Source organism: Capricornis sumatraensis, chromosome 9, assembly GCF_032405125.1.
Source record: "Capricornis sumatraensis isolate serow.1 chromosome 9, serow.2, whole genome shotgun sequence".
In the NCBI taxonomy this organism is placed as follows: Eukaryota; Metazoa; Chordata; class Mammalia; order Artiodactyla; family Bovidae; genus Capricornis; species Capricornis sumatraensis.
The window spans coordinates 23,067,734-23,356,091 of record NC_091077.1 but is presented as its reverse complement, the minus strand read 5'-3'; the positions used below and the strand labels follow the sequence as shown (position 1 = coordinate 23,356,091).

The 288,358-nt window shown below is 39.7% G+C and overlaps 3 protein-coding genes across 4 annotated transcripts; 2 read left to right on the top strand and 1 right to left on the bottom strand.

The window, feature by feature from the left end:
• Positions 1-83,173: 83,173 nt before the first annotated feature.
• On the bottom strand, positions 83,174-90,633 carry HINT1 (histidine triad nucleotide binding protein 1). Its single transcript, XM_068980470.1, has 3 exons — positions 90,486-90,633; positions 85,618-85,722; positions 83,174-84,494 (listed from the first exon to the last, which is right to left on the bottom strand). The coding sequence occupies exons 1-3, from the start codon at positions 90,594-90,596 to the stop codon at positions 84,330-84,332; spliced, it is 381 nt and encodes a 126-aa protein (XP_068836571.1). The 5' UTR covers positions 90,597-90,633; the 3' UTR covers positions 83,174-84,329.
• Positions 90,634-96,643: 6,010 nt separating this feature from the next.
• LYRM7 (LYR motif containing 7) lies at positions 96,644-118,137 on the top strand. Its single transcript, XM_068981283.1, has 5 exons — positions 96,644-96,691; positions 102,661-102,733; positions 104,576-104,646; positions 109,046-109,127; positions 118,008-118,137. The coding sequence occupies exons 1-5, from the start codon at positions 96,674-96,676 to the stop codon at positions 118,076-118,078; spliced, it is 315 nt and encodes a 104-aa protein (XP_068837384.1). The 5' UTR covers positions 96,644-96,673; the 3' UTR covers positions 118,079-118,137.
• A 51,085-nt stretch (positions 118,138-169,222) lies between these two features.
• On the top strand, positions 169,223-287,362 carry CDC42SE2 (CDC42 small effector 2). Of its 2 annotated transcripts, none has more exons than XM_068980142.1 (6): positions 169,223-169,287; positions 200,253-200,415; positions 234,210-234,546; positions 276,064-276,165; positions 284,312-284,427; positions 284,960-287,362. In XM_068980142.1, the coding sequence occupies exons 3-5, from the start codon at positions 234,493-234,495 to the stop codon at positions 284,408-284,410; spliced, it is 255 nt and encodes an 84-aa protein (XP_068836243.1). In that variant the 5' UTR covers positions 169,223-169,287; positions 200,253-200,415; positions 234,210-234,492; the 3' UTR covers positions 284,411-284,427; positions 284,960-287,362. The 2 variants fall into 2 exon arrangements, with proteins under 2 accessions (XP_068836243.1, XP_068836244.1); XM_068980143.1 differs by lacking the exon at positions 284,960-287,362 and adding an exon at positions 284,874-284,952.
• Positions 287,363-288,358: the final 996 nt, after the last annotated feature.

Genomic DNA, 288,358 nt, shown 5'->3' with positions numbered 1-288,358 from the left:
TCATAGGCATTGGATCCTGGAGGTTGGAGACCCCTGTGTTATAGCATTAGCTACAAAATGATTAAGTGAAAGAGCTAAGCACCGACCCAAATCATAAACACCAAATCTGATGTTTTTGCTGATTTATCATTATACTTTTCCGGGTCAGCAATATGATTGCCATTACTATTTTAAACAGAAGTATGACTTTGAGCAGATTTTGATTCACAGATGAAGGCAAACAATTATGCATTCTTACATCATTTAAGTTTAATATCCTGCCATTGCATTTTCAGTCTTCCAGTCTGTCTTTTTCCCCTTCAAAGTAACATTTTAAATGTTTTTGAAATCAAGTCATGATCAGAGCCAAAGCCTGCATTCACTTAATCACTCATGTAGTTACCTATCACAATTTATATTTTTGTTTTAGTCAGTTTCCAGTTTTTATTCCTTTTTAAAGCTGTATTGTATTCCATTGTATAGATATGCATAATTAATATCATCAGTCTCCTACTATTGAATATTTAGATTGTTTTCTTCTGTTTTAGCTGTGAATATGCTGTACTGGTATATGTATAAGATAAATTCCTAGAAGTTAAATTTCTGGTTAAGAGGGTATATGCATTTGTATTTTTTAAAGGAATGCATTTTACTTTATTTTTAGACGGGATATAAATTTGTCCTTTATTCTTGGATGAGATATAAATGCATAATATATAAATTCAAAAGGTTAACAAAAAGGAAATAGTAAAAATATTTCTAGTTCTTCTTTTGACAAGCAACCACTGTTACCAGCTCCTTAAATATCCTGACAGAGATAATCTATGCAAATACAAACACTTATGTATATTAGGAATTAGGAAACTCCTCTTGTTTTGAAATATTTATGTTTTCTTCTGAGTTGGGCTTATGAGAGCCCAAAGCGTCTTGCTAAGACGTTGGCTGAGAGAGAAGTACTCAGGCTTTTATGTTGCCATTCAGTTAGAAGCATATTTCTGTATTGTTTCATCAGTCAGTGTCTGACATACGTCATAATTATTGAAGATCCTATTTTTTAAAGTTGCTCCATTGATTTGCACTATATCTGTCTATTCACTCTGGAGGGAAGGATGGCCATGGAGACAGGGAGCAACAATTCTTGTCCACAAGTTTTAAAACATTATCCAGGCTAGACTGTTCTCTATGGCAGATTCTATATACAATATCACAAAGCCTTCTTTTCCTTTCTTCAATAATAGAAGAATTTAAACTGGACACATTGTATAACTAGGAAGTATATTTTGTAAGCTCACTTCTGATAGATGTGATCATGTGACTAAGTTATTACTTATGGTCTAAGAGTGGAAGTGAGATGTGTAAACGACTACTCTAATTGTTTAATCTGAATTTATGCTCATTCTTTCTCCACAAGCTAATACATAGATATATCCTCAAGCTTTGAGTGTTTAGAATTGTCCAACAATCTGGATGAGCAACAAGGCAGATGGAAAGAGGGTCCCTGTATGACTGTGTGAAGCACAGATGTTCCACCAACCTTCATTGCTCAACTTGGAGTGTTATATGAGAGAGAAATAAATTTCTGTCGTTTTAAGGCCACTATATTTGGGAGACTAGTTTATTACAGAACCCATCCTGTACCTTAAACAATTCAGAGCCATGCCTGGTTCTCAGCGGACAACCTAGGATTCATTTGTCTCTGCTGTACCTCTCTTAATCTGCTTCCTCACTTTGAAAGTGGAATGCAAAATACTGTCATTGTTGTTGTTTGTGCATGTTTGAAAATATCTTTATTTGACACTTCTAGTAGGTGGATAGTTTGATTAAGCCTGGAATTCTAGCTGGAAAATGATTTCCCTTTAGAGTTGTGAAGTTATTACTATTTTCTTTGTTATTCTAGAAAAGTTCATTTTGATTTATTAATCTTTTTTCTCGCTTTAATAGAAAGAAGGTTTCAAGATCTTCTTATTCTGAAATTTCTTGGTACTATATTTTAGTATGGTTCTGTCTTTATCCATTGTGTTTGGTGTTCAGCGGGCCCTTTCATAATGCCCTTTAATCCTAGGAAATTGACTTTAATTACTTGATGGATGATTTCCTCCTGTTTTCTTAGTTCTTTCCTTCTGAACTACCATTTTTTGGATGTTGAAACTCTTAAACTGCTCCTATTCTCTTAATTTTCCCTATCCCTTTCATCTCTTTGTCTTTTTGCTCTATTTTCTATGAGACTTCCTCAAATTAACCTTCCATCCTGTCCGTTAATGTTTTTCTTTTCTGCCATCAAGTTTTTAATTTCTAAAATCTACTTTTCTGTCCTTTGAGTACTATTCCTTCCTGATTATTCCCTGATGTGGTCATGCCATCCTTGTATTTAACAAGGTATCAGTAATAGTTGTTTTTCTTTTGTTTCCTTTTCCCATACAGTTCTTGTCCTCTAAGTGGCTTTTTTTCCTTAGTGATTATGATTATTTGATTGCTAACTTCTTATTTGGAGAAGGAAATGACAACCCAGTCCAGTATTCTTGCCTGGAGAATCCCTTGGACAGGGAAGCCCGAGGGACTACAGTCCACGGGGTCGGAGTACAGGCATGACTGAGCAACTGAACAACAACTTCTTGTTCAGTTCAGTTCAGTTCAGTCACTCAGTCGTGTCTGACTTTTTGCGACTCCATGAACCACAGCAGGCCAGGCCTCCCTGTCCATCACCAACTACCAGAGTCTACCCAAACCCATGTCCACTGAGTGATGCCATCCAACCATCTCATCCTCTGTCAACCCCTTCTCCTCCTGCCCTCAATCTTTCCCAGCATCAGTGTCTTTTCAAATGAGTCAGCTCTTCGCATCAGATGGCCAAAGTATTGGAGTTTCAGCTTCAACATCAGTCCTTCCAATGAACACCCAGGACTGATCTCCTTTAGGATGGACTGGTTGGATCTCCTTGCAGCCCAAGGGACTCTCAAGAGTCTTCTCCAACACCACAGTTCAAAAGCATCAATTCTTTGGCGCTCAGCTTTCTTTATAGTCCAACTCTCACATCCATACGTGACTACTGGAAAAACCGTAGCCTCGACTAAATGGCCCTTTGTTGACAAAATAATTTCTCTGCTTTTTAATATGCTGTCTAGGTTGGTCATAACTTTCCTTCCAAGAAGTAAATGTCTTTTAATTTCATGGCTGCAGTCACCATCTGCAGTGATTTTGGAGCCCAGGAAAATAAAGTCAGCCACTGTTTCCACTGTTGCCCCATCTATTTCCCATGAAGTGATGGGACCAGATGCCATGATCTTTGTTTTCTTAATGTTGAGTTTTAAGCCACCTCTTTCACTCTCCTCTTGTATTTTCATCAAGAGGCTTTTTAGTTCTCCCTCACTTTCTGCCATAAGGGTGGTGTCATCTGCATATCTGAGGTTATTGATATTTCTCCTGGCAATCTTGATTCCAGCTTGTGCTTCTTCCAGCCCAGCATTTCTCATGATGTACTCTGCATATAAGTTAAATAAGGATGGTGACAATATACAGCCTTGCCATACTCCTTTTCCTATTTGGAACCAGTCTGTTGTTCCATGTCAAGTTCTAACTGTTGCTTCCTGACCTGCATATAGATTCGCAAGAGGCAGGTCAGGTGGTCTGGGAATCCCTATTCCTTCAGAATTTTCCACAGTTAGCTTTCCTTAAATTTTTGAGATCCTTTCTTGTCTACTTACAAAATGAGGGTTTAAAAGCTGATTGAATGCTCTGAGTATGGGAACGGAGCTTGCAGATTTATAGTTTCACAGTAGGGTGGTCTTGACAGATCATTAGCTGCCAAGATCCAGATGTCAATGTCTTTATAAATTTCCTTCTGAATTGATCAGATGTCCCAGAGAAAGATCTCCCAGTCTCCAACCTAGATGTTAGAGTTAGCTGCCAGAGTTCTGGGAGGTGAGGAGAGGATGAGGGCAGGGCTGGTGTTTCCAGCATTCAGTAGTCTCTGTTTATCCTCCACTTAGTCCCCCTACTTTTTTATTTTATTAATTTTTTTATTTTAGCCATGCTGGGTTTTCTTTGCTGTGTGGACTTGTCTCTAGTTGCAGCAAGTGGGGGCCACTCTCTAGTTGCACGGGCTTCTCACTGCTATGGTTTCTCTCACTGCAGAGCACAGGCTCTGGGACATGCAGGCTTCAGTATTTGCAGTGTGAGGGCTCAGTAGTTGCAGCTCTTGGGCGCTAGAGTGCAGGCTCAGTAATTGTGGACTGCAGGCTTAGTTGTTTCACAGCATGTGAGATCTAACCATATCACACATTGAACCTGTATCTCCTGTGTTGGCAGGTGGATTCTTTACCACTGAGCCACCAGGGAGGCCCAGTGCCCCTGCTTGTATTATTTTCCAGGCCCACAACTGTGCTAAGTATGACCAGTCCAGAGATCCAGAGATTCTCCACTTAAAACTTTTCTGAAGAATGATCTTTCATATTTCTGCTGGGGTAGGGGAGGTGCATTCATTCTATAGAGTGGAGTCTGGAAGGACATCTAGGGTTTTAAAAGATTCTCAACTTTTGCCATGTTTTTATTTTATTCTTTCACCCACTCAGTATTCCCTTCACTATCATTTCCAGAAACACTGGAGGTCCCTGCCACTGCCAGCTCCTGAACCTTTTGAGTGTAAGTTAGATGTTTCTAGCTATTCTTCACTGCAGCTTTTGGAGTTTGTCCGTATTACATCTACTTAATTAGTGGCCATTCATTTATTTGACTTTCAATTCAAAAATTAGTAGCTATTTTCCTGACATCCTTTTTGTTTGTATTTGGGGATTTTGGTTGTTTTTTTGCTGTTGTTGTTTCTAAGATCCCATTTGTTCTACTTCAGAAAGGAGTGAATTTAGGTGTGTATTTTCCATCTACCATTTTAACCTAGAACCTTAGTTATTGCTTTTATTAGTCATTCATTTTTCTCTCAGACTAGCAGAAAAGTTTTAAATGATTTACGTTGCTTTCCACATATTCATCTATGAAAAAAGAAAGTGAAATTTTATTATGAAAGCTGATGGAGAGTATTAAGAAATAGTTATGTTCTCTTATTCAGAGAATTAATTTTGGACAAGAAGAATGCTATGAATGGGTATGATAAAATCTTAATCAATCTTTAATAACTTTCAGAATCTACCATTTAGTTGTCCATTTATTTAAAAGGAAAGAATTTGTGCTAAACATATACTTGGGATAAGAAATGAAACTAGAAGGCTGACAGTAAACTGGCCAAATACAGAAATTCACTCAGATAAAAATTATATAAAAGAAGTTAATCAAATGGATCAAAACTCAGAAAATGGATTTGTTTGCAGGCAGTAGTACCTCTACAGCTGACAAATTTGCAATAAAGTCTAAAGATATTGGGAATGGTTTCTCTGTTCATTAGTAATATGCCTTCTAGAAAGAGTCTGCCTGTATGGATCCAAGTGAAAGAGAACCAGATCTATTTCTTCTACTTTTCTCTAAATTTTTTGTCTTTGTTAGTATTAGCACCTAAATGTTTCTCTGTTTTAGTTCCATGGTGAGGCTACTGAATCACACTGACCAATGGAAATAAAGTTTCCATATCCACTTGCTGCTTTCAAATGAGAGGTTCCATGGTGTTCAAAATTACCTGACTTTCTGAAACCCGTTAAAAAGCATGTGAGGTAGAGAGGCTGTAATCACCCAGGTCCAGTATAATCAGCTGTCCAACTACTCACAGCTTTAACAGCAGCTATACCCCCACTGCCTCCTGGCTTCTGAGAAGCCTCTCAGGATCAGTCACATCTGCCAGGCCAGGAAGGAGAACGAATGAACTGGATTGTAGTGTGCAAGCCAGCTATCCCACACAGGATGAGATCATTTCTAACAGAAGAGCAGGTGGGTCTTCTGATATTTGCAGGCTGTTAACCGTTGGCATATTTGAAGTGGGCTCTGGGAACTTGAAACAGAGAAACCTAACATGGAATCCATTTACAGTCTCATTCCAGGCTTTTGAAGTATCAGTGAAGTGTAGTTCATCATGATAACACTTTTTCTAAAACTGTGTGAATGATTCACATGATCACTCAGTAGGACCCACTAGAATCTGTATTGTGTCCTGTTAATCCCCCTTTCCTGTGAGTGTTGTTCCAGAAAATCTGGCTACATGGCTACTGAAGGGAGATAAAGTATAATTCAAAAGGACCATTTGCCTTCAGGAACCCAATATATTTGGTGGAATATTTAGAATATTTGGAACACAGAGACATAGATTATGCCACTTGGAAAGACATTTTTAACCCAGACCTACCATAGTATTTTGTGCTTTTCAGTGCTTCAAGGTTATTCATAATGGATAGAATCTATTTACTGGTGGCTCTGACGGTAAAGAACCTGCCTACAATGTGGGACACCTGGGTTCAATTCCTGGGTGAGGAAGGTCCCCCAGAAGGGAATGACTACCCACTCCAGTATTCTTGCCTGGAGAATTCCATGAGCAGGGGAGCCTGGCAGGCTATAGTCCATGGAATTGCGAAGAGTCGGACACGACTGAGCGACTAACACTCACTTTCAGAGTCCATTTCCAACAATCTTAGAACAGTTTTAACTAATCCCAGGCTGGCACCATCTGGAATGAAAAAGAAAAACAGCCTATACCTTTCACCATAGTAGTCTGCCCTTCTAGGTTGTCCGGGGTTGAAGAACCTCCCTTTGTACCTTGTGCAGACTGGCTTTTCCCTCTCTCTCTTCTTCTGTGACCCCTGTCGCGTGAATATTAGTATAGTCGATGTCCCAGTGGTCTCTTAACCTGTCCTCATTTCTTTTCATTCTTTTTTCTGTTCAGTTTCAGTAACTTCCACTACTCTGTCCTCCAGCTCACTGATCAATTCCTCGGTGTCCTCTAGGCTACCATTAATTTCTTCTAGTGTACTTTTCACTTTAGTTATCGTGTTCTTCATCCCCATTTGGTTGTTCTCTATATTTTCTAACTCCTTGTTTAAAACTTCTAACTTCTCATTCTGTACATCCATTCTTCTCCTGACTTCTTTGATTTTCTTTACGGTCATTACTCTGAACCCGTACTTGGGTAGATATCCTATCTCCACTTCACTTAGTCCTTCCCCTGGGGTTTATCGTCTTCCTTCATCTGGAACCTATTCCTCTGCTTCATCATTTTGTCTGCACTGCTATTTATATTTGTATGTATGTATGTGTTAGTTACATTTCTCATCCTTTTATGTGTGTGTTAGTTACATTTCTCAACTTTGGAGAAGTGGCCTTCTGTGGGAAAGGTCCTACACATCCATGCAGTGCACTTTTTTCCTCTTGTTGCCCCAGGTATATGCTCTATGGGTTCCCCTTATGAGGACTGTGTGGGTCCCTCTATTGTGGTGGGCTGACTAGGTGGGTGGTCTGGTAGGCTTGATTGGCCCTGAGCCTGGTTGGTTGCCAAGCCCTGCCTTGTATGGATGCTGCTGGCTGCTGTTTAGTGGGGCCTAGTCATGAGGCAACTGGGTGCAGAACCCTAGGAGGCCAAGGGGCTAGAGCTAGCTCACTGGTGGGAAGAGTCAGGGTCCTGAAGACTCTGGGGCTGTTGTCTACACACTGGCAGGTGAAGCAGGACCTGGGGTTAATGCTGGATTACTGGGATAAAGACTGGTTGCAGTGCCCAAAGATCCCAGAGTTCATTTCAAGTCATCGGGGATTGCAGAGGGAGTTCCTGACACAGTTGGGCATGAGGTCTGGGATATCCCACTAGAGGACAAGGCCAGGGCCCAGCTGGTCCTAAGGTAGGATCTGGCCTGCTGTGGACAGACTGTGTCCACAGGCTACAGGATCACAGTTTTCTTGTGTCTAGTTTCTACCCCCTGCTTTGTGAGGCTGGTCTAGAGTCTTGTGCAGGCTTTCTGGTAGGAGAGGCCAGGGCCTGCCCACTGGTAGGTGGATCTGGGTCTTGGTCCTCTAGTGGGCAGAGCTGTGTCTAGGGTCATGTCTAGAGGTGTCTGTGGGCTCAGGAAGTCTTTAGGCAGCCTGTCTGCTGATGAGGGGGACTGTGTCCCCACCCAGTGAGGTGTTTGGCCTCAGGTGTCCCAGCATTGGTGCCTATAGGCTATTGGGTGGGGCCAGCTCTTGGTGCTAATGAATCAGTACAGCAGGAACCAGCAGGTAGAATGGTCGTAAGTATGGCTGCCACCAGTGTCTGTGTCCCCAGAAAGGGCCACAACTGTCCCTTATCCCTCTGAGAGACTCTCCAAAGACTAGCAAGTGGTCTATCCCAGACTTCTATCAAATTAATGCTTTGAACCTGAGTCCTAGTGCTCATGAGATTCTGTGTGTGCCCTGTAAGAGTGAAGTCTTTTATTTCTCCCAGTCCTGTGGGGCTGGCAAAATTACGTCCCACTGACCTTCACAGCCAAACATTCTGGAGACTTGTCTTCCCCGTGCAGGATCCTTGGGCTGGGGAGCCTAATGTAGGGCTCAGAACTCTCACTTCTATGGAGAAACCTCTGTAATATAATTATTCTCCAATTTATGGGTATGGGATTTGATTATATCTCAAGTCCACCCCTACCTGTCTCATTGTGGCTCCTTCTTTATATGTTTAGTTGTAGAAAATCTTTTCTGGTAGATTCTGGTCTTGCTCATCGATGGTCATTCTGCAGAGTGTTGAGATATTCATGTGCTTGTGAGAGGAGTTGAGCTCGGGGTTTTTCTACTCTGCCATCTTTGCCATTCTCTGTAATGTGATAATTTGAGGCTGTGTGAATACCTGTTCCTCAACAAATTTCCATTTAGTGGGTTGAACATTCATTAAGGAGGACTTTCCAGAATCTGTTATCAAATTAGTAGCTGTAAAACTGTGATTTTATAATTTATCATTTATTGTATATTTATTAGTTTATATTCTTATGTAAATAACTTTTTCATCTTACTAAGACTCATGAATTTTTATGCAATATGTCATATACTATTATTAATCTTTTTTAAAAAATATTCAAATTGTCGAGTAGGAGCTCTTACAACAGAATTCCTTTGCCCTTTTGATATCTCTTCTTCAGTGTTTTGACATTGCCTTAGTTTCTTTACAATTTATTTCAGGCTTACTTTTAACATTTCCTATCTCATATCTGGTATTAATTCCAAGGGGTCCTGGTTCCTTTTAATGAGGAATTATATTTAGAATCATATATATATATATATATATAATATATATCTTGCAGAAGAGATAGAATAAAGTTTGATCCTTTTTACCTTATATACTTTGCTTAAATATATATTCCAGCAATTGCTTTGTTTCTGTTCTTAGAGATCATTCTTATTTTTATATACAGCTGAACTGCATTCCATGAATCATAGTTTTTTCTCCTGTGTTTGGGCTTTTAGGTTATTTCCAATATTTTTCTATCACAAATAAACTAAAATCAGTAAATATGTTCTGCTAAGTCACTTCAGTCGTGTCTGACTCTGTGCGACCCCATACACGGCAGCCCACCAGGCTCTCCCATCCCTAGAATTCTCCAGGCAAGAACACTGGAGTGGGTTGCCATTTCCTTCTCCAATGCATGAAAGTGAAAAGTGAAAGTGAAGTCGGTTAATCATGTCCGACTCAGCAACCCCATGGACTGCAGCCTACCAGGCCCCTCTGTCCATGGGATTTTCCAGGCAAGACTACTGGAGTGGGGTGCCATTGCCTTCTCCAAGTAAATGTGTACATAAGTATTTTTAGATTATAGAAATTGCAAATCATCAGTTCAGTTCAGTCGCTCAGTCGTGTCCGACTCTTTGTGACCCCATGAATTGCAGCACGCCAGGCCTCCCTGTCCATCACCAACTCCCAGAGTTCACTCAAACTTGGATCCATCGAGTCGGTGATGCCTTCCAGCCATCTCATCCTCTGTCATCCCCTACTCCTCCTGCCCCCAATCCCTCCCAGAATCAGGGTCTTTTCCAATGAGTCAACTCTTCACATGAGGTGGCCAAAGTACTGGAGTTTCAGCCTTAGCATCATTCCTTCCAAAGAACACCCAGGGCTGATCTCCTTCAGAATGGACTGGTTGGATCTCCTTGCAGTCCAAGGGACTCTCAAGAGTCTTCTCCAGCACCACAGTTCAAAAGCATCAATTCCTCAGCGCTCAGCTTTCTGCGCAGTCCAACTCTCACATCCATACATGACCACAGGAAAAACCATAGCCTTGACTAGATGGACCTTTGTTGGCAAAGTAATGTCTCTGCTTTTCAATATGCTGTCTAGGTTGGTCATAACTTTTCTTCCAAGGAGTAAATGTCTTTTAATTTCATGGCTGCAGTCACCATCTGCAGTGATTTTGGAGCCCCCAAAAATAAAGTCTGACACTGTTTCCACTGTTTCTCCATCTAATGTCCTGAAGTGATGGGACCAGATGCCATGATCTTAGTTTTCTGAATGTTGAGCTTTAAGCCAGCTTTTTCACTCTCCTCTTTCACTTTCATCAAGAGGCTTTTTAGTTCCTCTTCGCTTTCTGCCATAAGGGTGGTGTCATCTGCATATCTGAGGTTATTGATGTTTCTCCCGGCAATCTTGATTCCAGCTTGTGCTTCTTCCAGCCCAGCGTTTCTCATGATGTACTCTGCATATAAGTTATATAACCAAGGTGACAATATATAGCCTTGACATACTCCTTTTCCTATTTGGAACCAGTCTGTTGTTCCATGTTGAGTTCTAACTGTTGCTTCCTGACCTGCATATAGATTCGCAAGAGGCAGGTCAGGTGGTCTGGTATTCCCATCTCTTGAAGAATTTTCCACAGTTTGTTGTGATCCACACAGTCAAAGGCTTTGGCATAGTCAATAAAGCAGTAGATATTTTTCTGGAATTCTCTTGCTTTTTCCATGATCCAGCAGATGTTGGCAATTTGATCTCTGGTTCCTCTGCCTTTTCTAAAACCAACTTGAACATCTGGAAGTTCACGGTTCACGTACTGCTGAAGCCTGGCTTGGAGAATTTTGAGCATTACTTTACTAGTGTGTGAGATGAGTGCAGTTGTGTGGTAGTTTGAGAATTCTTTGGCATTGCCCTTCTTTGGGATTGGAATGAAAACTGACCTTTTCCAGTCCTGTGGCCACTGCTGAGTTTTCCAAATTTGCTGGCATATTGAGTGCAGCACTTTCACAGCATCATCTTTCAGGGCTTGAAATAGTTCAACTGGAATTCCATCACCTCCACTAGCTTTGTTCATAGTGATGCTTTCTAAGACCCACTTAACTTCACATTCCAGGATGTCTGGCTCTAGGTGAGTGATCACACTATCGTGATTATCTTGGTCATGATGATCTTTTTTGTACAGTTCTTCTGTGTATTCCTGCCACCTCTTCTTAATATCTTCTGCTTCTTTTAGGTCCCTACCATTTCTGTCCTTTATCAAGGCCATCTTTGCATGAAATGTTCCCTTGGTATCTCTAATTTTCTTGAAGAGCTCTCTAGTCTTTCCCATTCTGTTCTTTTCCTCTATTTCTTTGCATTGATTGCTGAAGAAGGCTTTCTTATCTCTTCTTGCTAGTCTTTGGAACTCTGCATTCAGATGCTTATATCTTTCCTTTTCCTCTTTGCTTTTCGCTTCTCTTCTTTTCACAGCTATTTGTAAGGCCTCCTCAGACAGCCACTTTGCTTTTTTGCATTTCTTTTTCTTGAGGTTGGTCTTGATCCCTGTCTCCTGTACAATGTCACGAACCTCTGTCCATAGTTCATCAGGCACTTTATCTATCAGATCTAGTCCCTTAAATCTATTTCTCACTTCCACTGTATAATCACAAGGGCTTTGATTTAGGTCATACCTGAATGGTCTAGTGGTTTTCCCTACTTTCTTCAATTTAAGTCTGATTTGGTAATAAGGAGTTCATGATCTGAGCCAGTCAGCTCCTGGTCTTGTTTTTGCTGACTGTATAGAGCTTCTCCACCTTTGGCTGCAAAGAATATAATCAATCTGATTTCAGTGTTGACCATCTGGTGATGTCCATGTGTAGAGTCTTCCCTTGTGTTGTTGGAAGAGGGTGTTTGCTATGACCAGTGTGTTCTCTTGGCAAAACTCTATCAGCCTTTGCCCTGCTTCATTCTGTACTCCAAGGCCAAATTTGCTTGTTACTCCAGGTGTTTCTTGACTTCCTACTTTTGCATTCCAGTCCCCTGTAATGAAAAGGACACCTTTTGGGGGTGTTAGTTCTAAAAGGTCTTGTAGGTCTTCATAGAACCATTCAACTTCAGCTTCTTCAGCATTACTGTTTGGGACCTAGACTTGGATTACTGTGATATTCAATGGTTTGCCTTGCATATCATGGTAGGGTCATAACTGTGGGATTTCTGGGTGAACAAATACATGTTTATCTAGTTTGCTAGATATTTCCATGTTCACCTTCATAGGGATTCCACAATTTGTACTCCAGCAAGTACATATAAGCAAGTGCTGTTTCTTTATAACCTAGTCAGCAAAATGTGTAATCAAGCTTTTAAATTTTTGCTAACTTGATAAGTGAGAAATGGTATTGGTGTAGTTTAAATATGCATTTCTTTTACAGTGGGTCAAGTGCAGCAGTTTTTCATATATCTGAGCTATCTGTATGAAGTATAAATTATACCATACTAGAGATCTTTATGGGACTTTCAAAGTGGCACAGTGGTAAAGAATATGCCTGCCCATGCAAGGGGCAAAGGTTTGATCTCTGGGTTGGGAAGATCCCTTGGAGAAGGAAATGGCAACCCACTCCAATATTCTTGCCTGGAAAAGGAGGCAAGGTGAGCAGCAGTCCATGAGGTCACAGTCGGACATGACTAAGTACAGTGTACTTGCCTATCACCAGCATTTACTTCTAATTAAACTTAAAAGCTTTTGCACAGCAAAGAAAACTATAAACATGGTGAAAAGACAACTCTCAGAATGGGAGAAAATAATAGCAAGTAAAACTGACAGATGTTTAATTTCCAAAATTACAAGCAGCTCATTTAACTCAATACCAGAAAAACAAACAACCCAATCAAAAAGTGGGTGGAAGACCTAAACAGACATTTCTCCAAAGAAGACATACAGATGACTAATAAAAACAAGAAAAGATGCTCAACATTGCTCATTATTAGAAAAATGCAAATCAAAACTACCCTATCATACTCAAACTCTGTCAGAAAATAGCAGAGGAAGGTAAACTGCCAAACTCATTCTATGAGGCCACCATCACCCTAATACCAAAAGACAAAGATGCCACACACAAAAAAGAAAACTACAGGCCAATATCACTGATGAACATAGATGCAAAAATCCTCAACAAAATTCTAGCAAACAGAATCCAACAACATATTAAAAGGATCATACAGCATGACCAAGTGGGCTTTATCCCAGGAATGCAAGGATTCAATATTTCCAAATCAATCAATGTGATACACCACATTAACAAATTGAAAGATAAAAACCATGTGACTATCTCAATAGATGCAGAGAAAGCCTTTGACAAAATTCAACATCCATTTATGATAAAAACCCTCCAGAAAGCAGGCATAGAAGGAACATACCTCAACACAGTAAAAGCCATATATGGTAAACCCACAGCAAACATTATCCTCAATGGTGAAAAATTGAAAGCATTTCCCCTAAAGTCAGGAACAAGACAAGGGTGCCCACTCTCACCACTACTGTTCAACATAGTTTTGGAAGTTTTGGCCATAGCAGTCAGAGCAGAAAACGAAATAAAAGGAATCCAGATAGGAAAAGAAGAAATAAAACTGTCACTGTTTGCAGATGACATGATCCTCTACATAGAAAACCCTAAAGACTCCCCCAGAAAATTACTAGAGCTCATCAATGAATATAGTAAAGTTGCAGGATATAAAATTAATACACAGAAATCCCTTGCATTCCTATACACTAACAATGAGAAAACAGAAAGAGAATTTAAGGAAACAATTCCATTCACCATTGCAATGAAAAGAATAAAATATTTTAAGTAGGTAGGAATAAATCTACCTAAAGAAACAAAAGACCTATATATAGAAAACTATGAAACACTGATGAAAGAAATCAAAGATGACACTAATAGATGGAGAACTATACCGTGTTTGTGGATTGGAAGAATCAATACAGTGAAAATGAGTATACTACGCAAAGCAATCTATAGATTCAATGCCATCCCTATCAAGCTACCAACAATATTTTTCGGAGAACTAGAACAAATAATTTCACAATTTGTATGGAAATACAAAAAACCTCGAATAGCCAAAGCAATCTTGAGAAAGAAGAATGGAACTGGAAGAATCAACCTGCCTGGCATCAGACTACACTACAAAGCCATAGTCATCAAGACAGCATGGTACTGGCACAAAGACAGAAATATAGATCACTGGAACAAAATAGAAAGCCCAGAGATAAATCCACACAGCTATGGACACCTTATCTTTGACAAAGGAGGCAAGAATATACAATGAAGAAAAGACGATCTCTTTAACAAGTGGTGCTGGGAAAACTGGTCAACCACTCGTAAAAGAATGAAACTAGAACACTTTCTAACACCATATACAAAAATAAACTCAAAATGGATTAAAGATCTAACTGTAAGACCAGAAACTATAAAACTCCTAGAGGAGAACATAGGCAAAACACTCTCTGACATAAATCACAGCAGGATCCTCTATGACCCACGTCCCAGAGTAATGGAAATAAAAGCAAAAATAAACAAATGGGACCTAATTAAACTTAAAAGCTTTTGCACAATAAAGGAAACTATAAGCAAGGTGAAAAGACAGCCTTCAGAATGGGAGAAAATAATAGCAAATGAAGCAACTGACAAAGAACTGATCTCAAAAATATACAAGAAGCTCATGCAGCTCAATTCCAGAAAAATAAATGACCCAAGCAAAAAATGGAACAAAGAACTGAACAGACATTTCTCCAAAGAAGACATACAGATGGCTAACAAACACATGAAAAGATGCTCAGTGTCACTCATTATCAGAGAAATGCAAATCAAAACCGCAGTGAGGGACCATGTCATGCTGGTCAGAATGGCTGCTATCAAAAAGTCTACAAACAATAAATGCTGGAGAGGGTGCAGAGAAAGGGGAATACTCTTACACAGTTGGTGAGAATCCAAACTAGTACAGTCACTATGGAGAACAGTGTGGAGATTCCTTAAAAAACTGGAAATAGAACTTCCGTATGACCCATCAATCCCACTGCTGGGCATACACACCGAAGAAACAAGAATTGAAAGAGACACATGTACCCCAATGTTCACTGCAGTACTGTTTATAATAGCTAGGACATGGAAGCAACCTAGATGTCCATTGGCAGATGAATGGATAAGAAAGCTACAGTGCATATACACTACTCAGCCATTAAAAAGAATGCATTTGAATCAGTTCTAATGAGGTGGATAAAACTGGAGTCTATTATACAAAGTGAAGTAAGCCAGAAAGAAAAACACCAATACAGTAAATTAACGCATATACATGAAATTTAGAAAGATGGTAATGATGACCCTATACATGAGACAGCAAAAGAGACATAGATATAAAGAACAGACTTTTGGACTTTGTGGGAGAAGGTGAGGGTGGGATGATTTGAGAGAATAGCATTGAAACATGTGTATTATCATGTGTGAAATAGATCACCCATCCAGGTTCAATGCATGAGACAAGGTGCTCGGGGCTGGTGCACTGGGACGACCCTGAGGGATGGGATGGGGAGGGAGGTGGGAGTGGGGTTCAGGATGGGGACACATGTACACCCATGGCTGATTCATGTCAATGTATGACAAAAACCTCGATAATATTGTAAAGTAATTAGCCTCCAATTAAAGTAAATAAATTAACTTACCAAAAAAAAAAAGACTACAATGAGATATCACCCCACACTGGTCACAATGTTTATCATCAAAATATCTATAAGCGATAAATGCTGGAGAGGGTGTGGAGGAAAGAGAACCTTCTTGCGCTATTAGTGGACATGTAAATTGATATACTGTTTTAATTATAGATAATTTCTAGCTTGCTTTACTATCTTACAAAGTTAGTCCTAGAGTTTGCCTACCTTTTCTCATATATTTTTTACACATGAAATCACAATGAATCTGTTCAGATCTAGAAAAAATAGTATTTTTATTTAGATCACAGAAAATTCATATATAAATTCAGGAATAATTGCTCTTTTTATGATGCTGAATCTTTCTGTCCAAGAAAAAGGAATGCATTTATTATATCTCTCAGAAGTGTTTCCTGGTTTCCTCATTAACTCTTATACATTTCTTAAGTGTATTTGTAAAGATTTTCAGTTGGTATTGTAAATGGGATTTTTTTTCTTCTTTGTAACTTCTAATTGATCATTGTTCCATAAGTGAAGGCTTTTAGTTTTTGTATATTAAATTTATACACTTCTAACTTAGTTAATTTACTGAGTAATGTTTACCTTTGATTTGTTGAGTTCTCCTGTTAGAACGTCATATCATCTTCAAAGAGATCTATTTCATTCTTCATTTCCAATTCTTTTTCCTCTGTTTTTTTCTTATTTGATTTCATTGATCAGTGCCCCAAGTACAATGTTTAATAGAAATGGAGATGGGGAGTATGCTTACTTTGTTCCTTACTTTAGTAAGAATGACTGTTGTTTCCCACTAGGTGAGGTACCAACATTAAATAAAAATCTGGCTTCATATAAAATCTCCATTTCCACCTCCACCTTTATTCCTATACCTATCTCTACCCCTGTCAGTATTGTCCTCATTGTCTTCCTTCTAAATGGATAGATAATATCCAGAGTGGGATTGTAAAAGCATGCTCTATACAAAGTGTAGAACCTATGCAGTACTAAAATTATTAGTAACTAAAACAGTGTAGACAATAGCAAAATATAGGTTCTGTTTTTGGAATGATCTGAGACTGTCAACACAATCCTCAAAATGTCCTTTCTCTCCCTTATAAAGGTGTCTTCTGGTTTGGATTTAGCATACAGACTTTTAAGCAGTGTATATGTAACATTACTTGAACAGAAAATCATTTCAGCCAAAGCAGACCCATCGTGTGCCCCTTTAAATAGCTTGTGTAACTTTTTCCAATAAATCATGCCCTACAAATCCATATCTGAATCGACATAAAATAAAGTTATTCTACTGAAAGATCTATTCTTATAAAAGTATTTTATAGATAAAGACTCTTTATGGTCTTTCTGCTAGGAAGTACCACAGTTGTGTTTGTAGCAGATCAGCTTGTTGGCTGATCATTGGCTGAGATTGACTGGGTCACTTTTTTTTTCCTTTCTCAAAAATCTCCAGTAAAAAAAGAAGAATATGGTACAAACTTGTTGCATTTTTTTTTAAACAGGACAAAGAAGTACCCTGTTGTTGAATGCTTCCATAAGGAATAGATGTTGAATTTTTTCAAAGACCTTTAAGCATCTTTTCAGATAATTATCCCATTTTTCTCCTTAAGTCTCTTAATTTAATGTATTAGTAGACTTCTGCTGTTGAACTGTAGTCATTATAATTAGTTCACTGTGTGTTAATGGTATGTGTGTGAGTGTGTGAGAGAGGAGATCTTACTCAAGTTTAGGTATTAGTGTTATATTAATATTAGCTTCATGGAAGGAATTTGGGAGTTATTTTTCATTTTTCTATCCTCTGGAACAATGTTTAAAATGTATTTTTTAGTTGTTCAGTTGCATAGTCATGTCTGACTCTTTTGTGACTCCATGGACTGCAACATGCCAGGCCCCCCTGTCCCTCACCATCTCCTGAAGTTTGCCCAAGTTCATATCCATTGCATTGGTGATTCCATCCAGCCATCTCATCCTTTACCACCCTCTTCTTCTGCCCTCAGTCTTTCCCAGCATCAGAAACTTTTCCAGTGAGTTGGCTGTTTGCATCAGGTGACCAAAATACTGGAGCTTCAGCATCAGTCCTTCCAGTGAGTACTCAGGTTCCTTAAGATTGACTGGTTTGATCTCCTTGCCTTCCAAGGGATTCTCAGGAGTCTTCTCCAATACCACAGTTCAAAGGCATCAATTTCTTTGGCACTCTGCCTTCTTTATGGTCCAGCTCTCACAACCATACATGACCGCTGGGAGACCATAGCCTTGACTATACATACATTTGTTGGCAGAGTAATGTCTCTGCTTTTCAACACATTGTCTAGGTTTATCACATCTTTCCTGCCAAGAAGCAATCATCTTCTGATTTCATGGCTATAGTCACCATATGCCATGATTTTAGAGCTTCTAAGAAGAGGAAATCTGTCACTGCTTGCACCTTTTCCCCTTCTATTTGCCATGAAGTAATGGGGCCAGATACCATGGTCTTAGCTTTTTAAATATTTAGTTTTAAGCCAGCTCTTTCACTCTCCTCCTTCAACATCATCAAGAAAGTTCCTCTTCACTTTCTGCCATTAGAGTGGTATTATTTGCATATCTGAGGTTGTTGATGTTTCTCCCACCTATCTTGATTCCAGCTTGTAACTCATCCAGCCCACCATTTCCCGTGATGTGCTCTGGGTATAAATTAAATAAACGGTGTAGCAGACAGCCCTGTTGTACTCCTTTCTCAATCCTGAACCAATCAGTTGTTTCACATAGGGCTCTAACTATTGCTTCTTGACCTGCATATGGGTTTCTCAGGGGACAGGTAAGATGATCTGGTATTCCCATCTCTTTAAGAGCTTTCCACAGTTTGTTATGATCCACACATTCAAAGGCTTTACCATAGCCTATGAAACAGAGGTAGGTGTTTTTCTGGAATTCTCTTGCTTTCTCTATGATCCAGTGAATGTTGGGAATTCACTCTGGTTCCTCTGCCTTTTCTAAACCCAGCTTGGACATCTGGAAGTTTCTTGGTTCATGTAATGCTGAAGCCTAGCATGCCAGATTTTAAGCCTGACCTTACTAGCATGGGAGATGAGTGCAACTGTCTGATGGTTCGAATATTTTTTAGTACTACCCTTCTTGGGAATTAGGATGAGGATTGACTTTTTCCAGTCCTGTGGCCACTGCTGGGTCTTCCAGATTTGCTGACATGTTGAGTGAACACTTTGATAGCTTCATATTTTTTAAAACTAGGTTATATTTCCCTGTGAAATCATCTGGGCCTTGTGCTTGTTTGGTAGGGTAGAAATTTGATAACTTTATTTCTTCTGTGGAAAATGATTTGCTCAAGCTATCTTTATTGGACTCAATTTTAGTAAATTGTACTTTCTTAGATAGTCATGGGTTATTTTACATTGATATTAATTTTTTGCATAAGCTATATAGTCTATTTTGATTGCTTTATAGCATAGAAATTTCAGATTTTATTACCCCTTTTAAGAATTATTTCACACAGTGCTTCCATCAATAAACATCAAAGAATTTTCTGATTTTGTTATTAATTTTCTGTTTTCATTGCATTGTCATCAAAGAATTTTTTTTCTATTTTTTTCAATTTTATTTTATTATTTTTTTTAATATAAATTTATTTATTTTAATTGGAGGCTAATTACTTGACAATATTGCATTGGTTTTGCCATACATCAACATGAATCCACCACAAGTATACATGTGTTCCCCATCCTGAACCCCCCTCCCCCCTCCCTCCCCATACCATCCCTCTGGGTCATCTCAGTGCACCAGCCCCAAGCATCCTGTATCCTGCATCGAACCTGGACTGGTGATTCATTTCATATATGATATTATACATGTTTCAGTGCCATTCTCCCAAATCATCCCACCCTCTCCCTCTCCCACAGAGTCCAAAAGACTGTTCTATCCATCTGTGTCTCTTTTGCTGTCTCGCATACAGGGTTATCGTTACTATCTTTCTAAATTCTGTATATATGCATTAGTATACTGTATTGGTGTTTTTTTTTCTGGCTTACTTCACTCTGTATAATAGGCTCCAGTTTCATCCACCTCATTAGAACTGATTCAAATGTATTCTTTTTAATGGCTGAGTAATACTCCATTGTGTATATGTACCACAGCTTTCTTATCCATTCATCTGCCAATGGACATCTAGGTTGCTTCCATGTCCTGGCTATTATAAACAGTGCTGCGATGAACATTGGGGTACAAGTGTCTCTTTCAATTCTGGTTTCCTCGGTGTGTATGCCCAGCAGTGGGATTGCTGGGTCATAAGGCAGTTCTATTTGGAAATTTTTAAGGAACCTCCACACTGTTCTCCATAGTGGCTGTACTAGTTTGCATTCCCACCAACAGTGTAAGAGGGTTCCCTTTTCTCCACACCCTCTTCAGAATGAGAGAAAAAATAGCAAATGAAGCAACTGACAAACAACTAATCTCAAAAATATACAAGCAACTCCTGCAGCTCAATTCCAGAAAAATAAATGACCCAATCAAAAAAATGGGCCAAAGAACTAAACAGACATTTCTCCAAAGAAGACATACAGATGGCTAACAAACACATGAAAAGATGCTCAATATCACTCATTATCAGAGAAATGCAAATCAAAACCACAATGAGGTACCATTTTTTTCTATTTTTATGTTATGGAACTTACTGAGATTTCTTTATGACTTGATATTTAGTAAATTGCTGTGCATATTTCATTTGTGTTGAAGAAAAGATATTCTCTATTTGGACTTGAAAGTGAAAGTGAAGTCGCTCAGTCGTGTCCAACTCTTTGCAACCTGTGGACTGTAGCCCACCAAGCTCCTCTGTCCATGGGATTCTCCAGGCAAGAATACTGGAGTGGGTTGCCATTTCCTTCTCCAGGGGATCTTCCCAACCCAGAGATCAAACCCAGGTATCCCACATTGCAGGCAGATGCTTTAACCTCTGCCACCACCAGGGAAGCCTTTAAATACAAGAATAGTCTCTCAGAAAACCTCCTATAGAGACACAGAACTTCAGATCCAAGTACTAACATCAAAGATTTCAAGGGAGGAAAGGAAGCCAGGTTGAAAGAAGAAGGGGGAGGAGGCGGCAGACTGGGGGGATGAAAGAGGTGGCCTTACAGACGTCTCCTGCCACCTACAGATACCCAGGCATTATGGGACTTTTCCCTTGGCCTCCAGAGAAGGGAGGACTGGAACTCGGCCCTACCAGAATTCGAGTTCTCTGCCAAGAGGAGGTGATCAGTCTCCAATCCTCAGCTCAGGCTGAGGGCCCTTCGACCAGATTCCTGCGTCCAGGACCGGGGGACTAGAAAAACAGGAAGAATAGGAAGGGTTAAAGAGAAGAAAGAAAGAGGAAAGGGGAGAGAGATCAATAAAGTCTCTTGTTTCTTACAGATCAGAGCATTCTGGCCAGTTGTCCACGTCAGGAGGAGACCAGGGACAAAAGGGTCCCAGTTGCAGCCGCTGGGTCTGGTCCATTGGCAGGCAAGCTGGCCCGAGTACCCCGAGTGGTCAGGATGTCAGTCTCAGCAAAGAAGAGTCCCCGCCAGAGTTGCCATTTGTTGCAGGAAGGGGGACCCATTCCAGGGCCCGAAACTGGGTTCTTGTCTAACACTCAGAGATGAATTTTCCGAGGAGACACATGTGCTGACAAAGCAAGAGATTTTATTGGGAAAGGGCACCCGGGTGGAGAGCAGTAGGGTAAGGGAACCCAGGAAAACTGCTCTGCCGCGTGGCTCGCAGTGTCGGGTTTTATGGTGATGGGATTAGTTTCCAGGTGGTCTTTGGCCAATCATTCTAATTCAGAGTCTTTCCTGGTGACGCATGCATCGCTCAGCCAAGATGGATGCTAGCAAGAGGGATTCATTTGTGTTGAAGAATAGATATTCTCTATTTGGACTTACATAGTATCTATTCTAATATGTTGTTGACAGTGTTGCATAGGTCTTATGTATCCTTACCTACTTGCTATCTACTTGATTTTAGACTGAGTGTTTAGACAGGAGAGTTATGACACTCCCCTTTTTAGTGGTTTCTCTCTGTTTACCCTTTACTTCCTTTTAATTTTTGCTTTATGAAAATGATTTCTGTGTACATAGATTTCATGATTATTGTATCTTCTTTATGAATTGTGGCTTTTAGTTTGTCCATAAAAAGTTCAGAGAGCTTTGCTTGGTGTGAATATTTTATTGAGCAAGGAACAAACTGTTCACAAAGAGGAAGACTTTAGATGGGAAAGTGGTATGAACTTCAGAGGCTTGTTATTACAGGATTGCTTATAAAATGAAAATGAACAACGTATTTAACTTCACAGTGATTGCTTTTCAGAATGGTGTTTCCAGACAGCAAAGAATTGGTTAAAAGTGATTTTCTTCTATCACTTTAGGATGATAACTTATGTTTCCTTTGTGATTGTCAGAGGTATTTATTAGAAATAATCTAAGTTCCACTTTCATTCATTTACAGTAACCTATGTAAGTTTCACATGCGTTAATTAGATTAAGTTTTGCATATGTGGCTAAACTAGTTTTGTCTGCTTGTGGGTCTTCAAGCCTAATTTCCACTTTATTTTAACAAGTGTTACATGTTGTATTTTTTTAATTTCCAATGCCTTTTGGTCTGAATTTTAGTCTATTTGACTAAACTAGACTATTTGACTAGTCATTTCCTGATGGAAACAACTCCTGTTTTCATATTGTTTTTGTTTATCTTTCATACCTTTGTTCATCACTTTATTTTTAAGCATTCTGAATTACTTTATTAAGGGTAGTATCTCTTACATACAATGTGAAGTTGGGTTTTGCTTTGCAAAAATTCCATGTTTTATTAAACAGATATCTAGGCAGTTGTCATTTTGTCTTAAGGCAATCAGGTGTAGGGAATTGCAGGAATCCTGATAATTGCAGGGCTATCAGTTACTTGCAGTGAGAAGAATGCATTATCTTACCACGTTGCACTGTTTCTTTCCCTTAATATATGTCATGTAGTTGGTTTTAATTGAGTCAATTTAAAGGCAGAGTGAATTTTTTTAAGTTTTCATTTTGCAGGAGAATAAGCACCCCAAAAAAAAAGAATGAAAAATGGATTTGGAACATATTGCTCTTTTATATGAATATAAGGAGCTTAGAATAAGGGTGAATCTCAAAGGATATAAAGGGCTTGAAATTTGGGAGATCAATATCTACTTCTGTACTCTCTATTTACTATCAATAATCTTTGGATAATCACTTGAACTCTCTAAACTTCAGTTTCATTATAGATAAACTGAGGATAAATTTTGTCCTGCTACCTTCCTTTCAAAGAGTGTGTACCCAACAAAATGTCCATGCTCGTTATCCATTTTTCTTTTCTTTTTTTTTTTTTTGAGGTGTCATTCGGTTACCCAAACTCAGGTCTGGCTGCTTGCAGCCCAAAAATCAATACCTGAGAGGTAGTTGTTGATCGAGAGAAAAGTTCACATTTCATCAGAATGCCAGCAATCTGGGGAGAAAGGTAGACTCATGCCCCTCAAAAAAACAACTGCAAAGATTCTGCTCAGCCATGAAAGTTTTAAAGGGAAAGAGGAAAGTAATCTCAGCTAATCGTCAAGACAGAGGATCACACTGGGAGCCATCTCCCACTGCATGCAGGTTTGTGAGCTCCTCACCATCTTTATTTAGATGCTGTCCCTGGTGGCTTAGAGGATAAAGCGTCTGCCCACAATGCGGGAGACCTGGGTTCGATCCCTGGGTAGGGAAGATCCCCTGGAGAAGGAAATGGCAACCCACTCCAGTACTCTTGCCTGGAAAATCCCATGGACGGAGGAGCCTGGTAGGCTATAGTCCATTGGGTTGCAGAGTCGGACACGACCGAGCGATATCACTTCACTTCTTCACTTCTTGTTCACACAGTTTGTTCATGAGATTACTGAAGGGGAAGTCTGGGAAGAAAATTGATCATCTGTTAATTACTTATTCCTTATTTCTACTGCTTTGATCTAAGGGAAAAGTCAACAAGTTAGGCAAGGTATTCTGTGATCAAAAGATTTGAAAACTATGTTTGGGCCAGACATGAGTGGAGTGTGAGAATGTCTGGTTTAAGGTTAGTTATAATATAGCTTTGCTAAGGTGACAGGAGAAAACAGGTTTTCTGCTGAGGGTGGTTTCCTGCAAACAGCTGCTTACAAATTCCTCCCATCAGATATCATTCTTGTGGAATGAAGGAATTTCTGTGGGATGAGGATGAAGGTATATCATATGTAGCTGTTAACTGCTTCAAGCTGAGAAAGGACATTGAGGTCTTAGAGCAAAAGATACCGACATGGATTTGAGGCATCTCTTTGCTGACAGTTTTAATTGCCCACTTAATATACAGGCAGAAAAAAAACTACAATTATTTTGATGCCCACAAAGGTATAGATTGTCATGAGTTACAGTGTTAATCCCATTCTCTTAACACCAGTTCTTAGAATTGTGCTAGGCACAGATGCAGTACTACTATTCAAGATGGAGCAGTTTATGGCTATCGTCTGGTCAACTTGCAGTTAGCTTTTTCCCTCTGGTGGCAGTTATATGCGTGCTCAGTCACTTCAGTTGTGTCCAACTTTCTGCTACACACTGGACGGTAGCCTGCCAGGCTCCTCTGTCCATGGGAATCTCCAAGCAAGAATACTGGAGTGGGTTGCTTTGCTCTCCTCTATAGGATCTTCCCAACCCAGGGATCAAACCCACACCTCCTGCATTGCAGGCAGATTCTTTACTGCTGAGCCACGAGGGAAGCCAAGAGGCAGTTCTAGTATCTATAAAATAACTCAGGAATATGCATCAAACACTGAATCTGTGATTCTGTTTTCCTAACCATTAACTGCAGTCCACGACTGAGCAACTTCACTTTCACTTTTCACTTTCATGCATTGGAGAAGGAAGTGGCAACGCACTCCAGTGTTCTTGCCTGGAGAATCCCAGGGATGGGGGAGCCTGGCGGGCTGCCATCTATGAGGTCGTGCAGAGTTGGACACAACTGAAGCGACTTAGCAGCAGCAGCAACCATTAACTGCTTGAGCCTGCTCTTTTGTAACTCAGGGAGGCCTGGTAGATTTCAGCTTTTCTACAAACAACAGCCCAGGGAACATAGAGGCATAGAGGGCCTTTGTAACTAGTCAGAGCAGGGTGGTGGGGAGCGGGTATGTTGGGAGTTACAGGGTTCCACTCGGTTCCAATTCCCCAGCAAAGATTTGGTCATGCTACTTATCAATCTCCTATAATGACTTTCCTTTCTCCTTATGTGTTTAAAAAATTAAAATATTTTTATGAAGTAGTAAATCTAAACACCTTATCCTTGTTAATATTCTGCCCTGCACTTTTTCTGAGCTCTAGTCCTCTGGAGGTAAATACTCAGAATTTTCTGGTTTTAGTTTGGGAGAGGCAGAAGGGGTGCTCATTTACCTTCATTCCTCTAAGTAATAGAAACATACTACCATACCTTGGCTTATCAGTTGGAGACAGTTGCTTCCTACTGCTTCTCTACTATGGAAAATGAGGTTTAACTCAAATGGAATAACATTTTTCCTTCCCTTCCCAATATTTAATAGTTATAATATTGTTTTTATTTTTATTTTTCCTACTTCTAACTTTAAATAATGTGCTTATATCTCTCCTTATTGCTCCATCACCTTATAGGCACAGGCAAACTTTTTCCTTGCTCTCTACCATTTACTGTCAGCATCCCTTCTGAATTATGTCTTCAACTCTTTCAGCTCTACCGGCCATAAATATTGTTATGGTTGATATAATCCACATTCTCCTCTGTTATCATAAATAATTATTTATGGAAGAGTCTTAAGAAGAGATTGTTTTTAAAGGATGAGCTCAGATGAACAGTACTTATATTATTGCCTTATTTTTATATTAGTAATATGTTCCAGTTACATTCCCTTTGCTGGGTTCTAATACTTGTGCATCTCAAAGGAGCATGTTCCTAGCATCAAGGTTAAATACTCTTTTCTTTTAAAATCTTCTTTCTTAGCTTGCTTCATTTTTGGACTATGAGTTTCTTACATTTCTTGTTGAGAGAAGTAATTTTAATGTATCCCAAATATCTTCCAGTAGTTTTTCAAGAGTTACCAGCTGTTTGACTCCATTTCATCTTTCTTCGTAGAGATATTCTTTTAGGAACTTCACTTTCTCTTCAAAATTGGATCCATTCAAAGCTGCTGCTCACCAGTACAGCAGTACCCATTTTAAAATAATAAAATACTTGTGTATCAGAAGCAAAATATTTTAACAGTATCCATAAAAAGTGGTAAAATTAGTAACATAAGTTTACATACAAATGCATTAATTCGAGCATTGTCACGAATGTTGTGATAACCACTGTAAATGGACCTGCCTTCTGTCAGAGCAACATCTAAGAAGCTGCCTGTCGCTCAGACCCAGGTTGGAGGTATAGCATTCTTTACAACACGCTGTGATTTAAGCTTATTGTTCATTTTTATATTCTAAATAATTTTATACTTTGTGTGTTAATATTGTAATCCTGGCACAAAATTCTTAGCGAATTGTTTTGATATTTGTCAAATCATTAGAAAAGTACTGTATTTTCCCTTTTTTTTTTTTCTTTTTTTTTGCCTCCTGGGTTAGTGCCACCATTTCACTTAATCTTCAGATTTTCCTTTTATCTTCCAAGACTATACCTGAGGTCTTCTCTTCATTAAGAAAATGAATAGATGATAAAATCTGAATCTTTGCTCTTTTGAAAATGTTTATCAAATATTCAAACAACTGATAGGTGGGCTGAACATAGAATCATAGGTAAAATATCTTTTTTTTCACACTCTAAAGGTATCACTTCATCATTTTTTAGCATCCATTGTTGGTGATTCTCTTAGCGGATCCAGATTGTTTACCTACTATATTTTAGGTGCTGATGCTAATCTGATCCTGATGGTTTTGATGGCATTGCTCAATGGGCCCTTTCAGTATAAATATTATGACTGAGATATTTTCTTGTATTCAGTTCAGTTCAGTCACTCAGTCGTGTCCGACTCTTTGCGACCCCATAAATCACAGCACACCAGGCCTCCCTGTCCATCACCAACTCCCAGAGTTCACTCAGACTCATGTCCATTGAGTCGGTGATGCCATCCAGCCATCTCATCCTCTGTCATCCCCTTCTCCTCCTGCCCCCAATCCCTCCCAGCATCAGAGTCTTTTCCAATGAGTCAACTCTTCGCATGAGGTGGCCAAAGTACTGGAGCTTCAGCTTTAGCATCATTCCCTCCAAAGAAATCCCAGGGCTGATCTCCTTCAGAATGGACTGGTTGGATCTCCTTGCAGTCCAAGGGACTCTCAAGAGTCTTCTCCAACACCATAGTTCAAAAGCATCAATTCTTCAGTGCTCAGCCTTCTTCACAGTCCAACACTCACATCCATACATGACCACTGGAAAAACCATAGCCTTGACTAGACAGACCTTTGTTGGCAAAGTAATGTCTCTTCTCTTCAATATGCTATCTAGGTTGGTCATAACTTTCCTTCCAAGGAGTAAGCGTCTTTTAATTTCATGGCTGCAGTCACCATCAGCAGTGATTTTGGAGCCCCCAAAAATAAAGTCTGACACTCTTTCCACTGTTTCCCCATCTATTTCCCATGAAGTGATGGGACCGGATGCCATGATCTTCTTTTACTGAATGTTGAGCTTTAAGCCAACTTTTTCACTCTCTTCTTTCACTTTCATCAAGAGGCTTTTTAGTTCCTCTTCACTTTCTGCCATAAGGGTGGTGTCATCTGCATATCTTGTATTACTTGTTTGATAAATTCCTCCCTCTTTTTTTCTCCCTTCTTTCTTTTAGACTTCCTAACAGTTGAATGATGAAGTGAGATCCTATCTCTCATGATGATATATTTCTCAATATTTCCATTGTGTTTCAGTTCTTCCTTCACATGCTGAGAAATAGGTGCCATGAAATTATCCTGTTTTTTGTTAAATTTTTCATTTTGGAAATCATTACTTCTAGTTAATTATCCACTTTCTCATTGTTCCCTTTCCACAGCACAATGTAGAGATAAGCAGTAGTCCACTTACGTGCTACCTGAATTTGAAACCAGGCAACAAGTCAGCAGAATGAGAAGTATCCTAGTAAGAGTGTTTCATAACTTCTTTTCTTATGCACATTATCTCCTTTTCCTTTTCATCTAACTCCTTCATTTACTCTGCTTTTTAATTTTTTTTCATTCTTCATCTAAGATCTCTAGTTTCCTTTCATTCTCTATAGAATTCTCTTATCCATTTTTTTTTGTTTATTTCTTTAATGTTTGCACATAGTGGAATATCATGAAATCCAGAGTAGTGGCTATCTTAAAATGATTATGTATTCTGCATTTTATTTTTTTAGTATAACTTGACACAGCCTCTTCCTTTTTCTCCTTCCTCCTTTCAGTTTGAGTGTGAGTGAATCTTTGTGTGGCATTTTAGGCTTCCAGTGTCCCAGTGTTGTTTTGCAAAACACTTAGTAAATTTTCTGTAAAAGATGACTTAAGGACAGTTATAATATATATACTTTAGGTAACCTAAGGAAGCTTGGAAGCATTGAAAATGAGTACTGTTTGGGACTTCCCTGGAATCCAGTGGTTAAGACTCTGTGCTTCCAATGCAGGGGGCACAGGTTTGATCCCTTGTTGAGGAACTAAGATTCCACATGCCACACAATGCACAAAAAGAAAAAATGAGTACAACTGATTTTAGATTAATTGTGAATCAGGAAGGGCATTTTCTATTGAAACAATGCATTTAATTTTAGAAGTTTGAGACGTTTTTAACTCTATTATCATGGCTTTGGAAAATCTGAATAAAGACGTAGGAAGTGACTTTAATAAATTGAATTTAATTATACATATAACTTTTTTATTTTTCTGGAAAAGTCATAATTATCTATTGAATATTATCCTCAATTAAGAATAGTTTTTTCCCATTTCTGTCTACATTAATTTACATCACTGTTTTGCAATAAAGTAAGATCAGAGAACCACTGAGGAGAATAATCTTTTCTAACATATGTTAGTTGAAAATTGCCTTAATTAAGTCCAAATTACATACCTAAACACAAAATGACAGGTATCATAGCAGGCCTAACTGAAGGCCAAATGCAGTCCACATATCATAATTACTAAATGTTGGCATCCAAATGTCTCCTTCCTTTCTTTCCCTCTAAAAGTCGTTGCTCCTTTGATGGTCCTTCTGCAAGAGGTGAAATAAATGCACCGAAAAACTATTCGATAAGAAACCAACCTTTTGACTCCACTGCTTCACGGAGTGTTAACAGGAAAATTCACAAGAAAGCAGTACCATTAATCGTTGCCTCAAATGCCTCTGGACCCCACCAGAGCCTGCCAAAGGTCATCGTAAAGAACATACATCACAGTGCCATCTGATATCTCTTTATAGCCTGTTAAATAGAAGTTACCTATTTCAGTTGAGCCACAAATTCAATTCCCTGCAGTAACTTGGGATAAATTTCTTTAGTGCTCCTTTGTATTTTCCCCAGTTTGTCATTTAAGACAGAGCAAAGAGGAATAGTTTGTGTAGCTGAATGCCTGGACAAATTTAAAATGAGGCAATGTATATGATTATTCCTCCTCCATTTGTGATATCGTCTGGCCCACAAAAGATGGTAATTCTTTGCTACCTGGAGCCATGAATTCTGCCACCAGATGAAAACTGCACTAACCGTCTGATGGACCCATCACCCAAACCTCAAAAGAGATGGAAACACCTTTCACCCCCAAGGTCCTTGAAATGTAATAGAGATACTGGCTGAAGGCATAGGTTTCTTTGTATTGTTTCAAGAAGAAAGATATCTTTCTTCAGGACAAAGATGAGGGGAGTTTGTAGCACTGTGATCTCTTACATAGCAAGTGAAAAACTTATTTCCTAGGGTACAGGGAAAAGGGAGTAAGAGAAAACTTGGCAAGAATCAGTGTCTGTGTTTCATAACTCAAAGAACAAGATGCAGTATCTTTCACTAGAAGATAAATGATTAAACTGCTGCTGCTCCTTTCTCTTCTCTTCATCTGGGTTCAAATTAATTATGGTTTTAGTTCAGATCTATGATTCAGTGAACTTAAAATTCTCTTATCTACAGAGTCAGGCATTCAGGTCTAGGCTCTGGTGAGAAGTGCTTATCATGCTATATATTTCTCTTTAAAACCATCTGTGCATGTGTGCCAAGTCATTTCGGTCATGTCCAACTCTTTGCAACCCTATGGACTGGAGCCCACCAAGGTCCTCTGTCAGTGGGATTCTCTAGGCACGAATACTGGAGTGGGTTGCTGGGCCCTCCTCTGGGGATTTTCCTGACCCAAGTATCGAACCCACATTTCTTAATGTCTCTTGGGTTCTTTAAATCATCTATATTCATTTCAAATTTAGAGATTCCCCCCACCCACCAAGATTTTGCTGGTCATAATTCTCAGGTAAAACCCCAGTCAGTGCCTATTTGAGCATCAGATAATCATATGAAAACCTGGGCACAGGGATTTTCAAACTGATGATCTGGATATGTTATCACTACAGACACACTGACCACATTGAATGTTTCTACCTCACCCACATTGACGAGTTTAGATGCCATAGGCCTGACCTGGTAGTTGATGCCAAGCATCCAGTATAAGTGTCCCCTGGACAGTAAGGGGAATCCCTTCCTGTCTCAGCTGGATCCAACACCTGATGTTGGAGAAGTTGTTGAGTCTGAGATTGCTCAAAATCTTCAGGAGGCCAACTTCTCTCTATTTGTATTTGTAGAGAAAAAAAAATGTGGTTCTCAGTTATTCTAGGCTCTGAATGCAAAAGCCTCCAGGAATCACATGAAAACAGTGCCTGGTTTTCTTTCTTTCTTCTTTTCTTTTTTATTAAAGTTGCTGCTTTCAGGACTCTGACAGGTAGCGTTTGGCTTGAGACATGAGTACAATTCAGAATATTGATTTATTCAGTCTTTTAGAAATCAATCTTGGAAGCTTTACGAAGATGACTCCTATTTTAAACTTAATGATACTTAAATATAAGAATTGGGTGTTTTTGATAGAGACTCCTCTGTAAATTGTTTTTAATAATGGAAAAGTATATGACCCTATGTCAAAATTTTAATCATTGGATTCAAATGTGATGTCTTAGAAGAATTATATTGCTGATTGTGTTTTTAGTGAAATATATTCATTCACTTATTTGATTAATATTTAGAAAGCAGTGAAATAAACACTTCTTGTTTGTGTACTATGCTAAGTTGCTTCAGTCATGTCCAGCTTTTTGTGGCCTGATGGACTGTCACCTGCCAGGCTCCTCTGCCCATGGAACTTTCCAGGCAAGAAGACTGGAATGTGTTGCCATTTCCCTCTCCAGGGGAATCTTCTTGACCCAGGGATTCAACCCATGTCTCTTGTGTCTCCCGCATTGGCAGACTAGTGGTTTCTTTAGCGCTAGCGACACCTGGGAAACCCTGTAAAGAGCTCTAGTATGGGTATAATTTCAATTTCATACAGGTAGCTCAGAGGAACCAATTCGAGCAGCAGTTGCTTTCTGTTTGCTGTACTATCATTTCATTTCTTTCTTATAGAAGGAATTATAGGATCCCTGGCAGACCTTCATCAACCTCGCCCACGGAATACTGACTGCTTTGCTAGTAGCATGATTGGTATTACATTTAACATGTTTGATGAATTCTAGCTGTAACAACTGAGTTTTTATGTTCCTGTAAAATGGAAGGTCTCTGTAAACAGAAAGATGATTTGTTCTGTCTGAGAAGGAACAGCCAAATGTTTTCACAGGCCTTCTTTTTCTTTCTTCTTTTTCTGAGTGGGAATGAAAAAAGAAACTGCCTAGGTGGATGCTGTTCAGATTACACTGCCACCGTTACCCTGCATACTCTCAAACTGAGGTGCGGGCATGCATGTATTCTTGGAAAGTTAGAGCCAGTATCACCTAGCTGAGTACTGCTTTTCACAAAATACAGGGATAAAACGACTTACCACCTTAACTAATTTCCTAAGCAAGAGCATAAACACATGGCATAAATAGTAATTCAGAACTGACCTTCACAAAAAATCTCAATGAACTAATGCTTCACCCAGATGTTCTAAATTTAAAGATCAAGTGGTTTATAGTAACACAAAAGTACTAGACTCTGGTTAAACGTTAGAAATCACTCATCAAGTCTATTATTCTTTCCCATCCTAAGAACAAATAATTTAGATCATGTTCTTGTTCCAGCTTCTCTACAATAGGATCTCTAGGATATCTAGTTTTACCTCCACACATAGTAAGAGCTCTCTCACAAGGCACGTCAGAAAGTATTTTCTATGAAATTTTGTGATAAACACTGTAATAGAAATTCTGTTACTGTAATAAGGATAATAGACATCTTCTAGTTGACAACTCTGATGTATTAGTGGGAAAATGAATTGTGATATGGAGTACAGTGAGTTAAATCAGCTGTAGATTTGACTTCTGTTTGCTATGTCACTGAATATTATTTTCAAACAGTATAAATTACTAAGAACAACTAATAATTTTAAAAGATTTAATATCATACAATGACAGGAAAAATAGGGAACATGTTTAATGGCTCATTCATTTGTGCTGAATTCAAATTGAATTCTGTAAGAATCTACAGATTCATTGGGGAGTTGGTTTTAATCTTTGCCACCATAGTGAATAAAATAAATCAATGATGGGGCACTGAGGATGCTGTCACAAGTGTTATTATGTCCTATAGGAAAGCAGCTGCTCATGAAAAAAATTTCTTTGCAGGCAAAATGAAATTCATAATTGACAGCAAAAAGGTAGAAAGAAAGACAGTGTTTTGGAAGCCTTTTGCTCAGAATTCTAAATTAGAAAATCTTTCCTTCCACACTTTAACACCATGGAACCTATTGAACCTCTATTTTTGTATCTGAAGTTCACTAATGGGAAGGTGCTGCAAAAAAAGGTAGAAATTTAGACTGCAAGTTTTAGGACAGAATATTCACATACATGCAGAGGCAAACAAATGCAAAGCATTTGAGGGCAATTGTGAGAGATTCTGGCTATCAAGCAGGCCCTACTCTAAGGTCAGGCCCTTCCAAGGAACAAACACACCTCTTTGACCCCAAAGTTCTGACTTCTTTCTTCTGATCCCATCAGCTTTTAAAATTTGATTAAAACTGGCAGGCCATCTCTCCTTTCTGTGATCAGATTCCTGGATTTTAATTTGTCGTCCTGTTCTCTTTGCTTCCCTTTCTTTGTTTTCTCTTGAAAGTCTTACCTGTCCTTGACCTGATGCAAACTCATCCGCTCAGATTCTTCCTTTCCAAGGAACCTGTGCCTCTGACCAGGTGTCTCTACACAACTATGTGTATGGTTGTAGCCACTGGGGCTTCCTGTTCTCCTCTGGTGTCTCCACCTCTCTTGAATGAATTCTTCAGGCTTAGTTTGGTGTTAACTCTAACTACACAAGGGTATATCTGGAAATGAGAAGCAACTAATACAAAACTAAAGGCTTGTGGGAAAGATGTGTAAATTCACTTAGAAATGTTAAGCAAATGTCAGTTTATTATTTTAAGCTGAAATGCAAATACATCCCTTCTTGATTTCACCTTAACCACTTGCTGAAACTTAGTGAAATTACTGGCACGTTAATGGATTTTCTGGCAGGTATTTCCCTTCTTCCATGAAACAACCTAGGCTATTAAAGCTTTCAGTAAATGATTGTGAGTCACTTACACAGGTTTAAATATGCATAATTAAGGCTTTTCTTATACTACATGGATTGCATGGAGATATAGATATAGTTGGCAGTTTAAATATTCCCTGAGTGGTTCCTTTATGAATTAGGACAGTGATAACATTTTCACTTTGAAATGGAGAGGAACAAACCTCACATTCAGCCATTGTCTTTCACTCATTTTGAGTTTGTGGATTTGTATGTTTAGTATTTTGTAAGAATAAAAACAAAGTATGAGAAAAAAGCTTAACAGGGAGGAAAATTAAAGAAATATTTGGTACTAGTAAGTTAGTTATTTTCTGTAACAAATGTATACATATATATTTTTTTAATTTATGTTTTTGTTTGTCTTAGTACTGTCATGCAGGATCTTTGATATTCATTGCAGCACGCAGGATCTTTAGTTGTGGTATCTAGTTCCCTGACCAGGGATTGAACCTGGGCCCCCTGCATTGGGAGCATGGAGTCTTAGCCATTGAACCACCAGGGCAGTCCCTAGGTATATATTTTAACAAGCTTTCTCAATTTAAACTCACCCTATAAAACTTGGAGGATATCATCACTTCAGTTCAGTTCAGTCACTCAATCGTGTCTGACTCTCTGCGACCCCGTGAATTGCAGCACGCCAGGCCTCCCTGTCCATCACCAGCTCCTGGAGTTGGCAAAGTAATGGAAACTGATTATTTCTGGAATATATCCCAGGATTTACTTACTAACATTTTCCTAGGAAAATCTGTTTTGACTTAAGCCTAAACTCTGGATCAGATATGTCTAAAAGCTATGAATATATGGATTCTTTGCCAGAGTAGGACTATTTAGAAGTTGTTCATACATAAAATGTCCCATCCTTCATACATAAACCTGAACTAAAACTAAACCTGCAGGGTATTCATGACAATTCATGCAGTCACAATTATGCAAAAAAAAAAGTGCACCCTTGCATACTAAAAATGGAAAACACTGTCTCTACCCAAGTCCATGCTCACTTATAAGACAGGCAGCCTTTAGCAGTAAAAAGCTTTTCTTAAAGAAACTCAATATGCTTATTAAGCATCTGCACTTGGTGTCCCTTAGGGAAAGTTTACCTTCTTAGTCTGCTCCTCCGTCTTCCTTCAGATTCTTAACTCTTCTTGATTACTTTCCCTCATTTTTCTGGGAATGTGCTGATTTTTTTCTGCCTGTGCATTTTTCTCAAACCATATGGAGTGTTTCATCATTAAAAGACCTGCTTATATTTTTCCTCTACCATGAAGCTCTGGCAGATCAACCCAGAGCTTGTTCCCCCAGCTGCATGGATGGGCTCCTGTGGTCTACACAGATCATTTATTGGCCCTTTATCATTAATGCCTAAGTATCACTAGATGTTTTGGCATTAGATTTTCTCTCCATTCAGATGGCAAACTTCCTAAAGTGGGCAAGGATCCTGATTTTTAAAATCACCACCGCCTTCTGTTATAGTGCCTTATTTGTTATGTATACAGAATAGACTCTAGTTTTTTGATTGATTGCAAGAAAGGATTAAAAACACCCTGGCCATGTTGAGTCTAGCTTGAACTCTGCTTAGACTAAAATGTTAGGTATTTATTCAAACCCTGTGTGTACAGTGTTACTCCAAGAGTGCCCTGCAGACCCCTACCAGCATGAAGGGTTTGCTAGCCATCCCCACCTGGATAAGGAGCTTCATCAGAATGTACATAGTCTATGTCACTAAACACACGGTAGTGTTCAGCTAACTTTTTTTTTCTAAGCAGGACTTTCTCAGTGAAGAAAGCAATGACACACTGAGACAAATTCTGCTTTTATAATGAGGATAACAGACGCCCTCTAGTTGACAATTCTGATATATTAAAGGGACAGTGAATTGTGATTGATTTGATTCACATTCCTGAACAGGCTTAGCTCATGGTGAACCCATAATAAGTGTTTCACCACCGCCACTTGAACAGCACTGGTCTTACCTGATGAGTGCACTAGAGGGTGAACATACCACGTATAATTTGCACAGTGCTGTGTGTAAATTGTATTTTCTTGAATGTATAATTTCTTAAACCTCATTTCTTCATCTGTAAAATAAGGATAATCATACTTTCTTTACAGAATTTTCTTAAGGATAAATAATGTTTGAATATGTGAATAGCTTTTAGCCTGGGATCTGATATGTATTAACGCTAAGTGAATAGACTCTATTTTTTTGATTGATTGCAAGAAAGGATTAAAAATACCCTGAACATGTTGAGCCCAGCTTGAACTCTGCTTAGACTGAAGTGTTAGGTATTTATTCAAATCCTATGTGTACAGTGTTATTCCAAGAGTAACACTAGAGTGTTTCTATGATTACTACTATTATTATTCATCATAACCTATGATTATTATTTAAATTATATCCTATGTGCCATGTGCCATCCTAGCAGAATATGTGTTAGTTATGAAATGTTAACATATTTATTATTATATTTAATTATTAACATAATTAAAAGAAAACATTTAAGTCTACTGAATATACTTTTGAGAAATCAGTGAACGGTTTCTCACTGCAAGATACAGCCTTTAGAATATGTGAACAGATTCCATCAAATCTTAACCTTGTTTTTATGAAAAGGAAATCCTGCCATATGCAACAATATGAATAAATTTGGAAGACATTATACTAAGTGAAATAAGCCAGTCACAGAAGGACAGATACTACATGATTCTACTTACATGAAGTGTCTAAAGTAGCCATACTCATAGAAATATCAAGTAGAATTGTGGCTGCCATGAGCTAGGAAAAGGGGAAGTGGAGTGTTGCTGTTCAGCAAGTATGAAATGTCAGCCTTGCAAGATGATTTAGTTCTAGAGATCTGCTGTGCAACATTGTGCATATAGTTTAAAAGACTTTATTGTACATTTAAGATTTTGTTAAGAGGGTATATTTCATGTTGAATGTTCTTACCACAATTGTTTTGAAAGGTGTGTACAGCATTGTAGGCACCTTTATGCAGTACCTCAAGTTCAAAAATAGGTGAAACTATATTATGTATTGTAGAAATTCTAAAGTAAATTTTTAAATTTAATTTTTATTTTTATTTTTAATGAGGTATGATTAACATATAGCACTGTATCAGTTTCAGGTGTACAGCATGATAATTCCATAGTTGCAGATATCATGAAATGATCACCCCAGTAAGTCTAGTTAACATCAGGTTAACATCCATTGCCATACATAGTTATAGAATTTTTTTTCTTCTGTTAACCTTTAAGATGACTCTTTTTTGTACTTGTATTGCAAATTTCAAATATGCAATACAGTATTATTAGCTGTAGTCACCATGCTGAATATTATATCCCCATGATTTATTTACTGCATAACTTAGACTTTTGCACCTTTAGACTCCCATCACCCTTTTGCCCCACCCCCCACATCTAGCAGCCATCAATATATTCTGTGTATCTGAGCGTGGTGTTTTGTTAGTTTATTTAGATTTTACATATAAGGGAAATTGTACAGTATTTCTCTTTTCTCTGTCTGACTTATTTCATTTGGCACAGTACCCTCATAATTCCATCCATGTTATCACAAATGGCAAGATTTCATTCTTTTTATAGTTGAATAATATTTCATTGTATATGTGTTTCTGTGTATGTGTGTATGCACACCACATCTTCTTTATTCATTCATCTATTAATGGACATGTAGGTTGTTTCCAGATCTTGGCTATTGTAAATAATGCTGCAGTGAACATACAGGTGCATATATCTTTTTGAATTTAGTTTTTCCAAAAGTGGAATAGCTAGACTATATGATAGTTCTATTTCTGATGTTTTGAGGACCTCTATACCGTTTTTCTGCTTTATCGACTTTGCCAAAGACTTTGACTGTGTGGATCACAATAAACTGTGGAAAATTCTGAGAGAGATGGGAATACCAGACCACCTGACCTCCCTCTTGAGAAATCTGTATGCAGGTCAGGAAGCAACAGTTAGAACTGGACATGGAACAACAGACTGGTTCCAAATAGGAAAAGGAGTACGTCAAGGCTGTATATTGTCACCCTGCTTATTTAACTTCTATGCAGAGTACATCATGAGAAACGCTGGACTGGAAGAAACACAAGCTGGAATCAAGATTGCTGGGAGAAATATCAATAACCTCAGATATGCAGATGACACCACCCTTATGGCAGAAAGTGAAGAGAAACTAAAAAGCCTCTTGATGACAGTGAAAGAGGAGAGCGAAAAAGTTGGCTTAAAGCTCAACATTCAGAAAATGAAGATCATGGCATCCGGTCCCATCACTTCATGGGGAATAGATGGGGAAACAGTGGAAACAGTGTCAGACTTTATTTTTGGGGGCTCCAAAATCACTGCAGATGGTGACTGCAGCCATGAAATTAAAAGACGCTTACTTCTTGGAAGGAAAGTTATGACCAACCTAGATAGCATGTTCAAAAGCAGAGACATTACTTTGCCAACTAAGGTCCGTCTAGTCAAGGCTATGGTGTTTCCTGTGGTCATGTATGGATGTGAGAGTTGGACTGTGAAGAAGGCTGAATGCCGAAGAGTTGATGCTTTTGAAGTGTGGTGTTGGAGAAGACTCTTGAGAGTCCCTTGGACTGCAAGGAGATCCAACCAGTCCATTCTGAAAGAGATCATCCCTGGGATTTCTTTGGAAGGAATGATGCTAAAGCTGAAGCTCCAGTACTTTGGCCACCTCATGCAAAGAGTTGACTCATTGGAAAAGACTCTGATGCTGGGAGGGATTGGGGGCAGGAGGAGAAAGGGACAACAGAGGATGAGATGGCTGGGTGGCATCACTGACTCGATGGACATGAGTCTGAGTGAACTCCAGGAGCTGGTGATGGACAGGGAGGCCTGGCATGCTGTGATTCATCGGGTCGCAAAGAGTCAGACACGACTGAGCGACTGAACTGATCTGAACTGAATACTGTTTTTCATGGAGAAGGCAATGGCACCCCACTCCAGTACTCTTGCCTGGGAAATCCCATGGATGGAGGAGCCTGGTGACCTGCAGTTCATGGGGTCGCTAAGAGTCGGACACGACTGAGCGATTTCACTTTCACCTTTCACTTTCATGCATTGGAGAAGGAAATGGCAACCCACTCCAGTGTTCTTGCCTGGAGAATCCCAGGGATGGTGGAGCCTGGTGGGCTGCCATCTATGGGGTCGCACAGAGTCGGACACGACTGAAGTGACTTAGCAGCAGCAGCAGCAGCAGCATACTGTTTTTCATAATGGCTGCACCAATTTACATTCCCACTGACAGTGCACAAGGGTTGCATTTTGCTCCACATTCTCACCAGTAGCTGTTATATCTTGTCTTTTTGAAGATAGCAGTTGTAATAGGTGTGAGGTGATATCTCATTTTGATTTGCATTTCTCTGATGATTAATGATATTGAGCATCTTTTCATGTTCCTGTTTGCCATGTGTATGCTTTCTTTGAAAAAATGTATATTCAAGTCCTCTCCCCATTTTTAAATCAGATTGTTCAGGGTTTTTTCTGGGCCATTTGTGTTCTTTATATATTTTGGATATTAGTGCCTTATCAGATATGTGATTCTAAAATATTTTCTCCCATTGGGTAGGTTGCCTTTTCATTTTGTTGATGGTTTCCTTGTCTGTGTAGAAGCTTTTATAGTTTGATATAGTTCTAACTTGTTTATTTTTGCTCTTTGATTTTGGTGTCAAATCCAAAGCAATGTATTGCCAAGACTGATATCAAGGAGCTAACTGTCTATGTTTTACTTAGAGGTTTTATTGGTTTTAATACATTTTGAGTTAATTTTTGTATATGATGTAAGACACCGATTGTTTCTTACTATTGTATGTGTTGTGTGCTTAGTTGCTCAGTCGTGTCCGACTCTTTGCAACCCTGTGGACTGTAGCCCACCAGGCTCCTCTGTCCATAGGATTCTCCAGGCAAGAATACTAGAGTGGGTTGCCATGCCCTCCTCCAAGGGATCTTCCCAACCCAGGGATTGAACCCAGGTCTCCCACATTGTAGGCGGAATCTTTACCGTCTGAGCCACCAGGGAAGCACAAGCACAGCACACATTTACTGGAGAGACTGTCCTTTTCCCATTGTATTAGGTTCATTAAAGAAACACATACCCAATGTGTCTGTGTGTCTGAAATTGCTGGGTAACCATCATGCCTCAGACATTTAATGTGTATAAAGCAGACATTGTATAATGCCTATCAGTGTGGCCAGACTGGTTATTATGTAGAAGGTAGAGATTTAATCATAAGATATTTATTGAATACCTATTCTGTGCCAGGCATTATTCTGGGACCTTCCTAGTGAATAAAAAGTCCTAAGTCCCTTCCCTCACACAGCCACTCTCATCATTTTTGCATCTGCAGTGGGTTACGGTGGCCACCAACAGCCCTTGCGCCTAGACTCATTAGTGTCTGGAAGATTTAGCCTGGGCTAGTGAGGTTTGGGCCTTGTCTTCGTATTTCTGTCTGTTCAGCTACTAGGCCTGGATGAAGTGTCCTTCTTGGCTGGTGGGCTGGTGGGACTGTAGACCAAAGACAGCCATTGCTGGGGTGTGGGGACGGGGGTGTAAGGCTTCAGGTTCCAACAGGGACTCAATTCCATGCCTTCCCTGTCGCATCCACTTAGCTCAACCCGAAGCAACCCCTTATTCCCAAATCAAATTCCTTTAGTCCTTTTCTTTTTGCCCTAGTGAAGGTTAAAGTACTTTTTCAGGTGGCCATTTGTAGACCATATCATCTCTTCTAATGCACTGTACTTGATGATATATGATTATGTGTACTGGCTCCTGGATGTTTTAAGGATCATGCTTTGCCCCACAGAGCAGCGGTTTGATGGTATATTAAGCCCATCAATGAGATCAGACTAGTTATTATGTAAAAGTAAAGATTGCTTTCTTTGCTAAAAAAACAGTGTTTATTTCCTAAGCCAATGGAATCTCTTGGATTTTAAGTCTATTCACATGAAATCACTAGGAAGTAATATCTAGGGATATATATTTGTATCTCCATTTTGCAATTTAGAAAATTGATAAACATATATATACATACAGAATTTCTCCCTCCATGCATATAACATCTTGTCCAGAACTATTGAAAATTTTATTTTACAAGTCAACTATGAATCAAATGCTAGGATACAAGAACCTAGGAGTAAGCATGTGTTTCTCTGATTTCTATTTGGTTATAATATTTAAAAATATACATTTTAAGCTGTAAATAAATTACTGCAGTGATTTTGTATGTTTTCCCTTTGTAACTGAAAAATTTTAACTTGGGTAAATGTCATCTTTGCTAGTTTCCTTTTCTGTCCTTATTGGAACATATGTCACACACTCAAAGTGAGAGACTCCTCAAAGAAGATACGTGAGTATCTGTGGCTTACCTCCAAAAGTGTGACAAAATTTGTGTTAATGGACGTCTCTGGTGACAGTTCAGGGAAACAAAATAAGTAGAATATTGTCAGATAGTGTGTTACAGTCATAATGATACTTTCAGAATTACATAATACCAAAGTAAATGTCATTGTAAGCAGGGGGATAACAAAGAATGAGTATCTACTTTTTCATTGGTAATTAAACAAAATCAAAGTCATTGAGATCTCTGGGGATGATTATAGGCTAGAAGCACTGAAGACTAGGTTACAGGAACAGGCTGATTAGAATTTTAAAATGTCTAATTACCAGTCCTGTTGTTACACTGCATACTGCCGACACACATCCACCAAGTTTTGGTGTTTCTTTACAACAAAGCAAAACCATAAAGGAAATAGGAAGGTATTTACAATCTGTGTTAAGGACTCTGATACCCAGAGATAGACTCTAAGCTCAAATGACAGGGCCTTGACCAAGCTGTAGATAACATTTCACACATTTGAGAAGTTCCACCCAGGTGCAAGTGTGTGTTTCAGCATCCTTCTAGAAACATACGTCCCTCAAGGAAATCATGACATGTATGAAAAGGACTGCTGTCTGATATGCTCAAGTATAAACAAGGTAGAATGAGTCACCCCTGGAGGATGAGTGACTGAGGGGCCATTTGGAAGAAGGCATAAGAGCATGAGTCATTTGTGGGTGTCTTGGAAAAGGAAGAATACATCATATGAGGTCCTAATTTTGAGACCTAGAATCTGACCGCCGCAGATGTTGCTGTCTTTTAGCATTCACAGTGCACCACTGCAGTCTACCATAAGTCAGGATTGCTTTTAGTCATCAATTTTCAATCCTGAGACTCACACTCTAGCACACAGGATTTAAATCCAGTCTTCCACTGGGTCCTCCTTTTTTTCCACTTATGGAAAATGCAGGAGAAAGCCTGGAAATTCTTGAAATACTACCCTGAGAGTAGCAACAAATTTGAGAGATCGGTAACCCTTAAATATAAGATCAAAAATATGAGCCTCACCAGATAAGTTGTAGAGTGTATCACAGAATAAATTATGATTAACATCCTTAAGTGACTCAGTAATGGCATGCTGCATGCTGAGCTCAGTCGCTTCAGTCGTGTTCATCTTTGTGCGACCCCATGGACTATAGCCCACCAGGCTCCTCTGTCCATGGCATTCTCCAGGCAAGAATACTGGAGTGGGCTGCCATGCCCTCTTCCAGGGGATCTTCCCAACTCAGGGATTGAATCCACTTCTCCTGTGTCTTCTGCATTGGCAGACAAATTCTTTATCGCTGAACCATCAGGGAAGCTCCAGTAATCCCATATATGTGTGCAAATGGCACATTATTACCGATATTCCACATTATTATTCAATTTCCCTATCCCCGCTCCAAGCCTAACTGGAGAATATTCATAACTCAGCAACTCAACAACCACACTCTCTCTTCTGTTCCTGGGATCCCTGAAATACCTCACATATGCTCCAAGTCAGCAGCCTCATGCCCTCCTTTCAGTGATTACCCCTCTACCTCCCACTCCCCAGGTGCTGAACAATGCACCACCTTGTCACCTTCCCTCTGCTCCTGGAGCTGTCTTGCATTTGATTTAGAAATGGGACAGTGGCTGCCCCAAAGTTGCTCTTAAGCTTGAACCCTTGAATTCCAAAGCAGCATGGGCCCTGAGTCTGTTGTAAAAAAAACCATCTGCTTACTGCTCTCTCTGAGAATCAGAGCTAGTACCTGAGACCGCCTAGTGGTCTTCATGGGCATAGCTTCCTTATCTGTTACCTGGCATCCACACACTAATGACAGATTTTACCCAGGGACCCCCTTACCCCCTGCTCACCAACTGAAACCAAGTTGGGCCCCAGTGATACCCTGCTGTCAGTTCAGCATAGTAAGCTGATGCCACTGAGCCTACACTAAGATGTAAAATCCACAGATCCATGTGGACCAGTAAACTTTTGTTGTGGCTGGGGTTAGGCAAGCATGGAATGAATGAGGAAGGAGAAATGATAAAATATGGGGTGAGAAAATGAATTAATTTGAGGCAACACTATTAAGGCCTTGAACACCATGCTGTGCTTGAATATTATATCTGGTAGATAAATGGAAATCATTAAAAACTTTTCATACAGGTAACTATTATGGTTAATTCATTTTTCTTTAAAAAAAAAGAAAGATATTCTTGGCAGCAGTGTGAGAATGATTAACCTGGGGACATGGAAGGAGATTAATGCAAATACTTATGCGATAGTACAAGTAACAATGATGAAATTTGATAAAAGGCATGTGTTTGTATTAATAAGAATGCTGATATTTATTGTTTACTACATGGTAGATATCAAGCTGAAAGCCCAAAATAAAAAATGAAGGGTAGACTAGGTTTGAATTCTGGCTGAACATTTACTATTTATGTGACCTTTGTTGAGCTCTTCAACCTCTGTTTATCAGTTTTCTAACCTATAAGATGAGATTATCAATAGGATCTATCTCATAAGTTATAATAAATGAATTGATATGTGTGAAGTATTCAGAATAGTGCCTGGCACAGAGCCTCATTCTTATTTGTATTCTTATTTTAATTATTACCATTATTTCCCAAGATCACGTAGCTCATAAACAGTGGGACTTGGATTTACATTTTGGTTGTCTTGATTTCAGGTCTCCACTCTTAAATCCTCTGCTTTACAGTAAGACAAATCAGAGAGAGAATTAAAGTAGTAACATACACCAAATATAAAACCTAGGCCAAAGGGAGGTGTCCTGAATACCTTAAGGTTTCTTATTTGGGCAGCTTTCCAAAAGAAAAGTGAAAATAAAAAACCAAGGGGGGAAAAATACTCATTAAAAAATGAATTGATTAACCATGTCATATGCAGTGGCATATGGCAAGTTCAATTAGTGCTAACAAGTGACTAGATTTCCGAAACGATAGATGGAAAGAGAAGTAGGTGTCCTTGATCAAAGAATCCCATTATATGTATGTATACCATGTTTTCTTTATCTGCTGATGGACATTTAGGTTGCTTCCATGTCTAGGCTATTATGAATAATGCCGCAGTGAACACGAGAGTGTGGATAGCTCTCTGAGATCCTGATATTAATTCTTTTGGATATATCCCCAGAAGTGGGTAGGCTAGATCATATGGTAGTTCTATTTTTAATTTTTTGAGGAATCTCTGAACTATTTTCCATAGTGGCTGCACCAATTTATATCCCCACCAAACAAATTATCTTGCCAGTTGCATTATTTTTGTAATGAACCCTCATTAGATCTTTAACCATAGCCATTTTAAGTCTGATGTCATCCGCAGACTTTTTTTACTCTCATGTTTCCCTGAATTGGGACTGAGTCCAAATTTCCTTAACTGTAGTAGATATGCTGATGGGCTCATGAGAATGCTAACCTAGGACAAGAATGCTAACCTAGCAGGGCAAGAATTAGTTACATAGTACTGAATGAACTGATAAAGGAAGATTATGGGTTTTGTTTGGAATATTGTTGATATTTTCATGTTCTCTTTTCTCTTAATCTATCTGTAACATAACAATTTAGTAGAATATAGTTGTATAAACAGAAAAAAAAATTCATCTTTTTCTCCCTGGCTGATTCCTCCAGAATTCAGAAACTCTTATTGAGATTACTTATTTTCATTGCAATATAATTATTTTCATTGGTTCAATAAGAATCTGTCATCCTTGTAGCAGGACATAATTGGGAACATTGGTTATGTAACCAAGGCTTTAACTGAAATGGCAAATCTGAGAATGATGTGCATAGAATTAGATATGAACAAAGATATTTAAGAAAACAGGGTTTACTTTATGGAGCCAATGCTTACAAAACTCTCTTAGGAACTCTGGCCTTGTGTCTAGCTTACAGGATGCCCAGCCTTAAAGTGAGTGAGAAAGATCATTTCCTCTCAGGAACAGGATTCTTAGGGTATTTAGGGAACCCCAAGAAGAGAGAGAGTCACCCAAATCTATAGGTGCGTGCATGCTAAGTCACTTCAGTCGTGTCCAACTCTTTGTGACTCTATAGACTGTGATCCACCAGGCTCCTCTGTCCCTAAGACTCCCTAGACAAGAATACTAGAGTGGGTTGCCATGCCCTCCTCCAGGGGATCTTCCCAACCCAGGGATCAAACCCATGTCTCTTAAACCTTCTGCATTGGCAGGCGGCTCTTTACCACTAACTAGCGCCACTACTGCAGGTGAAACCTAGTGATAAGTTTTTGCTTAGCTTTCTAGTCTCACTGCTTTAAAAGACCAATCTGAGAATTTTTTGTGACAAATCCCAGGAAAGTAAATTTTAAAAGGTCTATGTAGTCAATTACATATGGGAATACCAGAGTACCTGACCTGCCTCTTGAGAAACCTATACACAGGTCAGGAAGCAACAGTTAGAACTGGACATGGAACAACAGACTGGTTCCAAATAGGAAAAGGAGTACGTCAAGGCTGTATATTGTCACCCTGCTTATTTAACTTATACGCAGAGTACATCATGAGAAACCCTGGGCTGGAAGAAGCACAAGCTGGAATCAAGATTGCTGGGGGGAATATCAATAACCTCAGATGTGCAAATGACACCACCCTTATGGCAGAAAGTGAAGAGGAGCTAAAAAGCCTCTTGAAAGTGAAAGAGGAGAGCGAAAAAGTTGGCTTAAAGCTCAACATTCAGAAAACGAAAATCATGGCATCTGGTCCCATCACTTCATGCCAAATAGATGGGGAAACAGTGGAAACAGTGGCTGACTATTTTGGGGGGCTCCAAAATCACTGCAGGTGGTGATTGTAGCCATGAAATTAAAAGACGCTTACTCCTTGGAAGGAAAGTTATGACCAACCTAGATAGCATATTGAAAAGCAGAGATATTACTTTGCCAACAAAGGTCCGTCTAGTCAAGGCTATGGTTTTTCCTGTGGTCATGTATGGATGTGAGAGTTGGACTGTGAAGAAGGCTGAACGCCGAAGAGTTGATGATTTTGAAGTGTGGTGTTGGAGAAGACTCTTGAGAGTCCCTTGGACTGCAAGGAGATCCAACCAGTCCATTCTAAAGGAGATCAGCCCTGGGTGTTCTTTGGAAGGAATGATGCTAAGGCTGAAACTCCAGTACTTTGGCCACCTCATGCGAAGAGTTGACTCATTGAAAAATACTCTGATGCTGGGAGGGATTGGGAGCAGGAGGAGAAGGGGACGACATAGGATGAGATGGCTGGATGGCATCACTGACTCGATGGACATGAGTCTGAGTGAACTCCGGGAGTTGGTGATGGACAGGGAGGCCTGGCATGCTGCAATTCATGGTGTCGCAGAGTCAGACACGACTGAGTGACTGAATTGAACTGATATAGTCAATTACCATTCTTGCTGCATCTACACAAATAATCAAATCTAATGAGACTAGACTTTACTTTGAGGATAATCTTACTTTATCTTTGAATGAAAGCTGGACTGTCAAGAGAAATTTTATATTTCAATAGAAAAACTATAGCTCGCCCTTGTGAGTTATTAAATTCTAGTCCTGGTCATTGCCTTTGATCTATTATTTACCTCTCTGTAAGTAAAATTATTTTGTTACCTACCTGTACATTTTACATGAATTGTCAATTCTTATCAAATTTAAATTTTTTACAGTTGCCTTCAATATCAGACTCTAGGTCTACAGACTGATGTTTCCAAATTTTCTCCCATTCTCCTGACTTGGCATCATTGAGAACTAAAATCTGCCCAGATCTTTATTGGGATTCTGTAGTGTTTCACAGCTGGCCTGTCCCCTCAGGACCAGAAGTAGTCCTGAGAACTGAAGCTGGCTGACTTGAGGTTTATATCAGAGCAGATCACATAAGGGCAGATTTTATGCCTGAAGTTGCTGTTCTGTGGGCCACTCAAGAAGTCCATAGGAACTGTTTGCATCTTCCATTCTCTGCTGCAGAAAACCCAGGCCTCTCTGATGTTTCTGTCCTCACCAAAAACTTTCAGAGTGCAAATCAGAAAATGCACTGAATCACCACTGAATCTTTTCAACTATGTCAGCTTTGGTCTCCAAAACTAGGTTTGTTTTTTCCCAAACTTTAAACTTTTCATTTTGTACTGGGGTATAGCCAATTAACAATGTTGTGGTAGTTTCAGGTGAACAGTGAAGGGACTCAGGCATACATATACATGTATTCATTCTCCCTCAAACTCCCCTCCCATCCAGGCTGGCACATAACATTGAGCAGAGTCCCATGTGCTATACGGTAGGTCCTTGTTGGTAATCCATTCTAAATATAGTGGTGGGTACATGACCTTCCCAAAGTCCCTGACTGTCCTTTCCCCCCGGCAACCGTAAGTTCGTTTTGTAAGTCTATGAGTCTCTTTCTGCGTTAAAGTCAGCTCCAACCACTAATGTTTGTTTTTCGTTGAATTTCTATTGAAACCCCTTCATTAAATGCTTCATTGCTCGTACCATCCAGCAAATATTCTCTACTATCCGGGCTCAGCAGATGGTTCAGCTAGGTCCTCAACAACAGAAATGTGCTGAAATCAACTCCATGGACTAGCTTTTCTCAGAAGTTCAATGGGGAACTTAAATTCCCTTGAGCAAAAAGAGGGGACTGACCAAGATGATATTAACCTTCTCCTCAGCTTGGCCAGTCTCTGGATAGGATTTTTTTCTGCCTCTAGATCCCTGACCTCTCTTTGCTTAGAGCATTTACTTCAGAATACTGATAATTTTCAATTATTTTCTGTTCCTTTAAGTTGTAAATATTATTCAAAAGCCTCTTGTTGGTTTTACAATCCAGAACTGTCTTTCTCAAGGACCTGGGAGTCATCCTTTTGAAATGTAATCATCAGTGAAGATAGCAAACTATTTTCCAGTGAAGATAGAAACTATTTTCCAGTTTCTGTGGAAGAGTAGGAGCCTGACTTCGGTTATTACTTTCATTCAAATTATAAAACTACTTTCTGTCACAAAGATGCAAGAAAGTTTATTTTTCCTTTGAGTAAAGTCAGTTAGCAAACACAGCTGGCCAATGTTCTGCTGCTCACCTCGACATTTAAAAACCCTCCTGCCCTTTATTTTAGTAGGGGTGAGTTCAGACAGCTTGTGGTCTCTCTTCCATATTGGTAATAAACTTGAATAAATTCTCTCTTGCCTGCTAACTTTGTCAACTTTTGCTTTGACATCATGAAACCCACAAGACCTTTTGGTTGTCCTCAGATGTCCTTCGGTGTTATATCAAACATATAAATTATTTGGGATCCTCAAGTCTAGAGTTTAAAATTTAGCAAACTACAGGCAATGAACATTTCTAATTCAAATAAAGGAAATTACTCACAAGACAGGTAATTTTTTTCTTTCATTTACTTGTGGCTCCATATTACCATATGGAGTGCTGTTTTTCAATCCAAGCAGGATTCTTTGTGATTTGGACAAAAATATTTGTACTTCCTTTTTTCTCTAAATGATGGCGTTGAGGTTTTTGAAACCCTGAATGCTGCTTCTTCATAAGCATCAGCACCCACCTGGGTCCCTGAAAAGCCTATGGGATTTGATCACATACCTGGACTCCTACCTTAGCTAGTTGTGATGGCATATATATATATATGTATATATGTATGTATGTATGTATATGTTTGTATATATATAAGCCCCAATTTTTCCTTTCATTCTTGATTATAAAGCTTAACATGAAGGCAGACTCATGAAATCAGCCTTAAGGTTTAACACCAGCAATATACAAAGGATAAGGGAGCGGGTAGGTGGAATGATGCAGGAGAGAACAGTAGGGGAATGTATACTGTGCAGTGACATAGCTCCTTCAGCTCAGTTCAATTTATAACTCATTTCCACTCCCCCCTTCATTTAACACCCAGGCATAATTTCTTTTCTGTAAGGGTTGAAAGTTTGATTTTGTAGAATGCATCATGAATAACATTTGAACAATCTTCCATGAGAAACTGCTTCTAAGACTTTTGTAATAGTAATATTCATTACCTGTTTCTAGTGTTTCGTGTTGTTCTTTAATGCTTAATTTTCTGTCCTAGCTTATACCCTCTTAAATTTTTTACTTGCTCTACTCCATCTTCTGAATGCAAGATTTTTCTCACTGTTATTTAGTTATATTAATTGAATCCTAAAATTAAAATGAATTTTTCTGAATGTTATTTAGTATAAATATAAATTTGGTTTTCCCATAGGTGTTCATAGGAAAGACTACATGATCAATGCTTTATGAAAAAAAGTCAGCATAATCAAACTACAAATGCCATTCTAATAAGCAGCAAGGCAGCTGCAATGATTCATTCTCTTGAGACTGGAAATCTTCACAGAATTCAACACTTGCCAAGAGAGACTTTGAAAGATATAGTTTTGTTTTCTTTGCAGCTTTATTTCTTAAACTACACAAACTACTTAAGCAATTATTCATTGCTTCTTCGCAGCCATTTCCTTCTTGATGAACAGTTGCCTTGTCTGATAATTTCATTAGTCAATGCATTTAAATGGACATGCTTTGAGAAATATTAAAGGAAAAAGCCAAACCAAATGATTTTTCATTGATTAGCACATTGCTTTCTCCTAAACTTGTTGATCTCATTCTCTTCCTACCTCCTCTCCTATTTTCTTGTAATACCTATTTATACCCTGCAGTTATAGTATTCTAAAAAACATGCTTCTGGAAACACTGAATTAGATACAGTCAACCAAAAAATAGAATAACTTCAGGCACATTTTTTCATTAACATTCTTTTGTTGAAAATATGCAATTTCAGTTCAAAATTACCTGACAGCCTTGTAGCAAAGATAGTAAGGAGAGAGAAAAACACAGTGCATTTGTTACGCAACTGTGACTGAATTTTCAGGGTGTTTGTACTTTACTGGGAAACTAAAGATTCAAAATTGGATCATCAGCATTGTGCATTCAGTTGTTCAGTTTTATCAGCTTCATTCATGCCCTGTGAACATGAGTCACATGACCAAGCTCTTGAGACTTCAATTTAGAAAATGAATTATTACTCATAATTAATGATATATTTTTCTAGTCCATAAAAATGCTTTATATAATACATATTTTTCAAAATGTTTATAAGAAAAACATTTCTTTATTAAATGATTAAAAGAGATTTTATTTCATTAATCGCACTGTGATTTTCCAGGAAGAAATATCAAATATGCAACTTTAGCAGTAGACTAGAAAATATCTCTGATAACATTTGGGAGTTAAAGAAGTCACTGATGTTAACTTCAGACCTTTCTTTTCATTTTTGTCAGTGAAATTAAATCTGAAATCTAAGGCCTAATTAGAAAACAAAAATTAGAATGGGAAGTAGTCCTGTAACAACTGGCATGACATTTTGAAAGGCCTTGAGAACAAAACGAGGCAGGCCCCAAGTAAACTTACGGCCTTCCAGATCAAAAAGGTAGGTGACCCGCTTCCTAACAGACCACGTATTAACTAGGACAGCTATAGATATTAGAAATAAAAAGAGCACTAGGTAAAAAACGTTGACCCATTTTACAGAAGAAAACCAAGACAGAAAAATCCCTCGATTCAGATCAATGAGAATACTCCAGGAAAGGAAAAAGCACCCAACATACTGCCTTCATCTTATACACTTAAGGTGAATTAACTATAAATGTAAACGGCCAGCTTCATCAGTACGTGGTAGATACTAGCACTGCTCTTTCTATAGCAAATCCTGCCCTCTTTGCTCAAGCTTTTCCTTGGAGTAAACATACCACGCAGGTCATGGATATTTTAAATAACCCACAGACCCTTCCCTTTTTCTAAGTCCTTGGGTAATGACTAAAAAATATTTCTTTCTGCTTCATGACAAAACTCCTCCAACAGAGATAGGCTTGCTTTGCAAATGCAATTGTCACACTAACTACGCACCAAAGGGATTGTTTCTAGGGGTTCCAAAGGACTCTTCTATCCATAGTCAAATGTATCTGCTTTGTTTTCTTTCTTTCTTTTTTTTAAGTTTATTTTTTTGGCTGCAAGGCATATGGGATCCTAGTTCCCCAAACAGGAATCGAACCCACACACTCTGCACTGTACGTGTGACATCTTAACCAGTGGACCACTAGGGAAGTCCCAAGTGTGTCTGCTCTGGGTATACCTTTGTCTTCTCAATTACATTTGACCCCTGTTGTTGTTCATCTGTAATTACCCTATTTCTCTTTTCTTTTCTCTCTCTGATAACTGTTAGGTCAGAACAGAGTTATTCTAATGCCTTTCTTAGATTATCCCAAACAGTAGCCACTGCTTTTAATCTTACCAACTGCTGGATATGCCATCAGACCCCCATGATAAGGGGAAAAAAAACTACACAATTCTGGTCTCATTAAGTGAGACCACAGGAAATTGTAGTCAGTAGCATTTCCACTTGCACCTACATAAACAAATGACCTTAAAAATCTGCCTATGGACTTTGATGGTGACCCCCTCTCAGAAAATGGACCAATTATTACAACTAATCAGTTAGAGGTACTTTTAAATCTGAGTTCAACAACCTCCACTGAATGATGAGCCAAGAAATTGTCGCTTAGAACAGACTAATAGAGATCCAAATATGTAATCAAACTAATGGAAGGCCCGAGTTCTGATCTCATGTATGGGACAACTCCTTTTCTCCTGTGCTCCTCCTGGCTACCAATTCCTTTACAGCCAGAACCTCTGGTCCAGTTTGCCTCAGAGTAGCACCTCGTGTGCTTTAGGAACACTCTGAAATGTAATTATATAAATCACCAAAGATGAAAATTCCAACTTAGACGTGAGTTCCAAAACGTGACTACCCCTGATTATTCAGACACTCTACCTGAAGGAGTTACTAACTCAGTGTTTGTACGGTAAGAGCAGCGTTCCCAGTGGTGAGCATCTTACAAATAGAAGAGTCTGAAAGAAACTTGTCGCGAAGTCTGGCAGAAGTTATTAATGGTACCACCTCTTCCTTAGATGGACTATAAATCGTTCTCAATGGATGGGCATGAGCAATTCTAGATTTCTTGTTGACTAGTCATGGTGACATTTGTGCCATTGCTAAAATTTCTGTGGCGGTTGGTCCGTTAGGAGCTTACTCTGATATGCCAAAGAAGACACTCCTGGAATAGATATACTATAAATTGGAGATGCTTAGGTTTATTATTTTTTCATTTGTTTATTAATTGTTCATCTGAAGTTTGGGGAAAACACTGTTCTTTTCTAGCTGTTCTGGAGTGAAACAGCATGTAGACTAACCCTATATGTGTTTGTTATTTTTTATTCAGCTTCTTATTCTGTTTTGTTGTTCAGTTTATCAATGCTCATTTAATATCACACTGTCATATTTACAGTGAATGTCACAGTCACTTTCTCTTTGCAATAAGTCTTGATATCTGGAAATACAATATCTCAAGTTTATTCTGCTTTTTCAGGGTTATTTTTATTCCTTTTAGTCCTTTGCGTTTCCATATACGTTTAGAAAGAGCTTGCTAATTTCTGCCCAAAAAATCCTACTTGGATTTTGGTTGAGATTATACTGAATCTATAGACTTCTCATTTTTGAATCTCCCAATTCATGCACCTGGTATATCCATCTAAGTCTTTGGTAGGTTTTTTAAAACTATGTAGTGTCTGTCTCCAACAAACTACCTTTATTTTCCTTTTTGTTGACTTATTTTTATATGTCCTTCTGCTGAAAGTTTGTAAAGCTGATTGAAAGCCCATAATGAGTAAATTAACTTGTGGAGTTTAACCTTTTTAAGTACAGTGATCTAGTAAGTTGTTCACGAAACTCTGATGTACAGTATTTGTTGTTGAGAGACACTTATTTGTTTGTTGAGATCCTCTGAGGTACAGTATTCCTTATATTTAGGAAAATGGATTAGGCCTTGCCCAAATCAAACTCTGGGCCTAATCCATTTTCCTAAATACAAGACTTTTACCTTCTCTTCGGAGGGTACAGTGCTGTCTATTAGAGTTCTAGGGGATGAGGGAAATTGAGATCTCAGTAAACAATCTGCATAAGATCACTTAAGCTACCTATTTTTGTTACGGTACCAATGCCATTAACTCTGCCTTATGTTCCCTAGGCTAGAGGCCCTGTATTTTACTCTCTCCAGTCCTGAACTATCGTGGGTAGAGTGGAATCCATTGCCCAGAAACATATAATGGTAAGTTCAGAAATATCTTCTTCGTTCAGTTTTCATCAAATCAGTATTATTTAACATTCTCTTTGAGCTCCATTTCAGAGGTATTTTGTACTTCCAGTTTATGAGTCTTTGAATACCCTGCAATGAAAATCAGATTGTTTCTCAGTTTTTGCTCTTACTGGCTTAGTATTCACCTCTGTACTCTGCTAAGTTGCTTACCATGTATCTGTCTCTTTTCTAGCTTCCAAAATTTTGTGTATATTTTCTCTTTTTTTTGTTCTCACTGTCTTTCTTTATCTTTTAAATCCCTTTAAAGCATTCCTTGCTGTTTAAGCATGCTAAAAAAAAATGTTAACCCCTTACTGAATTTTTAGTTGCATTTGAGGAAGAGTAAAATTTGATACCTTTGTTCAGTTAGCCGCCTTAATTTGGAATGTAACATCTCCATTATCAGGGATGTTCCTAAGACTCCTTACTGAGATGTACTTAACATCCTAGTCATACCATTGTTGTGCTTACAAATTGATGTTTAAATTAGCTATATTCTTTTAACAGGGAGTCAGATATTCATATTACAATCACCTCTATGCTGTTTAAAAGGGGACAGTTTCTGACCTTTCTCTAAAATTTCAGATGTATGATGAGGTTAGCTCTTATATTTCCCTCAGCACTGCCTGCACACTCACACACCAACACATAGACGCACACAGACACACAGACACACACACACACACACACACCCCATATAGATTGTCATTTTTGACTACCACTTACTTTTTAGTTTTTATTGCTATTGTAATTATATGAGATTAAATAATCATTTCAGAGGTCACTAGTATTAAAAACAGATACTATTTCTGAAGTAAATAATTGATCAAATCATAGTTGTTTATATTATTTACACATAGCAAGAGTATGTCATATTGAAGATGTTGAGTTATAATTGTCCATCAGTAATACTGTCTTATTTAACAAAGTAGTGATTATAGAGGTCAGGATAAAAAATTATATAAGATAGATTATAAAAGGCTTCCCTCATAACTCAGTTGGTAAAGAATCTGCCTGCAATGCAGGAGACCTCAGTTCGATTTCTGGGTCAAGAAGACCCCTGAGAGAAGGGAACAGCCCACTCCAGTATTCTGGCCTGGAGAATTCCATGGACTATACAGTCCATGGGGTCAGAAAGTCAGACACGACTGAGCAACTTTCACTAAGACAGAAAAAAACGTAGTTTGGGCAAAGAGTGAGGTGGGCAAATTCAAGAGGTATTTTGGAGGTAGACCCCAAAGTATTTGCTGATGGATGTGGGAGGTAATAAATGGAGAGAATACAAGGATAACACCTAGCTTTTAGTCCTTGCCATTGAGGGGACGGTGCTACCATTTATTAGAATGGAATAGACTGTGAAAAGATAACCTGGGAAGGGATTAAATTAACACTTTGTTGTACTGATAATTACATTTAAGGTGCTTTTTAGATACTAAGAGATGTGAATAAGGATCTTAGGGGAATGGGACTGGAATTTAGAGACAATCTCCTCCTCTCTTTTTCTCTCTCACCTATGTATGTAATATATATATAATACATATAATTTGCTGCCTTTATAAGTATATTAATAGAAACTACAACTTCTGTCTTCCCACACACCCAAGAGACAGCGTCCCAGGTGTGGTAAATCAGATGCGGTGCTACTCAGAATAGCAAAACCATATGAGCACACAAGCCCGAGGAGGGTGACAATGATATATAATGAGGCAAATTTTAAAAAAGGAAACTGCTCCCGCACACAGTCACTGTTTGCCTAAAACCAGTTTTCTACGTCCTTTAGTACAGATCAATACAAAGTTTATATGAAAACTTTAACAGCAAATATCTGGCTGAGTTTCAAGCAAATCCTGCATCGTGAGATCTGGGCTGATAATATAAAACTCATTATTGTTCCAGGAGAAAAAAAAAATGAGAAGTCCCCCAAATCTGCATGCATCAGATGAGTTTAGAATCAGTCTTGCCTTGTCTCTTATTCCTCCATTTGACTATGTGAATTATAAAATTTATATTAATAACTTCAAGTTGAAAGCAACTAACTTGTGATTAAGACATATTACAACTACTGACATTTAAGACATTAAAATAGATCCCAATTTACACATTAAAGTGTATTTATTCGTTCCTTTTACAGCTAAAGAATAGAAATGAGTACGGTGGCTGTGCCTACCTTTTTGGTTTTTACTGTTTAGTATTTCACTGTTTCCGTACATCCAGAATTGTATGGTTACTCACTCCAGATAATTGCATAGACTAAGAGTTAAGCACAATTCCCTGAAAAATAGTTATAACCCAAGCCCTTCCTCAAGCCTGATTCCAACACCTTACTGGGCTAGGATACTTCTGTGGAGGATTGCTGATCTAGGTGAGAGAAACAAGCATGTAAATAATTCCAATAAAGTGTTAAAAGTTCAAGGGCATTGCAACCAAAATCAATAGAATCTCTCAACCCAGCCCACTTAGACATTTCTGGCATGTGCCTTCCCTCCCTGCCACTTCAACGCTGTTAGACAGAAGCAAGTAATAAGTCAGGGTATGGGACAAAGAAATCTGACCAGAAACTCATCCACGGAAGCATCTGTGGAGCTATGAGGGAGCTGGGGAGTGAGAAGACTGCAAAAGTGGCTTGTCTGAAAAGCAGTCCTGTGGATTTTGAATTGAAAGTGAAAGTTGCTCAGTTGTGTCCAACTCTTTTCAACCCCATGGACTATATACTCCATAGAATTCTCCAGGCCAAAATCCTGAAGTGGGTAGCCTTTCGCTTCTCCAAGGGACCTTCCCAAGCCAGGAATCGAACACAGATCTCCCCCAATTTCAGGCAGATTCTTTACCAGCTAAGCTATCAGGGAAGCCTGAATTTTGAATTGGGTCTCCTTTAATGTTCTTCATGAGACATAAATGAAGATTCAAAGTAATTTTCATTACTTCTGGTTGATCCAGTTCTTTGAATGTAACAGTGCTGAGGCTGGCAATGAGGAGCCTTTGGATTCATTCAGGTTATAAAATAAATACATACGAAGGCCTAGGACATGATGAAGAGAAAGAGTGGAAAGGAAAAGTCAAGAAGAGCAAGTCAGGTTCTTCAGCATGAGCAGTGGCAGAGGCGAAGAGGCAAAGAATGGTGAGCTATGACTCAGCTTCATGGTTCATGGCTCAAGCCAGACACAGCGAAAGAGATAAGGGAGTAACAAGTCAACAAGCCTAGCAACAATCGATAATGTCCCTTTTCCCACCTCCACTTTAGAAAAGCACATATTTGAGTGTTCTGGGAACACTCTATACTTAGCAAGAAGCCAAGACACCTAGAAGGACAGATAGTGGAGACAAGCATGGGTGAGACTAACCTATGTCTATTTGATTGCCCTAATCCACTCCAGTACTCTTGCCTGGAAAATCCCATGGGTGGAGGAGCCTGGTAGGCTACAGTCCATGGGGTCACCAAGAGTCAGACACGACTGAGCGGCTTCACTCTTCACTCTTCACTCTTCAGTGTGTTTTAACTAGAGCATTTGTAAGCCCAACAGGACAAACTCAGATTTTGCTCTTCCTTTGAAGAAATAACTCTCTATAAAATACCAAAAACTCATTGGAGAATTAAGAAGAAACTAAAGTTCTGTCTCTAGAGGAAGCTAAAACTGCTGTAATAGGATCCTGGGCATCCATCCCAGTTGCTTTTAATGGCACCAGGAAACAAAGATAATCCTCTTCCTCCTCACTTTGGCTAATTTTACCAGCCCTGAGTCTTTCTGAAAACCAGCCCTTTCCACTTTTGTCCAATAGCATTTCTTTGTATTTAGCTGACCAGTTTAGGTTATTTCCTACCTCCTTGGGATTTTTCACTCCAACTCCCCTATAGTTTTAAAATTACATTCTTACAACCAACATTTATCTTTCATTTTCATAGTCAACTTTTATTCACACTTTACACATAATCACACAAACTAGAAACCAAAGAGTCATCTTCGCCTTGCCTTTCTCTGTTGCTGGACTTCTTCAGTCAAGGGAATTTAACCTCCTGAGTATCTCAGATTTATCCCCCTGCCCCCACTGCCTTGGTTTAGTTCATCATTGCCCCTGGTCTGAATAGCTGCGACACTGTTGTTGAGTGCAGCCACAATCATGTCACTGACCTTTAAATCCTCTAATACTCTCCCACCCTACAGGGCAAAATCTCAGGCCTGGTCCCTGTATCTTCTGACACTCCCTCTGTGAGTCAGTAATACTGAACCTCTGGAGATTCTCCACGTGCACCCTGCTCCTTCCTAAGCCCTGTGCTTTTGCACATGCTCTTCCCACAGCCCAAAGTGCCCAGCCTCAATTGTCTGCCTTCAGGTGACAACTTAAAACCAGCCTAGTTGCTCAAGTGGATTTAGGAATTTCCCCCTGAACTCCTCTCACCTCATGTCTACTCTGCTGCTGCAGCACTCGTCACCAGTAGTGTCATTATCTGATTGTGAACTCGGGTTTTTCTCGCACCGTGACCTCCTTAAGGGCAGAGACAGCATGGTGCACAGCACAGTTGTAGACTGAGTAAATAAAAGCAGAAAGGGGAACACATAGAACTCATAAAGGCAGTTTTATCACAGACCCAAAGCCTCCGTTCAGAGTCCCCAGAGATCAGTGACACATCAGAGTGATGGCTTAGGGTTGTCCCTATGTCTTTAAGGAATAAAATCTAGACAGATGGTCTCTGACATGAGGTTCTATATGGCTCTTGTTTGAGTCTATTAGATCATTTTTATGGTCTCTTGTTCCTTGCTCATATTTTCAGGTCACCCCTTTTTTTTTTTTTTTTTTGAGGGAAAATTTATAATAAAAACATACCTTGTCTCTTCTACCTGCTGTAGCAATCACAATAAAAGTTCACAGTCACTAAGGTTGAATAGATTCCTTCAGGCTAAACCACTCCCCAGGATTTCTTCTTTCACTTTATTTTTTGGCTTCTTGGATTTCTTAATTTCTTGCCATCTCAGCAACTCGTTTAACATGGTGGTTGTGTTGTATTATGTAGTTTTGCAGTCATTTCATTGGAAAACTCCTTTGGATAGCTAATCCACAAGCTTGCCTGCCATTTATCCTTGTAAACAGACCCAGACCATCCTAACCGTGGAATAGACACATAACACAGACTGAGACTTAGTCTCCAATCTCTGAGCCCTTGATTGCTCCAGACTGAGCATGTGTCCCAAGTGGAAACAATCAGAGACCTTCCCCAGGAATTTTCTAACCCCAGCCGAGAGGTAAAGGATGTATTTTTCCTTCCCTCTTGTTTTAAGCTGTGAGAATGTGATACCAGTTCTTTTGGTACTCATGTTTCCCCTGCCATGAGACATCATTTAGCAATATATACATATATCAAATCCTTATGTTGTGTATGCTTTAAATGAATACAGTGTTATTTGTCAATTATATCTCAGTAACACTGGGGGATAAAGAAAATAATTTAAAAACTGTTTTTAAAGGCTCAGGAAACTTCAGACTAAAAACTTCCTTTTGCAATCTCATATTATATATGTGTATGTGAGTCTGGGATAAAAAAGACAGGGATTTTTTTTCTAAAAGTCCCCAGGCAACCAAAATAAAAAATAAACTGTAACATAGTATATGTCTAAGAGGCCTTTTACTGAAAAAGCATCTACCAAGAAAATGGACAGAGGAGTCTTACAGGCTACACAGTCCATGGGGTCGCAGTCGGACATGACTGAGCGGCCAACACAAGAAAATGTGAATATTGCTAAATTGAGAGGGATGGGAAGCCCCACACAGTAAGGCAGGCAAGACAGGTTTGGCCCAGGAAATAATAGGAGGGGTGGTTTGTAAGGGGTGCTCAGGGTTCTTGATGGGCACCACAGGGAGAAAGGCTTGTTTGATCACCAACGTGTAAAAGGTGTGGGGTGGGGGGGTGGCGGCAAGAAAAGAACTACTAAACAATTTGCGAGTGAAGCAATCTGACCGTCAGTCCAGAAGATGTGTGTCCTACAAAATTGCTTCTGGGTGAGGAATAAGGCTTTGCATAACTCTAGGAACTCATTTTGCGTAAATGTCCATATTTTACATAAATCACAAGAGACTATGAAATCTATGAAGACTTCCATTCATAGAGAAAGGAAGAGAAACAGTACAGTTGATGGTCCTAGACGAGAACCCAAAATCTCAATTACTCTAGATTGGTACCCAGCTACTGAAGCTTGGAAAAGAAATGAATTCTATATTTCATGCTGTCCAAATCTGTGGGAGAGCAAACTATCCCATAATAGGATTTTTACTGCATTAAGCTTTGTTGCAATCCATAAGGCTAAGCAATTGATGTAGGGTGTGTGTGTTGTGTTTGGGGAAATAGTGCAAACATACTACATGCAGAAGCAATTTGAGATTTCACAATTTGTTGTGGATAAGTCATGGACTGGATAACAAACCTACTGATAATTTTGGTTTGGTTGTCTTAACATTTCCAAGGGCCTGTGAGAGACTGGGATAAAATTACTATGGAAAGTTGAAATTAATAAAATATATTGTTTCAATTGCAGGGGCTTTGGGTTTTGTTTTTCTCCTTTCTATTTCAAGTATAGAAATAGGATATACTCTTTTTTTCTGGTGTACATGCTTAACTCCACTTCTTTGATGGGTAATTTTCACCTCAAAAACATCAAAGGACTTTCCCACCCCATCTAAAACTAGGAAACTTGTAACCTATGTTTTCAGAGATTTTGGAGTATAAACTACATCCAGCTGTAGGAGCAATGTGGAAATGGATTGATCACAGTTTGAAAAAATCAAGCTAGGAAAATCTCTAGCCAAAACCTGTAGTTGATTCAACTATCCCATTGGTATTATGAGCTATTAAAAAGTGAAGAGTCTCCCTGACTGCAAAATAAGTATGCCAGTTCCCCACTTCATTCCATTTCTGGAAACTTCACAAAAATATAAATGCACAGAGGGAGAAAATATAATAAATGTGCTCCCTTGGTGAGAATGGAGGAAAATTTAGGCAGTAAATAACTCAGTGAGTTCACTGTAAATAAAACCTCTCAGAATCATATTCTTTTAAATGCAAACTCAAAGCAAAAAGGGAAGTTTATCTCAGATTTGTCACTCATGACAGCAGTATAGGGGGATTAATAAGGGTTATGAGACTTCCTGAAAAATAAAGGCACTTTTCAGAGTGAATAAAAAGTACTTTTAATAGATACCATTTTCATCTAAGTTTTGGATTTCCCCCAAGGTGAATACAGAGATAAAGCAGACAGCCAGGATAAATAGTTGTAGTATATACTCCAATATGAGTGGCAGTTCAGGGGTTCAGTTTTCAGTATTGACATTGTACCTTCTCCATCTCCACACTCCCTGTTTCTAACAATTTCTCCCTTCTAACCAAGTTGATGCTTGAGAAGTGAAGCCCAGAACGCTTGCTTCAAACCTCCACATATATTCTTTTTTGAGGTGGTGTGTTGCATAGGGAAGTTTTTCAAACCTCTGGACCACATAACGATTATCCCCGTGGCCTGGGATCCTTGCATGAACATTCTCACCTCTACGTGAGGCTTTGTTGTCAGCTCGAATGAGGCTTGTTAGTTGATTCTCTGCAATGTAAGCCTGTGGTCTCAGATGGAGGACTCTTAGAGCTCTTTTTCTTTTCTTTTATATTCTTCGTGATTTAATGTCACCAAATGAATATGCTTCAGTTGCATGGAACTTTTACTTGCTTACTTAGGGATGCATCTGAAGGTGACTCATTACTGTCTCTAGTTACTTCAGAATATTTACTAACATGTACCATTCAAACATCCACACAAACCCTCTTAGGAGGGTTTTTCATGTACATATTTCAATTACTTGGGAATTATTCCAAATTATACAGAGTGAAACAAGATCTGCTAGTGTATGACAAGGTCGGTATGGGGCTGAAAGGCTCAGTTATCTGAAAAACATTCTTGAAGTACCAATACACCCTAATTTATTGCATATTTGTCTCTTCTGTAATCTTTCTTGAAATTGGTATGTCTGGATTCATTCATTCCCACTCAGGGAAAATTGAATTGGGTGAAGCTGGAAAGGAGTGACTGTGAGTGATATTTCCTGCTTATGTGGAAGTAAAGCAACAGATAAAACAGCTTAGTGACTACAACCCATATAGTCAACTTATATGTTTTTGTATACATATTATTAAAATGATGTAATCTATATGCCATAAAATGCACGATTTTAATGTGTGTAATTCAATAGTTTACTAGCACATTCACAAAGTTGTACAGCCATTACCACTATTTAGTTCCAGAACATTTTCATCATCCTAGACTTCTTTTTGACCTTAAAGTATACATGCTTTGCAGTGGCTTAGGTAGAAGATCGTGTTTTTGACAGAATGATGCACCCCACCCTAAATGTCTATGCTCCTGATTCCCAGAGCCTGTGAAGGTGTTAGGTTACATGGAAAAGGGAGGTTAAGATTGCAGATGGAATTAAGGTTGCTAATCAGCTAACCTTGAGGTGGGGAGATTACCCCAGTTTATCTGGCATGGGCCCAGTATAGTCATGAAGATTCTTAAAAGTGAGAAAGGAAATCAGAAGAGTCTTTGTCAAAGTCAGAGAAGATGTGATGACGAAAGTAGAGGTCAGAATGTTGCAGTTGCTGATTGGAAGACGGCTGGAGAGGCCAAGAACCAAGGAGGACAGGTGACCTGTGGAAACTGAAAAAGCTGAAGGAAAATATTCACCTCTAGAGCTTCCAGAAGGAACGCAGCCTTGCCAACATCTCGGTTTCTTCCAGCAAGGCCCATTTTTTGATCTCTCACCTGTAACATAACACATCTGTGTCATTTTTAGCCACTAAGTTTGTGGTAGTTTGTATAAGAAACCAGTACCAGTGGGGAAGAATAGTAGGCGGGAGAGCAAAGAAAGAAGAGAGAGAGACAGCGTCAGGTACTGTTTGCATATCTAGCCCCTTTGATGATGTCCCAGACTAGGAGCTGGCTTTGTCTTTCACTTAACCCTGTGGATCTTTGGAAGAGTGCGCAAGAGTAGAGTCACTTTCTTCATAGGCTTGTAGATCATTTGATGTGCTTTGCCTGGTGAGGGTGTAGGAACTCCACAAATGGTGGTGAAAAATGAACTAGAATTTTGACTGGCCTTGAGCGTTTACTGGATCTCTCAGAAGCTGTTAGGAAACTGAGCAAATTAGTCAAGGAGAAGAAAGTGGTACACACTTCCGTCTCCACCTACTGACTCCACTTCATGTGACGCTAACTGCACGAGGGAAACCCCTGACAGCATAGGGAGTCAGGTAGCTAACTTGACTATAACACTGTGACTCAGTTCATCAACTGTCTAAAACCTCAAATCTGAAAAACTTAGACTTACGTTAAACTTAAAGTAGAAGGAATGTGACTACTGATGTAATGTGCTTCTCATTTCTTTTTGAGAAAATCTGAAAGGCTTTGTAAAAAATCTAGTGTTCTTTTTTTTCTAAAAGCAAAAAAGAAAAAAAAAGGAATAATCTTGAAATTATTTATATATATACACTTTTGAAAACATGTTAAGTATTCATCATGAATCAAGATAATACTTAACAGTCACCATGTTAAATGAGTGGTTGAGATGGCAACAAAGTAAAGAATCTACAAAAGGCAGAAAAATAGAGTGAAAGAAGAAAATATAAGGAATGATTTAGCCTGAAAAAATTCGTCTGACCCTGGTGATCTAGTGCTTCAAACAAGCATACTGGGTTAGGGAAACTAAGGATTGCAGGAACCCAGGCTGACAGCATCAGAGCTGTTATCAAGGGGTGAGGACAGTAAAAGGTTAGCAGAACCCAAAGAAGAAAGAATCATGAAGAGTAAGCCATTCAGTGGAAGCAAGGACCTTAGTTAAGGCACATAGCCCTTGCAGAAAGGAATCCATGTGAATAATTAGCCTCAGTCTCTCTCTCTGATCTCCAAGTGAGTCTTGGTCAAACTCTACTGAAGCCAGTGGGTATGGGAACACTGTTGAAGTAACTCATAATCAGTTTGGACACAAAGAACAAGTCAGGTTATAAGGTAAATCTTTAGGGGCAAACAGAAGATGTTCAGTACATATATGTCCTAACTGGCCTGTTTCTAACCTTCCCTGTTCCCACATCTTAACAGCAACCGGAATGATCTTTCAAAATAAAGTTTACTTCCTACCATAACCCTGATTAAAACCATTAGTCTTTGTGTTTTACCTTAAATTCCATAAAGAGCAATTTCTATACCTTGTCCTTCAAGATTCAATAAACATAATTTAGATCATCCCCACTTTTCCCTTTTCCCTTAAGATCCAGCTTATCTAGTTTCACTTTTCCTTTAAGATCTTGGGAATATTTTCCTTGGCTTTTCACATGTCTAGCTTCTTTATAGCCATCAAGTCTCAGTATAAATGTCCTCTCCTCAGAGAAGTCTTCTGTGACCATCCAGTTGAAATGTAGAGTTATTTCCTTCATTTCAGTTCACTTCAGTTCAGTCGCTCAGTCGTGTCTGACTCTTTGCAATCCCATGGACTGCAGCACACCAGGCCTCCCTGTCCATCACCAACTCCCGGAATTTACCCACACTCATGTCCTTTGAGTTGGTGATGCCATCCAACCATCTAATCCTCTGTCGTCACCCTTTCCTCCTGCCTTCAATCTTTCCCAGCATCAGGGTCTTTTCAAATGAGTCAGTTCTTCCCATCAGGTGGCCAAAGTATTGGAGTTTCAGCTTCAAAATTAATGAACACTCAGGACTGATCTCCTTTAAGATGAACTGGCTGGATCTCCTTGGAGTCCAAGGGACTCTCAAGAGTCTTCTGCAACACCACAGTTCAAAAGCATCAATTCTTCAGCACTCAATTTCTTTACAGTCCAACTCTCACATCTGTACATGACTATTGGAAAAACCATAGCCTTGACTAGACAGAGCTTTGTTGTGAAATAACGTCTCTCCTTTATAATATGTTGTCTAGGTTGGTCATAACTTTCCTCCCAAGGAGTAAGGATCTTTTAATTTCATGGCTGCAATCACCATCTACAGTGATTTTGGAGCCCCCCAAAATAAAGTCAGCCACTGTTTCCACTGTTTCCCCATCTATTTGCCATGAAGTGATGAGACCAGATGCCGTGATCTTAGTTTTCTGAATGTTGAGTTTTAAGCCAACTTTTCCACTCTCCTCTTTCACTTTCATCAAGAAGGTTTTTAGTTCTTCTTCACTTTCTGGCATAAAGGTGGTATCATCTGCATATCTGAGGTTATTGATATTTCTCCCAGCAATCTGGATTCCAGCTGTGCTTCATCCACCCAGAGTTTCTCATGATGCACTCTGCATAAAAGTTAAATAAGTTAATACAGCCTTGACGTACTCCTTTTCCTATTTGGAACCAGTCTGTTGTTCCATGTCCAGTTCTAACTGTTGCTTCCTGACCTGCATACAGATTTCTCCTGAGGCAGGTCAGGTGGTCTGATATTCCCATCTCTTTCAGAATTTTCCACAGTCTTTTGTGATCCACACAGTCAAAGGCTTTGACATAGTCAATAAAGCAGAAATAGACATTTTCTGGAACTCTCTTGCTGTTTTGATGATCCAGCGGATGTTGGCAATTTGATCTCTGGTTCCTCTGCTTTTTCTAAAATCAGTTTGAACATCTGGAAGTTCAGGGTTCACGTATTGTTGAAGCCTGGCTTGGAAAATTTTGAGCATTACTTTGCTAGTGTGTGAGATGAGTGCAGTTGTGCGGTAGTTGGAGCATTCTTTGGCATTGCCTTTCTTTGGTGTTGGAATGAAAACTGACCTTTTCCAGTCCTGTGGCCACTGCTGAGTCTTCCAAATTTGCTGGCATATTGAGTGCAGCACTTTCACAGCATCATCTTTCAGGATTTGAAATAGCTCAACTGGAATTCCATCACCTCCACAAGCTTTGTTCATAGTGATGCTTCCTCCTAAGGCCCACTGACTTTGCATTCCAGGATGTCTGGCTCTGTTAGTGATCACACCATCGTGATTATCTGGGTCGTGAAGATCATTTTTGCATAGTTCTTCTGTATATTCTTGCCACCTCTTCTTAATATCTTTTGCTTCTGTTGGGTCCCTACCATTTCTGTCCTTTATTGAGCCCATCTTTACATGAAATATTCCCTTGGTATCTCTAATTTTCTTGAAGCGATCTCTAGTCTTTCCCATTCTATTGGTTTCCTCTATTTCTTTGCACTGATCACTGAGGAAGGCTTTCTTATCTCTCCTTGCTATTCTTTGGAACTATGCATTCAAATGCATATGTCTTTCCTTTTCTGCTTTGCCTTTCACTTCTCTTCTTTCCTCAGCTATTTGTAAGGCCTCCTTAGACAGCCATTTTGCTTTTTTGCATTTCTTTTTGGGGGATGGTCTTGATCCCTGTCTCCTGTACAATGTCACGAACCTCCATCCATAGTTCATCAGGCACTCTGTCTATCAGATCTAGTCCCTTAAATTTGTTTCTCACTTCTACTGTATAATCATAAGGGATTTGATTTAGGTCATACCAGAATGGTCTAGTGGTTTTCCCTACTTTCTTCAATTTCAGTCTGAACTTGGCAATAATGAGTTCATGATCTGAGCCACAGACAGCTCGATAACACATAAAACAATGTGGAGTTATCTTATTTATTCCCTTCCTGCCTGCCTATAATCTAACTTGCGTGGTACAGCATAGATCCATGAAGGCAAGGAATTTTCTTACTTTATTCAGCATTGTATCCCCAGTTGCTCTAATGGTACTTGGCACAAAGTAAGTGCTAAGGAATTGTTTGTGGAATGAATGAATGGATGATTCCTTGTCAAAATGATCATCTTTAGCATCCCATACTTTGTGTCAATCATTTATTAATATTGCTAATTTTTTCATGTGCTTCTGTCACCATGATGGTGCTAATATTAAGCGGTCATCTGTTTCAAACTGACAGACTCATCAGAAATCATAGCACCCTGGAAATCCTTCAAGACTAGGAACCGTAGTACAGTTCTTCAGGAAGATTTTTTTAGAGGAAGAGCCTGAGCAAACACATTGCTTTTGCTTGGGCTTTAAAGAAGCAGCAAAAGCAGAGGTTCAGATACAGTGATCTTCAGTGAATTTCCTAAGAAAAGGAAAAACAAGGAAAATTTACAGGATCAGAATACCTGCTGTTGAGAACATATAAATCATGTATTTATTCTTTGTTTATTGTGGAAGCCCAGCCTCACACTAATTATTGTCAAAGTGTCAATAAGGGCTCCTTTCCTTCCCAAACAAGAAATGTGTGAAGGGGGAAAGGAAATCCCCTTTATCCCACTGTATAGAAAGGCAGCATAATTAGAACTCCTACAAGTCAATTTATTCAATCAATAACCTCACAGATCAAAGCAGTGCTGCTTATGAAAAGTTGGCCAAGGGGAAATATCCTAACCATGTACACAGATAACTGGTTAGTAATGGAATGAAGATCTTCAGTCAGATTCTTTATTTCCGTTTTGGAACCTCAGTACAGTAAAACAATCTAAAAATAAAATAGAATAAAATAACTTTTTAATATTTCATCATGCTTACTCTATACGAATGTACAAGCCTAAATGATAATAGTGTCAATAAAGAAGATGCAAAGTAAGTTAATCAATTTCCCTTTCAATCCCATTACCCTTATGAAGTTATTCAGTAAACGTTCATGTACTCTGTGGACTGTTATGGTGTGCTAATCCAGGCAGATAAACTCTTAGCCTTGTACCCCAAAGTAATTCTCATCACACCATGCCCTTGGACATGGCATGCCCTAATGACAAGGTGTTCCATACTGAAGCTGACAGCTCTAGTGATGAGTATTCAACACAGGTCAGTGGATTTTTGTCAAAATTTCTTGACTGAATGCGGAGGGAGGCTTGGTGCCTTCATGGTAGAGGCATTTCCCAGAAGCCTGGGAAGAAGATCAAGGATACTAAATTTTGGTTTTCGATTTTCTGGGCAGGGCAAAGGCAAATCTTGAGCTCTTTATTTCTCTGTGAATGTTTTGTATTCTTTGCTGATTCTTCAGAGACTTGAGGCTCAGAGAGATCTAGGACTACAAGTGTTCCTTGGGCACTCCAGCAGAAATTTCCTAACTGACTCCCCAAACCTTTAATTTCCTTCAGAAGAACAGATGATGCCTTCTTCCTGACTTGATTACAGTCCAGTCAAAGCATCTGGGGAAAACATAAAGCCATTCTTGAAGTTTTAAGTGGTCAAAATCATATGCAAGACTTTGAATTCAAGTCAGTTTAGCCTAAGTCTTCATTCATTTTCCATTTATTAAATCATTCTTTCAGTTGGCTGATCAACAGATACATGCTGAGAGCTGCTTTATGTGCAACAGAGGATATAATGAGCGATGGAAAGTCTCCATTTAAATAGGAGAACTATAAACATCATACATACAAAAAAGAAGCCATATATAAGCACAGGCATTGCTATTGATTCTGCCAATGGGAAAAGCTCACTGCAAACAGAGCAGTTAAGGAAGATTCAATTGACTTCCCTGGTGGCTCAGATGGTAAAGCGTCTGTCTACAATGTGGGAGACCTGGGTTTGATCCCTGGGTCGGGAAGATCCCCTGGAGAAGGAAACGGCAATCCACTCTAGTACTGTTGCCTGGAAAATCCCATGGACAGAGGAGCCTGGTAGGCTACAGTCCATGGGGTCGCAAAGAGTCAGACACGACTGAGCGACTTCACTTTCACTTTTCACTTTCAACTGAAAAAAGCAAAAACAAAAATGATACCAGGGATCTGCTTGGACAGATGATTAATATGTAAATGCAGAGAAAAAAAAACAACAGATAAGCAAAATGGGGAAGAGTTCTAGGGCACGAATGTGCTGTCAGACATGTTGCAGAGAGTCCTGATGTGGGCATAGTGGAGGACAGTATTAGAGATATGTGTTGGAACCAGACTGGAAATCCGTGAATGCCAATTTACGCTTGATCTTCTAAATAACAGGGAAATTCTAAATGTTCTTGAATAATGGAATTATAGTATCTTTGAACTAGAGGTACCTTTAGAAGTCTAAGTAGTGCTCTCAGAAGATTGCTATGAAAAGGATGGCTAACGAGATTAAAGGACAGAGTGGAAGTGAGGGGATAAGACAGATGATAGGAGCTTAAACTTAGAGTGGGGACTCCAGAAGTCAAAAGGAGTCTAATACGAGAGAAGTTATGAAGTAAGAATTGACAGTCTTTAATGACAGATCATGAGATATAATGAAGAAAAAGGAGTCTAAGACAACTCCAAAGTTTCAGCCTTAGGTGAGCACAACAATGGTAGTACTCATCATCAGAGAAGTCTGCTGGGGACTGGGGCTGGGGGCAGATGATAATGATACTTATAGTTAAGTTCAGCTGAGGTGAGCAAGGATATCCAATGTATTTCCACTGAGTGGTTGAATTTTTTTACTGGAATTCAGATGTGTTCAAAGCTAGGGATGTGGATTTGGAAGTCATTTGTGTGGAGGATTGTGCCAATATTGAAATTACAGTCTGAGAATAACCTCTGACTTCTAAGAAGCCACAGATATTGTGGCTCTCTTATGTGGACACACAAGAGAATCATTTCCTATGTTTTTGTTATCCCAAGAGAGAGAATAGTGGGCAGAGTATATTCCACAATTAGTACTTTTCCTTAGAAATCACAATAAATATAATAAAGTCAATACATATTATATAGAATAGTAAAACCTATTTCATATTTGTCTTTGCATTCCCTGTGCCTTGTACACAGTATGGCCCCCCAAAAATGTGTTGATTAACTTAAAAGCTAGCTTTTAAGATAGTATACTTTGAAAAGGCATTAGGAAGGGTTTACATTGCTCAGTTTTTATCCTAAGTACTTTTTGTTGAGAATATAGTAAAAAGCCCACAGAAAATGGAAAAACTCTGGTTATTTTTTTCCAAACAGAATGAGAAATATGAGAATTCTTTCTTTTACATCTTAATTTATAGTTAGTAAGAGTTTGAGGGGCCAGAAAAATCAACCTTGAATCTTTATTGTTACTGTTAATTTTCCACGGTAATGCTAATGCTTTGCCATAAAAGTTAGGACCTGCTTATATATTCTTTTTATTTGTCCTATAAATCATAGAATCAAAATTTTTGAACTGGAAAAATCTTAGTGCTTGTCCACTTTCAATGGTAAAAAATGTAGAATGCTAATAAATGTTTAACATCTATAAGTCTTACCTCCTGTGTCTTATCTCTCAACCCCGATCTGGACATTTTTAAAGTCTACGTTCTTTGCTTGTTTGAAACCCCCTGTATTAGCAGTGTATTTAATACATGGTGTTTAACAAACACTTGTTGACTTGTATGCAGGTCTGCCAGACAGGCCCTAAACATGTAATCACACACATACACACCAGGATACACACAGTAAAACTTGCTCAAAATAGGGACTAGAAAACCATTAAGAGTGGCTTTTAATTAAACAGTAGTAAAATACTGTTGGTGTCAGTGAAGGTCCTAGACTTTTTGGAGAACAGGGTAGCAAATAAAACGCTATCTTTCACAGGAACTTTTCTGAAAGCATTGCCAAGCAGGATTGAAAAAAATAAGTTTCATGATATGGTTTATAGCTTGTCATTGAAAAATTTTGCCCATATATTTTCATTTATATAGTTACTTTTTATTTTTTTAATGTACCAGTGTTTCCAGAGAAACCTACCTACAGATTGCTCTAGAAGTAGCAAGTTGATAGTTTCTCAAACGAATGCTCTCAGTCACAAAAGCAAAGGCAGTGGCTCTCCCAAGCATGAGGCCAGGTTTCTGTTACCTTCCATGGAGGATTGCATCAGACAAAATGAAAGGCAGTTCTACATACTAAACAGTAAATTGTCGTCTTCTGATTCTGTTGAACATATACACACGCAAAATGCTCAGAGGGTATGAACATTTTTCAGAAGGACCTGTGACTTTAATAAGCACAGCTTCAGACAGAGCATTTGCAGGGTCTCCTGTGAGCCTGCAGAATCCAGTAAGGTGAGGGCCAGCCGACACGCGTTCTAACGGCTCAGCCTGACTAGTGTTCATTTTATGGTGCTGCTCTGCCCTGCTGTGGGAACACTGAGAAGTACATGAGGGGATGGTGCTCAGAACTCGGAATCAGCGAAAACAGATGCCTTTCGTCAGAGACATAGGCAGAGCACAAATTAAAAAACAAAAGCTTCTCTTTTAATCAGAAATCCACACTAAATATTCACATTTTCGGAGTATAGTATTACTATATGCGAAAAGATAAAATACAGGTAACTTAGAGGAAAAGTGATTTGCCAACATCAGATGGCTTTTAAGTCAGCCACTTACAAAGCTGAATTCAATGTTCAACTTATCTTCTGATTTTCCCAAGGTGAAATGTTTTTTGATGGTGTACAAAACAAGGTATGGGTTTAAATGTAAGAAGTAAGGAGAATAAAGATAATTAACGTGTGCTGCACAAAGGCTACACATCAGGCACCAAATAAATACTAATTTGTTTAATCTTCACAGCAAACCCATGAGATGAGTACTAGCTCTCTGTACTTTTCCAAGTGTTTTCCCTTAAGTGTTTCCTGTTGCTCCGTACACAGTCCTCTGAGGGAGATCAAGAATCTCATGGTGCACAAGACACCTCGAAGACCCTGAGACAAATAAGTAGGACCCAAACTTACCGTGAGATTCCGAATCTGAGTTCCGGTACCCTAGTTCCCAGCGCAGCATTTACTTCACTTACACCAAGATGTACGCTTTACAGCCCTGAAGAAAAACTGTTTACCAGACTATCTTAATTAAGAAACACCTATCAAAATCAAATAAACAAAAAGCATTATGACTGCATCTTACATGTCTTCTGTGTACTATGTTTAATTTTTACCATTGTCGGAAAAATGATGCAGACTAAGTTATGAAAACAGTAAACCATAATTAGTTATTTATTATTTACTAAGCAGACTTGTTTTCAGGTAAGTTAATTAGCATTAAGTCCCATATAAAGGCCAACAGTAAACTTTTGAACTTTCTCAAAGCTCCTCCCCCCGCCCTATTAGTTTGACCTATTTACTTCAACCCTGTTCCTAAAATCTAGACATGAGATTTCCCAAGGGACTAATATGGCTTGATGCTAACCAGCTATTCACTTCCAACCTGGTTTTTGTTGATTTGGAGGTTTGTTTATATTTTTGTTTTGTTTTGGTTTGATTTTCTGTTGCATTGGAATGAACAACTACCACCATTTAGATTTGTAACCTTCAATCTTGTGGTAAATTGTATTTGAAAACTGCATTCTAAATTTAGCTTGATTTCACCAGCAAGCTTCTCAAGATCAAGATAGTTTATATATTTTCAGACAGACTGTGCTCATGTGAGAGTTTACAGTGACAGCCACATATTAACAAATGTGAGGGCAAGGATCAAATTAACATGGACTTGACAGAGCAGGGTTCCGCACTTATAACCGGGTTATGAAAGGTTATCTGCTGGTTAACTGTATGGAAACTGTTATGTGTTTCCCACCTAAAAGTTAGTATTAAAAAACACTTATTTTAGCATAGCATTTTGTGTTACAAAATTATTAACCACTGGATCCCTGCAAGACCTCTGCAACAAGGGGCCCTGTGTGAACTCTGAGCCTTCATTTGGTTCACCTTTCTGCGTGGGGCATGGAGCAATGTGTCCACAGGGCCACGAGGATGAGCCCACCCAGAGTCTGTTAGCGTCTACTGGTACCTGGCTCCCAGTTCACTGGGGATGAGGGTGAAGGGATCTTTGTAGGGAGGTGGAAGGAGTGTGGTTATGAGAGTCAGGGTATAGACACCCTGTGCACTGCCTCAGGGGAAAAGGGAAAGAAGTGGGAAGCCTGTAGACCTAAAGCCAGGCTGAGGACCAGCCCTCCATGCAGTGCCATGCTCTAGGAAACTGAACTTAGCCTTCCAGGTCCTTAGGAAGGTGTATCAGCCAAGAAGAAGGCCAGAACAGAATATTTTGTTGAAATTTTATTAGATTAAAAAAAAAAGGAGCAAACCAACAAAACTTGGCAAAATACAGAACCAGGCAACATACATTAGAAGCACTCATAATACCTAGTAAGTACATAAAAATGTGTTCAACCTGGACAAAGTGCAATACAAATCAGTCAGTGAGACACTTTTTCTGCCTATCGGATTGGCAGTAATGAAAAGATTGATAAAATGTAATACTGGAGTGAAAATACCTCACTCAGAATGGGAAAAAAATATTTGTAAGCCATATATCTGATAAGGGACTTGTATCTAGAATGTATAAAGAACTTAAAACTCACTAGTAAAAAGATCACCCAAATAGTCAGCTGTCATTGAGGGATGTATGTGTGCTGTGTAATCAGCAAAAAGAAACACAGGAATACACACAGTAATAAGTCTTAACTAAATTCACTGGCTAAAGTACCTAGTAATAAGCAATACATAGTGGGGAAGAGAAGAGTCCCGAATCTGCCACTTAGCCTCTGAGGAAGAGGAGGAAGAAAGTAAAGGTGACCAACTGGCCAGATGGGCAGCCTCGGGTGAGCCCCCCGACCTGGGCATGCTGCATATCTCCCCGACATTGTGGGTCACCCAGGTGAACAGCTAGTCCTGCACCCCTTCCTTCCTGAGGTTTTCTCCTCTATTTAGTCTCTCACTTGAACCTCACAAGATGCTACATTTCTAGCCTCTTCTCTGAAGAAAAACAGAGGTTAATTACAGCTTCCTATCAGATCTAGTAGTGAGGAGCCTGGCAGGCTACACCCATGTGGTCACAAAAAGTCAAACATGACTGAGAGACTAACACACACACGCACACACACATGAAATTTAATGAGACCCCAAAGTACATGACTATGGCTTATGAATAGCACTCACCAAAAGTGTACTTGTTCTATATAAGAAGTGGCCTACTAGAGCTTCTCACCGTATACTGCACTTGGAAAAAAATTACACTCTAGAAAACTGACACTCTGCTACAAACTGTGAACAAAATAAAGCCTTCTTTGCTCTACTTTGAGTTATATCTTTATTAATTATTAAGGCTCAGTCTTCCAGTTTGCAGCGGAAGCAGAAATTCTCTAACCTCATGAGCCATTCGGGGAAACTAAAGGAGTTCACAAAGCCTCCGGGGATGATTCCCTCCATCTAAAGACTGGCGTTATCTATAAGGTGAAAATCACTGTTGACAAGTGAAAAGATGTCTATAACCTGCAATGCAATTGATATAACAAGAAAGATGTCCTCTCGAGGCACAGACACACCCTCTCCAAGATAAGAGCTCCAGAAAGCATAGGGCTTCCCTAGTGGCTCAGTGGTTAAAAAACAAAAAATCTGCCTGCAAATGCAGGAAACCTGGGTTTGATTCCTGGGTTGGAAAGAGCCCCTGGAGGGGGGCATGGCAACACACTCCAGTATGCTTGCTTGGAAATCCCATGGACAGAAGCGTCTGGTGATACTACAGTCCATGGGGTCACAAAGAGTCTGGCTTGGCTTAGCGACTAAACAACAAGCATCAGTTCAGTCACTCAATCATGACCAACAGACTCTCAAGAGTCTTTTGAACACAACAGTTCAATAGTATCAATTCTTCGGCACTCAGCCTTCTTTGTGATCCAACTCTCACATCCATACACGACTACTATAAAAGCCATAGCTTTGACTAGACAGACCTCTGTTGGCAAAGTAATGTCTCTGCTTTTTAATATACTGTCTAGGTTTGTCATACCTTTTCTTCTAAGGAACAAGGATCTTTTTTAATTTCATGGCTACAGTCACCATCTGCAGTGATTTTGGAGTCCAAGAAAATAAAGTCTGTCACTGTTTCCATTGTTTCCCCATCTATTTGCCATGAAGTGATGGGACCAGGTGCCATGATCTTAGTTTTCTGAATGTTGAGTTTTAAGCCAGCTTTTTCACTCATCAAGAGGCTGTTTAGTTCCTCTTCACTTTCTACCATTAGGGTAGTTATCATTTGCATATCTGAGGTTGTTGATATTTCTCCTAGCAATCTTGATTCCAGATTGAGCTTCATCCAGCCTGGAATTTTTCATGATGTACTCTGCATAGAAATTAAATAAGCAGGGTGACAATATACAGCCTTGAAGTACTCCTTTCCCAATTTGGAACCAGTCTGTTGTTCCATGTCCAGTTCTAACTTGCTTCTTGACCTGCATACAGATTTCTCAGGAGGCAGGTAATGTGGTCTGGTATTCCCATCTCTAAGAATTTTCCACAGTGTGCTGTGATCCATACAGTCAAAGGCTTTGGTGTAGTGAATAAAGGAGAAGTAGATGTTTTTCTGGAACTTTCTTGCTTTGTTGATGATCCAGCAGATGTTGGCAATTTGATCTCTGGTTCCTCTGCCTTTTCTAATTCTAGCTTGAACATCTGGAAGTTCTCGGTTCATGTACTGTTGAAGCCTGGCTTGGAGAATTTTGAGTATTACTTTGCTAGCATGTGAGATGAGTGCAATTGTGCGGTAGTTTGAACATTCTTTGGCATTGCCTTTCTTTGGTGTTGGAATGAAAACTGACCTTTTCCAGTCCTGTGGCCACTGCTGAGTTTTCCAAATTTGCTGGCATATTGAGTGCAGCACTTTCACAGCATTGTCTTTTAGGACTTGAAATAGCTCAACTGGAATTCCGTCACCTCCACTAGCTTTGTTCATAGTGATGCTTTCTAGGGCCCACTTGACTTCACATTCCAGGATGTCTGGCTCTAGGTGCATGATTGCACCATCGTGGTTATCTGGGTCATTAAGATCTTTTTTATATAATTCTTCTGTGTATTCTTGCCACTTCTTAATATCTTCTGCTTCTGTTAGGTCCATACCATTTCTGTCCTTTACTGTACCCAACTTTGCATGAAATGTTCTCTTGGTATCTCTAATTTTGTTGAAGACATTTCTGGTCTTTCCCATTCTGTTGTTTTTCTCTATTTCTTTGCATTGATCACTGAGGATTGCTTTCTTATCTGTCCTTGCTAACAAGCATAGAGCCCGGTATTAACAAATCATCCTTCTATAAAAGGAGACAGGAATTCTGTTGTTGACTATCAGAAACATCCTTGCAAAACGTACAAGGACAAGATGCTGAACTGTCAGGGACACTGGCCCCCTCTCCAAAGATCAACCTCAAGAATGTAGAGAAGGAAAATTGAGAAATCCTTTATAGCAGGAGTGCTTTAAACTGGTCAGTGCAGGGTATAGTGGCTTTAGCCTTAAACAGAAGGCAGCCCCAAATGGGACACATTAGAGCTCTGGTTCTATTTCTCCTCTGCTGTTGTCTTGGAAGAAATACTGCGCATTCCCATGCCTGAAGTGACTCAGATCCACTGGTGTGCTGAAGCTGGTACAGTGGTTCTCAATAGCCAATTGTTAAATTGTCAGTAATTTTGCAAACTAGTTTTTAAACACAGCCATTGTTAAAAATTAAATTATACAAACTTACAATTAAATAAGTTATATTAAAAACAAAGGCAACACTTATGTTCATAACAGCATTATTTACAATAGCCAAAAGTAGAAACAACCCATGTAGCTATCAATAGTTTCTGTATAAATAAAGCATGGTATATACATGCAATGGGATAGTATTCAGCCTTAAAAGGAAGGAAGTTCTGACACATCCTACAACATGAATGAACCTTGAGGACATTATGCCAGTGAAATATGACTGACACAAAAAAGACAAATTCTGTCTTTTCTACTTAAGTGACATATACAGAGCAGTTGAAAAACCATTGCGTAGAATGGTTTGCCAGGGCTCAAGAGGTAAGAGGAATGGGGAGTTGTTTAATGGGTATAGTGTTTCAGTTTTGCAAGGGAAAAATTCCGGGGATTAGTTACACAATAATGTGAATCAACTTAAAACTTACTGAACTATCCACTGAAAATGGTCAAAATACTGTTTTCTATTATGTGTATTTTACAGCAGTTAAAAATTTAACAATTTTTTAAAAGCAAAGGTAATACAATCTCAATTTCCTGGTTTCATAATAGTTGATAGTTATGTAAGGTATTACCTTGGGGGAAATGGGTAATGGGTACACAGAACCCTCCTCTGCTATTTTGCAACTTCTGTGAGTCTATAATTATTTTTAAAAGATTTTTTAAACAATATACTCAAAAGTTACCACTTCCTAATTATTATACTACAGTTTACAATAATCTATATTCTTGAGATTATTTATAACTAGGTGGAAACTCTAAATGTTATGCTACTGCACATCTCAGTTGGCAGCTTAAAACTGGCCCTGATTTTACACCATGAAAATCAGCAAACCCTACTGATCAGGGCTTCCCCCTACCAACCCCTAACTGGTTGTTACACCTTTACCAGCAGCCCATGGTCCAGGGGCCCTCATATGAAGTCCTGGGCTTTTAAGAGGATGAGACAAATAAGGGGACTAACGACCTCAAGCAGTTGCTTAGAAACTTCAGAGTTGGAGAATTACAGCCAAGTTAATAGTTAATTAAGCTGTGATAGTTAATTCTGTGTGTCAACTTGACTGAGGTAAGGGATGCCGAAAGAGCTGAAAAAAAAAACATTATTCAGGGTGCATCTGTGAGGGTGTTTCTGGGAGAGACTAGCATTTGAATCAGAAGACTTAGGAAAGAAGACTCTTGCTCAGGAATGTGCGTATCATTTTACCATATCATTTTTCAAGAATTCTCTCTCCTCCTCTCTCACTCTCTTCCTCTATCTTTCCCGTCTGTCTACAGGAGCTTGGACTTCTGTCTTTTCCTGCCTTTGAGTGTTAGGCTATCAGAGCTCCTGGTTCTCCAGCCTTTGACATTGGGATTTATACCAGTCTCCCCCTTGTTTCTTAGGGTTTTGTATGCAGACTGAATCATATAGCAACTCAGTGGTTCTCCAGCTGGCAAATGACAGATCATGGGACTTCTCGGCCTCCATAACCATGGTGAGTCAATCCTTATATTAAATCTCCTCTTAATCTCTTTATCTACATATATTCTATTGGCTCTGTTCCTCTGGATGATTAATAGAGGCAAAAGAGAAAGACCTGGTGAGCAGGTTTGTGAGAGGTGAGGGCCGACTGACTGTGGGTTTTCTTGGCAGTGGGGTTTCTCCTGCTCGGAGCTTTGTACCCCGGGGCTCATCCACTCCCTACCCCAAGTTCACTGGCACTAAAGCAGTGTATCTGGCTTCCCCCTATTTCCTGCTTTTGGAGTGGAGATAATCTTTTTAAATTTTTGGTTATGATGGGGCCTATGGACACTTTCGGAGAAGGCAATGGCACCCCACTCCAGTATTCTTGCCCGGAAAATCCCATGGATGGAGGAGCCTGGTTGGCTGCTGTCCATGGGGTCACGAAGAGTCGGACACGACTGAGCAACTTCACTTTCACTTTTCACTTCCATGCGTTGGAGAAGGAAATGGCAACCCACTCCAGTGTTCTTACCTGGAGAATCCCAGGGACGGGGGAGCCTGGTGGGCTGCCGTCTATGGGGTCGCACAGAGTCAGACACGACTGAAGCGACTTAGCAGCAGCAGCATGGACACTTTAAACTTTCTAAAGTAGGAGATTCAGGAGAAATTTGGCTCTGAACAGGGATTATTTCTGAAATTCTGGAGCTTCCCAAAACCATAGCTATAGAAGGAACCCCAGTCCCGCTCAAGCATCTAGTCCCTCACTAAAACCAGCAGGAAAAGAAACTTGAATAATTTTAAACTTTGTGGACTTTTAAATCACAAGACCAAGAGATCTGATTTTGGGTTTTAATTCCTTTATTCAAATTGTCTCTGGGCTTAAGCTTATTAGACTTTCATTTCTCTCTGAGAATTTGATAACAAGACTAATATTCACATTATATATAGTTCCATATTTTTAGAGTTTTTATTATTAGAATACCTTACTATTTTTATTCAGTCTTATGCAGAACCTCTGATGTGCTATGTTGGCGATATAACTGGACATAGTTTGACATGGAAATATGAAATTATTTTCAGCCTTTGAAATGAATTATCTTTAGTGTTGACTGATTAGTGTATTTTCTTACCCATTTCCTAGCCTTCTGGGATCAAAATCTACACTCCCACCAACAAATCCAGAATAGTGCCTAAAAGAGAAGTAGTTAGTTTGGCAAGAGCAGCTTATGAAAGGGCAACAAAACTGCGAACAACCTATGATGGACCACAGGCTTAATAATTCAGCCAGTGGATTAGAAAAACAAAAAGCCAAGGAATATGGGAATGGAATTCCTTTCTTCTACTCCTGGCTTCCATGAGGAGGGCTGAGGTTGGAGTGATTTCTCTGATTGGTAAATCTGTAAAGAATAACCACTAATGCAAGTTCTAAGCTCTGCTGTTCTTCCTCTTACAAGCCAACTGCCCTCAAGAGGCTCACATCCCCTGCTAACCCACCAAATCCCTTTACCCCTCTTTGGGTTAATCTCCTTAATTGTGGGTTAAGTATTAGCAGGGACACATGGTTACAGACCTAGAGCCACATCCTCCAACCTCCTCTCCAACAATAATGAAGATGTGATTAAAATGTTGGCCTCTATATTTACTCTTTTGTTTTCTCAGTTTGCCCAAAAGTTGGGCAAGGAAAAGGGGTGTTAGTTATTTGGAATCCTCTAGGGAACTTAATGCAAAGTATTTCCTATCTTCCAAAGAGAAATGCTATTCATTAGGCTTTCAAGAGAGTAAATAACAAAAGCTATTATAGAATCATAAATACACCTCGTAACCGAATCTCGACACACAGTGTCTTGAGTGAGAAGGGTTATGTCCTCCATTTAGCAAACATGAGCTTTCTCTGATAGCCGTCTTCTTTCTCTGAAACATTTATAATATATTTAATGAAATAATATAAACTGCAAAATACATCCTACATGCAGAATATGCTTAATTATTTCCAACAGAAAAAAAAATCATCCTTTGTCTTCTGCCTAACCATAGTTAGTAGGAAACAAGTATTTGAATGAGACATTTCATAAACTTTAGAAAAGAAAATACAACTCCTATTTACTAATAATATAGCATATTTTTTAAAATTCACAGCATTAACAAAAGTTCTGAGAAAGACCTTTTGAAGTGGAACATAATTTATTTTAATAACAAAAATGTGCTCCATTAAAGTTTTACTGAATGACAAAATGCAGTCCACCAAAAACCTTAATGCCCTCCTGAATCAAACCTGTACTGTGTGGCCAAATATAAGGTGATGTGATAAAATACAATTTTAAAAGGATAAACTCTTGCTCTCAAGAGTAACATTCTTATCAGTCTCATAGCTGGTGATGGCCTTTGGACCGTTTTATTTTTAGATGCTGCTGATGCTGTTCACAGAAGAGCAGATACATCATATAAAGAGGAAATAGGAGAAAGAATAGTGACAGGATGTCTTTTTAATTTTATTGGAGTGTAGTTAATTTACAGTGTTGTGTTAGTTTTGGACATAAAGTTACTCAGTTATACATATACATATATTCATTCTTTTCAGAGTCTTTTCTCATATAGGTTATCACAGAATACTGAGTAAATTTCCCTGTGCTACACAGTAGGTCCTTGTTGGTTCTCTCTCTTACATGTAGTAGTCTGTGTATGTTCATCCCAACCTCCTGCTTCATTCATCCCCATCGTGTTTCCCATTTGGTAACCATATGTTTGTTTTTGGTATCTGTAAGTCTGTTTCTGTTTTGTAAGTAAGTTCATTTGTATGTTTTTAAAATTAGACTCCCCCTATGAGTGATATCATGTGACATTTGTCTTTGACTTACTTCACTTAGTATGATCATCTCTAGGTCCATCCATGAGCTTGCAAATGGCACTATTTCGTTCTTTTTATGGCTGAGTAATACTCCATTGTGTATGTGTACATCTTCTTAATCCATTCCTCTGTCAGTGGACATTTAGGTTGCTTCCATGCCTTGGCTATTGTGAATAGTGCTGCAGTGAAATCACATGGTTTTTATTCAGTTAATGTGGTATGTCATGCTAACTGATTTGCAGATATTTAAGAATCCTTGCATCTCTGAAATAAAATTAAATCTCACTTGATCATGGCACATGATCTTTTAATGTACTGTTGGATTCAGTTTTCTAGCATTTTGTTGATTATTTTTGTGTCCGTGTTCATCAGTGATATTGGCCTTTAATTTTCATTTTTAGTGGTATCTTCGTCTGGTTTTGGTATCAGGATGATGGTGGCCCCATAGAAGGTCATTCTTTCTTTCTCAGATGTTCAGCAGTATTAGAAGCAATCACAACACCTGCACAATCCTGAATTCTGCTCACCTTTCATATCTTCCTGTGGCAGTAGGACATGAAGTCCAGGCTTGCCCTCATTTGACATATTTAGTACAGGTGATCCATGGAATGTTTTAGCTATTTTAGTACTAGTTACCATGAGCTGTGAAAATCCATTTTGTTAATGGTATCTGGATTCTCCTTGTCTTCATCTTAAAATTGGCCAAGTAACTAATCTCAAGTCTCCACCAGCTCACCCCATCCTTCCTTGAGTATCTACTGCGTGCAACCATTCACGGTAAAAATTTCTCCAGCATTTAAATACGTATATCAATTTTTAATGTCTAGCTCACAGATTACTGGTAAAACAGGCAAGAATCAAGAGAACCTGTGCAGATAATACCACAGCCAAAAACAGAGCCAGAAAGGTCATCTGTTGGGGCCCTGCTGCTGCTGCCACTGCACACAGGAACTGCAGCTTGCTCTGCTGTCGCTCCTGGATCTAATACTGGATCCGACAGTTGGCAGCACAAACACTGTTGTGTCTGCCAACTGGATGCTGCTGCCACTGACACCAGAAAGCAATCTCCACTGTCTTTGTTTCTTTGTGTCATTAGTTTCAAATTCAAAATCTCAGGTGAATCCATCTGATTGGCAGGGCCTAAGTGAAGGGCTTACATCCTAGCTGGCAGAGGAGCTAGAATACTAGATGTCTTTTCACTTGGGAGATAAGGAATCCCTTAAATTCAGAGGGAGTTCAAATGGTGAACATCAGAGATTACAAGTATCCATTACGCATTTGGGCTTCCCCGGTGGCTCAGAAGTTAAAGAATCCACCTACAATGCAGGAGATCTGGGTCTGATCCCTGGATCAGGAAGATCCCCTGAAGAAGGGAACGGCAACCCACTTCAGTATTCTTTCCTGAACAATACGATGGACAGAAGAGCCTGGTAGGCTGCAGTCCATGGGGTCACAAAGAGTCAGATACAACTGAGCAACTAACACTTTTACATTACACATATAATTTCTGAGTAAATGCTGCAGGATGTAATAAGATGAACAGAGTTTGGTTTTTATTGATAATATATTTAATACATAGAGCATAGTGCGTATCTTGTCGGTGTTGTTGTTCAGTTGCTAAGACCTGTCTGACTCTGTGACTCTGTGGACTGTAGCATGCCAGGTCTCCCTGTCCCTCACCATCTCCCAGAATTCACCCAAGTTCATGTCCATTGAATCAATGATTCCATCCAACCATCTCATCCTCTGTCGTCTCCTCCTCCTGCCTTCAATCTTTCCCAGCATCAGGGCCTTTTCTGATGAGCCATCTCTTCACATTGGTAGCTAAAGTATTGGAGCTTCAGCATCAGTCCTTACAATGAATATTCAGGGTTGACTTCCCTTAAGATTGACTGGTTTGATCTCTTTGCTTGGACTCTCCTTGAGGGTCCAGCACCACAATTCTAAAGCATCAATTCTTCAGTGCTCGGCCTTCCTTATGGTCCAACTCTCACATCCATACATGACCATAGCTTTGACTATACAGACCTTTGTCAACAATGTGATGTCTCTGCTTTTTAATACACTGTCTAGATTTGTCATAGCCTTCCTTCCAAGAAGCAAGTGTCTTCTAATTTCATGGCTACAGTCACCATATGCAGTGATTTTGGACCCCAAGAAGAGAAAATCTGTCACTGCTTCCACGTTTTCCCATTTGCCATGAAGTGATGAGACCAGATGCCATGATCTTAGTTTTCTGAAAGTTGAGTGTTAACCCAGCTTTTTCACTCCTCTTGCACTTTCATCAAGAGGCTCTTTAGTTCCTCTTCACTTTCTACCAGTAGGGTAGTTATCATTTGCATATCTGAGGTTGTTGATATTTCTCCCAGCAATCTTGATTCCAGCTTGTGCTTCATCCAACCTGGCATTTCACATAATGTACTCTGCATAGAAGTTAAATAAGCAGGGTGACAGTATACAGCCTTGACGTACTTTTCAATTTGGGACCAGTCCATTGTTCCATGTCCAGTTCTAACTGTTGCTTCTTGAACTGCATACAGGTTTCTCAGGAGGCAGGTAATGTGGTCTGGTATTCCCATCTCTTTAAGATTTCCAGCTTGTTGTGATTCACACTATCAAAGGCTTTTGTGTACTCAATGAACCAGATGTTTTCTGAAATTCTCTTGCTTTTTCTATGATTCAACAGGTGTTGACAATTTGACCTCTGGTTCCTCTTTTCAAAATCTAGCATTGGAGAGGGAAATGGCAACCCACTCCAGTGTTCTTGCCTGGAGAATCCCAGAGACAGGGGAGCCTGGTGGGCTGCTGTCTATGGGGTCACACAGAGTCAGACACAACTGAAGTGACTTAGCAGCAGCAGCAGCTTGTACATTTAGAAGTTCTTGATTCATGTACTGTTGAAGCCCAGCTTCAAAGATTTGGGGCATTATTACATTTTAAAATTTTGTATTTTTATTTATGTGGGGGACTGCACTGGGTATTTATTGCACGTGGCTTTTCTCTAGTTGGAGGGGGCGGCTACTCTCTAGTTACAGTACGCAGGCTTCTCATTGTGGTGGCTTCTCTTGTTGCAGAGCATGGTTTATAGGCACCTGGGCTTTAGCAGTTGTGGTACATCAGTTAAGTTGTTCCGCTGCATGTGGGATCTTCCCAGACCAGGGACTGAACCTGTGTACCCTGCACTAACAGATGGATTTTTAACCACTGGGCCACCAGGGAAGTCCCATCGTTATTACATTTTTTACAGTGGCACAAATCCCTCCAAAAGTCCTCCCCTGCACCAGACGTTCCTTCATAAAATAAGTCATAAAAATACATAAAGCTATACAGTATCAGGGGAAAAAAAATTTTTTTTAATAAATCCTCCTAGAGTGGGAAAGACTTTTAAAAATGTGAACTGAATTAAAATTTGATACATTAACTTTATATTTTAAATACCATAAACAAAATTAAAATGACAGAAAAAAATTCCCTTGTAAGATTTTCAGCCAGTATCTCTAATCCACCCCCCCAAATATTTTTAAATCACCAATAAATTAAAAATCTAGAAGAAAAACAATTTGTAATAAAATGTGTCAAAATCTACTAAAATGGTCTTGGGGATTAAAAATGGAAGGAACTTATAAAGAAAATGAGCAAAGAGACAAAAGCAGACAAGGAATATTAAATAAATTTTAGAAGCTGGAAAGTGCCTATGTTAAGGAAAGCAGAGAAACAAAGCCATCTGCCCTGTACAACCTCAGAAAGGCTAGGGTATGTGGCAAGACCAAAAATAAGTGTCAGTCTACATAAGATCTCAGATCCTGAGATTTACCTACCTCAATTCTACATAGCCAGATTCATGCAAAACTTAAAAATATTTTTGCTAGTGTGCACATACACATTCAAAACAATGAGTTTTCAATTTGGAGAATTAATTCTAAATAATATATTTTCAAAGTCTTTATAATAAATACTCAGGGTAATAAGGAAACACTACTGTATACGTTCATATGATCATCAAAGTTTCTGTGAGAAACCTACTTTCATCCCTTCCAAATTATCTCCAATAGTCCAGGGAAAACGTGAGCTGGACACCAAGCATTTCTAGTGCCGCAACTGTCACTTTCTGGATCAATCACATCACTTCCTTTGTTCTTAGAAAAAAAAAAATTGGATTAGATAATCTTCTCCTGGACTGATATTTTACTCTAAAAAGCATATTTCAAAGGTGAAGCTAAGTTTATGAAATTTTTTAATTTGTCTTCAAAGATCAGTCACACCATTAGAACCACATACACAATACTGAGTCCTCCTTGGGGAGAAGAAACAAAACCTTCTCAGGTATGAACTCTACCTTCAAACATTCCAACAAACATATTTTTAAAAGTCAAATACAGAATTTAGGCCATGCAATGATGTCTTTTATTATGTATGGGTTTTTAAAATTATTTTTGCAATATCTCCATACACAGGCAAAAAAAAAAATTGTTTAGCATATTGGAACTTGCAAACCTGATCACTGCATAGAGAAGGCAAAATTATCGCTATAGCACACTTAACCAGGAGGCCAGTTCATCTGCCGACCTCCAAGAACATGGAGATGAACATGATAGACAGACTGGCCCCCATCTGAACCTTCATTCACCACCATTCGATAGCCCTTCTTCAGGCCCAGATCAGCAGCACATTTCTTGCCAACAATCATCAAATGCCCAAGAAGCTGGAAAAAAAAAAAAAAAGTTTCTCAAGCACTAGTAATTTATAGCTTTATAGTTTCTTGTCCTCATGTAACAAACTACCAAGTTGAAAAATTTAAAAGCTACTAAATTGAAACAGACTTTGGGCAAGTATTTGGAAACATTTTTAATCCTAATATAATCCTATTAGGTATTTATTAATTACTAATTTCAATAAATTACAGGCATAAATCTGCTCAATTAAAACAATTTTAAGATCATACTCCAAGTGGTAACTTACGTTTTCTTAGTAAAGCAGACACCTTGCTTGCTTGTTATGGGGGCATATTATCAGTTAGGACAGATTTGGTTATGCTGTGGTAACAAACCACCCAAAAACCTGGTTTACATCAAAGATACATTTCTTGTGTTTACTCCATGTTGATCACAAGTTGACCAGGCTATATATTCCAGACCTTTTTCACTTTGAAACCCAGGTTGACGAACAGTCTCTATATGATCACAGAGGTTAGAGAGAATACGGCAGACCAGGTATTAACTTCTTTCAAAAGACATGTATCACTTCTGCTTGTACTCATTGGTCAAATTAAGTCACAAAACCAGGCCCAACATCAATGAGGCCAGAAGTATAATGCACCCCTACACAGAAGAGTGAGCAGTTATGAACAATTACATGATCTACCACAAAGAGCACTAAGAAAAATTTTAATTGAGGCCTGTACATCCTGGTAAAGTCAAATTAATTTTCTTTCCTTTAATGGCATTAATAGAAGAGCTAATGAACTCTCTCCTGTATGATACACTATTTCTTATTAAGGAAAAATGAGTCTCACCAACTAATCCTTGCTTAGAATCCTTTTTGTTTAAGAATTTGTGGTGATAGATGTTAAGACTTGCTGTGATAATTTTGTTGTATATACATAAATCAATATGTTGTATACCTAAATCTAATATAATGTCATATGTCAATTATATCTCACTTTAAAAAATGACACTATTTATACATTGCATTGAAGTCCTAATGATTTTCTATTTTTCCTCAGTATGCCCGTAGAAAAACAAACATGTGACATAACCTTAAGGGTGATATTTTGTCTCCCAATTTAAAAAGCAAAAAACATTAATGATGTTTGTAAATGTACTTACACTTTCATCATCATCTTCTGCTGCAGAAATCTGGGATATATGTTTCTTGGGTATCACCAGAAAATGTGTTGGTGCTTGAGGGGAAATGTCATGGAAAGCAAGACACTGGAAAAAAAGGGGGAAACAAATAAAAGTTTCCATATATAGTCTTACAGGCCTAAATTTATCATTTTCACACTAACCCCATGGGAGAAACACTGGGGTTCCCCAGTGGTAGGAGATCAGAAGTGGACACAATACTTTTCATGGAACTTTTCATGGAACTTAGTCTAATGGGAAGACTGACTTTTTTTTATTTTTACTTTATTTTACTTTACAATACTGTATTGGTTTTGCCATACATTGACATGAATCCACCACGGGTGTACATGCGATCCCAAACATGAACCCCCCTCCCACCTCCCTCCCCACAACATCCCTCTGGGTCATCCCCGTGCACCAGACTCAAGCATGCTGTATCCTGCATCGGACAGAGACTGGTGATTCGATTCTTACATGATAGTATACATGTTTCAATGCCATTCTCCCAAATCCTCCCACCCTCTCCCTCTCCCTCTGAGTCCAAAAGTCCGCTATACACATCTGTGGAAGACTGACTTTAAACACATAAAAGTATACTTAACCAAAGATTCCACATGTTATAAAATACAACAACAAAGATCCTACAAGTTACAAAGGAAAAGTAACAAGTGCAGTAAATGATTATCACAGAAAAACCTAATTTTGATTGGGTGGTCAAGGGCAACCATTCTGAGATAGCTACATTTTAACCAAGATCCAAAGGTTAAGAAGCAATTAGGCATGCTAATCATTGTCTACTATTCCAATATATTCTCATGCAACTTTTCCTGCTCAAATCACACTGTCCACCTCTCTCCACCCTCAAGGCTTTCTCAATTGATTTTCCCTCTACTGCAAAGATCCTCTTTTTCCACAACCCCAACTTTTGTCTAACTTAAACTACTATTCATTCCTCAGCTAGTAGCATATACATCATTTCTAAAGGAGATTTTTTTTTTTTAATTTTGAATTTCATATTTTTTTTTAAGTATAGTTTGGGGGGGGGGGGGGCTTTCCTGATAGCTTAGTTGGTAAAGAATCTGCCTGCAATGCAGGAGACCCTGGTTCAATTCCTGAGTCAGGAAGATCTGCTGGAGAAGGGATGGGCTACCCACTCCAGTATTCTTGGGCTTCCCTTATGGCTCAGCTGATAAAAATCTGCCTGCAATGCAGGAGACCTGGATTCAGTTCCTGGGTTGGGAAGATCCTCTGGAGAAGGGAATGGCTACCCACTCCAGTATGCTGGCCTGGAGTAGTCCATGGACGTATAGTCCATGGGGTCACAAACAGTCGGACAGGATTGAGCGACTTTCACTTTCACAGTTGATTTATAGTGTTGTGCCAGTCTGCTGGATGGCAAAATGATTCAGCTATACACATACACATTCTTAATACTCTTTTCCATTATAGTTTATCCCAGGATACTGGATATAGTTCTCTGTGCTATACAGAGTAGGACCTCGTTTATCCATTCTAAATGTAATAGTTTGCATCTACCAATCCCAAACTCCCATTCCACCCCCTCCCTCCCCTCTTCTCCTTGGCAACCATAAGTCTGGATCTCTATGTCTGTGAGTCTTATTTCTGTTTTGTAGATAGGTTCATTTGTGCCATATTTTAGATTGCACATATAAGCGACATCATATGGTATTTGTCTTTCTCTGACTTAATTCACTTAATATGATGATCTCTAGTTGCGTCCATGTTGCTGCAAATGGCATTATTTCCCTCCTTTCGTGGCTGAATAGTCTTCTGTATACATGCACCACATCTTCTTTATCCATTCACCTGTTGATGGACATTTAGGTTGTTTCCCTATCTTGGCTACTGTGAATAGTTTTGCTATGAACACAGGGGTGTATTTATCTTTTTGAATTATGGTTTTGTCTAGGTATATGCCCAGCAGTGGGACTGCTGGATCATATGGTAATTCCATTTTTAGTTTTCTGAGAAACCTCCATACTGTTTTCCATATGGCCATACTAACAGTCTAAGACAGTTCCCTTTTCCCCATACCTTCTCCAGCATTTTTCACAGAGTTTTTAATGACAGTCATTCTGATTCATTACAGTTTTGATTTGCATTTTTTAAATAATGATGTTGAACATCTTTTCATGTGCCTACTGGCCATCTGTATGTCTTTGGAGAAATGTCCCTTAAGGCCTTCTGCCATTTTTTGACTGGGGTATTTTCTGTTGTTGAGTTGTATGAGCTATTTGTCTATTTTGGAAATTAAGCCCTTGTCAGTTGCATAGTTTGCAAATATCTTCTCTCAGTCATAGGTTGTCTTTGTTATGGTTCCTTTGCTATGCAAAAGCTTGTAAATTTGATTAGGTTCCATTTATTTTTTATTATTTATTTATATGGCTGTGCTGGGTCTTTGCTGCTGCATGCAGGATCTTTAGCTGTGGCATGCAAACTTTTAGTTGCAGCATGTGGGATCTGTTGTGTGTGTGCTTAGTCACTTAGTCGTGTCTGACTCCTTGTGACCCCACGGGCCCCATGGACTACAGCCCGCCAGGCCCCTCTGTCCATGAGGATTCTCCAGGCAAGAATACTGGAGTGGGTTTCCATGCCTTTCTCCAGAGGATCTTCCCAACCCAGGGATCAAACCCAGGTCTCCTGTAATGCAAGCAGATTCTTTACCATCTGAGCCATCAGGGATGCCCATTCCTCGATTAGGGATCAAACCCAGGCTCCCAACATTGTGAGTGCAAAGTCTTAAACCACTGTATCTGTTTATTATTTTTATTTCTATTGCCTTGGGAGACTGACCTAAGAAGACATTGGTATGATTTATGTCAGAGAATGTTTTGCCTATGTTCTCTTCTAGGAGTTTTATGGCGTCATGTCTTAGGTTTAAGTCTTTTAAGATATTTTGAGTTTATTTTTGAGTATGGTGTGAGGAGGTGTGGTCACCTTCATTGATTGACATGCAGCTGTCCAACTTTCCCACAGAGTCCAACAGGACTGAAGCGACTTAGCAGCAGCAGCAGCAGTCCAACTTTCCCAGCACCACTCAAAGGAAATCTTTTGATTCCAGTGCCCCCCTTCCAGAGGGTGGGAGCCCTAGTTGTGCAATTTCCTGGTTTTTTCCTTTATGGCAGTGGTCACTTTTATAATGAGAAATTTGCTGATTATCTAACACTGATTTCTTCCCGCTTTACTCAACTACTGAGGAAATATATCTATTTTGTAGAAATTAAGAGGATAGATAACATTTAGACTAATTACATACCCCTTGAATAGTTTTGAATCTTGTTCTCTAGTGAAGGCAGAAGCTTCTTAATAGAACCTTTTCCTGCTTAACTGTCTCCAGGTAATTATACTTGGTGCTCTGTACAAATATGCTGTATCATGATTGCTTCTTGCTGTTATACTGTTGGAACTCAGATGGTTCAAAAGTCAGTATTCCAACGATCACTTATTAAAAACAACCAGAAGTATTTTTGGAGAAGGCAATGCCCACTCCAGTACTCTTGCCTGGAAAATCCGATGGATGGAGGAGCCTGGTAGGCTGCAGTCCATGGGGTCGCTAAGAGTCAGACACGACTGAGCGACTTCACTTTCCCTTTTCACTTTCATGCATTGGAGAAGGAAATGGCAACCCACTCCAGTGTTCTTGCCTGGAGAATCCCAGGGATGGGGGAGCCTGGTGGGCTGCCGTCTATGGGGTCGCACAGAGTCGGACACGACTGAAGCGACCTAGCAGCAGCAGCAAAAGTATTTTTAAAGAAATACACATTTTCTAAAACAAAAGCATTTCCCTAACAGATAAAAAGGGTATTTAAATAAATTCACCTCGAGGAATTACAACTTAGGTGTTTTGAATCTAAGAACACTACTAGTAGCATGTTTTCTTATAGTCTGTATTTCATAGTGAATTTATTAAAAAGTTTACAAAACTTTTATGTAAATCAGCCATCCTGTCCAGCTTTATCTGAGATCCAAAATATAACCTCCCACCAAATATTTTACACAACATGTCTCAAAGTCAAATGAACTCGGCCTTTCTAAAACAATTTCAACCTACAGTGAGGTCAAGAAAAACGACACTCTTAATCTTTGGGCATAAAACTACTTCCTGTAAAATACTGAAAGAATACTTCGGTATTCCTTCCTGGGAGGGACTAAAGGAAAGCAAATCCCAGAAGCAGGTTCACTCTTGGGAGTTCGAGGCCCGAGAAGAGGAGGGGAAGGAGAGTAGGGGTCAAAGCTTTGGTGGCCGTCGGTGAGCGTCCCTCGCGGAGGCCCAGGGCGTCTGCGCCGCCCCCAGGCCGTGCGCCCCCGGCCTCTAGCGCAATGCGGCGGGGAGAGGCGCCCGGAAACGTCCCCGGCTGTGAGCGGGAGATCGCGGAGATTGGGCCCGAGTCAGGGTGCGATCGGGTTTCTCCCTGTCAGGCAGAGCGCTGGCGAGATTGTCAGATTCCTTAAACAGTCGAAGTACGAGGCAGCCCGGGAGCCGGCGGGCGCCCATGCCGAGGACCCGGAGCGGTCCCCCCACCCCCAGCCCAAAGCGCCCAGACCCCCGCGTTGCGGGCCCGCGAGGGCCCGGCGGCCTGGCCCGCGCCCCGGGCTGATAACGCGTAACCGGAGCGCCGGCACGCGCCGGCCGGCCACCTCGGAGCGACCGCGGCCCTGCCCGCTGGCTGGGGGCCCGAGGCCGAGGCCGCAGGAGAGGGCCCCGTGTCTTCCCTTCTCCCCGGCGCCCGCCGACCCTTCCCATCCCTCCCCTCCGCGGGAAACCCGCGTGTCCACAGGCGCCTGCCGCCTCTCAGCCCACGAGCGAGGCGGCGCCCGGAGCCTACCTGGTCATCCTCATAAATGATTTTGGCTGGGATTTCCTTGCGAATGATCTTCCCGAAGATCGTGTCGCCGCCAGGCCGGGCGACCTGAGCCTTGGCGATCTCATCTGCCATCTCTGCCTCCCTCCCGTGCAGCCGGCGGGGGAGAAGGTCGGGAGGAGGGAGGAGCCGAGGGCGCGGGCCGAGGACGGGAGCGCGCGGACAGGCTTGCGCAGGCATCGCCGCTAGCACGCCCCAGCAACTCGTGCGCAGGCGCACTGGCGACTTGCGCTCGGGTGTTGCCTTGCGCGCTGGAGCTCTAGGGGAACCCGGGAGCGAGACCCAGCCAAAGAGAGGTTCTCGGTGACAGGACCCAGCAGTCGGCACCAAGGTCGTTTTTCTTTCTTCCTTTCTTGTCTCTCGAGGAGCGTAGTTACTGCAGTAAGCCCCTCGCTTGTCTTATGGACGCTTGTAGGAAAAATTGGATACTGTAACTGAAAAGATTTGAAATCTAAGCAGTGCTGGCCGTTTTTGCTGGCAGAGACACCATGATACTTGGTTTCTCAGCTACATAGGTCTTAGCTCCAGCAAGTAAGCCCCCTGCATTAATTTTCTTTTTCTAGCAGTGATTCACAACCTTGACTGCACGTTACAGTTAGCTGGATAGCATGTAAAAAAATCTCTGAACTTCTCCACACCCCAGATCAGTTAAATCAAACTCTGGAGGCATCAGTAGTTTGTAAACCTCCCTAGGTGGTGTTGGTGGTGGTGGTGGTTTAGTCACGAAGTCTTGTCCGACTCTTGTGACCCCATGGACTTAGCCCACCAGGCTCCATGGGATTCTCCAGATAAGAATACTGGAGTAGGTTGACATTACCTTCTGCAGGGAATCTTCCCCATCCAGAGATGGAACCCGTGTCTCCAGCGCTGCAGGCAGATTCTTTACAGATTAAGCCACTAGGGAAGCCAAACCTCCGTGGACTGTTCTGCAAAGAATTATTCCCAGCGGTAATCAACATAATGTAAGATGCCCCACCGTAAAGGAGCAACACCTTTCTTAACCCCCACGTACCCCTCCATATCTTTGCTCCTTTTAGGAAGAGTTTTCTATATATTGTGTTTACTTTATAGTTCTTTTTTGAAATTATTTGCCTTTTATCAAGATCACTAAGGACCTCCACTTACAATATCCTGTTCAGTTCAGTCGCTTGGTCCTGTCTGACTTTGTGACCCCATGAACTGCAGCATGCTTCTCTGTCCATCACCAACTCCCAGAGCTTCCTCAAATTCATGTCCATAGAGATGGTGATGCCATCCAACCATCTCATCCTGTCATCCCCTTCTCCTCCTGCCTTCAATCTTTCCCAGCATCAGGGTCTTTTCCAATGAGTAAATTATTTGCATCAGGTGGCCAAAGTATTGGAGTTTCAGCTTCAGTATCAGCCCTTCCAATGAATATTCAGGACTGAATTCCTTTAGTATGGACTGGTTGGATCTCCTTACAGTCCAAGGGATTCTCAAGAGTCTTCTCCACTACCACAGTTCAAAAGCATCAATTCTTCAGCACTCAGCTTTCTTTAGAGTCCAACTCTCACATCCATACATGACTACTGGAAAAACCATAGCTTTGACTATATGGACCTTTGTTGGCACAGTAATCTCTCTACTTTTTAATATGCTGTCTAGGTTGGTCATCGCTTTTCTTCCAAGGAGCAAGCGTCTTTTAATTTCACAGCTGCAGTGATTTTGGAGCCCCCCAAATAAAGTCAGTCACTGTTTCTCTTATTTCCCCATCTATTGCCATGAAGTGATGGGACTAGATGCCACAATCTTCGTTTTTTGAATTTTGAGTTTTAAGCCAACTTTTTCACTCTCCTCTTTCACTTTCATCAGGAGGCTCTTTAGTTCTTTGCTTTCTGCTATAAGGGTAGTGTCATCTGTGTATCTGAAGTTACTGATATTTCTTCCGGCAATCTTGATTCCAGTTTGTGCTTCATCCAGCCTAGCATTTTGCGTGATGTACTCTGGATATAAGTTAAATAAGCAGGGTGACAACATACAGCCTTGACGTGCTCCTTTCCCAATTTGGAACCAGGTCACACAACATCCTATAGGCAATTCCAATTGCCATTATACTTGACCTCTTGGCAACATTTGCCTCTGTGACCATTCCTTCTTTTCAGCAACAGCCTTTAGTCTCCTACCTCTCTGGATGCTTTTTTTCCTTCATAGTGAGCCTTCTGTTCCAGGCCTCTTAGTGTGGATTCCATTCCTGGCCCTCTTCTCTAGCTAACACCTAATCTCCAAGTGTCCATATTATGAAAAATTACACCTTCACCACTTTGCCCTGGTGAAATTATTGATGGTAGCCCTCTTTAATCACAAAAGTGTCTCATTTGGTATTTTTGGTATCAAAGACATTCCTGGAACAATTTGTGAAAGCTAAATAATGTGTACCAATTAGGAAACAGTTTTGAAAATCTTGTGAATTTTCCCACAGACATACAGCAAAATTATCAAAATCAGTTGATGTGGGGTGGGGCCCTGTAATTTATTAGTAGGTTTCTAACAGTTTCCAGGTGATACAGTTGCTGCTAGCTTGGGAACTACACTTTGAGAACCACTGATGCCAGAGAATGTCTTTTTTTTTTCTGTCAGAAAGACACCTACTGAAGTGTTTAGGAGTAGAGGGGTATGGTGTGTGCAATTCACTGTACAAACAGTAAAGTGAAAGTGTTAGTTGCTTAGTCGTGTCCAATTCTTTTCGACCCCATGGGCTATATTCCCCGAGGCTCCTCTGTCCATGGAATTCTCCGGGCAAGAATACTGGAGTGGGTTGCCATTCCCTCCTCCAGGGATCAAACAGTAAAGACATCCTCAAAAATGTCAAGATACAGATAAGGAGAGAGAAGAGGACAAAGCAACTGTTGTAAAATGTTAACATTAGGGAAAACTGAGTGAAAGGTGTTTGTACATTCTATCATTCCTGCAACTTTACGACTGAAATTGTCAAAGTTAAAAATTGAAAAGAGTTTGTACGGGTTTGTGTAATAAATATTATGGTCATCTTTCACTAAATCAGAGGCCTTATCATCTACAGAGTAATGACTGTCTAGTATTTATCTCCCAACCTCTTAATTCCAGATTGGTGTATGAAGCATATTTCTGCCTACTCACTACCTTCAGTAGGATGTCTACCAAGCACTTCCAATTTATTTTCACTCCCTCCACAACAATCTAAAAACCTATTCCAGCAGCCTTCTGCCTCTACTGTAGTACCGTTCACCAAAGATTGCTCAAGCCCAAATCCTTGAAGTCATCAACTCTTCTTTGTGGATTTTCGACATAGGTGAATCTAATCACTTCTCACCTGCCCTTCTCACTCCTTCTTTCCAAGTCACTACCATATCTTGCTTCAAGAGCCTCCTGGTTTGCCTATTTGCTTCTATTATAGTCCATTTGCTATATACTACCCAAAATGATTTTTATATAATATAAATCATGATGTCAGTCTCTTGCCTGTAAGGCATTTCATCATAGAATTAAATATAAAGTCCTTAACTTGGCTAATAAGCTCTTAAGTGATCAGGCCCATTGCTGCTTCTCCTACTTCATTTCCTTCCATTTCATCTTTATTGATAAGCTTCACCCAAACTGGTATGGTAGGCACATGATTTCCATGTTTTAATCCCTGGAGCCTGTGAAAATGTTACTTTACATGGTAGAGGGGATGTGCAGATACAATTAAGTTAAAGGTCTTCAGGTGGGGAGATTCCTGAGTTATCCAGATGGTCCAAATATAATCACAGGGACACCTTTAAATAAAAGAGGGATACAGGAGAGTGAGACTCAGACAAGGAGATTTGATGATGGAAGCAGGTGTGAGAGTCAATGATTGAAGATGCTCTGCTGTTGGCTTTGAAGATGGAAGGGGCCACAAGCCAGTGACATTCTGGAAGTCAGAAGTTCAAATTGGGTTTCACTGGGCTTAAAATCTTGGTGTCCACAGGGCTGCATTCTTTCTAAAGTCTCTAAGGAAGAATGGTTCTCTTGCCTTTTCTGGCTTCTAGAGGCCACCTGCATCCTTCCACTTCCTCCATCTTCCAAGACCACAGGGGAGCATCTGCAAACCTCTCCCTGACTCTGCTTCCTGCTTCCACTTACAGGTATCCTTGTGATTATTATATTGTGCCCATCAGACAACCCAGGATAAACTTCCCATCTTAGCACATTATCGACTGGGGATTTTTGCAGAAACTAACTTAACGCCTGTAACCAGAGATTTATTATGAAAGTGAATATTGAAACACTCCAATCAGTAATGTTTGGGTAACAAAAGGCGTCATAATATCTCTCTGGTCAATAAGTTGTTAAAATACTTAATCACATCTGCAAAGTCCATCTTGTCATGCATGGTAGTAATATATTCAGAAGTTCCTAGGATTTAAAGAGGGGCATCTTTTGGAGGCCATTATCCTGCCTACCACATAGTTCCATGACTTCATATAATGGACATGTTGGAATTTCTTATTCAGTTCTGGGTCCTACACTTGGAGATGCCAGCAAACCAGGACCTATTCTCAGAACAAGCAGAATAGTCATCTCATTTATGGAACAGTTCAAGAAACCATACAGATTTACTGAAGAGAAGAGAAGCTTGAACTGAATTGATTTGGGCACTATGAAAACTGTACTTTCAAATTTTGGCACATAAGTAGTTTTGATTAACTGAATACAGGACCCTGCTGCAGCTGCTGCTAAGTCGCTTCAGTCGTGTTCGACTCTGTGTGACCCCATAGACAGCAGCCCACCAGGCTCCCCCATCCCTGGGATTCTCTAGGCAAGAACACTGGAGTGGGTTGCCATTTCCTTCTCCAGTGCATGAAAGTGAAAAGTGAAAGTGAAGTCGCTCAGTCGTGTCCGACTCTTAGCGACCCCATGGACTGCAGCCTACCAGGCTCCTCCGTCCATGGGATTTTCCAGCCAAGAGTACTGGAGTGGGGTGCCATTGCCTTCTCCATACAGGACTCTAGTTAGCCAGAAATTATAACAATAAATTATGAATTTCAGGAAACTGGGCTGTGATTCTAGACTGAAAATGAAAATAAGCATCTTTGAATCATTCATTAGCAATCAAAAGACAGTACTATACAGTATCAGAAGATCATCTAATTTATTGTTTCCTGAATAAGACAGTATTCAGTATATTTGGCTTAATTGCTTATGGTTAAACACTCTTTTGCAACTCTGGTGCATTTTATTTTTAAAAAAATAATGTTATTCTCATGATGACTTGCAATATTCTGTAAAATGACGTAAATCACAGAGAAGGAAAGGGGTCTTAAAGATCCACTGATCCAAATCTTCATTTCTAATAAAAAGCCAATTTTACCTAAAGGTTAAGCTGAAAAAAAGTTAATTTTACCTAAAAGTTTAACTGCAGGGAGTAGGGAAGACAATGATTATGCAATGGGAGAAAGGTTGAGATTTTTTTTCTTGATGCTTGCAAAGTCGTAAGTTAAATGTAGTTCAACGTTGTATGATATTTTATGATCGTGATGCTTCTAATAAACTATTTGCAACCTCTTGACCAGCAAAACGGAATAGGGCATGTTGAGTAGGCAACGTGTGATCTAGAGAAGTAACTCAGACTCACCCTCTAGAGGAATGAAGTGGGATAAAGTGTGAACAGTGCTTTTGGAAGCCGGCGTTCCAATCAACACCTGCGATAGTTGTTAGGGCTTGGCTCTTCTTTGTGCACTTTTGCAAAGACAAAATCTGCAACTCCGAAACGTTAAAATAATGGTTCCTTAATAGATAACCCCAACCCCCAAACAAGAGGTAAGGTCATAAAGGTACCGAAGCTATTTATCAACCAACACTCTGCCACGAGAAGTTGCTTCAGAAACGGCCGGAAGTGCCTCTGCCCCTAACTAACATGGCGTCCATTTTATTTCCGTTCTTGTCTTTGCCGTAAATAAGCTCAGCGGCTCCTCGCGGTTTTCCCAGAGGCCACGGTCTTACCCGACTCCCTTAGCCTGTTCCTTCGCGGGGGGGCGGGGCTACGAAGGAGATGCTTTGTGGTGATTGGTTGCGGTGAGTTAGGAACAATACTACGGAGCGGGGACCGGCGGATGATGAGCAGTGATTGGTTGCCGGGAGGCGGGGCGAGTCCACCGCTGGAGAAGTGGCCGCAAGCGGAGGCGAGAGCCATGGGTCAGGCGGCCAAGGTGACTGGGTCCGGGGAGGGGTTGAATGCGATGCCAGCGGGGAGGGTAAGAGAGCGGCCTTGCGAACATAGTCTGGAGTCTCTGTAACTGAGGTTCAGGACCCTCCGCGGAGGATGTGGCCTTTACACCTGAGAAGCCTGTAACCAGCCCTGGAGGGCAGGCGAGGGTTTGTGCAGGTGCGGAGGAGGGAGGGCGGTACAGGTGGTCCTACTTCTTCGTCTACCAAGTACAGAAGGTTTATCCGTGATGCACGCCAGTGACTTGGGTCCTGCCCCCTTTCCATCTCCGCACCGGGCGTTTCTGTGAGGGACCCATTTCGCGTCCTTGCGAATTGTACAGGACCCCGAAGTCCTACGCTGAAGCCATCAGATGAGGTAAAAGATTTCGTCAAATAACCAAAATGTGCATAGGTAACCAAGGATACCGAATCCCGGCAAAAACACTTGTCTAAAGTAGCACTTAACGAGACAGAGCAGAGACCTGAGATTCCTGAGTGGTCTGAACGAGCTTTGGGAGGTGATGCCCCTTTCAGGATCGAGATCGCAAGTTTCTTATCAAACTGATGCGCATTCCTGGCCAGCGTACAATTCTCTGGGACCAGCCATCTCTAACCAACATTAAGTATTATCAGTATGGCCGGTTGAGACATAAACATGGAAAAGGGAAATTGACCTGTATAGTGAGAAAAAAACAAACAGTGCTTATAATTGGTTGGTCAATAACAGGGAGCTGCCAAGAGTTCTCTTGTACCACTGAACTCTGTTCCTAGTACATTTTAATATATGTCACAGGACTGATAGAATTGTAAAGGGTTATTCTTTCAAAAAACTTTCAGAGTGTCCATAATAGCTTTTAGTAGCACTTAATGGCCAGCATTTAGCTTGTACTTTCTAGGCATGGTGGATGTAACAGTAACTTCATACAGAAGTCTGGCAGGTAGGAAGAGTTTAAACAATTACTTAATTACAAGTATTTATTCACTGTATTTTGAATTGAGAATACAGTGTATTTTTGTGAGCATACAACAGGTTTATCCTGTCTGGAGAGATGCAAAAGAAAAAAAAAAAAAAATCCCTCATGTAAATTGAGACCTGAAGTGTTACTAGAAATTAACTAGGACTGGGAGAGAGGTTTAAGAGGGAGGGAACATATGCATACCTATGGCTGATTGATGTTGATGCATGGCACAGACCAACACAATATTGTAAAGCAGTTATCCTCCAATTTAAAGTAAATAGTTTTTTTTTTTTTAATAAATTACCTAGGAGAAGAGAGGAAGGAGTATTCTGTAAAGAGGAAGTAGCGTATGGACCATCCTTTAAGTGGGAAGCTGCTTGGAAAACTTGAATACAATGAAATTAAATAGAATTCATTCCTAAAGTGCTTTTGATGAGAACGGTCATGTGTAGAAGACACTTGTGCTAAGTGAAAGATACAAGGTGACTGAGAAGCCTTTCAGGAAGTAGGGGACACTTCAAGAAAGTGTAGGAAGTGCCTAGTACTGTGGATGTATTCATGAGGGGTATATGACCCATACTTAGAAGACAGAAATGATAACCAGCTAAAGTGAAACCTAGTACAGAAATTATATCACCCACCCTTAAAACTAGCCTATTATTCAAGAAAATTGAAGCAAAAGGCTAATTTGCCTAAGCTTAGAATAAGTGGTAACGTCAGATTTAAACTGATCTTACTGCAGAGAACTGACTTTCCATATACACTACCTAAATTTGTCTAATCAGTATAAGTACATCAAAACAAGAAGACAGTCTGACCTAGGTTTCTTTACTTTTATAAAAGTTTATTAACTCCAAGGTGATATTAGTTCCGAGGCGGTAATGAAGACATTTTCTTAATACTAGTTCTTAAAGTAGGGATACTGGTTGTTGTACTAAGTGAATTACTTTCTTTTTTCCCTAAATTGCATGTAAAATAATTAGGCATACTTACTTTTCACTTCCTTCTTAATCCCTTGCAGCCTCTTCGACTACTCTTGTAGTATTAAACTCCCTGGTTTTCTCTGACGTTCCACTACCTTTAACAACCCTGTGTTTGCCAACAGTCTTTTTCAAGATAATCTCGGCCTTCACTATCAACCGCCTCAAAAATTTTCCTGTCTCTACGTATTGCTCAGTTTCAAAGTCACTGCTACATTTTTAGATATTTGTTAAAGAAGCATCCCACTTCCAGTAGTAAAATATGCATTAGTTTCCTATGGCTACTCTAACAAGTTACCACAGTTTTTATCTTGAAAATACAAAATAAGGTCACATTTACGTGTACTGAGGATTAGAACTTCAACATGTCTTTTGTGGGGACGCACAATTCAAGCCATAACAAAATAGATACACCACATTTTATTTATCCATTTGTGAGTTGGTGGACATTTGGTTCTTTCATGCTACTATGAATATTCATATACAAGTTTTTGTATGAACATATGTTTTCATCTTGGTTGTATACCTAGGTGTGGAATTGCTGGGTCATATGATAACTGTGTTTAACTCTCTGAACAACTGCTAAACTGTTTTCTAAAGCAGCTGCAAGGTTTTCCATTCCTATCAGCAATGTGTAATAGTTTCAGTTTTTCCACATCTTTGCTAACACATGTCACTGACTGTCTTTTTGATTGTAGACATTCTACTGGGATGAAGTAGTATCTCACTGAGATTTAGATTTGTATTTTTCAAATGGCAAATTATGTGGAGCATCTTTTCATGGCCTTAATAGCTATTTGTCTGTCTTCTTCTGAGAAATGTCTATTCAAATCCTTACCTGTTTTTAAATTAGTTTTTTTTTTTTATTTTAAAAGTTCTTTATACGCTCTATGGATAGTAGGCCGCTATCAGATATATGACATAAATATTTTCTTTCATTCCATGGGTTGTCTTTTCTTTTTGTTGATAAGTGTCCTTTCTCTTTCTCTTTTTAAATTATGTATATTTTTATTTTTATAAAGGAAATAAGTGTATAAAATTTAAGAAGTCAAATGGTGTTATGCAGAAACCAGTAGGTATCTACTTCTTCCTATATACTCCCAATTCCTGCTCCCTAGATAAGCACTTTTTAATCATTTTAGTTTTTTCTTCTTAGATTTCCCTCCATGTTTATAAATAACATGTTTAAACTACTATTGATTTTTTTTTTCCTCTTTGGAGTTATTTACTGACCTTTGTCTGCAAAAGTTGAGGATTTTGTTGTTCAATTGCTCAGTTGTATCTGACTCTTTGTGACCCCATGGACTACAGCACACCAGGCTTCTCTGTCCTTCACTGTCTCCCAGAGTTTGCCCAGACTCATGTCCATCACTTCTCTTCCAAGTGATGCCATCCAATGATCTCATCCTCTGCTGCCCCCTTCTCCTTTTCCCTTCAATATTTCCCAACATCGGGATCTTTTCCAATGAGTTAGCTCTTGTCATCAGGTGGCCAAAGTACTGGAGCTTCAACTTCAGCATCAGTCCTTCAAATGAATATTCAGCGTTGATTTCCTTTAGAATTGACTGGGTTTGATCTCCTTGTAGTCCGTGGACTCTCCACAGTCTTCTCCAGCATTACAATTCAAAAGCATCAGTACTTTGGTGCTCAGCCTTCTTTATGGTCCCACTCTCACATCCATACATGCCTGCTGGAAAAACCATAACTTTGAATATGTGGACCTTTGTTGTCAAAGTGATGTCTCTGGTTTTTAATGCCTTGTCTAGGTTTGCTATAACTTCTCTTCCAAGGAGAAAGCGTCTTTTAGTTTCATAGCTGCCATCACCATCTGCAGCGAGTTTGAAGACTGCTGCTCCTGCTAAGTCACTTCAGTCGTGTCCGACTCTGCGACCCCATAGGCGGCAGCCCACCAGGCTCCCCCGTCCCTGGGATTCTCCAGGCAAGAACACTGGAGTGGGTTGCCATTTCCTTCTCCAATGCATGAAAGTGAAAAGGGAAAGTGAAGTCGCTCAGTCGTGTCCGACTCTTAGCAACCCCATGGACTGCAGCCTACCAGGCTCCTCCTACCCAGGCTCCGTCCATGGGATTTTCCAGGCAAGAGTACTGGAGTGGGTTGCCAATGCCTTCTCCATTTGAGGACTAAGTTCCCCCTAATACCCTGTTTCTCTCAGTATCCAAATTTTGGTGAATCTGTTTTTGTCTTTCATATAATTTTACAAAATTTGTCCAAAGCTGAGCCTTCTAATATAAATATATGATTATGTTGACTTTTTTTCCTAAGTCTTAGTGTTTCTTGAAGTTAATAACTCTTTGTTTTTATTATCGGTTTTCCTTCTTATCTATTCCCAAACTATGAGCAAAACTGTTATCTACTAGCTTCATTTTTTTTCCTAGCATCATCATTTCTGAATCCAGCCTTTTGCTCTAGTCCAGAATAGTTGCTTTCTTTGCTGTCTCTCTTGTGTTGGATCACCTGTCTCCCTCATTCCCACTGTGTGTGTGCCCGTGTGTGTGTGTGTGAGAGAGAGATAGCCCCTTGTTTTGATGGAGCACAGTCGTCTTCTATAGCTTTCCAAGAAAGAGCATATAGCAAATAAGAGACTTTGCTTTTCTGAAAATAGCAATTTGTAATTGCAGTTAGGTGATAGTTTGGATATGTAGCTTGAAGATTTTATACCATTGTCTTCTCACAGTGATGCTGTTTAGAAATCAGGTGGCTTTCTAATTTTCTTTTTTTATACGTGGACTGTTTTTTTCCTCCAAGATGTCTTTATTAGCATTGTGCTGCACTTACATCATGATATGCTGCAGCACGGGTTTGTGTTGAGCGCTTGGTGGAATCTGTGTTCTCTGTTCTCTCTTGTTGGAGATCCTGTGACTGTAACTGTTGGGCCAACTCCTTTAATTTTATTGTCCTTTCCCTAACTGCCCATTCTACTTTCTGGGCAGTTTTTCTGAACTTAATCCTTGCTGCCACTCATTTGATATCCAAGAGCTTTGGGGCATTTTCTGAACAATCCTTTTCAGATTTACTATAACTTCTTTTTGTTGTTATTCTGTGTTTGCAAAAATTTATGTTTCTGAGAAAGTTCTCTGGTTAATCTTTGTTTAATTTTTATGTTTTCTGCTTCCTATTTCTCTTTTGGTATCTGCCTATGATGCTGTAAGTTTTCTCATGTATGTAAAATGCTTGAATAGTGCCTAGCACATAGGATACACTCAGTCAAGTTTCAGTATTGTTATCTGGTGAATGGACTGGGGGAAAGGAGGGAATGGTGGCAGAGTGGCAAATCTTTGTCAGTAGTCCAAGCACAAGATAGGGAGAGATCTGAATTTAAATTGTTTTGGGTGATGGAGAATATCCAAAAGATTAGAGAGAAATCCCTACGATTTCTCTGTGAGGAGTAAGGTAGATTTAAAGAATGACCTAGAGATTTCTGGCTTCAGAAATTCATTGTTTTCCATACTGAAATTGAGAGGACAGAAGAGAGAACAGTGTTGGGGGGACAGTATTGCATACACTTTTGTTGTTATTGCTTAGCACAGTCTAAAATATTCAGAAGTCTCAGCATTCTACTTCTTTTTTGAGAAATTACAATTAAACTTTCCTAAATTATCTAAAACATCTTCCTTCTGGGCTCTGTTGAGATGTAGTATATTCTTGAGTTTGTATGCATGTGTATATGACTTTTAGAGCAGATGAAGGTCTATGTTAAGAAAAATGAGAACAAATACATACCACACTAGCAAAGTTGGTTACCTTAGCAAACTAATTTTGGCAGGGGGATCATTAACTTTTTAACCATTCTCATATTATTTTGTTTGAAAGAATTTTGTTTTATTTTTGTAAATACATAAGGCTAATTTTTTAAAATCTAAAGATAAATAATCAAGGGAGTTATTTTGACCAACTCTTGTTTTCACCAGCTACTTTGAAAAATAATCCAAGAAATAAATGCTGTTTAATCCTTGTAATTATGTAAAATGTGAAAATTTTTTCTTTTGAGGTATGAATTCTGATTTTCTTTCCAGGTTTTACAGCTCTTTAAAACATTGCACAGGACCAGACAACAGGTTTTCAAAAATGATGCTAGAGCATTAGAAGGTAAGTTTATGCTTTGCCACTTTGAAGCAAGTCCAATCTTCAGTTGGCTGCTAGTAGTCCGAGACCCTGTAAGGTTAAGACCTGCCTTGGGCGATGAACCTTCACTATCTCTCTCTTAGTGTTTGTTTGTTTTAATGAGTTTATATTACACTTGTTTAAGAAGTATTTACTTAAAGAAAAATTGTAAAAGATCATGTTTTCATAAAGAATAAGGAAAAAAAAAAAGGATCAAAATTTCACTGTGCTCCATTGCTTGCCTTACATTTAAGCCATGAAACTCATTTCTCTATTATATAATCAAATTTTCACATTCTCTAGGACCAGATACTACCATATTGTTAATGCCTGTGTCTTTCTAGAAGTGGCAGCAGCTATGAAACTATGAAAGGGAATCTATCAAAAATGGTTCCAGATTCAGTATTTCACTGTTTAAAGTGGTTTCTGTCTTTTCTGGAACTCAGAGCTCTAAAGTTTAAGTTCTGTGTTGGTCATACTCAGTTTCTAAAGCTGTTTAAGAGGATAGCTTAGGAGGGAGAGTATATAAGTTGGGAGATTGTTACTGACATATGCATACTACTGTATATAAAATAGATAAATAATAAGGTATGGGATAACTAGTATAACACAAAGAACTTTACTCAACGCTCTGTAATGACCTATATGGGGAAAGAATCTAAAAAAGGGTAGATACATGTATGTGTATAACTGATTCACTTTGCTGTACAGCAGAAACTAATACAACATTGTAAATCAACTGTACTCCAATAAAATTTGTTTTTAAAAATTCAACCTCCATTTTAAAAAAGGGAAAAAGAAAAGGGCATCTAAGTAAAGTGTCTCCACTGTCCCTATGAATTCAAGTTTTTGTAATTTACCAAAAACATTTCTTGAATATTAAAGTATATGCTTCATATTATATGTATGTTACACAAATTCCTTATTTAATTCTTATCACAGACCTGTTAGGTAGTCACTATTATAATTTCTAGTTTTGCAGATGAGAAAACTGACAGTAACGCAAAAAGATAGGTGGAGCTGGGATTTAGCCTCAGCATTCTGGCTCCAAAGCCTGAACTCTTAACCACATTACATGTTGACATGTATTGAGCATAAAAGGAAGGTTCTATGGCTTATCTCCATCACCATAGCATATTTTTTGTGCCTTTAAATGTTTTTAAGTGAAATAATTATAAGAATAGCTAACAGTGCCTATTTACTATCAAATGCTCACAGCAGCAATATAAGGCAATTTATCACTTATATTAAATTATTCTGCTGTAGTGATGCCAAAGCACTGGATTATATGAACAAAAGTTTCATTTGTTCATCACTTTACTTGTCAGCCAAGGCACTCAAAATTATTTACATATCCTCTTTGCTGCTGTATCTTCATTTTAAGTGTTTTGGAGGAGGGATAGTTAAACATGCTTATATGTATTGAGTTTTGCCATCTTAAAAACAAAAAGCATTTTAATTCAGATCCTTATGTTTACAAAAGCAAAGTATTAGTTTGAATTTATTAGGATATCACAGCTAGAGGGTCAAATGAAATTAGAAATAAAAAGCAGGAAACAAAAATATTAGAATGCTGAAAATATATATTAGGTTTAATTACAAATTGCCAGCCTGTAAAAAGCTCTCCAAAAGACTTTTAAAATAAATTTCTTAGTTTTTACTTTGTTTTACACAGGGCAAAATTATTTTTTTCTGTTAGAGAAATAATAGATATATATGTATATAGCATGTTGTACTGTAATATAATGAATACTATGTAAATTATTGGGACAGGAATTATAAATTAGAAAAGCAGATAACTATATGCATATTTTTTCCTTTTTCTAGCAGCCCGAATAAAGATAAATGAAGAATTCAAATGTAATAAAACTGAAACTTCTCCTAAGAAAATAGAAGAGGTACAGTATTAAATGTTTCAATTACAATAAAACTCAAATTTTAGCAACTAGAGGAAATGATAAAAATGGAGAGACTTTATGAAATAAAAACCGTTAGTTGATAGTTAAAGCCATCACAACTATAAATGACCTTCACTTGTTTGGTATGGCTCACCTCCTCCAGGGTCATGTGCCTGCAACTATAAGATAGCAAGTTGCCTAGTGAAAGGAACATAAGTGTAACCATGATCAAAGCCAGAACAGCTGAACCAACCTAGAAACTCACAGAGATGCTCTCTTTGTCTAAGGCAAGTGACAAACCAAGAAGAGTGAGTGTGATAACTCTCTCTTAAGTTATGCAGAGAAAACTTCTACTCACTTAGCTCAGCTGGACAGAATTTTTTTAAATTCATATCTTGGCTGTGGAAGTTGAGTAGCCAGGATTTATGAACTGTTCTCACTTTACCTTCTGTATTTGCGTTCTAGTCACTTCCTTAGTGGAAGATAGTCTACTAACATTATTCTGTGAGCTCCCTAGTATTCCCAATGCTTGTTCATTGAAAAAGTGCACACTGATTCTTTTCTTGTATAAAGTCATATGCATACATACATTGTCTCTGTCTTAGGAAGGAACACTGCTTCCTACGTGGTCCTGGACCTAACTTTGTATAAATGTAGGGGAAAGGACCCTTAGGAAGAAAATGAAAAATTATTTGCTGGGTTAATGAAGATTCCAAGAATTGGTTTAGTAAAGAAGAAAGTACAATTTAGAGAAATTCTTCTATGTTTAATAGAATTTCCACATAATGAAACAAAAAATTTTATGCAAATACTTTTATACTTAGTAGAGAAAATGCTATTTTTGAAGAGTGAATATCTGTAATACAATAATGAGACAAAATGAGATAGCCTAAGGATTTCTTTCCCTTTAACATAAAAGAGGAGAGATTTAACCTAATCTTATGATAGGACAAATGGGGACTATGTAATTTTTATTTATGGAAGCAGTTAAAATGACATTATAATCAAGTCATGACTTGAAAAGAAGTTTAAAGATGTATGCCAAGGTTTGTACTATTTTGCTGTTCAGAAAACTGATTATTAACAATATGGTACATGTATACCTCATTTTATTGTGCTTTGCTTTATTGCACTTCACACAATCTGCGTTTTATACAAATTGAAGGTTTGGGGGAATCCTGCATTGTCAGATGCTGGTTAGCATTTTTTAATAATAAAGTGTTTTTTAAGTAAGATATGAAGATTGTCTTATTTATTTAGCCACGTCAGATTTTATTTGTGGGATCTTTTGTTGCAGAGCGCAGACTTAGTTGCCCCAGGGCATGTGTGATCCTAGTTCCCTAGGGACTGAACCCACATCCCCTGCACTGGAAGGTGGATTCTTAACCACTGGACCGTCAGGAAGTCCCCATTATTTTCTTTTACACATAATGCTGTTGCATACTTAATAGACTCGTGTATATTGTAACTATAACTTTTATAGACAGTTGGAAACCAGAAAATTCATGTGACTCACATTATTGTGATATTTGTTTTATTGTGGTGGTCTGGAACTGAACCCACAATATCTCTTGAGATATGCCTGTGTTTCTAAATTTTGAGGTCATGATTTTAAAAATATTGCAGTCAGCTTATATCAACTAAACTGGAAAAGTGAACTATAATCTCCAGATTAGTTTCACATATAGAGCACTAACAGTAAGCACTCTTGAAATTGGATACTTGTTATATGTGTATATATATATACACACACACACGTGTGTGTGTGTGTACATATATGTATATATTTTGTACTTTCATATATTACATATTTAGTAATTTGTAGGTAATTAATTACATTGTCACATATTGTGATGAAGTCTTGGCACCAAAAGGAATCCTAAGTGGCCTCTCAATCAGCAGTTTTCAGACTTTTGGGTCTCAAGACCACTTTACTTTCTAAAAAACTGAAGACTCCAAAAAGTGTTGTATGTATGTTATACCTATCAATATTTACCATAATAGAATTTAAAACTGAGAAATTTTTAAACTATATGTTAATTAAATAATTAAAATTGATAAGTTTATTATATGCTAACATATACAGTCTTCATGAAAAATAACTATTTTCAGAAAAATATAGTGAGAAGAATGGCATTATTTTAGGTTTTTGCAAATCTCTGTAATGCCTGGCTTAATAGGAGTCAGCTAAATTCTCGTATCTGCTTCCTTATTCAACCTGGTGCAATGTGTTTTTCAGACTCAATTATACAAAGAAAATTCAGCCTTATATAGATACATAGTTGGAAGATGGTAGGTGTATATATTATCCTTTTCAAATAATTGTGAATATTCTTTGATACCATGCCTAAACAAGCCGTAACTTTCTTTAAATGTTAGTTGCAGTGTGGAACTCTGTTATCTGTTAGACCAATGGATGGGTGTGTGTATTTACTTGCTTGGCTGGAGGGGTTGGGAGGGAGTTCCAGTTCTCATACATAACCACATCCTGCTTATCCCCTCTCTTCTCCCCTAATCCCTTGTTTCTGATCTAGCTTTGTTTCCAGCCTTAAACCTAAACCTCAGCTCAATTTATGTACCTCCAGTTAGTGAGAAGGTTCATTGTTTTGCTTTCTCTACCCTTCTAAGCCCCTTCTCAGGTCTGTCAGGAGGTGAGGCTTTGCCCCCTACAGCATTCTCCATGTCTATTAATGGCAGCTCCCTCCTTTTTATGTTCAGACCAAAAACCTTGGTGTTCTCTTTTGTGACTACTTTTCTTCTCTCACATCTACATACAATCTGACAGCAAATCCTATTGACTTAACCTTCAAAATATACCCAGACTTTGACCATTTCTTATCTTCCCAGTATTATTTCCTATTTCAAGCCACCATTATTTCTCACTGGATTTTTACAGTAGCCTCCTAGCAGCTGTTGTTGCTTCTGCTCTAACTCCCTGCATCCCAGTCTCGATACTTAAAGACAGTGAGCCTTTTAAAAAGGCATATCCCATGGCTATTCTGTTCGCAACTCCCATGGCTCCTCATCCCATTCAAAGTAAAGTCTAAAGTCTCTGCCGGCCGTGACCTTTAGCACTGCATCATCTGACTCCCGTTAACTTCCCACCTCAACTCACCACATACCTTACTCATCCAGCTTAGTGCCTTCTTTGAGGATGCTTTAATTTACCAAGAGCTTTCTTGTCTGAGGCCATTTATGCTGTGGCTTCTTTCTAGGATATTCTTTCATATGTCCTCATGTCTTCATTTCGTAGACGAATAGATTTTAATGTTTTTCCCGTTGAGTGGGTCTTTTACCCATGCATGGCTTTGTAACGTCATGCACTAATGATTTGAAAAACATAGGTTTACCATGTAATACAGACCTTCCAAATATTGACATAGTTCAGTATGTAATATTTTTAAATTGCCTCTGTTAATATCCATCTCATCAGAAAAATCTTAAAGTATTGGGAATTTGTCAGGCTTAAAATTAAAGATAGAAGTTCTCCAGAATTGTGATTTTTTTTGCTTAAAAGCTTAAATTTTGTCATTGTCAGCAAATGACTGTCAGTTGTTTTCCTGAAGTAAGGTACTCATATCACTCATCTTCAAGAAAACATCTGCCAGTTACCCAAATCTGAATAATCAGAGTTTGTCTGTCAGTGGTTCATTCAAGTAGAAATGGTTTTCCAAAGAAAAAGCTCTACTGCTCACAGCTCAAACAGTACAGATGGCTCTAGTATTATGAGAATAATTTTGACATTATGCTTTCCCTGAAAGGGTCTCAAGATCCTCCCAAGGATCCACGGCTCTGAGAATCACTGTTTTAGCCTGGTTCTTCATTTTGGGATGATGAGGTCTGAAACTTAAAGAGAGTAGCCACACACTCAATGACAGAGCCAGAGCTGGAGTCCAAATATTCTGACTCCTAATACAATGCTTTTATTAGTGTTCAGAACATCCAACTCTATAGTATAAGAAAGATTCAGATACACTCAAAAGAATAACAAGAAAACTGCATATTTTAAGTGTATTGTAAAATATATGTTATAACAAAAAATATTCCAAATCTGTTCTGGATCAAAATATGGAATGGATAGATAGAAGGTAAAAGTATATGCATGTCTAAGCTTTCTATAAGCTTGGAATGGTTACAGAAAGTTAAAGGCAAGGAAATTCCCTGTCAGTCTGATGGTTAGGCTCCACACTCCATTTTTGGGGACTTGGGTTTGATCCCTGGTGGGGAACTAAGATCTCACAGGCTGCAAAGCACAGCCAAAAAAAAAAAGGTTAAAAGCAAGTATCACCTAAAAAGAAATTGTAGTAGTAAACCTGTAGTTTTCAAAAACAGTACATTAATGTGAACCATTGAAAAAATATGCAAAGGATTTATTCTTTTTGTTTTGTTTTCTTAACAGCTAATAAAAATAGGTTCTGATGTTGAATTGATACTCAGAACATCTGTTATACAAGGTATTCACACAGACCACAATACACTGAGTAAGTAATATTAAAAAAGAATTTTGCTTGCAATGCATTTTAAACTATTGAGCAATTACAGTGCTTTTAATGCTAATTAGTAAAACAGTTTGATTTTGCCAGTGTGGTATATATTGTACACATTTGTAAGGCTGTATTTAAAAGTGCTAAATTACAAAACTTTGCTTTACTAGACATTTTTCTTTTTCTTTTGTTGTTTTTTCTTTTTAATCTTAACCACTGGTTGTATTGCAAAACTTCAGTTACAAAGACAGTACAGGCATACTTCAATTTATTGTACTTCCCAGAGAATGCATTATTACAAACTGTCAAGCAGGCAAGTCAAGTAAGTCTACTGGTGCCATTTTTCCAACAACATTTGTTCACTTGTGTCCCGGTGTGACATTGTGGTAATTCTTGGAGTATTTCAAACTTTTTCCTTATTAACTGTGTTTGTTATAGTGATCCATGATCAGTGCTCTTTTATGTTACTAATACAACTTGCTGAAGTCTCAGAATATAGTTAGTATATTATAATAAAGTCTTTTTAAATTAAAGTATTTGGACATAATACTATTAGACATTCAGTTGACTATTAGTATAGTGTAAGCATAACTCTTACATGGTTCAGGAAACCAAAAAATTTTTGTGATTTGCTTTATTGAGATACTTTATTTGTAGTGGTCTGGTACCAAACCTGCAATATATAATGGGTTTGCCTGTAGGACTGTTTTTGTAATAATTTATTTGGCATTCTTAATTTTCATAGTATAATTTGTCACCTATCTAGACTAAATCTGTTTCTTTATCTTTTCTTCTGTGATTCAGGTTATTTTAATTTAGGAGAATTGGGGTTATACAAAATGGGAATATAGTTGAGGATCCTCTATTATACCTCCAGACTCCTAGTGGGGCTTCTCATTTTATATAATACTTGGTTTTCTTGGTTTTCATTCCTTAAAAAGTATTTGAGGGGACAATAACAAAGATACAAACAACATAAAAACAGAAAAGTACACAGTTTATAATAGTACAGCTCAGTGAATTTTCACCAACTAAAATACCTATGTAACCAATCTCTACATCAAGTTATCTAATGTTACTGCTATCCCCAGAGACCCATCATGCCCCTCCAGTCAGCCCTTCCCCCGCAAGTATAACCACGGTCTTGACTTTCAACAGTATCAGTTTTTAACCCAATATAATAAATTGGAATCATATAGGATTTCTATATTCTCTGGCTTCTTTCTCTTTCTTTGTGCCATTCATCTTTATCATTGGATATAGCAACATTTCTATGAATATTATATGAGTGAAATGTCCGTGTCATATGGTATATGTTGATTCAGCTTGAATAGGTACTGCTGACCAGCTTTCCAAAGTAATTAGACTAATTTACATTTCCAGGAGCAGTGTCTGAGAACTCAAGTTGCTTTATATCCTAACCAGCTCTTGATACTGCTGGTGCTGCTGCTAAGTCACTTCAGTCATGTCCGACTCTGTGCAACCCCAGGGACGGCAGCCCACCAGGCTCCCCTGTCCCTGGGATTCTCCAGGCAAGAACATTGGAGTGGGTTGCCATTTCCTTCTCCAATGCATGAAAGTGAAGTCGCTCAGTCTTCTCCGACTCCTAGCGACCCCATGGACTGTAGCCCACAGACTCCTCCGTCCACGGGATTTTCCAGGCAAGAGTACTGGAGTGGGGTGCCATTGCCTTCTCTGGCTCTTAATACTAGGCATCTCTTAATTTTAGCATTTCTGGAGTTGTATAATGGTACCACATTGTGATTTTAATTAGCATTTCTCTGGTAATTAACAAAGTACTAGCACTTTTTCAGGTGTTCAGTTGTCATTTGGATATGGCTGTTCAGGTCTTTTGTTCGTTTTTCTAAGAGGTTACCTGCCTCTTTACTATTGATTTGAAGGAATTCTTTATATATTCTGAATATAAATCCTTTGTTGGATATATATATATTACAAGAATCTACTTTTAGCTTTTTCATTTTGCTATTTATTTTTTATTTTTGTTCTCTGTTTTTTATCTTTTGGCCACACCACATGGCACGTGGGATCTTAATTCCCCAACCAGGGATAGAATCTGCACGCCCTGTGTTGGCAGCACGAAGTCTTAAACACTGACCGCCAGGGGAGTCCCTTGTTTTGCTGTTTTTATCTTTTGATGAGAAGTTCTTAATTTTAATGTAGTCCAGTTTAATCTCATTCTTCTTTTATGGTTAACATCTTTTATGGTTTTTTGTCTTGTTTAAGAAAATTTTGTCCATCTCAAGCAAGGTCATGAAGTGATCATCCTGTGCTTTCTTCCAAAGCTTTATTGTTTGATATATTTCATTGGTTGTATCAACTAGAGTTGATTTTTTTATATGGAGTAAGATAGGAATCAAGATGTAGTTTTTAAATATCTGAATATTCAGTTGATCCAGCATTATTTATTGAAAAGACCACTCTTCTCCCCCTGCACTATAGGGTCACCTTTAGCATAAAATCAAATAATAAATATTTGTGCATCTGTTCCTTGACTTCATAATTTCTCAGTTAGTTTGCTTTTCTGTCCTTGTATCACTACCGTAATGTCTTGATTACTGCAGCTTGATAAATCTGAATGGGCTTCCCTGGTAGTTCAATGGCAAAGAATCTGCCTGCCAGTGCAGATGTTTGATCCCTGGGTTGGGAAGATTCTTTGGAGAAGGAAGTGGCAGCCTACTCCAGTATTATTGCCTGAGAAATTCCATGAACAGAGGAGCCTGGGGGACTGTAGTCCATATAGTCACAAAAGATTTGGATACAACTTAACTAAACAGCAACAGTAAATCTGAATGTCCAGTATTCTAATTCCTGTACAGCTTTCAAAGTTATTTTTAGTTTATGAGCATCATCAGAAATTATTTGATCTAAATAATATTTCTAAGGGCAGCAAACATGGTTAATCCTAAACTGAAAATTTATAGTCATTAGCTTTAGTCTTAATAATAATCTTTAGAGTTTCTGTGTACTATAGCAATTATAGCAAAATGTAATCTTTATTATATGAATAAAAGTTTAGATAATATCAGATAGTTAAATTTGATAACTATATTTCAGAAGCCTAGTTTTAAGTATGATAATATTAGTTTAAATTTCTTTTTTTTTCTTTTACCTTTCTGTATATTTAATTTTCCCCCAGGATTGAAAACTTTTGACTCTTACATGATTATAGGGTATAATGCTATATTGCCTTAATAGTGGCCTCCTTCTTTCTGTTAAATTATATATGGATCTCTTCTTTCTACTTAATGCCTGTGGGTTCAAGACAGAACAAATTTGATTCTCTAATCTCTGTTTTAAAAAGTTACTCTAGCCATGACAACATTCATTTCGTGAACGCCTTCAAGAAAACAGTGGTGCTTTTTAATAAAGCTGAGGTTCTGAGTGAAGCACGCATTCTGAAGTGGTATAAAGATGAACGAGGGGAAGTGACTGGTTTCATGCTTCTGCATGTGACTGTCCAGTTTCCCCAGCCCTGTGCATTGAAGAGACTCTTCTTGCCCCACTGCACATTCCTTACTCCTCTGGTGTAAATGAATTGACCATGTATGAGTGGATTTATTGCCAGACCCTCTGTTCTGTTCCATGGATCTATATGTCTGTTTTTATGCCGGTACCATACTGTTTTGATTGTGACTGATTTGTAGTAAAGTCTGAAAGAAGTGTGATGTCACCAGTCTTGTTCTTCTTTCTAAAGATTTGTGTTGGCTATTTAGAGTCTTTGTGTCTCAAATTTTAGGATTGTTTGTTCTGCTTCTATAGAAAATGCCATTGAAATTTTGATAGGAATGGCGTAAAATATGTAGACAGGTTTTGGTAGTGTGGACATTTCAATAACAATATTAATTCTTCCCCATCCATGAAAACACAGTATCTTTCCATTTATTTGTGTTTTCAGTTTGTTTCATCAGTGTCTTATAGTTTTCAGGTTAATAGTCTTTCACCTCCTTGGTTAAATTTATTCCTAGCTATTTTATCCATATGTATGTAAATAGAATGTTTTTCTTAATTTCCCTTTCTGATATTTATTCTGTTTATTATTAGTATATAGAAATGCAGCAGGTTTTTTTGGTATTGTTTTTGTTATCTCACAACTGTACCAAATTTATTACTTACAACAGTTTTTTGGTGGAATATTTAGGATTTGCTATATGTTATGTCATGTCATCTTCAACTAGTGACAGTTTTACTTGTTTCCAATTTGGTTGCCTTTATTTCTTTTTCTTGCCTGTTTACTCTGGCTAGGACTTGCAAAATTGTATTGAATAAAAGTGGTGAGAAGGCATCCCTGTCTCATTCCAGATTTCGGAGGGAAAGCTTTTGGGTTTTCACCATTCAGTATGATGTTAGCTTGTCATACATGGCCTTTATTATGTTGAGGTTTATTCCCTCTTTACTCACTTTGTTGAGAAGTTTTTGCATAAATGAATGTTGGATTTTGTCAAATGCTTTTTTGGCGTCTGTGGACATGATCATATGATTTTTATTCTTCATTTTATTAATGTGGTGTATCACATTGATTTATTTGTGGGTATTGAAAAATCCATGCATCTCTGTAGTAAATCCGTTTTGATCATGGTGTATGATCTTTTAATGTATTGTATTTTGGATATTTACCAGTTTTTAAATAACCTTGTTGTATTTCAGGGATTTCCATCTCTATGAGTTCTAAATTCCCAAAACAGAATCTAGAATATTCATTTCCTTAGTTCCCTTCGCAGCTCAGGCATGGATATGTAGCACACTACATTACCCGTATTCCTAAATGAGCTTGAGAAAAGAAGCTTGGCACAAAACCCATTTTTCTGGCAAGAGTTAGCGTCAGTGGTTGCAGAGTCAAGTTACTGTTCCAGAAGTGTCATTGGTATAGCAGGAACAGATGTATTAAAGTTGAGTTTCTGGCAACATCCTAAATATAGTGTGTTGTGCTCCATGAGCGTAGAAATGGTGGTAGTTTTTTCTAGTGCCCTGTAGGCAGTAGCAGTTTTCATCATCAGGCCAGTTCGTGGTATTGCTTTGGACAGTGTTCCTGAAAGCTTAGCCTCAAGCCTGCCTGATTCTTAAGCCCTCACAGTAATTCCTTGAGTTAGACCAATAAACTGTTAATAAATGCCTTTTCTGCCTAATTAGCCAGTCAGCTTTTGTTACTTTTAACTAAGAACAGTAAAAGTTGTTGCCAAGAAGTGAGATACTTGAGATTACACAACATAAAATATGAAATGAAAGCAGGGGTTGGGGGGAGTGTTGTTAACATGGACCTGACCATCACAGGCCTTAAGCTGGTGGCCCTTGTTATGTAGTGATGAACATACCACTTCCTGTTTCTTAGGAGTACAGCTACAGCAATAAGCAGTGCAATCAGAATGTCAGTATGTGCTTGTTATTTCTTTCTACTTTCAGCAGAATATTGAAAAAGAGGATTAATGCAGATTAAGCTAGTCAGTCTGTGAAGCAAAGATGAAAAGAAGTACAGCTTTGCTAAGGGACATTTCTCGCCACACTCTAAACTCTGATTGATTGAGAGCCCTTATAATTTAGAGCCTTGCAGGCCTGAAAAAATGCCAGCTGCTGCAAAACTAAAGCCAGTGCAAGCAAGGGACCTCTTAGCTCTAATATGAAGTAAGATCAGTATCCCAAATCTTTCTCATTTGCTGAACAAAGATCAGATATAGGGTACATATTTATTCACCTGAGCCTGTGGATTTTCATTGTGTTAAGACATGTCCATTAAACGACGGGGTAGGGAGGTTTGGGACAACACAGAGACCATTGCCAAAGGATGAAAATATTCATGCTTAGTAATTGTCAGGATGTTTGCCTGTGGCTACTTGTACATGAAAATGACTGGGAGGAAATAGATGTGTAGCTTATAAAATTTTTGAGTAAATTGTGTTGTCAGAAACCCCAAGCATAGCTAGGTCTCTTCAGCTCTTAAAGGCTATCCTGATCCCTTAACTCATATCAACAGGACGTAAACTATGAAAACTTCCGAGTGTCAAAGAAGTGCGTTTTCCCTAATATCCCCACATCTGGATCCCCTAGAGGACAGACCAGGAGCCTTGAAGGACAGTGGATAATAGAGGGTCTTTGGGTCTCCCAGAAAGCAGGATGAGCTATTGCCAGTTTGGCTGACCAGAATTTATTGCTTTGCCATGAGCAAGGAGCTCTTGCTCTTCCTGTCCAGAGGATTTAGGATTTGCTGTGGAGCAGTAACTGCCATGTATTTTCCATTCCAGGTTTTTATTGCTGTGTCCTGTTTGTTTACTATGGTCCAGTAGGCAGCTACTGTGTGAACCTCAGCTGGACCTAATGGAAAGGCCGTAGCGCATCATCTGCAGATCCTGGTTTTGAACCTGGATGAGACCTTAGGGGTCAGGTAGCAAACAGTTGTAGCTTTCTGCGTATGGGAAGAAGGGTGTCTATTCACGTTGTGCAGCCAAAAGGGTGGTAGGCTTGTTGCCTCTCCAGTGTCTATTCTTTCTTACTAACTGAAAAACTGTGTTCAGAGTAGACTGTGACAGGCAGGGAGAGGAGGGGGATGATTTTTCAGACCGTGTAACACCTTTCTGGCCAGTGCAAGCAGCTGTCTGCTGAATGTTGCTTCCAATAAAGCTATTGTTTTTCAGTTAAAAAGGCATAGGCCAAGCCAGCACTCAGCTTTTTGGCCTTTCCCCCCTTCCTGCCTGGAATGCAGAGGTGATCTGGCAGCAGCATTGAAGGCAGACACCACACACGAAGAAAAGGAAGAGAGCCTGGGTCCTTGGAGGTGGCACTAAGGACCTGCCTTAGCCTAGGGTCGCCTTAATCTGTATTTCCTGATAAGTGAAAAAATTAAATCTCTTACTTACTTAAACCATTTTTTGTTGGACTTTTGGTTAATCTGTCTTTTCTACTAGCTTGTGAACTGTTTGAAGCTGAGGAGGCTTTTTTTTTTTTTAATTGAGGTATAGTTAACATGTAACATTAGTGTCAGGCATACAACATAATGATTCTATATTTATATATATTTTGAAATAATCACCACAATAAAGTGAGTTAATCTGTCCCCATACATACTAACAAAATTTTTTTTCTCATGATGAGGACTTTTAAGACTCTCTTAAGCAAGTTTCAAATATGCAATACAATGTTATTAACTGCAGTCACTGTGCTGTACTGAGGTGACTATTATATATTCATCTGTGTATCTTCCTTTCTTGATGCAGTGCCCAGGAAAAAATCAGCACCTATATGTTTGATAAGTGAAACAATTCACTGTCGTTAATAAGTTAAAACCTAAACTGTAATATGCTCTCTGATGAAAGCTGCAAAGATTTGGAAGCAGCGAGATATAAAAAATAGTTAAATAATACTTATTTTAACGGGTTCTCATTTCAGTAAGCCAGATTTACCATGTGGCTCATAAGAGTATTTTCTCTAGTCAGATCACTTCTCTTTTTTGTAAGAATTTCAGTTTTCCTTTTGAATTGAGTTCATTATAAGAGTTTTTTTAATGATTCAACTTTATAGAAAAGATACAAGAAAAGTTGAAGAATATGTCCATTCCCTTTATCCAGATTCTACAAATTCTAACAGTTTACCACATTTGCTTTATCATCTCTCCCTCATTTTTTCCCTGAAGTTTCTGAAGGTAAATTGCAGACATAATGTGGCTTTTTTTCCCCCAAATGAGCATTTTTCAGATCATAACAGCCTGCTTGAGTTTAGAGCTAGAGAAATACTTCAGTGTATATTTCTTTGAAATACTTCTTTGTGTATTTCCTAAATTAGCAAAGGCATTCTCTTACATAACAACAGTATAATTATCAAAGTCAGTATATTAATGTTGATTCAGTTCTTTCATTCAAATTTTTCTGTTTGTCCTAAGAGTGTCCTTTATAGCAGAAGAAAAAAAAAATGGATTGGATAGATCTCTGGTCTAAGATCCAGTTGAGGATCACACAAATGGCATTTAATCATCATGTTTTTTAGTCTTCCTTTAATCTGGAGCAGTTCCTTGGTCTTTCTTTGTCTTTCATGACCTTGTTGTTTTTGAAGAATATAAGCAAGTTACTTCATAGAATTTGGTGTGAGCAGCTTTGATTGTAACAGTTCACTTGATTCCACTTAATTCAGTTCTTCTCCTAAAAGTTTTGTATCTTACAGGCTTTACCTCTGTTGACTTCAGCAGGATGTCTTACCTAGGGCTCAGCATTTGTCGTCATCATCATCGTTGTTGTTGAACAGTGTTTCCCATTCGGGCCCTATTGTCATTTTAAACAGAGAGTTCTTCACTCCACAGCCTGTCCCGCACATACCTCGCTCCTCCCTGCTAAATTCCAGGAGCACTCTTCAGTTACTGTGACCACCCAGAACACCTCCAGTTGAGAGCCACAGTTCTGTCAAATTTGCAGTTGCGTGTGGGATCTTAGTTCCACCAGGCAGGGAAGTGGCACCCTGCAGTGAAAGTGCAGAGTCCTAACCCCTGGACTGACAGGGAATTCCCTGAAATCTTTAAATTAGAAAAGTCGTCGTGCTTTTTATAGAGTTGGTACTATAAACTAATTTTCCAGTTGATAGTTTTAATTATCATTAACCTGCAATCTGCTACTGACAAGGTGTTTTGTTGTTATTTAATTATATTTAATAATGATAAAACGTTAAGTTGGCTGTGTATGTTTTTATATAACCTGAAATGATAATCCTATTAAACTATCCATTTAATATAAAGAACACCACCTTAGAAGGTAACTGAAATAAAATATCACTGGGAAGACTTATCTTAAAACTAGATATTTTACTGTTATAAATTTTAGGGGGAAAAGAGTTTCTTTGAATTTAATTTTAATGATATTAAATGCTCTCTTTGTTTTCTTTCAGAATTGGTCCCTAGGAAAGACCTTCTTATAGAAAACGTGCCATATTGTGATGCACCAACTCAGAAGCAGTGACTTTTACTAAAAAAAAAATAAAATTAAGTCTTTGTCATTCTTTAATTTTAAAATATACAACTCTAACCAAACTCCTGGAAATGCAGATATTTTCCTCTAAAATGGCGTATTGAAAATGAGTGAATTATAGTTTCATAACTAGCTTTCATGTTGAAAGGACATTGCTGAAAACTGTGGAACATAGTTAAGTATTTCTAAAGAACATTAGGTAAGAAGACATTTCATTTTCATTGAAAATCAAATTGCATAAAGTGAAATATATGGCTGGGGAGTTATACGTACTTCTCTTTGACCTTGATGAGCATTTTGGTTTTATCATAGCTATTTGAGAATGAAGTGTTTTGGCAGCCTGGTGGCTTTTTTCCCACGTGAACGGAAACTATTAGATTAAAATTACTAGATTAAATGAATGTTTAGTCTCCCAAAAGATTAAATGGGTCTAAAAGTCACAGTTGTGCCAACACTCCATAAAAGGTGGCCTTTGTTTCCTAAAAGACTGAAATTATTTCAGTAGCTAAGAAATAACAATACAGTTTCGTTTTAGAGACAGAGTATATCTCTGTGTTCCTAAAAGAAAACTTTGAATCAGTCTTCTGAAGATAGATGAATAAAATGTCAAAATCATGTATGATAAAAGGAATAAAGAAATCCTAATTTCTTAAGGAAATAGTGGCCGTTGATCAAACTGCATAATATAGGCTTAGTAGAGTTAGCTGCACTTAGACCACAGCTAGACCTTATTGTGAAAATATAATATGTGGTGCTTCCTCTCCATTATAAACAGTAAGATCTAAATAGCTTTTTTTCTTCAACGTGTTTCTTTCCTGACAAGACTGACAGTATCACAAAACAGCTTGGCATTCTACCATCTAATGGTGGGAACTACAGAATTGTATTTAATATTCTTCTTGTTTCTCTTTTATCTGTACATCTTTACCATTCTGTTTGCTCAGTGAACAGTGTGTTCTCTTCATTCACTGGTCAGTTCTCCCGTTTGATGACACAGGGTTTTTAATTTTTACAAGATTTTCAACGCAAAATGCTTTGTTTGTTAGCAAAAACATATTGGTGTAGTCATACTGAATATAAATGTCATATTTTAAAAATTATTTAATTTTAGTAAGTAAATTGTTGAAATTATTTTGACATAGTATACTTAACAGTAAACCATAGAAGATTCATTACATAATTTTTATCTGTCATACATATTTCTTATTGTGTGTATGGAAATTAAACCTACATAAAAGTAAAAGTTGCTTCACATTTGAAATTTGCCCTTTTAAGAAGATGCTGAAAGTCTTCTTATACAATCACTGAATTCTCTGACTTGCTATTATTATTACCGTTATTATATCTCTAAATGTCTGTATTGCTTCACATTTGAAATTTGCCCTTTTAAGAAGATGCTGAAAGTCTTCTTATACAATCACTGAATTCTCTGACTTGCTATTACTATTACCGTTATTATATCTCTAAATGTCTGTATTTTATATATTGGGGAAAGTTGAAGAAGTTTGATATATATTTTAATTGTTTCAGTATTATTTAACATTTTTAGAAGTTTCTATCTAGCTTTTTTCTTTAATCTGAATCCCCTTGTTCTGCTCTTCACTCATGTTAATTTAAATATCTCATCAAAAAGTAGTTATTTTTGCAATGTAGTTTGCATTAGGAACAATAGAGATTAATAATTAACATGTAAAGTAAAGTAGTCATTTAAATGTTTATTAAAGCTAGTAGCTTAGACATTTTAAGACATATACTATATGTGTATAATATATTCATCATATATATGTATATACATTACATATGTGTGCATGTGTGTATATACATGTGTGTATGCATTATGTCTCTGTGCCTTAAGACTCTGCCATAAATTTCATTTGTAATAGACCAGGATATCAACAATAGGTTTCACTGTCATGAAATTTTTAGATTTGGCACCCCATCCTTAAATAGCATGTATTTATATTTCAAATGAATTTTAACATTATTTAATAGTTTTATTAGTTCAGTTAAAACAATTTATGAGATTTTGGCCTGTTGTGAAACAAAGATTTTCAGTACTCTAGAGAGTAAATTTTGAGAATTATGAATACCTTAGTGCCTCACTTCTCAGGTACGATGTCAAATTTAATTAAATCTCTTTTAGTTAGTTAAAAAAAAACTTCCTATGTTTCCAGAGGGAATTACCCACATCTAACATTTCACTTTGACTGTTGAAACCTATTGAAAGAAGATGGTACAAACTCTAATTGCAGATATCTAGGCTCAGAGGCCCAGCAGGACTTTGTAAAACAATCTTTTGGCAGAAGTTAGAAAGGGTGTATGGCAGGAGAATCAGATTTGGCAGGCATGTGTGAGGAAGAATCCTCCACTAAAGATTTGAAGCTAAGGGAAATACAAGAGAGAGCTTGCATAACATTTGGTCCAGAACATTGAAATAAAGACTTGGAGTCTAATTGTGTTTAACTTGGTCCTCATTTTGCCTGCAGTTGCATATTTTAACATTAGTACAATGTCCAAAAAAATGCAAAGTAATAAGAATAGGTAGAATAACAATCATTTCCCTGTAAGCACAAAGCCATAGATCAACAAAGAAATGAAAATTCTAATTCTTAAGCAGAATTTTCTAAAGTGAAAGTAGATAAATACAAAATTAATTTAACTTTACTATATATCAGGAGTAACCTATGAGAAGTGAAATGGAAAAAAATCCTGTTTATAATAGCAAACAAAACTATAAAATAAGAAGCAACTTAATATATATATATAGAACTAAAAAATGAAAGACAAACTCTGTATTCCTAGATGGGATAATTTGTAGTTGGTGGAATCATTCCCATACTTATTTTATACTTTTATTAAATGTGTGTATTTAGAACAATATGTAGTTTTGTTCTGTGGCTTTAAAATGCAAATGAATAGTGTTATGCCTCATATTATTCTGCAGCTTACTTTTTACCACACATTGAGTTTTGAGATTTATCTATATTGTTGGATAAGTATCTAGGTATTTCAGTTTTATGTCTTATTCCATTGTAACAATAAGCTAATTTATTTATCCATGTCTCTTGATAAGCAATAGCATTGTTTCTTTTTTTTTTTTTGATATTGCAAAAAATTTGCTGAAAATCCTGGCACATGGATTCTTGTACCAATGTAAAAGTTTATCTGAATATATACCAAGAAGCAGAACTGTTAGGCATAGTGTATGTACATATTTTAGTCTTCTAGGAATTTAGTAACTTTACCAATTGATACTCCAATAACATGTGTAAGATTGCTTTTCTCCATATCCCCACTGTTGTTATGTATGACTTTTCTCACTTTTATCAAACTGATAAATATGAATAGGTATCACATTGTTTTAATTTGCATTTCTGGATTACTGATGAGGTGGATCGTCCTGTCGTTTTTGGTCATTACAGTTTTCCATTATGAATGTGTACTCGTATCCTTTGTTCACCTTGCTCTGTTGGGCTATCTGGCTTTTCTTACTGCTTCCTTATATACTCTTGCTATTACTCCTGTGTTGGTTATCTGTGATGCAACTGCCTTTTTCCAGTATGTAATTTGTCTTTGAATTCTATGATAAGCCTGTAGTTTGGGGCTTTATTTTTAGTGTATTCCTTTAAAAAATATTTTCCTTTATTAATTTTGCATTTATAGCTTTTTAAGAAATTCTTTTCTACTCCAAAGCCATTATAATGTTCTAGTGTACATTTTCCTATGAATATTGATATTTTGCTTTTTATGTTTGGGCCTTTCTTCCATCTAGAATTTATTTTTGTTTATGATATGAGCAGGATATATATATATTTTTTTTTTTTTTAATAAGGTGACAGTTTGCTTCACCATCATTTATTGAATAGCCCCCTTTTTTTTCTGGTACCATGTAAAACTACTTTGATCATATCCCAAGTTACTGTTGAACTCAGTCTAACCCTCTTAGCTATTCAGGGACTTTGCTCCTACAATTCTCCTCTGTCCTTTGCCAAATATTTTTTCCCCTCTGTCGACTGGATTGTTCTCAATAGCATTCAACATTATGAAATATTTCCCATCTTAAAAAATTTTTTCTTGAACCCCACCCTCAAGCTTCAGTACCACTATTCTGCTCTTCCTTGTCCTAAGAAGTTTCTATATTTACTGTCTCTTCTCCATACCCATTCTCTCTTATACAGACCTCAGTCAGAATTTAATCCCAGCCACTCCACTAAAACTCTTCTTGTCCCAGTTACTGTTGACCTCTGCTTGGAAAGTCTAAAGGTCAGTTCTCAATTCTTGTTTCATTCATTCTATCATCAGCAACTGGCATCAACTGATCATTCCCTCTCTCTTGAACAAAGACCTAGACACATGTCTATTGTAGACTTACCACAAGTAGGATACAGCCATGAACCAAAGCAAAAAAAATGCCTACCTTGTCATCTGTTTATAATTTTAGATACACTCTCAGCCTTTCTTGATGCTGCTCTTAGCCTTCTCTGGGAAGAATCACCTGTATGACCTGCCTGAAATGGCTCCTGTACCCTATGACCTATGGTTGGTTCAGCCAATGGGGGACCCTGACCAGAGATCAGAAGGAAGGAAGAGAGCAACGGCAGGTATTTCTTTTCCTGGCTCTGTCCCTGAGAGATTGCCTCACAGGGTGTCCCTCAAAGTTTCTCTCAGGGCGACCTCTGTGCAGTTCTTTCCTTCCTGCTTGGATAAAAACTTCCCTTTCATCTTCAGATCTGGGGGAGCAACATCTTATCTGCTTCTATCCATGTGAGTTCCTTTACACATACAGTTTTGTAAACAGTCCCTTTATAAATAAATCTTCCACAAACATATATAAAAGTACATCATTATTTCCTTTTGAGACTGTCACTAATGCACTTCCCTGGGAGAACTTAACTTTCTATAGATGAGAGACATATAATAAACACAATTTTAACATAAATTAGAAGGTGATAAGTAATATGGAGACAGATAAGGCAGAAAAGGGAGAGAGGAAAGCTAGAAGAACAGTGTTGCAATTTTAAGTCCTGAGATCAGGGAAGGTCCAACCAAGGAAGTGATAGTTGAACCAAGATGAAGGATCTGAATCGAGCCCTGCAGATATCTAAGGGATGAGCTTTCCAAGCAGAGGAAACTACTAAGACAATGTTCCTGAGATAGGTTCTCGTCTGCTGTGTTTTAGGAGTCAGGAGCAAAATGATTATAAGTGGGGAGTAGTAGGAGACAAAGTCATAGAAATGATACGGCAGAGGAGAGTAGATGCCAGATTGTATAGGCCGTTTTTAAGGACTGGTTTTTGCTCTGAATAAAATGCAGAGCCATTAGATGGTTTTGGGAAGAGGAGCAATGTGATCTGATTTTAAGTTTTAAAAACATCATTCTGGCTATTGTGCTGAGAATAGATCATGGTGGCAAAGATGAATGCAGGGATTCCAACTAAAAGTTTCTCACATATTATTCTAGGTGAGAGATGATAGTGGCTTATACCAGAGTGGCAGTAGTAATGGTGGTGAGAAGTGGCAGAATTCTGGGTATATTTCAGTAGAGCTCCTAGATTTACTGATGGATTGAAATGAGGCGAAAGAAAGGAGTCAGGCCTGAATCCCAAGGGTTTTGGCCTGAGCAGGTGAAAGGATATTGTTGCCATCAATTGTAATGTTGAAAAAAACAAGATTTGTGAAAAAAAGATGAGGTGTTTCATTTTGGGCATGTATTAACTGGGTCAGGAAGATCTGGAGTAAGAAATGGCACCCCACTCCAGTATTCTTGCCTGGAAAAATCCATGGACAGAGGAGCCTGGCAGGCCACAGTCCATGGGATTGCAGTGTCGGACACTACTGAGCACGTACATACATTATTCATTGAAATATCTGAAAGATGATCCAAGTGTAGATGTTAATAAGACATTGGCTTAAGATCTGTAGTTCAGAAAGTGGTCTGGGCTGGAGATACAAATTTGGGAGCCATTAATATAAAAATATTTGCTATCATGATACTGGATATAATCACCAAGAAATTGATTTTATATATATAGAAGAAGAAATGGAGAAGGAAATGGCTACTCACTCGAGTATTCTTGCCTGGGAAATCTTACGGACAGAGGAGCCTGGCAGGCTATAGTCCATGGGGTTGCAAAGAGTCAGACATGACTGAGCAACTGAGAACGCATGCATAGGAGAAGAAAAGTCAATGATTGAGTCTTTTGGGGCACTCTGATGTTAAAAGTTAAAAACATAAGAAATAACAAGCACAAGAGACAAGTTTCCAATAAGGTAGGATGAAAACAAAGAGAATGTAGAGCAAAAGTTATCAAATTATGGCTCACAGGGGCCAAATCTGACCCACTGTCTTTTTTTGTAAATAAACTTTTATTGGAATACTACCAAACCTAACTCATTTACATCTGCTCTTTGGCTGTTTTCATACTACAGTGGCATAGTTGAGTCATTTCAACAGAAACTGTATGATCCACAAAGCCCAAAATTGCTATCTGGCTCCCTTACAGAAAAAGTTTATTGGCCTCTGGTGTATAGAATCTTGGAAGTCAAGTCAAAACAGTGTTTCATTGAGAGGGAGTGACTGCATTGTGATCATGATTAAAATTCCATTAGAAAAACCAACATGGAGCTGACTTTGGTGACCTTCAGCAAGATAGTATCAGTGAAATAATTGGAGAAACATACTGTTGTTGATTATTCCCACGTCTCTAAATTTATTGTAGTCACAGTTAACATTGCAGTAGCTTTTTTGTAAGGAACTGGTAAAATTTACTCAACTTTATGAGGAATAATAAAGGTTCTTAATCAGCTAAATCAGCTATGACAAAAGAGTAAAATTGGGTATCTATATGCAAAAAAATGGAGCTCTGGTCCATGCTTGGCACCATATACAAAATAATCTCAAAATCAATCATAGATCTAAATATGAAACCTCAAACTGTAAAACTTACTGAATTAACAGGAGGAAATCTTTGTGACTTTCTTTAGGCCAAGATTTCTGAGCTATGACACCGAAAGCACATACATAAAAGCAAAATGAATGGGATTTTGTCAAAATTTAAAAAAAACTTTACTTTGTAAAAGATAGCTGTTAAAAGAATGAGAGAAAAAGCCACAGACTGGGAGGAAATATTTATAAATCATAAACTAATAATAAACTTTTATCCAGAAAATATAAAGAACTTTTAATCATAAGATAATAAAAAAATTTTAAATAAATATTTAAGTAGATACTTCATCAGAAAATATATAAATGGAAAGCACATAAAAAGATCTCAACATCATTTGTCATTACAAATTAAAATCAATGAGATACTTCTACACATTTAGAAGAGCTAAAATTAGAATGACTGAACATATCAAGTCTTTGCAAAGATGTGAAAGAACTGAAATCTTCATTACTGGGAGAAATATAAAGTGGCAGAACAACTTTGGAAAAATATTCAGCTATTTCTTACAAAGTTAAATGTTCACTTCTTTATAAGTGAAACCTCTCACTCCTAGATACTTACCTAAGAGAAGTGAAAGCATAAAGATTTACATGTTTATATTACACCACAAAGGAAACCATCAACTAAATAAAAAGGCAACTTCCAGAATGAGGAAAATGTTTACAAATAATATATTGGTAAGAGGTTATAATATAAAGAACTCATACAACTGAATAGCAAAGAAAAGTAATTTTAAAATGGGCAGTGAATCTGAATGGATGTTTTTCTCCAAAGAAGACATTCAGACGGACAACAGGTACATGAAAAGATGGTTTTGGGGATTTTTTGTTGTTGTTGTTGTTGTTGTTGCCGAGCTATGTGGCTTGAGGGATCTTAATTCCTCAACCAGGATTGAGCCTAGGCTCTCAGCAGTGAAAGTATGGACTCCTAACCACTGGACCACGAGGGAATGTCTGAAAAGATATCCCATATCGCTAATCATCAGGGTAATGCAAATCAAAACCACAGTGAACTATCATCTCACACAGTTAGAATAGCTGTTAACAAAAAGGTAAGAAATAGCAAGTGTTGGCAAAGGGAGCTCTTGTGCACTGTTAGTGGGAACGTAACTTGGTGCAGCCACTACGGAAAACAGGATGGAGGATTCTCAAAATATTAGTACAACTGTATGATCCAACTACTACATTTCTGGGTATTTATCTGAAGAACATGGAAACACTAATTTGAAAAGATACATGCACCCCTGTGTTTATTGTACCATTATTTATAATAGTCAAGATATTGAAAAAGCATATGTGTGTATCAGTGGGTGAGTGGATAAAGATGTGACTTACATATGCAAAAGAATGAAATCCTGTTGCAACAACATGGATGGACATTCCTTGAAGGTATTATGTTAAGTAAGTTGGAGAAAGACAAAACACTTATGATTTCACTAGTATGTAGAATCTTAAAAAGTAAAACACAAATGAACTCCTAGATACAGAGATAAAATTAGTGGTTACCAGAGGGAAAGGGGGCCAACTTATGGTGCTGAATGGTAACTAAATTTGTGATGGTGCTCATTTTGTAGTTTATACAGATGTTGAAGTATAATGCTATACTCTTGAACTGTATATACCTTTTTAAAAATAGGCCTACACCATATGATCCAGCAATTCTGTTTCTGGATGTTTATCTGAAGGAAGTGAAAATGCTAACTGGAAAAAAATATACTCACCCCCATGTTTGTTGCAGCATTATTCTGTATAGCCGAGACATTGAAGCAACTTAAGTGTCTTTTAATGAATGACTGGATGAAGAAAATGTAAATATGTGTATATATGTACATGTGTGTGTGCATATAGACAATGGAATATGATTCAGCCATTAGAAAGAAATCTTGCCATTTATGACAACTTGGGTGGACCCTGTCTGCTGAGTCAAATGGAGAAAGACAGATATCAGATGTGCTTACTTATATGTGAAATCTAAGAAGAAGACAAAAAACTCAAACTCATAGTAATGGGTTCTTGGTTTGAGGAGTGGGAGAAATGATTGAAGAGAATCAAAAGATACAAACTTAGAGTTATAAAATAAACCATGGGTTTGTAATGTACAGCATGGTGACTATAGTGAATGATATCGTATATTTGAAAGTTGCTAAGGGTATGTCTTAAAAGTTTTCATCACAAGAAAAAAAGATCTGCAGCTATGCATGGACTTATATGTACAAACATTGAATCATATTGTGTGCCTAATATTAGTATAATGTTGAATGTCAATTATATCTCAATTTTTTAAAAAAGACTTACTTATAGCAACTTTGTTTGTAATGGCCCCAAACTGGAAACAATACAAATATCCATCAGCAGATGAAGAAAGAAACAAATTAGTATATCTATACACTGGAATACTTCTCACAAATAAAAACAAATGAACTATTGCTCAGTTCAGTTCAGTCACTCAGGCATGTCCAACTCTTTGCGACCCCATGAACTGTAGCACGCCAGGCCTCCCTGTCCATCACCAACTCCCGGAGTCCACCCAAACCCATCTCCATTGAGTCGGTGATGCCATCTAACCATCTCATCCTCTGTCATCCACTTCTCCTCCTGCCCTCAATCTTTCCCAGCCTCAGGGTCTTTTCCAGTGAGTCAGCTCTTAACATCAGGTGGCCAAAGTATTGGAGTTTCAGCATCAACATCAGTCCTTCCAATGAACACCCAGGACTGTTCTCCTTTAGGATGGACTAGTTGGATCTCCTTGCAGTCCAAGGGACTTTCAAGAGTCTTCTCCAGCACCACAGTTCAAAAGCATCAATTCTTCTGCACTCAGCTTTCTTCATGGTCCAACTCTCACATCCATACATGACCACTGGAAAAGCCATAACCTTGACTAGATGGACCTTTGTTGGCAAAGTAATATCTCTGCTTTTTAATATGCTGTCTAGATTGGTCATAACTTTCCTTCTAAGTAGTAAGCTTCTTTTAATTTCATGGCTACAATCACTATCTGCAGTGATTTTGGAACTATTGCTACAAACAAGAAAATAGATGAATCTCAAAATACTTACCCTGAGTGAAAGAAACCAGACAAAAACAAGTGCATATTTTATGATTCCATTTATGTAAAGTTCTAGAAAACGAGAATTAATTTGTAATCACTGAAAGCAGATCAGTAGTTGCCAGAGAAAGAGCAGGGAGATGGGTGGAGGGAGGGATTGAAAAGGTGCATGAGGAAATGTCAAAGGGTGATGGATTTTTTTATTATTTTGATTGTGGTGATGGTTTCATGGGTGTATGTACATTTGTAATATGTACAGTTAGCTATTTCAATCATAATAAAGCTGTTTAAAAAGTACTGCAAAGGTGTAATGATTTTTTTTTTTTAAACTGTAGTCTTGGTGAAAGAACTAAAGAATGGTTAAGCAGTTGACCAGAAAAGAGAGCTCAGGGGTAAACTTACATACTCTCTTTCTGTACTAATATATACATTTTATATTCTATACATTGTTAATAGTTCTTTCAGTGAATCTCTGTGTGAAAACATCTGTTTTCACCCTTTCTCTTGAATAATAGTTTCACTAAGTACAGAATTCTATGGCACCATTATTTCCCTTAGCACTTCACAGAGACTGTGGCATTGTCTTTTAACCTCTTATTTTACTGCTGAGAAGTCTATTGGCAATCTAATTGCAGTTCGTTTTGGCTAATTTGCCCTTTTTTAATGATTGCTTTAAAGATTTTTGCCTTGTCTTTGGTAGTTTAGGCAGCGATTTTCTTTTCATTTATCCTGCTCAACACTTGGTGTACTTCATCTTTCTGAAGATTGATATGTATCAATTATGCAAATTTTTTGCCATAGTATATTCAAATGCTGCCTCACAAGCACCCTCTCTTTCCTCTTACTGGAGCTCCTGTGAGGCCTCTCATGCTGTGCTTCCCTCTGGCCACTTTCCTTACTTTCACTGGTTTTCTCTCTGTTCTGGTTCACTACTGCTTTCTTTGTGGCTCAGAGGTTAAAGCATCTGCCTGGAATGCAGGAGACCTGGGTTCGATCCCTGGGTTGGGAAGATCCCCTGGAGAAGGAAATGGCAACCCACTCCAGTACTCTTGCCTGGAGAATCCCATGGAGGGAGGAGCCTGGTAGGCTATAGTCCATGGGGTCACAAAGAGTCGGACATGACTGAGCGACTTCACTTTCACTTTCACTGCTTTCTTCAGCTGCAGCTGTCTTATCTGGTGTTTGTCCACCCCATGTATTTCTCTTTTAATTTCAGTAACTTTATTTTTCGTTTCTAGGCACTGTGTATGCTTTTATATCAAATGCACTGTTCCTTTCTCACAGTAATATGTTCCTTATATCTTTTACATCTTTCATCACTTAAAGATAATTTTGTACTCTTTCAGAACATGCTGTTTTGTCAAGCATTTAGGTTGTCAGTACTCCTCTTTGTTCATGACACAGTCTTTCCTCATGTGTTTTATAGTTTTTGATCGTATGTCTATCTTGAAGAGCAGTTCCTAATTCACTGAGGATCCTATATGGAGCTGTGGGCTGTGATATAGGTGCTAGAGATTCAAAGAAAAGGTAGTTTAGCAGGAAAGACTCTCAGAAGGTAGACAATTATAATGTAATTAATGCTACACAGGAAATAAATAAAATTTTAAGAATATAAATATATTAGTGGTTTGCAAAATATACAAGATAGTACACTTTTAATCTCTTAAAGAAGTTAACATAAAATAACTCATACCTAACACCATTTAAAATATATAAATTGGAATGAAAAAAATAGATTTTGTGAGGCAGGCAGAAGTTTGGGGGAACCTTACGCTTTATGCCACAAACATCTTGTACCTTTTTTGTCCCCTTGTATCTTTTACTCTGGCAACAGAGTGAAAAGCATACTGTTTTCAGTAAGATTTCCAGAGAAACAGATGTCGAGGCAGGAGGTTTAAATTAGAGAGTACAGTCAGGAATAACCTCTGTGAGAGAGAGAGAGTAGCAAGATTGGGCAGAGGGAGTTGTTGAATTCTGCAGTGCAGCTACACTGGAGGCCTGGAACTAAAGTGGCTGTCAGACTTGTTCTGAACTAAGGACTGGGCTATTATTCTTTAGTATCAATAGTCATTGAAGGTGGGGCAACGCCAGGGAAAAGAAAAAACCTTAGTAAGGCAGTTTCCTTCAATGGGACAACTCCTAGAAAGAACACTAGCTGTTAACAGCCCCAGAACTAGGGAAAAGAATGCCTCCTTCTGAAGGGGACATCTGGGCCATGCACAGAATCCACTATACCAAATAAGGCTTTTCCATAATTAGCTCAAACTGCTTGAGCAAGAGAGGCAAAATTCTAAAGCTGGATATTTCTCTTCTGAGAAATAAGTATCCCAGGGATAGTTTAGTAGCTATTCAGACCAAAAGAAGATGGCACGCCCATTTAAAAAAAAAAAAAAGCTAATTATGAGTTGAGATTCAAAGTGAGATAATGTATGGGGTCATTATTCATTTAATAAATTATCTAACATCATCTGGAGATAAGCCTACTATAGAGTGAACAGGAAACTAAGTTCGGATAATAGCTCTTTCAGTGAAAATTGCGTCTTTGAATAAATCATTTATCATCCCTAGATTTCAGTTTTTTTTGAGGAATCTATACTTTTTCATGGCTGCTGTATCAATTTACACCCTACTAAAAGTTTTTAAGGGTTCCCTTATCTCCACATCCATGCCCACATTTATTTGTCATCTTCTTGATGCTAGCCATTCTGACAAGTGTGAAGTGGTATCTCAATGTGGTTTTGATTTGCAAAGTGATTAATCATCATTTTGATGATTAATTATTTCAAGCATTTCTTCATGTGCCTGTTGGCCATTTGTCTTTCTTGTGTGAAAAAAAAAAAAAACTCTTCTGAACTTCTGCCCATTTTTATTTCATTTGTTTTTTTGATGTTGAGCTCTTTGAGCTGTTTCTACATTTTGGATATTTGGGTATTGGTCATATCATTTGCAAATATTCTTTCCCATTCAGTAGATTGTCTTTTCATTTTGTCAATGGTTTCCTTTGCTGTGCAAAAACTTTTAAATTTTATTACGTCCTATTGGTTTGTTTTTGCTTTTCTTTCTTTTACTTTAGGAGACATATGCAAAAAAATATTGCTACAATTTATGTCAGTGTTCCACCTATCTTTTTTCTAGGAGTTTTATGGGTCTTTATCTTAAGTTTATTTTTGTGTATGGTGTAAGAAGATGTCCTAATTTCATTATGCTACATATTTTCCCAGAACTTCTTATTAAAGAGCCTGTCTTTTCTTCATTGTATATTCTCATTTTTGCTGTAGATGAACTGATCGTGGATTTATTTATTTATTTCTATCCCGTTCCACTGGTCTGAATTTCTGTTTTTGTGCCAGTACCATTCTGTTTTGATTACTGTAGTTTTGTAGTCACTCAATGGCTTATAACTTTCTCTTTTTGATACACTTGTCTGATTTTGGTATGAAGGTGATGCTGGCCTCGTAGAATGAGTTTGGAAGTCTTCTTTCCTCTGCAGTTTTTTGGAATAGCTTTAGAAAGATAGGTGTTAACACTAAATGTTTGGTAGTGAAGCCTTAACCTGTGAAGCCTTCTGGTCCTGGACTTCTGTTTGTTGGGAGTTTTTCAATTACTGATTGAATTTCACTATTGGTAATTGGTCTGTTCGGATTTTCTGTTTCTTCTTGGTTCAGTCTTACAAGATTGTACATTTCTAGGAATTTGTCCATTTCTCCTAGGTTGTCCATTTTATTGGTATATAGTTGTTCTTACTAATGTCTAATGATCCTTTGTATTTCTGTGGCACCAGTTGTAACTTCTTTTTTCATTTCTGATTCTATTGGTTTGGGCCCTCTTCTTTTCTTGATGAGCCAGGCTAAAGGTTTATCAATTTTGTTTATCTTTTCAAAGAATCAGCTTTTAATTTCATTCATCTTTTATATGTTTTTTTTTTTTAGTCTCTATTTCATTTGTTTATGCTCTGATCTTTATTATTTCTTTCCTTCTCTAACTTTGGATTTTGTTTCCTGTTCTTCTAGTTTCTGTAGATATAATGTTAGTTTGTTTATTTGAATTTCTCCTTGTTTCCTGAGATAGGCTTGTGTCACTATGATAAACTTCCCTCTGAATAACTGCACACAACATAAACAAGCAGAAATCCATGAGACACTAAAAGGCCCATGGAGTTTTGAGGCTACTGCTGGCTCACTGGTTGGCAGACCAAGGCCCCTGGATCTCTGACTTCAGGGTCCCAGGGGTCCTGGAGCTGCTGTTGGTCCACTGGCGGGCTGGGCAAGTTCCTGACACAGCTGGCTGCAGAGTCCGAGTGTCCTGGAGCTTGTGTCAGCCCACTAGTGAATGAGGCCAGGTCCTGGAGCAGCTGGGTGAGGACTCCAAGGTGTCTCAGAGCTGGTGTTGGCCTCTTGAAGGGTGGGCTAGGTCCTCTCACAGAAGGCTGTGGGGCTGTAGTGGTCCTGGAATCAGTGTCTGCCTTCTGGGTGGGGCCTGAGCCCAGGAAATCCTGGGCCTGGTGCCTGCCAGTGGTGGGTGGAGCTGGGTCCCAGGCTCTCTGGCTTCAGGGCCCATTGCTGGATCAGGCTGAGGCCTGAGGGTCTAATCCCAGGGTTACTGCCACCTTGCTGGTAGGCAGAGGAGGGCCAGATCCTATAGCTTAAGCTAGAGGGAGGATTCTAAAGTGGTTCTTGCCGGAACCAGTGTCCACATGGTTGAACAAGCTCCCCAAAATGGCTGCTACCAGAATCTGTGTCCCCAGGGTGACTCCAGTTGCCTCCATGTGTCTCTGGGAGACTCTCCAAGATCAGCAGGTGGGTCTGACCCAGGCTCCTTTCAAATAACTGCTTCTGCCCTAGCTCCCTGAGCATGTGAGATTTTGTGTGCATCCTTTAAGAAAAGAGACTTTTATTTCCTACAGCCCTCTGAGTGTCCTGAATGTAAGCCCCACTGGCCTTCAAAGTCAAACGTCCTGGGGATTCATCTTCCCGGTGCAGGACCTCTGGAATGGGGAGCCCAGTGTGGTGCTTGGACCACTCACTCCTTGAGGGAAACCTCTGCAGTTGTCATCATCCTCCCATTTGTGGGTCACCTGCTCAGGGAATGGGTATCGACTATTCTGCATCTCTGCCCCTCCCCTGCACATCTTGTTGTGGTTCCTTTATAACTTTCATTGTAAACCATCCTTTCTACTAGATTCCAGTCTTTCTCATATTGATGAGAATATGAGACTGATCTCATTCACAGCTGCTCTGTGAATAGTTGTCATTTTGCTATGCCCATGACAGGAGGTGAACTCAGGGTCTTCCTACTCCACCATCTAGGCCAATGAAAGTTTTTACTTAAAAAAAAAAAAAAGCACAAGTATGTTACATTGTAAGTCCCTATGATCTTGGCATAGTGACTTGAACATGATGTAGTCTAAAAACAAGAAATTGTTGTTGTTAATAATGGTGACAAAATAATGATGTACATTATACCAGTAAGTGGTCAACTCAACTATATCTATTATATAGATATAATCCTGCTGTATTTCAAAATTTTAAAATAATCAATTACCATTCAACTAGGTCTGGCACCAGGAAGCTCCCTGATTGATAGCAGCTTATATATAAGCCCACATTTGTTTCTAATTCTGAATGTATCTCAGTATCCCCTTTCTGAAGCATGAAATTCTGACCTTTTACATTAAAACATAAGGTCTGGCCATTTTTCCAGAAACTAGAGATTTATTACTTCCCTCCATAATAGCGAACCAGTAAGGCTGAAAAATAAGAATTTGGTGAGATGGGTCAATAACAGTTGTATTCAGGACTTAAACTGCAATAGACACCATTTGCAAACACGTCTTGTTATAGCTTTGATACACAGTGCAGGAAAAGAAAAGCTGTGGGTGGCCACAGCATCTATGATGTTAGTGTCAACTGGAATAAGATCTTGATTAATTCTGCTTATGATTTCTCTAATTCATCTGTATTTTATATCAGTGTGGCTGCGTAATGTTTGGTACAGGAATTAGTTAGAAGTACTGAATTTCTGTAAACGAAACCTATCAGCACATCATGCTCTGATCACATGCTTGCATTTAATGATGTCATTTGTTTTAGGAATAACCCAACTTAAAAAATACTTTTGACTTTTTTCTCAGAAAGTATTTCCAAGCAAGCAGCACATAACACTTCATCTGCAGTGACACATTTAGCTAATGTGACTTTCAAGCACCTTTGTAGAACATCTAATTATAGATATAGAAAATGGGGTAGAATGGCAGGAGATAATAAATCATTTAAGATCACAAAGTGAATCAGGGCAGAACTCTGTTGTTGGTTTTGTTCAGGACAAGCCATTCTCAAAGTGGTAGTTTGTGAAACATGTCCGATGCCTGATCGCTTGAGCACAGGTCTACATTATCCGTGCCCCTGTGTATTTGACTTTAATCTTCAAGTTATACACACTTTGTGTGTCTCCAAGGCAGAAGTATTTCCAGGAGTGCCTCACTTGAGACTTAAGTGTTTTGCTCATCCAATCTTATCCAGTGTAAATTAGTCAGGGTTTTCTAGAGAAATAGAGTGATACATCTAAATCCTGATATTTATTATAGGAATTGGCTCATGCCAAGTTATGGAGGCCAAGTCCCATGATCGGCCATCTCCAGGCTGGAGAACCAGGAAAGCCGGTGACATGGATTCAGTCCCAGTCCAAAGGCCTAAGAATAGGAGTGGGAGAACCATGTGGTGTCAGTCCAGGCTGGAGTCTGACCAGGACCAGGCTGTCCGTGTCTGAGGGCAGGAGAGGATGGATATCTCAGCTCCAACAGAAAGCAGATTCGTCCTCCTCCCTTTGTTCTGCTAGCGCCTGCCTCACTGGTAAGGAAAACCATCTTTACTCACACTGCTGACTCAAATTCTAGTCTCTTCTGGAGACATCCTCACGGAAATACCCAGAAATAGGGTCTTACCAACGATCTGGACATCCTTTAGCAAATCAGGTTGACCCATGAAATTAATCATCACACCCAGCCAACTCAGCATTTATTAACTACACCCTCTCCTATGCAAAGTACCAGATACTATGCAAAATATGCATGAAGTGAGAAATGTAAACCTTAATTACCCTCAGAATTTACAATGCAGTACCCCTTTGTGTGAGCGCACCATCAGTGGAAAAAAGAGTCACAAGGCCCAGAATACCCACAGTTTCCCCAGAAAATGACCCTTTCATGAACTGCTTGTGTTACAGGCTGGAGGAGCTTCATGCCCAGCAGAATATCCTCTGACTTCTTTGTTTCGTTTTTCCACCTCTATCTATAGTTTATAAGATAGGAAAATATTTTTACTTACTTGCAGAAAATGAGCTTTTCTTTCTCAATTTTTTTTCCTCTATTTGTAGCCGTCTTTTTTCCCCACTTGGCATCAGTTGTTTTCCATAGGTGAATTGGGTGAATTTTAATGTTTTATTAATTGTTAAATACTGGTAATTGAAAAAACACAGCAAGTTAGCATTGATTCACATGTATACATAAAGTCAGAAATAGTTTGAATAGTTAAACTGCACCTGAAGCATTATTCACAATAAACGTTGTACCACGTTGTAAGTTTAGTGTGATAATTAGCAATATAAATAATGTGTCACCCCCAAACCTTTCAAGCAGTTCTGACTCATCATTACATAAGGCTCACAATGGTTAACATTCCCAGAAAATTGTTTGGATGCATAAGAAACAGTTGCTAAGTTTTTCTACCTTTAAATCTCGGTGAAGACAAGAAATTTCCACTCAGTCAAATTTCAGTATTGAAGTGGAATCTCATAATACAAAGATAAAACAGATTGTTCACAAACCCACAAAGTAGTAAGAAGTTCTTAGCAATCCGGAAGTCCCTGAGTCCTGAGATAGAATATTCCAGAGTAGATGAGATCACTGGCTTTTGTCACTAGACTGCATGGACTACTCCCAGCTTACCCACCAGCTCTGTGTGCAGTGTCTGGTTATCTAACCTCTCTGTTCCTCAGCTTCCTCATCTGTAAAGGAGAATAATGGTCCTACTTGGAATTAATTAAATACATTTTAACTACTTAGAGCAGTGCCTGGTGCTGTTCCTAGTATGTTAGCTGTTATTTGCGTTGTTTGATAATGACAGTTAAAGAGAACAGAGCTATTGCTAAATTAAATTTTAAACAAGATGAATGCAGGTGAAGACTCACACATCACTGCACTTGCATTTGCATTTCTACTCTTTGTCTGTTGCAGATGAGTACCCTGTGATCCCGTTTGGTATCAGATGACGTACTGTCTGCTTCTTGTCCAGATCTTGTACTTCGTCAGGCTTCTTTAACAGAGTGACGGTGACTGGCATGAAAGTAGAGAGGACGTGAGTGTGGGGCACAGCACCCTTCACTTCTCAGTACCGTTTCCAGCGTTTCCCTCAGAAAGACAATTACAGATTGCGGTGTCATTTTCTACCTTCATCCTACGGCTTATCCAGCCTTGGCTTCTTACTCTGCATGCTACCAAGCTTCTAGATTTGTCCAAGATTCAAGTCTTCAGGCCTCTCTCCCTGAAAGGTACAATAGCGCTGACTGGTTTCTTAGCTAATGTGATGAAGTCATTGTTGCCCCATCCATTTTCTCAAAATAGCAGGTTATTTTCTTTCCTTCCTAGCAGTGTTTCTTAGCTAATTTATTGACTCATCATCATCCTGTCTTATTTACTTAAAATAGAAAATTGTTTCTTTCTTCTTCCTTTCTAGTCCTAAATGGAACTCAATTGACTGTAAAACTTAAGTGTTTCTCTCCTCGTTTTCACTTGATGTTTTAATCAGCTCAGGAGCATCTTCAAACCAGAAGTGAATGTCAGTGTTCACCAAAAAGACCTTTCTTTGGCCTTCCCTAAGTGTGCCTGGGGCCTCGACCTCCCCTCCTGGAACTGGGCATGTGTGTGCAGGGTGAGTGCTGGGGGAGGGTGTGTAGGGGCACAGCTGCCAACTTGAAAAGCTGACTGTCCATGGATCTGACAAACACTCTGCTTGCTTAGGACCAGTAGGATAAACCATATTTTGAAAATACAATTTTCCATATAAAGAAAAATGTCCTCCCCAGTAGCTTATTACCATAGATGAATTATTCATGCTCTGTTTGAGTCCACTCCCTCAGCTTATGCACCAGGTCTTATTCCCTCTCACCCAATAAAAGATATCATGCTAATAGTTTCTGTTCCCAAGGCCCTGTTACCAACTTTTCACTCTCTACTAAGTCATTCCCATAAACCTACAAGGGTGCTAATATTTTTACTGTCTTCAATAAAATGAGCAAAACACCTTTGACCTACTTTTCCTTCCACCTGTCCAATTCTCGTCCCATTTCTTTACAGTTAAACTCCTCAATAGCCATTTGTAGATCCCCTCTAATTTTCCCCTTTACACTCTGTATTGAGCCAACTTTTGTGAGGGTTCTGCCTACACTACTCCACCAAAATTGGTCTTGTCAAGGCCATCCAGTGACCTCATATTGATCATTCCACTGGTCAATTATCAGCCCTCATCTTTCCTGACCAGCAGCATTTTATGGCACTGGTCACGCTCTTCTCTTTGAAGTACTTTCTTTCGGCCTCCAGAATACCACAGTCTCTTAGTTTTCCTCCTACCTTCCTGGCTATTTCTTCTCAGTTTCTACCCAAGTTGATGTCTTCTCTCTAATCTTGTAATGTTGGAGTGCCCCAGGCTCAGTTGTTGGGCCCTTTCTTCTTTATCCAAGCTCACTACCTTCATGATCTCATCTGTTCTCTGGGCTGTAAATGCCACCTCTTATCTGACAACTCCCAGATCCCTCTCTTCAGCCCAGTTCTCCCTCCTGAGTTAAATATCCAACTGCCTGTTTAACATCTGCCTGAATATCTAAGAGGCATCTCATACTTTACAGGTCTCCAACAGAACTCCAGATTTTACTTTTTAAACTTGGCCTACCAGCAGCGTTCCCAGTCTTGGCATCTTGAAAGTTCATGATGGTGCCTTCCTTCCAACTGCTCAGGTAAAAACCCTCGAGTTAGCTTTGACTCCTATCTGTCTCTTATGTCTAGGTTGTTGGACTATGTGACTATCCCTTCAAATATTATCAGAATCTGAGTGCTCATCAGCTCTTTGGTCACTCCCTTGGTCTGAGCCATGATCCTCCAACATTTGGACTAATCTCATAACTTTTTCACTTTCTTCCTATAACCTGTAAACCTCACAGTTAGAAGCCAGAGCTTTAAAAAATGTGAGACAGATTATATAATTTGCTTGCTCAAAGCCCTCTAAAACTTCCCATTTTAGTCAGAGTAAAAGTGAAAACCTTTATCACAAGTTCAAGGTCCAGCTAAAGCTGGCATCCCGTTCTCTCTCTGACCATGTTTCTTTCTGCTCTGCCCTCCTCTCTGCTTCCCTCCTCTTCACCAGCTCCCTTGCTGTCCCTCCATTACTCCACACGCACGCTCTTGGGGAATGACTGCTCCGGCTGTGCGCTCTCCCTGAGATGGTCTTCTGAGCTAACTTTCTTTTTTCCTTCTTGTCTTCCCTCAGTGAGGGAATCCTCTCAGTGAGACTTGCCCTAACCAGGTGGTTCACTACTGCAGCTCTGCCTGTGCATGCAGGCACACACTCACACACGTGTATACACACCGCTGGCACTTCTGGCTATCCTTCACCCTGTTCTACTGTTAACATTTTTTTCTGCATCCATCAGCTACTAATACACACTCTACTTATTTATGGTTGCGGTTGCTGTTTAGTCTCTCAGCTGTGTCCAGCTGTTATGATGCCATGGACTGCAGCATGCTAGACTTCCTGTTCCTCACCATCTCCTGGAGTTTGCCCAAGTTCATGTCCACTGAGTTGGTGATGCTGTCTAACCAGTCTCATCCTCTGCCACCCTCTTCTCTTTTTGCCTTCAATCATTCCCAGCATCAGGGTCTTTTCCAGTGATTCGGCTGTTTACATCAGGTGGCCAAAGTATTGGAGCTTCAGCTTCAGCATCAGTCCTTTCATTGAAGGACTTATTGCATTTGTTATTTATTGTCTGTCTTCCCACTAAATGTAAGCTCTTTTTACATAAAGAGCTAGTAAGATGAAACAAAGGTCTTTGTTTTGCTGTGGATATACTTGGAGCATCTGTCACAATCCATGTATTGGACAAATGATTGTTGATATACACACAGATAGACATACGCACACATACATATAAAATAAAGTCATTTCCTTCTGATAAAGCCTAATGAGAGTTTCAGATCCCACCGTGGAGTGACTGTCCATATTCTAGAGTGGAGCGAGGCCCTCGCACAGCACTGGGTCTGTTTGTATACACTGGCATCTTTGAGGACAAGCATTTGAACTGTGATCATGACAGGAATTCAAAGTGAGTAGAAAGTAGGTAAAAGAGAAGTAGGTTATGCAGCTCCTGTTAAATCTGGCGCAATCTTAAAGGAAAGAAACCTAGCACAATAAACTATGCTCAGTAATAAGTGAGTCAACAAAACTAAACTAAACTCAGTAACAAGACCTGTGATTTCAGGAGGATTTCTGGCTGTAGCGCAGTGCCTCTGACACAGACTCCCCACAAGCTCTATTGCTGTCCTAATAACCAGCGTGATTACCCTGTCCATGTCACCGTACAAAGACAGGGAAGTGCGCAGATAACACCGAAGACTTCTTAAACCATTTCACACCTCAGGCCTCAAGCAGCCGTGAGGCAGGATTCTGTAAGAGGACAGAACACAGGCAAGAGGAAAGTGTTTTTCTGCCCATTTTATACAAGGTGGGTACTAGCAGCGTCAGGCAGGTTGGCGAGGACAGTGAAGGGTGTTGACTGGCTGCAAAGCATAGGGTGACCACAGCAGAAGCAGGAGCCGAAGCCGGAGGCCCGGCGGTGAGTAGGACAGAGCAGCAGAGCACGCAGAAGCAGCACACGGGCCCAGCAGCAGCCCGCATGGAAAGGCTGGCGGCACCAGCATGAAAGCAGCCCGGGGGAAAGGGCTTGGGTGTCTGGGGGAAGCAGCGATGGCAGGCAAGACAGTGTGTGAGTACTGGCCCCGTGTCATCAGTGGCTTGGAGCTCAGGGCGCTTTCAGAGGAGGGCCGCGGTGCCAGCTCCAACCACAGCCTGCTGGGAGTATGGCGTGGTGGCCCAGAGCCAACTGAAAGCAGTGCCACACACAGTGGCCAAGCATGCCTTGTGACACTGTGTGACAGCCTGCAAAAACCCCAGAGACATGTCTGCAAGAGAGAACCTCAGCAGAGGCCCAAGGTTTTACAGTTATGTATGTGAGAGCTTTCAAACTAGGGGAATTTGGTTTTTAATATTAAGGTAACTGTTTCTACAAGCCAGGGAATTCTAGGGAAGTTCAGAATTACAAACTTGTTTATGACTGTCCTGAAAGAAACTCTATCTCATGCAGAAGCAAAAGTTTCTGAATTTTTTCTGAAAAACAAAAGGCTAATCCTGTGGGTGATTAAACTAGAAGGCAAATTGAACTTATCACTCTCATGGGGTCTTTTTTTTTGTTCAAGTTGGAGCATTGATTGGGAAGAAGAGGGACTTTGAAAATTGCTAAAGAGGCTTAATGGGCAGATTTGAATGAAACTTAGTCCACGACCTTTAAATTCTGCCATACCTTCTATTCTAGTAGAAACAGCCCTTCTTTCTGCACAAGAAGGTCAGTCTCCCCTTGCCCAAAGAACCTGAGAGAGTGGTTTTGCAGAAGGCAGAGCCTCCTTAGGACTTATCCCCACCCATCCCTCATTGTTTCTCAAACTAGATTTAGACTACAATCCTGGCAGACCTCAGGAGGTCACTTATAAAATAACCTATAAAATGAGGTCAGTTATAACATGAGAAAGAACCAAAAACACCAAAAGATTAGCAAGATTTTGCCAATTTCAACTGATAAAAATGTAGAATATGTTTGGGATTCTAAGTGTTAGGTCAGGGTTTAAAGAATGTAAAGAAGGATCAGGTCAAATTTATTAATTTGGGTGTACAAAGGAGACATTCTGGATCTGATTTGTGAGGCTAAGAAACTGAGTGGATTTCCAATAGGTGACTCATTGGTTCACTAAAACCTGGAACCAAATGATGATAGGATGAAATGACAATGCTTCATTGCCAAAGACAGGGTGGGCATGGTTAATATAAAAGGTGGATGTGGTTAATATAATGGCAGCAAAGCCCAAAGCAGTCATCAGAATAAGATGACCCCTAGAGATCTTTGTGTGCCTGTGTGCTAAACCACTTCAGTCGTGTCTGACTCTTTGCAACCCTATGGACTGTGGCCCTGCAGGCTCCTCTGTCCATAGGATTCTCCAGGCAGGAATACTGGAGTGGGTTGCCATGTCTCCTCCAGGGAATCTTCCTGACTCAGGGGTTGAACCTGAGTCTCCTGCATTGGCAGGCGGGTTCTTTACCTCTAGCACCACTTGGGATGCCCCATAGAGATCTTTGGTGTTGGCTAATTGCTCATGGTGTCGTTCAGTCAGAATTAAATAAGCAGTGTACTGAAATCTTCTTCAGTAAATTACTGTCATTTGTATTTAATATGGTTTGGATAAGCAGGAAACTCTAGCTCTGATGAGTCAAAGTCACCTAATACAGAATCTTGGCTCCTGAAGCAATCCCCAGACCTGAGCCAATTCACAGACCCAGAGGCCCTTAAATAAATGGAAGACCAGGTTCCCCTGGGAACAACCCTAAAACACAGCCAAAATATACACTGTAAATCTTGCTCCTAAACTTACCCAAAGGGACCTGCAGTCATTTACCAGGGTGATGTGCATTGAGGAAGGTGAAATAATGAAACTTTCATTGGCTCTGAACTGTCACTAATTCTTAGAGAACCAAAGTACCAACTGTGGTCCATCAGTCAGAGTAGGGGCTTATGAAGGTCAGATGTTTATTGGAACTGGGTCTCTAGTCCATTTCGCTGCAAGCTCAGTTCAGTTCAGTTCAGTCCCTCAGTCGTGTCCGACTCTTTGCGACCCCATGAATCACAGCATGCCAGGCCTCCCTGTCCATCACCAACTCCCGGAGTGCACTCAGACTCACGTCCATTGAGTCAGTGATGCCATCCAGCCATCTCATCCTCTGTCATCCCCTTCTCCTCCTGCCCCCCATCCCTCCCAGCATCAGAGTCTTTTCCAATGAGTCAACCCTTCGCATGAGGTGGCCAAAGTACTGGAGTTTCAGCTTTAGCATCAGTCCTTCCAAAGAAATCCCAGGGTTGATCTCCTTGCAGTCCAAGGGACCCTCAAGAGTCTTCTCCAACACCACAGTTCAAAAGCATCAATTCTTTGGCGCTCAGCCTTCTTCGCAGTCCAACTCTCACATCCATACATGACCACAGGAAAAACCATAGCCTTGACTAGATGGACCTTAGTTGGCAAAGTAATGTCTCTGCTTTTGAATATGCCATCTAGGTTGGTCATAACTTTTCTTCCAAGGAGTAAGCGTCTTTTAATTTCATGGCTGCAGTCACCATCTGCAGTGATTTTGGAGCCCCCAGAAATAAAGTCTGACACTGTTTCCAGTTTCCCCATCTATTTCCCATGAAGTGATGGGACCGGATGCCATGATCTTCGTTTTCTGAATGTTGAGCTTTAAGCCAACTTTTTCACTCCCCTCTTTCACTTTCATCAAGAAGCTTTTTAGTTCCTCTTCACTTTCTGCCATAAGGGTGGTGTCATCTGCATATCTGAGGTTATTGATATTTCTCCTGGCAATCTTGATTCCAGCTTGTGCTTCTTCCAGTCTAGCGTTTCTCATGATGTACTCTGCATAGAAGTTAAATAAGCAGGGTGACAATATACAGCCTTGACGGACTCCTTTTCCTATTTGGAACCAGTCTGTTGTTCCTTCCATGTCCAGTTCTAACTGCTGCTTCCTGACCTGCATACAGATTTTTCAAGAGGCAGGTCAGGTGGTCTGGTATTCCCATCTCTTAAGGAATTTTCCACAGTTATTGTGATCCACACAGTCAAAGGCTTTGGCATAGTCAATAAAGAAAAAATAGATGTTTTTCTGGCACTCTCTTGCTTTTTCCATGATCCAGCGGATGTTGGCAATTTGATCTCTGGTTCCTCTGCCTTTTCTAAAACCAGCTTGAACATCAGGAAGTTCACGGTTCGTGTATTGCTGAAATTCACTCTATGGTTGTTTCTTCAGTTCTGACATGCACCGTTGGAATAGACATACTCAGGAGCTAACAGTAGCCCCACTTTGGTTGCTGTACTCTTGGAATAAAGACTGTTGTAGTAGGAAAGGCCAAATGGAAATCCCCACAAACTCACCTCTACTTACCAAATAGATACTTACTGGTTTGCTTGTCTGAACAAACCCTAACTTATACAATTACTCAGACCACTTTAAAGCTGACTTGGAATGCTAACATTATTCTGGCTACATATATTTAGAATATCAGTCAGCTCAGGAACTGGCCGTTCAGAAGGGCACCATTACCATCAGTAATATGGTATTTTTAAAAAAGATCCTTTTACAAGATGTGGTCTTATAAAGAAGTAGTACTTTATAGTTATGAAATCTAACATATATTTGGTAGTTAATGACTCGTCATCAGGTTGAATATATTGCTTTATAAAAACTAAAACTTAGCATTAATTTATAGGCTTTTATTTTGTACTTTTGTATTTGTCTCCATTAGCAACCTTTCTCACCAAGTATAAAAGTGAAAAATTCTGTTTATTTGAATTATTAAAATCTTGTGTCTTTCAAATATGGTATAGTTCACCAGTTTCTAGAATCCTGGAATTAACGATAGTACAAAGAAGTTTGGAAAAGGAAACTTTAGAATTAACCATAGCAGCCACTGTTTTACTAATATTATAGTAATTGTGAGTAAGTTGAATATTTGTTAGAAGTTCATAACCAACTTCATGGTTAGTAACGGTGTTAAACGTGTCTTGTATTGTCTGCCCAACCTACAGCACCGTATAAAGCTGCTCCATAGACTGTAAACCTAGAGCAGCCCTGGTTTCTGGTGGCTCTCTAGTTCCCATGAAATCCATTGGAATTTTGGCTTTGGTCTTTGGTTTCTGTGAGACTTACATCCTTTATCTGAGTTATTCAAGGTCTCTGCTCCCTTCAATAAAGGACACTTGCTTCTAAAGGTAATAAAAAAATTCCTTAGTTTTAGAGTGCAAACACAAACAGCCTAGCTCCTTGCCCCTTTTCAGGGCACATATCCTTGCTATGATTGTGTCCCCCTCAAATCCATACTGATGCCCTAACCCCTGGTGTGGCGTACTTAGGGCCTCTGAGGAAGTAATTGAGGTTGAATGAAGTTATCGGGGCAGGGCCTTGATCCTGTCAGCTCAGTTTCCTAGAGAGCCCCCGTGCTCCCCCTAATCACTAATGGTGCTTGTTACAGAGTCTGGTGGATACCTGTATCAGTTATTAGTCAATTTGAAAAACAGAAACTAGTTAGGGATGTTCAGAGGGACGTTAACACAGGGAACTAATTACAGAATTTTTGGAAAGGTTAAGGAGCAAAAAGGTGAAAGTGCTGTTAACTCAGAGCCCAGGAATGCTGTGCTTCTGGGCAGCTGGACCCCAGCTGTTCCAGCTGCTCCTGCTGCTAAAGCTAGAAGCAGGAGAAGGAAACAAATAGCTTCTCTCGCTTTGCCCCCTTTTAAATCCTCACCATTGTCTCCATTGGCAGAATCTAACCAAACCACAGCAAGGGTGCATGGGAAATAACAGTTGTCAGTCTTCCAGCTCTCCTGTGATATCGAGAAGAGAAGCAGGAATGAAGCTAACAGCTAAAAGTGAAAAAAGCTGTACAATGTCCTTACTGAGATTAGGAAAGTTTCTATTTATTTATAGTCTTCTAAAAGTTTTCTTTTCCTGCACCTAATGAGATAAAATGACTTTTTAAAAAAATCTTTTAATGAGGACAATAATGAACTATGTTAAAGAGTTGTCATTGTTGAATCTGCTTTGCATTCTTGTTATAATATCAACTTTCTCATGATAGATGTATAAACATATGTACACATATATCACGGGTTCGGTCCCTGGGTTGGGAAGATCCCCGGAGAAGGAAATGGCAACCCACTCCAGTATTACTTCCTGAAAAATCCCACAGACAGAGGAGCCTGGTGGGCTACAGTCCATTGGGTCACAAGAGTTAGATATGACTGAATGACTAACCGGTACACATATATATGTTTTCTATATATATATGTGTGTGTATGCTAGATTTTATTTGCTAATATTTTGTTTAGGACTTTTGCATCCATGTTTATCAGCAGAATTGACCTTTAAGTTTTCTTTCTCCATATTCTTCTTGTTTAAATTTATAACAAAGCTACACCAGTTATACCAGGTTGTGCCTTTTCCCTACTTTTTAATTCTCTGGGAAGTAACTGTTACTGACCTTTGATTTTTTTAAAAATCTCATGTAAACTCTAAACCTAGTGTTTTGAATGAAGATACATTTTTAGATTAATAGCTTATATTTGTTTATAGTTTCACTTTCTTTTTGAATCTGTTTCTGGCTGGAATTAATCATTTTCCCCCAAATTGTCTTTTTTACAGATTTTTAAAACGTACAAGCACAAAACTGTGACAAGTATTTTATTATAATTTTTAAAGTCCGAACTCTATAACTTCTACTGCAAAACATAATGGTTTACCATATATTATTGTTCTCATTTGTGGGTTAGCTGCATGGTCTGTTCTGGTCTTGCCTAATTTGACTGGGATTAAATGATCTTAATGTGACTTTTCTTGCATCTTTGGTGATTGGCAGCGTGCTCAATCAAAAAGAGCCTATTTGGAGTTACCTTGTCTTCTGCTTGTGACTTTCCATCAGCTTACACTCATTTTGATTTCTGATATATTTGACTGTATTACTACCAATCCTATTCTGTCCCTTTTATTTGGTTCTTCCTTTTTGCCTTCTGCTGAAGTAATTAACTTTTTTTCACTCATTTTCTACTTTAAAATTGTACATTTAATATCTGTTCTTAGCAATTGCCTTATAATTTTATCCTGCATACATGTCTTTAAATTATTTCAGGTTTAAAAAGGTATCTACTCTCTTCTTGGTTCTTTCTCATAACTGCATTTCTGCTTAACTCCCACCATCTTTCATATTATTATTGTCTGGTATTTTCGTATATTTTTACGTATTTTGTTTTGACTAGGCTGTACGTAATGAAAATTTTTTTATTGATTGTTGGCTGTGCTGGGTCTTCTGTTGCTGCGTGCAGGCTTTCTCTAGTTGTGCTGCGCAGGGGGCTACTCTCCAATTAAGGAGCATGGGCTCTTGGACACGTGGGCTTCAGTAGCTACAGCCCCTGGGAAGGCTCAGTAGTTGTGGCACATAGGCTGTGATCCTGGACCAGGAAGGAGCCCGTGTCCCCTGCACTGGCAGGTGGCTTCTTAACCACTGGACCACCAGGGAAGTCCAAAAACATTTTTTTAAAAAAGCTACAAAAAGCTATACAGTGAAGTTTATTCACATCTCTGCCCCTTGCCTTCTAGGACCCCTCCCTAGAGGCAATTATTAGTATCATTTTCTTGTATATCTATCCAGAAGCAATATATGCATATACAAGCATATAAGGTGTGTACACATTTTTCTTTTTTTTTTTACTTTACAATATACATTTTTCTTTCTGATGTAAATGATAGCATATTACCCACACTGTTCTGCATGTTGTTTTTTATCTAAAAAGATTTCTTTGAAATTATTTCACATCAGTACATAAACAGATCCCTCATTCCTTGTAGTGATTTATATAATTATTATTTATAATATAAATATATATATTTTATACTAATTGTATAAATATAGTATAATGCCTTTGAATTCTTATAATAGCCATTAGATACGTGTATCGTAATATATTGAGCCAATCACCCTACTTTGGATATTTAGGTTGTTTAATGTTTTTTGCTACTGAAAGCAATTTTGTAGTGAGTATATTTGTATAGACTTTATTTTCCACATGTGTAAATATAGTATAAATTCTATGATATTTCTGTAGTATAAATTCCTCTAAGGGCATGCATCGACAGGCATGTGTTTTTTGAGTTCAATAAATTCTTCTCCAAAAACATTTAATTGTCTTCCTATCAGTGCCCCATTAAAATGTCCTATTGTGAACTGAATGTTTGCAGTCAAGATTTGTTAAGTTGAAAGCCTAATCTCAGTGCAGTGGTAATTGAGATGGGATTTGGGGAGGGGACTGGATCATGAGGATGGAGCACTCATAAACAAGATTAATACCCTTATAAGAGCCCGAGAAGTAGCTCCCTCTTCTTCTGCCATACCAGAAGTGAGCCATTTGGAATCCAGAAGAGGGTTATCAGAACCCAGCCACGTGGGCATCTTCTTGATCTCAGACTTTGCAGCTTCTGGAGCTATGAGAAGAAAAATTTTGATGCCAAAGTCACCCAATATATAGTATTTTGTTAGAGCAGCCCAAGCTGGCTAAGACATTTCCCATTCAGTCTTCTCCATGTTCTTTCTGCTTTCTTTGGCTGGGTGTCGCTACTCCAGGCAATTTGGAAAGCCACTTTTTGAAGAAACAGAATTACTGTCAACTTAGGTCCCTGAGTGACTTCATGAATGATCAGACCTCCACTCCTATACCTCCCTTGCTCCCCTCACTAGGAAATCCTGCAATGGACTATTTCCTGTATAAGAAGTATACTTCTCTTGCAAGAAAAGGAAATTATGGATTCTATCTGAAGCAGCAATTAACATTTCCCCATCAAGTTACTTTCAGTTTATCAAGTACATTTTAAGCAGAAATGCAGGAATGAATGGATAAAAATTTAAAAAACAGATTTACCTATTCCCTTGTTAACAATGTGTTAGAAACTCTTTTGTTGTTTACGAATTAAATAGGCAAACAATCCATCATATAAGTTTCAAGTTGCATTTCTTTTATTATAACTGAAGTCAGAAGTCTTTTTGGGAAGTTCCCTGGTTCAGTGGTTAAGACACCACACTGCCAATGCAGGACGCCTTGGTTCCATCCCTGGTCAGGGAACTAGATCCTGCAAGCTGCAACTAAAGATGCCACCTGCTACCACTAAGATCAGATGCAGCCAAATAAATAAATAAATAATTTTAAAGTTTTTTGTATGTTTACATATGTTGACAACCATTGGAATTTCCTTCTCTGTGAGCTGTCAGTTCACGCCTTGTGGCCATTGCCCATTTTTCTATAGGATTGTTGGGTTTTCTTTTGTTTATATGAATTGCGAGTATTTTTTCCTGTTTGTCACTTGTCTCTTTATGTATTTTTTTAATCAATTTCTTTTAGTGTCTGAGGTTTTTTTTTGTCAGTTAAAAATGTCTTCTCCACTTCAGAGTTTTTCATAAGTATTCTTTCATATTTTCTTAAAGATTTTTTTACATTTTGGTCACACTGCAAGGCATGTGGGCTCTTAGTTCCCTGACCAGGAGTTGAACCTGTACTGCCTGTGGTGGAAGTGTGAAGTCTTAACCACTAGACTGCAGGTAAGTCCCTCTTACGGTAGTTTTATAGTTCATTTTTTTTTAACATGGAAATCTTTGATCAACATAAATTTGATTTTGCTGTGGAGTTTCAGGTAGATAGAAATTGAATTTATTTTTCCCCAATAGCTAACAGTTATTCTTGCACACTAATTGTTTAATCTCGCTTTTCCACAAGACTTAAAGTGCTACCATTTCATATACTGAAATCCAGCATATGATACAACAGTTTCTGTGATTTCTAATCTGCTCCACTGACTTGTCTGTGTCACATTATTCTGTTATCTCTATGATAATATTTGAATGTCTTGTAGAGAGAGTTCCCACACTGTTCTTCTACTGCATAATTTTACCAACTCTTTTGGCTTATTTTCCATATAAACTTTCAAAAAGGTTTATCTAGTCATCTCACATGCTAGTAAAGTAATGCTCAAAATTCTCCAAGCCAGGCTTCAGCAATACGTGAACCGTGAATTTCCTGATGTTCAAGCTGGTTTTAGAAAAGGCAGAGGAACTATAGATCAAATTGCCAACATCCGCTGGATCGTGGAAAAAGCAAGAGAGTTCCAGAAAAACATCTATTTTTTCTTTATTGACTATGCCAAAGCCTTTGACTGTGTGGATCACAATAAACTGTGGAAAATTCTGAAAGAGATGGGAATACCAGACCACCTGACCTGTCTCTTGAGAAATCTGTATGCAGGTCAGGAAGCAACAGATAGAACTGGACATGGAACAACAGACTGGTTCCAAATAGGAAAAGGAGTACATCAAGACTGTATATTGTCACCCTGCTTATTTAACTTCTATGCAGAGTACATCATGAGAAACGCTGGGCTGGAAGAAGAACAAGCTGGAATCAAGACTGCCAGGAGAAATATCAATAACCTCAGATATGCAGATGACACCACCCTTATGGCAGAAAGCGAAGAGGAACTAAAAAGCCTCTTGCTGAAAGTGAAAGAGGAGAGTGAAAAAGTTGGCTTAAAGCTCAACATTCAGAAAACGAAGATCATGGCATCCGGTCCCATCACTTCATGCGAAATAGATGGGGAAACAGTGGAAACAGTGTCAGACTATTTTTTGGGGCTCCAAAATCACTGCAGATGGTGATTGCAGCCATGAAATTAAAAGACGCTTACTCCTTGGAAGAAAAGTTATGACCAACCTAGATAGCATATTCAAAAGCAGAGACGTTACTTTGCCGACTAAGGTCCGTCTAGTCAAGGCTATGGTTTTTCCTGTGGTCATGTATGGATGTGAGAGTTGGATTGTGAAGAAGGCTGAGTGCCAAAGAACTGATGCTTTTGAAGTGTGGTGTTGGAGAAGACTCTTGAGAGTCCCTTGGACTGCAAGGAGATCCAACCAGTCCATTCTGAAGGAGATCAACCCTGGGATTTCTTTGGAAGGAATGATGCTAAAGCTGAAACTCCAGTACTTTGGCCACCTCATGCGAAGAGTTGACTCATTGGAAAAGATTCTGATGCTGGGAGGGATTGGGGGCAGGAGGAGAAGGGGATGACAGAGGATGAGATGGCTGGATGGCATCACGGACTCGATGGACGTGAGTCTGAGTGAACTCCAGGAGTTGGTGATGGACAGGGAGGCCTGGCATGCTGTGATTCATGGGGTCGCAAAGAGTTGGACACGACTGAGTGACTGAACTGAACTGAACTGAACTGAGTTCTCAAGAAAATAGCACCTATTTTTTTGTAAGGGAGGGGGAATCACCTTATTTTAAACATCCAAATTAGTCATTTTTGTTGTTTTCTTTGGTCAACTGTTTCCAGTCCTTTGATAACTGTTACTTCTCACATCTTACTCTTCCTTAATTCAGTTTTCTTTTTTATTAACAAAGTTCTTTCTATGAGCCTCTGTGAGAGGCAAACTCCCTTAACCCACCTGTCTTAAATGCCATTATTTCTCTTTCTCTTGAGAAGAACAGTCTTACTTGATAGAGACTTGTATTCTGACAGTTATTTATCTTCAAGACTTTGAAAGTATTTATTATGCTCTGCTCTCTGGTTTTTGTAGTGGCCATTGGTATATCATTTGTCAATGATATTGTTCTTCCATTGCCTTTCAGGGTTTTCTTTTTATCTGAGAAATTTTGTAGTAATCATTTATCTCTTTTGTACTATCACTGTTATGTGTCTGGATATGATTTACTTTTATTTATTTACTTTTATTTATTCTTCATCAGTCTTCTCTGATTTGGAAATTTACATATTTCATCATTTCTGGAAAATCTCTTCCACTATGTTTTTATATACAGCCTCTCCTGTATTTATTCTGGTCTCTCTAAAACACTTTTCAGACTATACTGGGACTTTCAGTATATTCTTCAGTCTCTTAATCCCACATTCTTACTTTCTATCCTTTATCACTCCATAACATATTTTGAAAATTTCCCCTACTCCATCCATTTTGCTATTTTGTTTCAGCTGTGTGTAATCTGTAATTTATTAACAACAGTAATAATAAATGTATTGCCTTTTTCAATTCAAATGACTGTTCTTCATTTCTAGAAATCATATTTTTTAAATCAAAGTTACCCATTCTCTTTCATATGTATTATCCTATAATTTTGGTATTGTTTTTTCTTTAAAGAGTCTTTATTATTCTTTAAAAATTAATTTTATATAATTTTTAAAACACTTTGAAAGGTAATAATTTTGCAAAATATTTTTCTATAACTAAGTTCATAAGGTTGCTTGTGTTCCTGTTTGTTATGTTTTTGTGAACTGTAATCTAATTTCATATGTTTTGTCATTTTTTATTGTGAACGCTGAGTGCAAATTTCATGTGACCACTGTTGCAGAAGCATCCCTGTAGAGTGATTTGGGGTTTGTTACTGCTCTACATGGAACAACAGACTGGTTCCAAATAGGAAAAGGAGTACATCAAGACTGTATATTGTCACCCTGCTTATTTAACTTCTATGCAGAGTACATCATGAGAAACGCTGGGCTGGAGGAAGCACAAGCTGGAATCAAGACTGCCAGGAGAAATATCAATAACCTCAGATATGCAGATGACACCACCCTTATGGCAGAAAGTGAAGAGGAACTAAAAAGCCTCTTGATGAACGTGAAAGAGGAGAGTGAAAAAGTTGGCTTAAAGCTCAACATTCAGAAAACGAAGATCATGGCCTCCGGTCCCATCACTTCATGCGAAATAGATGGGGAAACAGTGGAAACAGTGTCAGATTTTATTTTTTGGGGCTCCAAAATCACTGCAGATGGTGATTGCAGCCATGAAATTAAAAGACGCTTACTCCTTGGAAGAAAAGTTATGACCAACCTAGATAGCATATTCAAAAGCAGAGACATTACTTTGCCGACTAAGGTCCGTCTAGTCAAGGCTATGGTTTTTCCTGTGGTCATGTATGGATGTGAGAGTTGGACTGTGAAGAAGGCTGAGTGCCAAAGAATTGATGCTTTTGAAGTGTGGTGTTGGAGAAGACTCTTGAGGGTCCCTTGGACTGCAAGGAGATCCAACCAGTCCATTCTGAAGGAGATCAGCCCTGGGATTTCTTTGGAAGGAATGATGCTAAAGCTGAAACTCCAGTACTTTGGCCACCTCATGCGAAGAGTTGACTCATTGGAAAAGACTCTGATGCTGGGAGGGATTGGGGGCAGGAGAAGAAGGGGATGACAGAGGATGAGATGGCTGGATGGCATCACTGACTCAATGGACGTGAGTCTGAGTGAACTCCGGGAGTTGGTGATGGACAGGGAGGCCTGGCGTGCTGCAATTCATGGGGTCGCAAAGAGTTGGACATGACTGAGCGACTGAACTGAACTTAACTGACCTGCCAGGTGCCCTCAGTGGTTTTCACTAGGGTCCAGCTCCAGTGTTAATGTCTCAGCAGGGAGTTTCCACACTACAGGTGTAGAATAAATTCTGATTCCATATCTGAGAGAGAAGCTTAGCTTCATTTTGTTTTTTCAGTTGGGGAATGGGATCTTTATCCCAGAGTCCTGCTAAGAGTAAACTTCCTTCACTCTTCTCTGATATGACAGTGTTTCTACTCAGAGAGGAAATCCTTTTGCAGGTCGTTGCTTTTTTATAGGAAGTAACAGTTTCACAATTCTGCTTTGAAAGGGTGAAGGTGTCTGTTGTTGTTACATTCTCTTATGATTATTAAACCTCAGTCTCTGGTTATGAGAGTCAGCATTTTTATCCAGTAATCTGCCTTAGTATCACTTAATACACTTCCCACTCTATACATGTGTTATCTTTAATTTCTGGCACCTGGAAATTTCTCTCTCTGTGTTATAAGCTTAATTACAGATTTTAAACATTTCTCTGTTTTATGCAACATTTTTTCTGAATTTCAAAATTCATGTTATGAATTTTTATTATGTCCTGTCTTAGCTCAGAATATATTAATAAATACTTTTTAATTTTATTCTTTTATTCATAAACACAGCAGAATTATGTTTTTCTACTGTTAACATTCCTTTGTGTGTTTATTTTTGCCTAGTTACCTCTCAAACTGCATGTATAATTTTTACTGACAGTTTTTTTCAGGACGTTATAAAAGCTGTCAGGAAAGTGCATTTGTATATACTGAGGGGTAACTGGCTAGATCTTATTCAGAATTTAGGAAGATTCTCTAAGGTAAACACTGCTATATTGTGTGATCGTCACAAAACATGTGACTTAGATCCTTGTTTACCTGTAATCTGATGTTGTGTCCTCTGGTTTATAAAATTTTATATACCAATTCCCTAATTTTAATTAAATTATGGTAAAAATACTATCTATTATGTTATCTAATTCCCCTTTAACATAAAAGGCTTATGGTAGATTTGTCCTACAGTTAATTCTAACAAAATAAGTACTTATATCAATAATTTTATATATATTCTTATAGAATAAAATGAATAATATATGCCATAATGTATGTAATTTTTGCCTTCACTGCCAGGGACCATGGAATCCACACCAGCTTTTATCGACAATAAATAAATTTCTGTTGCATGCTAGATAATTTCTGCCCCCTGAATTTCCTTCATATATTTTATGTTTTTCTTTTTTTGACTTAATTTTATTGAAAAACAGTTGACTTACAATGTTGTGTTGATTTCTGATATATAGCAAAATGATTCAGTGTTATATATACATATATATACTCTTTTTCATATTCTTTCCCATTATGGTTTATCTTAGTTTCCTGTGCTATACAGTAGGATCTTGTTGTTTGTCCATCCTATATATACTCATTTGCATCTGCTAATCCCAGACTCCCAATCCTTTCCTCCCCCATATGTTTTTCTTAAGATTATAAAATTATGGTCTGATTTTACGGGATGCTTCTTTTATAAGCTGTGGTACTAATAATTCATTAAGCACCGTCTTTGCCTTTATTATTCTCAATAAGCTCATTTTTCCTTTATTCCTTTCCTTATTCTAACTTCAGCTCTCAAATTATATATTCTTATATTATTACCTAATGCATTTTCTTTTCTCTACTAATATCATCCTTTTTTCCTTGGCCTTTGTCTTAGGTCACATAGGATTAAGGTTGCCAATATCACCTTAACTCTGTATGAAAGTCAATAATTTACAATTCCCCTTTTAATTCTGAATTCATTTTTAGGTCAATTTTTCTGATCTCAGAAAATGAATTGTCTTTCTCTTTACAGGGCCAGATCCTTAATCTATATGTCCCTTGTTCCACGCCCTTACCCCCTCGCAGACCATCTTTTATGATTTATCTCTTTTCTTTCAATCTCTTCATATCCACAAACGTACTCAAAATTCTCATAGTACCTACATCTACTTCAAGCATTTCCTCAAATGTCATCTTCTCAGTAAAACCTACCTTGACTATCACCCCTTTAATCCTTCTTTGCTTCCTATTCCTTTTAACTGCTTGTTTTTCTTATCACACTAATATCTGATACATACATTTATATACCTACATATATGTGTGGTGGTGGTGGTTGTGTTGTTGCTAAGTCATGTCCAACTCTTTTGTGACTGCGTGGACTGTAGTTATTATTTCCATAGTGAAATCCAAAGAAGTAGTAGCTATGGGAAAATGTTTAAAAAAACATAATTGAATTCCAAGATATTTTCTCCTTCCACCTTCTACTAAGTGATAATATTTGTAGTAAATTAATCTCTTCACCTCTTTAACATTTCTGCTTATTTACTGTAATTAGGATAAGTTGTCTTCTGAAGTCAGTAGCTGAGAATTCATTTGTGTATTCTTTCTAGAGAAGTCCATGTATGTTTACAAGAAGGTTATCAATTGCTTTCCAAAGAGTTTTATGACACATTTTTTAGTATCAGCTTTCTTTGAATTTCACTCAATTCCTAATGGAACAAATGGCTCCGTTTGTACAGAAAGGGAATTCAGCTCAGCAAGCAGTGTCCATCTCACTCGGGGCCAATCTCGTGGTATGCTTCCTGTGCAGTCACATAGGCCCCGTGTTCAGAAGGAGGCTAAACGTGGTTTAATGTTCTGCTGTCACTATCTTGATATTCTTAGTTTTTTAACAAAAAGTCACGCATTTTCATTTTGCAGAGGGCTGCACAAATTATGTAACCAATTCTGACCTCACAACTTAGTCATTTCTACCATATTTGTTTTTCTGGGTTAGCTCAGCAGGCTTATTATAACTTCAGCCCATAAGAAAGTACATTTTTTAATCTATGAACGGTTGTTCTGAATTGTCTGCTGCCCAAGTTTACACCTAGAATGTTTAGCCTTTAAAGGAGCCACAGTTAGATCCCTACAACAACAGAAGTCAGCAAACAATGAAATGATAGATTTTATGTACTGATCCAAATAGCTGTTAAATTAGAATTCAATAAACTCCGATTGTTTTGAACAGAGATCTTAACGTTGAAAGCAAAATAATGGCAAAAGTTAGACCATACAAATACTAACCTAATGAAAGCTGATGTAGCTTTAATATCAGACTTTAAAACAAAAAGTACTACTAGAGATAGAGATACACTGCTTAATGATAAAAAGTCCAGGCCCCGTTTGCTAAGAAGTACACCATGACTTCATAAGGGACAATCAAAGTTATTCCTGTAATACACAAAAAAAAGAGAGAGAAAGAAAAAAAATTGACTATTGATGACTCCAACTTGAGCCAGCCAAATAGGTTGATACAAATAGCTGGAATGGATTTTGTTGCTTCTGTAGAGCACATCCACAGACAAGCAGATAAGCTGATGGGAAGACCCAGAACAGAGTAAGAAAATTATGGGAACAGGAAAGAAAGGACAAGGATTAAGTTAGTCCTCAACTCCTCCTCTTCCAAGAGGAGGCCTCAAAGGCATTCTTAAATTTGAAATTTGCTGGATACCAGGGCTTACAGATGATTACCTCTGTGTTTTTGTTTGTTTTCTAATTTATTTGATTTTTAGTCCTGTCTATGCTCACTGTTTCTTTTCTTTTTTTTTTTTTTTAAATCAGTCTCCATGATATGGATGTTCCAGATACAGGGCATACTGTTTGGATTTACTCATTGTAACTCTTATTGGTGATTTCTATAAAATTGTCCAGATTCATAATCAAGAACAGCTTATTCTTGCCAAGATTGTATACTAAAATAATATCTCATACAAAGGAGGAAAAAATACTTAGTTTTCTCATACAGGATTTTAATTATGGATTGTTACACATTGGTATCTCCTTGTTCAACTGCCTGGAGACTGGTAGAAATCAATAGTGTTTGATGTACTTACCATGTACACTTGAGGCTTGAAAAGGAGAGTAAATAACATTATTCCCATAGTTCATAGTGGTTCCTAAATCTAGCTACCTATTAGAATCACATGGACACATTTAAAAAATTCCCAATGCCAGATGAATTTTCTTAAACATATTACTTGAGTCTTTACCTTTTCCCTTCCTGTCCCAACTTAAAAAACAGTTTAAAAGCAGTTGTACTTTTCTTGCTTTTATACCTGAAAAGCAATTTACTGGGCATAAAATCTTGAGTCACACTCTTTCCATAAGGACTTTGAGTTCTTGAGGACATTATTTTACTGACTTTAATCAGGGCTATGGAGAAATCTGAGACTGTTATTGTACCTTAAACTTTTGTCTGGCAGACTAAGGTTTTCTTTCTTTAGCTTTGATTCTCAATAACTTTTTTGCTAGGAATATGTCTCATATTATTTGATCCATAACAGTCAAAATACCTTTTATTTGGAGAAAAAGTTGTCTTGATTTATGTCTTTAAAAACTTAGGATGGTCATTTGTGGGGGAAGAGTTTTTAATCTTTGAGGATGCCAATTATATATATGTTGGGTCTACTTTCTTATCTTCCTTAACTTGATTAAGAGTACTATAGATGATCTAATGGAGAAGGTGATGGCACCCCACCCCAGTACTCTTGCCTGGAAAATCCCATGGGCAGAGGAGCCTGGTGGGCTGCAGTCCATGGGGTCGCGAAGAGTCGGACACGACTGAGCAACTTGACTTTCACTTTTCACTTTCATGCATTGAAGAAGGAAATGGCAACCCACTCCAGTGTTCTTGCCTAGAGAATCCCAGGGACGGGGGAGCCTGGTGGGCTGCCGCCTATGGGGTCGCACAGAGTCGGACACGACTGAAGCGACTTAGCAGCAGCAGCAGCAGCAGCAGCAGCAGATGATCTAAAGCAAGCATCAGTCCAAGTGGAAAAATATGAGAAACATTCCCTTTAAAAACAGGTGTAGAAAAAAATGTTTTTCTCTGCTAAACCTTAGACTGGTAGTCCTAAGCAGTGTGGAGGCATAAGAGTTGGCAAGGAAGAAATTAAGTGGTCAGTTGATATGCCATTGATATGATTGTTTACGTAGACAACCTAAAATAATCTAAAATTAACAAGATGTTTTATGTAAAAATGAGTTGCATTCCTATATACTACTAGTAGCAAACAACTAGAAACAAAGAAAAGTAACTTCTAATAGTAATATTAGAGAACATCAAGTGTGTGTGTGTATGTGTGTGTGTGTGTGTGTGCGCGCGTGTGTGTGTGTGTGTGTGTCTGCGCATGCACTCAGTTGTGGCCGACTCTTCGCTACCTGGTGGAGTGTTGCCCACCAGGCTCCTCTGTCCTTGAAATTTTGCAGGCAAGAATACTGGAATGAATTGCCATTTCCTACTCCAGGGGATCTTTCCGACCCCAGGGATCAAAGCCTCGTCTCCTGCATTGCAGGCAGATTCTTTCCTGTTGAGCCACCAGGGAAGCCCTAAGGAGTAAAACTAACAGAAGATATCCAAGAACTCTTAGAGAAAAATTTAAAACTTTGTTGAGAAAAATATCATTCGTAACAAATTACACCACACTAATGCAAGGTGTTAATAATAGGGGAAGCTGGGGTGGAGGATGAGAACTACATGGGAACTCTGTATTTTCAGTCAGTTTTTCTGTAGACCTTAAAAAAAAAAAAAAGCTCTGTTAATTTTTTTCTTGTTCATTTTAGAAATGCACTTTTAAAGACTATGTAGAGATGCATAAAACAAAGAGAAAAATAATGAATAAACATAGCTGCTTATCACAATTCTTAACAGTGACTTTTAATATTTTGTATCTCTTTCTTATTGATTTAATATATATCAGTTAATGACAAACTTTCATTTTCCCCAGTTGAGGAAATTCCCATGAATTTGTCAAATGGCTAAGATGTTAATATCACCCACCCCCAAATAAGTTAGTTTTCTTTCTAAGATACCATTCTCTTTTCAGAGAGTCTCATATTTTTTTTCTATTTGTATTTAACCTATTTTTAATAGAGTATGCAATTTATACCATGATAGAAGAGAAAAATGAAAAAGAAAAAAAATGTCTAGGAGACAATACATGAATAGCAAAGTAACTCAGGGAATTGACATTGACCCCTGAATTTCAGGTATGTACAATTATTGTTCATAAGGAGACAAACTTTAGTTAATAATAAAAACTGTTCAGATTAATGGGAAGTTAGGAAGAAATCAACCTTCACACGCTTTTTTAAAAGCAAAACAGATAAGCATGAAATAATCATGTCGGTACTATAATTCCATTTCAGGTTTTCACATACTGCCCTTTATGAGTAAATGCTACATGCAGCTTGTCAAGTAAGTTATCAAAACAAGGATATTTTGAAGTTCAAAGGTTATATATGATACACTGATGTTATGTCCATATATGTAAACTTTATCCTTTTAAAGCAGCATCTTTGGTACATTTTGTCTTTCTGCTCTACTTCTTATCATCTTCTGAATAAATCCAAACTCCTTCACACGCTCTAGCCTCTTTCGGTAGGTCCAGAATCATTTCCTCTCTGTGCCCACAGTAACCCTTCTCTGAACTGCTCTCATTCTCTGGTTCCCTAAGGGCATCATACTCTCATCTCACCCTGATTTCAATCAGGTTGTTTTTCTATGCCAAAAAAAGAAAAATCTCATCCTTCCTTTCATTCATGGATAATTCTTCTCAAGCATCTGCTCTTTTTGGAATCCCTTTCGTATCATCACAGGCTGAGTCAAATGTCCTCCACTAGAACTATGTCTGTGATAATACTTAGCAAACTGTGCCCAACTTCCTCTTCACACCAGGGTAATGCTGGAGCCGGAAGCTGTGGTGGCAGCTTCTTGCTTCTGTAGCTTCCTGACTAGAGCTAGAGCCGGAGCTGGGGGTGAGCAGAGTCTGTGTGATTGCATGGTGAGGGGTCAGAGGATGAAATACCTCTTATTCTGGAATCCCACATCTTATTCTAGATGAAAGGTCAGAAGCCGAGAAGAGATAAGAAGTTGTTTGTAGGTTCCAGAGGCAGGGCCTTGAGAGACTTCAGAGGCCGAGGGACGTCAGAGGCAATGTGAGATGGAGAAAGTGATTGGAATCCAGAGCAGTGCTGTATTGCTGGTTTTACTTGTCCTGTACCAGTCCTCACTCCCATCCAGCTTAAATGCAGACTTGCATCAATAGATCCTCCCTGCCTACAATGGTGCCTGCCACACAGTAGGTTGGCAACAAGTATCTGTTGAATTGAGCCCTATTAACCATCCTTTAAAGACCATTCTTTAAAACCGCTCACAAAGAATACTTTGCTAGGAAACCTTTCCTAATCCCCACTGAGAAGGATTCTGTTTTTACCAGTACTTGTGGTGTGTTTTTTGGGTATCTCTCATTTTCTTGCCGTGTTATACCTTGTATCATATGTGTTTGGCTATGTCCTGTGTTTTCCTGTGTATCTGCTCTAGGAGCAAGATCACTGTCTGGATCATCTTTGAAGATCCTCGTAGAAGTGTCACAGAGTTCTGGCAAGTCCTTCCATGGTTGCTGTGCAGTGCCGACTGTTTTCTATAGTTCTGATTTGCTTTAGTCCTCATTCTCACATAACAGAGACAATGACTTAGAAAGGAAAAAAAAAAAAGCTTCTGTAGAATCCAAAAGTCTATACCATTGTCTTCAGAGAAAAAGCAAAGGAAATAATTATATAATCTTTTATTAGAGTTACTTTGAAAATCAACAGGTTTTCTTTTATGTGAGATAGGTTTTTGTTTTAACCCAGCTCTCATGGTTGCTTGGTATTACTTTGACTATGTAGCTCTGATTTGTGGTATGTTTTGGAATTTAAAATTAGAAACCCATGCACCACTGATACCCTGCTCCGCTGATTGAAATATGACTCACTGCAGCTAAGAACTGATGGTAAAACAACAATGACAAAAACCCAAATCATCTGGGTTTGGTATGTGCCAGAGTATAATGTGTGTGCATATATGTTCTCATACCTCTGTAATTACCTATCAGTCACCTATTTATGTTTATTTTAGATTATTCCAAAGAGTAGAAGAGAACTAAGTGAAATATTTATTTAGAGGTCTAGTACTGAGCCGTCCAGTACTTGTAGCCACTGGCTACACGTTGCTATTGAATACTTGAAACACGGCTGTACTGAATTGAGATGTGGTATTAGTTCCATGTTTTTACTTTTTTCTTCCTGTGACTACTAGAAAATTTTAAAGTGTGGCATGCATTATATTTCTGTAGGATGGCATTAATTGCATATATGCCATAATAACTAGAAACATCGCAAAAGGCACTGTGAAAAGGGTGGCCAGTGGTGAAAAAAATCCACCTGCCAATGCAGGAGACACAGGTTTCATCCCTGGGTCAGGAAGATCCCCTGAAGAAGGAAATGGCAACCCATTCCGGTGTTCCTGCCTAGAGGAGCTTGGCGGGCTGCAGTCCATGGAATTGCAAAGAGTCAGATGTGACTTAGTGACTAAAAAACAATGGAGATAAACTATTGATAATCTGCTGTGCACAGGCACTGAGGTTTTACATGAGCTGTTTTATTTAATTCTCCGTAGTTATTTACATACTTTAAGATAAATAGTCTTGGGTTTGAAGAGGTTAAGAACATTTCCGATAAGTCCATGATCAGACAGCTACCAATCTGCAAAACATACTCATATCCACTTGTCCCAGGAGATCATTCTCTTTTTACTGGAGAACACCACCTTTCCTCTGTCTTTTCTTTCTCTTATGCTACCTGAAATTCTAATAGCACCCAAAACTGGTAGTCTCACCATCCAGTTATTTCAAAATAAGGTCATATTTCCTTTTTTACGCAAGTGAAAATAATATATAAGTCCCTCTCAAGCCAAGTTATCAGGAATTCCAATCTTTTCCCTTAATTCCCCTCCTCGTATAGTCATAAGTGACACAGGCTTATTTACTAATGCCTGAGAATTGATCCATTTGTCTATGGATTGACCAGTGGCAGTTCCTAGAGTCTTGAGGCTGGAGCCTGTCTAGAGAAGGGTTAATTCAGTGACAGGCATTATGTTAGTTTTCTATTGCTGTGTAACAAATTACCATTGGTGGCTTAAAACAACACTCATTTATTAGCTCATATTATCTGTAGGTCAGAAGTCCAGCATGGTATGGGGTTGCTGAATTTTCTGCTCACAGTATCACACAGCTGAAGTCAAGGTGCCTACCAGTCAGAGTTCTCATCTAGAGACTTGAGGGGGTGGAATCTGTTTCAAAGCACGTTTTTGTTGTTGACAGAATTCAGTTTCTTATGGGTACAGGACTTAGGTCCCTGTTTCCTTGCTGGCTACCAGCCAGGGGCCACACTCTGCTTCTAGAAGCCTTCTGTATTCCTTTTCATTTGCCCCATTCCCTGTCTTCATGCCAGCAGTGGCAAATTGAATCTGTTTTGTGCTTTAAATCTCTCTGGCTTCTTTTTCTGAAACCAGCCATAGAAAATTCTTTGCTTTTAAGGGCTAAGGTAATGGGATCAGGTCCACCCCGATTGTCTTACTTTAAGGTCAACTATGATGTAACTCCCAGGTAGTATAGTGGTAAGGAATCCGCCTGCCAATGCAGGAGATGCAAGAGACACAGGTTTAAACCCTGGGTTGAGAAGATCCCCTGGAGAAGGAAACGGCAACCCACTCTAGTATTCTTGCCTGGAGAATTCCATGGACACAAGAGCCTGGAAGTCTACACAGTCCATGGGGTGGGTCACAGAGAGTCAGACATCACTGAGCATCCACGTATGAGGTGTGACATAACATAATTGTGGGGATGATATCTCATTCTGCTTACAGGCTCCCAAATTTAGGGAATGGGATATTGAGGGTGGAGTGGGTAACGTGTTCTCAGCCAACTGCCTGCCTACTACAATCCCAGGGATACACAGCACATGGACCCTGCTACAGAGGTAATGATAGAAAGCGAGCAGTGAGAGTCCTCCCAGCTGCTCAGCTTAGCTAATCCCAGGGCCAGAAGCAGAGCTGAAACGCTCACTGGAGGAGAATGGAGGGGGATGTGAAAGTTCCTAACTCGGCCACCTTCTATTTCTTTCAACTATACCGCCACATTTTACTCATCACAACCTTTCTTTATGAAAACACACATAGTTCTCTGTGCTAGGGGGAGGTGTACCATGTCTGTCCTGCCTGTTTTAAGTGCGGCAGTGTGCAGGCACTTTGAGGTATGTGAAGTCTCCATGTCCCATCTTGCTGGAGCCCTGATAAAACACAGAGATGGGAGTCCCCCTGGTGTCTGCCGAATGGCTTCCCAGCAGGTTCCGGGGGCCAGTTCGGCTAGTTCCTCTGGGCCGAGGAGCTTCCTCCAGGTGCAGAAGGAGCACTCCCCTGGCCTGTGGCAGACTTCACCTCCTCTAGGTTACCCGAACTTTGAAATCTTGCTTTCCCCATGCTTGTATGCCAGTACTCAGCTCAAGATTCAATATGGTTCCCGCTCTCCCTGGGAACACACCTTTAATGTGCCAATTTCGGAGCCTTGGCTTGCCGAGCTTTGTACTCCCTAAAGTGCCACCTCCCCTTTCTCTTTATTGCCTCTCTTGTTGACTTGAGAGATTTCTCTTAGCTGATTCATATTTTAACCTTAACAGACATATAAAAGAAACTTTGATCGCTATCACATGTGGGAAGTCTGAATTACCTGCCATATATAACAGTTATCTATAAAAGAGAAACAAAAAAATAAATTCTTCATTCCTTGTGGTCTCTCACCTGACATAGCAGAGTGATTCTCAGAAGGTTGCATTCCTCCTCTCTGGTTGTCCCCAGAAGGCATTTCTATTACAATTCCTAGCTCTCTTTCTGTTTGTTTTTGCTGTGTTGTAAGCTAAAGAGCTACAATGTAATTACATTACAGGCTACATATTGAAGCTCTGTGAGCTGCATGTATCCCCGGCTACTTCCCCTCTTCTTTTCACCCCTACCCCTCTCAAGTGTGCTGCCTGAAGTCATCTCCCACACCACCGCAGACGTGCAATCCACAGGTTAGAAAGCACAGACCTGGCCGGCCTTCTTCCCAGAGACCCACCTCAAATTCCTCTCCCTCTAAGAAACCGATACAGACCTCAGCGATCCCCTCAGCTACTACACTATCTAATTATTCAAATGTTGCTGTGTGACATTTCATTAAGGACGAAGACCATGCTTTATACTAAGTTTCCCCACAGCATTTGGTATGCTACCTGGCAAACAGCAGGCATGCAACGGATGTTTGTGGTTTGATGAGCAGCAAGGGTCAACTCTGGTTAAGAGTGTGAAGCGGGAGTCTGACTTAGGTTCCTCTCCTACCTGGTTGCTCCACTCACAGAAGGGCCATGGCCTGTGGTCCTCCTTTGAGGCATATTCTCCTTTCTCAGTAAGTTCTGTGTGCTTTGTGATTTTCCTCAGTCTTCCCAAACCACACTTTGTGTGCTGTGTCCCATTATCTTGTTGACAAATTAGCTAAGGAATGTGGTGTTGACAACTAGATTTTATATTGCTTGATTCTGTCTTGTAAATCTTTTTGGTATCCTCTATCACACCAAAGACAGATCACATATACTTAGTAGATGCTCAGTAGATATTTGTTGTGTAAATAAATGAATACCAGTTGTGTAGTTCATGTTTTGGAGTGTCCATGATATACCTTCAGGAAAAAAATACAAGATCCTCAAGCTAAGTCATATAACATTGGTCAAAGGGATTTCCTAAGTTTGTTTACAAGTATGGAAAAGTTTTGACTCAGAACAGAACAAATGAAATCTTCCCTCTGCCTTTTCTCCCTCCTTTGATCCACTTCGCCAAGTTAGATATTCATTTCAAGGAGCTAAAGCCTCTTCAGCTTTACATGAAACTTATGGTTACTTCTTTGTACACCAAGCTATTTATACATACTTGTCATTCAAACCTGGATGTATTGAGAATGAGAGTGAGCACAAATAACTTTTAAGCCAGGTCAAGAAGTACACTGAAGTGTACAAGGAAGTATGGCCATACTATTTTGAAAGTAGTTATTTGGTAGTGGTATGTCTCCTTTCAGTTAACTGTTAAGCTATTCCAGGTCTGGGCCTTATTTCTTTTAGCTTCCTTTGTTGCCTAGAACTGTGCCTGGGATGTAGTGGTGGTAAAAGAAATGTTAGTGCAGTTTTTAAAAATATTCATGTAATTGCATATAATACCGTCTTGATGCAGAACTCAAACAGTCCCATTTGGGGCCTATTATGAATCATTTTCTCAGTATTACAAATATAAGGGAATGAGCTTAATTACATGCTTGTGTGAGGATAATAGCTAGCATTTACCAGCACTGAGCATGTGCCAGGCCCAGGGCTAAGAATTTTGCTTGAGTTTTCTCATTGATTTCCTGCAACAACTCTTGGAGGTAAGTACTACCCCCCATTAAATGAGAAGAAAAGACAGGTTTAGAAAGGTTAAGAACTTTGGTCAGGGTCAACCCGCTAATTATGCATCAGAGTTTGAACTCCAGACTCTAACCCTATATACCATCTCTCCTATATGTGATAAATAGCTGGTACTGAATTTTGGAAAGCAGTTAAAAAAAAAAATACTAGTATACTTCTAGGAAAAATCTACTTCCTGTAAAAATTTTAAAGGAAAATTTGCTTAACTAAGAGATTGCATCATTAGGCTAGTGTGGTAGCTACGTGAGCTCATGAGTAGTGATAGCAGTTCGTTAGACCAACAGATTGCTTTCTGTTGTCCTTGGTATTAATGTTTCCATTGGTTAAGGCACAAATACACCATGTTAGTTTTGTTGAGATCATTTTCTTGTTTGTGGACTAGTACGTGTGGAAAACATTTTGTTTTGTACTGTAACAGTTGCATTTAACTTTAGCAGTATGTGGATGAATTATGAACACTGTCTATTTTCTATTGTGTCTTTTTAAAATTTATTTTTGGTTGTGCCGTGTCTTCATTGCTGTGCAGGCTTTTGTCTAGCTGCAGCAAGCAGAGGCTACTCTTCCTTGCACTGAGCAAGGTTCTCATTGCAGTGGCTTCTCCTGTGGCAGAGCACGGGCTCCAGAGTGAGCCCAGTAGCTGCAGCCTGGGGGCTAAGAGTTCCCCGGCTCAAGAGCGCAGGATGAGTCTTTGTAACACAGGGGCTTAGTTGCTCCAAGGCATGTGGGATCCTCCCGGACCAGGGCTCAAACTCTCTTCTGCACTGGCAGGTGGATCCTTTACCGCTGAGCCACCAGGGAAGCCCCCTACTCTGTCCTCTTCAGATAAGCTTTTACTTGTCAACAATTTAAAGAACAGTACAGACACATCATCATAATGACTTCAGAAAAAATTGTTTGGTGCTATTGTAATTACAAACCATATTTTTACATTAATGAAATATATAATCAGTGTTTTTACAAATAAAAGCAGTTTATTCAATTTTATATAAAAGTAATCTAAATTATAAGGGATCATCTGTAGCCTTAGTTTTAAATCAGAAAGGATAAATTATATATGTGAAGAGACTATGCCATAAGTATAATACTGAGCAAATAATCATGCACAGACTTTCATACAAAATGTATCCTTTGATTGAATGGAATTGTCTTCTTAACTGACTTTTTTTTCTACTGGCAAGCGGTATATAGGAATAGCTATAGCAACTGAAATTATGTTAAGATATTTGATCACACATGATGTGTTATAAACTAAGTATGAAATATCTGGAAATAAATAATTTTACATAATAAGTTTACATACTAAATTCTATCATGAATAAATGATAGGAAATGTTATTACTTAAGGCCTTCACACAAAATGACTACATTTGTAATTCAAAGGAAGGATTATAAATGTATATTTCAAGTTCAGGAATTAGCTGTTTTCTTTTTGTCATAGGACTTTTTTTAATTTTATTTTTCAATTGAAGTATAGTTGATTTACAATGGTGTGGCAATCTCTGCTGTATAGCAGAGTGACTCATATATATATATACACACATTCATATATATATATACACACACATATATATATATACATTTTTTTAATATTCTTTTCCATTATGGCAAGATATGGACATTTTTACAATTAATAAGTCTTTTTAAGTTTTACACCAGAAAGTTTCCTCTAATTTATGTTTGTCTTCTCCAGTGAAATAGGATACCATGATCTCAGTGGTTAGAAAAACTGCATTGAAGGTCAAGTCATCACCGTACTCAGAGTAATCAGAAAATCAAAATGCTTGTGTTATGATGTAGATAGGAGTCTTCTGGTTAATTGATATAAACAGGAAAATATAAAATTGGTCATTTTTTGATGCTTTGTACTTTTTATTACCTAGAAGATTTTAATTTTTTTTTTCCATTTACTCTAGGCACTTGGGATAGATCAGTTGAACAGAACAGACGAAAATCTCATCTTCTGTTGGGGAAGACAGACATTAAAAAATAAACATACATAGATAAATTATAAAGATTTTTGTAAGATTTTAAGTGTCACGGGAAGAGAAGGAGCAAGCTGGGAGGATTGAGAGTTGGGTTTGAGGTGGTTACAGTTTTTTTATTTTGGCTGCTGTGGGTCTTAGTTCTGGCTTGCCCGATCTTTACTTGTGGCATGTGGGATCTCTAGCTGTGGCATGCAAACTCTTAGTTATGGCATGTAGGATCTACTTTCCTGACCAGGGATCAAACCCGACCTGCTGCATTGGGAGCATGGTCTCTTAGCCACTGGATAACCAGGAGAATCCCTTGGTTAGTTTTAAATAGTGTGGTCAGGCTAAGCATCATCATTTAAGATAAGATTTGAGCCATGGGAAGAATGTTACCTGCCGAGAGAAAGCTCTGCCAAAGACCGTGTCCTGGAGTATACAGGCGATTGGAACTGGAGTCAGAAAATAAAGCAAAAGACCAAATCTAAGGGCTTTGTAGGTCACTGTAAAGACCTTAGCTTTCACAGTTTAGGAAATAGGGAGGCAATGGAGGATTGTGACCAGATGAAACAGCAGCTGACTTTTCCTGTAGGAGGATATTCTGGTGGTGGTGGTCCTTTTTTAGTTCTACCAGTTTATTGCTACCAACCCAAATCCCTCCAACCCTCCTCAGGTGTGCCTGCTCAGTCACCTAACCCCATGGACTGCAGCTCCTGTCCATGGACTTTTCCAGGCAAGAATACTGGTTGGGTTGCCATTTCCTTTCCATTTGTCTCTCTCTCTGTTTTGGTTGTTGTTGTTTTTAAATTAATTATTTTGACTGCCTGGGCTCTCCATTGCAGTTTGTGGGCTTCTCTGTGTACCAGCTCAGTAGTTGCCTGGGCAGATTTAGCTCCCCCTGTCCTATTTGAGCGTGAGACCTTAGTTCCCCTGCTGCTGCTGCTGCTGCTGTTAAGTCGCTTCAGTCGTGTCCGACTCTGTGCCATCCCATAGACGGGGGCCCAGTCTCTGGGATTCTCCAGGCAAGAACACTGGAGTGGGTTGCCATTTCCTTCTCCAGTGCATGAAAGTGAAAAGCCAAAGTGAAGTCGCTCAGTCCTGCCGACTCTTCGCGACCCCATGGACTGCAGCCTACCAGGCTCCTCCCCTACCAGGGATCAAATCCTGTGTCCCTGCATTGGAAGGTGGATTTTTAACCCCTGAACCACCAGGGAAGTCCTTTGGATTGTTGTTTGATAATAGACTGCAGTAACAGTGGGCAAGAAGATCATTTAGTAGGCCACCAAAATATAGGTCAGAGAAGATAAAAGTGATGCAAGTGAGAAGTGGTCTGAGTCTGATTTATTACAACCAAGAGACCTTCTTGACAGTTTGGAGCTGAAGAGAGAATGAGGAGCCAATGACCAAAGTTTTTGACTTCAGTAACTAACCAGAAGGACTGCAGCATGGTTTTGAGTTGCTTTTTGAACAAGGGAGAACTGACTATGATTTAGGGGGAAAAGAAAACTCATGTACTAATATCAGTCAAGATGGGGAAGACGTACTACTTTATATTCCAAGTATTGTAGGCATTTTGGTGGAGGGTTGGCTGCTAGAAAGGGGCACTCTTGTGTTTGATTTCTAAGACATATAAAATATTACAGATAAGGGAGTCTCACAGATCCAGTGTGTGCGTGTGTTCGTCACTCAGTCGTGTCCGACTCCACGAACTGTAGTAGCCCCCCAGGCTTCTCTGTCCGTGGAATTCTCCAGGCAGAAATACTGGAGTGGATTGCCATTCCCTTCCTGATTGGATCTTCCCGACCCAGGGATTCGACCCTGGTCTCCTGCATCGCAGGCATTCTTTTATCCCCCGAGCTACAGGGAAGTCCTAATTTTATGCATATCAAATGCCAGGTGGATATTCTCGGCCTTAAGACAGGTAATGATGGATGCAGCAATTCTTAAGTTTCCTTTTTTTTTTTTTTTTTTTAAAGCGTGGTTTAGTGATTTCAGGGCATGTACCTCTCAACTGCTACTGAGAGGCAGACGGCTCTGCGCCGACCCTCGCCCGCCCGGGAGCGTCTGCACTACGAGTGCAGGCGCCGCCTCTCCGCGCTGTCTGGGGAAGGGGCGCGAGCCGCCGCTGCGGGCCGCCGGCCTGAGCGTGGGGAGGGGCTCCCGAACGTTCCCACCCAGCCCCGGTCGCCATCTTCCGGCACGTTCTTTCCCGCGCGGGCTCCAGCCCGGACTCTGCCCTCTGCTTGTCCAGGAAGGGGCTTCGAGCCCGCGGAGGTCGCGGGCCGGGCGCGTCGCGGAGGCGCGGGCCAGAGCCCGTCCCCGCAGGCGGGGCAGGGGGCGGGGCCAGCCCGGCGGCAGCTGCGCGGCGGCGCGGCCCTCCCGCGGCTCCCGGAGCGCGCACCGCCTCTCGCCCCGCCTGCGCGCGAGCCTGGGCGTGGAGGGAGGGGCCAGGAAGCGGCGAGCGCGCCGGGGAGCGCAGCTGCGGGCGTGGGGGGACAGCAGCCGCGGAGCCGGCGCCGAGAGCGGCTGCTGCCGGAGCGAGCGGCGGAGACAAAAGGCTACGGTGAGTGCCTCTCCGGCCCGGGGCGCGCCCCGGGCCTCCCACCTCGCCCTCGCGGCCCCTGGGGCGGAGGCCCGACGCCCCGAACCCCTACTGCCTAGGGCTCCGGGGCGAGTGCGGCCCGGCCCTGCCCGCCGTGCGCTGCGGGCTGAGCCTGCGGCTCCATTTTCAGGTTTGGGCGACGTCCTCCTGCGGACCCTGGCTTTGGTTTTTCTTCCATTCCTTCTGGGAGAGGGTTCCAGACTCTGTTCCGGATTCAAGACTGGCGGACGGGTGAGAGCCCACTGCCCCCCTGTTGTAAAATGGAAATGAAGGCTCCCCCTCCCCCAAACTTTGCCGGTCTGGAAGTCGGGAGGGTGGTGCAGGGGGCGGGTGGAGAGGGCCCGGGTCCTCCAGGTGAGAGTTTCGGCGGGGCGGGGCCCGCGGCTCGGAGTCGGACTCTGGCCAGGGGCGTCCGGCGCGAGCCGCCCGCGGGTCTCGCCGCGGTTCGCTTTGGGCAGCGGAGAAAAAGCCCTGACCACCTCCGATGAGGAGCTCGCCCTACTCTTACAGGTTGTTTTACCCAGCGCTTGCCGCTTTGCTAGTGATCTTTTGGTAGCGGGTGTGGTAGTTAGCGGCTCGCTGATGCCGCATGAATAGTGAGAAGAGCCTCGATACATTGACTTAAGGTGTACAGGAAACATTGAGAGTCCTCTTTAGCTGCTGCTCTTATTTTAAGTGACACATTTTTGAAGGGGACTTTGGTGCTAATGTTCAGTTTACAAAATTAACATTTTGTTAAAGGGCCTGACGTATAGTAGGTATTCAATAAAACGCATGAAAGTGAATTTTGAAATGTCAGACAAAGCTAATCTCATAGCTAGTAAAAATTTAGGCACAGAGCCTCTAGCTTCAGATGAAGGAAAAAATTGCCAAACACGTTATTTTGGTTTATAAGCTTGTTTTTTTATTTCATCCAAGATAGTGTTGAAAAATCAGTTATTTTCAATATTAGGAGCGTAGAGAATACGTTTGAAATGTGAATTTTTATTTTGAGGAAAGTTGGTAGACATTTTGATATTTCTTAAAAATCAACATTATTGATCTAATTTTGTTTTGAAAGAATAGAGAAGGTGAAGAAGAGTGGCTTGTTTTCTATTGATATTTGATTCTTTTGAGACCCAGCTTTATATCTCATTATGAATAGAGAAGTTTATGTGCTTTTGAGGCAGTCTGGCATGGTTTTAAGTTGCTTTTTTGAGCAAGGGAGAACTCTAAAGGGAAGAAATCTAATGTTGCTGTAATATAATTAAACCTCACCACTTACTCTACAGATATTCATTAAGCACCTATTTTATGCTGGCACCTGTGTTGGGTGCTGATTCTTCGGAGCAGACAAAACCCGCAATTATCTTTTTCTTAAGCTTAAGCTGAGTGTGTTCTTTCCTCATTATTGATGTTGCAAGGACTGTCTGTCTTACACCCTTAGTGCCTATTTAAAATTGGAAAAGATGGCAGGTGAACAGGAGGAAGTGTAGATTCATAGCAGTCTATTTAAAGGTTAATAAGTAACTTTATAGGGCTAAGATTATTACTGGGTTACATTTTCCTATTGTCAGTTTAATAAAATCCATGTTTTTTTAATGAAGGGAAGAAGACTTTTAACAAACTAGTATTTCTATTCTCTATCCCATATTAGATGTTTTTGATACAGTGTATTTCCTGAATAGTAATATATGTCTGGTTCTGTTTTCTGTAAATAATCTTTGCAGTACAACATGTTCTGCTTTTAAAAATCTCCCAGGGGCACTAGTGGATTCCTTTTCTATAAGAAGTATTTTTAAATAAAGCACTTTTTCAAAAGTTTTATTTTGACGTTTTGGTCACTGTTTGCAAATAAATGTAGTATTGCATTGATAGTAGTGACAAGTGAAGGACTCTGAGTAATGATTTGTGGTTCCACATTTGAACTTTTCATCTAGTATTAAAACTGGTAAAACGTGCTAAAAAGAGAATGATTTGTAGTATTGCATTTATTAATTCTAGAAAAGAGAATGATTGGTAGTACTGCATTTATTCTTAACATAAAGGTTGTGTTGTCTGCTTTTTTCTTATTTACATATAATAAGAAGGTACTTATGTTTATTTGGATTCTTCAGAAGTCCAAATTAATGTGGTGCAAAGTCAACCTTGATAATTACAGTATAAAGTATATTAATTTTTTTACAGATAACTTTTGAATTTAGGTGGACATTTTTGATGTGTTAACACCTTATTTGTTGAAGATTTTGTGTGCATTTAAATAGAATTTTCAGATTTTTAGACTTTACTGATAGTTTTTTATGGTTCCTACAAATAATAGGGAGAGTAATCTCTTAAACTTTACTGTTAGAGTGGTGTATTAGTTTTCCTTTAAATATGTAGTTCTTACAGAAAGAATGAGTTGGTAATGCACATGTGTACTCCTTGTAGTCTGTTGAGAAACCTAGTGACAAATGTTAATAGTGACGGTGGGAATAATGTAAGCATTATATGTTGAGCAAAAAGTGCTTACTCTGTTTTATTTGGGGTAAGAATTTTATCAGGGTTCTTGACAGTCAGCAGCATTGAGACATGTTAAAATAATTTTGCCAGTAAATTATAACTCATAATGACTGGGTTTTTTATTGTTGTACCTTAAAAAAATACTGTATTTTCAAGGCATTATTCCTACCTTGGAGTAATTTATAATGTTTTGAGGCTAAATAAATCTGAGGATCATTCCGCTTCATAATTGTTGGAACACTTGAAGTGTGTTGATGCTTTTTTCGTCAAGATATGTTTGACTTGTAGGCAGTTGTCTTTTTTGTTGTTGTAATATCCTTTAGAATAATTTAGAAGGTGTGTTCTTTATCAGATGTAGTTAGTAAAGTTATTAAGAAGCACACTGGTGAGACATTGCAACTGTGCCCATGTTGTCGGAATAGATTGTGAGAGACTATCAATTAACATTCGTAAAGTGCTTTAACCTGATGTCACATTTATTCAGTAGGATCGGTTGTTAGTGTGTTTTTAGGTCCCAGTTGTCTCTATTGTGAAAGAAGATAATCATGAAAGATAACACGTTTAGATTTCTCATCTGCTTTAGGATGAGTCTCAAATACTTTGTTAAGGCTCCATAAGACTTTTCTCTCAGTTGGAATATTGCTTTTCATCTATTTCAGTGTTCTTAATCTCAGTTCTTATGAAAATAATATTTTAACATTTATTGAATGTTAATTGTTGGTAAAGTTTTAGGTCTGTTTCAGAGGGGGACCTTATGGGTTCTGTGTGCATTCTTGAGAGGAACTGAGTGAAACATGGTGCTTATCTTCAATAGTTTGGTGAGGGCTTTTATTCTGAGTTTTTTCGTACTACCTGGAAAAACTTGGAATTTAGCTTGTTAATTATTAACTTTATACATTCTGCTACCTCAGTTCAAAGCTTAAGTATAGTTGCACTTTCTATAATACTGACAAGTAATGAACAGGGCAAGATTTAGCTGAAACTGCTCTGGGACCTCATCCAAAAGGAGTTTTTGAACGGAAAGCCCCAAATTTGATGATGAGTTATCTTTATCATGACACCATTAAAATACCTGCAAATCTGTTTTAGTCAAAATGGATTGTAATAGAACAAACTCCCTCTTTTTCCTAGAAAGCGTTAGATAATGCCGTATTCAATTTAGGTGTATTTGAGGATGACTGAATTTTGAGCACTTGTTTCCATTTGGAAGCTTACCCAGAAATTCATGCTAAGATTGCTTTTTTTTTTTTGAGTCTATTATAATTTCTTAAATAAGTATTGATTATTTTATTTTTTAATGAGCATTTCTCTTTTTAAAGTTATTTCCTTATTTATGTGCATCAGGTCTTAGTTGTGGCATGCAGGATCTTTAGTTGCAGCATGTGGGATCTGGTTCCCTGACTAGGGATCAGATTCAGGCCCCCTGCACTGGGAGAGAGTGTCGTCTCAGCCACTGGATCACCGGAGAAGTCCCAACAAATAAGTATTGATTTTAAATGTGTTTAAATTAAGCTTGTAATTCACAAAGTTAGAAAAATAACAAAACAGTTTCAAGAAAGGAGAAGACTAAGATTTTTTGTTAAATCTTTAGAATTGAATATATGTAAGCATCTTGTACTAAACCAAAATCGTTTTGTTTCATTTAATTTAGTCTGTGTTTACTTTTTGCTCAGTAAAGCAAAAATGAATTTTTTGGATATATTTAGTACCTAATAGTGGGAGCCCTTGGATATTTGTAGGGATGCAATGGATGGGACTTGATAAGAGTTTAAGCAGAAAACAACTTACTTTCTCTCACTGTACCTTCAAGGCCTCCCTAGAGATTGTCTTTCCCTGAATTTCCAGCCCTTAGAAAAACCAGGTAGCTTGTCTAGTTCTAGGTGGTAAAAAATCTGCTTATTTGTCAGTAATAGTCTTATTTTAGGGGCTTCCTTAGTGGCCCAGACAGTAAAAAAGCTGCCTGCAATGCAGGAGACATGGGTTTGATCCTCGGATCAGGAAGGCCCCCTGGAAAAGGGAATGTCTCACTCCAGTATTCTTTCCATGGACAGGGGAGTCTGATGGGGTCGCAAAAAGTCGGACATAACTGAGTGACGAACATGTACACAGTCTTATTTTTGTCATTAGAAGCCGTGTGTTCAGAATAACAATGTATTCAAACTCTTACATGCCATAGAACTTTTCTTCGTAGCTCCGAACTGCTTCAGAGCAAGAGGTCTACTTTGGGGGAAAAGTCCTGAGAATCAGCTTCTCTTTTTTACTTTGCCAGTTTCTCTTTAGTATGCTGTTGGAATCACCTGTCCGGGGTACAGCTCAGTGGGGAAAGGGGCCTGGGGGGACAGGTGTGGTTTCCATGTGGCCGCTGTGCCTTCTGAGTTGGACAGTTTGTTAAAAACTGGCTCCAGAGGAGTGCTGGAAATGGTTTTCTTGGGGATTCCATGTGTGGGAACCTCCAGCTACGATTCCTGTGGTATTCTTCAGCTCCAGTCCCTTAGGCTTCTAGTTACCCTCATCTGCAGGCCCACTTTGCCTTGGGAGAGGTTTTGCTTTAGTCTTTAAAGTAGTTCTGTTACATTTTAACCAGACCCGCCTGTACTTTGTTATTTCACAGGACACACTTTCAAGCATTCTATTAGGGCTTCAGCCTGCTATCTCTCTAGCTCCTTCTGTTGAGGACCCCCCAACTTGAACTGTACTTCTGTGTCTGGGACCTAAGATTCATTGCTGCTGCTCCCTTTTTAAGTGCCCTGAGCCCCCTTCTTCTACATGCTTACTTGATTATTTACCATACTTTGAATCCATAGTCCACTGTTAAAATTTTTCGGTTTTGTATATCAGTTCTCTTTTGGACTTCCCAGGTGTCAAAGAATTCACCTGCCAATGCAGGAAATGCAAGAGGCGTGGGTTCAATCCCTGGGAAGATTCCCTGGAGGAGGGCTGGCAACCCACTCCAGAATTCTTGCCTGGAGATTCCCATGGACAAAGGAACCTGGTGGGCTACAGTTCATGAGGTTGCAGAGAGTCTGGCACGACTGAGCACGCAGATCCAGCTCTTACTTAGGGCCTCTCATTTCATGTGTACCTGGTAATCACCAACCTCCCTCCTCCCCACCCCCCCACCCATCCAGTTCTCCTTCCAGTCCAGCTGATACCTGGCAGCTGGGCTTGAATCAAGGAAGACATTCCTATGCTGACTTGTTCTCCATTTGTGTTGACCAAGGAAGGTCCTTTGTGCTTAATCGTAGTATCAATGGATCCCTGGTGGAATTACTCCGCCAGCTGCCCAAATGACTATTTTACACATCTCCACAAACCTTTGGTGCCTCTTTTCTCTTCATTTTCAGCTGATGACCTTGTTTCCTGTGTATTAAAAATGAAAGCAATCAGGCGAAACCTTTGCATGTCTCCTCGCATCGGTACCCAGACTGTATGCACTTCCTGTTTGCTGTGATCATCACCTCTCTTGCTCTTGGTTCTGTCCACTTCCTGTCAGGGCCGTTGCATTGCCTCAGGATTCATCCCATTCTCCTGCCAGCCAACGAGCTGTGTCATTAGTGTTTCCCATTTGTATTGCATTATTCCTGTCAGCATGTAGATATGCTAAAATATCTCCCATCTTTAAAAACAAACGTACTCCAATAGCACATTTTGCTTCAGCTGCTGTTCTTCAAAAGAGTTGTTACTTGTGGCCACCAGCACTCCCTCTCTGTCTTGGATGCAGCACAAAATTTCTTTCTTTCTTTTTTTTTTTCATCTTCCCTGCTACCTAAACAGTTCTTGTTGAGATGGCTTACTGGTGACCTCCTTGGTAACAAATTGCCTAGTCAGTTCTCAATCTTAATCTCACTGGATGTAGCAGCTAAAGCGTTCTTTGAAATCTTTCCTCCCTTTGTTTCTGGGGCACTACTGCTTATTTTCACTTTCTTTTACTGGTTCCTTTTTGTTGCCCCAACTTCTGAAAAATAAGGCAGTGTCCTAGACCTCCATGTTTAGACCTCTTCTGTATTTATACATAGTCTTCTGTGATTTCATCTCAGCCTCTAGCTGGAATTATCATGTATTTCAAGCTAAGAATGTTATCTCTCACCTGGATCTCTTTCCTAACCTTCAGCTGGCTAGTCAACATTTTCAGTTAGATATCCCAGATTTGACCTGTCAGAACTGAACTCCTCATTCTCCTTCTCCCTCTCCCACTCCAGTGGTTGTTCCTATTCCAGTTTGCCTTATTTTATTAGATGTCAACTGAATCCAAGCCAGGCTTCAACAGTACATGAACCGGGAACTTCCAGATGTTCAAGCTGGATTTAGAAAAGGCAGAGGAATCAGAGATCAAATTGCCAACATCCGATGGATCATCAAAAAAACAAGAGAGTTCCAGACAAACATCTACTTCTGCTTTGTTGACTATACCAAAGCCTTTGATTGTGTGGATCACAGCAAATTGTGGAAAACTCTTAAAGAGATGGGAATACCAGACCACCTGACCTGCCTCTTGAGAAATATGTATGCAGGTCAGGAAGCAGTGGTTAGAACTAGACATGGAACAACAGACTGGTTCCCAGTTGGGAAAGGAGTATGTCAAGGCTGTATATTGTCACCCTGGTTATTTAACTTATATGCAGAGAACATCATGAGAAATGCTGGGGTGGATGAAGCACAAGCTGGAATCAAGATTTCCGGGAGAAATACCAATAACTTCAGATATGCAGATGACACCACCCTTATGGTAGAAAATAAAGGAGAACTAAAGAGCCTCTTGATGAAAGTGAAAGAGGAGAGTGAAAAAGTTGGCTTAAAATTCAACATTTAGAAAACTTGAGATCATGGCATCTAGTCCCATCACTTCCTGGCAAATAGGTGGGGAAACAGTGGCAGACTTTATATTTTTGGGGGCTCCAAAATCACTGCAGATGGTGACTGCAGCCATGAAATTAAAAGACACTTGTTCCTTGGGGAAAAAAGTTATGACCAACCTAGGCAGCATATCAAAAAGCAGAGACAGACATTACTTTGCCAGCAAAGGTCTATCTGGTCAAAGCAATGGTTTTTTCAGTAGTCATGTATGGATGTGAGAGTTGGACTATAAAAAAGCTGAGTGCCTAAGAATTGATGCTTGTGAACTATGGTGTTGGAGAAGACTCTTGAGAGTCTCTCGGACTGTAAGGAGATCCAACCAGTCCATCCTAAAGGAAATCAGTCCTGAATATTCACTGGAAGGACTGATGTTGAAGCTGAAACTCCAGTGCTTTGGCCACCTGATGGGAAGAGTTGACTCATTTGAAAAGACCCTGATGCTGGGAAAGATTGAGGGCAGGAGGAGAAGGGAACGACAGAGGATGAGATGGTTGGATGGCATCCCCGGCTCAATGGACATGAGTTTGAGTAAACTCCAGGAGTTGGTGTTGGACAGGGAGGCCTGGCATGCCGCAGTCCCATGGGGTCATAAAGAGTCTGACACAACTGACTGAACTGAATCTTTAGTTTCTCTGGCTGTAACCTTGTAGACATTCTTGATTCCTCTTTCTTGCACATTCACGCTAACTCAAAATAGTGTATCACGCAAATGTGTCCTTTATTTACCTTAAAATCTACCATAAGAATAAATATGGGAACTTCCTGGTGATCCAGTGGTTAAGAATCCTTCCAGTGCAGGGGATGTGGGTTTGATTTCCTGCCCCGGGGGGAGTAAGATTCCATATGCCATGGGGCCCATGTGCCACAATGAAATTTTGTGTGTTTTGCCAGTACAGCAAAAATACAAAAAAACTTTTTAAAAATTAAAGGATAAACATGACCACAGCTTTCTGTCTTCATCTGTGCCCTCCCCCGCCTGCCCCCCCCCCCCCGGCCCTGAACCCCACGTAGCCATCGCCTCTCACTGTGTTATTAGTCATCTCCTGTCTGGTCTCCCTGCTGCTTTTGCTCTTCTCTTTTCTCATGAACATAGCAACCTGGGCAGTCCATTTGAAATGAAAGTCTAATTATTTTGCTCCTGTATTCAAAACACTTTGGTGATTTTCCCATATCATTTAGAGTAAATGCCAGAATACAACAGTGCCTACCAGGCCTTCGATCATCTGTGTGGCTGACCTCTCTGATGACGTGTCTTACTAGTTTCTCCTTGGCTTGTCCCACACAAGAAACGTAGGTTTCCCGGTACCTGCCAAGCACAATCCTGTACCTGATGGGCAGTCACATTTGCTAAGTGAATGGCTGCTTGTTACTCATATCTTTGATAACAGTTTATATGTATGTTTCTCTTAAGTAAAAGTATTTCAATTAAAAGTATTTCACCTAAAACCATATAGTCCCATCAGAATTAAGTAAACACAAATTTAGATACAAGAGAAAATGGTAAGTTTGTAATGAATTTTTATGTGTAGAAGGTGGAAATACCCAGGAAAATCGTAAACGACAGAGGCAATGAGAAAGGAATGGAAAGAGAGTAAGGTAAATGGAATAAAGAAAAGGAAAGCCAGATTTCAAAGTAGGGACCCACTTTAAAAAGAAAACTATTGTTGGCTTGCTGAATATTTCTTTTGGGCTTCCCTGGTGGCCCGCGGTGCAGGAGACACAGTGCAGCGTCCTGCAGTTAGAAGACACAGGTTCGATCCCTGGGTTGGGAAGATCCCCTGGAGGAGGAAATGGCAACCCACTCCAGTATTCTTGCCAGGAAAGTCCCATGGACAGAGGAGCCTGGTGGCGTGCAGTCCATGGGGTCGAAGAGAGTTGGATGCGACTGAGCACGTATTTCTTTAGGCTTTGTTTCTTGAATTCTGAGTCTTGTTGATTTACGTGGATGTAGACACTGGGACTGCACTTACCTTTGTTTTATCAGGAATATGGGCTCAAATGAGACTTGAAACCAAAACTAATTGTTTTTCTGTTGCCAAACTCCTTTTATTAAAGGAAGGCAGTTTCCATTACCAAAAGAGTAGTTTTCCTGGCAGTATTCTTAGCTTTTTTTTTTTTTTCCTTCTGTAGACCGCTCAAGCAGAAATTTCAAGATTTGCAGGAGGGATGTTTAGGGTACAAAAATTTGCTACTGGGCCTTCTCCTTTCGGTACTGCGCTGCCTGTTTACTCACCCTCAAAGGCGAGGGGGAATCTCTCAGCACCGTTAACTGTATTCAGTGGTAAAGCAGCAGCTAGGTATGTTAGTGTACATGCCTGTTGAGTCATACTATATGTATATTTGTGTTCGTAATGAAAGATACTGAATATATTTAAACTTCAGCTTACCTGCTATTTAGGTAGGAAATGAGAGTTCAAGAGTATATGCAAACTGTTTCATTCTGATGAGACAAGATTTAAAAAGAATTTTTTTTCTGAGTTACAGGTCTCATTTCCTATTGATTTAAAGAAATCTTTTAAAATAAATTATTGAAATAGGTGGCTTAGATGCTCCTGAATGAGTAATTTTTTCTGTGCCAGCATATATTCCCTATAAACCAGTCTTAATTTGTGTAATATGTAGTAATTTCTGTCTTGATTGTCTTGTCTGACAGATTGTTCTGTGGCCAATAATATGGAATTAATTTTCATGATCACAGAGGTGTAGACATGTATGTATCTTTACAGATTTTGTAGTATGCAAGTATAATTTAACTTGTTTATGCTTGTTACATACTTTAATTCCTAAACAATAATATCTATAAATCAGGCTTGGTATTTTGTTTTTCTTTCACATTAAATATGAAATTAAAATATAATTTATACGAACACATATGACTATTAGAATTTTTTAAAAACTTACTTACCTGCTGTGTAAAGTCATTTCAGATGACATGCTAGCAAATGTTTTCCTACAGTACTGAATTTGTCATTCTGTACTTGTAGCAGCTATCTGAATTCATATGTTAGTATTTCACATATGAAATAACCATCTTGGATTAATACGGTAATTTTTTCTGAACTGATGGATAGTCTTTTTTGTTTTGTTTTGTTTTCAACTTATTTCTGATGGATAGTCTTAACCACTACATTTATTTCAGCTGTATTCATAGGTTGATGCCCATCATACTTACACTGCTTTAACTTCATAGCGTTCTACATAGATTGTAAAGTAACCAGAATGATTATATTGAGAAGGGTAATAAGATAATAGGCTTTGACCTAAGTCTCATAAGGGATTGTTAAAATGATTCACTGAAGTGTGCATTCATTCATTCTTTTAACATTTATTGAACTACTGTGTGAAAGTGCCTCCAGTCTACTCAGTAGAGTACAAGCTATACTCATCCGGGAAAGAGAACCACGCTGTGTATACGCCGCAGCCCTGCCACCGTCTCAGGAGTATTTCATCCGTGCTCACTACGTGCTTGCCACGTTAACGCTTGTTTTCTTAAACATGTCCTGCTTGTTCTTTCCTTATTAAGGCTTTTACATGGGTTGTTTCCTCTGCCTGAAATAGTCTTCCCCCTACGGTTGGCCTCTTATCTTTAAGATCTCACTTAAATATCAACTCATTTCCTCACTGCTCAGTTTAAAATAGCCCCTGCCCCCTCATCACTGTTTTACTTTCTTCATAGTGTAAGTGGGAAGCTGGATAATTCAGGCAACAGGTTGTTTTAGAGAAGAAGATTTCGGGAGCCATGCTGATGATCCTTTGATCAGAGCATTAGGTGGAACCAGTGGTGTGTTGGAGCTGGTGAACTGATGGTGTGATTGTGTGCGTCTCTCCAGCTTCCTGTTCAGTGATGGTGTATTGACAAGCTACAATGGAAAATGGGCGAAAGCTATAAACCAGGGCCTTTTTTCCCCCAGAGAGATGGTTGTTAACTATCGATCACTAGACCTCTTGAATGGGACCATATGAAATTGCTGTTTTCATAGATTTTTTTAAAAATGCTTGAATATTGGCAATTTCTTATGGTTTATCTTAGTGGAGTTACTTATTATGGTTGAAAGATATTTTCTTTATGTGAGTCAATAAAATTACCTTTGTGCTTTTACCCTGTGTGTTTTTTCAAAATTGCATTCCCTTCACATCCTACGATTACTTCTAGATTGATTTAATATGTAAAAATTGGCTGTTTACATATTAATTGCTTAGCTGTTTACCTCGTTTTTAACTAGTTCTTTCCAAAAGTAGGCACAAAATGTCTTGAGACATTTCTTAGGGTGTTGTTGGCTCTGCTACTGAGTCTTAATTGAAAGGCATGTTTTTTCTGGTGAAGAAACCAGAGTTGGTTCAATTTGAGTCATAAATTGTTAGATAATTTTTAAAATTTGCTTTTCAGAATGATTTGCATAAATATACGGGCATTCTGTTTTTTCTGGCTTTTTCTTTTTCCCATTATCATCCTGTAGGTATTTACTATCTAATTTATTTATTTTCTGCTCTTCTGTGATTTCCTTTACGAATCAGTGTCTAAATCAATGAAGATATTTTGTCTTGTTTCTCCAGTGTTAGTAGTTTTTCCCTATGGTCTTCCTTATCTCTGGTCACCTGGGCATTCCAAGGCATTTTCCACCTTTACCCCCCCAGTAGTAAAAACAGACATGAAGTTACATCTTTCTTATAGGCACAATTTTCCTGTTTGAAGGAATTTATTGTTTAAAAACTGAACCTTGTTGACTGAGGAGATTTCAGTAACATTTCTTGAGTTGCATTATCTTAACTCTGAATATGTGGGTTTGAATTGGTGGTATTGAATAAAATGTGGCTCACAGGTTTCTTTAATTCAAATTGTTCTGTCTTATGAACAGGCTTAAAAAAATAACATGTTAAATGCAGATAATCAGAATACACATAAAATCTAAAAAATAAAAGCACATCCATAATCCTTAAGATAACTGCTAAGATAACTGTTACTTAGTCAACATAACTACCTGAGATATCTACTAGTTTTTGATGAATGTCCTTCCAGACAAATCAACAAATAAGTGTTTTTCTACAAAAGCAAGATCTCAGTACATATACTATTCTATAATGTCGTATGTTACCAGATAGTGTGATCTTTATAAAAGCATTACTTTTTATTATTTGTTTGAAAGGATCTTACAGAGTGGAAATTTTGTTGATACAGGGTACAGCTAAAGTTATGATTGAAAACAGTGGTGCTTATGGAGAGTAGAATGTAGAAAGTTACCTCAAGACAAGAATTATTTCAGCATTAATTTTTTTCTTAAGGGCCCTCTTATCATTGCACAATAGCCTGATTGTATTATACCAGCTCAGGAAAACAGTACCTGAGTCTATGTACAGTAGAATTATTTTAATAATAGCCCTAGTATAAAGTAGGGGGCTGTACATAAGTTCCTATGTTTTGGTTTGCCCCAAATCATATTGATACTTTAATACTAAGATATTTTAAAAGAAAAATGTGTTTTATTGAAGGACTTCATCTAATTTTATCAGATAATGCTACCGTTTTTAAATGAAGAGGGAATGAGTTCTTGGAAAATGAAAATGTTGGTATATGGACTCTTAATGCTCAGGTTACTTTTTTGTTTCATGAGTGTGAAAATCTTTGTGGGATTGTAAACTGGTGTCTTGTATCCTTTGGATGTCAGTCCTACTCTTGTCAGGTAGATGGTTTGGTCTTAAAATAGCAGTTTTTAAAGCTAATGAAGGGTCCTGTAAGAGTTGTATAATTCAAATGACTTCTCTGTTACCACAGTGGTATCCGGTACGTAGGGTAGAGTAGCTGATTTCTCGGTCTGATTTTGTTCTTCTCGACCTTGTCCTGTTCTGTGTTGTGTTACTGCTTGCTCACCAGGCCCTGAAGTCTCTATCTCTTAGGTAGCTAATGTAGCCATCTCTGCTTCTCCACACGGTGCTACTTCCTGGATGGCACATATATTGCTGAAAACATCTGTCATGTGGTAAAGGAGAATAAAAAGCAATGTAGTTGATGTGGCTTTTTCTGCTGAAAAAATGATGCATTGGTTGGCTACAATGAGCACTGGCAGTCAGTCCCTACAAAACGGTTTTTCACTGAGTGATCCACATGTTTGTAAATGGATATGCAAGGACCTTTGCTTGTTGGTAGGTATCTTGAATCTTGATAAATTCAAGAAAAGTGTTTAGAATTATTCCATCTTGCTGTTTTAAAAATTGGTATTTTTAAAAAGTTCCATTTTGCAGTGAGTTTTTAAGCCTCCCATTTTTATATTTATTTTGTGACTAATGACTTTGTTTTTGTAAAAATCGTACATATACACTGAGGAAGCTTAGAAATAATTAGTCACGTTGTAATTGGCAGAACTCGTATTCAAAGTCTTGTCTGATAGTGAGCTTGGGAAGAGCTATAAAGTGGCACAGACAATGTGGACTTTAGAATCAGGCACACCTCAGTTTGATTCATAACTTTGCCGTATATTTTCTGAATGGCAGGATCTTACCCTGGATTTTTATGTTCTTTTTAGATTAAGTGAGGGTAGTAGGTTTGTTAGGATTAAATGAAGTACACAGTACTTCTACTTTGGCCTGTAGAAGATGTCAATAGTTTTTTCTTTTTTACTGCTCGGTATTATTTGAGAGTATCTCTGCAGGTCACTTTGGACAATTACCTTAACAGTGATTTGCGTTCAGGAAAGTGGAAATACATGTAATTCTAGTGGACTCACGTTGTAGTGCCACATCATCCTGCCTATTTGAGGGGGAGAGTGGTTGTTGCAACTTTTTTAAAGAGTATTTTGACCTCAGTTCAGTCGCTCAGTCGTGTCCGACTTTGCGACCCCATGAATTGCAGCACGCCAGGCCTCCCTGTCTATCACCATCTCCCGGAGTTCACTCAAACTCACCTCAAGGAAAACTTTAAAGTTAAAGGCTGAAGTAGAACTCAGGATGAGTTAATTATTGCTGACCAGAATGGTAATAAAGTAACTGATTTCTCTGTTTAGTGAGAAATAAAAATGTTTATGTGTAACAGTTGTATACATAAAGATGTCTGTATTAAAGGCCAACAACTAACCAGCTGACCCTTTGCAAAAGAAAAATGTGACTGAAATAGGGAAGAAGTGTTCAACTTTAATAATAATCAATAGCCAGTCTCTTTTTTTCATCTTCGAGAAATGGTGCTTTTTCACCCCAGTGCAGTGACGTAGATACTAAATACTTTGCTGGAGAGAACATATAAATCTGTAGAACCCTTTCTGAATACAGTTTGGCACATATCATATTTGCTAGTCGTATTCCTGCCTCTAAGAGTAAACCCTCAGGAAGTAACCTTCCTCTAACGCCCCACCCTTTTTTTTTTTTTTTTTTTGGAGGGAGGATGTTAATGTCTTTTTTTGTAACAGCTTTATTCAGATACTGTGATTTGTAATAAATATTTATTTGGTCTTAGTCCCTGTTTCTGGCACTGAGCTCCTAAAACCATTGGGATTTCGAAGAGTGAGGAGAGCGGGTAAGGTATCTTTTGTTATGTTAATGAATGACTTTGAAAGGCTTGTGAGGTTAGGGACTGGTTGCCAGGGAAACCAAAGGAGTGATTAGAGGAGGGTTGGAACTTTCAGTCCTACACCCCTCTGACCTGGAGAGGAAGGGGGTTGGAGGTTGAATCACCAGTGCCATGATTCAGTCAATTTCCATAAAAATCTGAAAACATGGGATTCGGTGAACACGTGGAGGTGCTGAATGTGTGGAGTCCTCAGAACATGGAAACGCTGTGCCCTTTGCCCCATGACTTGCCCGGTGTATCACAGGACTGTTCTTGAATTATACCTTTTTTTTTTTTAATCTGGTAGTCTAGTAAGTGAAATATTTCTCAGAATTCTGTGAGTGGATCTAGCAAATTAATCAAACCTTTAAGGAGTTTCGTGGGAAGCTCAGAAACACAGTGACAACCAGGGTTTATAATTTGGCTTCTAAAGGGCAGGGGAGCCGTCTTAAAGGACTGAGCCCTTAACTCACAGGGTGTGATGCTGTGTGTAGGTAGATGCTGTCAGAATTGAAAGTGTTGGAGAATTGCTTGATGTTGGTGTTCTCTTCACATTGCAATTGGTGTCAGAATTGTAATTTATAAATCATAATTCACCTTTTAAGAGTATATATGTAAGTTCTGTGCGTGCATCATCACTATCTAATTTCAGAATATTTTTATCACGTCTAAAAAGTCAGCAGTCATTCCCCATTCCCCCCTTCCTCCCAGCCGTGACAGCCACTAGTCTGTTTTCTTTCTGGGTTTACCTCGTGTGGACATTTTATGTGAGTGAGTTCATACAGTTTGTGGCCTGTTGTGCGTGGCTTTCTTCACGTAGCGTTATGTTTCAAGGTTCATCTCTCCTTACCATGTATCAGCACTTCATTCTCTAATATGGCTGAATGTTACTCATTTGTATGAATCTATACCACATTTTGTTAATCCGTTCATCAGTTAATGGATATTTGGTTTGTTTCCACATTTTGGCTATTATGAATAATAGTGCTATGAATATTTACTTTGAACTTAGTGTGGATATATGTTTTAATTTATCTTAGATATACTTAGGAATAGAAATGCTAGGTTATGTTGTGACTTGATGTTTAACATTCTGAGGTACTAAACTTTTTTAAAGTGATTGTACCATTTGCTTTTTTTATAACTGGCTTCTTTCATTTAATGTTTGTTTTTCAAGGTTCAGCCATGTTTTAGCTTGTGTAAGTAATCATCCCTTTTTGTAGTGAATATTATTCCTTTGCATGGATCAACCATGTTTCTTTTATCCTGAAAAAAGCTTTCTATCCAAAAATGTTCAATGATACATTATTTATATTGAAGAAAATTGAAGATTACCTTAGAGTTTTAGTAAAGAGAAGTGGTTAAATTAGGTACACCTCATATACCATCTATTTTGGAGCATTTCAAGGGGAAGTCGTCATCAGAGTGCTATGGTAGGTACAAGGTTGTACACGTACAACTGTTATTCAGTGTCTGTGGCTTTGGGGGATAGTGAATACCAAATTTTAAAACATTTCTATATTTTCACAATATACAATAAAAAGTATATTTCTATACTTATCACAGCATCTATTTCTTTATCAGAGTAAAAGAAACATTAGAAAAAAATGACCATAGCTATAGCTCTGTATGTTACTGATACAAATTTGTTCAGCCAAGAAAAGCAAGATCACTCACTGTTCGGAATGTTACTGTTTTATGTTCAGCCAGTATCATATTATCATATTATAGCATTTCAGACTACTGTTAAAAAAGAACTTTTGGTTCTTCATAATTACACCAGATTGTTAATTCATAACTGTAGTGTGGAACAACTCTAATTCTTGGGAATTTTATTTCTAAAATGGGGAGGAGGAGGATAAATATAGGCTGTGCACTTATTTGTTTATTGGCCATGCTACTCAGCATACAGGAATCTTAGTTCCCCAACCAGGGATTGAATCCATGCCTCCTGCATTGGAAGCCTGGAGTCTTAACTGCTGGACTGCCAGGGAGGTCCAGGCAATGCATTTTTTAAAAGAAATTATTGGAGTATAGTTGATTTACAATGTTGTGTTAGTTTCTGCTGCACCAAAGTGAATCGGTTTATATATATATACACACACACACTCACACACAAAAACACACATATCCCCTCTCTTTTAAAGATTCTTTTCCCCACCTGTGTCATTAGGGAATATGGAGGAGAGTTCCTTGTGCTATGCAGTAGGTCCTTATTAGTTATCCATTTTATATATAGTAGTGTGTATATGTCAGTCCCAATTTATCCCTCCCACTGCTCTTTCCCTCCTGGTAACCAAATAACAAATACAGAAAACAAACAAATGTAAGTGTGTTTTTGACAACTGTGGCTGTTTCTATTGATATTTTGTAAATAAGTTCATTTGTACCATTTTTTTAGCTTCCACACCCATGGTATTTGTCTTCCACTGTCTGACTGACTTCTCTCGGTTTGACAGTCTCTAGGTCCATTCAGGGAGAAGGCAATGGCACCCCACTCCAGCACTCTTGCCTGGAAAATCCCATGGATGGAGGAGCCTGGTGGGCTGCAGTCCATGGGATCGTGAAGAGTCGGACACGACTGAGCGACTTCACTTTCACTTTTCACTTTCACACATTGGAGAAGGAGATGGCAGCCCACTCCAGTGTTCTTGCCTGGAGAATCCCAGGGACGGGGGAGCCTGGTGGGCTGCCGTCTGTGGGGTCGCACAGAGTCGGACACGACTGAAGCGACTTAGCAGCAGCAGCAGGTCCATTCATGTTGTTGCAAATGGCATTATTTTGTTCTATTTTATGGCTGAGTAATATTCCACTGTATATATGGACTTCATCTTTATTTCTTCCTCTGTGAAAGAATTTAGCTTGCATCCATATCCTGGCTGTTGTAAATAGTGCTGCAGTGAACATCGGGGTGCATATATCAGTTTGAAGTTACGTTTTCTCTGGATATATGCCCCAGAGTGGGATTACATACAGTTCTATTTTAGTGTTCTGTGTTTCCTTTTTACTTTTTGCTCTTCTCCATAGCAGTTATACCAGTTTACATTCTCATCACACTTTGCCCAGCATATTTTATTTGTAGATTTTTTGATGGGCATTCTGATTGGTATGAAATTATACTTTCATGTGCTTTTGATTTGCATTTCTCTCATAATTAGTGATGTTGAACATCTTTTCATATGCTTTTTGGCCATCTGTATGTCTTTGGAGAAATATCGGTTTAGATCTTCCACCCATTTTTTGATTGCACTTTTTTTTTTTTTTTTTAATATTGAGCCGTGTGAGCTGTTTGTATATTTTGGAGATTAATCCCTTGTCAATTCCTCCATTTTCACCCATCCTCTGGGTTGTCTTTTCGTTTTATTTCTGGTTTCCTTTGTTGTGCAAAGGCTTTTAAGTTCAGTTAGGTCTCATTTTTTTGTTTTGTTTTTATTTTCATGTTTCTCGGAGGTGGATCAAAAGAGATCTTGCTGCAATTTATGTCAAATAGTGTTCTGCCTTTGTCTCCCTCTAAGAGTTTTGTAGTATCCAACCTTTATTTCAGGTTTTAGTCCATTTTGAGTTCATTTCTGTGTATGGTGTTAGAGAGTATTCTAATTTTATTCTTTCACGTGTAGCTGTCCAGTGTTCTAGCACTGCCTGTTGAAGAGATTGTCTTTTCTGCATTGTATATTCTTACTTCCTTTAACCATAGGTGCATATGGTTATCCCTGAACTTTCTATCCTTTTCCATTGATTTGTATTTCTGTTTTTGTGCCAGTACCACACTGTCTTGATCACTGTAGCTTAATAGTGTAGTCTGAAGTCAGGGAACCTGATTCTCCAGCTGTTTTTTTTTCCCCCCTCAAGATTGCTTTGGCTATTCATGGCCTTTTGTGTTTCCATACAATTTGTAAATTTTTAAATTCTAATTCTGTGGAAAATTAAGCAGTGCATATTTTGATCTTGAAATACCATATGCATCAGAGTTCGCTGCAAAAAACAAACACTATTTGCCGAAAACCTTGACCTCATGGGTTCTGCTGACTCATTTTCATGGAAAATGTTGCTATGAAACTTGTTAGTCCTTGTTGTCAAACCAGCCAAAGTGGATATGTTTTCTTGTCAGAAATATCTACTTTTTCAGTTCTAATAAAAATGACAATTTCTGCACTGAACAACCACTGGATAACTACTTTCACTTGTGAATTCTAACACTGATTGATTAGGTAAGGAGTCTTGCCATTGATTGATTGATCAGGTAAGGAGTTTTTTGCCATGAGTTTCTTTCAGTATTTCTTGCTTTGCTTATATGAGACTCTTCCTTATCCTCCCAGATATCCCTTTGGTGCCCTGGCAATTTCTTGGAAGCAAAGTTCCTTACTAAGCTTTCTGACAGGTAAAAAGTATGACTGTCTTTTGTCACGTTGGGAGAGCTACTGTGAAAGGGGAGGTGGTAAGAGAATGAATGATGCACATCAGGTTTAGTAAAGGGTACAGGAGGGAGTTGGAGATCTAGAGATTGATTCCCTTAAAGCTGTCCAGACCTGTGTACCTCCTGGAAAGTACCACACCTTGCGCTAGGTTGCAGATCCTTGAGTTAGCAGAACAGCATTATCTTCTGCTTTAATTGGTGTTGTGCGTTTATCCTTCTAAGTAAATTATCTCATTTGCTTTAAAATTTTGCCTTGAAAGCTTTGACAAATTTATAATTGACCTTTATGATGAGATAGAATAGTCTTTATAGTAGTTCATGGAGCATTACTTTCCCAACAAAGGTCCGTCTAGTCAAGGCTATGGTTTTTCCTGTGGTCATGTATGGATGTGAGAGTTGGACTGTGAAGAAAGCTGAGTGCTGAAGAATTGATGCTTTTGAACTGTGGTGTTGGAGAAGACTCTTGAGGGTCCCTTGGACTGCGAGGAGATCCAACCAGTCCATTCTGAAGGAGATCAGCCCTGGGATTTCTTTGGAAGGAATGATGCTAAAGCTGAAACTCCAGTACTTTGGCCACCCCATGTGAAGAGTTGACTCATTGGAAAAGACTCTGATGCTGGGAGGGATTGGGGGCAGGAGGAGAAGGGGATGACAGAGGATGAGATGGCTGGATGGCATCACGGACTCGATGGACGTGAGTCTGAGTGCACTCCGGGAGTTGGTGATGGACAGGGAGGCCTGGCATGCTGCGATTCATGGGGTCGCAAAGAGTCGGACACGAGTGAGTGACTGAACTGAACTGATGGAGCAGTGAACATGGTAATCAGAATCTCATGGAAGAGATTGCTAAAAAAGAAAAATTAGGAGAAGAAGAAAAGAAACTGGATCTCTATCTCATACGGGACAGCAGGATGAATTTTTGATTTTCCAGAGATGAGTATAAAAAAAGAAAACCTTAAACATATTAGATGGAAATGTATCAGTATAAAAACTTTTGGGTGTTGGGAAAGCCTTCATAAGCAATCCAGTACACTCCTTTTTCTCATCAAAAAAGTCTCCAAGTTATTGTTATGTGGCCATAATTGTTTTTAAAAATATGTGAATTATTTTTCAGAAATCCAGTTTTCAGAATGCATATAAGATCAAGATTGTCGTTTACATCTAAGTTACCTTGCAGTTTCTTACATCATGTTTTCCCTTCTGCTCTTAAGCATAAAGAACTTTTCAAAGTGCTGCTGTTGTAATAAACATGACCCAATACCCATGAACCTTCCTAATGATTGCTAGATTTAGGGGTTACTTGGCTCTTGGTTGCAAACATGATTGGTTGTATTTGTGCAGAAATGTGTGGAATTAAAGTTGTTAGGAAACCAGTCTGCTGCATTCTCTTGAAATAAACTATTGGTTGCTGGTCTTCTTTCAAATGGAGATCTTCGTAGTAAATAATAATAATATATATACCTATAAAGTTGTATATTGGACAGTTGAACCTTTAGACAGTTTTATAGTACAAGCAGCAGGTTTGTCAGATTTTAATCTAAAAATGGCGAAGAATCTATTTTCCATTTGTTCTTATTTTTGTTTAAAGTCTCCCCCTGGCCCCCACAACTTTCAGTTCTCAGTGAACAATTTGTTTGTACTTTAGGCCCTCGTGTGCTTCACTGCAAGACAATGATGCGATTTATCACATCTTCATTCCTTATTAGGCAATTGGGACAAATTAAAGATGTACTGACTTTCTCAAGATAAGTTGAGATTTCAGCCCCCTCTGCAATTACCAGAAATAATACCATACTGAGTCACTCTCTGAGAAAGCACAGCTGGTAGAAGAAATTGCATGCTAATGATATTGTCAGTGTAGGAGGGCCACTGCATATAGCGAAGCAGACTCAATTAAGTGCCTGTTATTTGGGTTAACATTCTGAAGGGGCAGAAAACATCCTTGGTCAGATAGGCTCAATTAAGTTCACAGGGTATATCAAATCTGAGTCAAACTGAAATGTAACAATTTCATTTGACACGATGGAAAATTAACACAAGATAAAGAGGACAAGTTATTGATGAGTTTGGGAACTGTGACTTATTTTGCCTTGAAAGGAAGATGTAGTTTTTAGTTACGTAGTGTTTTCTTTTTTTTTTTTTGGTATATGTGCTCCCTAAGTGAGCACTGTGTTTTTCTTATGTGGGCTTAAATAAAATATTCAGTTATTCAGTAAACACTAACTGCTTTAGCTGTGTGGGAGTCACTCAGGTATTAGGTGTTCAGCTGCAAACTAAAATAAAAATGTCTCTTCATAAGACCCTACATTCTGGGGGGTGATGAAAATAAGTGAGTTGTATTTAATCCATACATTATATATAATGCATTTATAGTGCCAAACAAAAATTAAAGCACTGTGAAGAAAAAGGAAAGCATGGGAGCAAGATAAGGAGGGCCAGGCTAGGGAATAGGGAATGCCATTTTAAATAGGCTAGCAAAGAAAGGACTCAGTGGAAAGATAATAGAGATGGCATCATTTGTGATTACTGTTGGAACCACTGGCGGCGATCTAGATAGCCGTCTCTGTGACATTGGTTGAATGTGTGGTGCATCTGTAGAGTGGAGCACTGCACGGCAAATAAGTCCTCCACATACAGAACGATCGCCACGTGCACGAAGCAGTAAGAACAAGGTGCAGAATAACACGCAGAGTAGGTTACCATGATGTCTGTCAGGTTCACGATACATTTTTCCCAATGAAGGGAATCTCAGAGGAAAGATACATAGCCGATTAATGGTCATCTTTGGAACGAAGGGTGTTCTGTGGACAGGAGAATAAGGGAGAAACACGTTATATCCCATTTTACTATGTATTTGTACCGTCTAGTCAAAATAAGCGATTAAGATATAAGTACGTGGAAAACTGTCCAAATAGAAGACGATGGAAAAACATACGCATTTGTAAAACCTAGTGGCCTAGATAGCCATCTCTCCTAGATGATGAGTAAATGGGATAGTGAATAGAAACGTGCATTCACTTCTGTGATGAGCTGGAGACCTTGTTGACGGTGACTGTTCAAAAGGAAGGCCAAGTCCTGTTTAAGTTGGCTGATGAGTTACAGTGATTAGGACTGTAACATTGAGCTTTCTCTTGACTTTTTTCACTCTTCTAATCAAATGGAAGCTATATTTATTTCCTGGAGTTTCCACAGTGAAGTATCACAGAAACTGGTTCTCTCACCATTGTGGAGGCTGGAGGTCGAAAACGAAGGTGTCAGCTGGGCCACGTTTCTCCTGAAACCTGTCGGAGAGCCCTTCCTTGCCTTGCCCTAACCTCTGCTGGGTTGCTGGCAATCTTTGGTATTCCCCAGGCTTGCAGTTGCATAATTCAACCTCTGATGTCAGCGTGTGGTTTTTCTGTTAGTGTGTCTTGTTTCCTTCACAAGGCCAGCTGCTCATAATGACACTGATCATATTGGATTTAGGGGCCCACCCTACTCCAGTATTACATCACTAATAACCCTGTTTCCATGTAAGGTCACATTCAGAGGTACTGGGGGTTAGGACTTCAACATATTTGAGGTGGGAGGGGTGGGCTTAGACAGAGAATGGGACAAAATTCCACCCATAGCAGTCTTTCCCAGTGTAGGTTGCTTCCGTGTTACAGCCTGTCTTATATGCAGAAGTGTTTTGGAAAGTTGTACAGAAAGATAATGTTTTACAGTTTATTTTACTCTTACTGTAAAGTTGTTCTCGTGGAGAGAAAAAAAAATCTCATCATGCTTAAGAGTGCAACATATTTATTGAAGCTGATGTTTTAATGAAAATAAATTTTTTTTCCTATGTGGTAAAAGGAGAGTTCGGAGATTATAAGTAGTAATGCGTTAAACATGACAGTGAGTTACTAATTTAGACATTCTATGTGCTTTTTTTTCTTAAGTCATACCATGAGGATAGATATCTTATATTCTTTTTTTGCGTTTTTATTCTCACTCATGCAAAAATGGCTTCCTTTTCAGAAAGGACAAACCCCCTGCCCCCCATTCTTAGTAGTTTTTCTTGTGCCCATAGCCATTACACTTCTGTGAAACATTAGGAAACCTTTTAAAATTCTCCCTTGCCTTTTTCCTCTTTCCCATGTATAAATCAGAAACCAAATATTTGTTAGCCTCCAAAATCTTCTTAAAAGTTAGTATGTCCCAAATAAGCCTTTTTAGATGCTGTTTTACCCTTGGAGAAATGTGTTGTATATAAACAGATTGACAAATTGGCATTTCGGTGTCTCTTTTTTTTTTTCACAGAGTCAAAAGAGAAAGGAGACTCTCCTTTCTTTCATTGTAATTGAAAATGTCTCATTTTTTTCCTTTAAAAAGTTCATTTAAAAACAATGTATTTAGTTATTTTTATGATTAATAATTCCTCTGGGTTTTTTTTTTTATGAAACAGGCAGTTAAATCTCACATCTTAGAAAGTTACTCTTATTTGGGAGGGCTAAGTAATGTAGTTTAATTCAGTTGCTACCTAGTCATGTTCTAAATATTTTATGAATTTAGGTGTCTTAAAATCTTGAGGATTCATTTGGTCTTTAGATATTGTCTAGTCTGACATGTAGGAATATTTTTAGTGTCCCTGATCTATAAAATTTCTAGTGACTGTGAATTCACTACTTCTCTAGACAACCCGGTATCTTTTGGAGGCCTCTCTGAAACTTGTACGTTAATGGCTCTTGATCCATCTTCTTTGACAGTCAACCCACAGTCAGTCTTTTTTTTCTCTTTTCGCATGCTGTATACTAAGACCCACGATTATTTGAACGCTATCGTATCTTTCCCTGTGCTTTTTGTTAGGCTGACTCTCTTACATGACACAGCTTTCAGACTCTGCGCCATCCTGCTTTCTCTTCTTTGGATGCATTCTAGTTTGTTAATGTCTCTGAAGATGGGGCACCCAAAACAGTATGGCATATTCTCGAACTTCTATATCAGAAATTCTGGGCCTAAGTAACACCTCCTTTCCCGGTTTGTAGGCACAGCCAGAACTGATAAACTCTGCAGTATAAGTGCCCACATGATACATGGGAAGAGTGCCCATCATAGGTTTGGAGGGTTGGAGAAGGCTTCCTATAGGAAGTGATGGCCATGTCAAGTCCTGAAGAGTATGTCCTGCAGAGGTGGTCAGCAAATATGCTCCAGAAGCGAGCGAGCGAGAGAGTGAGCCTAGTGTTTTTGAGAAGCAAAAAGAAATTGAGAATGGTTGAATACTGAAGAGGCAGTAAATGAGGTTGAAGACCAAAATGGGGACCAAATCATAAAGGCCCTTGGAATAAAAGGAACTGAACTGTTCTTAAGGATAATGGGGAGTCATTAAAGGGTGTATTAAAGTAGGGAAAAAACACAATCAGACATTGATTTTAGAAGGATCATTCTAGCTGAAATGGGAATGAATTGGAGGGACCGAGACAGGCAACCAGGAGATCAGTTTGCAATTATCATGGAACTTTTTAGACATAGTGGTGGTGCCCAGACCTTGACTAGTGGCTTTGGGGTTGAGAAGAAACAGGTTAGAAAAACAGTTGAGAGAATTTGGTGACTTGGCTGTGGAGGGAGAGAATGAAGGGCAGGAGGCAGGGATAATAAATACCCTTGTTTTTGGTGTGGGGAACTGGGTAGATGAGGGAGCTGAATGGGAATGCAGTAGAGCTGGCGGGGAGGAAGTTCAGTGAAGCTAGAGGCAGGGCTGCAGTGCTGGACGCAGCTGGGTATGTGAGGCTTCAGAGCTCTGTGCTGGAGGTGGGACTTGCATCAGTATCTAAATAGTAGTTGAACTCGGGAGTGACTGAAATGACCAGGGGAGCGTTTGTAGCATGAAAGAAGGAGGGCCCTGGACACAGCCGTCAAGAACTGTTGTCTAGTATTTGAGCTGCAGCCTTTGGTGTCTTTGGATTATTTGGGAACCTGCAAAGAAGGAAATGCAGGCTTACGACATACGTATTTCGTAGAAACCCACCTAAATTTTTTGATTTGTGGAAAGAAAATGGTCCTCAAATGATCTTCCCTACTCACCTGTCACAGTAACTGAAATTCATGTTATTAAACATTCTCTACTTTGGATTAAGGTATCATCTCTCTAGGAGTTAAAATGCAGATATCCCTAAAGAGCGCTAAAGTTTTAATACTTTGGTGGTGTTTTTAGGTTCTTCAGTTCAGTTGCTCAGTCGTGTCCGACTCTTTGTGACCCCATGAATCGCAGCACGCGGCTCCCTCTCCACTGATCTCCAGTAGCGTGTTGGGCACCTACCGACCTGGGGAGTTCCTCTTTCAGTATCCTATTATTTTGCCTTTTCATACTGTTCATGGGATTCTCAAAGCAAGAATACTGAAGTGGTTTGCCATTCCCTTCTCCAGTGGACCACATTCTGTCAGACCTCTCCACCATGACCCGCCCGTCTTGGGTTGCCCCGCGGGCGTGGCTTAGTTTCATTGAGGTTTTATTCATTTATTTTTTAATTAAAAAAATTTTTTTTGGCCATGCAGCTTGGCATGTGGGTTCTTAACTCCCCTGACCAGAGACTGAACCGCCACCCCAGCAGTGGAAGCACAGAGCACTGACCACTGGATGGCCAGGGAAATCCCAGCTCCCCAAGTGTGGATCTGGAATTCAAGTCAGAAGAACAGATAGGGATTTCAGAAAGATTGGTTTCAGGAAGTGTGACCTTGCTGAGGTGTATGAGACCAGAGAGGGAGCGGGACTTGAAGCACTGAGGTCACCAGTCACTTGGATAAGGAGATGAGAGCCTGAGTGAGTGCGTGAGTGTGTGCGTATTTGTGTGTGGAAAGTGGATGGTGCTTTGAATAGCAAAGAGCTAGTGTCCCTAAAAAGGGAATAAGGGCACATTAAGAGGATGAAGATCTAGATAGAGGGAAAATGTTGAAAGTATTTTAGTTACATATTAGGGTGATCATATAATGTATCATCTTAAACTGGGACGTACTGAGATAGTTTATCATCTTAAACTGGGACATACTGTGATAGAAAGGGGAGTGGCTTTTAATAATTACTTTGTGAAAACCTGTGCAAACTGGGACAATCTAAGCAAATAAGGACTGGATGGACAGTTAGTAATGCTCTAGTTGTAATGTGCTTACACAGTATATACATATTATATATATGGACCTGTATACAATAATAGCATAATGAGATAGTATCAGTTTGTAGATACCATGTACCAAGCGTGTAAACACTTGATACGTGTTATTTCCTTCTTACAAGAATTTTCTGAAGTGGCCTTGTCCTCATTTATAGTTGATGAAACTGTCATGAAAGTAAAATATTTTGCTGCAGTTCTCTATGGCAGTCAAAATTGAAAATAATGAAATGGCTTAATACTAAGCATAAACAAAATACAGGTAAACTCTTATCAAACACTACATCATACTGCAGTTGCTGCAAATCCGTATATGTATTTAAAAGTGTCCTGTGACTTGCTGGGAAAGTTACTCTCGTAATGTTGTATCATGTGTTAAACCCTGTTCCCCTCTGATGTCCACATTCCTGAGGGCTTACTTTATGCCAGACCATGTTTCAAGCACTTTACATGTATTAACCTAATTGAGACTGCAAAATTGCCTTATGAATTATACCCTATTTTACAGTTTAGCAAAGTGAGGCATGGTGAATAACTTGCCAAAAATCAACATATCCAATAAGTGGCAAAGCCAGAACTCAAACTTTGACAGTTTGACTCCAGGATCTATTTTCTTATTGAAGTGTAGTTGATTTACAGTGTTGTGTTAATTTCTGCTGTACGTCAAAGTGGTTCAGTTACACATATGTACTTCTTCGTATTCTTTTCCATTACGACTTGTCATAATGGAATTACGACAGGACATTGAATGTAGCTCCATGTGCTGTGCAGTAGGACCTTGTTTATTCATTCTGTATATGACAGTTGGTGTCTGCTGATCCGAGCTCCCAGTCCTTCCCTCTCCCATCCCTCCTCCCCCTTGGTAACCACTAGTCTGTTCTCTGTGACTCTGAGTCTGTTTGTTTCTTCGGTATGTTCACGTGTATTTTAGGTTCCACATATAAGTGATATCATGTGGTATTTGTGTTCCTGTGACTTACTTTGCTTAGTATGATAATCTCCGGGTCCATCCATGTTGCTGCATGTGACATAGTTCCTTTTTATGGCTAAGTAATACTCCATTGCATATACACTACCACATCTTCTCTATCTGCTCACCTGTCAGTGGACATTATACTGCTGCAGCGTCTTGGCTGTTGTGAGTAGTGCTGCTGTGAATATAGGGGCCTGGATATATGCTCAGGAATGGGATTGCTGGATCACATGGTAGTTCTGTTTTTAGTTTTTCGAGGAACCTCTGGACTGTTTTTCATAGTGACTGCACTAATTTACATTTTTACCAAAAGTGTAGTAAGGCTCCCTCTTCTCAACACCCTTGCCAACATCTTTTAATGGTAGAATTTTTGACGATGGCCATTCTGACTGGTGCGAAGTGAAATCTCATTGTAATTTTGGTTTGCATTTCTCTAATAATTAGCAATGTTGAGCATCTTTTCATGTGCCTGTTGGCCATCTGTATGTCTTTGGAGAAATGTCTGTTTAGATTTGTTCTTTTTTTATTGAGTTGTTTGTTTTTTGTTGTTGTTGAGTTGTATGAGCTGTTTATATATATTTTGGAAATTAAGCCCTCAACAGTCACATCATTTGCAAATATTTTCTCCCAGTTTGTAGATTGTCTTTTTGTTTACGCTATGCAAAAGCTTATAAGCTTGATTAGGTCTTGCTTATTTAGTTTGCTTTTATTTCTATTGCCGTGGGAGACTGACCTAAAAGAATATTGGTATGATTTATGTCAGAGAATGTGTTGCCTCTCTTTTCTAGAAGTTTTTGGTGTTTTATATTTAAGTTTCTAAGTCATTTTGAGTTTTTTTTTATGTTCAGTGTGAGGGTGTGTTCTAACTTAATTGATTTACATGCATGAAATATATATATATATATATATGTATATAACTTCTGAAAGAGTTATTTCTGAAGAGAGATTGTGACTGTAATTTTCTTTCTTTTTAGTTTTTCTAAAAATTTTTTTAAGTTTTATATTGGAGTGTAGTTGATTAACAATGTTGTGTTAGCTTCTGGTGTACATGTGGCCATGATTTTCAAACTTAATGCATTAAAAGGGTTCTATTTTTCATATTAATCAGTCTTGCTACCAATTACTGACTTGCAATGAATTAATTTATCTTAAAATTAATTACATATATTGAAAGTATGCCATTTGGTTAATTTATACACACACACACACACAGACACACACCTCCCCCCACCCCCCCATGAAACTATCACCACACTCAATGTAATAAAAATATCTCCAGCAAAAGCTGTTTGTAGGCCTTTCCTCTTCTCTTGGCCACATACCCTGCCTGTTCCCAGGCAGTCAGCTGAACTGCTTTCTGTCACTTGTGGTTCTGGAATTTTATATAAATGGATTCTATACTGTATACTCTTGGCTTCTCAGCATAATAATTTTGAGATCCATTCATGTCAGTGAATGTATAATATTTTTTACTGCAAGTAGTACTAAATTGAATGGCTTTATATTTTGTTTATGTACTCATCTGTTGGTGGAAAGATGAGTTGTTTCTAGTTTTTGGCTCTTAAAAATAAAGCTGCTTTGTAGACATACACTTTTTCTTAGATAAATACCTAGGAGTGTAATGGCTGGGATATAGAGTAAGTGAACAAATGTTCTATAGAAAAGAATTGATTTTTGAGTATTGATTTTGTATCCCGTAACCTTCCTAAACTCATTCCATTAGTTCTGGTCATCTTTCTATTTTCTTAATTATTCAAATTAAGCATAATGACCCATCTTATTGTCAGCTTGGCTTCCCTGGTGGCTCAGATGGTAAAGCATCTGCCTGCAGTGCGGGAGACCTGGGTTCGATCCCTGGGTTGGGAAGATCCCCTAGAGAAGGAAATGGCAACCCACTCCAGAACTCTTGCCTGGAAAATTCCATGGATAGAGGAGCCTGGTAGGCTACAGTTCATAGGGTCACAAAGAGTCGGACACGACTGAGCGACTTCATTTCACTATAAGCTTATAAAATGTAATGTGTCACTTTGATATGTAACATCCCCAGTATTTTCTTTTTATGGAATACTAAATATTCCTTACAATATAGGACCTTGAAATTTCAAGCTATCATTATTTAAATAGTTGAATTTATAGGCAGTTTCAAGAAGGTAACTGATTCTGAGGGAGGAATTGCTGTTTGTTTTTATGGTTTTTATGAGACTCTTGGAATCTGTTCAAATTATATATCTAGAGAATCAACCATTTTGATGATTTTTGGGAGGATGAGGGAGAGTATATGATAAAGACTTTGAGGTTTGCGTCTGGAACTGAAACTGCAAGGATTCCAGGCCAGTTTACTGAAATGAGAAAGACTGTCAGAAAGCAGTAGATTTGGGGTTACCAGTTCAGCCTGGACATGTTGGATTTTAGACCTGTTGTTTGTTGACTGTTTTTAAGTGCTTATATGTTTATTTGGAGGACTATAAATGAAGAAGTATATACTTTAGGTTAAAAACAGACCTGAGATCACATAAATAGTTACTTTGCAGCATTAGATCTCAAACCTAGCGACCTCTGACTCCCGAGCCAACGTGGTTATTCTTATGCTGTATTGTATCCACAAGGCAGAAAAACAGACTTGGCTTTGATAGTAATAAATATTTCCCATGAGCTATTATAAATATATAGCAGAGTTTGCAAGTTCAGATGCCAGCAGACTCCAGACAGATAACCGTGAGCTGGATTATGATAGAAGAGAGTGATGACATGTATGCTGCTGCTGCTGCTAAGTCGCTTCAGTCATGTCTGACTCTGTGCGACCCCATAGACGGCAGCCCACCAGGCTCCCCTGTCCCTGGGATTCTCCAGGCAAGAACACTGGAGTGGGTTGCCATTTCCTTCTCCAATGCATGAAAGTGAAAAGTGAAAGTGAAGTCGCTCAGTCGTGTCCGACTCTTAGCGACCCCATGGACTGCGGCTCACCAGGCTCCTCTGTCCATGGGATTTTCCAGGCAAGAGTACTGGGGTGGGGTGCCATTGCCTTCTCCAGATGACATGTATGGAGAACTGCAAAACCCATGTCCCATCTGAAAGATTAGCTGCTGATCAGCTCCAACAGATTATTACCAGGTGGGAAAGTGGGCCCAATATTGCCAGATCTTCTGGGTTTTTTTCTTTTTTCCTCCAAGAGAGATCAGATAATTTGATTTTTATGTGAAGTCTTCTAATTTATAAGTGTCGGCAGCTCTCCTTTAGCCCCCTATGTAAGCCAACCCTGTGTGCTGCCACCAAACACAAATGTGTATTGGATTCCACCCGGCACACGAGAGTTCCACCTGGTATATTGTGGACACTACAGTAAATTTACATGATGGGAAAGGGTGGTAACTGTAATAAGCACGTTATACCCTTTGAAGTGTAAGTTGCTTAGTTTGAACATTGGACTTAGTGAGTCTGGTGTTTAAATTCAGTTTTCACGTGGATCAGCTAATCATAGGTGGGTGGGGGAGGAAGGAATTGCTCCGGGCAGCTTTTTGCCTCCTAATTGCATGCTTTCATTTGCAGATAGGACCAGCTGTGAGTGTGTGGATTTTTGAGTAAATCCTCGAACCCAAATGAACAGAAACCATCAAGGAACAACTCCCACTGACAGTGAGTCTGCAGTCATCTGTATGCATAATACGGAATGTTCTCAACCCAGAGAGAGCTCTTTTGAAAGGAGTGAGTGGTGAGTGTGACTATCCCCACTGGTGATAAATCTAAATCCTTCCCATAAAGAGAGGGCTACTCCTCGTGCATGCTTAGCGTTTACTGACTGTCGAATAGTAAGCTAGTTTTTGTGTTACAGAGAATGACTCCAGCATGGTTGAAGAGAATTCTTTACTGCTAACAGTATGTTTAATGTATGTTTGCAATTCGACTTTCTTCTTCAGTTAGACACATCCCTTCCTTTGCCTATGTATTTTCTGTCATTTTTTTTTTGTCACCAGTCCAAATCATACCATCTTCCAAGGCTTGTCTTCCTTGATATATTCAGCCATCTTTAAAGAGATGGTCATCATAGTTACAGCATCCAGTCTAATCTTCCTTATGTAGGTCTCAGTGCCTTTGGAAGTGATTGTTCCAAAGGACTGGGCATGAGATCCAGTTTTGGAAATAAAAGGAAAGTCAGAGAGAAGCTATTGGGAAAGGTTTTCTTGCTTTTGAGAAAGAGGAAAAGAAGTGGTCCCTCCTCCAGAGTTTGTTTTGTTTGAATGTGGCATCTGGAACTGTTGCAGCTCTTGTGCTGCCAGCCTGAAGGGTTATTCCCTTACCTAAAGGAGGGCAGAGTTAGGAGAATTACAGAGAAGTAGAACCAGGCCACCGGAGAAGGCAGTGGCACCCCACTCCAGTACTCTTGCCTGGAAAATCCCATGGACGGAGGAGCCTGGGAGGCTGCAGTCCGTGGGGTCGCGAAGTCGGACACGACTGAGCGACTTCACTTTCACTTTTCACTTTCCTGCATTGGAGAAGGAAATGGCAACCCACTCGAGTGTTCTTGCCTGGAGAATCCCAGGGACAGGGGAGCCTGGTGGGCTGCCGTCTATGGGGTCGCACAGAGTCGGACACGACTGAAGCGACTTAGCAGCAGCACTGGGCCACGTTCACTATTCCTTCACATTCAGTACTCTTCACAGTAGACTCCTTTATTTTGTGGTAAAGGAAACTGTCTTATTGTTTAAGCCGTTGCGCTTTTAGATTTTCTGTTACTTGCTGTGGAAATCATCCCAGTTCACTGATTCTCCTCTTTGTTTTTACACACTGGCATTTATACGTCATTATGTTCTGAACTGTCTAGTAATGTTTGTGTGTATTGCCTTTGTAGCACATTACACACTCTGTGATGTCAAGGAGTGTGTTTATGTCCCTGATGTGTGTGACACATTTATGTCTTCTTAAAAAAGTCATCATTGTACATTTAACTGAACTAAATTATTTGAACAGTAGAGAATTTGGAAAGTCAGTTCATAGATTTAAATCATTATGTTCTTTTTATGCACGTTTCTTTAACCACACTGCTTTTCTCTAGTGAAGTTTGGCTTATGATTTAAGATGACTTGTGTGTAACACATTTTCAAGTGGTTAGTTCTACTCAATTTGCTATTTGTTTTTATTCAACTTTGCCATGAAAATCAGCTCCTCTCTTATATGTTTGAAAATTGGCTTTTAATCCCATGAGGTGAAGAGGTGAGGTCGCTCAGTCATGTCCGACTCTTTGCGACCCCATGGACAGTAGCCTGCACCAGGCTCCTCCGTCCATGGGATTTTCTAGGCAAGAGTACTGCAGTGGGTTGCCATTTCCTTCTCCAGGGAATCTTCCCGACCCAGGGATTGAACCCAGGTCTCCCGCATTGTAGACAGAAGCTTTACCATCTGAGCCACCAGAGTTTTGCGATCTTCTCTGTCAATAGAGATGGAATCGTTTACCTTCTGTTTTCTGTGCTAGGTATAGGAATGAGACATAGTAAGAACATCATAAATGAGGAATAATTTGCATTTGGCTTTGCAATGCACATTGACAAAAAGACTTCGTGATGTGTGCATCTCTGTTCTGTTTTTAGGACCTGGTTTTGTGCACAGGGATTGAGGAAGGAGGGTTGATGATGATCTAGTGTCTTTGAGAAGCCTTGAGTCACAGGATGGAATATTTAACTGATTCTATTTTAAATCTATTTATTTTATTTTTTAATTTTTTGGCTCCTTCTGGTGGCAGGCAGGATCTCAGTTCCCCAGCTAGGGAACAAACGTGTCTCCTGCAGTGGAAGTGGAGTTTTAACCACTGGACCCAGGGAAGCCCTAAGGTGATTCTATTTTAAAACTCATTAAAACCTCCTTTCCCCCTCCTCTAACTCAAGATATCCATGTAGTTGTTTTCTTTAGATTCTGCTATTATAATCTTGAAAAAGTGAAATAAGAACCTTGTTTTCTCCCTGAAAATCTAGTTTTGATTTCAGCTTTGTTAAGGAATATCATAAACCTTTGTTGTAATCTCCCAATACATTCTGAATCCTTCAAAATGATTTATATTCAGGGAAGAATTTACTTTTTTATTGTTCTTATGTGATTAAATGGGGGGTAATAACTTTTTAAGAAGATAGGGAAAGTTGAATAATGTGCTTGAACCATTATTTTTAATTCAGTAATGTCATTATTTAGTAGAATAAGTTCAGATCACCACAGTACTTTATTTCATGTAGGAATAAAACGTGTCTTAACTTCTGGCAGTCATGGCAGACATATGATCTAAATCAATCAGAATGATCTTCAGACATTTGCTAGAAATACTGGGATCAAGGTCCCTTTTTTCCTGCTGAATTTCAGCCCGGCAGCTATCTTCCAACCATAAAAGGAAAGTCAGTTGAGTAAGAAGCCAACAGGGAAGGAAGAGATAGAGCAGAAACACACCCTGATCACCTTTGTTGAGATGCTGAAGCAATTCTTCCCTAAAGATAGTATAAGTGAAGTTGCTCAGTCGTGTCTGACTCTTTGTGACTCCATGGACGGTAGCCTACCAGGCTCCTCAGTCCATGGAATTTTCCAGGCAAGAGCACTGGAGTGGGTTGCCATTTCCCTTTCCAGATGGTATACCTAGACTTCATTCAGTTACATGCGCCAGTAAGTCCCAAAGCATTATGGCATCAGTTCAGTGCAGTTCAGTTTGGACTCTTTGTGACCCCGTTGACTGCAACGCGCCAGGCTTCTCTGACCATCATCAACTCCTGGAGCTTGCTCATACTCACGTCCATGGAGTCGGTGATGCCATCCAACCATCTCATCCTCTGTTGTCCCCTTCTTCTCCTGCCTTCGATCTTTCCCAGCATCAGGGTCTTTTCCAGTGAGTCAGTTCTTCACATCAGGTGGCCAAAATATTGGAACATACACATCATAGCATATACATCTTTATTATAACCTATTCTATACCATATAATGATAACTCAAAGGACTTGCTAAGACTTGAATTGTGAATTAGGCAAGTCTCTGATACAGGTGTGCAAGGTGGCAGATAATGCAGTCCTTTCTTTGATTTTTTTCAGGTATTAAGTACAAGAGTTAAGGTGGTAAACAAATATGTAATCTGTACCATTACTGGTGGAGCTTAATGTGACAGAAAGAGGCTGACAGTATCGGAACAGCCCTCCTAGTGAATAGGTTCCTAACTGCGGTTTAGTCCTAGAGGAGAAGGAGTAGCCATCATCCATACTGATTTAGCTCTTTGGGGGAGACGCTTGCTGAACCCTTGATTCCTTTGGAACTGTAAAACAGTTGTGCAGAACCAGGGTTTTGGTTGACTTTTAAAAAAAGTAATATGTTTTGTTATTGGGTTTTTTTGTAAGAAGACATGAGACGCGTACAGGACAATCCTTTATTCCAAATCTTGGGGCCAGCTATAGTTTGAAATTTTGTACTTTTTTAGATTTTAGAAAGGTTCGTGTATGTTTAACGTAATACCTCTTTTATTTATGGAAGGGACACGTAGCTTCCTATTATTGATAATACAAATAATAATGTCTTTCATTAAATGTGTACTTTTCAGCATTTTCTTAACTGTTTGATTAATTATATTCATTTTTACACTTGAGAAAGTTAAAGGCGTTAGGTGACTTCAGCTAGGAAGTAGTAAGAGTTGAGATTTCAACTCATACCTGCTTGACTCTGAGGTCTGTGTCCTTAACCACAGCTCTACTGTCTCTTTAGTGTGCTATTACAGCTTAAATGTATCTGTGTATTGCTAACATTAGGAAGATTATTACTTTTCGATAAATTTCATCTGTTAATTAAATTCATTTAGAATTTCTGATACACTTAGCTTTTCTGGGAGTGCAGTCCTTATTTGTAATGAAACATAATTTGCTTTATCCTTTCCAGATTTTATATCTTACGTGGTTTGCTTACCAGCTGCATTGGCTGGAGCTCATAGAACATTGTGATTACAATGAGCATCTTGTCTTGTTCATTAATTTAATGCCTCTGATGTTTCACAAAACATTACATTAATTGGAACGTCTGCAGTGTTCACCACTGAGCATGAAGCCAGCCTTTTGGTTTTCTTTATAAATCAAATGTTAAAGAGATCAATTTACTTCCATTTTATTAAGAATTTTTTAAAATTCTGTTTTAACTTCTGTAAGGGCCATATTTCAAAGTGTTGATTGTTGCCATGTCATAATTGCTCAAAATTAAAAGTTCAGTTATTTCTATCTACTTACCCTGTGTTTCCATTTTAATCTCTGGTAGTCTTTAAACGTATCTTTGGTAAATTATTAGTATGCATTAAAAATGTTTATTATACTTTATAATTTGCTGACTTATATTTACATATTGTTTTTTAAACATGTGAGCCTAGCATATAATAGGAGCTCAACAAATATATGTTGAATAAGTTAATTTTTGTGATTATCTAATTAGTGAGGCATCATGATAGCATGTTTTCGTTAGTGATAGGGAAATGTTATATTAATTTTACCGAGTGAAAAAAATCAAGAAAATACACGTTTAATATTAAATTGTGGTTTTCTGATTTTTTTGTTCATGTGACTGATTTCTCATCCTATAATTTTCATTCTGAGTGATAGCACCTTGCTATAGGGTACTAGCCTACTTGAAACTGTCAGGTGGTTTTAGGAATCACACACACACACACACACACACACACACGAGGAATAATTTGCTCACCAAATGTGAAAGAATGAAGAAATGTGTACATTATAGAAAATGATTAAGCTGTGAAGGTTGAATAGTATATTCATTTAAACAGTGCCTCTGAATGGCTCCAAGTTTCTCCTATAGCTTCCAAATATCAATCAAGAAGGAGCTAAGGTTGCCTGGAAAATCCCATGGACGGAGGAGCCTGGAAGGCTGCAGTCCATGGGGTCGCTGAGGGTCGGACACAACTGAGCGACTTTACTTTCACTTTTCACTTTCACGCACTGGAGAAAGAAATGGCAACCCACTCCAGTGTTCTTGCCTGGAGAATCCCAGGGACGGGGGAGCCCGGTGGGCTGCTGTCTGTGGGGTCGCACAGAGTCGGACACGACTGAAGCGACTTAGCAGCAGCAGCAGCTCTTCAGTTTTGGCAATGAGAGCCAAAATATCTATCCTTATTTACGGCTGGAAAATATTATTGAAAGTCTGATTAATTTTTTTTAGTTTTGGGAAATGGCAATTGATATTAAATCTCTAGTTTTTTGGTTAATGGTCCAGGTATAAGCACCCAGAAATAACTGCCATCTGAGGCGCAATGCCATGCTTATGTAAATAGAATTGGTAGCCCTAATGTTGGACCACTTAGCAACTAACATACAGATATATAATAAGCCTTACCACAAGAGAAGACTCTACACATGGGCATCACCAGATGGTCAACACCAAAATCAGACTGATTATATCCTTTGCAGCCAAAGATGAAAAAGCTCTATACAGTCAGCAAAAACAAGACCGGGAGCTGACTGTGGCTTGGATCATGAACCCCTTATTGCCAAATTCAGACTTAAAATGAAGAAAGTAGGGTAAACCACTAGACCATTCAGGTATGACCTAAATCAAATCCCTTGTGATTATACAGTGGAAGTGAGAAATAGATTTAAGTGACTAGATCTGATAGATAGAGTGCCTGATGAACTATGGACGGAGGTTTGTGACACTGTACAGGAGACAGGGAGCAAGACCATCCCCATGGGAAAGAAATATAAAAGACGCAAAGTGGCTGTCTGAGGAGGCCTTACAAATAGCTGTGAAAAGAAGAGACGCTAAAAGCAAGGGAGAAAAGGAAAGATACACCCATTTGAATGCAGAGTTCCGAAGAATAGCTAGGAGAGATAAGAAAGCCTTCCTTAGCGATCAGTGCAAAGGAATAGAGGAAAAGAACAGAATGGGAAAGACTAGAGATCTCTTCAAGAAAATCAGAGATACCAAGGGAACATTTCATGCAAAGATGGGCTCAATAAAGGACAGAAGTGGTATGGACCTAACAGAAGCAAAAGATATTAAGAAGAGGTGGCAAGAATACACAGAAGAACTGTACAAAAAAGATCCTCACAACCCAGATAATCACGAAGGTGTGATCACTCACACTCACCTAGAGCCAGACATCCTGGAATGTGAAGGCAGGTGGGCCTTAGAAAGCATCACTACGAACAAAGCTATTGGAGGTGTGGAATTCCAGTTGAGCTATTTCAAATCCTGAAAGATGATGCTGTGAAAGTGCTGCACTCAATATGCCAGCAAATTTGGAAAACTCAGCAGTGGCCACAGGACTGGAAAAGGGCAGTTTTCATTCCAGTCCCAAAGAAAGGCAATGCCAAAGAATGCTTCAACTACCGCACAATTGCACTCATCTCATATGCTAGTAAAGTAATGCTCAAATTCTCCAAGCCAGGCTTCAGCAATACGTGAACCATGAACTTCCTGATGTTCAAGCTGGTTTTAGAAAAGGCAGAGGAACCAGAGATCAAATCGCCAACATCCACTGGATCATGGAAAAAGCAAGAGAGTTCCAGAAAAACATCTGTTTCTACTTTATTGACTATGCCAAAGCCCTTAACTGTGTGGATCACAATAAACTGTGGAAAATTCTTCAAGAGATGGGAATACCAGACCACCTGACCTGCCTCTTGAGAAACCTGTATGCAGGTCAGGAAGCAACAGTGAGAAGTGGACATGGAACAACAGACTGGTTCCAAATAGGAAAAGGAGTCCATCAAGGCTGTATATTGTCACCCTGCTTATTTAACTTATATGCAGAGTACATCATGAGAAATGCTGGACTGGAGGAATCACAAGCTGGAATCAAGATTGCCAGGAGAAATATCAGTAACTTCAGATATGCAGATGACACCACCCTTATGGCAGAAAGTGAAGGGGAACTAAAAAAGCCTCTTGATGAAAGTGAAAGAGAAGAGTGAAAAAGTCGGCTTAAAGCTCAACATTCAGAAAACGAAGATCATGGCATCCGGTCCCATCACTTCATGGGAAATAGATGGGGAAACAGTGGCTGACTGTATTTTTCTGAGCTCCAAAATCACTGCAGATGGTGATTGCAGCTATGATATTAAAAGACATTTACTCCTTGGAAGGAAAGTTATGACCAACCTAGATAGCACATTAAAAAGCAGAGAGACATTACTTTGTGAACAAAGGTCCATCTAGCCAAGGCTGTGGTTTTTCCAGTAAGTCACATATGGATGTGAGAATTGAACTATAAAGAAAGGTGAGCGCCAAAGAATTGATGCTTTTAATTGTGGTGTTGAGAAGACTCTTGAGACCTTTGGACTGAAAGGAGATCCAACCAGTCCATCCTAAAGGAGATCAGTCCTGGGTGTTCATTGGAGGGACTTAGTAGAAGCTGAAACTCCAATACTTTGGCCACCTGATGCGGAGAGCTGGCTCATTTGAAAAGACGCCAGTGCTGGGGAAGATTGAGGGCAGGAGGAGACAGGAACGACAGAGCATGAGACGGTTGGATGGCATCACCGACACAATGGACATGGGTTTCGGTGGACTCCGGGAGTTGGTGATAGACAGGGAGGCCTGGCGTGCTGCTGTTCATGGTGTTGCAGAGAGTCAGACACTACTGAGCAACTGAACTGACAGCACCTGGGTTTTATTGTAGCTATTGCTCTATGTCATTACTGTAAAGGCCGTGATTTCCATGAGGAAATCAAAAAAGCAGCCCTCCTTTGGTTTTGATTAAGGAGTATTTTCTGGCAGCATGAGAAAATACAGTCTTCTGTGCTTTATGGATGGAAGACATCCATTTCTTCTTTGAAGAGTAGTCATGCAGGATACCTATTTTCATTTATTACTACTATTTGTTAATATTCGTGAATGCTTTTAGTGCACGTTTGCTAAAAAATGCTTGTAGGGAATGATACTAAATGAAATGTGTTAATCTTAAGGTAGAGATAGGCATTTCCTGTCCAAGATCATATTCCCATGGTTCTCTATTTCTGTAGTTCTCTTTAAAGATGGTTACCTTAAAAAATAAAAAGTTGATCTGTAAAACTCAATGAAAAGTTCAGTGCTGTATATTGTCATTGAGTTTTAATGCCCAATAAGAAAGACTAAATATTGCAGCGCTTTCATACCTAATTATTTAACATCTTTAGACCCTTCAGACTTAACTTTTCTCTGATTCCCTCAGGTACTTCAAGCAGTTAACAAGGCAGATTTATCAGTAGAGCAAACACATCTTTTTAAAATTTATAATTCTGAAAAGTTTTAATAAATTAAACTTGGAAATTTAGCATATCAAATTTTGTTGTCTTTCAAATATCTTAGTAGATAGAGCATAAAGTACGATAATAAAAATGTTACTACGGATACATTTAATAGCACGTGACTATTAATACTGATTGATTTCTATACTTTCCCAGAGTTAGAGATTTATCCACCCAAATGTAAACAGTTACTGTCTTAGGCCAGTTAAATCAGTTTGATTAAAAATCATAACTATGATGCTGATGTAAATAAAACTGTTTGGGTCAAAAACTATAGAATAAGAGTAGATTTCTGGGGAAAGAAATTTGAGACTAGCAGAGGCCTAGCCAAGACTTAGCTGGTGGTTGTTAGGATGAGTGCTTTTCTTAGGCTGCAGAGCAACCCTTGTAGTCTTACTCAGAATTGTAGATTTTAATTTTATGGAACTCAGTATATTTACCTGATATACTGGTGTGTTTTTTTCGTTCTCCACTTCAGGGAAGAAGTTTTTTTCCCTTTAAAATGCTGGAGTCGGGAGCCTTTTAGGATTGGTAATACAGATGTTCTAATGTGTTGCTTTTTTTTGTTTTTTAATGTATTTGTTAATTTTTGGCTGCATCGAGTCTGTGGCATGTGGGCCTGTTAGTTCCAGGGACTGAACCCAAGTCCTTGCACTGGAAGGCGGATTTTTAACCACTGGACCACCAGGCAAGTCCCTCTGATGCCATGTTAGTGGGAGTGTACGTATGTACATTTTCTTAGAAGAAGATTTGGAAAATATCTGTCAAAACTTAAAATGCCTCCCCTAAATTAAAATATATAAACAGACCCTTTGATTCATCAGTTTCACTCCTTGAATTTATTCTAGAGATAAATCCCACTGTCTCATATCCCACATTTGTGAATTTACAAGATAATTTCTTGCAGCATGATTGCAGTCGTAAAAAAAATTAGAAACAACACAACTTCTCACCTTTTGACAGTGGGTTACACCTGTAAGATAAAATACAGCCTTTCAGAAGTGAGAGAGGCAATATTTTTTAAAGTTTCTGAAACTGCCTGATTTTCAAGATAAAGCGTTGAATCAAAAAGCAGGGTGACAAATAATGTATTTGGGCCCATGAAAATATGTTTTAAAGGAAAAAATATATATTTATATTCTTGGGTATGATTAGAATTTCTGTGAAAGGCTATTTATACCAGAAGCTAATATTGGCAGCTGTGTCTTGGGGAGATAATTTTTGTGGCTAGGGATAGAGATGAGAAGAAAATTTAGTTTTCATGATTTACTTTTGTTTCCTTTGAGTTTTACACCATGATGGTATATTACCTACATACCTGACCAAAACAAGCAAAAACCCAGATTAATATGCAGTACTTAGTTTAAAAAAAAGTTCATTCCATTTTTCATGTTTACTAACTCATGAAAGTCTGTAAGGGTGAGACCTCCAATTACTTTAAAAATGCTTTTTATTGTGGTAAAAGACATGTAACATAGAATTTACCATCTTAGTTTTAAGTGTATAGTTCAGTAGTGCCAAGTATAGTCACATTGTTGAGAAACAGATCTCCGTAACTGTTTCATCTTGCAAAGCTGAAACTCTATACCCATTAAACAACTCCCTTTTTCCTCCTATTGCCAGCCCATGGTAACTACCATTCTGACCCATTTTCTGTGAATTTGACCATTTTAGCTTGGGCCTGGGTTCAGTCCCTGGTCAGAGCGCTAGGATCCTACAAGCCATGCACGCAGTGTGGCCGAAAAGAAAAGAAAACAAAACAACTCTGAGTATTTTACACCTCGTGTAAGTGGAATCAGATGGCATCTGTCTTTTTATGGCTGGTTTATTTCACCTAGCATAATATCCTCAAGCTTCATCCATCCATGTGATAGGATTTCCTCCTTTTTAAGACTCCTCTGTATGTTTGTATATATCACGATAATACTTCGTGTATGTCGAATTTCGTTTATCTGTTCATTGGCTCAAAGACATTTGCCTTGAGGCAGCCTCTTGTCTTAGGTGAATAGTGCTGGTAACAACATGGGTGCACAGTACTCTTCCAGACCCTGCCCTCGGTTCTTCTGAATACGTGGCCGGACGTGGGAGTGCTGCACCATACAACAGAATTATTTCTACATTTTTGAGGAACCACCTTATTGTTTACCATAGGAGCTGCACTGCTTTGCCATTTTACTAACAGTGCACAAGGGTTCCTTCCAGATTTTTCACATCCTCATCAACACTGTTGTTGTCTGTTTAATTTTTTTGATAGTAGCCATGAAAATGGACATGAATTGATCTCAGGCAGCATTTTTAACAAGTTTAAAGTCGTTATATAATGTACTTCTTCTGGTACATTTATTTAATTTCAGTTCAGTCATCAAAAATGCAACGAGTGGTCACTTTTTAGAACTCTTTTTTTTTTTTTTTTCCCTCCAGTGTGATTTGTTGCTGTAACTTCAGGTCTGTGTTGTATGATGAAATCCTCAAAGGTCTCTGCCTCCCTCTCTCTGCTTCCCCTATTTTTTTTTTCTATTTAACCAGGAATGAAATACGCAGGGAACAGACTAGCTATATTAACCCCAATGAATTTTGCTAACTTTACTTCTTTTCTCTAATATAGTTAAAATTTGAAGGTTCTGCATGTTACAAGAATCCCAGTGGTGTATCAGCATTAAAAATGTTACGTTTTAATTTTAAAAGAAACCTCAATTTTACTCTGCAACAGACTGACTAACCACTCTTAATAGTTTCCATTGAAAATAGTTTTTCCTTCATGATCTTGACAATCTTGTGTTAACTTTTCTCGTAAGATGAATTTAGTCATAAATTGTCGTTTAAAAGTACAGTTAAGCAGTGTTTAAGCAGGGGATCTTTTATCCGGAGCACGAAAGTACATGAGATTCTACTCTAGTAAGAAAAGGAAAAATAGTGTAAATTGTTCTTCAGGTTTTTTCTTCTTTTACGAAAAAATTTTAGAGGCATGAGTAGTTCTACAACAAAATTAAGAGCTAATAAGGTATTTTACAATTTGAGTAAATTACTTGCAGTTTTTTTCTTAACTTGAAGTTTCTGAAATTATCATCACATAAGTGTGTATTGTCTTGCAAATGTTTGTTCTTTAGAATTATTTAGTAGTAGTGTTTAGAAGTGTTGTTACTCACATTGTGTGAGTATCCAGCTATATAATTGCATCATACTCACTGGAAGTCACTTTGAAATAATTATTATACATACATCGTATGTATTTGAAGTCATTTAAAAGTATTTTTTGCTAGACATTAAGTTCTTTATTATGCAGTTCTACTCCTTTATGAGTTATTTGAGTTATTTAAAACAGCTGCTGCATTTGTTATATTTGATGTGTGAGTTGATGGAGAAGGCTGCTAAGTAGTGGAATGGCTTGGAAAGGGTGGGGATGTAATCCTCGCTGTGAGTTTTGAGAAAAGATAATGAAATCCTTTATGTCCCTTTCCATAGACCTGCATTTCAAAGACTTACATTTTAATAAGAACTGGTTGTGCAGCTGCAACCCTGGCAACAAGGCCTGGGAGAGAAGAATTGGGGCAGCCTTCCAGAAATCGAAGGCAGGCAGTAGTCTCGTGTGGAGCCGAGCTAATGAAAATGATAAAACTATAAAGCACTTAGTAGAAATAAGACCAAGTACTTTCTTTGGCAGAGTAGATGTTGAAATTTTCCATACAGTATTTTATTAGTTATAAAGTCCAAAAGCTGCCATAAGCTACTCCTGTGCAATAAAAAGTAGCTATATTATATTCTCCTTTAGTATAAAGATACCATAAATACTTTCAGAAGCTAATGTTTCTGTAAATTCTATCTGAAATACGATTGTTATTGGCTGTTTCTTGATGAAGTCTAGACATTATCAAAACACAAGCTACCAAGCTTACCAGATTTTTAAAAGCAAACTTTTAAGTTTTAATAATTAGAAAATTAAATACTCATAGTAGTTTTAATGTAAACTTCTCATGTTGTTTGGATTTTTTAGATCCCACTCAAATAGTAAAATTTGTTAGACATACCCTCTTTTCAACACTATGATGATGGCTATAAGTACATCCTTAAACCATGAATTATTGCCTGGTTGTTAGGTATTTAGGTTGTATCTGGGAGTTTCCCTCTTACCGTAGTAAGTATTGCAATGAAACATTTTTTTGGCATATAGGGTTGTTTTTTTTTTTCCCTGAATTACTTGGGATTACTTCCGGATTTCCAAAAGTGATATTTCTGCATTACATGTAAACTTTTCAAAGTACTGTCAACTCACACAGTATTCTTAATATTCCTGATGGCTCAGATGGTTAAAAATCCTCCTGCAGTGCATGAGATCTGGGTTCAATCCTTGGGTTGGGAAGAACCCCTGGAGAAGGTCATGACAACCCATTCCAGTGTTCTTGTCTGGGAAATCCCATGGACAGAGGAGCCTGGTGGGCTACGGTCCATGGGGTCTCAGCATCAGGCACAACTGAGCAACTAAACATTTGCACTTTCAAGCTCAGTATTTCTAGGAATGAGCATTTTTCTTACCTGTTTGGCTCTTGACACACTTAAATCTTCACTTCTGTCTTTAATTCTGGGAAATTTATTCTCATTGTTTCCTAATATGTTTGTTGTTTTTTTGAAACATTTTGTTTTTTCCCTTCCTTCTGAAACTCCTATTATCTTGATGTCTTCTTTTCATACTCAGTACTTCCCCTTGATTCTTCTTTTTTCTAAGATTATCTTTTAAAAAAATATTATTTAATTTGGGTACTCCAGTTCCTAGTTACGGCGCTCAGGATCTTCTATCTTTGCTGTGGCTCTTGGGATCTACCTTCTCAACCAGGGATCAAAGCCGGGTCCCCTGTGTCGGACATGTGGAGTCTTAGCCACTGGACCATTAGGGAGGTCCCTCCACTTGATTCTTTTCCCTAGATTCTTCTGAGTTCATACTGCTCATAGCCCCCCTCGGTCTCTTCATTTCTGGAGCATCTAATCCACTAATTCTGCATTAGTGGTTGGGTTGTTTGGTGTATTATATGTCTTTTATAACTGTTTTATGGCTTGCTCCAAATACTTACTTTAGCTAGTAAGCTAATAATTCTTTGGGAAGGAATATTATCCACTTAGTCTAATAATATGGATTAGGGAATGGCCAACAGCCAGACCTTCATTCGTATTGGTCTGAGTGAGTTTAAGAGAAGAAGGGCTTGATCTCGGGTCAAATAGCCACCTGGCATTGAATTGCTGTTGCTTTTCTGTTGGCTGCTACTGCGTTAGGCTGCTTCTGATCGGGGTTTGTTTTTTAAACTCTTAGAAATTTTAAGAGGTGGTTTCCTTGTATCCTGATTCACCGCCAGTTCTCTAGTGTTTTCTGAGAGAAGGACTGAGAAGAGTAAATGGCTTCAGGGTAGTCCATTTGTACCAGTTTTCGTGAACTTTCCCCTCATAGGCCTTTTGCACCCTGTCATGATTTTTTCATGCTGTCCTGATTTCACCCTGCTGACAAAGATATGAGCTGTTCTGCTAATTTCTGGTAAGGGGCAATCAAGGGAAGGATACAGGCAGACTGAAAAGAGCTTTTTAGTTTTTTAAGAACTAAAAAAAAACAAAAACGAAAAATCTTGCCTTTTGACTCCTGCCGCCCTTTGCTCCTGACTAGAGGACTCAACACAATCAGTGGAATTTATCCCCATCAGTTTTTGTGCTCTTTGTTATGCTGGTCCTGGAATCCAGACTGACTGCTTGTTTTCTTCCCTCAGGGCTTTATTTTGGGGGATGAGACCAGTAGCACTTGATTGTTTGTCCTCTTGATAGAAATTGGGTGACCTCATCTGAGTTAATAACGATAAATTTTTAAGATTTTCTTTAAAACATGTGAAAATCTTTAATGGAAAGGTAGAATTTCACTAGTACTCCAGTGATGGCGAGTCTGCCTGCCATTGCAGGGGACACGGGTTCAATCCCTGGTCCAGGAAGATCCCACATGCTGTGGGGCAGGCAAGCCCGCACGCCACAACTGCTGAAGCCAATGCCCCTAGAGGCCGAGCTCTGCACAAGAGAAGGCACCGCAATGAGAAGCTTGTACACTGCAGCTGGAGAACACTCGCACGGCTGGGAAAAGCCCGCGCACCATGGTGAAGCCCTGCGCAGCCATAAATCAATAAGTAAAGTTGGGGAGGCAAATGTCTCTTGGGGGGAAAAAGAAGACAAGTATATGCATGAAAAATAGAACAAATTATGTGAAAACAATTTATCTGAAACCTTAGTGGTTTGAAATGACAGCTATTTTATTAAATTTAGAGGATCAGGAATTTGAGCAGGTCTTGGCAAGTCTTCTCTTATATGAGGCATCAACGAAGGTCATTGGATAGTCTTAGCTAGCACGTGGTCTGGACTGGAGACTCATCCACCTGTTGCTCTGGCTAAGGAGGCTGGCAGTCCAGGCTCAGCTGGGACTCCTAACCTCTGTGCCTACACTTGTGGCCTTCCCAGCATGGCAGTCTCAGTGTTGTTGGACTTCTGAGCACAAGGTACCAGGCTTTTTGTGACCTCATCAGTTCGAGATCATGACTTCAGCTTCATTCTTTTGGTGAAAGAAGTCACCTAGGTTGTTTGAATTTAAGGTAGGGAATTTCTTTCTCTCTCATTTGGAGACATGCAGCCATCTTTACTAGACCACATAAAGTTATTCGAATTTTGTGTTGCTGATTGTTGTTTTTAGGAGTATTATCATTGGTGGCTTGGCTCAGGAAATTTTGCCCTTCTCCCATCTCAAGGGGATTCTCTAGAGTAGAGAAAATCACATACTTTTCCAGTTCATTTTTATAATTCTTTTACCTACAGCAGTGGTTCTTGAATACTCCATTCTCCATCATTTTGACTGGAGACAATTTTGGTTGTCACAACTGGTAGAGAGGGATGCTACCGGCTTTTTGCCAGATAAGGGCTAGTGAAAGTGAAAGAAAGTGAAGTCACTCAGTCGTGTCCGACTCTTTGCGACCCTATGGACTGTAGCCTACCAGGCTCCTCTGTCCATGGGATTTTCCAGGCAATAGTCCTGGTGTGGGTTGCCATTTCCTTCTCCAGGGGATCTTCCCCCAGGGATCGAACCCGGGTCTCCCGCATTGTAGACAGACGCTTTACCGTCTGAGCCACCCGGGAAGTCAGATATGGGCTAGAGACGCAAGTGCCTTTCAGTGCACAAGACAGTACCCACCCCCACCAAAAAAAAGAATTATCTGGCCCCAAAAACTAGCATGGAGGTAGAGAAACTAACCCTTTGCTGTTGTTCAGTTGCCCAGTCGTGTCCTAACTCTTTGTGCCCTATGGCTGCAGCACACCAGGCTTCCCTGTCCTTCACCATCTCCTGGAGCTTGCTCAGACTCATGTCCATTGAGTTGATGATGTCATACAACCATCCCATTCTCTGTCGTCCCCTTCTCCTCCTGCCTTCGGTCTTTCCCAGCATCAGGGTCTTTTCTAATGAGTCAGTTCTTCGTATCAGGTGGTCAGAGTATTGAAGTTCCAGCTTCAGCATCAGTCCTTCCAGTGAATATTCAGGATTGATTTCCTTTAGGATTGACTGGTTTGATCTCCTTGCTGCCCACGGGACTCTCAAGAGCCTTCTCCAGCACCACAGTTCAGAAGCATCAGTGATTTGGTGCTCACCCTTCTTTATGGTCCAACTCTCACATCCATACATAACTACTGCAAAAACCATAGCTTTGACACTGTGGACCTCTGTCAGCAAAGAAACCAACCCTGTCTCACAGTAATCTTGAGTGTTGGTATAATCCTTATGAGAGAAAACTTTTAACGCAGAGAGGTTATAGACTAATGCTACTCAACTAATAAGTGGTAGAACCTAGCTTTAATTCATTGTTGTTTGGTTTTTTTTGCAAATATTGGGGAACATTACCATGTTAAGTGCTATAAGAGATAATAGTTTGGAGTCTGGCTTGATGGAGTTTACAAGAATCTGTATGTCATAAATGTTATTTAATACAGCATTGAACTGTACCTTAAAAAAGTAAGAGAAAGTGGTCTGCCATTAAGTCACTTAACATATCTGAGCTGTGGTTTCTTTATTTCCAAAGTAAGGATGATACTTAACCTCTTAAGATTATGGAAATTAGATAGTGTTTATTGAAGTACACAGTGTAATATCTGACTAGTGCTCTTTTTTTTTCTTTATTAGGGGTTTACAATTTAGTTGAACCTTTCTTTATAATTTTCTATCAGTGATTTTTCTTATATAAAACAAAAACAGACTGGAAAAATCCAAGAATATTGAATTTCTCATGTATGACCTGCTATGATTTAAGTTTATGGACCAGAAATAGTCCATATTTTTTTCATTTTTTAAAAAAGATTGAAGTATAGTTGGTTAACATTTTTTTTGGCCGTGCCACACTCCTTGTGGGATTTCAGTTCCCATTAGGGATTAAACCTGGGCATGGCAGTGAGAGCCCAGAATCGTAACCACTAGGCTACCAGGGATCTCGATGAACAATATCACATTAGTGTCAGGTGTACAAAATAGTGAATCCAAGAAAAAGTAGTGTTTTTATAACTTGAACTCAATTTAAAGTCACTACAAAATAAAGCTATATTTCCCTGTGCTGTTCAGGATATGCTTGTTGCTTGTCTGGTCCATGTTGTTGGGTGATATTTCCTGTTTCTGAAATCATTTTCATCATCATACCATCATTACGAAAGTTTCTATTATTACGTGCTTTCCTTTGAATATAAAAATGAAGATATTGTTTTAAACGGAATTAGAAAACTCCCGCCATTACTGTTGAGAGTTGTTTTATAAGGTGATTCAAAAGGTTTGAACATTTAAAACATTTATTATTTAGTTACCTGTGTTATACTTCGGCAAGTAATCACACTTGTGCTAAGGAACTACCATGGTTTCTGTAATGCTCATTCAGTACCTTGTGTGAAACACAGCACGTGGCTGTCTTGTGGTCTGATTCCTCTCAGGCTTCTTGTCGGTAGCACATGACCTTTGATGGTTGAAATGGCAGCCAGGTTGAAGGCCTTTAGTTCCTCAAGTCTGTAAGGAATATGTGGTCCCAACTCAATAGTTTTCTTTTTACATATCCCCACTAGAAGTATGGTGTAATAGTTGTGAATTCTGATGGCTATTATTTCAAAGGCAATCCAAATTTTGGATCAGAATGGCCAGTCCAGCGTGATGATGGGTATTCATTAAAGAGCCTCAGGATTGTGTGAGGCAGGAGAAATTTTCCTGTTGGAAAATGAAGTTGTGGAGACTTACATAGTTGTAGAAAAAAATAGCATTTTTTTCTCACTGTGTTTTTCTCTACAAAAAAGAATGATTGAAAACCCAGTGTGCAATATTATATGGCACAAAAACAGTAACTTTTTGGTGAATTCCTTGTGTGTTCAGTTGTGTTCAGTTCTCTTTCATTGCCACATATGCAGGCATTCTGGAGATTTACTTTTCCCCTTAAATAGAGCTTTGTCTTCTCTTTGAACCTTGAGCAACCCTACAGTTATCCATGTGATTTTTATCTTATCTGACTGCATCAGGGGCTGAAACAGATGGGAATACCAAGAATTCTACGTCCGTACTTTAGTGAATATGCCCCAACTGTGAACTACTTGAATGCCTAGCTCTCCTTGTCAGAGTCCTGGGACTTAACCGAATGAAACCTAAAAGTGGATTAGAAGTAGAAGGCGACCCTGCAGTTTGGTGCTTACTGCGTATTTATGTTCAGCCTGGTTAGTGAGTAATAAAATTTTTAAAACTTTTAGTTCTGTTCTGACTACTCCCTTTTGATCATTACCGTGTTCAGAGGGCCTAGTACGTAGCAGTTGCTCAATAGTATCTGTCAGATACAGGCATGTGGTCAGTTGACCCTTGAACATGGATTTGAACTGCTTGGGTCCACTTATATGGGGATTTTTTCCCCAGTAAATATGTCCTACATGATCCATGGTTGACTGAATCTGTGGATGTGGAATTGTGTATGAAGCACTGAGTCTAAAGTTATACTCGGATTTTCTACTATGGGAAGGGTCTCAACCCCCTAACTCTTTGCATTGTTTAAGGGTCAACTGTATTATATCATTAATATATGTATCCGTGTATGGTGAAATCCTGCATTCAGAATGCATGCTGAAGTTTATTTCTGTTACTCAGTTAACAGGTGTTACCACAAAGTTATTGATTACCTGCTTTACTTTGAAGAAAGAAATACCAAAAAAAGAAGCTACATGTACATGTGCTTTTTAATTTCCTTATGGTTACACTGCACTTACAGTTTAATATAGCAATGGAAGACCCTTTTTTCAATAGATAATACACACAAGTATTATAAATTTTCTTTGTGGCAAGGTATTCTTTGTGTTGCCCCCAAGTTGAACTACCTTCACTATTACATTTGAGATTAGCATTCTTTAAGATGACCTGTTTTAAAACATCATTCCTATATTTATGTTTACATGTAAACTGTTAACACTTTTTATAGAACTATATTAAATTTCATTCTGGACCTGGAAGATAAAAAGGTGATAGAGAAGTATTTTTACCTTACATTGTTTTCTTTAAGCAACCAAAAAGACTTTTAAACCACCAGCTGGAACCCCACATAGATATATTTTCAACTTTTTGTTTAACGTCACAGCACTATCTCGTCCGTAGTCAAGTCTGTGAATGCTTTCATAGGCCTTTCAAGTCTCTTTTATGTAGTCTGGATACTCAGTGTTGGTTTATGTAAATTCCATTTTTTTTTTTTTTTTAAAGTTAAAAGTACACCTTATTCTTGAAATTGTGTGTGGGCTTACCAAGGAGAATAGCAGATTGGTTTAATAATTTTTTTCAAGGTATTCTGAGGATCATTTAAAATATGAAAATCCCTTATTTTAACTTCTTAGAATGTTATTTTACCCTGTTTTTTAAAAATAATTATATAACTTGACTTATGGTTTTGATAAGAAAACTTTTAAAAGCTAAAATAACAGCAAGTTTTCCCCTGAAGAGCTTAGTGATTCTTCTTTTGGAGAAACACAAACTCATTCTGACTAAAGGCGTCCTATTTCTTCTGAGTGCATCTTAGAACACAGGTCAGAATACCAGGTGCCTGTTTGTAATTGAAAGCATTGATTCACATTTTCTCTGGAAAATTCCCAAGGGGTTTTGGTGTGGTATTTTCTAGATTTTTTTTTTAACCTGTAGATTCAGTTCTGTATGTATGTGTGGATACTTTCTTGTTCTTTTTTTAAAGTCATTTGGCTCTTTTAAACTGTAAATTTTATCTTAGTACTTGAAGCAATAGTCCATTTACCATTATTGATTTTGTTTGAGGGTTCCAGTGGTTTGTATTTGTAATCAGAGTTTGACTTATTTTGATAGGTTTTATTTGTAGTGAAGTTAATGGCAGTGTATTTGTTGAAATCTTTTGGAATTTTCCCCACTTGTCACTTCAGTCCCATGTGACTCTACTAAGGGCTTATTTTTTCTGCATTGATTTCCTTTCTTCCACACTAAGAATAGGAAAACCTGTTTAGTCTTAAGGATAAGCTTGTGGAGACCTAAGCAACTGTGGGAAAAAATGATAATTTATGGTAAGTTTGAGAGCGCCAACGCTGTATGTAAATTGGTAGTGTGACTAGTCTTTAGCAAAGGACATATGTTTGTCTTGGGTATTGTCATTGTTCATCTGTGTGAACTGTATAAGTAAAATGTATTCTATGTGGCTTTTTTTGTTTGTGCTAGACGTTTGGCTTGAGAAGAAACTTGATAACCTAATAACCTTAGTCATCTCTTGTAGGGTATTATAGGCACTTTGATAATACAGTTTGAAGTTAATTTTTGTGGCAGTGTTGGAGCGAAGAAATTTGAACAACTAAGTGTACTCTTTAGCTTGACATAGTTCTGTTATTATAACAAATCATGTAAACTTTTTTTCTCAGCCAGAAAATATCACTGGTTGCTGAAAATATATCATCCCACCTCCTCCAGGAAAAATAGCAGGTTAACAAAAAGTCCCAAGGCAGTAGTCTCAAGGCAAGTAGCAGTCAAATGGAGATCACAGTGAGCTTTGATGCGCTCTGGGGATGAATCTGAAACACCGTATCAGAGCCTGGTCTGAACCTTACCTTGTTCCACACCCAGATAAATGATTGTACTTTGTGCCTAATCAGCTTTCACATTCCCAAGGGATGGATGGGGTGGTACTCCATGCTGGACCAGGAAGCTTGGATGACGTACTCCTCATTCTTCAAGCCTTTAATTAACTGCCCTCCTCCTCTTGCAAAACAGACAAGGCAGCCAGTTCAGGTAGGAAGTAGGTATTGTATGCATTCCCCTCAACAAGTTTAATCTTCTGATACACATAGCCTTCTACACTAAGTGAAAAACCTTACTAAATATTATTTGTTATGAGTGTATTTTTTCTGTAATTAGTAAGTGACAGGTAGAATAAGGTAGAATTCCTTATTCAGCTGTCAACTGAAAACCCTCTATGGTTAGATTTACTGTGAGCTCTACTACCTTAGTACTGCTTTTGCTTTATTTACCTTAATACTTGCCCTCTTAAATATAAAATTGTAATAAACATACTCGTGTAGTTCTGTATGCATGCTGCTTTGTCTCAGAAAGATAGATGAACTAGAAAATCTTTGTCTGCTTGCCTAGATAAGCATCAAGGAAACTCGTCTCTGCTCAGTTCTCTGGGCCTCCCTGGTAGCTCAGCTGGTAAAGAATCTGCCTGCAGTGCAGGAGACGCTGGTTTGATTCCTGGGTCGGGAAGATCTGCTGGAGAAGGGAATGGCTACCCACTCCAGTGTTCTTGGGCTTCCCTTGTGGCTCAGCTGGTAAAGAATCTGCCTGCAATGCAGGAGACCTGGGTTTGATCCCTGGGTTGGGAAGATCCCCTGGAGAAGGGAACGGCTACCCACTCCAGTATTCTGGCTTGGAAAATCCCATGGACTATCCATGGGGTCGCAAAGAGTCGGACACAACTGAGCGACTTTCACTCTCACTGGGGGAAGGGGAAGAAAGAATGATGCAGTTGTGATGACAATGATGATCATTTGTTTTTTGTTCAGTTGCTAAGCCATGGGATTCTTTGTGACCCCCATGGACCGTAGCACTCCAGGCTCCTCTGCTCTTCACTATCTCCTGGAGTTTGCTCAGATTCATAGCCGTTGAGTCAGGGATGCTATCTAACCATTTCATTCTCTCCTTCCCCCTTCTCCTTTTGCCTTAAGTCTTTCCCAGTGTCAGGTCTTTTCCAGTGAGTCAACTCTTGACATCAGGTGGCCATAGTATTGGAGCTTCAGCTTCAGCAACGTCCTTCCAGTGAATATTCAGGGTTGATTTCCTTTAGAATTGACTGGCGTGATCTGATCATCTGATCATGCTAACAATGAAAACCTATGCTGTTTTTTTAAATTTGCTGTATACGAGGCATTATTCTAAGCAGTTTAAAGTTATTCATTTAATCCTCACACACATCTTTAACGCAGATAGTTAAAAACTCCATTTTATAAAATTGTGAACTGAGATAACACAGAGGTTACGTAACCTGCCCAGGATCATTCATCCAAAGCATGGAGGAATGCAGGATTCCTATGTAGTCTCTCTAGTATCTGAGTCTAAATTATAAGTCACTACATTATTACTCTTTCTGAGCTTGCATGTAGATAACAGTGTGTAATATGAATGTGAGTGTACATGTGATGTGAGAATCTCAAGCTGAGAAATTAAATTAAAAAAATGTAAACTTGAATTTTATACTTCACTTTATGGGTTTCTAAGCACTAGAAAGTGCGTACGGTACTTCATGGGTTGTTCCTCAACCAGGCAACACTAGGCTTTAACAGAATAATCTGAAAAACACTGTAAGTCTAAACTGTCTGAATGAAAGACAGACACTGAAGGAAATTAAAATTGTGATTATTGAAATGAAAGTCACTAGCTGGGGGAAAATATTAATAGCAAAAGTTAAATAGCAGTAGAAACAGGTAAAAGAATCATATAGAAATGAATCTGAAGCTAGAGAGTCAGTGAAATTGGAGTCAAATGCAGACAATCTTAAGCGCCTTCGTAGCGAAAAAGTAAATTTATGTTTAAAGGATGGTAAATTAGATTGACAGTTGACTTCTCATCAACAACAGTAGTGGTCAGAATAACATGTGTAAAGGACTGAAGGAAAAACACTGTCAGCCAAGAATTCTGTACTTAGCTAAACTGTCACACCAGACTAAGGACAAAATACAGACCTTGAGTTAACAGTGTCAACTGAGTGAAGGGTACATGGCATATTTCTGTTCTGTTTTAGTAGTTGTATAAATTATTTCAAAATTAAAATGAAAAAGAAAATCCACAATGTTAGAGAGACAACTGAGAAGCTTACCACTAGTAGCTAAATATTTTAAAAGATGTCCTTCCCAGATGGTGTTAGTGGTAAAGAACCGACCTGCCAATGCAGGAGACGAGAGGTGTGGGCTCAGTCCCTGGGTGGGAGATCCTCTGGAGAAGGGCCTGGTAACCTGTTCCAGCATTCTTGTTTGGAGAACCTGATAGACAGAGGAGCCTGCTGGGCTACAGTAGAGTCTCAAGAAGTGGACACATCTTAAGAGCCTTAGCATGCACACACTACTGAAAAAAAGTCTTAAAGCAGAAGAAGGAAGTTGAAAGGAAAAATAGGGAGGCAAGAAAAAATGGTGATCTAAAAATTGGTAAATGTGGATAAATATTGATAATCATCAATATCATTTACACCTACCTATGCTAAGCATGGGCTTCCCTGGTGGCTCAGAGGTTAAAGCGTCTGCCTGCAATGCGGGAGACCTGGGTTCGATCCCTGGGTTAGGAAGATCCCCCGGAGAAGGAAATGGCAACCCACTCTAGTACTCTTACCTGGAGAATCCCATGGAGGGAGGAGCCTGGTAGGCTACAGTCCATGGGGTCGCAAAGAGTCGGACACGACTGAGCGACAAAGTGCTAACTACTATGCTAAGCATAAGTACTTCGTGTAATTCTCTCAACAACCATGTAGTATACTTACTAATATTTTTCTTCAGTTTGAAAGAACTCATCCAGTTTCCAGCACAATGAATGAAAAGGACCAAACCAAGTTACATCGCTGAAAAACTTGAGAATTCCAAAAGTAAAGAGAAAATATTTCAACTTCCCAGAGAAGGGAGAAATATGTCACCAGAAAAGAAAAGAAATTATGTCCCCAGACTTATTAGCAGCTACTCTTGAAAGTAGTTAATAGTGAAACATTGGCTTTAAAATCCTGAGTAAAAGATCCTTAACTTGATATTCTGTGTTTAACCAGTCAATTAGATGTCAAATGCAAGCGTTTAAAACGTTTTTCTTCCCTGTACCCTTTCTTAAGAAGCTACTAGAATGTGTTGTTCACTCGCCAAGTCATGTCAGATTCTTTGCCACACCATGGACTGCAGCATGCCAGGCTGCCCTTCACTAGGGCGATAGTGAACTGGAATGTGTGATTCTCTACAAAATAAGCTGAGGAGGATGAAAAAAAGGAAGAGGTGATTCTCAGAAAGAGGCCATCAACCTAGGAAGGGGACCAAAGGAAGTATGCCTGGAGAGCAGCCAGTAAAGACTGGAGCAAGAGGCTAGATAGTCACATGACGAAATCGAAAGAAAGTTTGACTCCGTGCATCTACTCACATGTTCAGGCATTTGGAAATTACAGGTCTTGTGGAGAGCTAATTAAAGTGTTTTGCAGTCCCTGGTGCCTCAGTGGTAAAGAATCCACTTGCCAGTGCAGGAGATGCGGGGTCAACCCTTGGGTCAGGAATCTTCTCTGGGAGAAAGTGGAAACTGTTAGTTGCTCAGTTGTGTCTCTTTTGTGAACCCGCTGAGCTATAGTCTACCAGGTCCCTCTGTCCATGGAATTTTCCAGGTAAGAATACCGGAGTGGGTAGCCATTCCGTCTCCAGGGGATCTTCCCCACTCAGGGATCAGACCTGGATCTCCTGCATTGCAAGCAGATTCTTTACCATCTGAAGGAAATGGCAACCACTCCACTATTCTTGCCTGGAAAATCCCAGAGAGAGAGGGACCTTGTGGACTACAGTCCCTAGGGTCACAAAAGCATTGGACATGACTTAGTGACTGAACAGTTCTGGTATATGTACATAGAAAAACCAAGCAAACACAAATTCTCAGGAGTTATTAACCACAGAAAAAACAATGATTATTTAAGAAAAAATAGCTAATTCTAATAGATGACTTGTTTCAGCAGTGGCAGTTGTAGTAGCAAACATTGATTATTGATTCAACCAAAAACTATTAATTATCAGTGTTGATAAGTAAAAGGGAGCTTGAGGGTAGGCAGTGATTTTAAAAAAGACATATTCTAATCTATTTTAACAGAAAATCAGGTTAAATTATCTAAAAGTCAATAACAAGAATTAGCAGTTGTCCTCTTATTCATAAATACCAGAATAAACCCCTTGATAACTTAGAGATGCCTACGAACAGAGAGGTATGTGCTAAGTCGCTTTAGTCGTGTCCAACTCTTTGTGACCCCGTGGACTGTAGCCCTTTCAGTCTGCTCTGTCCATGGGATTCTCCAGGCGAGAATACTGGAGTGAGTTGCCATTTCCTCCTCAATCGAGCTCATATCTCTTATGTCTCCTGCATTAGCAGGCAGGTTCTTTACCATGAGCACCACCTGGGAAGCCCAAAGAATTGTATTAGAACATTTCCTATGCCATGACTGTGAAAGTGAAAGTACTGGTTGCTCAGTCGTGTCCTACTTTTTGCGACCCCATAGCTGTAGTCCACCAGGCTTCTCTGTCCATGGAATTCTCCAGGCAAGAATGCTGGAGTGAGTAGCCATCCCTTCTCCAGGGGGTCCTCCCAGTCCAGGGATTGACCCAGGTCTCCCGCGTCGCAAGCAGATTCTTTACCATCTGTGCCACCAGGGAAGCCCATGAAGTGTTGGTCGCTGTGTGTCATGCTTGCCATTTTAAACAGCTTCTTATTGCTCACCAATACTTTAACGATCTTTGCGCTTGTATTAATTTTTTAGTAAGAGTAAGGTAATATGGATGTGCTCAGTCGTGTCTGACTCTCTGCAACCCCATGGACTGTAGCCCACCAGGCTCCTCTGTCCATGGGATTTTCCAGACAAGAATACTGGAGTGGGTTGCCATTTCCTTCTCCAGGGGATCTTCCCAGCCCAGAGGCTGAAACCATGTTTCCTGCATTGGCAGGTGGATTCTTTACAACTACGCCAGCTGCGAAGCCCCGAATAAGAGTAAAAATTTGCTTAAATATAAGAAAGTATTTTACAGTATGATTTTTAATTCCCTGAACTGCTGGTAGTGGAATAGAATTTGAATGTGTATTGGAGTGGTAAACCTTGTATGATGATGCCACCCACCAAGAAAGGTAACATAGGCACAGATGTGGGGGGAAAGCCAGTGAATCCAGTGTTACAGATAATGTTAGCAAGGCGACCACATGAGATGTTCATTAGGAGGTGGGCATAAATATCTACCTAGACTCAGGAGAAAAGATAGCTTTCAATCCAAGAACTAATAACTGAGAACCTACTCTGTCACAGAATTGTTATTTCTAACTCTGTATCGCTAATGAACAGTTTTAGGACAACGGATGAAGAGATAGAAAAGGGAGAGAGAGAAACTGGAAAAAGGAAAGAAGGAGCATAGCAGGAAAGGAAAAGGAGGATTTATTGTTAAAGCTAGAAAGGGTGGGTGTGGTGTTTGTTCTTATAGGAGGGTGAGAAGTGTGGGCGTTCAGAAGGGAACAGTAGTTTTCTTGTGTATTTCTCTGTTTACATTGCAGACTCTGTCAGGTTTGAGCCAACATAAGAAGCCCTCCCGTACATATGTATATGTTTAGGTTAAGTACTTGAGTTTTAATTAAGGGGAAAAGGAAGATGTTAGAAAGGAAAAGCCTGGGTAGACTGAAAATGCTACCTAACTACACCTATAAAATATTAATGTCCGAGATAATTCGTAAAAGTAAACCTAAATGAAACTATGTGGGATGATAGCTTTATTATCCTGGGAAAGGTAAAATAAACCAATTCATGATGAAAATTTGTCAAAAGTAAGATAAACCCCCTAATCTGTGATGAAAATCGACTTTTGACTTTCTGACTGTCGAGCTTTCATACGGAGAGTTCCCTGGCTGTCCGGTGGTTAGGACTCTGCACTTTCATCCAGATTCAGTCCCTGGTCAGGGAACTAAGATCCATAAATTATGCAGTGCAGCCAAAAAAGGAAAAATAGAAGCTCTCTGAGGAAGGCGGTAAACAAAGTTCAAAAAACAAAAGTGATGCAACGGAAAATACATAGGAAACCTGTACAGTCTAGACTTTTGGATATGCCATGTTAATGGACTGTTGTTGTTTAGTTGCTAAGTTGTGTCTGACTCCTTTGCAACCCTGTGAACTGCAGATGCTAGGTTCCTTTCTCTCTGGAATTTTCCAGGCAAGAATGCTGGAGTGAGTTTTGCTCTTTCCTCCTCCAGGAGATCCTCCCAGCTTTGGGATGGAACCCATGCTTCCCCCATTGGCTGGTGGATACTTTACTGCTGAGCCACCAGGGAAGCCCCATGTTAATGGATTAGATATTCAATATTGTTAAAATGTAAATTTCCAAATGTCAGGAAAAAATGCACTCCCAGTCAGATTCAGAGGCAATTTTTTCTATTTTAGACATTGACAAACTGATCCTCAAACGTGTATGGAAATGTGAAGCATCTAGACAATCCAAAGTAATCTTGTAAAAGAATGCTTGGAAAGATTTATTACTGTCTGACTAAAGTCGTAGTATAAAACTATAGAGGGCTTCCCAGGTGGCGCTAGGGGTAAAGAACCTGCCTGCCAGTGCAGGAGGCATAAGACACGGGTTCGATCCTTGAGTCAAACCCTTGGGTTGGGAAGATTCCCTGGAGGAGGGCAGAGCAACCAACTCCAATATTCTTGCTTGAAGAATCCCATGAATGGCGGAGCCTGGCAGGCTACAGTCCATGGGGTGGCAGAGAGTCGGACACGACTGAAGAGACTTAGCATTCGCATACATGTATCAGAAAGGCAGTCTGGTTCTGGTATAGGAATAGGTCAGTGTAATTAATAATCAGCCCAGAAATGGACCCAAACTTAACAGTTATTTGATTTTCAGTAAAAGGTACCAAATCAAGTCTATAGGCAAAGGGATGCATCAGGAAATGATCTGGAGCAATTGTATATCCATGTCAAAAAAAGGAACCATTAACCTTTACTTTGTACTACCAGTAAAAACTAAAAGAGGATTATAGACTGAACGTAAAAAATGAAAGTTGTGGGTGAAAAAATAACTGAAGAAAAGCTGTTTGGGGGAATATGCAAACATTTCTTAGAACACAGATCATAAAAGATGAAATAGATAAACTCGACTTTATTAAAAAATAAACTTAAACTATCTGAGACATGTTGTTTTTTAAAAAGTGGAAAGACAAAGACCAGGAAAAAAATACTCACAATATACTTATCAGACGAAGGACTAGATCTAAAATATGGAAATAGCACAACTGAAAAAGCACATAAATTTAAAAAATGGGCAAAAGATCTGATTATACCTAGCCAAGAAGAAAATATATGAATGGCTTGCTATCACAGCAAGATAGTACCTCATACACAGGGAATGACTGGAATTAACAAGGTTAACGACACAGTGTGTTGGTAGGAAGTGGAACTCTCATACGTTGCTGGTACAAACGCAAGATAGCCAATCCATTCTCAAGATCAGCCCTGGGATTTCTTTGGAAGGAATGATGCTAAAGCTGGCGAAGAGTTGACTCATTGGAAAAGACTCTGATGCTGGGAGGGATTGTGGGCAGGAGGCGAAGGGGACGACAGAGGATGACATGGCTGGATGGCATCACTGACTCGATGGACGTGAGTCTGAGTGAACTCCGGGCGCTGGTGATGGACAGGGAGGCCTGGTATGCTGCGATTCATGGGGTCGCAAAGAGTAGGACACGACTGAGCGACTGAACTAAACAACCAAATTGGAAAACTGGAAAACAGTTTAAAGTTCAAACTGTTCTTAAAATGTGACTCAGTAGTTCTCTTTCTAAATATTTACCCAGGAGAAATGAAAATTTCTTTTCACATGAATATTTGTATATACTAATTCACAGAAGCATTTCTAATAGCCCAAAACTGGAAATAACAAATAGAAACAGTTACATTGTGCTGTGTCTATACAGTGGAAGTCTATATGAATTAGCTGATGGAGGCATCATGGAAAATCTCAGAAACGTGCAGAATGAAAAAAGCCAGATTTTAAAAAAAATACTATGTGATTATATTTACATGAAACAATGGGAAAGAATAAACTTTAATCAGTCATTCTAAGAAGAAAAACTAACCTTACTTCAGTAGTTGCATATGCCCCCAAAAGTGTGCCTTTTATAACTGAGTTCAGGGAACAGTGGCTTAATTTTGAACTTTAGCCGCAGAATAGTAGGTCTGTGATAAATGCATAGTTTGAAAGCTCTTTTCAGAATGTTCCCCCCTGCCCACCCCCCCACCCCCCACCGCTGCTGGAAGAACTTTGTACCACGAGTCACTATCCAAAGAATGATTTTAACTAGATTGAGACAGATTTAGTGCTGGTGAAGCTATGATATAGCTTTACTGAGAACTCAGACTTGGTCATGGGTTAGTAGGTTCTGCATTTCTGTTGGAGACCTCTTTGGCATCTGTTAGAATTTCAGATCTTACTACCCCTCTCCCCGCCCAAACATCCCAAATTTTACCAGGTCCTTCAGAGTCTCTAGTAAGGATGTTCATTTTTATTTGATTTTTTTTTTTTTTTTTGCATTTCCATGACTCCAACAACTTAAAATTGTTAGTACTTTCTTCTTTTACTTATATATTTAAATTGTTACTTAAAGATATATGTAGAAAATTGCATGGACCATAAATGTACATTTAATACAAAATTATAAAGCAAGTACTTGAGTAACTACCACCTGGATCAAGAGGTGTAGAATGTTATCAGCATTCCAAGAGCCCTTGTGCATCTCTTGCTATTCTTAATTCCTGCCCTCAGCCGTAGAGATAACCACTTTCCTGACTTGTATTATAATTTTCTAGCTTTACTTTTTTACACTTCCTTATGCATCTCTACACAAAATAGTTTAGTTGAAGTTTTTTTTTTTGAACTTGTTTTTTGAAATTCGTATACATAAGGTCTTTCCATGTGCATTATTTTGTCCTCAATAACATGGCAGTGAGAATTGACCAGTGTGTTAGATGAAGCTACCACTTATTGTAGTGTTCTTTTGTATGAATGAAGTACAGTTCATTTTTCTTCCAGTTTTTTATTGAGGTATAGGGGATTTACAATATTGTGTCAATCTCTACTGCACAGCTAAGGGACTCAGTTATTCGCAGTTACATATTCTTCTTTATATTATTCTCCATTGCGGTCATTTAGGATGTATAGCTCCCTGCGCTGTACAGTAGGGCCTTGTTGTTTATCCTTCTATGTGGACTAGTTTGCGTCTACTAACTCTAAAGGCCCAGCCCAGTCCTCCCCAGCCCCCATCCCTCTGGCAGCCACAAGCTTCTTCTGAGTCTTGCGACATATATACATTCGTTTGTGCAGTGTTTTCGGTTCCACATAGAAGTGATAGCATACGGTATTTGCCTTTCTCTTTTTGACTGGCTTCACGTAGTGTGATGATCTCGTTGTGTCCGTGTTGCTGCAGATGGCATCATTTTGTTCTTTTCTGTGTCTGTAGTATTCCATTGTATGTATGCACCACGTCATCTTTACCCATTCATCTCTCGATGGAAATTTTGGTTGTTTTCATGTCTTGGCTATTGGAAATAGTGCTGCTGTAGAGATGGGAGTGCGTGTGTCTTTTTGAATTATAGTTTTTTCAGGTATATGTGCAGGAGTGGGATTGCTAGATTATATGGTAATTCTATTTTTAGTTTTCTGAGGAACTTCCATACTGTTTTCCGTAGGAAAGTGAAAGTGAAGTCACTCAGTCGGGTCCGACTCTCTGCGACCCCATGGACTGTAGCCTATCAGGCTCCTCCGTCCATGGGATTTTCCAGGCAAGGGTGCTGGAGTGGATTTCCGTTTCCTTCTCCAGGGGACCTTCCCAACCCAGGAACGGAACCCGGGTCTCCCACATTGCAGGCAGACACTTTACCGTCTGAGCCACCAGGGAAGCCCGTTTTCCATAGTGGCTGTACTAATTTGCATCCTTCCTACAGTGGAGGAGGGTTGCCTTTTCTCCATACCCTCTCCACTATTGGTAGCCTTCTTGATGGTGGCCATTTTGACTGGTGTGAGTTGGTGCTTCACTGTAGTTTTGGTGTGCATTTCTCTAATGATAGCAGTGTCAGGCATCTTTTCATGCACTTATTTCATGTTCCTGTGTTTCTTCTTTGGAGAAATGTCTCTTGAGTCTTCTGCCCATTTTTTGATTAAGCTGTTTTTGTTGTTGTTGAGTTGTATGAACTGTTAGTACATTTTGGAAACTAAGGCCTTGTGGGTCGCATTGTTTGCAAATATTTTTTTCCCACTCTGTAGATTGTGTCAGTTCTTTAAAAATTTTTTTATTCTTTTTTTTTTTTTGGTGTGGTGGGGAATGTAGACTGTCAGGTTGTTTGCTAAAAATTCACGACTGTTACACATTATTTTTGTTATGTCATTTTGTTATGTCATATGCTATTTTAATTTTGATAACAAGTAAGAGCATCTTATATCAGTGTAACTCTTTGTAATATGTGCACTACCCTTACGTACATCCTAATTTAGCCCTCATTTCAGACCTGTAACATTGGCAGTGTAGTATTCCATTTTTATAACTAACAGAGCTTGTCAGTTCCTCAGGCTAACATTGTGAAAAATTAAGATAGTTTTAAAAATTGCCACCGTTATTTTACTTCAAAGTCTGAATTCTAAATTTTATCCAATTCTGTTTCACACAAACTAAGCATGCTCTGTACCTCAACTGAGTCAAAGTATTTCACAAAAAAAGGAAAAGAAATTATTTGGTTAGAGGTATGCCTCGTTGCCTTGTTTTTATTTTTCCGAGTCATGGCCTTACTGTTTCTTTGGAAGTTGACCTAAGAAGTTTTGTTTTATTGATTTGTGTGTAGGATGTTGGGACATAAATTCTTTAAATTGCCAGCAGTGAAACTGTTGACACAAGTATGAAGCTTATATCTGCAGCATTTGATTTAGGTGTGGAAAGGGAGGACAAGGGGAAGGGGCTGAGGAGGTTATATTTTTGCCAGAGCATACTGCTTACTTCTATACTTTTTTTGCTGTACGCCAGTCTCTGAAAGTCAAGAGACTGAGCTTTTAATGCGAGGAAGCTCTGCAAATCACTAACTAGCCTGACAGTTCACATAAGCTTTTCTAAAACCTTATGTCTAATGAAACTATGGTTTGTGAAATGCTCTGGTGCTGTCGTCCAGTTTGACCCCTAATTTATGTGTGGAATCTGCTGAGTTGTGTTTAAAGCCAAGTTTAGTTGTTGATGTTGCAAAGTGACACTTTTGTTATCTTAAGGTATTAAAAGTAAGGTTTTCAATGTGGATGTGATTTAAGCAACACTGAGCTCAGGAAGTGAAAGTAACTATGAGTATATTTATTATTAGTGTCTGTGGAAATTTTTGTGACAAATTCAGTACTTCTCTAAAGGTGTTATGTATAAATGTGTTTTAAGAATATACACATTTGTAAAAAATTCTAAAAAGAACTTTTGTTTAGAAAAGCAAGAAGATGGAAAGTATATGGGTATGATATTCCAAGGCGTGTTTGAAACATTTTAGACGTAAATGTTTACTTAGCAAATAAAAACCTGTGGAGCTGCAAACATCCCCTTGGTTTGAAAATATATTTCATCCTGTCTGTTTTCTAGGTGATACACTTAAGTATCTTTTCTGTCTTATCTCTAGCAATACAAATTCTTATACTTTAAGCAGTCATTCTCCAACTAAACATTAAGAATTATTGTGAATATCACTTTCAGAGTAGCACATGTAGTGGGAAAATGTGTATTTTAAAATTTTCAAAATAAGGAATAGCTTTACTCTGGGAAGGAAATTCGAATTTGTGGAAATGTGGATTTCTAAATAGGGAAGCCATTGATTAATTTTAAGTGTTAAACAGAAGGAACATTTACTTAGTTAAAAAGTGAAGAAAATAAAACACCTTCCATTGTAAAATTAATTTGACAGTGGTTTCTGGCAAAGATAAATTATAAGTAAAAAGGGTGTTGCCTGGCATTGTATGTAGATGAGAAAATATGATGATAGAATAAATCATATAATAGATTTTAAAACCTCAGATTTCAAATCCAGTAGAGTTGAAACATTAGAGTAATTCAGTGTTTGTATGTGCTACAGTAGCAATGGTGAGCATAAAGAATTTCAGTGTCAAACAAAGGCATGTTTGTTTTCATAGAATTGGTTAAAAGAGATTTCACAGTAATTTTTTAATGGCCAAGATCTTTGATTCAGGGTGGAATTAAGCTTGTCAAGTAAATAGTAGCTGAAATAATGTTGATGATGTTGTAAGTACAACCCTTTGCTCTAATACTCTTGCTGCAGACATAAATGAAACACACTTTTCTTTTGAGCTTATAAACCTTGATAGTATTTACTCGCTTCATTGGACAGAGTCAGTTGCAAGACTGCTACTTCTTTGTTTCAGAGTTTGGGTGAGGTGAGAAAAGTTCCTCTCTCCTTGAAAATGCATTCCAGTTTCTGAATTTTAACTGTGGTGATAGCGTACGTTTTCTTCCTTCTTATCATCTCTGAACATATGCTTAAAACTTAATGTGTCATTTTCCTATAATATAAGGCACGTCCTCTGGACTGTGTAGAATGAGGGTCCCAAATTCATGCCTTGTTATGGCCTACGTTTGTGCCATTGAACGTGTATGCATTAATCTTCACTGAAGATCTTCTATGCAAAAACAGCAGTCATTTATGTCTTCCTGGTTTAGAGTCATGGCTTTGGGAAAAGCTTTTATAGCCACAAAACAGAATGCTCTGTGAAGGCAAGGATTACTGTTTCCTTTGAGTTCCTATGTTACTAGTACATAACACTCAGTACTTAAATATTTTTTTGTTGAGTGACTTATCAAAGTCTTGATTTTTTTTCAGTGTTTAGTTTTTTTGAAATATTTTTAATTTTATCAGAGATTTAAGAAATAAGCTTCTAAGGATAAGTAAAGTAACTTGTTTTCTTTCCTTCTTTTTTCTTTTTCTAGACCACCTGTTGAGGCCCTGAGTCAAGACAACAATTTTTATACTTTTCCTGGTGGTTCAGAAACAAGTCTCTGTAGAACCAGAAACAAAGAAAGGAAATAATCTGACCTTTTCTTTATTAGACTGACTGTAAAAGATACTTGACTTCCAGGAACAAGCACAGAGAAGTAATAATTATTTTGGCATCATTGGACATTGATCACATTGGGAAACGTGCTTTGTGAAGCTTCCCGAGTTGAGATTTGGAAACCTCATTGGTGCTCGTTTATAACTTGGACTATCAGCATGAGTGAATTCTGGTTGTGTTTCAACTGCTGTATTGCAGAACAGCCTCAACCCGTAAGTATGAAGTGATATACATACAAATTGGGTGGGGTACTTGTTATGCGTACTGTTGATTCTCAGGTTAAAACCAGGATCCCAGTAGTGATTGCAGGGCAGTTCCAAGGCCTGTCAGTGAAATCTTAAACATCTGGTTAAAGAAAGAAAAAAGTAAGTTTGCTTTTGAGTAAATGCTATGTGTGAAGAACTGTGCTGCACTACCGTGTGTGATTGAGAAGGGACCACCTTCTGGTGGACCCGTGAGAGGGGAGGGAGACACCCTGCGGCAGAACAGCCGAGTCGGCTTTGGAGATCAGTGGGTGGAAGACGGCGAGCCAGGACTGACCGTCTCCTCTTCCTCGCAGCAGTTCTCGGGGGAAGATGCCGTTACCCTTATTTCTCTGTAGACGTAGGTTCCAGTTTTTTTGCCCTGAGTGGACAGTAAGTCGTCTTCGCTGGCCATTTCTTGGCACCTGCCTCACTTTTGTCCCTTGGTGCATTTTGTCACCTCTGCCAAAATTCTTCCTCCCCCTCCAGTGTCCTCTTCGTCTTTTAAGATGCCTGTGTCGAGTGTCAACTCTGTGAAATCTTCCCCAGCCTTTTCCTGACGTAGGGGAAAATCCCTCAGCGATATTTCCAGCAGCTCCTTTGGTTCATTTTCCTGGGCGAGGATGGGACTTCTTGCGCAGTCACCACCTTGGTCTCTTCTTTAGGGCCTCTGACCGTGTTTACCTTGTGTCTTCAGGATCGCATCTGATGCCTTGGAGAATGTGGTCATACATGCTAGCTGGTTTGCTGGCTGACTGGCTGAATAAATGAATTTCTATTGTATTCTGCTTGGCTTAACATTTGTAACGGTGTGAAAGGAAGAATGAGGTGTAATCTTCAGGTCTCTTCAGATCTTTTCTGAGCCTTTCCCTGGTCATACATACGCAGTCACTTTTTAATTTTCCTTGTACATGCAGTTGTTTTTGAATGTCCTAGTCTTTAATGTCTGGCTCTGGAAAAGGGAAAATATGGAAAAGTGAGGGCAGGGAGGAGAAAAAGGGCACTGGCTTTTTAAACCCTCTGGAAGTCACTGCAGCCAGAGGATGAGGGGCTTGCAGCAGTTGCGGAGTTGAGCACCAGCAGTGGCGGCCCATCTGCTGGTCTGGTCCTCTGCGATCAGAAGTGGAGATGTTGGGAGGCCAGGCTCCTTTTTGCCCACCCTGGCTCCCCAGAGGTGGTGTGCATAGACCTCAGCTATGGGAGGAGGGGAGCCCTGCTCTGCTCCTCTGCTGAGAGCTGACGGTGACTAAAACTAGCTGCAGTTTACCTTTCAAGTTTTCTCCTGGAAGTTGCCAGCCTTAAAGAGACTCCAGAGTTCCAGAATAGATACAGCCGAAAGATAATGCCTGTGCAGTGGTGCTGGGGATGCAGATCCCTACTGCTAACTGCCCCACCATCTTCCCTTCTACTACTTTTGTAATGCCGTTTTTTACATTTAGTTCTTTGATCCATGAAGTATGGAGAGTTGCTTTGTGTGGGGTGAGGTAGGGGTCTGACTATTCTTTCATGTTAAGTCAGCTATCTAAAAACAGTTTATTAAATAGCCAGTCTTTTTATTAGAGATATGAAATGTCACCATTATTATAGACTACATTTTCATACATTTAAGGAGACTACTCTTAAAACCTGCTCTGTTCTTTTGGTTACATATGTTTACACCCGTGCCATTGTACCTGCTGCTGTTACTTAGTACGTAGCTCTTCTTTTTAAACGATCTTGATAAGTCTTATTTTTAAGCTGGATTGTTATGACATGGGTTTTTGCTGTGTTATGTTTTGTATTTTTTTCTTTGAATGAGATATATCATGCATCTTTTAAATCTTTTAGGTGTTTACTTTAGAATTGCATTGAATCTAGATGTAATTGGATGAGAATTGACACCTTTCAAATTTCGAGTAATTCCATTGAGAAGCATAGCATACATCTTCATTTGTACAGACCTTTTCATATTCTTTTAGTAAGTTAAATTTTTCATCATGTAAGTTTTGCGTATTTCTTGCTCAGTTTTTTATAGATTTTTTAAAATGAATTTTCCTTGCTATTCTGAATGAAATTGTTTTGCTATTACATTTCCTAGTGGATTTTTTTTTTTACTATTTTGTAAGCAATTAATTTTATACACCAATTTTTTATCCAGATACTATAGTGAGCACTTTATATTTCTTAAATTTCTCTATATAGTGACACTTTGTTTGTCTTAATTCTCATAAGTAAACTTTTTTCCCTATTGAAATCTTTCTGCATTGGTTAGACCTCCAATATAATATTGAATAGTGTCAATGATGGTAGAACGTTCTTGCTTCTCCTGACTTTGAATGAGAAAGGTTCAAATTTACTTAAGCATAAAATGAATATTTATTCCAGTAACCACGTTTACCTGTGCATTTGTTATTGTACATAATTTATCATTTATGACTTATATTACCAATGGTTGCATTTTCAGCAGTTGTGAAAGATTTTAGAATGCTTGAATCCTGTCACTGTACTGTTTTTACTATGCCTTGTAATTTTTGTTGAAAGTCGTTTGTGATAATATGCTGAGTGAAAGAAACTGAGGGAAACAGGTTTTTATATTTATCTGTGGGGGACTAGGCTTTGCTTATTCTTTGCTGTAGTTGTAGGTGTCCCAGGATAACATTTTCTGTGGTGTCCTTGCTTTGTGCTCTGTTGTCTTAGGTTTCCCTAGGACTTCTCTCTAAGTAAGGTCTGAGAGGGCCAGCGCTTTTGGTCGTATTTCCCTGCATTTTCACACAGGAGTGTTGTTGATGTACTGGTGAGGTGTTGGAGATGGGGAAGCGTGACACTGCTCTGGTCAGGTCTCAGTCTTTTAGTGAGCCTGTGCCCCTGCACTGTGACCTACACAAGAGCTTCTCAGTTTTGTTTTTTTACTCCTTAGTTGAGACAGGCTGGAGGAGGCTGCAGTTGGATGTTTCCCTTCCCCAAGGCTGGTTAGTTTCTGATACAACCCCAGTCAATTAGGAGCTGGCAAAATAGGTTTCTTTTGAGGGGAGGCTTTGTTAAGAACAACAGGCAAATTTCCATAGTGCCAGATTGCAGAAGGGTGTTATATATTGCGCTTCCCTGGTGGCTCAGTGCTAAAGAACCTGCCTGCCTGTGCAAGAGACGTGGGTTTCATCCCCGGTCCCGGAAGGTCCCCTGAAGAAGGAATGGCACCTCCCTCTAGTATTCTTTCCTGGAAGAGTTCCCATGGATAGAGGAGCTTGGTGGACTACAGTCCGTGGGCCTGTAAAGAGTCGGACACGACTGAAGTGACTGAACAGCAGCAACGATTGTAAGTTGCTGTGAGAACCCTACCTAGGGCCTGTGTGTGGCAGTGGTCTAGGTGTGGTTTTTTTGGTGTGGTCTGAGTCAGAGTTCAGGCAAAGTGTCAAACCTCCCCTGATCGCCTTTAGTTCACTGAGAATATGGAGGTTGGATTGGGTGAAGTGTTAGTTTACCTAAGATGATCCAAGTTAGCCTAAACCATAGTGGCTTAAAACAGACTTGTTACCTTACAGATGCACTTAGTTGGTGTTAGTCGCTGAGTCTTATCTGACTCTTCGCTGCCCCATGGACTGCAGCCCACCAGGCTCCTCCGTCCATGGGATTTCCCAGGCAAGAGTACTGGAGTGGGTTGCTAGTTCCTTGTCCATAGCTAAGATGATGCAAGTTAGTCTAAACCATGGTGGTCTGAAACAGACTTCCATTATCTCGCAGATTCTGTGGGTCAGGAATCCAGGCAGTGTGCAGCCAAGTCCCCTGACTTAAGGTATCTTCGAGGTGACAGGGTGTCAGCTGAGGCCATAATTACCTCAGGGTTCAGTGCCAAGCGGACCTGCTTTCTAGGTTGCTGAAGCAGTTATTGGCAGGGTTTGCTGCTGCTGCTGCTAAGTCACTTCGGTCGTGTCCAACTCTGTGTGACCCCATAGACAGCAGCCCACCAGGCTCCGCCGTCCCTGGGATTCTCCAGGCAAGAACACTGGAGTGGGTTGCCATTTCCTTCTCCAATGCATGAAAGTGAAAAGTGAAAGTGAAGTCACTGAGTTGTGTCCAACTCTCAGCGACCCCATGGACTGCAGCCTACCAGGCTCCTCCGTCCATGGGATTCTCCAGGCAAGAGCACTGGAGTGGGGTGCCATTGCCTTCTCCGGTTGGCAGGGTTTAGTTCCTCTCTGAATCCTGACAAGAGTCTCGGTTGGAATAAGGGCCTCGGTTCCTTGTTGGCTGGAGGCCTCCCTCAGTTTGTCGCCCACTGGTCTCGCCATCGGAGAAGGCGACTGAAGCGACTCAGCAGCAGCAGCAGCAGGTCTCGCCACAGAACAGCTCACAGCGTGGTGACTGGCTTCCGCTAGCGTGAGGAAGAGGGCAGGCACGGTGGACGTCAGAATCTTCGTGACTTCCCACCACTTTTTGCTGTACTCTGGCCTGTAGAATTAACTCGCTAAATCTAGTTCACATCCAAGGGAGGGGAGTAGACAGAGGCATGAATTCCAGGAGACGGGGATCGTTGGGACCAACTTCACAGGCTGCCTACCACAGATTCCCTCCAAGGCCCCTCCCAGCGCTCACATTCTGTGAATGCTTCCCTCTCTCCCCCAGAAAGAGGCCACGCATTCCGTTTCCAGCCCCAACTTCAGAGACTCCCAGTCAAGTGCCTGGATAGCTGTGACACATTCTTTAACTGTAGCTAGCCAGCATGAAAAACGTAGTCAGAGAGGAAAATCATCGTCTCTAAAAGAGTTAGACTGTGGAAGGAAAGAGGTTGGATCTGATCTGTTTCAGTGGCATAGCTCCCATTACAGTACTCTCTGGATAGACAAAATACCCTTTTAGAGGAGACGGGGAAGATAGGCCTGTCTCTGTTCAGATAACATCAGAACCAAGCGCACTGAACCAGCGTATAGTGTTGTAGCTTATTTTAAAATGTCTGCCTTCCCCTCCACTTGGCTGAAGGAGGAGAGTTTTCTCTGGCATTCACTTTGAGAACACGGTCGAGTTCCTGGTGGTGAAACTCACAGGAGCATGGGGCCTCTCCTGAGACAGGCCCTCCTAACGGCTCCAGCTGCCCGCACCCCTCACCCAGCAGCTCCTCAGTCTTCGGCTGTCCTGCGCTGGTTCTGCATGACGTGGAGGTTTCCACTCTAGACCCTGGTGGTTTTCTGTGCCGGCCTGTCTCTCCAGTTCTGGAGGCAACGGTTGGTTCTGTGATCTCAGTTTTCTAAAGGACCTGAGAATTGTTGATTTTCAGTTCAACTTTTTGATTGTGTGGATTGGCACGACATCTTCTAAGCCCCTTACATGTCAGACAGGAAACCACAAGTTCTATTTCCATATTGTCTAAGGTTGATTTGTTTATTGCCAGCATTCATAATGCGTATAACATTCTGTTTTAGAGGTATACTCAAACTAGAAAGGTACAGATTGGGAATTTTAAAGAGTGGGCACATGAGACTTTAGAATTGTAAGTACAGGACATTAGAAATACATTTTCTGATACACAAAGTGTTTGCAGTTTGAGTGTTTCTGTGCACATACAACATGTCTGTCTTGTGTTATTGTTTAATAATAGGTAATTGTATGAAACATTCCACATTTTTGACTCGCTGAGAAAAATGACACAACACTTCACGGGGCCACATGGTTACTGTAGTGGAAAAACAGCTGGCTTGTTGGCATTAGGAAAAAAATGGGTGTGTTAATAATTTTGTGTGTGCTTAGAGCCTACAAAAGCATACCTTGCAGCTCTAGTCGACAGTGTCAGGAGTGCCTTATTTGGAAGCTGCTTGGTCATCTCTAAAGCTTCCTAAAGTCTGTACCAGAATCGAGTGCTGTGCGGCGACTCTCCCACTCCATACCACCCCCTGCCCTCGCGCATTCCATGTGTGGAAAAGGAACAGCTCAGTATTGCAAAGAACTTAGAATGCATTTTTCTGAGTAGTAGCATAAGAATCATACTTTCCCTTCCTACTCTTTAGTTTTAGCACAGTATAGGACAGAATAAAATAGAGTCCCATTTTTTTGAGCCATCTAAACCTTTTAAATTGGCTGTAGTGTAAATGCTGCGGTTGTTGCTGCTACATATATGCTAAGGTAGGAATCTTTAAATGGTTGCTGCTTTGCACCTTAATCTTTTTAAAAAACAAGATCTGTCAGCTGTTTACAGGACTTTAGTGAATTTTTCACCTACTTCTTATTGTGCATTAAAATGCTAGTGGACTTTTTCACCAGCTTTTTTTGGCTTTATAGTTGGTATACCCGAAAAACTGTGCACAATTAATGTATTCTATCTGAGTGTGAATGTATGTATACACATGCTGCCATCACCACGGTTAAGGTAATAAACTTCTGAGTTATCCTCAGAAACAATAAATACTGATTTACAACCTCCCCCTCCCCCCTTTCTATTCACATTGCATGCTTTCCCTATATAGTGTTTCCCCGCACGGTACTGATGTTTTGTAGTGGTGTTTATCTCTGAAATGTTTATCTCTGATGTATATGCCAGTCATCATATATTAACACCGATATTTCTCCAGCAAGCCAGGTTCTGGTGAAATAACAGTGGGCAAAACAGACATTATGACTTAATTCACTGTCATTCTAGTGGAGGAGATTTTCAGTGAATTGATACGTGTCTGTGATGTCAGGTGATGGTAAATGTTCTGTGGGAAAAGAAAGCAGAAAAAAAGATAGAGAAGGGGAAATGGGGGAGGGATTAAGAGTGTACAGGAAAGACCTCTTTGATGAAATGGTATTTAAGCTAAGATTTAAGGCACACAGGTAGGTAGGGAAGCGCGTTTCAGTCTGAGGGACTTGAGAGTACAAGAGTTCTGGAAGCGCAAGGGTTGTATGTTTAAGAGGAATATCAAAGAGGGCGGAGTGGCTGTGAGCCAAGGCCGCAGTGGTGGGAAGTGAGGTCAGAGATAGTGAAGGGCCAGGTCATGTATGGCCTTCCAGGCCACGGAAAGACTGGTTTTTACACTTTGGAAATGGGAAATCATTGGATGGCTTTGTTCTTTAAGCGAAGCGCGTGTGCTTTTCTCAGTGGTTTGACTGTTCCTATGTGCCCAGACGGAGAGCCAGCGCTGCTTGACCCTGCTGCGTCCTGCAGCAGTGCGTTGCCTGCTCCTCCCGCGCTGCCAGGGGGTCCTCCTCTGCCGTCTTCAGTCGTGTGCCTCGCATGTTCTGAAATAAGATTGCTTATTTCCTGCAGTAACTTTTCTTACTTCCACCTTTATTGTTATTTTGATGTGCAGTTCTAATCCATAATAGTAGGGGTTGTGAATGTAAGTGATGAAGTGGTTACTGCCATTTAAAAAAAAAATGAAGGGCACTGTTCTCTGTGTATTAGAGACTCTGAGGTTTCTTCAAGGGAAATAGGTGAACAGTTGGAGGGAGATGGGGTGGGTCAGTAGACAGAGGCTGCTTGCAGACCTTAGACCTAGAGGAAGAGCCAGTAATAGTTCAGTGAAAGGTGGCTAGAGGAAGCTCTCAGTAAGGGCACTCTGGAATTTCAGAGGATCTACGCCAGGCAAGACTGTTTGCTCAAGTGTGATGCATCTCCATCAATACTGTGCGATGATGACCCCAGATGGCATGATTCGTGTAGAACTTCCTTTTTCAGGAATCACATTCCCAGACACCCTAGATGAGGTGTGAATTTGATTGATATGGTGTCATTTTTCCCTTTTCTGAAAATGCACAGATGCATGCTCTTAATTTGTTTAACTAAAAAATTCACGTGTAACTTTAGTCCTCTCAAACCATTTAACAGATGAAGTTATGTAAATGAAAATTAAAAATCACCCTTATCAGCAGAGAAATAAAAAAATGTTCCTACGTTGTAGAAAGGGAGTGCAGAGGACTGATTCAAATGTCTTAACCATCTGCTATACCTGGAAATGAAGCAAGATTATCTTACTCACTGGAACTGCCTGTCCTGTCTGAGGAGCAGCTTCTGATTTCCTCCTAGAGACAGTAAGCTGCTCTCAGATACGGTGGGTGGTACTCCCTGTGTCCTTTCATATACCTGTGGGGAAAGTGTGGATTTGTGTACATGAACTTTGAAGACAAACCAGAAAGGCTCTTGGCATGAGGTGCCCCTGTCCCGTTTTGTGCTGAGAGCACGGTCAGGAAGTGCTCAGTTCGTGTCCCTAGCATTCCATGTGGATGCCAGCTGGAGAAGTGCAGGGATGCAGGCGGGTGAGGGGTGGGAGGAACATGGTAGCAGAAGGCCATTTTTCTTAGAAACTAGAAGGCTTTTATGTTTGTTGATGTCAGAAAGGAAATTGTTTTCTTTAATGCTTTTATTAAGTTGCTCTTGATTTAATTTCATTTGGAGTTTTTTGATATATACAAGACAGTAAAGCAAGCTATTCCTTAGCAAGCCATGAGGTTGCTGCCATTTATCATTTCTTAAAAAGTGACATCAGCAAAAATAATAATTCAAAAGTAGACTGTAGTATACTCAACCTCATGCACTCAGCTTCAGCAACATCAGTTCTTATCTGATCAGTGCATCTACTTTGCCTTGTTTATATTTTGAAGTCAAATTCCAAGCATTATTTCATCTTATCTATAAATATCTATAGTTTTATCTCTGAGGTAATGACTGTTATTTAACATAAGCACAGTACCATTATCATACCAAAAAATAATTTAAAAGTTTCTTTTACTTATAAATGTACTATATAATAAACAGTTATAAAACAATTGTATTATGAATCAACCCAAGTCAAAAAGTGGAGCATTGTGAACACCCCTGGAAGGACCCTAGCATTCTCATTTACATCTCTTCTCCAACACTTGGAGGAGCTGCTGCCCTGCTTCTTATGGAAATCATTTCCTTACTGTGTTTTATGATTTTACCATTTGTGTGTGCCCTGAACACTATAGTTGGTTTACCTGTTTTAACTTTAAATGAGTGGTGTTGCACTGGATATAATTGTGTTTTCTTCTTTAATTCAATATTAAATTTAAAAGACTAATCTGTATTGAGATCGTTCAGTTCAGTTCAGTCGCTCAGTCGTGTCTGACTCTTTCTGACCCCATGAATTGCAGCACACCAGGCCTCCCTGGTCCATCACCAACTCCAGGAGTTCACGCAAACTCATGTCCATCAAGTCGGTGATGCCATCCAACCATCTCATCCTCTGTCATCCCCTTCTCCTCCTGCCCCCAATCCCTCCCAACCTCAGAGTCTTTTCCAATGAGTCAACTCTTCGCATCAGGTAGCCAAAGTATTGGAGTTTCAGCTTTAGCATCTGTCCTTCCAAAGAACACCCAGGACTAATCTCCTTTAGAATGGACTGGTTGGATCTCCTTGCAGTCCAAGGGACTCTCAAGGGCCTTCTCCAACACCACAGTTCAAAAGCATCAATTCTTCAGCACCCGGCTTTCTTCACAGTCCAACTCTCACATCTATACATGACCACAGGAAAAACCATAGCCTTGACTAGACGGACCTTTGTTGGCAAAGTAATGTCTCTGCTTTTGAACATGCTATCTACGTTGGTCATAACTTTCCTTCCAAGGAGTAAGTGTCTTTTAATTTCATGGCTGCAGTCACCATCTGCAGTGATTTTGGAGCCCCAAAAAATAAAGTCTGACAGTTTCCACTGTTTCCCCATCTATTTCGCATGAAGTGATGGGACCGGAGGCCATGATCTTCGTTTTCTGAATGTTGAGCTTTAAGCCAACTTTTCACTCTCCTCTTTCACTTTCATCAAGAGACTTTTTAGCTCCTCTTCACTTTCTGCCATAAGGGTGGTGTCATCTGCATATCTGAGGTTATTGATGTTTCTCCTGGCAGTCTTGATTCCAGCTTGTGTTTCTTCCAGTCCAGCGTTTCTCATGATGTACTCTGCGTGGAAGTTAAATAAGCAGGGTGACAATATACAGCCTTGATGTACTCCTTTTCCTATTTGGAACCAGTCTGTTGTTCCATGTCCACTTCTCACTGTTGCTTCCTGACCTGTGTATAGGTTTCTCAAGAGGCAGGTCAGGTGGTCTGGTATTCCCATCTCTTTCAGAATTTTCCACAGTTTATTGTGATCCACCCAGTCAAAGGCTTTGGCATAGTCAATAAAGCAGAAATAGATGTTTTTCTGGAACTCTCTTGCTTTTTCAATGATCCAGTGGATGTTGGCGATTTGATCTCTGGTTCCTCTGCCTTTTCTAAAACCAGCTTGAACATCAGGAAGTTCATGGGTCACATATTGCCGAAGCCTGGCTTGGAGAATTTTGAGCATTACTTTACTAGCATGTGAGATGAGTGCAATTGTGTGGTAGTTGGAGCATTCTTTGGCATTGCCTTTCTTTGGGATTGGAATGAAAACTGACCTTTTCCAGTCCTGTGGCCACTGCTGAGTTTTCCAAATTTGCTGGCATATTGAGTGCAACACTTCACAGCATCATCCTTCAGGATTTGAAATAGCTCAACTGGAATTCCATCACCTCCACTAGCTTTGTTTGTAGTGATGCTTTCTAAGGCCCACCTGACTTCACATTCCAGGATGTCTGGCTCTAGGTGAGTGATCACACCATCGTCATTATCTGGGTTGTGAAGATCTTTTTTGTACAGTTCTTCTGTGTATTCTTGCCACCTCTTCTTAATATCTTCTGCTTCTGTTAGGTCCATACCATTTCTGTCCTTTATTGAGGCCATCTTTGCATGAAATGTTCCCTTGGTATCTCTGATTTTCTTGAAGAGATCTCTAGTCTTTCCCATTCTGTTGTTTTCCTCTATTTTCTGCACTGATCACTGAGGAAGGCTTTCTTATCTCTCCTAGCTATTCTTTGGAACTCTGCATTCAGATGCTTATATCTTTCCTTTTCTTTTCTCTTCTTTTCACAGCTATTTTAAGGCCTCCTCAGAGAGCCATTTTGCGTCTTTTATATTTCTTTCCCATGGGGATGGTCTTGCTCCCTGTCTCCTGCACAGTGTCACAAACCTCCATCCATAGTTCATCAGGCACTCTTGTCTATCAGATCTAGTGCCTTAAATCTGTTTCTCACTTCCACTGTATAATCACAAGGGATTTGATTTAGGTCATACCTGAATGGTCTAGTGGTTTACCCTCTTTCTTCATTTTAAGTCTGAATTTGGCAATAAGGGGTTCATGATCCAAGCCACAGTCAGCTCCCGGTCTTGTTTTTGCTGACTGTATAGAGCTTCTCCATCTTTGGCTGCAAAGAATATAATCAGTCTGATTTTGGTGTTGACCATCTGGTTATGTCCATGTGTAGAGTCTTTGCTTGTGTTGTTGGAAGAGGGTGTTTGCTGTAACCAGTGTATTCTCTTGGCAAAAGTCTGTTAGCCTTTGCCCTGCTTCATTCCGCATTCCAAGGCCAAATCTGCCTGTTACTCCAGGTGTTTCTTGACTTCCTACTTTTGCATTCCAGTCCCGTATAATGAAAAGGACATCTTTTTTGGGTGTTAGTTCTAAAAGGTCTTTTAGGTCTTCATAGAACTGTTCAGCTTCTTCAGTGTTACTGGTTGGGGCATAGACTTGGATTACTGTGATATTGAATAGTTTGCCTTGGAAACGAGCAGAGATCATTCTGTCGTTTTTGAGATTGCATCCAAGTACTGCAGTTTTGACTCTTTTGTTGACCATGATGGCTACTCCTTGAGGCCGTTAGCTGAACTTAATTTCCTCTTCTCTAACGTGTTCTGTTGTACGACTACACCATGTACATCCATATAGTCCTTTTGAAATTCTGAATTGTTACCAATATGGGGCTATTATGAATAATGCTCTTTTGGGCCTTTTTGAATGTGTTGCCTGGTGAACACATGTAAAAGTTTCTCTAGAGTTGAATGGGTGAAATTCCTGTTTCTAAAGTCTTAAGGACACTAGTGTTTACCATATAAGACACAATTGTTTTAAATGTTATTGTTGTTAATTCAAGTTGCTAAGTCATGTCCAGCTCTTAGTGACACCATGGACTGTAGCACGCCAGGCATCCCTGTCCTTCACTATCTCCCAGAGTTTGTTCAATTTCATGTCCGTTGAGTCAGTGATGCCATCCAACTATCTCATCCTCTGTCACCCCGTTCTCCTCCTCCGGTCAGTCTTTCCATATCAGGATCTTTTCCAATGAGTTGGCTCTTTGCATCAGTTAGTCAAAGGATTGGAGCTTCAGCTTTAGCATCAGTCCTTTCAGTGAATAGTCAGGGTTGATTTCCTTTAGGATTGACTGATTTTATCTCCTTGCAGTCCAAGGAACTCTCAAGAGTGTTCTCCAGCACAGTTGAAAAGCATCAATTCTTTGACGCTCAGTGTGGTCCAACTCACACATCTGTTCGTGACTACGGGAAAAACCAGAGCTTGGACTATTCAGACCTTTGTCACCAAAGTGATTTTTAATATGCTATCTAGATTCGTCACAGCTTTCCTTCCAAGGAGCAAGCATTTTTAATTTCATGGCTGCAGTCACCTTCCTCAGTGATTTTGGAGCCCAAGAAAACAAAATCTGCCACTGTTTCTAATTTTTCCCTATCTATTTGTGTTAAAGTGATGGGACCAGATGTCATGGTTTTTTGTTTTGAATGTTTAGTTTTAAGCCAGCTTTTTCACTCTCCTTTTTGACCCTCATCAAGAGGCTCGTTAGTTCCTCTTCACTTTCTGCTATTAGAGTGGTATCATCTGCATTTCTGACGTTGTAGCTATTTCTCCTGGTAATCTTAATTCCAGCTTGTGATTCGTGCAGCCTGGCATTTTGCATGATGTGCCCTGCATGTAAGTTAAATAAGCAGGGTGTGACATATGACCTTAACGTACTCCTTTCCCCGTTTTGAAACCAGTCTGTTGTCCTGTGTCTGGTTCTAACTTGCTTCTTATCCTGCATAAAGATTTCTCAGGAGACAGGTAAAGTGGTCTTATATTCCCATCTCTTTAAGGATTTTCCAGTTTTGTTGTGATCCACTCAGTCAAAGGCTTTAGTGTGGTCAGTGAAGGAGAAGTAGGTGTTTTTCAGGAATTCCTTTGCTTTCTCTATGATACCCAGAGGATGTTGGGAATTTGATTTCTGGTTCTTCTGCCTTTTCTAAACGCAGCTAGTATATCTGGAAGTTCTTGATTCATGTATTGTTGAAGCCTAGCTTGAAGGGTTTTAAGCATTACCTTGCTAACATGTGAAATGACTGCAGTGGGGCAGTAGTTTGAATATTCTTTGGCATTCCCTTTCTTTGGAACTTGGATGAAAACAACCCTTCTCCAGTCCTGTGGAAAACGCCAGTGTTGAGTTTTCCAAATTTGCTGGCATATTGAGTGCAGCACTTTAACAGTATCATCTTTTAGAATTTGAAATAGCTCAGCTGGAATTCCATCACCTCCACTAGCTTTGTGTATAGTAATGTTTCCTAAGGCCCACTAAGCTTGATACTCCAGGATGTCTGGCTCTGGGTTTTTGACCACACCGTCATCGTTACCCAGGTCATTAAGGACTCTTTGTATTCTTGCCACCTCTTCTTAATCTCTTTGCTTCTGTTTTAAATGTGTTTTTACCAAATTTCATTCTTGCCAGCAGTTTGAGTGGACCAACCATTGTTCCATAAACTCATCAAATGCATGATATTTTCAGACTTTCAGTTTTTATCAGTCTGAGAGGAAATGTTTAATTTTGCATTTTAATTTGATGAGAATGAAAAGTAACCTGATTTTTTTTTTTAAACTTTGGTTGTTTCAGGATTATACACAAATCAGAGATTTCTTGAAATAAAATTCTCCGATCTAGCTCTTCCACACTGTCCCCTCTGCATATTGGTATTATACCATGAGTTCTTTGAGAGTACACAGAAAAACACATTTAGATGATTTGAAGCAGAGTAAGTCAAGATATTATGCTATAGGAGTTTTCATTCTTTCATTCTACGCTTTCATTCTTAGATTCAAGTATGAGTAAGTATTAGTCTGAGTGTGTTCTATTTACTGTGTTTCTAGTAACTATTATAGAAGTGCACTGAGAAACCACCAGGCATGTCTGTCATCCTGTATACTAAATATTAGTAAAATTTAATTAAAAAAAAAAAAAAGATGAAAAGTAAAAATGGAAGGTTAAGTCTTTTCCTCTAACATTACAACACTCCCAGGTGAGCGCATTCACATTTGAGACCTGAATACAGAACAAGTCAGGACGTGGAGCTCTGGAGGTGAGAAGCAGGATAATTTTACCTTTTTTGTGATAAAAATAATTATCACTGGGGGAAAAAAATAGGAAAGAAACTCAAGGAAATATGTTTTCGTGGAGTAGGAAGAGAAAAAAATATTGTGGTCAAATAGTTAAAAAAAAATATATATATAATACATATGTATGGTGGATAAGTCCTCACAATTTTTTTCTCTATGCTCATTACAAAATACTGTCTCTATCTTCATAAAGAAAATGTTCCTCATCTTTGAGGTCATTTTTTTTTTGGGGAGGTCATGTTAAGTAGCTATCGTGAGTGAGCTCCTATGAACTGGCAGCTTATGTGAATGCTGAAACATTTCTTAAAAGATCCTTTTTGCAAATCATCTCACCATCTGAGAGAAGGTAGGAAACCCTTTCTTCAGTATATGGTCTGTCGTTTGTGTGAATGCTGTGAAAGTCTGCATCTTTTCATAAGGCATGGAATTTTTAAAATGGCTAAAACTAAGGTTCTTCTGAAACGTCAATAGCACGAACCTCTGCATTGTTTTGTTTTTACTGATTATTGGGTTTTATAAACGTAGAAACAGCAAGGATAAAGAGGATTAAGCCTTTATTTGACCAGAGTTGGTGGTTTGGGTCCTGATTCTCACATGGCCTTGGTATATACAAATGGGATAGAAAGTTAACGACCTCAATTGTATTATTTTTAAAATCAGAAGAAAAAAGAAAGAAAAGAAGGCAATGGCACCCCACTCCAGTACTCTTGCCTGGAAAATCCCATGGACGGAGGAGCTTGGTGTGCTGCAGTCCATGGGGTCGCTGAGAACTGAACACAACTCAGTGACTTCACTTTCACTTTTCACTTCCATGCATTGGAGAAGGAAATGGCAACCCACTCCAGTGTTCTTGCCTGGAGAATCCCAGGGACGGTGGAGCCTGGTGGGCTGCCGTCTATGGGGTCACACAGTCGGACACAACTGAAGCGACTTAGCAGCAGCAAAGTCTAGGTAATAAACTGTTCATAGTTGTAGAAGAGTAAAATGTTTATGCAAACTTTATATAATTTGTGGTTAAAGAGGATTTAGAATTTAAGTAATTTCTGGGACCTCATATTGTACTGTAGTAATATTTTAGTAATTTATGGGACATATTTATAAGTACCATATAAGACCTTTTTAAAAGCACTTAATCTGTTCATCTGCGACATAAACACATAAAAGCCATTCTGTTTTTCATCTCTCTCTGCTTTAAACATGTTTATGATGGGTAGAAAATGCTACAGATCAATTTTGTTAGCTCTTGTATGCAAAACAGATTCTAAGATCTCACCCAGTAGCCCCTTTCAGTACTGAGTGAAGTTTGGTCTCTTACCACCTTTGTACATAGTGAAAGTGCTTCCAGTTTTTTAGGAATTTCCAGGGCTCGTGTGCCACCTAGTCTTGTGGACTCACCATTCTTTCAGTTGTTTGAAGAGGTGTTTCAGTGCTTATGTCCCTGTTTTAACTGGTTGGACCACATTTGTTTTATTTTTATGTGTTACCTGTCACTTGTTTTCATTTGTGAGTTGAGAATAATTTTCATACAATCATAAAATTAAAATCTTAAAGGCTCTATAGCAAGTGTCTAGTCAAATGCGTTACACACAGACTTGGAAACTACGAAGTGAACTAGTAGACTGGATTAAGGCTGGTGAATTAATGGGCAGAACCCTACCATTTTCAGACTAGTTTTTTACTAGTATGTGTTTCAGTAAATTAAATGGAAGTTATAAACACATTGGATATCGACCTTGAGCAAATTAGTTAAACCTCAGCAAACAGAAATATTGACACAGTAGACTTCAGTATATTAAAGTAGATGTTGTATTTGTGACCCCATGGACTGTAGCCCACAAGGCTCCTCTTGTCGACGGGATTCTGTAGGCAGAAATACTGGAGTGGGTAGCCAAACCCTTCTCCAGAGAATCTTTCCTACCCAGGGATCCTTATCTCCTCCAGCCCCCGCATTGGCAGGCAGATTAAGTACTTAGCACAGTGCCTGGCTTGCAGTTAAGTGCTCTTTTGTTTTTCTTAATCTTTATTTATTTGGCCGCATCAGGTCTTAGTTGAGACAGGCGGGATCTTTGTTGTGGTGTGCTGCGGTGTGCAGGCTCTAAGAACTGGGGTTCAGTAGTTGGGCTGCATTGGGCTTAGTTGCCCCGTGGCATATGGGCTCTTAACTCCCTGACCCCGGGGATCAGAGCCGCACCCCCTGCACTGGAAGGCGGATTCTTAACCCCGGGCCATCAGGGAAGCCCCATTAGTGCGCTTTTTATGGGTGCTGAGTTGATGAATTGTAGTTTGCTCTCATTTTAAATAATGCTTGGTTTTGTTGTGTTGTGCTTTAAATCTCCATTGGTAATTTTCAAGCACATTCTATCTGAAATGAGTGGGACCTTCAAAGCTTGAAAAATTGGCCTCTTTCTAGAAGTATTTTGCTTCGGTTTGGTTTTCAGTTACCAGGAAGGGAGATCCAGGTATGTAACAGAGAGAGGATATTGGACCAAACACATCCACGCTCAATCTTCTCCCTCCTGAAACGGCACTTTGTATGACAGTAAAGGAGTCTGAGGACTTCCCTGGTGACTCAGTGGTAAGGAACCTGCCTGCGCACACAGGAGACGCAGGTCTGATCCCTGGGTTGGGAAGATCCTCTGGAGAAGGAAACGGCAACCTACTCTAGTGCTCTTACCTAGGGAATTCCGTGGACAGAGGAGCGTGGCGGTCTACAGTCCACAGGGTCACAAAAAGTCGGATTTAGGGACTAAACTGTAGTGACCACAGAGGAGTCTAAAATACAGAATGGAATTCTTTTCCACCAGGAAGAGAATTCAGAGACAGCAGTAAGCATGAATGAAAGGTGATAAAACAGATGATAGACTGGGAGTTTACAGAACATAGCCACACCCAGTTGTCTGCAGAGAGGGATACTGACCTGAAGCAAACCGGAGGCTTTAACTGGCTTGTTCCTGCAAGGCCTGAGCTAGGTTTGAGCTGCCCAGGCTGGCCTGAAGCAGGTTGTTCCCTAGAGAACTGACGCTACAGAAAAGACCCAGTGATGTGTGTAGTTGTGGACTCCCCAAGGGAAAAGTCAGTTCACCATTATTTCATCTGTTGAACTCAACAGTCAGCATGCCTAGAGCCATGTGTACTAACCCTCATGTGCACGGCCCAAATAATCCTCAGGCATGAGGAAAGCTAAAGGAAATTCACTGAAAGCACTGAGGAAATTGATGATACAGGAAATAAAAAAAGAACTGCAATGAAACTGTCAGTATTCCTCAGATGATTGAGATGGTAGGCCCATGAAACGAGCAGTGTGCCTCCAAAGGAGGGAGGGCGACGAGAGAAAGAACAGGTTGAGAAGAACACATAGTGTTTGGAAATGATCACTATAGCTGAAGTAAGCCTCGTAGGAGGACTAGAAGATAAATCTTTTTCTAAAAAGTAAAAAGTAGAAACACAATTTAAAAAAAAGAAATAGGTGGAAAGTACGAGGGAAAGGTTAAGAAAATTAGATGATCAGTCCTGAAAGTTCAAGTCTGCCACAGAATTGCACAAAGTAGAAAATAGTCATTAAGGAGAATAAGTTATCAAAGTAATAATACAGGAACATTACCCTGAAGTTTTTTTTTTTTTAAAGATGTTTGGGGCCTTTTTAAAGGTCACTTGAGTGAAAGATACTCATTCATTTAGTGAAATTTCAGACTATATGGGTTAGTTGTTTAGCGTTTTAACTGCAAGAAATTTGTGGATGGTGTTGAAACAATATATTGGTTTCATAGGAAGTTAAGCAAATAAAAAGAAATTCAACACAAAACGTAGTACAAGAAAAGTAATTATAGAACATTGCTTGACTTAATTGTGAATAATATTTACAAAAAGTTAATACAAGCATTTTATTTTCTTTTTCTATTTTACATGTATGTTTGGGGGGGATTACTTGACTAATTTCTGAAACACCAAGGTGTTTACTTTTGAGTAACTGTGCATGTGGTGGTGGAAAGAAAAGAACAGAGGACAGGGAAGACTCCCAGACCTGCTCTCGTTGCTGTGGGTCCTTGGCCAGCACTATGCCCTGTCTTGGTACAGTATTGTCCTGTGGCTTGCAGTAGGGAATTATCACAAGCTTAGTGGCGTAAACAACACGGATTTATTATCTTTACTTCCACAGGTAAGAAGTCCAGTTCAGGGTTCACTGCTATAATATCAGTGTGTTACTCCACATTTTCTTTGCTCAGTATACAGTCATTTCCTGAAGTTAGCTCTTCTTGGTTAGTTGCTGAGTCATTTCTGACTCTCTTGTGACCCCCTGGACTATATCCCCAGGCTCCTCTGTCCGTGGGGTTTCCCAGTCAAGAATACTGGGAGTGGGTTGCCATTTCCTTCTCCAGGGGATCTTCCTGACCCAGGGATCAAACTTGTGTCTCCTGCCTCGGCAGGTGGGTTCTTTACCACTGAGCCACCAGGGAAGTAACTATGTAACTCAGATTGGGACTCCAACCTGGCCAAAACCCACACACCCGATTTCAGGACTTAATGAAGCTGAGGTTCTCTGTTGTCTCATCGCAGAAATAATTCAGTAAGAAACAAAGTGATAGGTAAAATTGGATTTATTTAGTGAGAAACATACTCCACCAACAGTGTGGGCCATCTTGGAAGGTGAGAACATCCCCGAGAGATGGCTGGCTAGTTATTATGGGTTGGCGTGGGAGGATTATCCCCACTGTTTCAGGGAGGGGGGTAGCGGGGATTCCCAGGAATTGGACCACTGCCCACTTTGATCAGCCTCGAAACTGTCGTGGCATAGGGCGTCAGTTAGCTTGCTGATGCGTTACAGTGAGCATACACTGAGGCTCAAGGTCGAGTGAAAGCTGACTCGTCTGCCATTCTGTACCTGTTTGGTTCTGATCAGTTATGTCGTGTCCTCAGGCTTTACCAGTCTTCTGATGTGCCTGCCCTGCCCCCTTCCCTCCCATTGCATGCGCATGCGTGCGCTCACACGCACCCCCATATACGTATGCTTACATGTACAGGAACAGTCTCAGGTGGACGTGTGGTAGCAGAAACCAGTGTAAAGACTTCAGCACTCTTGAGATTGCAGAGTATATCACTAGTACTTAGAAAAGCTATCTCAGGCTTGTTTTGAAGCCTGTTTTGAGTTTCAGTATTCATACTTGCAGTGTGTGGCTTAAGCCAGACACTAACTGAAGAGAAAAGGAAGTCACTGTTCACTTGAGGTTTCTCACTGAGAGATGAGAACAGCCAGTTCCTCCGGTTTTGCATTTAGCAGTTCTGCCCTTGAAAAGATCCCTGTAAACTCACCTTGAGATTCCCTAGAAAAAACAAATTTGGGAGCCTCCTGTGAACTTCTTATCTGTTACCAGCTTTGAAATTTATACTAGGTGGGAAAAGGCTGTTTCTCTGCTCAGCTCTGAAGGGCCAGATGAAGACAGCACTGCACTTAGGACTGAATTTTGAGTGTGTTACCAGCAACCCACCTGTGTGTGAATATTTCCAATATGAAATCCCTTGCCTTTCTGTGCCTTGGCTTAGGTCTCAGTCCCTGTTTGTAACGCTAGCTGGGAGTTTGGATTTCTCTGTGGTGATTGATGGCATGCCTCTCATCTTCTGCAGAACTCGCTCTTACGTAAGCCTCTGCACCTGAGGACCACTGCCGGCGTTCCAGCGAGTGCGCACACTCTGGAAACCAGCGAAGTAGAATTACCGCTTATTCCCAGAGTGTATCTTCATACAGTACAAGTCGGCATACCGAAAAGGTTTATTATTTTCTGAAACTTTGGCAGATTTTTTTCCCTTCAGTCTTGGCAGTCTACTCCTTGCTTCGCTCCATCTTTCTTACTTATCAAGGATCAATACTAATTCTGACATATTAATTAGAGATTTTTCATTATGATCTTAGAAACCAAACTCCCATAGTGGTGATATCAGTGTATAGACTACCCACAGGAAAGCTGGATCTGGCTACTTAAACATTTGTTTAAGAAAAAGAAACATTTGTTTAATAAGAATCCCCAAGACCTGGGGCTTCTCAACACTCTTTCTTGATTCTTTGTACTCTGGGTTCTTACTTTCTGACAAGAGGTGAGTGTTCTGTTTTCCATGGTTGCCCTCAGCTCCAGGCTCATCATCTCATTTTAGCAACCATGAGGAGGAAAGGGCATCTCCCTGCTGGATAGTCCTTCCCGGGGAAGGATTCTGGTGCAGATTGTGTCCTGTCCACACACCGTGGTCATGGTTGTGGACTGCTCTGGTTGACACCCTATCAAAATCGTACAGTTGGAGTCAGTAAGAGGTGATTTCTCCAAAGGAAAGGAAGTGGGTTTTTGCTTCTAGAACGAAGTATACAGAAAGAAATGGCATATGTCCACAATAAAGACTTATGCTTATTTATGCAGCATAGAAATAAAATGTCACTTTGTTGGTCTGAAAATCTATTAACTATTCTGGTAGATAGATTATATAGGGGACTGGAATGCAAAAGTAGGAAGTCAAGAAACACCTGGAGTAACAGGCAAATTTGGCCTTGGAGTACAGAATGAAGCAGGGCAAAGGCTAATAGAGTTCTGCCAAGAGAATGCACTGGTCATAGCAAACACCCTCTTCCAACAACAGAAGACTCTACACATGGACATCACCAGTTGGTCAACACTGAAATCAGATTGATTATATTCTTTGCAGCCAGAGATGGAGACGCTCTATACAGTCAGCAAACACAAGACTGGGAGCTGACTGTGGCTCAGATCATGAAATACTTATTGCAAAATTCAGACTGAAATTGAAGAAAGTGGAGAAAACCACTAGACCATTCAGGTATGACCTAAATCAAATCCCTTATGACTATATAGTGGAAGTGAGAAATAGATTTAAGGGACTAGATCTGATAGAGTGCCTGATGAACTATGGATGAAAGTTCGTGACATTGTACAGGACACAGGAATCAAGACTGTCCCCAAGAAAAAGAAATGCAAAAAAGCAAAGTGGCTCTCTGAGAAGGCCTTACAAATAGCTGTGAAAAGATGGGAAGCGAAAAGCAAAGGCGAAAAGGAATGATATACCCTGCATTTGAATGCAGAGTTCCAAAGAATAGCTAGGAGAGATAAGAAAGCTTTCCTCAGCTATCAATGCAAAGAAATAGGGGAAAACAATAGAATGGCAAAGACTAGAGATCTCTTCAAGACAATTAGAGATACCAAGGGAACACTTCATGCAAAGATGGGCTCGATAAAGGACAGAAATGGTATGGACCTAACAGAAGCAGAAAATATTAAGAAGAAGTGGCAAGAATACACAGAAGAACTGTACAAAAACGACCCAGATAATCACGGTGATGTGATCACTAACCTAGAGCCAGACATCCTGGAATGGGAAGTCAAGTGAGCCTTAGACATCACTACGAATAAAGCTAGTGGAGGTGATGGAATTCCAGTTGAGCTACTTCAAAGGCTGAAAGATGATGCTGTGAAAGTACTGCACTCAATATGCCAGCAAAATTGGAAAATTCAGCAGTGGCCACAGGACTGGAAAAGGTCAGTTTTCATTCCAATCCCAAAGAAAGGCAATGCCGAAGAATGCTCAGACTACCGCACAATTGCATTCATCTCACAGGCTAGTAAGGTAATGCTGAAAATTCTCCAAGCCAGGCTTCAGCAATATGTGAACCGTGAACTTCCAGATGTTCAAGCTGGTTTTAGAAAAGGCAGAGGAACCAGAGATCAAATTGCCAACATCCACTGGATCATTGAAAAAGCAAGAGAGTTCCAGGAAAACATCTATTTCTGCTTTATTGACTATGCCAAAGCCTTTGACTGTGTGGATCACAATAAACTGTGGAAAATTCTTCAAGAGATGGGCATACCAGACCACCTGACCTGCCTCTTGAGAAACCTGTATGCAGGTCAGGAAGCAACAGTGAGAAGTGGACATGGAACAACAGACTGGTTCCAAATAGGAAAAGGAGTCCGTCAAGGCTGTATATTATCACCCTGCTTATATAACTTATATGCAGGGTACATCATGAGAAATGCTGGGCTGGAGGAAGCACAAGCTGGAATCAAGATTGCCGGGAGAAATATCCATAACCTCAGATATGCAGATGACACCATCCTTATGGCAGAAAGTGAAGAATAACTAAAAAGCCTCTTGATGAAAGTGAAAGAGGAGAGTGAAAAGTTGGCTTAAAACATTCAGAAAACAAAGATCATGGCATCTGGTCCCATCACTTCATGGCAAATAAATGGAAACAGTGGCTGACTATTTTTCTGAGCTGCAAAATCACTGCAGATGGTGATTGCAGCCATGAAATTAAAAGATGCTTACTCCTTGGAAGGAAAGTTATGACCAACCTAGACAGCATATTAAAAAGCAGAGACATTATTTTGCCAACAAAGGTCCATCTAGTCAAGGCTATGGTTTTTCCAGTGTTCATGTATGAATGTGAGAGTTGGACTATAAAGAAAGCTGAACACCAAAGAATTGATGCTTTTGAACTGTGGTGTTGGAGAAGCCTCTTGAGAGTCCCTTGGACTGCACGGAGATCCAACCAGTCCATGCTAAGGGAGATCAGTCCTGGGTGTTCATTGGAAGGACTGATGCTGAAGCTGAAACTCCAGTACTTTGGCCACCTGATGCGAAGAGCTGACTCATTGGAAAAGACCCTTATGCTGGGAAAGATTGAGGGCAGGAGGAGAAGGGGATGACAGAGGATGAGATGGTTGGATGGCATCGACTCAATGGAGATGGGTTTGGGTGGACTCCGGGAGTTGGTGATGGACAGGGATGCCTGGCGTGCTGCAGTTCATGGGGTCTTGCAGAGTCGGACACGACAGAGCGACTGAAACTGAACTCTGGTAAAATGTTATAGTGAAAGTGAAAGTCGCTCAGTCATGTCTGACTCTTTGCAACCCCATGGACTATACAGTCCATGGAATTCTCCAGGCCAGAACACTGGAGTGGGTAGCCTTTCCCTTCTCCAGGGGATCTTCCCAACCCAGGATTGATAGTAGGTCTCCCACATTGCAGGCAGATTCTTTACCAACTGAGCCACAAGGGAAGCAAAAAATGTTAAAGTTGCTTCAAATCCTTTAAGAACTATTTAAAAATTTTAATCATTGTAGGTCTAGAATACCCTAAGCTATTGTTTAGATGTAAAAAATAAAATGAGAAGTTAATCCAAATCAGTAAAATAAATTAAAAACTAAGGATATGAGAATTATACAAACAGCTTTAAGAAAGAACAGTTTTGAATGTCAAAACGTTGAATATCTAGCAAATGCTGAAGTAAACATGGATGGAATTGTTGTTCGGTTCTAAGTTGTGTCTCTTTGGGACCCCATGAATTGCAGCATGCCAAGCTTTCCTGCCATTCACCATCTCCCAGAGTTTGCTCAAGCTCTTGTCCATTGTGTCAGTGATGCCATCCAGCCATCGCATCCTCTGCCGTCCCCCTCTCCTCCTGCCCCCAGTCTTACCCAGCAGTGGGGTATGTCCATTGTGTCAATGACACCATCCAGCCATCTCACCCTCTGCTGTCCCCTTCTCCTCCTGCCCTCAGTCTTTCCCAGCAGCGGGGTCTTTTCCAGTGAGTGGGTGTTTCACATCATGTGGCCGAAGTATTGGAGGTTCAGCTTCAGCATGAATACTCAGGATTGTTTTCCTTTAGGATTGATTACTGTGACTTCTTTCTGTCCAGAGGACTCTAAGTCTTTTCCAGCACCTTTCAACGCAAGTTGAAAGCATCAGTTCTTTGACGCTCAGCCTTCTTTATGGTTCAGATCTCACATCCATCCATGACCGCTGGGAAAATCGCAACTTTGACGATACTCACCTTTGTTGGCAAAGGTGTGTCTGCTTTTTAATATGTGTACTTGGTTTGTCATAATTTTTCTTCCAAGGGGCAGCCCTCTTCTGTGTTCATGGCTGCAGTCACCAAAGTGAGAAGTAAAAGGCGGCTATATTCAGTGCTGGTCATGTACACCTTCATCAGCATTCTAGTCAAGCTCAGGTCCATAAGCAGTTACTTCAGTTGTCTGTTGGCTTTCGTGCCCTATTAATTAAACTTGATATAAAGATAATCAGCAAAAGGTAGAGGCCTATATTAAGCTGTTTATTCACATGGTTTTCATCCTCTCCCCCAAATCATAACCACTGCATGTCATTTTGAACACTCTTATCAGAGCTCATCAAATATTAATAGGTAATAAAATCCTCTGTCATTTATTTTTGTATATTTTAAAGTCATGGTAATCAATGTCTTTTCCCCACAGTACTTTATTATGTCTAATGGTTTTTATGTTTCCTTTCTCTGTTATATGTTTTGCCTACTATTTATAGAATATAAGATAATGTATTTTATATATTGCCTCCAGTGTTCATCAGACTTGGCATGAACTTGGAGTTTGTGGACACAGATAGGAGATAGTGAGTTTAGTAACTCAAGTCATCACTGATACCTGTAAATAGATACATGAACTCTGTAATCATCTTGGTATGCTTAGGACTTATCCAGTCGTTACTGGAATAAAACCATGACTCACGCTTGTGGTGTGTTTGTAGAAATCTTGGTAGAGTCCAGAGGTAAGGAATGAATATGGTGAGAAGCAGATCATATGAGGGTGATGGGGCTAAAGTTTATTTCACTACTTCCGATCTGTAAGTAGGACAAGGTCCCCACATTCCAGTTTTATTGAAGTAATTAACATATAGCATTGCGTTTGTTTAAAGCGTACAACATAATGATTTGATATATGAATATATTGTGAGATGCTTACCACAGTAAATTCAGTTGACACTCAGCACCTCATATAATTTTTTTTTTACTTTTTATGACACCTTTTTAAAGATTTATTCTTAGCAACAATCAAATATACAAGACAGCATTGCTAATTACAGTCACTGTGCTGTGCTTCACATCCCAGAACTTACAATGGGGAGTCTGTACCTTCTGGCCCCTTTAACCCGTTTCTGCCACCTCCACCCCCACCCCTGTCCCTAACCTCCTGCCTCTGGCCACCACCAGTCTGTTCGCTGTTTCTGTGTTAGTTTTTTTTTTTATTTTCAGATTTCAGGTAGCAGTGAGATTGCACAGCACTCATTTTTTCTTTCTAACTTAGTTTCACTTAGCATCATGGCCTCCAGTTTCGTCAGTGCTGTTGTGAGTGGCAGTATTTCCATCTTCTGTTTTATGGCTGAATAAAATTCCAAAAAATCATTGCCAGGAGTGATGTGAAGGAACTTATTCCTGGTTTCTTCTAGAGTTTTATGGCTTCAGGTCTTGCATTCAAGTATTTAATCCATCTTGAATAGATTTTTGGATGTAGTGTAGGATATTGGTCCAGTTGGATTCTTGTGCATCTGGCTGTTGAGTTTTCCCAGCACCATTTATTGAAGAGACTATCTTTCCATTGTTCCATTCCCCCGTTCATAATTTGCTTATGAGTTCCAGCAGTTTTTTGGTGGAGTCTTTAGGGTTTTCTGTATATAACATCATGTCATTTGCAAATACAGACAGTTTACTTTTTCCTTTCCAGTTTGAATGCCTTTGCCCCTCTCCCCTTGCCTAGTTTCTCTGCGTAGGATTTTCAATACTATATTGAAACAAAAGTGGTAAGAGTGGGCATCTTTGTCTTGTTTCTGATCTTAGAGGAAAAGCTTCTTGCTTATCACCACTGAGTAAATGTTAGCTGTGGGTTTGTCACCTACAGGCATAATAATGGAAAAATATATTGTGAAAATTGCCAAGATATGATACAGAAACACAAAGTGAACAGATGTTGTTGGGAAAATGGTGCCAATACATTTGGTGAACGCCTAGTTGCCACAAACCTTTAATTTGTGAAAAATGTGGTATCTGTAGGGTACAGTAAAGCACAAAGTTCAGTGAAATGAGACATATCTGTACAGTCTTTTTTATGTCAGAGTATGTTCTTGCTGCTTACCTACTTTGTTTGAGTATCCCGTCATAAATGGATGCTGAGTTTTACCAAATGCTTTTTCTTCCTTGAGATCATGTGACTTTTTCCCTTCATTTTGTTAATGTGGTATGTCTTATTTTGTGATTGCAGATGCTGAACTATCCTTCTGTCTCTGTAATAAATCCCACTTGACTATTGAATTCAGTTTTTTAAGATTTTTACATCTGTTTTCATCAAGATTATTGGCTTATCATTTACTTCCCTTCGTGGCCTTGTGTGGTTCTGGTATCAGGATTATGCTGGCCCTGTAAAACGAGTTTGGAGATACACGCTTATAGTTTTTTTTGAAGACTTGGAAAGGATTGATATTGATTCCTTTCGTTTATTTTTTAATTCATTATTTGCTCTGGGCTGTGCTGGAGCACGCAGGGTCGTCTGTGGCGTCGCGCAGCCACTCCGGATGTGGTGCGTGGGCCCAGTGGCTGTGGCACGTGGCCTTAGTTGCTCCAAGCCTGTGCGCTCTTACTTCCCTGACGAGGGATCAGACCTGTGCCCCCTGGATTGCAAGGTGGGTGCTTAACCACTGGCCTCCAGGGAAGTCCTGGTATTAATTCTTTTTAAATGTTGGTAGAGTTCGCTGGTGAATCATCTGGTCCTGTAGCTTGTTGGGAGGGTTACTGATTCAGTCTCCTTACTTGCTGTCAGTCTGTTTGCTGCTGCTGCTGCTGCTAAGTCGCTTCAGTCGTGTCCGACTCTGTGTGACCCCGTAGACGGCAGCCCACCAGGCTCCCCGGTCCCTGGGATTCTCCAGGCAAGAACACTGGAGTGGGTTGCCATTTCCTTCTCCAGTGCATGAAAGTGAAAAGTGAAAGTGAAGTCGCTCAGCCGTGCCCGACTCTTCGCGGCCCCACGGACTGCAGCCCACCAGGCTCCCCAGTCCCTGGGATTCTCCAGGCAAGAACACTGGAGTGGGGTGCCATCGCCTTCTCCAGTGCATGAAAGTGAAAAGAAAGTGAAGTCGCTCAGCCGTGCCCGACTCTTCGCGGCCCCACGGACTGCAGCCCACCAGGCTCCCCCGTCCACTGCTTAGATGTTCTGTGTCTTCATGTTTTAGGCTTGGTAGATTTGCATGTTTCTGGGAAGTTACTCGTTTCTTCTGGGTTGTCCAGTTTTTTCACATGTAATTGTTCTTAGTAATCTTGGTGATTCTTTGTATTTCTATGGTTTCAGTTGTGATGTCTCCTCTTTTGTAACTTAATTCTTTTTTTGGTAAGTTTAAAGAGTTTCCTATTTTTAAAAGTAGCTCTTTGTTTTGCTAATCTTTTCTGTTGCCTTTTTATTTTATTTTTCATTTATTTCCACTCTTATTTCCTTCCTTCTGCTAACGGTGGGCTAATTTATTCTTTTTCTAACTACTTGAGGTGTGTGTGTGTGCGTGTGTGTGTGTGAGAGTGTGAGTTGCTCAGTCGTGTCCAAGTCTTTGAGACCTCATGGACTGTAGCCTGCCAGGCTCCTGTGTCCATGGAATTGTCCAGGCAAGAATACTGGAATGGGTTGCCATTCCCTTCTCCAGGGGATCTTCCCAACCCAGGGATCGAACCCTGGTCTCCTAAATTGCAGGCAGATTCTTTACCATCTGAGCTACCAGGGAAGTGTCTCAGCTGGTAAAGAATCCACTTGCAGTTTGGGAGACCTGGGTTCGATCCTTGGGTTGGGAAGATCCCCTGGAGAAGAGAACAGCTACCCTCTCCAGTATTCTGACCTGGAGAATTCCATGGACTGTATATTCCCTGGGGCCTCAGAGAGTGGGACGCGGCTGAGCGACTTGAGGTATAAAGTTACGTTATGTGCTTGAGTTCTGTTGTTGTTAGCATAGTTGTTTCTATGAACTTTTTTCCCAGTACTGCTTTTGCTGCATCCCAGAAGATTGGCATGTAATATATCCATTTTTGTCTCAAAATGTTTTTTGATTTCCCTTGGAAAAGTTTTGTAAAATTTATTTTGTTTCGACTTTGCTAGGCTGAGCCTGGCGGGCTACCTTCCGTGAGGGCTTATTCTGGCTGTGGCGAGCAGGCTCCTCATTGTGGGGGCGGCTTCCGTGGCGCACCGGCTCTAGGCGCGTGGCTTCAGGAGCTGTGGGGCCTGGGTTTGGTTACCTTGCGCCATGTGGCACCTTCCGGGGCCAGGATCCAGTGCCACCTGCGTTGGCTTGATTTCTGTCTCAATTTTTTCGGTGACCTGTTGGTTAGTCCAGTAGTATGTTAAGTGAGTTTCCCACTTTTTTTTGTAATTGATTTCTCATTTCATATTTTCATGGTCAGATAAGAATGCTTGATAGGACCTCAGTCTTTTTAATTTATTAATACTTGAACTGTGATGTAACACATGACCTGTCCTGTAGACTGATCCATGTGTACTTGAGAAGAACGTGTGTTCTGTTACCGCTGCGTGGAGTGTCTGCAAAGGTCTGTGAAGGCCGTCGGACCTAAAGGGGCATCTAAGCCCAGTGTTTCCTGGCTGATTTTCTACCTAGGTGATCTCTCTATGTTTGAATGTGGGTAATTGAAGTCTCCTACTATTATTGTATTGCTGTTTCTTTCTTCAGGTCTGTTAATATTTATATATTATAAATATATATAAATTTATATATAATATAAATAAAGACTTATATAAATATATTAAGCTTTATATATGTTAGGGGCTTCCATGTTTGGTGCATAAATACTTACAAGTATTGTATCCTCTGGCTGGATTGACTCCTTTTAATGACCTTCTTTGTCTCTCATAACAACCTTTCCTGTTTTGTTTGATATAAGCATAGCTATCCCTGCTTCCTTTTGGTTTTTATTTGAACAGAACACCTTTTTCTCTTCTCACTCTCAGAGCTGAAGTGCTCTTGTCGCTAGTATATAGCTGAGTCTGTGGTTTCTGTTTTATTCAGCTCCTCTGCGTCTTTTGACAGGAATGTTACATTTAAAGTAATTATAGGCGTGAACTTAGTATTGCCATTTGGTGGTTTTCTGGCTGTTTTAAAGCTCTGGTTTCTTCTGTTTGTCTTCCTTTGTGACCTGATGATTTTTTTATAGTGCTGTGCTATAGATCCACTCTCTCTCTGTCGTGTGCATCCATTGCAGGGTTTTGTTTTTGGTTTGTGGTTATGATGAGGCTTGTTTAAGACATCTCACATTTATCACAGTCTGTTTTAAGCAGGTGACGACTGTAGATTGAATGCACCCTAAAGCTTAATATTGCTGTTCTCCCCATTTCATGGTTTTGATGTCATAATTTATATGTTTTTACCTTGCATAATGTTTTAAAAATTATGATAGTTCTAGTTCTTTTTATTAATTTTGTCTTCTAATGTTTATACTAGATTTATAAGTATTTATAAGTATAAATTATTGGTTTATCCACCATCATTAATTGTGTATTTACCTTTACCAGTGATAATTACACGTTAATATGCTTTTCTATTGGTAACTATCATTCTTTTGTTTCAGCTTTAACAACTCCCTATAACTTCTTTTTGTCTGTTCTAGTGATGATGAATTTCTGCAACTTTTGTTTGGCTGGAAAATTCTTTGTCTCTTCCACTTCTGAAAGACAGGCTTGCTGGTAGAATAGTCTTGGTTAACGGTCTTTTGTTTTTTTCTTTTAGCACCTAAAATATACCTTCCCACTAGATTCTCTAACATTTCTATAAGGGATGGAGGATTACTTTATATTACAAGTTGCTTTTCAAAAATAATTTTTTGGGGGGGGCGGTTCTTGCTCCTTGTGTGTATCTGTATGTCTTTAAGGTTTGGCAGTTTAATTGTAATGTTTCTCAGTGTGGGTCTTTTTATATTAATTTATTTGCTACTCTCTAGGTTTCCTGCATCTGGATATCTGTCTCTTTCACCAAGGTTGCAGATTTTTCAGCCAGTATTTCTTCAAATAAGCTTTCTGCCTTTGACTCCGTCTTCTGGCGCTGTGTAACGCACATATTGGCCTGCTAGATTCTGTCTCTTGCTCATTAATCTGTCTTCACTTTTCCTTCCTTATTTTCTTCTCCCTCTGTCGAATCCCACTGCACTGTCTGCGTTTGCTGATCCCATCTTTCACATGAGCTTGTCTTTCATTGACCCCTTCTGGTGAGTTTTTCAGTTTAATAATTGTGTTCTTTCAGCTTTGTGATTTCTGTTTGGTACTTACATTTTCTGTTGCTGTTAAAACTCTCACTCTTTTCCGGTGCTGCCCTCCTGATGTCAGCCAGCGTCTTTATGACTCTCAGTTTGAATTCATTATCAGGTAACTCACTTATCTCCATTTTGCGAAGGTCTGTTTTTCGGGTTCTACTTTGCTCTTTTCTTTGGGACACATTTCTTGATTTTCCTGGACACTCTTGGTTTCTTCGGTGCGTTTTATGCCGCCTCTTCCGGGTGTGATGTGCTGGCCACGTGCAGGGGTTGAACATTATCCTCAGCCTGGTCCAAGTTCTTGGCTGGCTCTCAAACCTAGCGATTGTCCAAAGCCACATTCTTTGTTGTTGAGGGTATGCCAAAACCTCTCAGTGTTCAGAGGGGAGGATCTCAGTCAGCACCTCGCAGTCACCTGGATGCAGGCAAACTGGAAGTCAGACCCTCAGGCAGCATCTTCTGAGCTACAGAAAAGCTGGGAGCTAGGGATCTGTCTGTTCTCTATGCACTGAGACGTTGCGGTGGTAGCTAGGAAAGAATTAGTCGATCGCTTTCTTGTTCCGGGACCCACGACCTGGAGCCCAGCTGGCCACCAAAGCCAGGCAATCAAAAAGTGTGTCCTCTGGGAGACACTTGGGCCTGGAACAGGCAAGAGGAAAACTGTGGAGATGGTGCCCACTGGCCTCGTTTCTGAGCAGTATCTTAGTCTGTCTGTGTGTGTGCTAAATTAGAAGCTTGACCCCCAGGTAGCAGCTGTTAAAGTATACAAGTAGACCTCTCCTCGGGAAGGACTCGGGAGATGGGCAGGCCTGACTGCTGCCTGTGCCCTGAGCCCTGTGGAGTTCGCAGGTTCGGAAGTGTTTCTTTGGTACAGTGAACAGGCTCTTCTTTTTGGTGGAAACTGTGGATTAAAACACATTCTTTGGTGGCTAGGTTCTTGTTTTTAATGAAAAAAAGCCATTCAATCCAATGGCTTTCCAAATAATTTAAACACACACAAACTTTAAAATAGTGTTTAAGAGTTCAAGAGGTTAACTAATGTGAATATAAGGTGGGAACGTGAGCGCTGGCCGAGAGATTCCAAGTGAGGGTTTGCCAGAGTTTCTTGGATTTGAAGGGAGTGTTAAAACGTAGCATACTTCTTTTCAAGGTATTATCAGATGAGTTCCTGTATTTAAAGTGCTTAGAAATATGCCTAGCATATAGTAATACTCTCAAGAATTGCCTATTGTTTTAAAATATTCCGCTGTAAATCTTCAGAGTCAGTATTTCTAAACCATTGAGCCATTGATACCACTGTTAGCCTTGAACATTCCGGGACCTGCCCCAAACTTGGTGAAGCTGAAATTCTGCAAGGAGAGGTCAGCAGCCTGTGTTCTAACAAACCCTCACAGAGATTCTGATGCACAGTAAAGCTTGCTTTCCTATTAATGGCCAGCATAAAAGCTGAGACAGTAATGACGGTGCAGCTACTCTCTGGGAGATAGCATTATTGTGACGCAAAAGCAAAAAACCCAACAAAACAGATAAGTAATTTTCTTGTGCGGAAATATAAAATCCACTAGAATTTTCATCTTTTTTTTTTTTTTTTAACATCTTCCATATGTGGTAGGTCCTTGAGAAATATTTGGTCATATTGGATAAGACAAACAGTTTTTAGAGAACTGAGCTGACATTGTTTCTTTAAAATCCTTTTATTCAGCAGCCATTGTCCAATGTTTCAGGCACAGCTGTGGTCAAAGAACTCTTAGCATGGTAGGAGAGTCCAGCTGTGGGCAGATAAATTATAAGCAGTATTTTTAAGCATTAAAATTGAAATAATGAGCCTTGTGCTCTAAATGCTTAGACCAAGGAACGCCCAGCAGCCTCATCTCCGAAGGTCGTGTTTGAGCTGAGTCTTAGGAGTGAATAGGCAGTGCCACACAGCGGGGGTTTGGGAGAGGGCATTTCACATAGTTTGTTGATGTTACAGCCGTAGCTGCTGCTTTCATTTTTGTGTGAGACCCACTAGTAAAATCTTTTTCCTTCACTATAAAAAATATCAAATCTCTTTTTGTGTTACAGCTTTTGTGTAGCTTTCGTTAGTCATTTTCTCCCCCGGTCGTGTAAACTGGATGGATAATAGGGTGTAGTTTGAAAGTACTTAGGGCATCATGTACTGTCAGTGGCATCATAGGAAATGCCCAGTGCCTAGTGACATTGTCAATACTTCAAAAGGTTAACTTAGCTTATTTCAGGGGCTCCCAGACTTTTGTTTTTGTTTCCCATAACACTTCAGTAATTTTTTCATGGTGTTCGCAGGGCATTTGCTTATTAGGTCTGGTCTAAACAACTTAGTATTTATGTTCTAAAAACTGAGCTGTCATTTGAAAAAATTATACACATACATAGGAAGAAAATAAGTTTTTATTTCCCTCCCAAATAACCATGATTACTTACGTGTGTGCCTGTGCGGCGTGATAGAGCTCTTCGAACTCTGGGATCAGACGGAACACCACCAGCGCCCTCTCCAGCTCCATACGTACTTCTCTACAGTACTGGACTTCGCGCACAGCAGCTGCTGAATAACTCTGCTTTGCAAATATATGTCACTGTAAAAAGTGTGTGCTCTAAGATTGGAATTTTGAGTTACCTTGGACTAGTTCACACAGCGTTGTACATATATTAAGTGTCATTGTGCTTCCCTCACTCTGAAGATATCCCGTGGGGCCCATGGATGTTTGCCTACCGCTCGACACAGTCTGGGAATCATGGGTTACTTGATACATTCACAGGTAGGGGATTTGGTTATACTCCTCTCTCAACTTTCTCTCTCCAGGTCATAAAGTTAAGTCTGTAGTATGTCTTTGTCTTTTAGCCTTCCGAATACTTAGTCCACATTGGGGTAAGTGATTGCTGTCTTACAGCCTGAAAGGGCGAGCCTTTTTCCCCTGCTCCGGATGGCAGGCTCTTGTGTTCTTCCTTCATATTTCGTGTGCGTTTCTGGAAGGACCTGAGGCTCTTCCACCTGTGCTTTTACCTCAGGCCTCCTGTTGCCTCTGGAACCTGGCCTTAAACTGCTCCTCAGTGGCATGAGTTTGTGCATGAAGCTGTCCAGAGAAAAGTCTTAGAGGGACTAGTAAGTGATTAATCACTTCCTGGAAGCTATATTTATCAATATGGGCTTCCCAGGAGGCGCTAATGGTAAAGAATCCACCTGCCAATGCAGGAGCTATAAGAGAAGCAGGTCCGATCCCTGAGTCGGGAAGACCCTCTGGAGGAGGGCATGGCAGCCCGCTCCAGTATTCTTGTCTGGAGAATCCCATGGACAGAGGAGCCTGGCAGGTTACAGTCTGTGGGGTTGCAAAGAATTGGACACGACCAAAGTGATTTATCACACATGCATGCACATAGAAATGTGAGGGAGGTGGGACGTTTTTATTACTCCAAAAATATTTAAAAAGTTAGGCCTGAAAAAGCATGTGATTGTGATGTTTATATATTCATAAAAAACCATGTAACTGTGATGTTTATATATTCATAAAAGTATTCATTCAGAAAACGTGTGTGGATGAGTTGCTCTGTGCTGTGGATGGCGCTTGCCCTTGGTGGGCTGACGTTTTATATGCCCTCTCCGTGAGGAACACATGTGCCATCCAGTGGACATTTTAAATTTGGTGTGAGATGCAAATTTTACTTTGGTAGAGGTGAACACCAGGTTCTGTGGGTACAGAAAGGAGGAGCATGGAACCTCAGAGCAAGGGTATAGAGAAGAGGTGCCCGAGTTAGCCTCGGAGCAGTAGGAAGGGTCCTTCCGGTCGAGGGCAGAGAAGTGAGAAGGTCTGATCGTAGCATATTTAAGGAACTTCGAGTAGGAGACCGAAGCGTAGACTGCAAGAAAACATTAAAGGGTGAGGCTGGAGAGAGACAGCATTTCACAGGCTTCGAGGTTTTGAGTTTAGCCCGCAGGTTTCGGAAAGCCATTGAGGGATTTTTAAAGTGGTGTGTGCCGTCAGTTTTGTACTTTGGAAAGGCAGATCTAAGTACAGGGCAAGGAGCATCGGGCAGGGAAGGCAGGCTGTGAAGCTCTGGCAAATCAGTTAGGCAGCGACTGCGGCGATGTAGGTGGAAGGCGGTGGGGGCTGAAGGAAGGCTGTGGCAGTGCCGGGGGGGTGGGGGGGTGGGGGGGTGGGGTGGAGAGAGTAAGGGGAGCCTGGAATCGCATCCCCAGGATGTGCTGTGACCTGATGTTGTGAGGAGGAGCAGGAGCAAGGCAGAGCCCTCAGCCCCGGCTTGGAGTACTGCCAGGAGTGTTGCCTACCCCAGGGGGGATGGAAAGGAGGGCCAGGCTGCAGAAGCAAGGTTACACGCTCACTTGTGGACACCAGAGGAGATGGTGGCCCCCTCCAGCATCCTCGCCTGGGGAATCCCACAGACAGAGGAGCCTCGCGGGTGGTGGTCCATGGCGGCACAGGAATTGGACACGAGCTAGTGGCTAAACCACCATCACAAAGTGGGATTCCCTGGCCACTCAGGGACCCTGCCTGCAATGCAGGAGACCCAGGTTCGACCCTGGGACACATCCCCTGGAGGAGGGCATGGCAGCCCACTCCAGTGTTCTTGCCTGGAGAATCCCATGGACAGAGGAGCCTGGCGGGCTGCCGTCCGTGGGTCACAAAGAGTTGGGCATGACTGAGCGACTAACACGTTATACTTTGTGAACATAGGAAGTTTGAGTATCCTGTCAGCATTCACATGGGCGTGTCCAGTAAGCAGCTGAATGTGTGTCTAATGCTCAGAGAAGAGAAAGCAGACTCATGAATCACCAGCATAGAGTTAATAAGGTGAAGACATGGAGGGGAGGGAAAAGGGACCCTAGGACACCCTGGAGAAGGCCGCCGCGCGCAGGGCACACAGGCGCAGGGGGACGGAGCGGGCATCAGAGATGACCGGGAGAGCAGAGAGGAGAGATCCTTTGGAAACATAGTCTCAGCCTGATCCTTTGTCCGAATTTTATATTCCAGATTTTTACTTTTGTATTGGCCTGCTGCTGCTGCTGCGAATATTGGTCTAGTAATTTTTATTTTCAAAGAAGGAACATGTGATGGGAGTGTGTGAATGATGCATATAGATAGCAGCGTTTTAAACTAAATGGGTACTGCAGTTCACCGTGTGTTGATGTGGTAGCTCCGCAGTGTATTTTTTAAAAACTTCAAATATATCTCCTAAATATCTATATGTCTCTTAGAGTTAAGGGAGGAAGACAGGAAGTGCATAGTGAATTTTAGAATTGTAAGGCCTGAGAAAGAGTACAGATAAGATTATGTTCTAATGAAAATCAGACCTGAAAGTAAATGTTTGCTGTTCATCTTTGTGACATAACCATTTTTGCTGGTACTCAGTGCATAGTTTTTATGTAAGTTGTAGACTAGGAGGAAGACAGAATGAACCAGCACATCTTTTTAAAAACTTATTTTTAAAAACTAATGAGGGAAGGGAGCGCCTCCCCCACCCATGTGGATGTCCAGCTTCAGTTGTTATTGATGGGGAATCTGGTTTCACCTGTGAACCCTCACCCGCTCTGGATACATACAAGCAGATTCTGGATATCACATTTCCTTGAACAAGTGTTTAGGATGTAGGATTTCGTCTCTAATATTGAAGTAACGGTGGTGGCGGTGGTGGCGGTGGTGCTGTAGTCGCTAGCCGTGTCTGACTCTTGTGACCCCGTGGCCTGTAGCCCGCCAGGCCTCTCTGTCCATGGGATTCTCCAGGAGGGACAGAGTACTGGAGTGGGTCGCCATTCCTTTCTCCAGGGGATCGTTCACCAACCTAGAGCCCAAACCCGGGTCTCCTGCATTGAAAGCGGATTCTTTTATCAGCGGCGCCACCGGGGAAGCCCTGAAGAGGTTTAATGAAGCGTAGTTGACACACATTGAATGGGAAGAGACATTTTCCCTAATACAGCTACTGGTTGGTTTTACCCTTTGGGCCTTGGCCTTACGCAGAATAACAGTTAATATTTTAAGGGTGGCAGGAATTATTCAGAAGGTTGACAGTTTTAGTAAAGTTCCCTATAAGGAATAAAGAAGAATAAAGTATGTTTCCAGGAAAAACTGTGACTCTGCTACTGACAACAGTGAGTGCGTACTGAGTGGAGTACAGCGTTTCCTGTTTTTCTTTGCAGAGGCCTGACTCTGGAATTCCCCTGTTTGCCCACGGTTTAATCCTAGTCCCTGCCCTGTGCTCTCAGTACAGCACACCGGAGAAGTGGGCTTTTCTTCACATGTCTGACTTGTGCCTGAGAAATATTTCAGTTTTGTGTCTTTAAATACTTAGTTATACTCAGAATCTAGGTTTTTGACTCAGAAAGCAGTAACAGAAGTCTGAAGAACACCTCAGCCCGGGTCTGGAACCTGTCCTTCCTGCCTTCTCTGGAGCACTTATAATATTGATAACCCTTCATTTTTCTTTACCTTCTGTTTCTTTTCTGATCTATCACATCAGAAACTAAGCAAAGTCAAGTCTTTCTCATCTTGAAGGGAAAAAATCCAGTCTGTGCTGGTTTCCTCTTCTCCCTTGAACTACAGCTGTCTCCTCCCCGTTCAGAGGCCAGACTCTGTCCCATCCTCTGTGTTGGAGTTCTCATTTCCCCGTCTCCTGGAAGCCCCTCACTCCCCTGATGTCTGGAGCTCCCGTCACTGTGGGCACAGGATCACCAACGTACTGAGTAGGTGCTGAGTCCAGGGAACATGCTTCTCTTCACCTGACCTCCCTCCAGCTTTGCAGCGTGCCACCTAATCCCCCCTTAACGCTTGGAAGAACCCACATCTGACTTTGCTCCTGACTTCTAGACTGTTCTTGCTGGCTTCCTTTAATGGCTTGTTTTCCTCATCCAGCCTTATAGGGAGTGTTTTCTGTGCACTTTTCTTCCTGGGAAGTCTCATCAACTCAGAGCGCTTTATTCTGGCGACTGCTTCTCATCTCTAGTTAGCCCTTCTCAGAACCCTGTATCTGTGTACTCAGGGCACTTGAACGTGAGGCTCGCTGAATATCGTTTGACAGGCCTCACTTAAACGCCTCAGATATCTCAGACTCGGTGTGTCTTTTTTTCCCATTTGTTTGTTTGGCTCCCCGGGTCTCAGTTGTGGCCCGCGGGATTGTCCGTCTTCGTTGCAGCGTGCGCAGTTTTTGACTGTGGCACGGGGATTCTTGGTTGTGTAGAAGCTAGTTCCCTGACCAGGAATGGAGCCCAGGCCGTCTGCACTGGGAGAGCAGAGTCTTAGCCATGGGCCCCAGGGAAGTCCCAAATTCAGTGCGTCTTAAACAGAGTCTTTCATCTCCTTCCAGTGTGACCCTTGCGGCAGGGCTCTCCCAGTCTTATCTAATCCACTGGATCCTGTGCTCTGTATTCAGATCTGAAGGCTGTGCATCTTTCACAACTCTCACCTTTCCCTCGTTCTCAAATCCAGTCAGCAACCAAATGTTATTGATTTCAGCTTCAGTCTGAATTAGTTTCAGTTTCTGCTACTGTTAGTTGAAATTAAGTAATCTCCTTTAACCAACATCATTATAATGACTTTTCCGTTGGTGCCCTCCACCGTGCTTTCCATTATAGCTATCATGGAGTAGCCTTGTAGAACCATTCTGACCGTTCATTCCCCTGCTTAACAAGCTGGGCTCCTTCTAGCCTTAAAGAAGGGAGGACTGAAACTTCTGCTTTTTTACCCTAAAATCAAGGCTAGACTAGATGCCATGAAGTAAAGTCTAAAGGAAAAGTGTGATGCCCAGCTCCATAAAGTTCAAGTTGAAAAGTAGTCATTATTTTCAGATTATGAATTAGCCACCCAACATAATTACTATGATACAAGCAGGTTGATGTCTTCCTGTCCTTTGAGTCAGTTCAGTTGTCCCCTCCTGAGCCTCCTCTCTCAATCAGCATGCCTGTTGTGTCGCTGTTTATGAGTGCATATTACTACACCTGCTTCAGAAGCACACCGATCTACAAGCACACCATTCACTAACCTTTCAGGGGACGTTTCTGGGTGAGATGGCTGGTGGCCTCAGTGCACCATGGCGTCTGCTGTCTCCCTGCATCTCGCAATAAATCAGCTGTTGGAATAACTCATGTAATGTGGATTCATGGGCCCGGTGTAGCCACCTGCTAAGCCCCAGACACACCCTTCTGAAGGAGAAGATGTGGATTCAGAGCTTGAGGAGTCTCGTGTATTCCTGGGGCAAGAATGATGTGGAAGTAGATCTTATTCTCTGAAATGCGCCGGTCTATTGCCTGCTTTAGAGGGCCCTCTGGCTGAGCCAGGTGGCACCCTCTGTACTTGGGAGCTGCGGCCCCTTCAGGCTGGGGTCTGCACAAAGTCCGCAGTCCCCAGATGCCACGAGTCCAGCGAACGTAACTGCTGACCGTTGTCTTCATCTGTAGACATCTCCCCTTTCCTGCTTATGTCTGGAGTGTGCCAAGAACCTGGAAGCCGCCTCCTTTACTGTCAGTCAAGGGGCATCCTGGGGAAGAAACCCCAACAGTTTGTCCTGGTCTGGTGTCAAGGAAGTTCGTGTCCTGTTCTGGTGCAGGTGCACTTGGATGTAGAAACATGGTTTTCTAAGAAGACGAGTTTACTGGAAACGTAGCAGTGTATTATCGAGGAAAAATAGGCACAAAACTAGTATTTGCATTGCCTGTTCCCTTCCTTAATCCCAGGAGAGAGGCAGCACCGGTTCTCAAGGATCAGTCAGGGACTTGCGCTGTAGCGTTTCGGATGGGAATAGTATGAAGGGAGCTTCGTTGAATTTGGTGGATAGAAATAGGCTCAGAGTCTAGGGGCAAAATAGGGAACCGGGTGGAAGAGACTGCGTTGTGGCACTTGGCCTCCCGCCTCGGAGGGCTGCGGGTGCCAAGTCTGTGGTCGGGGCGTCTGTGAGCTCCCTTAAGTGGCACTGCGTGAAGATAGCAGCAAGGTGGTATGTTTGCCAAGAAATTGAAGATTGAAGAACACAGACAAAGGCTCTAGACCCGTGTCTGGCTTGCTGCCAAGCCTTTTAACCTGAAGTCTCTGTATAACCCCAGGGGACACGGCCCCAAGGATGGATCGACTCTTAACCCTTTAAAAGGGGGCTTGGAGTAATTAAATTCGGAGAAGTAAAGGAATGGATATTTTACTCCTAGGTGTTACTGTTGTTGTTCCGTCGTGTCTGACTCTTTGCGACCCCGTGGACTGCTGCGTGTCAGGCTTCCCTGTTACCATCTCGTCTGATCAAACTCATGTGCATTGAGTTGATGTTGTCATCCAACCGTCTTACCCCCTGGCACCCCCTTCTCCTCCTGCCCTCAGTCTTTCTACCATCAGGTTCTTTTCCAGTGAGTTGGCTCTGAGGTTGTTATAGACTGTAATACCTGTTGTTACAGACTCTTAATTAATTCAGTCAGGCATTTTTGCAAGAAAATCAGAAATCATATAATACAAAGTCTCAGATTAGAAAATAACTGCAAACAAAGAACTTCCCCCCAAAATTATAATGGATAAAATAATAACATATCTACCACTGAAAAAAAATCCTGATCTAGGGCTAAGGTCACTAAACCAGAACTTGCGAGCCACCCTTTCTTGTGCTTAAAAGTTAAACGGAGCACTGCTATTCTCACTTGCTCTCATTGTCTCTAGCTCCTTACCTGCTGTGATAACCGTGGGGTCAAAGCTCTGGCAGACTGTGTGGCCTGCAGGCTTAAAATATTTACTCTCTGGCCTACAAGAACACATGTGGATTCCTAAAGAGGATGAAGTGGAGTTATTTTCTAAGACAGTGAAATACACAAAGGACACAAATAACTGATGAAACTAGGAAAATCACACACACTCTCCCTTCCTCCTCACCCCTGCCCTCCTTAGGCGCACAAGCACATTAAAATAACAGAAGCTCTAGAAATTGCAAACAAAGAACATAAGGAGAAGTATCAAAGAAATAATAGAAGAAACTTTCGTACACTGTAGCAAAATTTGTGTTTAACTAGAGAGGGATCCCCATATGCCATACAGAATACTGGAAGGGAAAATCAATGAACCTGGAGATGGTCAAGTCAGTGTTGAACTCTGAGACTTCTTTTGGGTTTCTGTGACAGTACAACGTAGAGACAGTAAAATAATACCTATTTTAGCTCTAGAATTAATGTGTGAACACGCCACTTCCGTGGTTCTATAGAAAATCACATTCTGACCCTGAAGAGCTGTCACCTGGATAAGTTTTTAGGGTTTGTCATATGCATAGCAACATTTCAGGGGATGGCGACATGAAATACTATGTTCGGAGGCAGCCTGACCTAGTTCCACTAGTTTGCAACTTGCCTGAGTTTTGATGCAGGTGGTGTTTTCAGGAGAAGTATTCTGTTGAAAGGGAAGAAGATGGGGCTACTCAGAGTTGGCACTGGGACACTATGCGAGCTGTGCCTGTGGCCTCTTTCAATCGATCACAGAATCTAAGGCGTCATGGAAAACTTGGGTCTACTTTAAAATTACCTTCATCTCTTGAAAAATCTTGCATGGTTCAGTTGAACACAGCAGCAGGGTGAGGAAGTGTCCCTAGTGCGGTGGAGCAAGGACGGCCGTGGCCTGCAGCTGAAGTCCTGGGGGGCTGCTGGGACGCGGGTGTCAGGAATGCAGGGGAGGCGGTTTGTAACTTACAGCCAGAAGAGACTGGAAGTCAGTGGCTGGACTAGAACCGAACCCACCCCTGCCCTGTACCACTAGCTGACAGATTCACTCCAGCAGGAAAGGGCAGTTGGCTACAATCTAAGTAATAACCATCAGAATAGCTCAGTGTTTAATGACGGGATGTAGAATTCAGTACTTACGTCATACTGTCGTCTTTGTTATAAACGATGGTTACAGATGATACTTCTACATATCTTTTTTTTTTTTTAGGAATAAAACTTAAATGGTTATTATACAAATACATAGATGGCCAAAGTTAGATCAAATAATCTATTTTAAATTCTAAATATTACTTTGCTTTGCCTTTTTTTTTTTTTGGTGCATATATTTTTCTGGGGGGTTCAGCGTAGGAGATGGTTGTGGTGATACCAAGATTTAGGTATTTTTCTGTCCTGGGCAAAAACATTTTTCATAGAGAGTCGTTTGTGCATAAAGTATAAATCTACCAGAATAAGTTGTTGTTAACAAGACCATTTTCTGAACATCATTTCTTATATTTTAGAAGAGGCGCCGGCGGATTGACCGAAGTATGATTGGAGAGCCCACAAACTTCGTGCACACAGCTCACGTGGGGTCAGGTGACCTGTTCAGTGGGATGAACTCTGTAAGTACAAGGGTGGAACAAGGGGGTGGGGCCTTGGGGCGAGGTCACATGTGCCTGTCTGGCAAGTGCGTACATTCTTAATGACTGCACTGTGCCCAGTGAGTTACAGACATTTAATACACGTGCTTAATGTGAGCGTGAAGAGAAGAAAATGAACAGTGGGGAAATCTCTTATTTAGTTTGCAAAGCCATGTGTTTTTCTGTTTTTACTAAATTCTTTGTAGCTACATTTCTTCTGAATAACTGCTTTGAAATTTTTAAAGGATTTGAGTTCAGAAAGGAAGTTACTATCATGTGGATTCTCATGCCACCATTCCCCCATCCCTTCTACCCCCCACCCCCCCAGCAACTTTGAGGTCAGCTTTTTAGTAATATTTAAGCTCCTTTTTGTTCTCTTAAGTTCAGTTGGTTGCCTTTGCAAATGTATTTGTCCCATTTACCTTAGAAAATATTATCCTTTATCTGATGTTACAATGCTTGCAGTTTATTTATTACTGTAACATAAGTTCTCATGCACTTAGCAGAGGATTAAAATTTGTACATATTTGCTCTTTGTTATAGAGGTTTCGGTGAACTTCAGAAGAGACTTTAGATACACTCAGTTGAACTCTTACTCCCTAATTTGCATCTAAGAGAAACAGAGAGTAGTAGTATAGAAGCCAGTCTCTACTGGGGTTTTGATCGGGGCTGTGCCTCATCCTTGCCCTGAAGCAAATGACCGTGTATCCAGAGCTGCTTTCCCCCCAGACCTCAAGTACACACGTGTGTCTGAATGTTCCCTCAGGTGTTTAGAACCAGAGCCAGTAAGGCTTTCCTAACACAGATAGGCTGCATTGTGTGCTCACTGCCTGGACACTGTTCACAAAAAACTGAACAGGAGAACAGACTTGTGAAATAGGTAGATGGGTTTCCTGGATACAGCAAACAAGTCTGTCACTGCAGTTACTGAGTAAGCTAAGGGATGACATTTGTAGCTTCCTGGAAAGGAAACAGCTTGTTTGTTTTAAGTCTGTAGGAAAAGTACACTGAACGGCTTTTGTGGAAATGTAAGAGGCGTCAGGTTGCTGTTAAAATACAATTCAGTAGCTTTGTTTCCTGGATCAGTGTGGAATGATGAGCCGTTGTTAATATTAAGGTCATTGTGACAAAGATAAATAGAATGAATGGTTTCAAATTTATTATAACTGATGAATTTTATTTCTCATCAACACATCTTCTTCCCTACTTGTGTTCATAAAAATCTAACTATGTAGGCAAAAAAGAGCTTCCCTTGTCGCTCAGTCGGTAAGGAATCCACCTGCAGCACAGGAGACCCGGGTTCGATCCCTGAGTCAGGAATATTCCCCTGGAGAAGGAAATGGTAACCCAGTCCAGTATCCTCGCCCGGGACATCTAATGGACAGAGGAGCCCGGTGGGCTCCAGTCCACGGGGTCGCGGGAGTTGGAAGAGCCCAAGAAGAGGAAATCTGTCCTGTCCCTGCTTCCACGTTTTCCCCTTCTACCTGCCATGAAATGATGGGACTGGGTGCCGTGATCTGACTTTTTTTAATACTGAGTCTTAAGCCAGCCTTTTCACTCCTCTCCTTCACGCTCGCCAAGAGGCTCTTTAGTTCCTCTTCACTTTCTGCCATTTGAGTGATGCCATCCGCTTACCTGAGGTTGTTGACATTTTTCTCGGGAATCTTGATTCCAGCTTGTAACTTATCCAGCCTGACGTTTCACAGGACTGATGAGGGTTACTTACTGGAAATCCAGATTCTTTTGTTTGAAATTAAAGAATTGACTTTTGGAAGAACCAAGTTTGTGCCATAAAACCTGGTGTTCACAAAACCTGGTGTTGCCAAAAAGGAGCAGAAAGTGAACCGACAGGCGGTGGGCCGTAGCCTCCTCGGGCGGAGCAGGTTTGCTTAAGCAGCCCTGTAGATTTTAGTTTCTTTTTTAGGATACTCTTACCTAAACTAGCTGTTTAGGCATGTGACTATAGATGTTGCAGTAACTCATGTGGTATCACTGGAGTTAGTTCCACACAAGTGAATTTTTCAGTAAATGAGTGCACTTACCCATTTAAGATCCAATCACATGTTCTTGCCTTAAACATACTGGACCCGAATAAGCTGTGCACTTTATGTCTTGTTATTATCTTCAATTAGAATGTGTTTAAACCTGCCTCACTCTGAATCTGTTAGGCCATCACCTCCTGTTCCTCCTGCTCCTAGCAGTCTAGCGTGACTCTCATTCTCTGTTTCCAAAAAGCTTCTGACTGATACAGACTAAGGTAGGATATACTAAGAGCACTTTCGAGTTTGCAGATAACCTTGTGCCTTTGTTTTGGTGAAGAAAATACTCACTGGGACTTCCCCGGTGGCCCAGTGGTTGAGATCCCACTCTGCCACTGGCAGGGGCCATGGGTTTCATCCCTGCCTGGGGAATTACGATTCCACATGCCACACAGCACGGCCAGAATAAACAAGAAGATAGCCCAGCATTTTTACATCTCACTAGAATGGTTAGGAGAGATTATCATCTTTAATCACTTTACAACTAGGAAACCTGATATTCACAGAAGATAAGTAGTTCATCCAGAGTTACAGTATTAATGAATAAATCAGGATTACAGTTGAAGTCTTTGGATTCTACTTTCGGAGTGTAGTTGGTTTACAATATTCTGTTAGTTTCGGGTGTAGAACGAGGTGATTCAGTTATACATATATTCTGTTTTACAGTCTTTTCTTGTATAGATCATCATGGAATATTGAGCAGACACCCCTGTGCTGTTCAGTAGGTTCTTGCTGGTGACCTGTCTTAAATACACTAGTGTGTGCGATTTATCCTTTCCTCCTGTGTTTCCCCTTTGGGAACCATTAGTTTGTTTTTGGTATCTGTCAATCTTTCTGTTTTATCAGTAAGTTCATTTTTTAAAATTAGATTCCACATGAGTGATAATATTTGTCTCTGATTGACTTCACTAAGTATGATAATCTCTAGGTCCGTTCATTGTACTGTGAATGGCATTATTTCATTATTAAAATTATTTTATTGGAATATAATTGATTTACCTTGTAGTAGTTTCAGGTATACAGCAGAATGAGTAAATTATACACATATCCACTTTTTTAGATTCCTTTCCCATATAGGCCATTATTTTTAAGTTATCTATTTTTTACATAGTCCCAACATCCCAGTTTATCCTTCTCACTCTTTCCCCCTTGGTAACCATAATATTGTTTTTTCTATACCTGTGACTGTTTTGTACATAAGTTCATTTGTACCATTTTTCAAAAAGATTCTGCATATAAGAGATATCATATACTTGTCTTTCTTATTTTGCTCAGCATGACAATCTCTAAGTCCATCCATGTTTCTGCAAATGGCAGTTTTATTCTCTTAAATGGCTGAGTAATAAAAATCCGTTGTATATATACACCATGTACTCGGTATCCACCCCTGTCAGGGGACACTTAGGTCGCTTCCGTGTTTTGGCTGTTGTAAATACTGCTGCTGTGAACACAGGGGCACATGTGTCCTTTTGTATTCGTTTTCTCGGGATAGATGCCCAGCCAGGAGTGGGATTGCTGGGTCATACAGTAGTTCTCCTAGTTTTTAAGGAACCTCCGTACTGGTCTCTGTAGTGGCTGTGCCAGTTTACATTCCCATAAACAGCAGGAGGGTTCCCTTTTCCCCCCACTCCCTTCCCAGCAGTTATTGTTTGAAGACTTTATCCAGTGATGGCCATTCTGACCCTTGTGAAGTGGTAACCTCGTTGTAGTTTTGATTTGCATTTCTCTGATAATTAGCAGTGTTGAGCACCTTTCAATGTGCTTTTTGGCCATCTGTGTGTTGTCTTTGGAAAAAGGTCTGTTTATATCTTCTGCCCACTTTTTGTTTGGTGTTTTTTTTTTTTTTTTTACATACAACTGCATGAGCTGTTTGTATATTTTGGAAATTAATCCCTTGTTGGTTGCCACATTTGCAAATATTTGCTCCCATTCTGTGGGTTGTCTTTTCATTTTGTTTATGGTTTCCTTTGCTGTGTAGAAGTTTTTGAGTTTAATTAGTTAGGTACCATTCATTTATTTTCTTTAGAAGGTGGATTCAAAAAGATCTTGCTGCAGTTTAGGTCAGTGTTCTATCTTTTCTTCTAAGAATTACAGTGTTTGGCCTTACTGCATTTAAGTCTTGACCCATATCCAGTTCATCTTTGTGAGCGGCGTTAGGGAGTGTTCTGATTCTTTTACGTGTAGCTGTCCAGTTTTCCCAGCACCGCTTACTGAGGAGACTGTCTTTTCTCCAGGCTGCACTCCTGCCTCCTGTGGTGGATCAGGTGGCCACACATGGGTGGATTTATTTCTGGCTTTCTATCCTGTCCCACTGATCTGTGTTTCTGTGCCATGCCATACTGCTTCGATTACTCTTGCTTTATAGTATAGTCTGAAGGCAGGGAACCTGTTTCTTGCAGCTTTGATTTTCTTTCTCAGGACTGCTTTGGCTATTTTGGGTCTTTCCTGTATCCATATACATTTAATAACTTTGTTCTAGTTCTGTGAAAAATGACACTGCTAATTTAATAGGAATCGAATTGAATATGTAGATTGCCTTGGGCAGTATTCTCATTTTGACAGTGCTGATTCTTCCAAGAACATGGTACATATCCTTCTATCTGTGTCATCTCTGATTTCTTTCATCAGCATGTTACAGTTCTTAGAGCAGAGGTCTTTTTTCTCCTTAGGTGGACTTACTCCTGTGTTTTTTATTGTTTTTGATGCAGTGGGACTCCGTATTTTCTCCTGTTGGTCTTCGTTGTTGGTGTATGGGAATGAAAGAGATGCTGTGTGCTCCCTTTGTACCCTGCAGCTTTACTGGACTCGTTGATGAGCTCTAGTAGTCTTCTGGTGGCATCTTTAGGATTTTCTGTGTATCATGTATCATGTCATCTGCAAACAGTGACAGTCTTACTTGTTTTCCAGTTTGGATTCCTTTTATTTCTTTTTCTTCTCTGTCATGGCTAGGACTTCTGAAACTATGTTGAATAAATGTGACAATGGATTGTGACATAGATTTACAGATGTTTAAAAGTCTTTTAACCCTGGGATAAATGTCACTTGATCATAGTATATGATCCTTTTAATATAGTGGGAGTATTTTTGCATCTGTGTTCATCAGTGATACTGGCCTGTAATTTTCTTTCCTTTTTTTGTGTGTGGTATCTTTGTCTGGTTTTGTTATTAGGGTGAAGTTGGCCTCATAAAATGACCTTGGGAGTATTTTTCCTCTTCATTCTTTTGGAAGGAGTTTCAAAAGGATAGGTGTTAACTCTTTTCTCAACATGTGATGTAATTTGTCTGTGAAGCCATCAGGTCCTGGACTTCTGTTTGTTAAACATTTTCTAATCATCGTTTCATTTTCATACTCATGATTGGGTCTAAGGTTTCCTTGCTGCTGCTGCTGCTGCTAAGTTGCTTCAGCCGTGTCCGACTCTGTGCGACCCCATAGATGGCAGCCCACCAGGCTCCGCTGTCCTTGGGATTCTCCAGGCAAGAACACTGGAGTGGGTTGCCATTTCCTTCTCCAATGCAGGAAAGTGAAAAGTGAAAGTGAAGCCTCTCAGTCATGACCCCATGGACTGCAGCCCATCAGGCTCCTCTGTCCATGGGATTTTCCAGGCAAGAGTACTGGAGTGGGGTGCCATTGCCTCCTTAGACAACCACTTTGCCTGGCTGGATTTCTTTTTCTTGGGGATGGTTTTGATCATGGCTGCCTCCTGTATGGTGCTACGAACCTCCATCCACAGTTCCTCAGCCACTCTGTCTGTCAGATCTGTTTCTCACTTCCACTGTATAATCTAAGGGATTCGATTTAGGTCATACCTGAATGGCCTAGCGGTTTTCCCTACTTTCTTCAATTTAAGCATGAATTTTGTGATCAGGAGCTCATGATCTGAGCCACAGTCAGCTCCCGGTCTTGTTTTTGCTGACTGTATAGAGATTTTCCATCTCTGTCTTGCATTACTTTGAATATATAGTGCTACTCCCTCCTGGTCTACCAAGTCTATATTGAAGAATCAGTGGATACATTTACGGGGGTTTCCTCATTTATCATGTGTTGCCCTTCCTTTTTGTGTTGATATTTTATCTTTTGTCAGTTTGATCAGTGTGTCTCAGTGTGTCTCTCCTTGTGTTCATCTCCCGTGAGCCACTCTGCACTTCCTAGACGTGAGTGTCTCCTTTCTCATTAGGGAAGTCTTCAGCTATAACGTCCTCAGGTATTTTCTCAGGCTGTCTCTGTCTTCTCCCTGTAGCACCCCTGTAACGTACGTGCTGCTGTGTTTTATGTCCCAGAGGTATCTGAGACTGTCCTTGTTTCCTTCCACTGCTTTCTCTTCGGTTTGTTCCTTAACAGTGATTCTTACCATTCTGTTTCCAGCTATTTATTTTTCATGCCTCATTTATCCTGCCGTTGATTCCTTCTAGTGTATTTTTCATTCCAGGTATTGTATTCTTTGTATCTCTTTGTCTTTACATCTTGTAGCTCTTTGTCAAACATCTCTTGTAAGTTCTCAATCTGTGCCTTATTCTTTTTCCAAGATCTTGGACCATTTTCACCATCATTACTCTAAATTCTTTTTTTTTTTTTTTTGTAGCTGTCTCTTCATTTAGCGGTTTCCTGTTTTTATCTTGTTCCTTCATCCCAAACATTTCTCTGCCATCTCTTTTTGTCTGTGTTTATGGACTCCTTTATGCTGGCTGCAGGATCATAGTTCCACTTCCCGGAGTGGTCCTGAGGCTTGTGGAAGCCTCCTGGCGGCGAGACCGGTGCTTTCCTCCTGGTGGGTGGAGCAGGGGCTTGTCCCTCTGGTGGACAGGGCTGTGTCAGGGGTTTGTCCTGGAGGGTATATGGCACACCTGGGGCCACACAGCACAGTCACAGGTAGAGGGAGTGTGCAGGCCTGGGGTTCTGCCTTTATCAGGGTTGAGGGTAAGATGCCTAGGCTTTCACAGGTTCACTCTTCACTGCTTCCCCTTGGCACTGTTGTGAGGGTTACATGATGTCATATTTTGAAGGGATTCTGTAAACCTGAGAGCAGCCTGTTCTGAGGGGATTAACTCATTGTTGACTAGAGATGTTTCAGTCTTCTCTTACATAACCAATTGCTGGCCACAGGTTTCTGCAAAAATGCCCCAGTGCATTAAGGAGACATCATAGGCTCAGCAGAGGATGAGTCGAATAAAGTTCAGGGGCTCTAATCATGTGATAAAAGCTGGAGAGGATGATTCCCCTGGGCTCAGAGGAGAAAAGGGTATACCACTCAGCTCCTCAGTATGCAGACTCGGCTCTTGGGGTGTGGCCTCTGGCTAAGCTTCTTTTGAATATTCCATGTCTTTGAATCCTCATTTGAATTCTTACACTTTTTCATTGTATTAGTTTTACTGACTATATAAGGCCTGCCAGGCGGCACTAGTAGTAAAGAACCCACATGCCAATGCAGGAGATTCCTGAAAGATGAAGGTTCGATTCTTGGATCGGGAAGATTCCCCTGGAGGAGGGCATGGCACCCCACGCCAGTATTCTTGCCTGAAGAATCCCAGGGACAGAGGAGCCTGGCAGGCTGCAGTCCATAGCATTGCAGAGGGGAGGACATGACTGAAGTCATTTACAGAATAAGAATACTTCTATTATGTAAATTTTACCACATGGATTTTTAAAATTTATCTTTGGTTCACTTTGCTACTTTATTTTTGTATCTGATTCTAATCCAAGATATTGAGGTGATTGAATATGTGTAGTGGTTGTAAATTAAGGTGGTTGAGGAACAAAGTTGAATTCATCAATTCATCTTTATCCTTTTGACTGGTTTTGAAATGTAGCCAAGTACCTTGTGAACTACAAAACTTTTTTGTAATAGGGAAGTGGCGTCGGAGGCTGTTTTGGCAAAAAAAAAAAAAAAAAAAAAATTGTTCAACCACCAGCACTCCCCATATAATGAAAACAATTTCTAAGTCTATAAAAAGATATATATATATATATATATATCAATTTTTTTTTCTATAAAAAGTACTCTTCTGGGAAAAGCAGCCCAGCCAAACTGGTAAAAGCACGGACTGGTTGCATTGGCCCCAGTTCCTGACCCGTGCTTCTCCTTTCGTCTCAGGTCAGCTCCATTCAGAACCAGATGCAGTCCAAGGGAGGCTACGGGGGTGGCATGGCTGCCAACGTGCAGATGCAGCTGGTGGACACGAAGGCCGGATAGCCCCGGACTCCTCCTCAGTGAGTACCTCGGAGCCCCATGGCCCCTGATTACAAGGAGAGGCTTGGTTCAGACTCCAGTTCAGAAAATAAAAGTCTTATTAAAAAAAATTGTGAACTTACTGGAAAAGGCAAAAACAGTTTGTTCATAGTTACAGCATTTGGGTATTAGTTTCAGATTGTTGTTTCCCTTATGAGAAACTAAATGCTTTCAGATGTCTTGCTCTGAGGGAGCCTCTGACTGAGATTCTAGTGACAACATCTCTCTTATGTGTTCTTTAAAGATGAATGAAGTTACTGAGTACTGAAACTGTGTGAAATCCCATGTGTGGTGAAGTAATTTTATATTTAACACCATTATGGTAAATCATTCATAATAAATTTTTCAAATTTAAGACAACTTCTAAATGGAAGTGTGAAACCCCTAAAGTATAAAAATAATTTGGCTTTTTCTTTTGGTTTTATAGGTCATTGTGAATTTCTGTGTTTTGTTCCAACTGTTAATTTTTTTTTTTTTTTGTCATGGTTGCTTTTCTTTCAATTACCAAAAAAGAAGTGTGATGGCGTCTTGTTCACCCTGTTGTGATTGCTCCAGTGACACGTTCCTGTTCTGCTCTGAAGAAACTTGTCAGAAGAATCCTGCATTTCCTTCAGCTGGCATGCATGCCTTTGGACTCATGGACAGAGTTCTTTGGATTGTGGCTTAATTCTTGATTTTTATGAATATGGGTCTGATTTTAGCATGAGCTTCTTTTGTGAATGCTAGCACTGTTTTGCATTCTTCCCCCACATTTTTCTTTCCACCTTCAACCCCTCTGCCTTATTGATTTTATTGGTAAGCAAAGACCTGCTTTTATTTGTTAATTTGTCGCCATTTATGTATATTTTGGAAGGTATGCGGCCCGTAAGCACAATGGTCATTTCTATTCATACGAAACTGCAGCAGAGTAGCGTCTGCATGCTCTATGAAACTGCTTGTGTGGGACCCCACAGGATGCCAGAGAGGGAGAGTGCCTGGCGGCCATGGGTGGATGATACTGCTGCTATTAGAGAAAGGTGAGCTGTGGTACCGAGTCACATCAGTTTCACAGAAAAAGGCAACTTGTAGCTTAGTTTAGAAGTATGACTTTTATTTAGTTAGAATTATAATAAAAGAAAAGCTTGCATTCATAAGGCATTCATTCTGTTGTAAATGTTCGATCTATTTATTTGTGAGCAAGGACCTGGGATTGTAAACAAATGTGTTTGAGTGTGTGGTAATACCCTCCTCCAGTCTGACTCTGAGCATCATGTTCTTAGTAGCTGTCCATTTCTTTGTGCGCTTGGCCGCAGTTTTTACTTGTTTATGTTGAATACTGTGGGATCCAGCTGGCTTCCAGTAGCTGAGTTTCTTAGCCTCTACTTCTGAGGACAGACCCTGGAGTCATTGGCCTCTCCATGTTCACATTTTGGGACAGTGGAAGTTGCCAGGAGCAGCGGTTGATCTGGCTGTGTGGTTGCCTGTGAGAACAACCTGCATGGTGACTTAAGGTATTGCCAAGAATGCTTGGGCTTCAAAGTGTGTGTTCTTCACAAATTGTATTTCTATAAATGCTCCTCCTAAGGGTGTAGTGCTAAGCCTGGTAGTGGTTTGGTTTCCATTAGAAATTTAAAGTCCTATGTCCAGAAAACAGTAAGGAATTAGGTAACTGCATAGAGCGAGATCGATCTACATCTCTTCTCTTCACCTTAGTCATAAGTTCTTATTAAATAGGTAAGTGAATAAATACTGGGTTTATAGAGGTGAAACATGGCAGGATTTCTTCCCCCAGTTCTTCTAAGTTACCCTATACAGCAGGCACTAGATTATTCAGTCCTTTACTTCTGCAGTTTTGATCTCCATAGGTGTCAGTCTCAGAGAATCTGTCAAGAAAAAACATTTATGCTTAGCAATCAGAATAGGCATTTTGCAATTTAATAACTTCTAAACTTGAATTCATTTAATGCCATCAGTTGTGCTGATACTACGTTCGGGATGTTGCCTGACTACCAGTGTCCTTGTGTCCAGCAGTCAGGGTCCTGACGGGGACGCTGCGGTGTGCGCGCTCTTTGAATAACATGGGTTGTTTTAGTGTTGTCAGTGATAATGCTAGTCAGTCTGCTTCTGTTTTGACTTTAGTACAGAGTTTATAATTGTGTAACTCCTAGAACAGTACAGGGAGCCCTGGTCCCTTTTCCCTACTTGATGATTTGACGTTAGTCTTTTTCTCAATCGCTCACTTTCCTGATTCTCCAAGGACCAAATTCTCCAGTGAGCGCTGGAGTGTGTCTCCATGGTGAGCCAAAGGCTGCACTCTTCAGCCTCCAATTGTTCTGCAGCTGCCTCTGGCAGGCACAAGTAGCCACACTGTGCACAGGAACACATGCCAAGGAAGGTGCCAATAATGACTCAAGAAAATTACCAAGAATTTTAAGATACTAACCTTGGACACAGTTTTTTAAGGGAGTCCATGTTCCCCTGTTGATAAGTAGGTTTTTAAACCTTGGGATGTCATTTGCTCCTGATAACAATGTGTCTCCTTTGAAAATTGAAGCTAACTAAATAGAATTGACTGTTAATATTTTGCTGAAACATGTGCTAACAACTGTTAACTAATGACAGCATTCTTAAAAGAGGTGCTTTCCTGTGATGTAGGCGTGAAGTGGTGCCAATGAGCATAGAGTGGAAATGTGAACTGTGCTGTTTGGGTTCAGCATTTCCGATGCAGCATTATCAGTGGGCCTTTAAAGATACTTTGTGAGTATATTAGCTCTCACTTTTTTGTTATTAAATTATAGCAGTTCTATTATAGAAAGCAAGTTTGCCTTGATTTTGTTTAAAAATGACTTCTGCTCAGCACCCAGGAGATAAAATTGACATATTTTTATAATATAAGCATACTTTTTTTGTACATTGTGTTCATTCTTGAATAAAGTAAGTTCAGTGTTGGCTTGTAGATAATAAAAAAGTATTTGATTTTGATTCAATAAATGTTTTTCAATCCTGACTTTTGGTTATTTTCTTTCTAGGAGATAAATGCTAAAACGGTGCTGTAAGTGAATTTTGAGTTATGACTACTAAACAAAGGTAGCCACCTCAGTGTTTCATGCTGAAGCATTTTGTCCTCACAGTATATATGTAGGATTTAATAGTAAAGGTAAGAATTCTATTTCCCAGTCACAGTATCGTATTAGAGAGTTACAGAATATTTCCATTGTCACAGAAAGTGTGGGAAGTTTTGAAAATGGCTGGAGGTACTTTTTGTTGTCAGAGTGCCCTAGTTGGGAAACTGTGATTTAAAACAGAGCACATCTATATACTCATACTCACCAGATCCTGTTAGAGAATCTTTAATGTGTGGTTGGTCAGGTATTGGGACCAGATCACTTAGGTGTGCCGTATCATGATATCCTAAAATAAAAGTATCAGAAAATGGTTTCTCAAATCTTTCCTCATCTCACGGCCAGGGACTCCAAAGGGAAACTGGGTTAAGTGAAAGGATGTGAAGAAAGCCCTGTTGGTATATTAATGAGGAACTCTATTTGGAGTGCATGCTTTCACGGCATACACATAGCATGTGCGCCAAAAGTAGGACGATCTAGAAACAGTATCAGAATGCAAAATTCTTACATGCCTTCTGCTTCAAAAGATGCTTTTAGCAGACTGGTGAAAAAGCAATTTAAATTTCACCTTTAACTTACTGTCTCCATCCAGACTGGTCCAGTAAGAGAACTTAATCTGACTATTAATATTTAAGCACCTAAGCTTTGAGGATGTTTCTGAGATGAGGGTTTTGTTGTTGATACTTTTACCAGCTACAAGGAACCTGTGGGTTGCTTTTGCCCCTACCCTTCTCTTCTCCATCTCCTCATCTTGATAGTTTTTTTAGCTGATCTGTGTACTACAGGATCAGAAGATCCGAGTGTTTGATCT

What these genes read in the sequence shown, in the direction of transcription:
- HINT1 (XM_068980470.1), bottom strand. Translation starts at nt 90,596, where the DNA reads ATGGCAGATGAGATCGCCAAGGCTCAGGTCGCCCGGCCTGGCGGCGAC. An exon ending in TCATTTATGAGGATGACCAG is followed by an intron (nt 85,723 to 90,485) that starts GTAGGCTCCGGG and finishes CTTTTTTTCCAG; the next exon opens with TGTCTTGCTTTCCATGACAT. An exon ending in CAGAAGATGATGATGAAAGT is followed by an intron (nt 84,495 to 85,617) that starts GTAAGTACATTT and finishes TTTTTTTTCCAG; the next exon opens with CTTCTTGGGCATTTGATGAT.
- LYRM7 (XM_068981283.1), top strand. An exon ending in CTCCTAAGAAAATAGAAGAG is followed by an intron (nt 104,647 to 109,045) that starts GTACAGTATTAA and finishes TTTTCTTAACAG; the next exon opens with CTAATAAAAATAGGTTCTGA. An exon ending in CACAGACCACAATACACTGA is followed by an intron (nt 109,128 to 118,007) that starts GTAAGTAATATT and finishes GTTTTCTTTCAG; the next exon opens with AATTGGTCCCTAGGAAAGAC.
- CDC42SE2 (XM_068980142.1), top strand. Translation starts at nt 234,493, where the DNA reads ATGAGTGAATTCTGGTTGTGTTTCAACTGCTGTATTGCAGAACAGCCT. An exon ending in TTGCAGAACAGCCTCAACCC is followed by an intron (nt 234,547 to 276,063) that starts GTAAGTATGAAG and finishes CTTATATTTTAG; the next exon opens with AAGAGGCGCCGGCGGATTGA. An exon ending in TGTTCAGTGGGATGAACTCT is followed by an intron (nt 276,166 to 284,311) that starts GTAAGTACAAGG and finishes CTTTCGTCTCAG; the next exon opens with GTCAGCTCCATTCAGAACCA.